This window comes from Lithobates pipiens, unplaced genomic scaffold (genome assembly GCF_037356315.1).
Source record: "Lithobates pipiens isolate NorthernLeopardFrog02 unplaced genomic scaffold, aLitPip1_a1.2 Scaffold_10, whole genome shotgun sequence".
In the NCBI taxonomy this organism is placed as follows: Eukaryota; Metazoa; Chordata; class Amphibia; order Anura; family Ranidae; genus Lithobates; species Lithobates pipiens.
This window is the reverse complement of record NW_027507686.1, coordinates 216,812,253-217,100,610: the sequence shown is the minus strand read 5'-3', so window position 1 is coordinate 217,100,610 and position 288,358 is coordinate 216,812,253. Positions and strand designations below refer to the sequence as shown.

Here is a 288,358-nt window from a genome sequence, read left to right as displayed (position 1 = left end):
CTCCATCCGTGTGTGTGTGTGTGTGTGTGTGTGTGTGTCCAGCCTACCTGTGTCCCGAGCCTTTGTCCCGAGCCTCCGTCCCGTGTCGTGCCTTGCCTTCGTCCCGTCCCGTCCTGTCCTGTCCCGTGCCGTGCCTTGCCTTGCCTCCGTCCCGTGCCCTCTTCGTCGGCGGCCATTGTAAAATTCAAAAGCCGCGCCTCCTCCTTCGCCTGTGATAGGCGGAACACTGAATTTCCCAGCAGCCTGTGTTCCGCCTATCACGGACGTCGTATCATCCTCGTCCGTAGTACGAGGATGAGAAGATGCCCGTGATAGGCGGAACACAGGCTGCTGGGAAATTCAGTGTTCCGCCTATCACAGGCGAAGGCGGAGCCGGAGGCGCGGCTTTTGAATCAGAATGGCCGCTGTCTGTCTGCTCGACACGCTGATCGAGCGGGCAGACAGCGATGACTCGAGTATAAGCCGAGGGGGGCACTTTCAGCCTCAAAAAAGAGGCTGAAAATCTCGGCTTATACTCGAGTATATACGGTAGTATTATTAGTTCCTTTCTGTGGTGTCCCAAACCATCCCGCATAAGCATAAAGGTACTTCAGGAACCATGGTAGCAGGGGGGACTAGCACTACCTGATTGGCAGAAGTACTACTTAGCTGGACAGATGGTTTTTGCAAGACACTGGTTGATGGCGGAGGATGGGGACTTGGCCATGGTCCTTGAGGCTGCTCATTTCAGCTCCTATGAGAGATTGAGACTTGCGCTCTATAGAGGCCCAAAATCGAATCTACCTTTAACGGATTCCATGAAGGCAACAATTAAAGCCTGGGAAATAGCCACAATTCAAATGTCCCCCAGCTATGTGGGAATTACTCCATCTGCCCCATTATGGATGAACCCCAACCTACCTCAATTCTATTCCCTGCCAGATCCCATAGTTTGGGCTAGTAGGGGGGTTAAAGTACTAGGAGACATTACAAGAGAGGGTGAACTCTTAACGTTTGACCAACTAAAAGCAAGACATATCTTACCCAACTCTCACTTTTTCCAGTTTTACAATTACCCCATGCGTTCCAGACACAATTTTCCACTCAGAGGGTGAAGGTACCCTCCTCTGCTCTGGAAGATGTATTGGCAGAAGAGAAATTGTCCAGACCTCTATCAACTACGTATAATTCCTTGTTAAAAAAAAAATGGCACCCGCAGTAACTAGATGTAAGGAAAAATGGGTGGCGGATGTCCCTGAAATCCAAGGAGAAGACTGGGAGGATATGTAGGACCACCCCTTTAAGCACTTGGTATCTGCTAGGGACCACCTTATACATTTTAAGTATCTGTGTAAGATCTACTATACTTCAGCTAGGTTGGCACACATATATTCCTCTGTTACAGATGAATGCTGGAGGTGCTCTGCCTCACCGGCAAATGCAGAGCACATTTTCTGGAGTTGCTCGTGGATCCAGAGCTTCTGTTCCGTGATCACATGCTGCTTGGCAGAGGTTCTCAGTATTCCAGGCCCTACAACCCCAAGAGTATGCCTCGTAGGTTTAGTTGAGGAGGTTGTCACTTCTTTGGCTCACCGCACTTTACTTAATATAGGGCTGTTCTATGTTAGGAAGGCTATATTCTATTACATTGGAAAAAGGCAAATGCTCCTACAAATCATACTGGAAAGGTCTGATGAACTCAGTTATTCACCTATATCAGGCTACCCATATTTCTAGGGGCTGCAAGAAAAAATTCTACAAAGTATGGCAACCATGGTTGGACTCCTCAACCGTTGTGAGTTAATACAACCAATTTCTGCCCTAAAAATGTACATATTCGCTCTAATAGGAATTGGCTGATGTAGTTGTTTAATGCCAATGTTGAAGAACCTGCTCTACATGAATATATGATCGCTCTACTAACTATCCCCAAGTGTTTTTAGATGGACAAGTCACACAAAGGAGCTCCAACTACAATTGACTGGTGTAATGTTTATCCTTGACTAGTGCTGATGGTTGAGTTTTTTGGGGGGGATGGGGGGGTTTGTTGATTTTACTATGTGGTTAGTTGGACTATGTTAGTTCCAATGTTAGCCCTGTGTGGCAAAGAGGAGAGAGTGTATGTTGGCCTCTCGCCCTCTATGTTTTGTGTTTGTAAAATATGTGTGAAAAAAAACTTAATAAAAAGAATTTATAAAAAACAAAAACAAAAACAAAACAGAGGTCTTAGTTGCACACATTTGCAAATGGGGAAGCCGCACTTCTTCACCAAGGCTGCTCAGTAAAGTGAGGTCCTAAGGCCTCGTTCACACATGACATATGAATCCATACCCCGTGTGAGGGAAGTGGGTACAGGCGCTCCGTGCATCCCCATGCAAGAAGTCACATTGCACACATTTGCAAATGTATGTGAAAGCTGCACTGCCTCGTCAAGGCTCCTCTGTACAGTGCAGTTTTTTTTTTTTTTTTTTGTGTATGATAATCCAGTCCCCACAGTTGATGTAGAGGAAGGCGAAAAAAACCCTGACAAAGCGTGGTGTAATTTGCTCCAACAGGGAAAAAATTCCTTCCTGACCCCCGAAGGCGATCGGATTACTCCCTGGATTATACAACTGTGGGTTATGTCACATCAAGAAGAATTGTCCAAATATGAGGAATCGTCATCATCGTGTCTGTCCACCCCTGTAAGGGGACGCAGCAGCTGGACAAACACAGTCTGGGTCCTAATTTGACAGGTGTGCAGGCGTGGATGAGTGGCCCTGAATGCACACAAAATAGGACCCGTGGCTGAGTTCCCCGACTGCCCAGTTGCTCCGTCCCATAGCATAGCATAGGCTGACTGCACACAGCTTGCAGGCTGGGTGGACATCACAATATCTTTTGATGGTTTTGTTTAAAACTACTTATTTGATGAATATCAAGTAATAATGTCTAAATATGAGCAAACTTGTTCATCGGGAACTTCTGAAGATGATGTCAATGTCTTTACAGAAGAACTGCCCTCTCCAAATCGCTCATATATCGGTATATAGGTCCAATCCGGGTATTTTGTCACATCAAGAAGAATTGTCCAAATTTGAGGAATCTACATCATCATGTCTGTCCAACCCTGTAAGGGGACGCAGCAGCTGGACAAACACAGTCTGGGTCCTAATTTGACAGGTGTGCAGGCGTGGATGAGTGGCCCTGAATGCACACAAAATAGGACCCGTGGCTGTGTTCCCCGACTGCCCGGCTGCTCCGTCCCATAGCATAACATAGGCTGACTATACACAGCTGCAGGCTGGGTGGACATCACAATGTCTTCAGATGGTTTTCAGCTTGTTTTCTTCATCATCTGGTCCTCTGAAGATGACATCAATGTCTTTGGAAGGTTGAAAGGCGTGCTCACAACCTGTCGATGTTTATGAATCCAGGCATGTATATTTTGCTTCCTGGAATTTCCAATGCCTGTAAATCGATCATTGATGGAGGAAGTCGAGATTTAATTTTCAAGTCCATGTCCAAGGGCTGCAAAAAGAAAAAACAAATATGAGATTCTGTATTCATAGATGTCTAACCTGAGTAAATATCAGAATATTGCATAAAGCCCAAATCCAGAAGAAATTAAAACCTCCCCTTGCAGTAATTGTGGGAGGGGTAAATGTTTGCCTAGGGACAGAGGAATAAGGTATAATAATTTATTTCTTGCTTTGGACAGCCTCCATCTGTGCAACCGGTCCCTCACGGTCACATGCTTGCCTCCTCACATACAATGTAGGACTGATAGGCCTGTATTGTACATGATGATGCAGAGAGGTTAGGGCTAGGTCCTCCTTTCTCTGCCCCTAGATTTTACAAGCAATAAACCCTTAGAGTGCAGGGTGGGAATGGTGTTTGCCTACTGCAAGTTTTTTTTTTTTTTTAAGTGGGCTTTCACATTGACCAACATCCTGAATACAACCTAGAACCTTCTTCCATTTTCCATGCAGTGGGAGAGCACATAGGATACAAATCTAGAAGCAAACTACATGTCTGGTCCCATGCCTTCCTCCACATCATGATGGCTGAAGACGCATGTTCTAGACATTCCAGAGATTGTATTATGCACCATTGCACTCCTCCCCTCCAGCTGTGCACCATTGAGATTTATTTACTAAATCTGAGGAATCCAAAATCTGGTGCAGCTCTGCATGGAAACCAATCAACTGCCATTTTGTTTGTCAAAGCTTTATCAATCAAGCTAAAAGTTAGAAACCGATTGGCTATCATACACAGATGCACCAGATTTTGTACTTTCCAGTTTTAGTAACTCAACCCTATTGTTTCTGATGCTTAGAAAGTTCCATTTTTATTTCCTTCTCCCATGGAAAATGAAATATTGACTGATTAGTCTCTGAGGTTTTCCTGCAGGCTGGGATATGTCTGTGCCCCCTACATTAGCTGTAAGGACACAGCAATGCTCCTTTCAGTGTGTAACAATCTTTTTTTAAAACCTCATCCTATAAATTTTTGTGTACTTACCGAGCCTACTGAGAAAGGCGGCCGTCCTTTCCCTTGTTCCAGCGTCTTCCAATCGATGGGCCTCATGAACGGATGGCGTCTTATGTCTCTTGCGACTCCAAGCCTATTGTTCGGATTTTTGCATAGCAGCTATAAAATAAAAATTAAGAGTTATTTTGAGTTAATTTTGAACTTTTTAGGGAAAAAAAAAACTTTGACTACAGTGCATCTCCTCCTGGGTGGTCCTTTCACCCATTGGATTATTTTGGCATGTGAAGACACACATATAGCCAAGTACAGGTGCTGGATGTCTGTCTGCTGAAGTGCTGATCAGCTGAGTGATGGCACATGGATGGAATTCATATTATATTCTAGCACAACAAATGAGTACACATTATGCTGTGCCACCATTAGTTCACCTCTAACTCTCTGAGCTCTTTAGATTGGCGGTGATACTTAAAGTAGAATTACAGCCACAAAAAAGGGAGGAGATTCGATTTTTTTTTTTTAAGATCTTTTTTTCTTCTCATTAACATAATTGATCAGCACAGGGTGATAAAAGCAGTTTGATTAATGGAGTTGGAAAGGGTTAGAACCTCTGTTATGTTGTGGTTGCTTTCTCTGTCCCCAGGACAGGATATGAAACAAAAAGTCCCCAACAGGGACATAGGCAACGTTAGAATGACGGCAGGTGATCTAATCCTCCCCACTATGTTCAAAACTATAGTAAATGGGTAGGAGTTCTGCTTTAATAACCTCATATAATGTGCACATCAGTGATTGACCCCATGTGGCATCTTCTGAGCCCTCAGCCCCAGGATGTAATATTACCATTAGATCTTCACCATGGGATGAAGAAGCCAAACTACTCAACAGTCCAGCTGACAACCAGACTTGGCAACACCCCTACATTATACCCATAAAGCAGCAGCAGTAGGCCTAGAAACCTTCCCTGTGCCTCTTCAGAGTTAGAAAATGTCTTGTACTTACTCCTTCTATGAAATCTTGCAGGTCTGGGTCCATGTCCGGGGGGTAATCAGGATTTAAGAAGCTCACATTGCTCGTGTATACATGCATGGTATAGTTACAGAATGGCAGAGTACGTGTAGCCATCTGGTATATCACAATCCCCATTGAAAACCAGTCGGGTTCAAACTGGTAGAACTCGCCGTTTACAACCTGCCAAAAAGAGAAGAGAAATCAGTTACATAGTTCATACACACTTACATTACTTTTATATGGGAAACAATAATATATATTCATTAAACATGTATTCTAAGGGAGGCATTTACAAAGCAGCAGTGTGTCCTTACTATGGCAATAACGCTACTTTAACTACTTTCCATTCTGCGTATAGTAATATGACGTCCTCAAGGTGCGTCTCTCATCTTGCCCGGCCGTCATATGATGTCCTCGGCTTCCCGGCCTCCTAGGGGGCACACGCCACGTTACTCGGGAGCCGATGCGTGTGGCCGGTGGCCCACGATGTCCGCCAGGCACCCATGAGAGGAGACAGGTCATGTGTTCCTTGTATATAGGAACACTGATCGGTCACCTCCCCCAGTCTGTCCCTTCCCCCCACAGTTATAATCCCTCCCTAGGTAATACATTTAACCCTTTGATCACCCCCTAGTGTTAGCCCCTTCCCTGCCAGTGACATTTATACAGTAATTAGTGCATTTTTATAGCACTGATCGCTGTATAATTGTCAGTGGTCCCAAAATAGTGTCAAAAGTGTCCAAATTGTCCGCCGCACTATCACAATCAAAATTTTATATGGGTACAGTGCTGCATGACTGCGCAATTGTCATTCAAAATGTTAAAGCACTGAAAATTGGTCTGGGCACGAAGGGTGCTAAAATGCCCTGTAAGTGGTTAATAAATATGACATTTCTGAAGCACAGCGGTGGAATTGGGACTTTGAGTGTTATTACGGGGAATGGGTGTGAACATAAAAAAAAAAAAAACTTGAAGGAGAGCCTAGTCATGTGACTCGCCCTAATCAAATCAGAGTTCTCTTTGTTATGTTTAGTATACAGAATTCCATAGGATACCACAGACTCTACACAGTGGCATGCATTTTATGAATGGGCTGTAATTCTGCAGAGTGTAACAGAGAGCAGGTAATGATATCTGCTCTGCAGTAGAAATCATTGTAACATTAACCTTGATGTAGTTTTTTACATTCGTATATGTTCACTATTTCATATGTCCATTATAGAGATTGTAGCTAGGCTCGTTTTAAGCAAGAGGAATAGCAAAGAACAACCACTGTGCCCAACAGCTAACCAGGAGGCAGAGCCGGCATACACAATAGCTGCCCCCCCATGGACATAGATTAACAAATTTAGTATGGGTGGGATAGTGAATGGATTGTGATATACTGAACAGATGAGGTCTAGTGGTTAGTAAAGAGAGTGTGACTTACTTCTGGGGCCATGTATCCAATTGTTCCAACTACCCCCGTCGCCTTCTTATCACCATACAGATCCATTACGGCCACTCCGTAGTCTGCAATGCGGACATGACCTTTGTTGTCCAGTAGGATGTTGTCTCCCTTGATGTCTCTATGAAGGATGCCACGCTTGTGGAGGAACTCCAATCCGCAGGATATTTCCGCCGCAATGAATCTATAAAAGAGAAAAAAAATTGATTCTGAATGAATTACATTTTCCAGTCATTAGATTTAAGTAGAAACATTATCCATGGGCGGGGGGACCTGGCTCTATCCCATTACCGGTCCCACCTTTGAGGTTATTTAGGTTATATTAGAGTTCCGGGGATGGCACCTGCTCACCATTTCTGGTATTACCAGATCCCAGATTCCGGAGTCTCCTGGGAGACTTCATGGGTAGGATCCAGGCTGTAAACATCGTTGTGACAGCAATAGGCATGTGACAGGACCGCCACCTCTAAAAAACAGTACCAGGGTGATGATGTACCGGTACATCACTGGTGCAGACGTGGTGACCCTGTCATGCCAGCGGTATACATATATGTGACCACTAGGTGGGTGGGTATTAATGCTGAGAGGCTGCATATATATGGTACCAGAATGTAAACAGAGCTGTCCTGAGAGCGTTATCAGTGGCAAAAGGAAAGCTCCCAATCTCTACATGCGATTGGGAGCTTTCTGATCATGTGACCACTCTGCTCCATCTCCTGGCATCAGAAACTTCTTACAGAACCGGGAGGCCCCAATGTTAAGGGGTTAAACTGTGACGTGGTACCAGGTGACTCTGGACTGTCTCCATTTCCTTCCCACATGGTGCAATCACTGCCCGCTATGGGGAAACTGGGATTGCACAATGCCATGTGGATGAACAGTCTACTTTGAACCCCAACCCTACTTTAATAATACAGTGGTATCTTGGAACACAAGAATAATTAGTTCCAGAAGAATATTTGTAATCCAAAGCACTCGTATATCAAAGTGGGTTTCCCCCCAAGGAAATAATGGAAACTCAGATAATCTGTTCCAGTGGTACTGCTAGTGTATGCAGTACCGCATGTAACCAGAGGTGGGGTGCACCGAAGGCATACAGAAACACTCGGAGAGCACTTTTACCGAGTGGCTCCAAACGGCTCTGAGTGTCACATCTGGTCAAATTTGGTACTGCACACCCCAGAGGCTTGGATCCTGCTCGTTATGTGAAACAATGCTCGCAAACTGAGTCAGGATTTTTTTTAAATAGCTTGCATTGGAAAACGCTCGTAAACCGCGTTACTTGCAATCTGAGGTATTACTGTATAGAGGAGGGAGTCTCAAACTAGCAGCCCCCTAGCTGTTGTGAAACTACAAGTCCCATCATGCCTATGCCTATGGGAGTCATGCTTGTAGCTGTCAGCCTTGCCATGCCTCATGGGACTTATAGTCTTGCAACAGCTGGAGAGCTGTCAGTGTGAGACCCCTGGTATAGAGTATGTAAGCTTGGGAGAGGTGCGGTGTCCCCTGCTGTGTATTGTTTCCCTCATATATTTATGGGGGACGGAGTGACATTACTCTAAAGTATCTATGTCAGATCTGGGTGGACTGATGTAGCTGAGCATTCTAATTGAGTCCAATGGAATTCTGAACTCCTAAAGCCTGGTTTGTAAAACGGCATATATTATAAAGATTGCTTTCTATTCTATTTTCATTGTGGTGATGAGACTTACCTTATGACGGAAATGTCAAGAGGGAAATGGTTGATGGTGAAATCGAACAGATCCCCTCCAGAGATGTATTCCATAACGAAACAGGCAGAATGGGGGGTCTGAAAAGTGGTGTAAAGCTGAGTGAGGAACGGACACCCTGCCGCCATCTGCAAGACCTTCTGCTCTGTTTCAATGGCATCACGTTGATCTGATATCTTCACCACTGACTTGATGGCCATGATCTTCTTGGTTGGACAATGAGTTGCCAGAAAGACCTGAATGAGAGACAAAAATCATTTTAGTTATAGGAAAGAACATTTCTTCATGGATGGGGAAGGATGTAACTAGCATTGAGGAGGAATCAGAAGTAGTTATTGATGAAGGCCGCGAGGCTCGATGACGGACTGTCTTCTGATATCTATGACAGGCAGAGCTTTCTTCATTTTGTGTTCCCGGCTCCTCCCCTCCATAAGGCAAAGTGCCATTATTAAGTCTACCAGTAGCTTCATCAGTTTTGGGTGGCTGCTACTCATTGGCTAGTTACCGGGGAGGGGTTTGTTTTTTTAATCTAGTTATAGGTGGGAAAGTTAGAATTTACCTGTCCAAATCCTCCTTCTCCGAGCAGACGGTGCAATATGAAGGTTGACTGGCTGTCACAGTGTGGAGGTCTTACTTGAAACTGGGGGGTCTCAAGAGGTGGGACTTCCACTGCCGCATTTTTCATAGGCTTTCTAGCTGGTGCTGCAATCTTCATGATCTTTCTAATTGCTAGTACATTTTTCATGGTCTTCCTAGTGTCACAGCTCGGGGCAGTCACAAGAGATGGCACATCCGCTGCCACGTTTTTCACGGGCTTTCTTGCTGGTTCTGCAATCTTCATGATCTTTCTAATGGCTGCAATATTTTTGGTGGTCTTGTTATGTTCACAGCTTGGGGAAGTCACAAGAGGTGGGACTTCCGCTGCAACATTTTTCATGGGCTTTCTTGCTGGTGCTGCATTCTTCATGATATTTCTAATGGCTGCAACATTTTTCATGGTGGTTTTAGTGTCACAGCTCGGGGGAGTCACTACAGATGATCTTATGTGGACTGCATCCCTATTTTTTTTCAGAAAGCCATTATATGGCTCTAGTCTTATTTTTGGAATCATATTTTCCATCATCATCATTTTGCTAATTTCACTGGTTAAAAACGCAGAGAAAATCACAAAATACGTTCGCAGAAGAAGAAATCTCAGAGAGCTCAGAAAAACAGGTCTTCACTCCAAGAGAAGTCACAATCTTCTGAGCTCCACAGGTGAGGCTGTGGCATTTATAGCCCAACTGCCCAACTGCCCAACTGCCCAACTGCCCGATGACATCACGGAGCTGGTCACATGACTCCTCCACTATGCTGTAAACCAATCAGATTGTAGATCCTCATGTCAGAGATGTGAGGCTGCTGGGTCACATGATCTCAGCCAGTACATTTGTGGGTTTCAACTGTCCCTTTCCCTTAACCCTTTCATGACCAGAGCTTTTTTGCTATTAGCGCTGTGATATTTCAATTGCATCATTATGCAACAATGTATACAAATGAGATTTACAGAGTTATTTTCCCCACAAATAGAGCTTTCTTTTCGTGGTATTCAATGTCCCCTGGATTTTTTATTTTATATAAATAAAAAAAGACTGAGAATTCAAATAAAAGAATAAAGATCAAAATTAAAAAAATAATAATAATAATAATTATTTTCACTTATAAAACATCTAATAAAATACAAAAAAAATATTTTTTTTATACATTTTTTTTTTTTCCATACATTTAGGCCAAAATGTATCCTGCTACATGTCTTTGGTAAAAAAAAAAAAAAAAGGGTATATTAATCGGTTTCTTATTTATAGTCAAAATATATATATATATATATATGTGTGTGTGTCCAAAAAAAAATTGAAAAAAGACAGAAAATTAAAAAAAAATATAACATTTATTTATTTTTAGTTATAAAAGATATCCAATAAAATAATAAAAAAAATGTCTTCATGAAGTTAGGCCAAAATGTATTCTGCTATATGTCTTTGGTAAATAATAATAAAAAAAAACGTACATTAATTGGTTTCTTAGTTATAGAGTCTGCAATCTATGGTATATATGAAAATTGATCAGTACTGCCAAAACAATTATGCAAAAATACAAAAAAATTGTATATTAATTAGTTTCTTACTCATAGCATTTACAATTTTTTTGTAAAAAAAAAAAAAAAAAAGACTGAAAATGAAAAAAAAAACAATATTTTTTTATTTTCAGTTATTAAATATATCCAATAAAACAATTAAAAAAATCTAATTTCTTCATAAATTTAGGGCAAAATGTATTCTCCTACGTGTCTTTGGTAGAAAAAAAAAGTATATTAATTGGTTTCTTATGTAAAATAGATAAATACTGTTGCGCACAACCTTGCCGAATAAACTAGGTTTAACCACTTGCTTACTGGGCACTTAAACACCCTTCCTGCCCAGACCAATTTTCAGCTTTTGGTGCTCTCACATTTTGAATGACAGTTACTCAGTCATGCAACACTGTACCCAAATGAATTTTGCGTCCTTTTTTTCCCACAAATAGAGATTTCTTTTGGTGGTATTTGATCACCTCTGGGGTTTTTATTTTTTGCGCTATAAATGAAAAAAGACCGAAAATTTTGAAAAAAAACGCATATTTCTTTCTTTCTGTGATAAAATTTTGCAAATTATAAAAAAATTTTCATAAATTTTGGCCACAATTTATACTGCTACATATCTTTGGTAAAAATAACCCAAATGAGTGGATATTATTTGGTCTTTGTGAAAGTTAGAGAGTCTACAAGCTGTGGTGCGAATCATAAAAAATTGATCACACCTGATGTACTGGTGGCCTATCTCATTTCTTGCGACCAGAACAAGTCAGGAAAGTACAAATACCCCCCAAATGACCCCTTTTTTGAAAGTAGACATTCCAAGGTATTTACTAAGATGCATGGTGAGGTTTTTGATGTTGTCATCTTTTTCCCACAATTCTTTGCAAAATGAAGATTTTTTTTTTCTCACAAAATTTTCAATGTAATAGGTTATTTCTCTCACATGGCATGTGTATACCACAAATGACACCCCAAAATACATTCTGCTACTCCTTCTGAGTATTACGATACCAAATGTATGAGACTTTTACACAGCCTGGCCACATACAGAGGCCCAATATTGAAATGGCACCATCAGGCGTTCTAGGAGCATAAATTACACATTTCATTTCTCAACCACCTATTACACTTTTGAAGGCCCTGGAGCACCAGGACAATGGAAATGCCCACAAAGTGACCCCATTTTGGAAATCTAACACCCCAATGTATAATCTATGAGGCATATTAAGTCTTTTGACTGGTTTATTTTTTTCCAGAAGTTTCGGGAAAATGTGGAAAAAAATTTAAACGCATTTTGTTTTACGCAAAGTTGTCAATTTATAAGATATTTCCAACACATAGCATGTACATAGCAAAAATGACACTCCAAAATACGTTCTGCTACTCCTCCTAAGTATGGCAATACCAAATGTGTGAGACTTTTACATAGCCTGGCCACATACAGAGGCCCAACATGCAAGGAACACCATCAGGTGTTCCAGGGACACATAGCATGCACATACCAAGAATTACACCCCAAAATACATTCTGCTGAGAAAAGAGTAAACAAAAGATTACCTGTGGTTTTAGCAGCGCAGTTGTCCACAGGATGATAGCACTGGTCCAGGCAGCAGACAGGGACTTGGTCAGCAAAAGGGAACACAATTTTCCAGGCAACAGGCAGGTATACTGTCCATAGTCAATATAGGAAGCAGGCAGGGATACTGTCCATATACAGTCCAAGGTCAGTGCAGGCAGAGATCGTCAGCATTGCCAAAATATTGGTCCTGGTAGTAGGCAGGAACATGGTCCATCCATGTGGTGTGGTCAGTTCATGCGACAGGCAGAGGCATGATGGTATAGGTCCTACAGGCAGCAGGCAGAAGTAGGGCCTTGTTCAGGACAGAATGGGGATAGGGGTAGAGGCTTCTCCCACCCAAATCTCTTTGAAGCCTCCGAGTCTCCAGACCCTAATCTAGGAATGAGAAAACAAAGGAAATTGTCTTCTTCATCCAAAAAAACTATTCTGGAGCCCCTCACATATGTGAGACCCCTGTTATGAATCCCACTAGTCCACTGAGAGGGTACAAGATCAGTCCAAGAGGCAGGCAAAAGGCATGGTCAAACAGTCCAGGGTCAGTTCCAGATCAGGCAGAGGTATGTACAGAATCAGTAGGCAGAAGCATGGTTGAATAAAAAGCCAGGGTCAGTTACAGAGAAAGCAGAGGCATAAGGGGTGTGAAGGTAAATGGCAGGAAGTGAGGGTTATGGTTACCATACTTCACTAATAATTCACTGAAGTATGGTAAAGGCGGAAACAGTCACCTATGCAGAGGCCTGGTTGGGAAGGGCATTGGGCACAATGATAAGTGGTGTCTCTTCTCAATCCTCGTTTGCTGCACACCCGACATTTTTTCGGATGTCTTCGGCCTGTTGGTGGGGGAGGGATTTTATCAGGAAAGTGGCGTTCAGAGAGTCTGCTAATTACATCGGATTGAATGTTTTGTGGTGGGCCGTTGGGGTATAGAAGGGCAGTGACGATTTCCTCCTGGTAGCCAAGGAAGGGTATGGGTCTTTCTGTGGATTTACGATAGATTACATACGTGTTGTATATGGCCAAATTAAAGAAATAAATTGCATTTTTTTTATACCACTTGTATGTTCTTCTCGTGGCAAGGTAGGGTTCGAGCATCTGGTGGTTCAAGTCGACACCCCCCATGAACATGTTGTACTCATGGATACAAGTGGGTTTTTGTATTGGGCCATCCCTCCTGGTGATCTCAACAAAAGTGTTGTTGTGGAACGAAGAAAGCATGTACACATCCCTTCTGTCGGGCGGACTATCATCTTCCTCCTCTGAGGCTGTCATTGTACCGCTGCTGAGGACAGGCTCGTAGTCCACGTCAGACTCACAATCTGAATATGAGGAGGAATCCGAAGCGGAAACCTCCCTGTTGCTCTCGTCGGCTGCAAGAATATCATATGCCTCCTCAGCTGAATATAATCTTTGTGACATTTTTATTGATCACAAATGGCACTGACAGGTGACGCTGATCTGGCAGATGACACTGACAGGTGACGCTGATGTGGCAGGTGACACTGACAGCACTGATTACAGGTGACACTGACGTGGCAGGTGGCACTGACGACACGTGGCACTGACAACACGTGGCTCTGACAACACGTGGCACTGACAAATGGCACTGGAGGCAGATGGCACTGGAGGCAGATGGGGCTGACAGATGGGGCTGACAGATGGCGCTGACAGATGGGGCTGGCAGATGTCGCTGGCAGATGTCGCTGGCAGATGTCGCTGACAGATGTCGCTGGCAGATGTCGCTGGCAGATGGCACTGGGGCTGGCACTGGCAGATGGCACTGGCACTGGCAGATGGCGCTGGCTATTTGCTCTGGCTAATTGCTCTGGCAAATGGGGCTGGCAGATGGCACTGGCGCTGGCAGGTGGCACGGGCAGGCGGCACTGGCACTGGCAGGTGGCACTGGCGGCACTGGCAGGTGGCACTGGCGGAACTGGCAGATGGCACTGGGGCTGATGGCACTGGGGCTGACAGCACTGGGGTTGACAGATGGCACTGGCGCTGACTGATGGCACTGGCGCTGGCAGGTGGCACTGGCACTGGCAGGCAGCACTGGCACTGGCGGCACTGGCACTGGCGGCACTGGCAGATGGCACTGGGGCTGACAGCACTGGGGCTGACAGATGGCACTGGCGCTGGCAGATGGCACTGGCACTGGCAGGTGGCACTGGCACTGGCGGCACTGGCAGCACTGGCAGATGGCACTGGGGCGGACGGCACTGGGGCTGACAGATGGCACTGGCGCTGACAGATGGCACTGGCAGGTGGCACTGGCACTGGCAGCACTGGCACTGGTGGCACTGGCACTGGCGGCACTGACAGATGGCACTGGGGCTGACAGATGGCACTGGGACTGGCAGGTGGCACTGGTGGCACTGGCAGATGGCACTGGGGCTGACAGCACTGGGGCTGACAGATGGCACTGGCGCTGGCAGGTGGCACTGGCAGGAGGCACTGGCACTGGCGGCACTGGCAGATGGCACTGGGGCTGACAGATGGCACTGGCGCTGACAGATGGCACTGGCGCTGGCAGATGGCACTGGCAGGTGGCACTGGCAGCACTGGCGGCACTGGCGGCACTGGCAGATGGCACTGGGGCTGACAGATGGCACTGGCACTGACAGATGGCACTGGCACTGGCAGGTGGCACTGGCACTGGCAGCACTGGCAGCACTGGCACTGGCGGCACTGGCACTGGCAGCACTGGCAGATGGCACTGGGGCTGACAGATGGCACTGGGGCTGACAGATTTTATTCATACTAAAAAACTCTCACTCACAGATCCTCTCTCTCCTCACACGCTGTCTCTGTGTGAGGTGGGAGAGACACGGCAATGGGAGATGATCTCATATGTTTACATTTGAGATCATCTCCCATTGGCAGCTGCGATCGCGCTGTGAACGGCCGCTTTGATTGGCCGATCTGTGTTTGCCTGTCTCCGGGAGACACGGCGAGCACAAAACTTCCGCGATGCGCGCCCGCGGCGGCGCGCATTGCGGAAGTAAACACAAGGACGTCCAGGGACGGCCACCTGGACAAAAGCGCCCGCTCTACGGCCGTCATTCGGCTATAGGGCGGGCGGGAGGTGGTTAACTATCAAAAGCTGCTCACATATAAAGTGTTCTCTACACTCAAAGTACAGATACGGGGGGTGTTTTATGTGGCGCTAACTCAAATATATAAATACTGCTAAATGTGAACTCTCCAAAATATATAAAAATCACAATATGACAAAATGACGATAGTAAAGTGCAAAAAATATCAATATGACAACGTAAGGGTAATTGCATCAAACAATCCATGCGACAGTGCAATAGTGTGAATCGCATAACATATAGTCATGCCAAACCAATAAAACCTAATAAAACCAAGGTTACAAATATCCAGTGCAAAGTGCAAATAAAATGTCCACTCCAAAAAATGTGCAATCAGTCCAAAAGATGATGATAATCATGCAATGTGTAAAACGAGTGCAGATTACACCGTTCCTCCACACTTCAGTGCTTCAAGTGCACCCCTTGTTTCCCCCAGCCTCTCACCTCTAATCAGGGTCCCTAAGGACCGGATCACGCTTGAGGGGTGGTTGGTAGTAATCTTCCACCTCTTTAAAAATACAACCTCCGGATCTCCAGCTTATTTCCTCCAAAATCCACAATCCGGGTTATATATAAGAGAATAAGGGGGGCCGCCAATGTGTAGAATAGTTTAATCCACTTTATTAATAAAATATCCACACTTACAATGGTACAACCGGAAGTAACAATCAACACCTAGACTCCTCCCTGAATTGGTTTCTTACTTACAGCATTTTACAATCTTTTTGTTAAAAAAATGAAAAAAGACTGAAAATGAAAAAAAAAAAACAATATTTTTTTTCAGTTATAAAATATATCCAATAAAGTAATTAAAAAAAAATCTTCATAAATTTATGCTAAAATGTATTCCGCTACATTCCTTTGGTAAATAAAAAAAAGTATATGAATTGATTTCTTAGTTATAGAGTCTACAATCTATGGTATATACTGTATATATGAAAATTGATCAGTACTGACAAAACAATTAAACAAAAATACTGAAAAAACTATATTTTTTATTTTCAGGTATAAAACATATCTAATAAAATACAACAAAAAAAAATCTTCATACATTTAGGCCAAACTGTATTCTGCTACTTGTCTTCAGTTGAAAAAAGTGTATATTAATTGGTTTCTTAGGCCGCGTACACACGCGGGGACTGTTCGCTCAACTTTGTCCGTCAAACAGTTTCAGCGGACAGTCCGCTCAAAATTAGCATGGACGGACTTGCCCACACACGACGAACGAACAGTCCGCTGAAACCGTGCGCGATGACGTGAACGGCACGTACGACGGGACTAGAAAACGACATCCTATACACTGCAATGCAACCTTCGGCGTGTAAATTCTTTCTGAGCATGCGCGAGACTTAGTTTGAAGAACAAGCCTACACACGGGCGGACTGTCCGCTCAAACCAAGTTTCAGCGGACAGTTTTTCGGAATTTCCGAAAAACTTTGTTCGTCAGACTGTCCGCTGAAACTGTCCGCTGAAAGCCCACACACAAGCGGACTGTCCGCCGAAACACTGTTCAGCGGACAAAGTTGAGCGAACAGTCCCCGCGTGTGTACGCGGCCTTAGTTGTAGCGTCTACAATACTTTTGTTAAAAAAAAAATAATAATTTAAAAAGACCAAAATTTAAATAAATAAATAAATAAAAAAGACAATATTTTTTTTTCAGTTATAAAACATATCCAATAATATCATTTTAAAAATCAAATTGCTTCATACATTTAGATCAATATCTGCTAGATATTTTTGGTAAAAAATCCCAATAAGCGTATATTGATTGATAATTTAAATAAATTAAAGTGGAGATCTCTTCCCGTTGGCTCATTGCTTTCCATAAGAAGTCTGTTCTTTTTGGTTGGCTGGGCCTATATTAAGGTAGGGGCCTGGGGCTGCAGCTCCAATAGCCCCTACGTTAATCCAGCCCTGGTCAGGATCCAGGGAAAGATGAATGCAGGACTTTACAGAGACATCCTCGATGAAAACCTGCTCTAGAGTGCACATGACCTCAGACTGGGGTGAAGTTTCATCTTGCAACAGGACAACCACCCTAAGCACACAGCCAGAAAATGTCTGTGCACCGACGCTCCTCATCCAACCTGATGGCGCTTGAGAGGTCCTGCAAAGAAGAATGGGTGAAACTGCAAAAAAAAAAGGTGTGCCAAGTAGTTACTCAGTCATGCAACACTGTACCCAAATGAATTTTTTGTCCTTTTTTTCCCTCAAATAGAGCTTTCTTTTGGTGGTATTTGATCACCTCTGGGGTTTTTATTTTTTGCGCTATAAATGAAAAAAGACCGAATTTTTTAAAAAAAAACGCATATTTCTTTGTTTCTGTGACAGAATTATGCAAATTATTAATTTTTCTTCCTAAATTTTGGCCACAATTTATACTGCTACATATCTTTGGTAAAAATAACCCAAATTCATGGATATTATTTGGTCTTTGTGAAAGTTAGAGAGTCTACAAGCTGTGGTGCGAATCGCACAAAATTGATCACATCTGATGTACTGGTGGACTATCTCGCTTCTTGTGACCCGAAATCAGGAAAGTACAAATACCCCCCAAATGACCCCTTTTTGGAAAGTAGACATTCCAAGGTATTTAGCAAGAGGCATGGTGAGCTTTTTGATGTTGTCATTTTTTTCCCACAATTCTTTGCAAAATTAAGATTTTTCATATTTTTTTTTCTCCACAAAATTGTCATTGTAATAGGTTATTTCTCTCACATGGCATGTGTATACCACAAATGACACCCCCCAAAAAATTCTGCTACCCCTCCTGAGTATTACAATACCACATGTGTGGGACTTTTTCACAGCCAGGCCACATAGAGAGGCCCAACATGCAGGTAGCACCATCATGTGTTCTAGGAACATAAATTACACATCTAACTTGTTGACTATTTATTACACTTTTGAAGCACCAGGACAATTACACGTGACACTGATGACAGATGGCACTGATACGTGGCAATGATGACACTTATACGTGGCACTGATGACACGTGGCACTGATGACAGATGGCACTAATATGTGGCACTGATGACAGATGGCACTAATATCTGGCACTGATGACACGTGGCACTGAAGACGCGTGGCACTAATACGTGGCACTGATGACAGATGGCACTAATACGTGCCACCGATGACAGATGGCACTAAAACATGGCACCGATGACGTGTGACACTGATGACAGATGGCACTGATACGTGGCATTGATGACACGTGACACTGACAACAGATGGCACGTGACACTGACAAATGGCACTGATACGTGGCACTGATGACAGATGGCACTAATACGTGGCACTGATGACAGATGGCACTATGTGGCACTGATGACACGTGGCACTGATGACAGATGGCACTTATACGTGGCACTGATGACAGATGGCACTGGGGACAAATGGCACTGACAACAGGTGGCACTGGGGGCAGGTGGCACTGGGGGCAGGTAGCACTGGTGACAGGTAGCACTGCAATAAAGATTGTGATGCCAACCAAGCGGATTTTTGGCAGAGGAGGCACTCGTGACTATGGCGGCAGGTGATACCTTTTTAGCAGACTTGCGGTCGGCGGTAGCCAGTCGGGGCGCCGCGTGGCTCAGGGCCCAGATAGCGGCCATGGCGGCTGAGGGGGAGGCGGCAGCCGGCGGGGGAGCGGTGGCTACACCTCGGGCGTGGCGATCCAGGCCGCCCGAGCGGTACAGCCCAGAGGCCGGCCCGGGGGGGCTCCATCACAGGGCGCACGGCACTCCTGGGGGGGACGGTGGAACGGCGGGGACCTCACAGACCCTTGAGGTGGCGGCCTCCTCTGGTCAGAGGGCCTCCAGGTCGACCGGGAGGAGTGGGCTAAGGAGAGGCCAGGCGGCTGCGTTGGGGGAGTCGGGGGCTTCACAGAGCTCGGTGCCCCGGCCAGGCGCCGATGCATGGGGCGGCAAAAGGAGGACGGGGGAGCTGGTGCATCTGGAGTTCGCGCTCCTCGCAGGGAGCTGGAGGTCGATAGCGGAAGGTCCGAAGGGGAACTGTCGGAGTCGGATGGAGGGGATGTCCAGGTCCGGTCGGCGGCGGTGGGTCCGAACGAGGCGGCTGCAGGGCCCAGTCCTGGGCAGCCCGGTGAGTGTGCTTCTAGTAATATTTTTTCTTCCTTGTTACAGGATTTACTTGCACGGGGTAGCCCGCAGGGTACAGCTGCTGGGGGTGGAGTTGGGGCTGTGGGGCCCGGGGGACCTCCCTGTGGCAGGGGAGGGGAAGTGCGGTCTGGCGGGTCAGGAGGCCCTGGGGGGTTTGCTGCAGGGACTCAAGGATTTAGTGCAACGGTTTGAACAGCGGGGTGCGGGAGGGCCAGCTCACGCGTGGTCCCAGGCGCATACGCCCGTGTCCGGCACAGCTGGAGGGGTGACTGGGGTGCAGGCCGCCCCCGCCAGTTCAGCGGGGGTGTCGTTGGTTGAGCCATTAGCAGCCCCGGCCGGGCCCCCAGCTGATGGGGGTACGGTTAGGCCGGCAGACAAGACGGCTGAATCGGTCCGTTTGGCGGATGCGGCGAAGAGTGAAGTGTACGTCTGCTTCGAGGGCCCGCTCCGAGCACACCTGAAGACGGAGGTGAAAGAGAAGATTTGGAAAGGTGAGTACATCGAGATTTTCCCCTTGTTGCCGCTGGAGAAGTTCAACCTGGATAGGTTGAAGCCCGAGGAGCGGAAGAAAGAGGATGAGGAGAAGTGTCGGTACAGGTTAATTCCGCATACATTTGCCAACTGGCTACAGGCATTCGGCATCCTGGCGAGCGTCGTGGGAGAACGGACTCCGGAGCACTGTTCGGCGCTGTTCGTGTATTTGGAAGCCATCAGCGAAGCGCACAGGACGTGTGGTGGTACGGCTTGGCTTCGTTATGATGAGCAGTTTAGACAACGTATGGCAGTCCGACCGTCTCTTCGCTGGGATCACAAGGATATTAGCCTGTGGATGAAGCTCATGACAGCGGCGTGGGCTCCAAACCCGTTTTTTCAGCCGGGGGTCGGAAGTTCGACAACCTCAGGGCAGCCGACCGAAAAACGTTGGGGTTTTTGCTGGCAGTTTAACGCAGGCACCTGTAAGTTTGGGGCCAACTGTCGGTTCAAGCACTTATGCTCCGGGTGCGGGGGTACTCACGCACTCTCCAAGTGTTTCAAGAAGGGCGGCGGGCGGCCCGGAGATATTGCGCATAAGAGGGACAACGCCGGTGCGAGTGGAAAGGATGTTGCCTTTCCTCAGTAGATACCCCGATCGGGCGGGAGCAAAATTGTTGGAAGACGGTTTTACTTCCGGTTTCAAGATCCCCTGTACTTTGACCTCGGTTCCGCCCCTGGCTAAGAATTTGAAGTCCGCATTACAACACTCAGCTGTTGTTGCTGAAAAACTTGGCAAGGAGGTGTCCTTGGGCCGCATGGCCGGCCCGTTCCGGGAGGCGCCTTTCCCGGACCTGGTGGTTTCGCCTCTCGGTGTGGTGCCAAAGAAGGAACCGAACAAGTTTCGGCTGATCCATCACTTGTCGTTCCCAAAAGGGGGTTCTGTGAACGACGCTATCCCCCCGGAGGAGTGTGTGGTGACATCCACTTCTTTTGATGCGGCGATCGCCTGGGTGCGGCGCTACGGCCGGGGGGCCTTGATGGCGAAGTCGGACGTTGAATCGGCCTTTCGCCTGCTTCCTGTGCACCTGGCCAGTTTTAGACTTCCTGGCTGCACATGGGAGGGGGGGTTTTATGTGGATCGATGCCTTCCTATGGGGTGTTCTATTTCTTGCGCCTTTTTTGAGCACTTCAGCTCCTTTTTGGAGTGGGCTGTCCGTGATGTGTCGGGCATCAACTCGGTAGTTCATTATTTGGACGACTTCCTATGTGTTGGCCCGGCGGGCACCACGGTGTGTGCGGTACTTTTGGGGACGCTGCAACATTTGGCGAACCGATTCGGAGTTCCTTTTGGCTCCGGGGAAGACTGAGGGGCCCAAGGCCTGCATCACATTTTTGGGGATCGTAATTGATTCCGCGAGAATGGAGTGCAGGTTACCGTTGGACAAGCTGATGTCGCTTCAGGAGGAACTGCGTGGGATGATTGGAGTGCGTAAAGTGCAACTGCGGCGGTTGCAGTTGCTGCTAGGGAAGTTGAACTTCGCCTGTCGGATCATGTCCATGGGGTGGGTTTTCTGCCGCCGGCTGGCGGCAGCTACATCGGGTATCCGGTCCCCCCAACATTTTGTAACCCTCAATCGGGATCACAGGGCGGATTTGGCGGTCTGGCAAGGGTTTTTGGAGACCTTTAATGGCCGGGCCCTGTGGATGTCCGGCCCGATCAGTAATTTTGACCTGGAATTGTTCACGGACGCTGCGGGTTCCACGGGTTTCGGAGCGTTTTTTAAGGGACAATGGTGCGCGGCACGATGGCCGTCTGAGTGGTCGGAGGCGGGGTTCTTAAAAAATCTGGTGCTGTTGGAACTGTTTCCTATTGTGGTGGCAGTTGAAATTTGGGGGGAAGCGTTTCGTAACCTGAAAGTGAGGTTCAATTGCGACAATCTGGGGGTGGTGCAGGTGGTGAATCGGCTGACGGCGGCCTCAGGGCCGGTTGTCAGGCTTCTTCGGCATTTGGTGTTACGGTGTTTACAGGTGAATGCTTTCATCTATGCTGTGCATTTGCCGGGAGTTGACAACACAATCGCTGATGCTCTGTCTCGTTTTCAGTGGGACAGGTTTCGGCGACTGGCACCGGAGGCGGAGCATCACGGGATCGACTGCCCCGCGGGGTTGTGGAGCATTGCGCTAGAACGGCGGCAAGCTGGATAGAGCAATCTGTATGTAAGGCTACGTGGGGGGCCTACTCGAGGGTGTGGCGTGAATGGTCGGATTGTTTAACAGCTATCGGCATGGCCCCGGGTGATGCGGGCATGGCTCAGGCAGTGTTCTATTTCATTAGTGGTTTTCTGGATAAGGGGGTATCGGCAGCCACCATTGATCGGAAATTGGCTGGGCTGACTTTTTTGTTTAAATGGCAGGGTCAGCGGGACTTCACGAAGGAATTCTGGCTAAGACAAGTGGTAAAAGGCTATAGGCGGGCGCACAAGAGAAGGGACGGGAGGCGACCAGTCTCTTTTGAACTTCTTCGTGCCCTGAGTCGGGCGGTGGTGGGGGTTTGTTGTTCGGTCTATGAGCGAACGCTTTTCTGGGTGGCTTTTGCCCTCGCCTTTTTCGGGGCGTTGCGGATTAGTGAACTGGTCAGCCCGTCGAAACGGGTTGCGGGGGGTTTGGCGCGGGATGATGTGGCACTGGGACAGGCTGGGGTGAGAATCCTGGTTCAGCGGTCTAAGACCGATCAGGAGGGTAGGGGGTTGCGAGTGGAGTTGGCCAGGATAGGGGAAGTGGCACTCTGCCCTGTTAGGGCTGTGGAAAGCTTCCTTGCGGTGCGGACGGCGGTCTCGGCTCCATTCCTAATACATCTGGATGGCACTTACCTGTCCAAGTTTCAGTTTGTGACTGTTTTTCGTAAGGCCGCGTACACACGGGCGGACTGTTCGCCCAACTTTGTCCGCTGAACAGTGTTTCAGCGGACAGTCCGCTCGTGTGTGGGCTTCAGCGGACAGTTTCAGCAGACAGTCTGACGAACAAAGTTTTTCGGAATTCCCGTAAGACAGTCCGCTGAAACTTGGTTTGAGCGGACAGTCCGCTCGTGTGTAGGCTTGTTCGTCAAACTAAGTTCCGCGCATGCTCAGAAAGGATTTACACGCCGAAGGTTGCATTGCAGTGTATAGGACGTCGTTTTTCTAGTCCCGTCGTACGTGCCGTTCACGTCATCGCGCACGGTTTCAGCGGACTGTTCGTTCATCGTGTGTGGTCAAGTCCGCTCATGCAAATTTTGAGCGGACTGTTTGTCGGATTGTTTGACAAACTAAGTTGGGCGAACAGTCCGCCCGTGTGTGTGGTGGCGGCGGGTTTTGAACCTACCAATTTTTCATCGCACTCCTTCAGGATTGGGGCTGCTACCGAGGCTTCGAGAGCGGAGTTGGGCATCGAGGCGGTTAGGCGAATTGGGAGGTGGGACTCGGACAGGTTTAAATTGTATGTCCGTCCGCAGATGTTAGATTAATGCATTTTTCCTCGTTTCAAGTTTTGGGGCTGGGGGTTCGGATGAGTTGATTAGTGGTTTTTCATATGTATTAATTTTTATTTCTCCTCAGGTTATGGAGTGGGCTTGGTGTGGATACTGGGCCATTCATACGTTTTTTGGGGAGCAAAGAGAGCGGATATGCAGCCGAATGGCAGGCAGCTTCGCATACCGAGGCAGGAGGCGCAAGTTCGTTGGATTGGGATCCCTGGCATGAGGTGGAACAGGGTGCTTGGAGAAGTGCATAGGTTCTCACAACTGGACAGGTCACCCGATGTGTTGCTTTTTCATGTGGGGGGCAATGACATGGGGGCCAGGTCGATGAGGGATCTTATCCGGGACATAAAATGTGATTTTTTTACGATTGAAGGCTGCTTACCCTAATATGGCTTGGAGGTGGGCCCTATCGGACAAGAAGGTGGACAGGGCCAGGGTGAAGGTCAACAAGGAGGTCAGCAGGTTCTTCATCAGGAATGGGGGCCTTGCAGTCAGACATAGGGAATTAGAAATGGAAACGTGGAGGTATTTACGGAGTGATGGCGTTCATTTGAATGACGTCGGGACGGATGTGTTAACATTAGGCTTGCAGGAGGGCATTCAGCGAGGGCTGCGAGTGTGGAGGTGCCCAAAAGGGTAAGGCTTTACCCCTTTCGGGCTGTGGCGGTTCTTTGGCAGTTTTAAAGTAATAATGGGAGCTACGGGTAGTAAACTGTTGTACCCATCCATGGATGGGGGTGGTTTATTGGTACTTCCAGGTTTTGAGGGGTTAACCTGGAAGGGTTAAAAGGGGTAGGTCACTGCGACGATTTAGGTATAGCCTCCGAGACGGGTTTCCGTCTGGAGGTCAAAAGTTCAAAAGTCGTTCACAGTGACCAGTATGTTATTATGCTAGTACCCATGACCCGTTTAAAGGCTGGGAAGGTTTACGGTTATCTTAAAGTTATTTATGTTATTTATGAAACAGATTCGTTAAATAAAATACGGCCGGATGGCCATTTAATCCATATGTAGTCCAGTCGTTTGTTTAAGTTGGGTTACGGGAAGTGGTTAAGGGTATTTGGAGGAGTAAAAGGTTTATAATACACTGGGCTTAGAGTCCTACAGATGTCAAGAGAGTCCCGGAGCTAGCAGCCGTAGGGGGTGGGCGCAGGGACGGCATGACATGTGCTGGACTGCACAGTCGCCGTTTTTAGGATAAGCAGGGCCGCTTTAAGGAGGACAGGTGGGCGGAGCCAGGGGCGGAGCCAGCGCGTAGCTCCGTGATTCCAGGACGTGCTGCGCTCAGTCACAGAGTGGAGGAGGAAGTGATCCCCACCCACCCTCCCTAGTTGCGGAGTAAGGGTCGTTTGTTGGGAGGTTTTTTAGTGCTCCAAGGGGAGCCAGGCGGTTCTTTGGCAGTTTTAAAGTAATAATGGGAGGTGGGGGCGTGGCCTAGCAGCGCATGTAGGTGGACGTGTGTTCCCGGAGCTCCGCCGGCCATCCGTGCATACATCCTCCCCAGCCCGCTCTTGTGCGGCGAAACACTCCAGAAATTGCTCCACTGGGCACCGGGAGACGGGCGGGCTCTGCCACCGGACGCCGTAGGACACCGGACATGTCTAAAGGGCACAGACAGAACAAGGCCCCGTCCGATCCCCCTGACCAAGATGGCGCCGGCGCGCAGAGGGCGGCGAAAGATTGCTACAAGGAGGCAGCACAGAAACTCCTGTATGGAGGGAAATCCTACAAGGAAGCCCTGGCTGGTCAACTCACATCGGGGGCTACCCCTCGGGGGTCCCCAGAAGCCGATGACACTCTCCCCCTGGAGGATGCTGATGGATTCCCTGCGGTGTGGAACACAGTGAGTACCCCTAATGGCGATGTCCCTGAGTCGCAAGCTCACTCCCCTGCCGCTGATGCACCAGAACCCACATTGAGAGACATATTTACTGCGGTCACCTCATGTAACCATTCTATAACTGCTCTCTCTGCTGATATTAAAGGTGTAAAGGCCGAAATTACTTTTGTCCGCCATGACATGCAAAAACTTAGGGAGAGGGCCTCAGCCCTGGAGGGCCGGCTGAGTACAGTGGAGGACGACATGTTACCCATGCAGAGAGATTTGAGATTTAATTGCCATCTCACCGAGCAACATGCTATGCGACTTGATGAAATGGAGAATCGCATGAGGCGCAATAATGTGCGTGCCCTGGAGATTCCGGAAAGGGCTGAGGGCAAGAATCCTGTAGACTTTATTGAGAACTGGTTGATCGCAACATTTGGTAGAGAGTCCTTCTCTCCCCTCTTTGCTGTGGAGCGGGCCCATAGGGTGCCATCCGCCCATTGCCTCCAGGTAACCATCCGCGACCCTTCCTGTTCAAACTTCTCAACTACAAAGACAGGGATGCTATACTTTCCAAGGCCAGGGGCTTCTCTGACAAGATGGTGATTGATAATGCCAGAATATCGCTGTTTCCTGACTTCTCAGCAGAGCTGCAGAAGAAACGGGCAACGTTTATTGAAGTAAAAAAGAAGCTTAGGGATCTTAATGTTCAATATGGCATGCTTTACCCAGCTCGTCTCCGGGTTACCGCCCTAGGCTCTACCCATTTCTTTGATAGTCCTGCTGCGGCCAGGCAGTGGCTGGACCGTGAAGATAAAGCGCGTAAAGAAGCCAGGCAACAACGTCCTTCTGTGTGATCCTGGATCCGGATGCCTCATTTTGACAGGGACTATCTTTCTACAGATTCGGCGGAGTGAAAAGAACTCAGAGTTTACTTCTACCTACTAATAGACTATGCTGCTTGTTCGGGTGAAACCCCTTTTGTTACCTGGGAATGTTTTCCCTGGGTGTTTCCGTGGCCTCCCCCCCCCCCCCACATAGAGGAAGTGGGGACGCGTTCCACCTTTGGTATGCAGGTCCAGGGCCTGGTTGGTTCTACAACTGACTTTCTTATCCCCTGCATGTTGGATTTTCTTTTTCTTTTTTGTTTTGTTTCCCTTCCCCTCCCTTCTTCTTTTTTACAGAGTCCCTCTGATTCCGTAGCATTCTCGTTGCTGCAGAGACATCACCCACGTGCTTGGTTCCAGAACTATGGCGGGAGGCTCCTTTTTTTTCCTGCACAGATACTTTGGTTCTCGGGGCGACTATGCCGGGGTGTTTTGGTTCAATACTGCCTCTCTGTTTATCTTAACACTGTTATCACTTATACTGAGTATGTACATTTTTATGTTCTGAGCAATGTCGGTCACCGTTAAGTGCCTTTCCTGGAATGTTAGGGGACTGAGCAGCCCTGTGAAGCCTCTGGCAGTCCTCCGACATTTGAAAGCCATGGGTGCAGGTATTATCTGCCTCCAGGAGACTCATTTCCCCCCGGACCATGTACCTAGTTTTAGCCCGAGGGTATACCCTACTCAATTTCATTCCACATTTTCTGCATTTGCTAGGGGAGTGAGTGTCCTGATTCGTCAGGATACCCACTTCACTTGTTCTCGGGCGGTTATTGATCCTGGGGGAAGATATATATTTTTGTTTGGTAGACTTGGTCACTGGGCATGCATTATTGCTAATATTTATGTACCACCCCCTTACTCAGCTGAAGTTCTCCGTTGTTTAGCCAGGTTTATGGCCCCACACCCCACGGTCCCCCTGTTGGCACTGGGCGACTTTAACAACTATCTAAACCATAGATGGGATAAGATTCCTGTCCCCCGTCCATGCCTTCTCGCCCTACTGGTGTTACCCCGTTTGCAGACCTGCTGTCCGAACTTGGGCTGACAGATGTGTGGCAGACCTCCCACCCCCAGGCCAGATGCTACTCGTGCTGTTCTACCGCTCATGGAAGCCTGTCGCGCATTGACCTGGGGCTGGGTAATGCGGCCTTACTCCCTTTTGTCGCTGACTCTGGTTATGGGGATAGACACATTTATGACCATTCATCTTTTTGGGTTGAACTTAAGCTATTCACTTCCGTTAGCCCTAGGATGTGGAAATTGAACCCTTTCTGGCTGGCGCTTTTCCCCTCACCTGACCCCATTAGTGATAATCTCCAGATCTTTCTGCAAGACAATCTTGGTACCGCCTCCCTGGGCACGGTTTGGGACACAGCGAAAGCCTTTTTAAGAGGTCAGTTCATTGCCGCTATTACTTCTATTAAAACAAATACTAAGGCCTGGGAAAGGGAGGTATGTAAAACCCTTAGGGATACAGAGGACCAATATGTTAACCACCCCTCGGACACTACCAAGAAGCTCTGGCTGAGTGCGCAGGCTATGGCTACTCAGCTAGCTCTGCAGTTAGCAGAGAATAAGCGATTTTTTTTTTTGCAGCAAACGCATTTTGAGGAGGGAGAGTCTACTGGTCACATGCTGGCTATGCTGGCGAGAGCCCAGGGATCCGCCCAGATGGTTTCTTCCCTGTGTGATACACAGGGGGTACTCCATACGGACACCCCCTCTATATTGCAAATCTTTCGCTTGTTTTACGCTGATCTGTATACCTCCAAGGTCCATCCCAGTGCAGATGAGATTGATGCTTTTTTGGCACGGTGTGAACTGCCTTGCTTATCTGCTTCAGATGCTCGTGAGTTGGATGCCCCGTTAAATATTGCCGAACTTGCTCTAGCACTGGAACAAACTCATAACAATAAATCTCCAGGGGCAGATGGGCTTCCTTCTGAGGTGTATAAGCGATATGCGGCCACTTTACTGCCAACACTTTTGAAAGTTTTTAATAGTGCGTTTGGAATCTGGCACGCTTCCGGATTCCATGAATGAGGCAGTTATAATTGTGTAATTAAAGCCAGGTAAAGAGCCCACGTCCCCTGACTCCTACAGGCCCATCTCCCTACTTACGACGGATGTTAAGTTGTTGGCTAGAGTCCTGGCAACCAGGTTATCCCACATTATTCAGAAGCTAGTGCATTATGACCAATCAGGCTTCATACCCACAAGATCCACGGCACACAATATTCGACGTCTCTATCTAAATATTCAAATCCCTGTACTGAATCCTGGTAACCGAGCCGTCCTCTCGCTGGACGCAGCTAAGGCCTTCGACAGCGTCCAGTGGCCTTACCTGTGGAAGGTTTTGGAGAGGATGGGTCTGGGTAAAAGGTTTATTAGTTGGGTCAGACTACTTTATTCCAAACCTGTGGCTAGGATCCGGGTTAATTCTGTAACGTCAGAGCCCTTCCCCCTATTTCGTGGTACCAGGCAAGGATGCCCTTTATCTCCCTTGCTCTTTGCCCTGGCTCTAGAGCCTCTTGCTGCTAGGATAAGGGGTGATGACTGTATTAAGGGATTTACTCGAGATACGGGAGTGGATGTGGTATTGCTCTATGCGGATGACACTTTGTTATACCTAGGGGACACTCAGGGCTCCCTGACGGCCGTTATGACCCTGATTACGGACTTTGGCACTCTTTCTGGCTTTTCTATTAACTGGAATAAATCGGTACTTTTACCCCTGGATCCCATATTGACCCCCCTCCCTGACTGTGCAGCTACGATTCAGGTAGTGTCCACTTTTAAATATTTGGGGGTACAGGTCTCCCATGAGGTAGCACATTATATCCAATTAAATCTGGTTCCCCTGCTGGCAAAATTTAGGGAAAAATGCAAAGCTTGGTGCAAACTACCGTTATCAGTGGTAGGGCGGGCTAATCTTATAAAAATGGTCTGGGCCCCCCAATTGCTATACATTTGCCACAACTCCCCGGTGTGGATACCCAAATACTGGTTTGATAAAATAGATTCCCTATTTAGAGAGTTAATCTGGCGTAAAAAAGCTGCCAGAATTGGTCTAAGAATACTACAGTATGGTAAGGAGGCAGGGGGCTTGGCCGTTCCACATGCCAGGGCCTATTTTTTGGCTTCCCAATTGCAACAGCTTGGTGGATGGGGACTGGAAGATTCGCTAGACCCTATTCGCAGGTTAATGAGCCATACGGCTCCCCACCGTGTGGCATTTTCCCACTTAGAAGCGGGCTTCCCCTATCTCCCTAGGGGGGCTCCGACTGTGGTCTTACTGAACACACTTTGGAGATATGTTAAGCGGCTGCTGAAGATCCGGGGCTTTCTTTCTCTTACTCCTATTTGGGACAATGGTTCTTATCATCAGCTGCTGAGGCTCAAGGGTTTCCGCAGCTGGCAGGTGAAAGGTCTGGAATGTTTGACCCAATTATACAGTGGCCCTACACTTAAGTCCTTTTTGGAGCTGCAGGGGGAGTTTGCAATTCCACGCACTGATTTCTTTAAATATCTTCAATTGAGACACGCTTTTCAGTCCCAGTCCAGAACTACCCCTCTTGGCCTGGTTGACCATACGATTGTGCAATCTATTATGAGGACGGCCAGTAGGAAGGGTATGATTTCTAAGGGGTACGCCATTATTACTGGAGCGCTCCAAGACTCGGCTACATTGCCGAACCGGCGTAAATGGGAGGGGGACCTAGGACCATTAGATGGAGAGACTTGGGATCTCTGTCTTGTCTATGCCCACCGGGTGTCAGTGTCAGCCTCCCAGAAACTCTCGCATCTTTATTTATTACATAGAGCTTATAAGACACCGGCTAAACTATATGATTGGGGCCTTCGGGACTCCCCCTTGTGCCCTAAATGTAAAAGAGACCACGGAGACCTTCTCCATATGTTCTGGAAGTGTCCTAAACTGGTTCGCTATTGGACTGCGATTTTGGAGACTATTCATCAGGTGTTCAGAATTGTGATTCCCGCATTTGCCTGCTGGGGGCCCTGGACGAGGAGTCCCTTACCCCAGCCATCCACACGGCAATACTCCGGTTGCTTTATGTAGCTCGTAAATTGATAGCCCAGATGTGGATCACGCCCAGGGTACCCAGCAGGCAACAGTGGATTGATCAGGTTAATAGGATGCTGATACGTGAGAAGTTGGCATACCAACATAGGAACACCCCCAAAAGTTTTATAACCTATGGCAAGACTGGCTAGACCTACCAGGCCTGGCTCCGCACCAATTGGTTCAAAATAGGTTGCTGCAGGGCTGACCTGACCTCGACCTCTGTCATGAGTTCTGAATATCCTGTCTAGAGTTTTTGTACACAACTGTTGGGGCATGATATTGAATGCGGATAGATGTGGGTGTTATGTACGATACTATCTCCATGTGTTCTGTTTCTAAGGGATCTCCGACTCTCTTTCCCTTCCCCTATTCTCTGTTTTTTCTTTTTCTCTTTTATTTTGTCTCTTATAAAAAGAAAACGAACAGTTAAGTATTGTGAATGCACGAAAGACCTCTCCTCCTTTCATCTTGTGTATTGTGCAGATATCCTGTCTGCTGACACCCTGTTTATTTTGTTTCTTCACCAACGATTCGGTCCCACTTATTCCCATTTAATGTTCCTCCTTGTTTTGGTACCTATGTGAAGAATATGTTTGTTACTCAGATTTCATATTATGTGCGTTGGTACATTGTGTGGTCATTGTCATGGATGTCTCGTACCATTATGTTTTCTAATAAAAACTTTTTCTGATAAAAAAATAAATAATGGGAGGTACGGGTAGTAAACTGTTGTACCCATCCATGGATGGGGGTGGTTTATTGGTACTTCCAGGTTACGAGGGGTTAACCTGGAAGGGTTAAAAGGGGTAGGTCACTGCGACGATTTAGGTATAGCCTCCGAGACAGGGGTTTCCGTCTGGAATTCAAGAGGTCAAAAGTTCAAAAGTCGTTCGCAGTGACCAGTATGTTATTATGCTAGTACCCATGACCCGTTTAAAGGCTGGGAAGGTTTACGGTTATCAAGTTATTTATGTTATTTATGAAACAGATTCGTTAAATAAAATATGGCCGGATGGCCATTTAATCCATATGTTGTCCAGTCGTTTGTTTAAGTTGGGTTACGGGAAGTGGTTAAGGGTATTTGGAGGAGTAAAAGGTTTATAATACACTGGGCTTAGAGTCCTACAGATGTCAAGGCAACTGCCAATCAGTGCCAGTGAAAAAATGCCTACTTGTGCCACCAGTGATGTCTATCAGTGAAATCCAGTGCCAGCCATTAGTGCCCATCAATGCCCATCAGTGTATGTGCAGCATAGTCAGTCCATCAGTCCATCTACTCCATGGGATGCTCTGAGTGTAATCGTGTTATTGAATTAGGTATAGCAGGTTTATATGTGAGGGTTTTATTCATTTTTTGAGTACAAATTTAATCAGAATCAGACAGTATTACACTATAAGAGATTTTTATGGAGAAGGAGCAAGCTTGTAGTCAGATTTAGTCATGTGACCGGTGTTCTTCTCACTGTTCTCCTTGTTGGAGGCTCGGTAAGTAAATGTAGCGGCCATGAACCTCACTGGGGTGGCCTTGACTTTTGGGCTTACCGGTTACCTCCGTTTGACTTGTTCTTCCATGTCTAGGGGTTCCCAGGGTTAGTACCCAACAACCTTGGACGCTGACACCATAAAAGTCATTTAGAAAGGTTTTTATTTGCAGGGGTAACATCCAACAAACACAGTCTCGTATGGGAACAGAGGGCAAGGGTGAAGAAACTCAGGCACCTTGAACTGCTAATCACTAGAAAGTCTCTAATACAATCCAGAGAGTAGCCACTCGCAGCTGAGTGAAATTTAATCAGAATCAGACAGTATTACACTATAAGAGACTTTTATGGAGAAGGAACAAGCAGATGGCGTTTTCTAGTTTGTTCCTCTTTGGATAATTAAGAATTGGAGTCCAACTGATGTGGACCAGAAAGTTCCATACAGATGATATAACAGGCACATTGGAGCCGCTATTGTTATGGAGTTTATTTCCCTCCCGACAAATGTGATGAATTTTAAATGGAACCTGAATTCAAAAAGTAAGGATTTGCTGTTATAGAGAAACTCTAGAAATGTTAATTGTGCCTAATGAGTACCCTGAGATATTTGCCTTTGATCTTTAGTTCCTCCAAAAAATAGCACTTCCTGGTATGTGAGTGTGCCTAGGCACTCCTGTACCTACCTCATCATAGCTGTATATCTGCAGTGTGAGATCTAAGGCATTGCTTCATATGACTTCTAGTCTTGGGTGGCTTGTAGTCAGATTTAGTCATGTGACCGGTGTTCTTCTCACTGTTCTCCTTGTTGGAGGCTCGGTAAGTAAATGTAGCGGCCATGAACCTCACTGGGGTGGCCTTGACTTTTGGGCTTACCGGTTACCTCCGTTTGACTTGTTCTTCCATGTCTAGGGGTTCCCAGGGTTAGTACCCAACAACCTTGGACGCTGACACCATAAAAGTCATTTAGAAAGGTTTTTATTTGCAGGGGTAACATCCAACAAACACAGTCTCGTATGGGAACAGAGGGCAGGGGTGAAGAAACTCAGGCACCTTGAACTGCTGATCACTAGAAAGTCTCTAATACAATCCAGAGAGTAGCCACTCGCAGCTGGGCACTTCAAAGCTGAACAAATCTCTAGCCAGAGATTATGGTAGTCAGCACTTTAATCCAGAACTTGCAAAGTCTCTAACCTTAAACACGTTGCAACCGAAAGTGAACAGGAACCTTTCCTCAGTACCTGGAACATTCTCTGTCTCCTTGGCAGTACTGGAAAACGTGGATCCTTTAGTGTCCTTGACAACCCAGCAACCAAGCACTTCTTGGGATGCCAGCTTGTTGGCCCTCCTCTGTAGAGTCCTCCCTGATCGCTTACAGGGGCTGTGGTGCACCTGCAAGTTAAGAGCGCACCCGGACGCCTTGAATCCTCCCTCAGATACTGCTACTCGGACCAACCGGTTCCGAGACTCGGGAACAGATGGATCCTTGCCCCAGACCATGCGGGTCCAATGAGGCTAGTCAAACTGACCATGTTGAGGAGCGGCATACGCTCCCGTGACCGGGACCCCTCACGGGGCTACCCTGGTCCAGCTTCAGGAACAGGCAGCTCTGGCCTAACGAACGACCCCCAAACACGTGACTTCAGCCTCTTAAGTACCCCTCCCTAGACTCTTCAACGGGGCTAGACTGACCCACTGATTGGCTCAGAGGAACGCTGATACCCAAAACGTCCAAGCAGGCCTGGTTCTGGTCCTGTCATGTGCACCTAACTATACACATGACCAGACAGAACCCTAACACAGCCCAGCCAAACTGAGGCCAAAGTTAAACCTGCCCAATCAACCCTCAGAACCCCTTTACTGTTCTGAGGAAAAAAATAAGTTTGCACATAGCGGACACTTTGTCGAAAGTGTCGCCGCTACATAAATAATGGGAGAAACAACCAGCTGTAGGGAGACCACATGCAGTGAGCAGTCACTGAAGATCTGTCCCCAGGATATTCCACTGCATCCAACCCCTTTAGTTAAATCTTGGACTCCACAGTTTATAAAAATTGGAAGGCACATAGTGTAAAACCATTTCTCTGATGTAAGTTTTCTACCTTTTAATAAATTCTGTGAGAAATGGTATTACACTACGTGGAGGCCGTCTGTTATTTATGAACTGTGGAGTCCAAGATTTACTGATGGGGTTGAACGTAGTGGAATATCCTGGTGTCAGATCTTCAGTGACTGCTCTCTGGATCATCATTCTACCGTTTCCATCCTTATGCCTGGTTGACTCTTTGATGCTGGCAATAGGGTCCACGCATTCTGGGAAGTGTATTTACCCTCATAACTGAGGGTAAAGCGAAGGTTGAAATCATTTATATTCAGTAACTCAATAAATTCAATCAGAGATGTTTATGATCCTGTCCAGATTAGGAACAGGTCATCAATAAATCTGTGCCAGCAAAGGACCTGGTTCAAGATGGGTTGGAGTAATTCATCTGCAAACACTGTTCTCTCCCATCCCCTTAAAGGGATTGTAAAGTGATTTTTTTTTTTAACTAACAAACATGTTATACTTACCTCCACTGTGCAGTTTGTTTTGCACAGAGTGGCCCCGAACCTGCTCTTCTGGGGTCCCTTGGTGGCTGTCTCGGCTTCCTCCCCCAGATGCTTCTCACATTCATGCAAGCTCCCTCGCATGGTGAGAAGCACCTGCGAGCGCGCTCCCTCGCTGTATCACACGGTCCCACCCCCTGGAGCTCCCCGTCAGTGGATGTGATTGACAGCAGCACGAGCCAATGGCTGCGCTGCTTTCCATCCATCCACTCCAGCCAATCAGTGGCCAGGCTGAACGGTGGAAAGGACATCGGGGGATGAGCGTGGGACTTTCGAGGGGTGAGGTAAGTAAAACGGGGGGGGGCTGGGGGGGCCGGGACTGTCAGATGTTTTTTCACCTTAATGCATAGAATGCATTAAGGTGAAAAAACATTTACCTTTACAACCCCTTTAAGAAGAGGTTGGCATAGGAGGGTGCACAGGACGTGCCAATAGTCATGCCCTGTGTTTGCAGATAAATTTGATCGATATAGATAAAGTATTTTTTTAGTCAAAATAAATTTCAATAATTTCAAAATGAAGTTGTTTAGAGGCCAAGTATTCAGGTCTTGCTCTATCAGGAAGGTACCAGCTATTCGGACACCCTGCCAGGGCCGGCGTAACCATTTGGCGGAACAGGCAGCCGCCTAGGGCGGCAGGATAGGAGGGGCGGTAAACCCTTGCTGACAAAGTGACTCAGCACCGCTCCCTGCTATTACACATCCGTAGAACCGAGCAGATTGGCACTCTATTGCAGTATGCGGGGTGACAAGCCACAGGATGAACCGGACAGTTATAAGGATGAACAAGCAAGCGGAGCAGGGGGCGGAGTCTATGTGGGTAGCTGCGGGAGGAGCGTCTTTTCCCCCAGGCACCATGACTTGTAGTGTGGAGACGGAGAGCAGCTATATCTCTATCTCCGGCGCTCCACAGCCTCTGGCATCCTGTCATTGTCACACAGTGAGAACGGGAAACACAGCTTACACAGGTGTCGGGCTGTGTTCTGTCTCCACTGTCCTCCTAACTCCGCCCTCACTCTGTTGCTTCTCCAATCCAATACACCGCCTCCCATTTGTTCCCGCCCACACTCCATCCACATGCATGCCATGCACCTGCTCTGTGCTGGGATAGGAGTTTTGTGAACAGCTGAGCGGAACTTTTCAAACGAAAGATTCCACAGCCTTGAGGGACACCAGACTGGATGGGGGAGACATAATTGGTCAGTGCGATTCCCATCCCCAGAACAACAACCACCCCCCCTCAGTTCTCACCACTTTGTGCTCTGCACCTTCTTCCCCCCTCCCCCTTTCTTTTTCTCTCTCTATCCCTCCCCTCCCTCTTTTTCTTACACCTCTCCTTCTCCCCCTCACCCTCCTCTCTCCCCTCTCCCTCATTATCTTCCCCCCTCCCCCACTAGGCTAGGGCCTGGCCTGTCTGTGCACCACCCTGGCCTGTCTGTGCACCACCCTGGCCTGTCTTTACACCACCCTGGCCTGTCTTTACACCACCCTGGCCTGTCTTTACACCACCCTGGCCTGTCCGTACACCACCCTGGCCTGTCCGTACACCACCCTGGCCTGTCCGTACACCACCCTGGCCTGTCCGTACACCACCCTGGCCAGTCCGTACACCACCCTGGCCAGTCCGTACACCACCCTGGCCAGTCCGTACACCACCCTGGCCAGTCCGTACACCACCCTGGCCTGTCCGTACACCACCCTGGCCTGTCCGTACACCACCCTGGCCAGTCCGTACACCACCCTGGCCAGTCCGTACACCACCCTGGCCAGCCCGTACACCACCCTGGCCAGTCTGTATACCACCCTGGCCAGTTCGTATACCACCCTGGCCAGTCCTTATACCACCCTGGCCAGTCCATATACCACCCTGGCCTGTCCATATACCACCCTGGCCAGTCCATATACCACCCTGGCTATGTACCACCCTGGCCTGTCCACATACCACCCTGGCTTTGTACCACCCTGGCTATATACCACCCTGGCCTGTCCATATACCACCCTGGCCTGTCCATATACCCCCTGGCTATATACCACCCTGGCCTGTCCATATACCACCCTGGCGATTGGTCTTCCCGGTGGAGATTAAATGTTTTTATGGGTTTTGGGGAGTGTATAGAAGGTAGGCATATGTGGGATTTTTGTATTGATAAAGTCTAATACCTTGTACACACAGTCTGAAATTCCAACCACAAAATCAGTCAGATTTTTTCCGATGGATTTTGTCCGAAACTGGTGTTGCATAAACGCGGTCGGACTAAGTTGACGGAAAGTCTGATTGTTCGGAACGTGGTGATGTTTGTTGCGTACGACATGACTACATAGAGGCTAGTAGCCAATAGCTTTGGTCTCGTAATTTGATCTGAGCATGCGTGGCACTTTGTTCGTCAAACTTTTTACAAATGATCGGAAAAAGTCCGATCAGATTTATTTGTCAGAAAATTTTAGATCCTGCTTTCAAATTTTTTCCGTCTGAATTTCTGATGGAAAAAGTCCGATAGAGCCCACACACGATCGGATTTTCCAACAATTAATCCGATTGTCGCTATCAGTCGAGTCCTCCCAGAATGCTCCAATACAAAGGCCCTGGAATTCTTCAATGTATTGCTGTATTAATAGGTCTATACCAGGTGGAATTTTGTAAAACATCTAGGCACATTTTTTGGTATTGAGGATGTGTCAATTTATAATTTGTAGTTTTTATTAAAGTTTTATCTAAAAACAGTATACAAAACAGAACAACTAACCCAGTTTTTTTTTAAATAATTGCAGTTTTTATTAACATATTATCTAAAAACAGTGTACAAAACATGCCAACTTCCCCAGCTTTTTTTATAATTTCAATTTTTATAGTATACAAAACAGGAAAGCTACTGCAGGTTTCCCAACACACTTACCAGCTAGTCTGCAAATAAAACAAAATGGCACATTCTAATAATTTACATTAAAAGCAGAGGTCTTAGGGTCCGAGGGCGCGAAGGGTAGATGAGGACAATCTCCCACTGTAACGGGTCTCCACTATCACGTACCTGAGGGTCAAAGTCACGCCAATGTATGGGATTATATGCCACTAAACCTTCTACCACTAGTTCCTCGCCTGACGCAAAAATACAGGCTTGGAAACGGCTTCCTCTATCTCTATTAGGACGTATAAATCTCCTGAAAATGAAGTTCTTGCCAGTAATTCTATATTTCCTAAGGCACTCTCCAGTATGGGTCCCCAAATCATTTTTCCACAAACTGAATAGTATTATTAGTTCCTTTCTGTGGTGTCCCAAACCACCCCACATAAGCATAAAGGTACTTCAGGAACCATGGTGGCAGGGGGGACTAGCACTAACTGATTGGCAGAAGTACTACTTAGCTGGACAGATGGTTTTTGCAAGACACTGGTTGATGGCGGAGGATGGGGACTTGGCCATGGTCCTTGAGGCTGCTCATTTGAGCTCCTATGAGAGATTGAGACTTGCGCTCTATAGAGGCCCAAAATCGAATCTACCTTTAACGGATTCCATGCAGGCAACAATTAAAGCCTGGGAAATAGCCACAATTCAAATGTCCCCCAGCTATGTGGGAATTACTCCATCTACCCCATTATGGATGAATCCCAACCTACCTCTATTCTATTCCCTGCCAGTTCCCATAGTTTGGGCTAGTAGGGGGGTTAAAGTACTAGGAGACATGAACTCTTAACGTTTGACCAACTAAAAGCAAGACATATCTTACCCAACTCTCACTTTTTCCAGTATTTACAATTACGCCATGTGTTTCAGACCCCCTCTGCTCTGGAAGATGTATTGGCAGAAGAGAAATTGCCCAGACCTCTATCAACTACGTATAATTCCTTGTTAAAAAAAAACGCCACCCGCGGTAACTAGATGTAAGGAAAAATGGGTGGCGGATGTCCCTGAAATCCAAGGAGAAGACTGGGAGGATATGTAGGACCACCCCTTTAAAATGGAAGTAAACCCTTCCAAACAACTTTGACCTACAGGTAAGCCTAGATTAAGGCTTACCTGTAGGTCCAAGTAATATCTCCTAAACCTATATGGTTTAGGAGATATTTGCCCGAAAATGGGCACCGCTGTCTACGGCGCATGCGCCGTAGACAGCGGCGCGCAGGCGCACTAAATGCGGCAAGTCCAAGAATGGATTTGCCAAATTTGTCTACTCCCGTGCGCATGCGCGGGAGTGACGTCATCGCGGCTCCGGCGAATGGCAGCGTCGGAGCTCCGAGACGCGACTCCCGTGCGCATGCGCGGGAGTGACGTCATCGCGGCTTCTCCGCTGTCATTCGTCGGAGCTGCGAGAGACGCCACAACCAAGATGGATGCGGCGGACTACAGGTGACAGCGGCGACTTCGCTGGCTCCTGTGTCAGGTAAGTGACACATAATGAGCTACTATGCGATGCATAGTAGTCCATTATGCTTTACCTTTGCAGGGAAAAAAAGAGGAAGTAAACCCATCAGGGTTTACTTCCTCTTTAAGCACTTGGTATCTGCTATGGACCACCTTATACATTTTAAGTATCTGTGTAAGATCTACTATACTTCAGCTAGGTTGGCACACATATATTCCTCTGTTACAGATGAATGCTGGAGGTGCTCTGCCTCACCGGCAAATGCAGAGCACATTTTCTGGAGTTGCTCGTGGATCCAGAGCTTCTGTTCCGTGATCACCTCCTGCTTGGCAGAGGTTCTCAGTATTCCAGGACCTACAACCCCAAGAGTATGCCTGGTAGGTTTAGTTGAGGAGGTCGTCACTTCTTTGGCTCACCGCACTTTACTTAATATAGGGCTGTTCTATGTTAGGAAGGCTATATTCTATTACATTGGAAAAAGGCAAATGCTCCTACAAAATCATACTGGAAAGGTCTGATGAACTCAGTTATTCACCTATATCAGGCTACCCATATTTCTAGGGGCTGCAAGAAAAAATTCTACAAAGTATGGCAACCATGATTGGACTCCTCAACCACTGTGAGTTAATACAACCAATTTCTGCCCTAAAAATGTACATATTCGCTCTAATAGGAATTGGCTGATGTAGTTGTTTAATGCTAATGTTGAAGAACCTGCTCTACATGAATATATGATCGCTCTACTAACTATCCCCAAGTGTTTTTTTAGATGGACAAGTCACACAAAGGAGCTCTAACTACAATTGACTGGTGTAATGTCTATCCTTGATTAGTGCTGATGGTTGAGTTTTTTGGGGGGGATGGGGGGGTTTGTTGATTTTACTATGTGGTTAGTTGGACTATGTTAGTTCCAATGTTAGCCCTGTGTGGCAAAGAGGAGAGAGTGTATGTTGGCCTCTCGCCCTCTATGTTTTGTGTTTGTAAAATACGTGTGAAAAAAAACTGAATAAAAAGAATTTATAAAAAACAAAAACAAAAAAAAAACAGAGGTCTTAGTTGCACACATTTGCAAATGGGGAAGCCGCACTTCTTCACCAAGGCTGCTCTGTAAAGTGAGGTCCTAAGGCCTCGTTCACACATGACATATGAATCCATACCCCGTGTGAGGGAAGTGGGTACAGGCGCTCCGTGCATCCCCATGCAAGAAGTCACATTGCACACATTTGCAAATGTATGTGAAAGCTGCACTGCCTCGTCAAGGCTCCTCTGTACAGTGCAGTTTTTTTTTTTTTTTTGTGTATGATAATCCAGTCCCCACAGTTGATGTAGAGGAAGGCGAAAAAAACCCTGACAAAGCGTGGTGTAATTTGCTCCAACAGGGAAAAAATTCCTTCCTGACCCCCGAAGGCGATCGGATTACTCCCTGGATTATACAACTGTGGGTTATGTCACATCAAGAAGAATTGTCCAAATATGAGGAATCTTCATCATCGTGTCTGTCCACCCCTGTAAGGGGACGCAGCAGCTGGACAAACACAGTCTGGGTCCTAATTTGACAGGTGTGCAGGCGTGGATGAGTGGCCCTGAATGCACACAAAATAGGACCCGTGGCTGTGTTCCCCGACTGCCCGGCTGCTCCGTCCCATAGCATAGCATAGGCTGACTGCACACAGCTTGCAGGCTGGGTGGACATCACAATATCTTTTGATGGTTTTGTTTAAAACTACTTATTTGATGAATATCAAGTAATAATGTCTAAATATGAGCAAACTTGTTCATCGGGAACTTCTGAAGATGATGTCAATGTCTTTACAGAAGAACTGCCCTCTCCAAATCGCTCATATATCGGTATATAGGTCCAATCCGGGTATTTTGTCACATCAAGAAGAATTGTCCAAATTTGAGGAATCTACATCATCATGTCTGTCCAACCCTGTAAGGGGACGCAGCAGCTGGACAAACACAGTCTGGGTCCTAATTTGACAGGTGTGCAGGCGTGGATGAGTGGCCCTGAATGCACACAAAATAGGACCCGTGGCTGTGTTCCCCGACTGCCCGGCTGCTCCGTCCCATAGCATAGCATAGGCTGACTGCACACAGCTTGCAGGCTGGGTGGACATCACAATATCTTTTGATGGTTTTGTTTAAAACTACTTATTTGATGAATATCAAGTAATAATGTCTAAATATGAGCAAACTTGTTCATCGGGAACTTCTGAAGATGATGTCAATGTCTTTACAGAAGAACTGCCCTCTCCAAATCGCTCATATATCGGTATATAGGTCCAATCCGGGTATTTTGTCACATCAAGAAGAATTGTCCAAATTTGAGGAATCTACATCATCATGTCTGTCCAACCCAGTAAGGGGACGCAGCAGCTGGACAAACACAGTCTGGGTCCTAATTTGACAGGTGTGCAGGCGTGGATGAGTGGCCCTGAATGCACACAAAATAGGACCCGTGGCTGTGTTCCCCGACTGCCCGGCTGCTCCGTCCCATAGCATAACATAGGCTGACTATACACAGCTGCAGGCTGGGTGGACATCACAATGTCTTCAGATGGTTTTCAGCTTGTTTTCTTCATCATCTGGTCCTCTGAAGATGACATCAATGTCTTTGGAAGGTTGAAAGGCGTGCTCACAACCTGTCGATGTTTATGAATCCAGGCATGTATATTTTGCTTCCTGGAATTTCCAATGCCTGTAAATCGATCATTGATGGAGGAAGTCGAGATTTAATTTTCAAGTCCATGTCCAAGGGCTGCAAAAAGAAAAAACAAATATGAGATTCTGTATTCATAGATGTCTAACCTGAGTAAATATCAGAATATTGCTTAAAGCCCAAATCCAGAAGAAATTAAAACCTCCCCTTGCAGTAATTGTGGGAGGGGTAAATGTTTGCCTAAGGACAGAGGAATAAGGTATAATAATTTATTTCTTGCTTTGGACAGCCTCCATCTGTGCAACCGGTCCCTCACGGTCACATGCTTGCCTCCTCACATACAATGTAGGACTGATAGGCCTGTATTGTACATGATGATGCAGAGAGGTTAGGGCTAGGTCCTCCTTTCTCTGCCCCTAGATTTTACAAGCAATAAACCCTTAGAGTGCAGGGTGGGAATGGTGTTTGCCTACTGCAAGTTTTTTTTTTTTTAAGTGGGCTTTAACATTGACCAACATCCTGAATACAACCTAGAACCTTCTTCCATTTTCCATGCAGTGGGAGAGCACATAGGATACAAATCTAGAAGCAAACTACATGTCTGGTCCCATGCCTTCCTCCACATCATGATGGCTGAAGACGCATGTTCTAGACATTCCAGAGATTGTATTATGCACCATTGCACTCCTCCCCTCCAGCTGTGCACCATTGAGATTTATTTACTAAATCTGAGGAATCCAAAATCTGGTGCAGCTCTGCATGGAAACCAATCAACTGCCATTTTGTTTGTCAAAGCTTTATCAATCAAGCTAAAAGTTAGAAACCGATTGGCTATCATACACAGATGCACCAGATTTTGTACTTTCCAGTTTTAGTAACTCAACCCTATTGTGTCTGATGCTTAGAAAGTTCCATTTTTATTTCCTTCTCCCATGGAAAATGAAATATTGACTGATTAGTCTCTGAGGTTTTCCTGCAGGCTGGGATATGTCTGTGCCCCCTACATTAGCTGTAAGGACACAGCAATGCTCCTTTCAGTGTGTAACAATCTTTTTTTAAAACCTCATCCTATAAATTTTTGTGTACTTACCGAGCCTACTGAGAAAGGCGGCCGTCCTTTCCCTTGTTCCAGCGTCTTCCAATCGATGGGCCTCATGAACGGATGGCGTCTTATGTCTCTTGCGACTCCAAGCCTATTGTTCGGATTTTTGCATAGCAGCTATAAAATAAAAATTAAGAGTTATTTTGAGTTCATTTTGCACTTTTTAGGGAAAAAAAAAACTTTGACTACAGTGCATCTCCTCCTGGGTGGTCCTTTCACCCATTGGATTATTTTGGCATGTGAAGACACACATATAGCCAAGTACAGGTGCTGGATGTCTGTCTGCTGAAGTGCTGATCAGCTGAGTGATGGCACATGGATGGAATTCATATTATATTCTAGCACAACAAATGAGTACACATTATGCTGTGCCACCATTAGTTCACCTCTAACTCTCTGAGCTCTTTAGATTGGCGGTGATACTTAAAGTAGAATTACAGCCACAAAAAAGGGAGGAGATTCGATTTTTTTTTTTTAAGATCTTTTTTTCTTCTCATTAACATAATTGATCAGCACAGGGTGATAAAAGCAGTTTGATTAATGGAGTTGGAAAGGGTTAGAACCTCTGTTATGTTGTGGTTGCTTTCTCTGTCCCCAGGACAGGATATGAAACAAAAAGTCCCCAACAGGGACATAGGCAACGTTAGAATGACGGCAGGTGATCTAATCCTCCCCACTATGTTAAAAACTATAGTAAATGGGTAGGAGTTCTGCTTTAATAACCTCATATAATGTGCACATCAGTGATTGACCCCATGTGGCATCTTCTGAGCCCTCAGCCCCAGGATGTAATATTACCATTAGATCTTCACCATGGGATGAAGAAGCCAAACTACTCAACAGTCCAGCTGACAACCAGACTTGGCAACACCCCTACATTATACCCATAAAGCAGCAGCAGTAGGCCTAGAAACCTTCCCTGTGCCTCTTCAGAGTTAGAAAATGTCTTGTACTTACTCCTTCTATGAAATCTTGCAGGTCTGGGTCCATGTCCGGGGGGTAATCAGGATTTAAGAAGCTCACATTGCTTGTGTATACATGCATGGTATAGTTACAGAATGGCAGAGTACGTGTAGCCATCTGGTATATCACAATCCCCATTGAAAACCAGTCGGGTTCAAACTGGTAGAACTCGCCGTTTACAACCTGCCAAAAAGAGAAACGAAATCAGTTACATAGTTCATACACACTTACATTCCTTTTATAGGGGAAACAATAATATATATTCATTAAGCATGTATTCTAAGGGAGGCATTTACAAAGCAGCAGTATGTCCTTACTATGGCAATAACGCTACTTTAACCACTTCCCATTCTGCGTATAGTAATATGACGTCCTCAAGGTACGTCTCTCATCTTGCCCGGCCGTCATATGATGTCCTCGGCTTCCCGGCCTCCTAGGGGGCACGCGCCGCGTTACTCGGGAGCCGATGCGTGTGGCCGGTGGCCCACGATGTCCGCCAGGCACCCATGAGAGGAAACAGGTCATGTGTTCCTTGTATATAGGAACACTGATCGGTCACCTCCCCCAGTCTGTCCCTTCCCCCCACAGTTATAATCCCTCCCTAGGTAATACATTTAACCCTTTGATCACCCCCTAGTGTTAGCCCCTTCCCTGCCAGTGACATTTATACAGTAATTAGTGCATTTTTATAGCACTGATCGCTGTATAATTGTCAGTGGTCCCAAAATAGTGTCAAAAGTGTCCAAATTGTCCGCCGCACTATCACAATCAAAATTTTATATGGGTACAGTGCTGCATGACTGCGCAATTGTCATTCAAAATGTTAAAGCACTGAAAATTGGTCTGGGCACGAAGGGTGCTAAAATGCCCTGTAAGTGGTTAATAAATATGACATTTCTAAAGCACAGCGGTGGAATTGGGACTTTGAGTGTTATTACGGGGAATGGGTGTGAACATACATAAAAAAAAACTTGAAGGAGAGCCTAGTCATGTGACTCGCCCTAATCAAATCAGAGTTCTCTTTGTTATGTTTAGTATACAGAATTCCATAGGATACCACAGACTCTACACAGTGGCATGCATTTTATGAATGGGCTGTAATTCTGCAGAGTGTAACAGAGAGCAGGTAATGATATCTGCTCTGCAGTAGAAATCATTGTAACATTAACCTTGATGTAGTTTTTTACATTCGTATATGTTCACTATTTCATATGTCCATTATAGAGATTGTAGCTAGGCTCGTTTTAAGCAAGAGGAATAGCAAAGAACAACCACTGTGCCCAACAGCTAACCAGGAGGCAGAGCCTGCATACACAATAGCTGCCCCCCCATGGACATAGATTAACAAATTTAGTATGGGTGGGATAGTGAATGGATTGTGATATACTGAACAGATGAGGTCTAGTGGTTAGTAAAGAGAGTGTGACTTACTTCTGGGGCCATGTATCCAATTGTTCCAACTACCCCCGTCGCCTTCTTATCACCATACAGATCCATTACGGCCACTCCGTAGTCTGCAATGCGGACATGACCTTTGTTGTCCAGTAGGATGTTGTCTCCCTTGATGTCTCTATGAAGGATGCCACGCTTGTGGAGGAACTCCAATCCGCAGGATATTTCCGCCGCAATGAATCTATAAAAGAGAAAAAAAATTGATTCTGAATGAATTACATTTTCCAGTCATTAGATTTAAGTAGAAACATTATCCATGGGCGGGGGGACCTGGCTCTATCCCATTACCGGTCCCACCTTTGAGGTTATTTAGGTTATATTAGAGTTCCGGGGATGGCACCTGCTCACCATTTCTGGTATTACCAGATCCCAGATTCCGGAGTCTCCTGGGAGACTTCATGGGTAGGATCCAGGCTGTAAACATCGTTGTGACAGCAATAGGCATGTGACAGGACCGCCACCTCTAAAAAACAGTACCAGGGTGATGATGTACCGGTACATCACTGGTGCAGACGTGGTGACCCTGTCATGCCAGCGGTATACATATATGTGACCACTAGGTGGGTGGGTATTAATGCTGAGAGGCTGCATATATATGGTACCAGAATGTAAACAGAGCTGTCCTGAGAGCGTTATCAGTGGCAAAAGGAAAGCTCCCAATCTCTACATGTGATTGGGAGCTTTCTGATCATGTGACCACTCTGCTCTGTCTCCTGGCATCAGAAACTTCTTACAGAACCGGGAGGCCCCAATGTTAAGGGGTTAAACTGTGACGTGGTACCAGGTGACTCTGGACTGTCTCCATCTCCTTCCCACATGGTGCAATCACTGCCCGCTATGGGGAAACTGGGATTGCACAATGCCATGTGGATGAACAGTCTACTTTGAACCCCAACCCTACTTTAATAATACAGTGGTATCTTGGAACACAAGAATAATTAGTTCCAGAAGAATGTTTGTAATCCAAAGCACTCGTATATCAAAGCGAGTTTCCCCCCAAGGAAATAATGGAAACTCAGATAATCTGTTCCAGTGGTACTGCTAGTGTATACAGTACCACATGTAACCAGAGGTGGGGGGCACCAGAGGCATACAGAAACACTCGGAGAGCACTTTTTCCAAGTGGCTCCAAACGGCTCTGAGTGTCACATCTGGTCAAATTTGGTACTGAACACCCCAGAGGCTTGGATCCTGCTCGTTATGTGAAACAATGCTCGCAAACTGAGTCAGGATTTTTTTAAAATAGCTTGCATTGGAAAACGCTTGTAAACCGCGTTACTTGCAATCTGAGGTATTACTGTATAGAGGAGGGAGTCTCAAACTAGCAGCCCCCTAGCTGTTGTGAAACTACAAGTCCCATCATGCCCATGCCTATGGGAGTCATGCTTGTAGCTGTCAGCCTTGCCATGCCTCATGGGACTTATAGTCTTGCAACAGCTGGAGAGCTGTCAGTGTGAGACCCCTGGTATAGAGTATCTAAGCTTGGGAGAGGTGCGGTGTCCCCTGCTGTGTATTGTTTCCCTCATATATTTATGGGGGACGGAGTGACATTACTCTAAAGTATCTACGTCAGATCTGGGTGGACTGATGTAGCTGAGCATTCTAATTGAGTCCAATGGAATTCTGAACTCCTAAAGCCTGGTTTGTAAAACGGCATATATTATAAAGATTGCTTTCTATTCTATTTTCATTGTGGTGATGAGACTTACCTTATGACGGAAATGTCAAGAGGGAAATGGTTGATGGTGAAATCGAACAGATCCCCTCCAGAGATGTATTCCATAACGAAACAGGCAGAATGGGGGGTCTGAAAAGTGGTGTAAAGCTGAGTGAGGAACGGACACCCTGCCGCCATCTGCAAGACCTTCTGCTCTGTTTCAATGGCATCACGTTGATCTGATATCTTCACCACTGACTTGATGGCCATGATCTTCTTGGTTGGACAATGAGTTGCCAGAAAGACCTGAATGAGAGACAAAAATCATTTTAGTTATAGGAAAGAACATTTCTTCATGGATGGGGAAGGATGTAACTAGCATTGAGGAGGAATCAGAAGTAGTTATTGATGAAGGGCGCGAGGCTCGATGACGGACTGTCTTCTGATATCTATGACAGGCAGAGCTTTCTTCATTTTGTGTTCCCGGCTCCTCCCCTCCATAAGGCAAAGTGCCATTATTAAGTCTACCAGTAGCTTCATCAGTTTTGGGTGGCTGCTACTCATTGGCTAGTTACCGGGGAGGGGTTTGTTTTTTTAATCTAGTTATAGGTGGGAAAGTTAGAATTTACCTGTCCAAATCCTCCTTCTCCGAGCAGACGGTGCAATATGAAGGTTGACTGGCTGTCACAGTGTGGAGGTCTTACTTGAAACTGGGGGGTCTCAAGAGGTGGGACTTCCACTGCCGCAGTTTTCATAGGCTTTCTAGCTGGTGCTGCAATCTTCATGATCTTTCTAATTGCTAGTACATTTTTCATGGTCTTCCTAGTGTCACAGCTCGGGGCAGTCACAAGAGATGGCACATCCGCTGCCACGTTTTTCACGGGCTTTCTTGCTGGTTCTGCAATCTTCATGATCTTTCTAATGGCTGCAATATTTTTGGTGGTCTTGCTATGTTCACAGCTTGGGGAAGTCACAAGAGGTGGGACTTCCGCTGCAACATTTTTCATAGGCTTTCTTGCTGGTGCTGCATTCTTCATGATATTTCTAATGGCTGCAACATTTTTCATGGTGTTTTTAGTGTCACAGCTCGGGGGAGTCACTACAGATGATCTTATGTGGACTGCATCCCTATTTTTTTTCAGAAAGCCATTATATGGCTCTAGTCTTATTTTTGGAATCATATTTTCCATCATCATCATTTTGCTAATTTCACTGGTTAAAAACGCAGAGAAAATCACAAAATACGTTCGCAGAAGAAGAAATCTCAGAGAGCTCAGAAAAACAGGTCTTCACTCCAAGAGAAGTCACAATCTTCTGAGCTCCACAGGTGAGGCTGTGGCATTTATAGCCCAACTGCCCAACTGCCCGATGACATCACGGAGCTGGTCACATGACTCCTCCACTATGCTGTAAACCAATCAGGTTGTAGATCCTCATGTCAGAGATGTGAGGCTGCTGGGTCACATGATCTCAGCCAGTACATTTGTGGGTTTCAACTGTCCCTTTCCCTTAACCCTTTCATGACCAGAGCTTTTTTGCTATTAGCGCTGTGCTATTTCAATTGCATCATTATGCAACAATGTATACAAATGAGATTTACAGAGTTATTTTCCCCACAAATAGAGCTTTCTTTTCGTGGTATTCAATGTCCCCTGGATTTTTTATTTTATATAAATAAAAAAAGACTGAGAATTCAAATAAAAGAATAAAGATCAAAATTAAAAAAATAATAATAATAATAATTATTTTCACTTATAAAACATCTAATAAAATACAAAAAAAAATATTTTTTTCATACATTTATTTTTTTTCATACATTTAGGCCAAAATGTATCCTGCTACATGTCTTTGGTAAAAAAAAAAAAAAGGGTATATTAATCGGTTTCTTATTTATAGTCAAAATATATATATATATATATATATATATATATGTCAAAAAAAAATTGAAAAAAGACAGAAAATTAAAAAAAAAAAATAACATTTATTTATTTTTAGTTATAAAAGATATCCAATAAAATAATAAAAAAAAATGTCTTCATGAAGTTAGGCCAAAATGTATTCTGCTATATGTCTTTGGTAAATAATAAAAAAAAAAAACGTACATTAATTGGTTTCTTAGTTATAGAGTCTGCAATCTATGGTATATATGAAAATTGATCAGTACTGCCAAAACAATTATGCAAAAATACAAAAAAATTGTATATTAATTAGTTTCTTACTTATAGCATTTACAATTTTTTTGTTAAAAAAAAAAAAAAGAAAAAAGACTGAAAATGAAAAAAAAAACAATATTTTTTTATTTTCAGTTATAAAATATATCCAATAAAACAATTAAAAAAATCTAATTTCTTCATAAATTTAGGGCAAAATGTATTCTCCTACATGTCTTTGGTAGAAAAAAAAAGTATATTAATTGGTTTCTTATGTAAAATAGATAAATACTGTTGCGCACAACCTTGCCGAATAAACTAGGTTTAACCACTTGCTTACTGGGCACTTAAACACCCTTCCTGCCCAGACCAATTTTGAGCTTTTGGTGCTCTCACACTTTGAATGACAATTACTCAGTCATGCAACACTGTACCCAAATTAATTTTGCGTCCTTTTTTTCCCACAAATAGAGCTTTCTTTTGGTGGTATTTGATGACCTCTGGGGTTTTTATTTTTTGCGCTATAAATGAAAAAAGACCGAAAATTTAGAAAAAAAACGCATATTTCTTTGTTTCTGTGATAACATTTAGCAAATTATAATTTTTTTTTTTATAAATTTTGGCCACAATTTATACTGCTACATATCTTTGGTAAAAATAACCCAAATGAGTGGATATTATTTGGTCTTTGTGAAAGTTAGAGAGTCTACAAGCTGTGGTGCGAATCATAAAAAATTGATCACACCTGATGTACTGGTGGCCTATCTCATTTCTTGCGACCAGAACAAGTCAGGAAAGTACAAATACCCCCCAAATGACCCCTTTTTTGAAAGAAGACATTCCAAGGTATTTACTAAGATGCATGGTGAGGTTTTTGATGTTGTCATCTTTTTCCCACAATTCTTTGCAAAATGAAGATTTTTTTTTTCTCACAAAATTTTCAATGTAATAGGTTATTTCTCTCACATGGCATGTGTATACCACAAATGACACCCCAAAATACATTCTGCTACTCCTTCTGAGTATTACGATACCAAATATGTGAGACTTTTACACAGCCTGGCCACATATAGAGGCCCAATATTGAAATGGCACCATCCGGCGTTCTAGGAGCATAAATTACACATTTCATTTCTCAACCACCTATTACATTTTTGAAGGCCCTGGAGCACCAGGACAATGGAAATGCCCACAAAGTGACCCCATTTTGGAAAGCTAACACCCCAATGTATAATCTATGAGGCATATTAAGTCTTTTGACTGGTTTATTTTTTTCCAGAAGTTTCGGGAAAATGTGGAAAAAAATTAAAACGCATTTTTTTTTTTACGCAAAGTTGTCCATTTATAAGATATTTCCAACACATAGCATGTACATAGCAAAAATGACACCCCAAAATACGTTCTGCTACTCCTCCTGAGTATGGCAATACCAAATGTGTGAGACTTTTACACAGCCTGGCCACATACAGAGGCCCAACATGCAAGGAACACCATCAGGTGTTCCAGGGACACATAGCATGCACATACCAAGAATTACACCCCAAAATACATTCTGCTGAGAAAAGAGTAAACAAAAGATTACCTGTGGTTTTAGCAGCGCAGTTGTCCACAGGATGATAGCACTGGTCCAGGCAGCAGACAGGGACTTGGTCAGCAAAAGTGAACACAATTTTCCAGGCAACAGGCAGGTATACTGTCCATAGTCAATATAGGAAGCAGGCAGGGATACTGTCCATATACAGTCCAAGGTCAGTGCAGGCAGAGATCGTCAGCATTGCCAAAATATTGGTCCTGGTAGTAGGCAGGAACATGGTCCATCCATGGGGTGTGGTCAGTTCATGCGACAGGCAGAGGCATGATGGTATAGGTCCTACAGGCAGCAGGCAGAAGTAGGGCCTTGTTCAGGACAGAATGGGCATAGGGGTAGAGGCTTCTCCCACCCAAATCTCTTTGAAGCCTCCGAGTCTCCAGACCCTAATCTAGAAATGAGAAAACAAAGGAAATTGTCTTCTTCATCCAAAAAAACTATTCTGGAGCCCCTCACATATGTGAGACCCCTGTTATGAATCCCACTAGTCCACTGAGAGGGTACAAGATCAGTCCAAGAGGCAGGCAAAAGGCATGGTCAAACAGTCCAGGGTCAGTTCCAGATCAGGCAGAGGTATGTACAGAATCAGTAGGCAGAAGTGTGGTCGAATAACAAGCCAGGGTCAGTTACAGAGCAAGCAGAGGCATAAGGGGTGTGAAGGTAAATGGCAGGAAGTGAGGGTTATGGTTACCATACTTCACTAATAATTCACTGAAGTATGGTAAAGGCGGAAACAGTCACCTATGCAGAGGCCTGGTTGGGAAGGGCATTGGGCACAATGATAAGTGGTGTCTCTTCTCAATCCTCGTTTGCTGCACACCCGACATTTTTTCTGATGTCTTCGGCCTGTTGGTCTGGGAGGGATTTTATCAGGAAAGTGGCGTTCAGAGAGTCTGCTAATTACATTGGATTGAATGTTTTGTGGTGGGCCGTTGGGGTATAGAAGGGCAGTGACGATTTTCTCCTGGTAGCCAAGGAAGGGTATGGGTCTTTCTGTGGATTTACGATAGATTACATACGTGTTGTATATGGCCAAATTAAAGAAATAAATTTAAATTTTTTTATACCACTTGTATGTTCTTCTCGTGGCAAGGTAGGGTTCGAGCATCTGGTGGTTCAAGTCGACACCCCCCCATGAACATGTTGTACTCATGGATACAAGTGGGTTTTTGTATTGGGCCATCCCTCCTGGTGATCTCAACAAAAGTGTTGTTGTGGAACGAAGAAAGCATGTACACATCCCTTCTGTCGGGCGGACTATCATCTTCCTCCTCTGAGGCTGTCATTGTACCGCTGCTGAGGACTAGGGATGAGCCGAACAGCCCCCCGGTTCGGTTCGCACCAGAACTTGCGAACGACCCCCGCGTTCGTTACGAACGTTCGAACCCCATTGAAGTCTATGGGACTCGAACGTTCGAAATGGAAAGTGCTAATTTTAACGGCTAATATGCAAGATAGTGTCCTAAAAAGGGTTTGGGGGCCTGCCTCCTGCCTCAGGGGACATGGGTCACTGCAAAAAAAAGTTTTAAAAACTGCCGTTTTGGCGGGAGCATTGATTTTAATGACGATTAAAGTGAAAAAAAAAGGTGAAATATTCCTTTAAATATGGTGCCTGGGGGGTGTCTGTAGTATGCCTGTGAAGTGCCACGTGTTTCCCGTGTTTAGAACAGTCCCTGCACAAAATGACATTAAACGGAAATAACACCATTTAAAACTGCTTGCGGTTTTAATGTTATATCTGGTTCCTGCAATATGGTTGAAAATCATTGAGAAAAATGGCATGGGTAGCCCTCCCTGCCCATTACCAGCCTATTTGGGTCTTGTACGCATATTAAGGGGAACCCCGTACCCATATTAAAAAAGGAAATGCGTGTGGCCCCCAGGCCCTATATACTCAGAACAGCAGTATACAGGCGGTGCAAACAAGACAGGGACTGTGTAGGTTTGTTGTGTTAAGTTGAATCTGTTTGTAATTTTCAACCGGTACATTTTTAAAGTGTAGCTCCAGTCAAACAAACTATTTTTAAGCTTTTTGGAAAACATAGGGAAGGGTTATCACCCCTGTATAATTTGTTTTGTCGTCCATCTTTTTTCATCTCACTTGCTGCTGTCTCCTTGCGTTTGCAAGTAGGAGATGTTTGTAAGTTGGATGTTTGAAAGTAGGGGCCTGCCCTATATTATAGCGGTATGTACTGGGTACAGAGCACGCAGACAGCACGCACTATCTCCTAACACTACTGACTGCAAGCTCTATTATTAACCACTTGACCACTGGGCACTTAAACACCCTTAATAACCAGACCAATTTTCAGCTTTCGGTGCCCTCACATTTTGAATGACAATTACTCAGTCATGCAACACTGGACCTATAGGAAATGTTTGTCCTTTTTTTCACACAAATAGAGCTTTCTTTTGGTGGTATTTAATCACCTCTCAGTTTTTTATTTTTTGTGCTATAAAAGAAAAAAGACCGAAAATTCTGCGAAAAAATGAATTTTTCTTCGTTTCTGTTATAAAATTTAGCAGATTAGTAATTTTTTCTTCATAAATTTTGGCCAAAATTCATACTACTACATATCTTTGGTAAAAATAAGTACAAATTGGTGGATATTATTTGGTCTTTGTGAAAGTTATAGAGTCCACAAGCTATGTTGCCAATATCTGAAAATTGATCACACCTTGACAAGGTAGCCAGATACCTTACTACGCCAATCCATACATGTACACCCCTTTTATACCTTATTCTATAAAAAATGACACAGACACCTGCTGGATGTAAATGGCCTTTCAGGCCTTTATTTAAACAATAAACCAAACTAAACTTTTTCTTTAAAACTTCTGTAACCATTTTATTTTACCATATATTTTCCTGTAACCAAAACCAGCTCATCAGATAAACAGTTGTTGATCCCTGACGACCCCATTTCTACTTGAGCCTGTAATCCCAACTTTTTATGGCATTCGTCCCCAGCCGCCAACTTGCCTCGGGGACTTACCAATTGACCACAGACCCCCAACTTATTAGCCCGTCAGTCTGGCCAGCCGCCAGACCACCCGGGAGGACTCCATACCCATGATGGGTCCTAACTTTTCCAAAACCTAATTTGGAACAGATAAATTGCATACCAGCCGTCAAGGACCCTACCGCCACAGCAGCACAAGAGTGACACCTCACCCTTGTGCCTGCCGCCACACCTGCAAAGCCCTGCCAATACCATCTTCCAAACCCAAAGCCCACAGGTCAATCCCGACTGGGTTAAGGTGGACACCATCCCCCCGTAAATACCTCCACGTCTCCACTTCCAACTCCCAATGCCTCACCACAATACCACCATTCCGGGCAACAAACCTCCCCACCTCTTTGTTCACCTTTATCCGGGCCTTATTAATCTTCTCACAAGACCGGGCCCCCCTCCAAGACATGCGGGCCACAATATCGGACCACACAATAATCATGTCCGGGAAGGCAGTACGAAGCCTGAGGAAGTCCCACCGTATGTCTTTAATGATGGTGCGCATCGGCCTGACAACCAAGTCATTACCTCCCACATGTAGGACCAGTACGTCCGGTGCCCGATCCAGGCCCGCATAGCGATGAACCTCTGGCACCACCCTGTGCCACATCAGTCCCGGGATGCCAATCCATCGAACCCGGCCTTCATCCCTGGACAGTCTGAGTTGCCTGCCGTCCGGCCGTACATCCGCCCGTCTAGCCCCCCAGAACACAAAAGAATGTCCCAAAATCCAAATGAGACATCCCGGCTCTGAAATGACATAACCAAAAATTAACCAACCCAACCCAAAACAACCAAAACATATAGTCGACCATACCAAGGAACCGTACTCCTACCCCTTTTACAAAAGGTGCGGTCGCACATAAAGCCGATACCTCAAAGACTCCCACCTCCCAATTTGCTTAATAACCTCTTCCGGCAATCCCCATCTAGCTGCCTCCGTGGCCGCCCCTATCCGGAAGGAATGAGCAGCATACTCTCCCGGAGACAAACCCCCGCTCCGCAAACACTTCCTCAACACTGCCGTAAATTGGAACCGCGAAAGGCACGAACCGTCTGCATGCATGAATAACACCCCGTCCCGGTCCGGGCGAACCTCCAAATAAACCCTTAAAGCCTCCACCGGACAAAAACTAGGGTCCGTCCCCCGAAACAATGTTACCCGCACCCCTCTACCCAACTGGTCCGTTTTGGACTTCCTGACCAAAATTACCACTGAAGAAGGGGCCCAGGAAACGTCACCCCTCCCCAAACCCCCCGGAGATGTTTTAGATGGCGACACCAATTCTCCTATCCGAAACGCCCCAAAAAATGCCACCAGGAAAGCAGCTCGGAAAAGTATTTGTTCAAAAACCAGAGAACACACTTCCCTGACGTGGCTCAACAAAATACCCAAAACTTCAAAAGAAATCGGGCGCCGCAAATCCCTTTTTGCCGCCCCTTTTCTAAAACCCCTCAACGCCTTTTTAACTAAAAAATCCTTAGTCACATCCGCCAACCCCTTACATTGAAACAAAAAGGCCAAAGCTGACATTTTTTTGCTGACTGCCGAGCCTGACATCAGTATACAAAACCAAATCAGCGTTGCTGACCGGTCCCTCCTGCACAATCGCTCTCCCATTAAACTCAACCAGGAACACCCCCCACACACCCAGATCATCCCGCAATTCTCTGGACAACCGCACAAAATGAGTGGGCACCCTCACCCCTGCTGTGGCTGCCGCCAGTCTCCTGCAAAAAATTCTCCCCATAGGCATAATCCTGCAAGCAAAATTCTATTTGCCCAGGAGCGATTGTAATTCCTTCAACCTGAGTTTTCGTTTTCCCCGCGCCGCGCCCACCTCCTGCCGCAGCGCCGCCACCTTCTCCTCAGGCAACCTACATTCCATGGCCATGGAATCAATCGTGATTCCCAAAAACACTATCTCCGACCTGGGACCCTCCGTCTTCTCCCTCGCCAAGGGAACCCCAAACCGTTCGGCCAAATGCTGCAATGTCCCCAGCAGTATCCCGCAGCCGCGGGATCCTGGCGGCCCCACACACAGGAAGTCATCCAGGTAATGTATGACCGAGTTGACTCCCGCCGTCTACCGCACAGCCCATTAAAAAAACGAACTGAACAGCTCAAAAAGTGCACACGAGATAGAACATCCCATGGGCAAGCAGCGATCAACAAAATACGACCCCTGCCAGCAACAACCCAACAAGCGCATACTCCCCGGATGCACCGGCAACAAACGAAACGCCGCCTCCACATCCGTTTTTGCCAAAAGAGCCCCCCTGCCATACTTTCTCACCCACGCAATCGCTGCATCAAATGATGTATAAGTAACCGCACAAGCTTGCGGGTCAATACCATCATTTACCGATCCGCCCCTGGGGTAAGACAGGTGGTGAATCATCCTGAATTGCCCCGGTAAATTCTTTGGAACAACCCCCAAAGGCGAGACCACCAGATCCGCCATCGGAGGGGTAAGAAATGGGCCGGCCATCCGGCCCAACGCCACCTCCTTAGCCAATTTCGCCGACACCACGTGTTCATGCAGTAAAGCCGACTTCAAATTTTTGGCCAGCGGGGGAACCTCCCTCAACGCACTCGGAATCCGAAACCCATCCCTAAAACCAGCCTCCAACAACCCCGCCGCCGCACGATCAGGATACCTACTTAGGAAAGGAAGCATCCTTTCCAGCCTCACCGGCGTCATCCCTTTTTCCAGCGAAGTCTCCAGAACGACCTTTTCCCTGCCGGAAACAACGTGCGAAGGGGTGCCCTCCACTGCATCCCGAACACTCGTGCTTGTAACGACAGGCGTTACCAAACTCGCACGTCCCGTCATTAAATTGCCAGCAGACCCCCTTCTTTTTTGGGGCCAGCGATCCCGCTGAGGCGGCGGCGCCGGCCCCCCCTGGAAAAAACTGTCCCGGGGCCCGGGCCGAAGTCATCAACTTCATCCACAGGCTGATGTCCTTGTGGTCCCACCTAATGGACGGCCGTACCGCTTTGCGTTGACGAAACTGTTCGTCATAACGTAGCCAGGCCAAGCCCCCATAAACCCTGTGCGCCTCACTAATGGCCTCCAGGTAACAGAACAATGCCGAACAATTCTCCGGCGCCTTTTCCCCAATCACGCTAGCCAAAATCGCAAACGCTTGCAGCCAATTCGCAAACGTGCGTGGAATAAGCCTATATCTCCTCTTCTCCTCCTCTTCTTTTTTGCTCTCATCTGGCTTGACCCTGTCTAAATTAAACTTCTCCAATGGCAACAACGAGAAGATTTCCACAAACTCGTCCTTCCAAATCTTCTCCCTCACCTCCTTACGCAAATGTGCACCTAACGGTCCCTCGAAGCACACATAAACTTCGCTCCGCGCCGCATCCGCCAGGCGAATCTTCTCAGCATCCTTGTCTTTGTCCACCACAGCACCACTTGGTCCCTCGCCGTCCTTCCGCGCCAGCACCTCCTTCTCCGTCTGCGTCTCCGCTGCCACCCCACCCACCGCCAACCCCAGTCCGGAGGGGACAGCCGTCCCCAGCTCTACCCGAGCCGCGGCAGGCGGCCCTACCCATGGATCAATCGGGGCGGGCACCGGCACCGAGTCGCCCTGCAGGCGGCGCAGCAGCTCTTTTAACACGACCAACAACTCGCCCCCCCCCTTCGCCCCCCCCCCACCCCAGCATCCCCCCCACCCACCCCCGCAAGAAACCTCCCCACAGACCCCAAGGACTTACCGGGCTGCTGTTGCCTGGAAGGCCCTCCAGCCGCTGACCCCACTGCCGCCGCCGGAGTGCACTCGTCCTCCTGCAGCTCCCCCTCTTCCATGCTGCTGTCCTCTGTAAGCGTGCTGACCCTCGGGGGCCTCCGCGCTGGCGTGCCAGACGGCCCAGGCCGCTCCCGACCGTTTTCCTGATGCGGTGCATGGCGGCCGCCATGTTGTTTGTTTACTATGACCTCACTTCCGGTCGCGCCGACATCACTTCCGTCGACGTCATCAGCGTGCGCCGCGCCGAGCGTGCGCGCGCTGCTTCTCCGCTGGCCCTCCCTTCCAGGCACAGAAACATGCCCGGAGGCGTGGCCACCCGACTGCCGCTCTGCATCTTCTAATGGGCCCCCCCGAAGCTAAGATGGCGCCCACACGTGGCAGGCCGACGGCCGCCTCCGGGACAAGGCCGGCGCCCGAGGACCCCACTCTCCCCCGACGAGCGCCCCCCCCGATCGGAGCATCGCCAGGGGGAACCACTGGAACCACCACCGATCGCGCGGTCCTGGAGGTGGCCTGAGGCAGGATCCAGTGAGTGACCCCCCCTCCCTCTGGGACTCAGCCGTGGACGGGGATTCCTCCCAGGCCCACCACTAGCCGACCGGGGAGTCTGCTTAGCAGGGGGGCCTGAAGGGGCCCAACTGGGGCTCCCAAGCCGGCGATGAGAACGGGGGGCAATGTCAGGGCTAAGGCGCACAGGGGGCCGAGACCTCCTTGCCCGTGTCGGGGGTACCCCATCTGCGGAAGGTCCCTGCCCTACCCCCTGAAGGGTGGCCGCAATTTGACTTTGCAACCAGTCTGCGCCATGCTGTTCTGCGGCTGACCTAAGCTGGGCCCAAAGCTGCTCTAACCCACTCATCTTTTCCAGGGAGCTGATCCTGAACGTTCCTCCTGACCTGCTGCTCCAGACTGCTGACCTTCCTAGACTCACGTGCCTTCACATCAACTCTACTCCACCCCCTCTTACACCATCCTCCAATCAGGTAAGCCTTGTAACTTTCTTAACCCCTAGTACCATTCCCCTGCGTAAGCCTTGCACCCTGTCATGTATGTCCTACGCTTACGTTGCACTACAGCTACGTACATGTCTGAAGTACTGACGGCCTATTTCCTTTTTTTTTTTCCACAAAATTGTCATATTATCCGGTTATTTCACACACACAGCATATGCATACCAAAAGACCCTGGAGAATACAATGATGGTCGTTGCAAATTTTTATCTCACACGGTATTTGCACAGCAATTTTTCAAACGCGTTTTTTGGGGGGAAAAAACAGTTTTGTGCTTAAAAAACAAACAAAAAAAACAGTAAAGTTAGCCCAATGTTTGCATAAAGTGAAAGATGAAGTTATGCTGAGTAAATAGATATCAAACATGTCACTCTTCAAAATTGCACATGCCCGTGGAATGGCGCCAAACGTCGCTACTTAAAAAATCGCCATAGGCGACGCTTAAATTTTTTTTTACTGGTTACATGTTTTGAGTTGCAGAGGAGGTCTAGGACTAGAATTATTGCTCTCGCTCTAACGTTCTCGGCGATACCTCACATGTGTGGTTTGAACACCGTTTTCATATGTGGGCGGGGCTTACGCATGCGTTCGCTTCTGCATGCGAGCACATGGGGACATGGGCGCTTTAAAAAAACATTTTTTTTTTTATTGTTCATTTTACTTTATTTATTTTAGTTTGACATTTTTTTCCCCAAAAATATATTTTTGATCACTTTTATTCCTATTACAAGGAATGTAAACATCCCTTGTAATAGGAATATGGGGTGACAGGTCCTCTTTACAGTGAAATCTGGGGGTCAATATGACCCCACATCTCACCTCTAGGCTGGGAAGCCTGAAATAAAAAATAAAAAAAAGATTCTGGCTTTGATCGTACTGGCGAGTTGGTAGAAGCACCGGAGGGCGGTGAGGGGTGGGGGGCGTCTATGGCTGCTGACACCGATCTCTTTCCCCTCCGCTGTACCGATCGGTACAGAGAGGGGAGGGAGGAACCGGCGTCATAACTTGACGCCGGTTTGTTTACAAGTGATCACTCCGTCATTTGACGGAGCGATCACGTGGTAAACGGCCGCGACGAGCGGCCGTTTATCGTGATCCGTGATGCGCCGGGTCCTGTGGACCCGGCGGTCACGGATGCTCTCGAGTGCGGGCCCCAGGGGGCGCGCGAGAGCAGAATTCTGGGAGGCCGTTAATTAACGGCCTCTCAGAGTTAACCGCCCTGAAGCCGTTAATAGGCAATGGGCAGTTGTTAAGTGGTTAAAGCTAGATCACTAGCTATATAGGTGAGGTGAATATAGCGGTGTATACTGCGGTCAGGGCACAGACAACAACCACTACACAGCAGCAAGATAGGAAATCAGCCAAAAACGATCAGTGTGTACTGTGTTGAAGGTACACAGAACACCCACTGCTTCAGATGCTAACACACTACACGAGGCCGCCTCAAAGGCGGCCTTATATAGTGTGGGGCGTGCACTACACAGCCTGAGCTATGATTGGCCACAGGCAGGATGCCTGTGGCCAATCATGGCTCTCCTCGCTGCTGGCGCTACGATTGGCCAAGCATGCGGGGTCACAGTGCATGCTTGGTCAATCATGAGCCAGCAATGCACTGCGCCACCGCAGTGCATTGCAGTCCGCGCGCGCGCCATTCGAATTTTGACGCGAACGGCCCAAACGTTCGGAATTCGCCGAACGGCCGAACAGCCAATGTTCGAGTCGAACGTACGTTCGACTCGAACACGAAGCTCATCCCTACTGAGGACAGGCTCGTAGTCCACGTCAGACTCACAATCTGAATATGAGGAGGAATCCGAAGCGGAAACCTCCCTGTTGCTCTCGTCGGCTGCAAGAATATCATATGCCTCCTCAGCTGAATATAATCTTTGTGACATTTTTATTGATCACAAATGGCACTGACAGGTGACGCTGATCTGGCAGATGACACTGACAGGTGACGCTGATGTGGCAGGTGACACTGACAGCACTGATCACAGGTGACACTGACGTGGCAGGTGGCACTGATGACACGTGGCACTGACAACACGTGGCTCTGACAACAGGTGGCACTGACAAATGGCACTGGAGGCAGATGGCACTGGAGGCAGATGGGGCTGACAGATGGGGCTGACAGATGGCGCTGACAGATGGGGCTGGCAGATGTCGCTGACAGATGGGGCTGACAGATGTCGTTGGCAGATGTCGCTGACAGATGTCGCTGGCAGATGTCACTGGCAGATGGCACTGGGGCTGGCACTGGTAGATGGCACTGGCACTGGCTATTTGCTCTGGCTAATTGCTCTGGCAAATGGGGCTGGTAGATGGCACTGCGGCTGGCAGGTGGCACTGGCAGGTGGCAATGGCACTGGCAGGTGGCACTGGCGGCACTGGAAGATGGCACTGGGGCTGATGGCACTGGGGCTGACGGCACTGGGGCTGACAGATGGCACTGGCACTGACTGATGGCACTGGCGCTGGCAGGTGGCACTGGTGCTGGCAGGTGGCACTGGCGCTGGCAGGCGGCACTGGCACTGGCGGCACTGGCAGATGGCACCTGCCAGTGCCAGTGCCATCTGCAGATGGCACTGGGGCTGACAGATGGCACTGGCGCTGACAGATGGCACTGGCACTGGCAGGTGGCACTGGCACTGGCAGATGGCACTGGGGCTGACAGATGGCACTGGGACTGGCAGGTGGCACTGGCGGCACTGGCAGATGGCACTGGGGCTGACAGCACAGGGGCTGACAGATGGCACTGGCGCTGACAGATGGCACTGGCGCTGGCAGGTGGCACTGGCAGGTGGCACTGGCACTGGCGGCACTGGCAGATGGCACTGGGGCTGACGGCACTGGGGCTGACAGATGGCACTGGCGCCATCTGTCAGCCCCAGTGCCATCTGCCAGTGCCGCCAGTGCCAGTGCCGCCAGTGCCAGTGCCGCCAGTGCCACCTGTCAGCGCCAGTGCCATCTGTCAGCCCCAGTGCCGTCAGCCCTGTGCCATCTGCCAGTGCCGCCAGTGCCAGTGCCGCCAGTGCCACCTGCCAGTGCCAGACAGATGGCACTGGCACTGGCTATTTGCTCTGGCTAATTGCTCTGGCAAATGGGGCTGGTAGATGGCACTGCGGCTGGCAGGTGGCACTGGCAGGTGGCAATGGCACTGGCAGGTGGCACTGGCAGCACTGGAAGATGGCACTGGGGCTGATGGCACTGGGGCTGACGGCACTGGGGCTGACAGATGGCACTGGCACTGACTGATGGCACTGGCGCTGGCAGGTGGCACTGGTGCTGGCAGGTGGCACTGGCGCTGGCAGGCGGCACTGGCACTGGCGGCACTGGCAGATGGCACTGGGGCTGATGGCACTGGGGCTGACAGATGGCACTGGCGCTGGCAGATGGCACTGGCACTGGCAGGTGGCACTGGCACTGGCGGCACTGGCGGCACTGGCAGACGGCACCCCACTGGCAAACGGCACCCCGACGGTAACCCACGTTTAAAACGCCAGGTGGCACTGGCGGCACTGGCACTGGCGGCACTGGCAGATGGCACTGGGGCTGACGGCACTGGGGCTGACAGATGGCACTGGCGCTGACAGGTGGCACTGGCGGCACTGGCACTGGCGGCACTGGCACTGGTGGCACTGGCAGATGGCACTGGGGCTGACAGATGGCACTGGGGCTGACAGATTTTATTCATACTAAAAAACTCTCACTCACAGATCCTCTCTCTCCTCACACGCTGTCTCTGTGTGAGGTGGGAGAGACACGGCAATGGGAGATGATCTCATATGTTTACATTTGAGATCATCTCCCATTGGCAGCTGTGATCGCGCTGTGAACGGCCGCTTTGATTGGCTGATCTGTGTTTGCCTGTCTCTGGGAGACACGGCGAGCACAAAACTTCCGCGATGCGCGCCCGCGGCGGCGCGCATTGCGGAAGTAAACACAAGGACGGCCACCCGGACAAAAGCGCCCACTCTACGGCGGTAATTCGGCTATAGGGTGGGCGGGAGGTGGTTAACTATCGAAAGCTGCTCACATATAAAGTGTTCTCTACACTCAAAGTACAGATACGGGGGGTGTTTTATGTGGCGCTAACTCAAATATATAAATACTGCTAAATGTGAACTCTCCAAAATATATAAAAATCACAATATGACAAAATGACGATAGTAAAGTGCAAAAAATATCAATATGACAACGTAATGGTAATTGCATCAAGCAATCCATGCGACAGTGCAATAGTGTGAATCGCATAACATATAGTCATGCCAAACCAATAAAACCAAGGTTACAAATATCCAGTGCAAAGTGCAAAGTGCAAATAAAATGTCCACTCCAAAAAATGTGCAATCAGTCCAAAAGATGATGATAATCATGCAATGTGTAAAACGAGTGCAGATTACACCGTTCCTCCACACTTCAGTGCTTCAAGTGCACCCCTTGTTTCCCCCAGCCTCTCACCTCTATTCAGGGTCCCTAAGGACCGGATCACGCTTGAGGGGTGGTTGGTAGTAATCTTCCACCTCTTTAAAAATACAACCTCCGGATCTCCAGCTTATTTCCTCCAAAATCCACAATCCGGGTTATATATAAGAGAATAAGGGGGGCCGCCAATGTGTAGTATAGTTTAATCCACTTTATTAATAAAATATCCACACTTACATTTTAATGCAGTGATTCACAGATGTAAATAATGGTACTTCCGGTCTCGGCCGCGACCGGAAGTAACGATCGACACCTAGACTCCTCCCTGGATTGGTTTCTTACTTATAGCATTTTACAATCTTTTTGTTAAAAAAAATGAAAAAAGACTGAAAATGAAAAAAAAAACAATATTTTTTTCAGTTATAAAATATATCCAATAAGGTAATTTAAAAAAATCTTCATAAATTTAGGCTAAAATGTATTCTGCTACATTTCTTTGGTAAATAAAAAAAAGTATATGAATTGGTTTCTTAGTTATAGAGTCTATAATCTATGGTATATACTGTATATATGAAAATTGATCAGTACTGACAAAACAATTAAACAAAAATACTGAAAAAACTATATTTTTTATTTTCAGGCATAAAACATATCTAATAAAATACTACAAAAAAAATTCTTCATACATTTAGGCCAAACTGTATTCTGCTACTTGTCTTCAGTTAAAAAAAGTGTATATTAATTGGTTTCTTAGTTGTAGCGTCTACAATACTTTTGTTAAAAAAAAAGAAATAATTTAAAAAGACCAAAATTTAAATAAATAAATAAAAAAGACAATACTTTTTTTTTCAGTTATAAAACATATCCAATAAAATCATTTTAAAAATCAAATTGCTTCATACATTTAGATCAATATCTGCTACATATTTTTGGTAAAAAATCCCAATAAGCCCTCGGACATGGACTTCACCCCTCCGCTGCTGACTGGTGAGCCCGAAGCATGCTGCAGGGGGAACTGTCAGCAGCCACCTCCAAACTGGCCACGCATCTCACGAAGGAAATTCGTGAACTTGGCAACCGTACGAATGCGTTGGAAGATAGAATGGAGGCCGCAGCAACGGTCATTGATCACCATGAGCAGGACTTACAAGACCTGCGCAGGGACCTGGACGCAGCTCTCCTAAAATTAGAGGACTATGAGAACAGGTCTAGACGTGGGAACCTTAGGCTTAGGGGATTTCCCGAAACTATTGAGGACTTAACTTCCACGGCCACGGCCCTATTCCAGGAACTGGTCCCAGGCATCCCTATTGATCGCATGGAGTTTGACCGGATCCATCGGGCCCTGGGGCCGAGGAAGGAGGGGGGCCCCCCTCGGGACATTATCATCAAGTTCACATACTACCGTACGAAGGAAACACTCCTTAGAGCAGCACGGGACAAGCCTGATCTCCGCTTCCAAGGTCACAAATACCAGCTCTTTACTGACCTGGCCCCCACCACGGTGCAAAAGAGACGTCAACTAAAGCCATACGCTTCAGCTCTGGTGGAACGCCACATTAAATACACATGGGGCTTTCCTTTTCGCCTCGCTTTCACCTACCAAGGTCGGGGCTACACTGTGCGCAACGCGGAAGAAGCTCAAGCGACTTTTGAGCCATTACACTTGCTCCCCCCTCCGGAGGACCCCAGCATCCGTGAGAGGGCTCCAGGTCCTAAACCCACTTCTCGGCGCTTGGGCTGTGTATGGGAGCCGGTCAGCAACAGGAAACGACCCCCACCCGATGCCCAGCAGCATGTGCGATCCCCCTATTCAGATCCAGGATGACAACTGCACGGATGAGCCCGTACATGATTCTTTGCTGTTTGCTTGGTTGCCTTCCCCAGGCCTTTGGAAAACTGTGTGTCTCTTCCTGGTGCGGGACTTTGTTTTCTACCGGATGATGTGCCCAAGCGCTCCTTGTTCATACCTCCACCCCCCCTCCTTGTTCTTATTTCCAAATTTTTGGTTGGTTCTACTTTGGTTTTTTGTTTAACCCAGAGGCCCTATGCGCCTTCCTTTATGACTTTGGGCTTCTGCCAGTAATCCGGCCCTACTTAGACTGCCTAATTTTGCCCAGACCACTCAGCTAACCTGAGGGTCCAATATCAGGACAAAAATTTTATGTTATTTATATTTTTAATTTTTTTTTTTTCCTTCTTCCTTTTAGGGAGGGGAGGGAAGGGGAAGGAAAAGAAAGGAAAAAGTCAGTGAAATGGGACTATAATCCTGGTGGGATAGGGGCAGTCTGGGGGGCTGGTTCCGGGAGTACTGTATGTATTGTCTACTTATTGTGTATGCAGGTTGCCCTCTGGACCCTAGGAACCATCTGGGGCTTCAATTTTGCATTTTTCTTTTTTTTTTTTTCTTCCCTTTTTTATTTTATTTATTTCGTATATTTTTACCCTTCCTCCCCCCTCGTCCCCACCCCCCTCCCCCCTCCCCTTATCCATGGCCCCCCCCCGTTTCCCTTTCAATTCCCCTACTCCCCTTACCCTGCTCCTCTATTTTCCCCCCTTTCTGCCCCTTCCTGCTCCTCCCTGCTTCCCCTCTTGCTCCCCTTCCCCCCCTCTCCACTTAACTCCCTCCCTTCCCTTTCCTCTCCCTCCCTCTTATACTTTTTTTTTTCTTTTTGACTCCCGGGGGCATGGCGGCGAACCAACACGGGGGTCACGTTTGGGGACCGTGGTTGCGTCCTCTCCTCGGGCGCTCCCTGCGGGGTGGCGCCCGGTGGGGAGAACCTATAGTCCCATGGCCAGTTCTAATCACTGCCACCCGGTAGCGGTTCTACGAGATGGGCCTGGCTCGTCTCACCTGTTTTTGGTCTAGTATTCATAGCCCTGTGCAGGGGCGGTAATAGGGTAATAAGGTAGTAATGCTCTAGCAAAATTGAAGTATTATTGTTCCTACTGTTGTTATGTTTTACTATTTGTTAGCCTTGTGGTTGGTGGTGCAGCCACCTCTATTAGTGTCCGGTAATGGGATGCTATGCCCACCCATTGTGGTGTTTATGTGTGTTACATGTCTACTCAATGTTTCCTCTTCTCTCTCTTCCTCTTCTCCTCTGTGTTCTCCTCCCTCCCGCTCCCCTACTCGGGCTCGGACTGCCTCGCCATGGGATCAGGGTAAGTACGTACCTTGCTGGCTGCGTTATCATTATATGTACCTTCCTTTACCCCCCAGATGGCTCAAAATGTGTTGAAAATATTCTCGCAGAACATACATGGGTTCAATTCCCCCAATAAGAGATCGAAGGTCTTCGGCCATTTAAAATCTCAATCTATTGATGTGGTGTGTCTGCAGGAGACCAGGTTCTCCCAATCCTCATCCCCCAAATATTTGTCCCCCCATTATCCAATGTTTTTTACGGCCTCCGCCTCTGAGAAGCAAAGAGGGGTGCTGATGGCCTTTCGGCGTAACCTCCAATTTATCTGTTCTAAAGAAATAGCAGACCCTACGGGTAGATATTTGATCCTGCAGGGCACCCTGTGGGACCAGGAGGTCACTTTGGTTGGATACTAAACTCCTAATTCATTTCAGCAGAAGTTTTTTTCCCACCTACTCCAAGTGATCACCAGGCACCAAAAAGGCCTTCTGATTATGATGGGAGACACCAACTCTGTTTTTAACTCCTCTTTGGACAGGCGTAGTCTCAGGGAAGTGCCTCCGTCCCGTGATGCCTCTCAGGAACAACTATTGCATGATCTTTTCCAATCTTATGGCATGGTGGACGTGTGGCGTGAGCAGCATCCATTGTCTCAGGATTTTACCTTTTTTTCTAACCACCACCAGAGTTTTTGTAGGCTAGACCACGTGTTTCTGCAACTTGGCTCCCTGCCATTGGTACAAAAGATCGCTATTGCCACCTCTCCATGGTCAGATCATGATCCCCTGATCTTTGGAATCACTTTAGCGGGATTCTCCTGCCCGGCCTACCTCTGGCGGATTAACGAATCCCTCCTGAGTACGAAAGCTACATCCTCCCAGATAGAAACTCATATCCAAACTTATTTTGCGGAAAATGTAGGCTCAGTCGACTCTCCAGTCGCCTTGTGGGAAGCCCACAAGGAGACGGTCAGGGGCCATTTGATCCAGATCGCTTCCCGTACAAAACGGGCCAGGGAGCAGCGGATACGGGAATTGGCCTCCTTGTTAGAGGCGGCGGATGCGACATGGAAGGCGCACCCTACGGTAACCCATATGCGGACACGTGACAAATTGGCCACTGAGCTGGACTTGCTCGCCTCTGCTCAGGCGCAAAAGGCCCTGCGTTGGTCCAAGTATAAGTTTTATAGTTGCTCGAACAAACCTGGTCCTATGTTGGCTAGGAAACTTAATTCGGTGGGACGTCCGGGCAGGCCGGTTCGACTACAGGTGACGGGAGGGGGATTTACGTCAAATCCATCTAAAGTAGTAGCAGGCTTTGCCTCCTTCCTCTCATCCCTATATAATAGACCGGCAGCCTTCGACCGAGACAAGGCTGAGAGATTCTTCCAATCGATTGACCTTCCTACATTGTCTTTGGCGGCACGAGATAATTTGAATGCTCCTATAACGGAAATGGAGGTCGCCCAAGCCCTAAAGTCCCTTAAGCCTTCCAAGGCTCCGGGTCCAGACGGCTTTACCGGTCTATATTATAGGACATTTGCACCCCTGCTCACGCCCCATCTCACATCTTATTTCAACGCTTGGCGGGACGGTGCGAGACCCTCGCCGGACTCTCTGAAAGCCCATATCTCTATGATCCCTAAGTCGCCTGAGGAAGCCACGGACCCACAGTCCTTTCGTCCCATCTCCCTGTTGAATGTTGACCTGAAGGTACTGGGCAAGGTCCTAAGTACGCGGGTCAACAGATATCTTCAGGCCCTCATTCACAGGGATCAGGTGGGCTTTGTGCCCGGTCGCCAGGCGGGGGATAATGTCCGCAAGGTGGTCCATCTCCTCCATATACTTAATCAGCGCAAAATACCAGGACTCTTGCTTTCCCTAGATATATATAAAGCGTTTGATTCGCTCTCATGGGATTACCTTTATTTTGTTCTAACCAAATGGGGATTTGGTCCACATTTCCTGCGATGGATCCAGGCCCTCTATTCCGCACCGTCGGCGTCAGTAAAATACGTGGGCTTCCTTTCTGACCCTTTCCCGATACTCCGGGGAACTAGACAGGGCTGCCCCCTGTCCCCGGCACTGTTTATCCTGACATTGGAGCCGCTAGCGGCGGCGATCAGGGCCAATAGTGATATCTCGGGAATTCCTTTACGCGGGCACTCAATACAAAGTGAACCTATTTGCGGACGAAGCCCTTTTGACCATTTCAAACCTGCTCATCTCCCTGCCCAACCTGCAGCTTGTATTAGATCAATTTTCAGCCTTCTCAGGTCTTCAAATTAACCCCTCCAAAACCACAGCGCTGAATGTTAACCTCCCTCTGGAACTGGTACAGCGACTTCAGGACCATTTTCCTTATCGTTGGGCATCTCACTCGATTGACTATTTAGGTGTCAAATTGACTCCAGCTTACTCCTCCCTATTCTTTGCCAATTATTATCCCCTATTACGCATGGTGTCCACCCTTATGCAAGCCTGGCAATTTCCCTCACTCTCCTGGGTAGGGAGGATCTCAGCGGCAAAGATGACGATACTCCCCAAAGTCCTTTATTATTTTCGCACTTTGCCTGTCCGGGTACCCGCTTTTTTCCTTCGACTCCTGCAGAATAGGATCCTCCAATTTATATGGGCGCGCAAACGCCCCAGGGTACCTAGAGCGACCCTTTATACCCATAGGCTCCGGGGAGGCCTGGGGGTCCCCAATATCTCTAAATACTACATAGGGGCCCAGATCTCCCCATTGACCATGCTTCATTCAACCACGGATGTTCCTCTGTGGGTGCTCCTAGAGGTACCTGGTTCTGACCCGTGTTCACTTCAGGCACTCCTCTGGCTCCCCAGGAATCTACGCCCTCCCTCTCTGAGCCCCATGCTGCTTCATGGTCTGCAGGTGTGGGACTCAGTTCGCTCGGCTAACAATCTGATGTCCCCCTTCCTACCCCTACTCCCCATCACCCATAACCCTCTTTTCCCTCCCGGTCTGGTGGAGCCCCAGGCATTCTCCTAGTGGTCTTCGCATGGCTACCCACAAGTCCAAAATTTTCTATCTTCACGTTCATTCCCCTCCTGGGAGAGTATCAGGGAAGTGCAGGGGGCGCCGGTCACGGAGCATTATCACTTTATCCAATTAAAGCACTGGATTGTAGCATTGCGCCGCATGTCCACCTATCCCTTCCCAAAAACTTTTTTTGAACATACATGCCATCACTCCCCAGGGTCCCCGGGCCTCATCTCGGCCATTTATGCCTCCCTGAATGATCGCCCGCCATCGGCACCCCTCTCTCAATGGGAAAAGGACCTTCAGGCCCCAGTAGACCCAGAGGATTGGAACAGAGCCTGGCACACGGTCGCCAAATGCTCGTTCAACACAAATACCCTAGAGGCCGCATATAAAGTAATGTTCCGATGGTATTGGGTACCTGCCCGCACGGACAGCAAGGTGATGTCATGCACACATGGTGGGCTTGCCCAAGGTTGGTGGGGTTCTGGTCTAGGATCTTTGGTTTACTGCAGACACTCTTTCATCTAACGATTCGAAGGGACGCTAGGCTAGCTCTCCTACATTGCCCGGTTCCTGGCCTGCGTGGCCCTCAACAGGGCCGTGGATCTCTTATGAGTTCCCCACGCTCCAAGCGGCATGCCTGGGCTTGGTCTAAATTCCCCTGGCGGGGCGTCCGAGCCCGAGCTTTCCCCCTTCCTTTCCTCCCCCTTTTTTTCTCCTTTTTTTCTCCTTACCCTTCTTTCTTCTGTTCCCTGTCTCTCTTCTCTCTCCTTAGTAATCTCTCCCATTGCTAATAAAAACTGCTACCACCCATGGACGGGGTAGTAGGAACAGGGCTTACTCGCAGAAAATGATTAAGGAACGAGTTGTTTGGCACTGAACCAGTCTAGATTCCATCTCTTGCTCATCTCCCTTCCTTATCTTGAGTTTACTAGAAATATATTGTGATGGTTAGCCCTTTGGATTTATATTCATGATTAGTGGCCCCTGTGAGGGCTCACAAGGAGTTGATTGTAATCTCTTGTTTATTACTGTTTATTCAAAAATTCTCAATAAACATATTGAAACAATTGAAAAATCCCAATAAGCGTATATTGATTGATAATTTAAAAAAATCAAATTTCTTCATAAATTTAGGCCAAAATGTATTCTGCTACATGTCTTTGGTTAAAAAAAAAAGTGTATATTAATTGGTTTCTTAGTTATTGCATCTACAATCTTTTTGGAAAAAAAAATACATGAAAAAAGACTGAAAATTAAAAAAATATATATTTAAAACAAATCCAATAAAATAATTTATTCCACGATTCCACGTATAATATCTAATGTGGAATGGGAGACTACACCTCGGGAGTCCGTCACAGCAATGACATAGGATGATACCTGCTGTGCTTTGGTAAGTACAGCAAGCCTATATCCCGTGGTCTCTCCCTCTTCAAAATGACGTTGTTGCAGGAAGAAACGCTTGATTTCAGCTAGCTGCAAAGACAGCTGGTGCAATAAAGATTGTGATGCCAACCAAGCGGATTTTTGGCAGAGGAGACAGAGGAAGCGTCCGGCTACTTCCAAAATGAAAAAAGTGTAACTAATGCGCAAAACAACAATGAAAATGGACCGGCCAATGAGTAGCTGCCAATATAAGAGGGTGTTCCCACACAAAATATAATATAAAAAAGAGAGTAATGTGTCATAATTCAACTACAATAAAATAGATATAAAGCACGAAGTTCAAAGAAATATTTGTAGCAATTTGTGACAGTACAGACTACAATAAAAAATCTATAGTGCCGTGTTCAAGATAATCTTCATAGAAATAACAGCACTGACTACAATAAATGAATCTAAAGTGCGATATTCAAGGAAAAACTTCATCCACATGTGCAAAAAATACAACATCATCAAAAATATTTGGATGGAGTGGAAAGATTGGTGGAAACATTTGGACAGAGTGGATCTCTTTTATATCTGCACATGCACTTTATTCCATCAACTGTCTATCTGAATCTTTGTGAATGGGCACTACTGTTGCACTAATTATCACTTTTTGGAGCATTTCTGCACTTTATCTTTTAAATATTTTTGATGTTGTATTTTTTGCACATGTGGATGAAGTTTTTCCTTGAATATTGCACTTTAGATTCATTTATTGTAGTCAGTGCTGTTATTTCTATGATGATTATCTATCTACTTATTGTAGACTGTGCTGTCACTGAGTTATTGCTACAAATATTTCTTTGAACTCTGCACTTTATATCTATTTTATTGTAGTTGAGTTAGCACCACATTAGCCTCTCTTTTTTTATGGTCCAGCTACATTCGCTGCCTGAAATCCCCCCCCCCCCCCCCCTCCCGCAATGAATTTCTTTACTAAAAGCAAGCATTTTACTGAATGAAATGGATGTGTTTTGTTGTGATTAGTTGTGATTGGCCCAGTCTGTACTATGTGATCACTGTGACCAATCACAGCTAGCACCACAATTGTCGGGGGAAAAGGGTCTTAGTCAGGGAGGTGACCAAGACCCCCATGGTCACTCTGACAGAGCTCCAGTGTTTCTCTTTTGGAGAGAGAGGAACCTTCCAGAAGAACAACCATCTCTGCAGCACTCCACCAATCAGGCCTGTATGGTAGAGTGGCTAGACAGAAGCCACTCCTCAGTAAAAGGCACATGACAGCCTGCCAAGAGTTTGCCAAAAGGCACCTGAAAGACTCTCAGACCATGAAAGACAAAATTCTTTGGTCTGATGATCAACGATTAAACTCTTTGACCTGAATAACAAGCGTCATGTCTGGAGGAAACCAGGCACCGCTCTTCACCTGGCCAATACTATTCCTACAGTGAAGCTTGGTGGTGGCAGCATCATGCTGTGGGGATGTTTTTCAGCGGGAGACTAGTCAGGATCAGAGCCGGATTAAGAGCATCATGTGCTTGGTACTGAGGATTTTGGTGGACCCTTTACTGGTCACCCTTCTGCTTTCCAGGAGCCTGTGCTGGCATGCGCCCAAACTCAAAAGTGCGCAGCCGTACAGGCATAACATTAGGGAAGCCTGGCATTTGATTTGCCAAGTTTCTGTAAGGGCCATGCATTGGCGTGCACTCTGAGCTGAAAGAGTGCAGCTGCACAGGCCTAACACTATGGAAGCCCCAGACTTCTGTAAGAGGCCTGCATTGTCGTGCCCCAGGCTTCTGTTAGGACTGCTCATGTAGTGCCCATTATCAATCCCACCACCCTGCCCAGGCAGTGCATGTGGAATGCAGGGCCTGTCAGTGGAGATCTCTTCCCGTTGGCCCATTGCTTTCCATAAGAAGTCTGTTGTTTTTGGTTGGCTGGGCCTATATTAAGGTAGGGGCCTGGGGCTGCAGCTCCAATAGCCCCTACGTTAATCCAGCCCTGGTCAGGATCCAGGGAAAGATGAATGCAGCACTTTACAGAGACATCCTCGATGAAAACCTGCTCTAGAGTGCACATGACCTCAGACTGGGGTGAAGTTTCATCTTGCAACAGGACAACCACCCTAAGCACACAGCCAGAAAATGTCTGTGCACCGACGCTCCTCATCCAACCTGATGGCGCTTGAGAGGTCCTGCAAAGAAGAATGGGTGAAACTGCAAAAAAAAAGGTGTGCCAAGTAGAGCTGCAACTAACGATTATTTTGTCTGTTGACTAATCTAGCAATTATTTTTTCGATTAGTTATTGACTAACGATTATTTATTTTTATTTTTTTACTTAACCACTTGCTTACTGGGCACTTAAACACCCTTCCTGCCCAGACCAATTTTCAGCTTTCGGTGCTCTCACACTTTGAATGACAATTACTCAGTCATGCAACACTGTACCCAAATGAATTTTTTGTCCTTTTTTTCCCACAAATAGAGCTTTCTTTTGGTGGTATTTGATCACCTCTGGGGTTTTTATTTTTTGCGCTATAAATGAAAAAAGACCGAAAATTTTGAAAAAAAAATGCATATTTCTTTGTTTCTGTGACAGAATTATGCAAATTATTAATTTTTCTTCCTAAATTTTGGCCACAATTTATACTGCTACATATCTTTGGTAAAAATAACCCAAATTAGTGGATATTATTTGGTCTTTGTGAAAGTTAGAGAGTCTACAAGCTGTGGTGCGAATCGCACAAAATTGATCACATCTGATGTACTGATGGACTATCTCGCTTCTTGTGACCCGAACAAGTCAGGAAAGTACAAATACCCCCCAAATGACCCCTTTTTGGAAAGTAGACATTCCAAGGTATTTAGTAAGAGGCATGGTGAGCTTTTTGATGTTGTAATTTTTTTCCCACAATTCTTTGCAAAATTAAGATTTTTCATATTTTTTTTCTCCACAAAATTGTCATTGTAATAGGTTATTTCTCTCACATGGCATGTGTATACCACAAATGACACCCCCCAAAAAATTCTGCTACTCCTCCTGAGTATTACAATACCACATGTGTGGGACTTTTTCACAGCCTGGCCACATAGAGAGGCCCAACATGCAGGTAGCGCCATCATGTGTTCTAGGAACATAAATTACACATCTAACTTGTTGACTATTTATTACACTTTTGAAGCACCAGGACAATGACACGTGACACTGATGACGGATGGCACTGATACGTGGCAATGATGACACGTGGCACTGATAACAGATGGCACTAATTTGTGGCACTGATGACAGATGGCACTAATATGTGGCACTGATGACACGTGGCACTTATACCTGGCACTGAAGACACGTGGCACTAATACGTGGCACTGATGACAGATGGCACTAATACGTGGCACTAATACGTGCCACCGATGACAGATGGCACTAATACATGGCACCGATGACGCGTGACACTGATGACAGATGGCACTGATACGTGGCATTGATGACACGTGACACTGACAACAGATGGCACGTGACACTGACAAATGGCACTGATACGTGGCACTGATGACAGATGGCACTAATACATGGCACTGATGACAGATGGCACTATGTGGCACTGATGACACGTGGCACTGATGACAGATGGCACTTATACGTGGCACTGATGACAGATGGCACTGGGGACAAATGGCACTGACAACAGGTGGCACTGGGGGCAGGTGGCACTGGGGGCAGGTAGCACTGGGGACAGGTAGCACTGGGGTGGATGGCGCTGGGGCAGGTAGCACTGGGGCGGATGGCACTGGGGCGGATGGCACTGGGGCGGATGGCACTGGGGCAGGATGGCACTGGGGCAGGATGGCACTGCTGGGGGAGGATGGATGGCACTGCTGGGGGAGGATGGTTGGCACTGCTGGGGGAGGATAGATGGCACTGCTGGGGGAGGATGGATGGCACTTTTTTTTTTTTACTTTTTACTTTTTTTTTTTTATCAAAAAGCAAAGCAGAACGGCTGCCGCTGCAGCCGTTCATCTCTCTCCTCTCACACTCTCTCTGTGTGAGGAGGGAGAGCGGCGCTGAGAGATGATCTCATATGTTTACATATGAGATCATCTCCCATTGGACACGCTGTGATTGGCCGTTTACAGCAATCTGTGTTTGCCTGTCCCCGGGGACACGGCGAACACAGAACTTCCACGATGCGTGCCCGCGGCGGCGCGCATTGCGGAAGTAAACATTAGGACGTCCAGGGACTGCCTCCCGGTCGAACGCGCCTGTTCTACAGCCGTCATTCGGCTATAGGGCGGGCGCAAGGTGGTTAATCTAGTGTTCTTTTTTTTTTGATTAGCTAATTAATCCTTTGGATAACTTTACAAAAAATGATAAGTACATAAAAAAATGGTAAGAGAAAAGAATATAACTAGTGCATACATATATAATATATATAAGTATGTAGTTATATTCTTTTATCTTACCTTTTTTAATGTACTTATTTTTTGTAAAGTTAAGATAAAATAATATAACTATATCTATAGTTATATATAGAATATAGAATATAATATATATATCTATATATATATATATATATAGATATATATATATATAGTTATATATATAGTTATATTCCTTTATCTTAGTTTTTTTTATTTTCTGTTCAGAAGTTCATGATTGTTTATAATTTATTTTTTACAATGCTTTCTTTTTTTAAGGGGGAGGGTGTGTGGGGACAGTGTCAGTGTGTTGCAATTTTTTTATCAGCCCTGTTGGGGGGAATATGGTGACATATCAGGGGTCTTAACAGACCTCTGACATCTCCTATTTGAGACAGGGAAAGAGACTGGGGACAGAGATTCCCCAGTCCCTTTCTGTGCAGCCTCTGCTGCACTGATAATGAATGGATGAATGAATGATAATGAATGGAGAGAAGACAGAGTGGTCACTGACTCTGTCCATTCTGAAAACGAAGGAGCCGGGTTTACCGCCTCCTACCTCCGCTCTCCACCCTGAGATATCGAGGGGGAGAAGAGAGGGGGACAGATGTACGGAGGGGGACACAGAAGAGAGAGGGGGACAGATGCACGGAGGGGGACACAGAAGATAGAGGGGGACAGTCGCACGGAGGGGGACACAGAAGAGAGAGGACAGAGGCACAGAGGGGGAGAACAGAGGAGGCGGCAGCACAGAGGGGGAGAAGAGCGGGGGACGGCAGCACAGAGGGGGACAGATGCATGGAGGGGGAGAAGAGAGGGGGACGGCAGCACGGAGGGGGAGAAGAGAGGGGGATGGCAGCACAGAGGGGGACAGATGCACAGAGGGGAAAACAGAGGGGGCAGCAGCACAGAGGGGGTGAATAGAGGGGGACGGCAGCACGGAGGGAGAGAAGAGAGGGGGACGGCAGCACAGAGGGGGACAGATGCACGGAAGGGGAGAAGAGAGGGGGACGGCAGCACGGAGGGGGACAGATGCACAGAAGGGGAGAAGAGAGGGGGGCGGCAGCACGGAGGGGGGCAGATGCACGGAGGGGGAGAAGAGAGGGGGACGGCAGCACGGAGGGGGAGAAGAGAGGGGGATGGCAGCACAGAGGGGGACAGATGCACAGAGGGGGAGAACAGAGGGGGCGGCAGCACAGAGGGGGAGAATAGAGGGGGACGGCAGCACGGAGGGAGAGAAGAGAGGGGTCGGCAGCACAGAGGGGGACAGATGCATGGAAGTGGAGAAGAGAGGGGGACGGCAGCACGGAGGGGGACAGATGCACAGAAGGGGAGAAGAGAGGGGGGCGGCAGCACGGAGGGGGGCAGATGCACGGAGGGGGAGAAGAGAGGGGGACGGCAGCACGGAGGGGGGGAAGAGAGGGGGATGGCAGCACAGAGGGGGACAGATGCACAGAGGGGGAGAACAGACTGGGCGGCAGCACAGAGGGGGTGAATAGAGGGGGACGGCAGCATGGAGGGAGAGAAGAGAGGGGGTCGGCAGCACAGAGGGGGACAGATGCATGGAAGGGGAGAAGAGAGGGGGACGGCAGCATGGAGGGGGACAGATGCACGGAAGGGGAGAAGAGAGGGGGGCGGCAGCACGGAGGGGGCAGATGCACGGAGGGGGAGAAGAGAGGGGGACGGCAGCCCCGGAGGGGGGCAGATGCATGGAGGGGGAGAAGAGAGGGGGACGGCAGCACGGAGGAGAGTGGGAGACAAGGTGCAGGGTGAGAGAAGCACCGCGCTGAAAGCCGCGGTGGGGGTGTGGACCTGCAACTCTCACTGTGTGACGCATCGACGCCTTGCTCCGGGTATCACATTTTGAACTTATAGTTTATCCGTAAGTAAAAATGGTGGAGTTTTATGTTATTCCCTTCCCCCTCCCCCTCTCCTTGGCAAACTATTAGATTATATTGACAATTATTTTCAGATGTGAGGAGGCGGGCAAATACTCATTGCGCATCAACGCCACTTTCCACACTTCATAAGTGTGATGTCACCTGTGGTGCTACGTGCCTGGCGCATGGCCTTTCCATCTGCGGTCAGGTGAGGGTAAATCAATCGGCAAGTCACAAATAGCCGCTCAGGTGCCGGTGCTAACCCCCCATGGACTATGTTAGCGTGACCTTGGGCACTTAGCATTACAAGATATGACTTTATATTATTTTGTCACTGGTCCCTATTTTGGGCTTCAGTCTCTTTTTTTATCACCAATTCTCCATTGGCAAGAGATGCATGTTTTCCCCTTAGTATATTATTTTACTTCCTTTCTTCACTTGGTGCTATTACCACCAATATCGCTCATATGAGTTATAGCTTCTAATATACAATCAGATATGTTACTATATACATTTACACACATCCTACTATCTTCCACAGAAATCCTTTGGAGATATTATTACATCGCTTCTGATATTGGGGTCTACACTCCTATAGATGTTCACTCATTGCTGCTTTTGTATTCAATGCGCCATCAGCTCTCAGTACCACATTTTGAACCTATTCGATCATCCACTTTTGGCTGTTCTTGGTGGCTTTTGGCCGTTCTTGGCAGCTTTTGCCAGCTCTCGCAGTCCCGCGTGAGCCAGCGAATGCCGCCGACAGTGGCCGAAGGTGGGCGAGAGCTGCTGAGAAAGGCCAAAAGCCAGCAAGAGTGGCTGAAAGCCAACGAGAATGGCCAAAAGTGGCTGAAAGCCTGCGAGATACACAAGACATCTGGTGCTGAATCTCGGCGGCACCATTTTTAAAGTCTGTAAATGACACTGGGGCAAGGCTGCAATGGCAAGGTTGCAGATGGACACTGATAAGGCTGCAGATGGACACTGACAAGGGTGCAATGATGGACAAGGCTGCAATGGACACTGATGAGGCTGCATTGGTGGGCATTTAACTGTAAGGTTTTTTCCTTAAACATCCCTCCTAAAAGTTTTTTCCTTAAAATTCCCTCCTAAACTTGGGGTGCGTGTTATACACCCAGGCGCGTGTTATATGCTGATAAATACAGTATATGAATTAATAAATGTGATCTTTATATACCTACCATGGTTCTATGGTTCTACCATGGTTCTATGGTATCTATTGTTCTATGGGTCTACCATGGTTCTATGGTATCTATGGTTCTACCATGGTTCTATGGCTCTATGGTTGTGATAGCCTGACCGGACGTCATATGACGTTCTCAGGATAACTAGCTGCGGCGATCGTTGTTGCGGTGTGTCCGTATGACACACTGGAAGTCCGATCTAGGTGAAGAGTCTCTTTACTGCATGATCAGCCGTGTCCAATCACAGCTGATCATGATGTAAACAGGAAGAGCCGTTGAGCGTCTGTCAGATGCGAGTAGAGGAGAGCCGTTCGGCTGCTCCTCTGACAGGGAAGTCTGTACTGATTGTTATCGCCCAGATGCTCGCCCAGGACCACCAGGGATGGCCATCACACCGGACCACCAGGTATGCCACTCTAGACCATCAGGGAAATTATTTTGTCTACTTGTGCCACCAGTGATGCCTATCAGTGAAATCCAGTGCCAGCCATTAGTGCCCATCAATGCCCATCAGTGCCACCTTTCAGCGCCCATCAATGCCACCTATCAGTGCCCAGCAGTGCCGTTTATAAGAGCCCTCCATAAGTACCCATCAGTGTCGCCTATCAGTGCCCACCAGTGCCACCTATGAGTGCCCATCATCAGTGCCCATCAGTGCTATCTCATTGGTGCCACCTCATCGGTGCCGCCTTATCAGTGCAGCTTATCAGGGCCCATCAGTGAAGGAGAAAATGTACTTATTTGCAAAATTTTATAACAAAACAAAAAAAATCGTTTTGTTTTATTTATTTTTTATTCGTCTAGCAAAAAATAAAAACCACAGAGGTGATCAAATACGGCCAAAAGAAAGCTCTATTTGTGGGAACAAAATGATAAACATTTCGTTTGGGTACAGTGAAACATGACCGGGCAATTGTCATTTAAAAAGTGACAGCACTGAAAGCTGAAAATTGTCCTGGTCAGAAGGTGTGAAAGTGCGCGGTATTGAAGTGGCTAATTATCTTGTGATAGGCGGGGTATGACCTTACCCTGTCATCGCCTTGTTTAAAGTCCCCAACCCCCCCTTCCCCCAGACTAAACAGCAATGTACCCTTGCAGTGTGGACAAAACCCCACTTCAAGGGATCATTTGTAAGTTTCCTGGACTGTCCAAAAGGTTTAGGAGTGTGTCTATGGGAATGTTTGACCATTCTTCTAGAAGCACATTTGTGAGGTCAGGCACTGCTGTTGGACGAGAAGGCCTGGCTCACAGTCTCTGTTCTAATTCATCCCTAAAGGTGTTCTATCAGGTTGAGGTCAGGACTCCGTGCAGGCCAGCCAAGTTTCTCCACCCCAAACGCAATCCATGTCTTTATGGGCCTTGCTTTGAACACTGGTGCACAGTCATGTTGAAACAGGAAGGGGCCATCCCAAAACTGTTCCCACAAAGTTGGAAGCATGAAAATTCCAAAATGTCTTGGTATGCTGACGCCTTAAGAGTTCCCTTCACTGGAACTAAGGGGCCAAGACCAAAACCTTAAAAACAACCCCACACCATAATACCCCCTCCACCAAATGATTTGGACCAGTGCACAAAGCAATAAAGATGTAAACATAAAGACATGGATGAGCGAGTTTGGGGTGGAGGAACTTGACTGGCCTGCACAAAGTCCGGACCTCAACCAGAGAGAACACCATTTGGATGGATTCGAGTGGAGACTGCAAGCCAGGTCTTCTCATCCACATCAGTGCTTGACCTCAGAAATGCGCTTCTGTAAGAATAGTCAAACATTCCCATAGACACACTCCTAAACCTTGTGCACAGCCTTCCCAGAAGCGGTGAAGCTGTTATAGCTGCAAAGGGTGGGCAAACGTAATATTGATAAAGACTGGAATGCAATTATAGTTCATGTGCATGTATAGGTAGATGTGCCAATATTTTTGACAACATAGTGTATGTGCAGCATAGTCAGTCCATCTACTCCATGGGATGCTCTGAGTGTAATCGTGTTATTGAATTAGGTATAGCAGGTTTATATGTGAGGGTTTTATTCGTTTTATTGAGTACAAATTTAATCAGAATCTATACTATACACTATAAGAGACTTTTATGGAGAAGGAACAAGCAGATGGCGTTTTCTAGTTTGTTCCTCTTTGGATAATTAAGAATTGGAGTCCAACTGATGTGGACCAGACAGTTCCATACAGATGATATAACAGGCACATTGGAGCCGCTATTGTTATGGAGTTTATTTCTCTCCAGACAAATGTGGTGAATTTTAAATGGAACCTGAATTCAAAAAGTGAGGATTTGCTGTTATAGAGAAATTCTATTCTAAATGTTAATTGTGCCTAATGAGTACCCTGAGATATTTGCCTTTGACCTTTAGTTCCTCCAAAAAATAGCACTTCCTGGTATGTGAGTGTACCTAGGCACTTCTGTACCTACCTCATCATAGCTGTATATCTGCAGTGTGAGATCTAAGGCACTGCTTCATATGACTGCTAGTCTTGGGTGGCTTGGAGTCAGATTTAGTCATGTGACCAGTGTTCTTCTCACTGTTCTCCTTGTTGGAGGCTCGGTAAGTAAATGTAGCGGCCATGAACCTCACTGGGGCAGCCTTGACTTTTGGGCTTACCGGTTACCTCCGTTTGACTTGTTCTTCCATGTCTAGAGGTTCCCAGGGTTAGTACCCAACAACCTTGGACGCTGACACCATAAAAGTCCTTTAGAAAGGTTTTTATTTGCAGGGGTAACATCTAACTAACACAGTCTCGTATGGGAACAGAGGGCAAGGGTGAAGAAACTCAGGCACCTTGAACTGCTGATCACTAGAAAGTCTCTAATACAACCCAGAGAGTAGCCCCTCGCAGCTGGGCACTTCAAAGCTGAACAAATCTCTAGACAGAGCTTATGGTAGTCAGCACTTTAATCCAGAACTTGCAAAGTCTCTAACCTTAAACACGTTGCAACCGAAAGTGAACAGGAACCTTTCCTCAGTACCTGGAACGTTCTCTGTCTCCTTGGCAGTACTGGAAAACGTGGATCCGTTAGTGTCCTTGACAACCCAGCAACCAGGCACTTCTTGGGATGCCAGCTTGTTGGCCCTCCTCTGAAGAGTCCTCCCTGATCGCTTACAGGGGCTGTGGTGCACCTCCAAGTTAAGAGCGCACCCGGATGCCTTGAATCCTCCCTCAGTTACTGCTCCTCGGACCAGCCGGTTCCGAGACTCGGGAACAGATGGATCCTTGCCCCAGACCATGCAGGTCCAATGGGGCTAGTCAAACTGACCATGTTGAGGAGCGGCATACGCTCCCGTGACCGGGGCCCCTCGCGGGGCTACCCCGGTCCAGCTTCAGGAACAGGCAGCTCTGGCCTAACGAACGACCCCCGAACACGTGACTTCAGCCTCTTAAGTACCCTTCCCCAGACTCCTCAACGAGGCTAGACTCACCCACTGATTGGCTTTGAAGAACGCTGATACCCAAAACGTCCAAGCAGGCCTGGTTCTGGTCCTGTCATGTGCACGTAACTATACACATGACCAGACAGAACCCTAACACAGCCCAGCCAAACTGAGGCCAAAGTTAAACCTGCCCAATCAACCCTCAGAACCCCTTTACTGTTTTGAGGAAAAATAATAAGTTTGCACATAGCGGACACTTTGTCGAAAGTGTCGCCGCTACATAAATAATGGGAGAAACAACCAGCTGTAGGGAGACCACATGCAGTGAGCAGTCACCGAAGATCTGTCACCAGGATATTCCACTGCATCCAACCCCTTTAGTTAAATCTTGGACTCCACAGTTTATAAAAATTGGAAGGCACATAGTGTAAAACCATTTCTCTGATGTAAGTTTTCTACCTTTTAATAAATTCTGTGAGAAATGGTATTACACTAATTGGAGGCCGTCTGTTATTTATGAACTGTGGAGTCCAAGATTTACTGATGGGGTTGAACGTAGTGGAATATCCTGGTGACAGATCTTCAGTGACTGCTCTCTGGATCATCATTCTACCGTTCCCATCCTTATGCCTGTTTGACTGATGCTGGCAATAGGGTCCACGCATTCTGGGAAGCGTATTTACCCTCATAACTGAGGGTAAAGCGAAGGTTGAAATCATTTATATTCAGTAACTCAATAAATTCAATCAGAGATGTTTATGATCCTGTCCAGATTAGGAACAGGTCATCAATAAATCTGTGCCAGCAAAGCACCTGGTTCAAGATGGGTTGGAGTAATTCATCTGCAAACACTGTTCTCTCCCATCCCCTTTTTTTTTTTTTTAAATAACAAACATGTTATACTTACCTCCACTGTGCAGCTCGTTTTGCACAGAGTGGCCGCAGACCTGCTCTTCTGGGGTCCCTCGGCGGCTGTCGGCTTCCTCCCGCAGGTGCTTCTCACGTTCATGCGAGATCCCTCGCATGGTGAGAGGCACCTGCAGGCGCGCTCCCGTGATACAGCCGGCGGCTATAGCCGCTCGCTGTATCACACGGTCCCGCCCCCCGGCGCTCCGCGTCAGTGGATGTGATTGACAGCAGCGGGAGCCATGGCTGCGCTGCTTTCCATCCATCCACTCCAGCCAATCAGCGGCCAGGCTGAACGGTGGAAAGGACGTCGGGGGACGAGCGCGGGACTTTCGAGGGGTGAGGTAAGTAAAACGGGGGGGCTGGGGGCGCCGGGACTTTCAGATGTTTTTTCACCTTAATGCATAGAATGCATTAAGGTGAAAAAACATTTACCTTTACAACCCCTTTAAGAAGAGGTTGGCATAGGAGGGTGCACAGGACGTGCCAATAGTCATGCCCTGTGTTTGAAGATAAATTTGATCCATATAGATAAAGTATTTTTTAGTCAAAATAAATTTCAATATTTTCAAAATGAAGTTGTTTAGAGGCCAAGTATTCAGGTCTTGCTCTATCAGGAAGGTACCAGCCATTCGGACACCCTGCCAGGGCCGGCGTAACCATTTGGCGGAACAGGCAGCCGCCTAGGGCGGCAGGATAGGAGGGGCGGTAAACCCTTGCTGACAAAGTGACTCAGCACCGCTCCCTGCTATTACACACCTGCAGAACCGAGCAGATTGGCACTCTATTGCAGTATGCGGGGTGACAAGCCACAGGATGAACCGGACAGTTATAAGGATGAACAAGCAAGCGGAGCAGGGGGCGGAGTCTATGTGGGTAGCTGCGGGAGGAGCGTCTTTTCCCCCAGGCACCATGACTTGTAGTGTGGAGACGGAGAGCAGCTATATCTCTATCTCCGGCGCTCCACAGCCTCTGGCATCCTGTCATTGTCACACAGTGAGAACGGGAAACACAGCTTACACAGGTGTCGGGCTGTGTTCTGTCTCCACTGTCCTCCTAACTCCGCCCTCACTCTGTTGCTTCTCCAATCCAATACACCGCCTCCCATTTGTTCCCGCCCACACTCCATCCACATGCATGCCATGCACCTGCTCTGTGCTGGGATAGGAGTTTTGTGAACAGCTGAGCGGAACTTGTCAAACGAAAGATTCCACAGCCTTGAGGGACACCAGACTGGATGGGGGAGACATAATTGGTGAGTGCGATTCCCATCCCCAGAACAACAACCACCCCCCCCTCAGTTCTCACCACTTTGTGCTCTGCACCTTCTTCCCCCCTCCCCCTTTCTTTTTCTCTCTCTATCCCTCCCCTCCCTCTTTTTCTTACACCTCTCCTTCTCCCCCTCACCCTCCTCTCTCCCCTCTCCCTCATTATCTTCCCCCCTCCCCCACTAGGCTAGGGCCTGGCCTGTCTGTGCACCACCCTGGCCTGTCTTTACACCACCCTGGCCTGTCCATACACCACCCTGGCCTGTCCGTATACCACCCTGGCCTGTCCGTACACCACCCTGGCCTGTCCGTACACCACCCTGGCCTGTCCGTACACCACCCTGGCCTGTCCGTACACCACCCTGGCCTGTCCGTACACCACCCTGGCCAGTCCGTACACCACCCTGGCCAGTCCATACACCACCCTGGCCAGCCCGTACACCACACTGGCCAGCCCGTACACCACCCTGGCCAGCCCGTACACCACCCTGGCCAGTCTGTATACCACCCTGGCCAGTTCGTATACCACCCTGGCCAGTCCATATACCACCCTGTCCAGTCCATATACCACCCTGGCTATGTACCACCCTGGCCTGTCCATATACCACCCTGGCTTTGTACCACCCTGCCTAGTCCATATACCACCCTGGCTATATACCACCCTGGCCTGTCCATATACCACCCTGGCCTGTCCATATACCCCCTGGCTATATACCACCCTGGCCTGTCCATATACCACCCTGGCGATTGGTCTTCCCGGTGGAGATTAAATGTTTTTATGGGTTTTGGGGAGTGTATAGAAGGTAGGCATATGTGGGATTTTTGTATTGATAAAGTCTAATACCTTGTACACACAGTCTGAAATTCCAACCACAAAATCAGTCAGATTTTTTCCGATGGATTTTGTCCGAAACTGGTGATGCATACACGCGGTCGGACTAAGTTGACGGAAAGTCCGATTGTTCGGAACGTGGTGATGTTTGTTGCGTACGACATGACTACATAGAGGCTAGTAGCCAATAGCTTTGGTCTCGTAATTTGATCTGAGCATGCGTGGCACTTTGTTCGTCGAACTTTTTACAAATGATCGGAAAAAGTCCGATCAGATTTTTTTGTCAGAAAATTTTAGATCCTGCTTTCAAATTTTTTCCGTCTGAATTTCTGATGGAAAAAGTCCGATAGAGCCCACACACGATCGGATTTTCCAACAATTAATCCGATTGTCGCTATCAGTCGAGTCCTCCCAGAATGCTCCAATACAAAGGCCCTGGAATTCTTCAATGTATTGCTGTATTAATAGGTCTATACCAGGTGGAATTTTGTAAAACATCTAGGCACATTTTTTGGTATTGGGGATGTGTCAATTTATAATTTGTAGTTTTTATTAAAGTTTTATCTAAAAACAGTATACAAAACAGAACAACTAACCCAGTTTTTTTTTAAATAATTGCAGTTTTTATTAACATATTATCTAAAAACAGTGTACAAAACATGCCAACTTCCCCATCTTTTTTTATAATTGCAATTTTTATAGTATACAAAACAGGAAAGCTACTGCAGGTTTCCCAACACACTTACCAGCTAGTCTGCAAATAAAACAAAATGGCACATTCTAATAATTTACATTAAAAGCAGAGGTCTTAGGGTCCGAGGGCGCGAAGGGTAGATGAGGACAATCTCCCACTGTAACGGGTCTCCACTATCACGTACCTGAGGGTCAAAGTCACGCCAATGTATGGGATTATATGCCACTAAACCTTCTACCACTAGTTCCTCGCCTGACGCAAAAAATACAGGCTTGGAAACGGCTTCCTCTAGTGTCCCAAACCACCCCGCATAAGCATAAAGGTACTTCAGGAACCATGGTGGCAGGGGGGACTAGCACTACCTGATTGGCAGAAGTACTACTTAGCTGGACAGATGGTTTTTGTAAGACGCTGGTTGATGGCGGAGGTTGGGGACTTGGCCATGGTCCTTGAGGCTGCTCATTTGAGCTCCTATGAGAGATTGAGACTTGCGCTCTATAGAGGCCCAAAATCGAATCTACCTTTAACGGATTCCATGCAGGCAACAATTAAAGCCTGGGAAATAGCCACAATTCAAATGTCCCCCAGCTATGTGGGAATTACTCCATCTGCCCCATTATGGATGAATCCCAACCTACCTCAATTCTATTCCCTGCCAGATCCCATAGTTTGGGCTAGTAGGGGGGTTAAAGTACTAGGAGACATTACAAGAGAGGGTGAACTCTTAACATTTGACCAACTAAAAGCAAGACATATCTTACCCAGCTCTCACTTTTTCCAGTATTTACAATTACGCCATGTGTTCCAGACACAATTTTCCACTCAGAGGGTGGAGGTACCCCCTCTGCTCTGGAAGATGTATTGGCAGAAGAGAAATTGCCCAGACCTCTATCAACTACGTATAATTCCTTGTTAAAAAAAAAACGCCACCCGCGGTAACTAGATGTAAGGAAAAATGGGTAGCGGATGTCCCTGAAATCCAAGGAGAAGACTAGGAGGATATGTGGGACCACCCCTTTAAGCACTTGGTATCTGCTATGGACCACCTTATACATTTTAAGTATCTGTGTAAGATCTACTATACTTCAGCTAGGTTGGCACACATATATTCCTCTGTTACAGATGAATGCTGGAGGTGCTCTGCCTCACCGGCAAATGCAGAGCACATTTTCTGGAGTTGCTCGTGGATCCAGAGCTTCTGTTCCGTGATCACCTCCTGCTTGGCAGAGGTTCTCAGTATTCCAGGACCTACAACCCCAAGAGTATGCCTGGTAGGTTTAGTTGAGGAGGTCGTCACTTCTTTGGCTCACCGCACTTTACTTAATATAGGGCTGTTCTATGTTAGGAAGGCTATATTCTATTACATTGGAAAAAGGCAAATGCTCCTTCAAAATCATACTGGAAAGGTCTGATGAACTCAGTTATTCACCTATATCAGGCTACCCATATTTCTAGGGGCTGCAAGAAAAAATTCTACAAAGTATGGCAACCATGGCTGGACTCCTCAACCACTGTGAGTTAATACAACCAATTTCTGCCCTAAAAATGTACATATTCTCTCTAATAGGAATTGGCTGATGTAGTTGTTTAATGCCAATGTTGAAGAACCTGCTCTACATGAATATATGATCGCTCTACTAACTATCCCCAAGTGTTTTTAGATGGACAAGTCACACAAAGGAGCTCTAACTACAATTGACTGGTGTAATGTTTATCCTTGACTAGTGCTGATGGTTGAGTTTTTTGGGGGGGATGGGGGGGTTTGTTGATTTTACTATGTGGTTAGTTGGACTATGTTAGTTCCAATGTTAGCCCTGTGTGGCAAAGAGGAGAGAGTGTATGTTGGCCTCTCGCCCTCTATGTTTTGTGTTTGTAAAATATGTGTGAAAAAAAACTGAATAAAAAGAATTTATATAAAAAAAAAAAAAAAACAGAGGTCTTAGTTGCACACATTTGCAAATGGGGAAGCCACACTTCTTCACCAAGGCTGCTCAGTAAAGTGAGGTCCTAAGGCCTCATTCGCACAAGACATATGAATCCATACCCCGTGTGAGGGCAGTGGGTACAGGCGCTCCGTGCATTCCCATGCAAGAAGTCACATTGCACACATTTGCAAATGTATGTGAAAGCTGCACTGCCTCGTCAAGGCTCCTCTGTACAATGCAGTTTTTTTTTTTTTTTGTGTATGATAATCCAGTCCCCACAGTTGATGTAGAGGAAGGCGAAAAAAACCCTGACAAAGCGTGGTGTAATTTGCTCCAACAGGGAAAAAATTCCTTCCTGACCCCCGAAGGCGATCGGATTACTCCCTGGATTATACAACTGTGGGTTATGTCACATCAAGAAGAATTGTCCAAATATGAGGAATCGTCATCATCGTGTCTGTCCACCCCTGTAAGGGGACGCAGCAGCTGGACAAACACAGTCTGGGTCCTAATTTGACAGGTGTGCAGGCGTGGATGAGTGGCCCTGAATGCACACAAAATAGGATCCGTGGCTGTGTTCCCCGACTGCCCGGCTGCTCCGTCCCATAGCATAGCATAGGCTGACTGCACACAGCTTGCAGGCTGGGTGGACATCACAATATCTTTTGATGGTTTTGTTTAAAACTACTTATTTGATGAATATCAAGTAATAATGTCTAAATATGAGCAAACTTGTTCATCGGGAACTTCTGAAGATGATGTCAATGTCTTTACAGAAGAACTGCCCTCTCCAAATCGCTCATATATCAGTATATAGGTCCAATCCGGGTATTTTGTCACATCAAGAAGAATTGTCCAAATTTGAGGAATCTACATCATCATGTCTGTCCAACCCTGTAAGGGGACACAGCAGCTGGACAAACACAGTCTGGGTCCTAATTTGACAGGTGTGCAGGCGTGGATGAGTGGCCCTGAATGCACACAAAATAGGACCCGTGGCTGTGTTCCCCGACTGCCCGGCTGCTCCGTCCCATAGCATAACATAGGCTGACTATACACAGCTGCAGGCTGGGTGGACATCACAATGTCTTCAGATGGTTTTCAGCTTGTTTTCTTCATCATCTGGTCCTCTGAAGTTGACATCAATGTCTTTGGAAGGTTGAAAGGCGTGCTCACAACCTGTCGATGTTTATGAATCCAGGCATGTATATTTTGCTTCCTGGAATTTCCGATGCCTGTAAATCGATCATTGATGGAGGAAGTCGAGATTTAATTTTCAAGTCCATGTCCAAGGGCTGCAAAAAGAAAAAACAAATATGAGATTCTGTATTCATAGATGTCTAACCTGAGTAAATATCAGAATATTGCATAAAGCCCAAATCCAGAAGAAATTAAAACCTCCCCTTGCAGTAATTGTGGGAGGGGTAAATGTTTGCCTAGGGACAGAGGAATAAGGTATAATCATTTATTTCTTGCTTTGGACAGCCTTCATCTGTGCAACCGGTCCCTCGCGGTCACATGCTTGCCTCCTCACATACAATGTAGGACTGATAGGCCTGTATTGTACATGATGATGCAGAGAGGTTAGGGCTAGGTCCTCCTTTCTCTGCCCCTAGATTTTACAAGCAATAAACCCTTAGAGTGCAGGGTGGGAATGGTGTTTGCCTACTGCAAGTTTTTTTTTTTTTAAATGGGCTTTAACATTGACCAACATCCTGAATACAACCTAGAACCTTCTTCCATTTTCCATGCAGTGGGAGAGCACATAGGATACAAATCTAGAAGCAAACTACATGTCTGGTCCCATGCCTTCCTCCACATCATGATGGCTGAAGACGCATGTTCTAGACATTCCAGAGATTGTATTATGCACCATTGCACTCCTCCCCTCCAGCTGTGCACCATTGGGATTTATTTACTAAATCTGAGGAATCCAAAATCTGGTGCAGCTCTGCATGGAAACCAATCAACTGCCATTTTGTTTGTCAAAGCTTTATCAATCAAGCTAAAAGTTAGAAACCGATTGGCTATCATACACAGACGCACCAGATTTTGTACTTTCCAGTTTTAGTAACTCAACCCTATTGTTTCTGATGCTTAGAAAGGTTCATTTTTATTTCCTTCTCCCATGGAAAATGAAATATTGACTGATTAGTCTCTGAGGTTTTCCTGCAGGCTGGGATATGTCTGTGCCCCCTACATTAGCTGTAAGGACACAGCAATGCTCCTTTCAGTGTGTAACAATCTTTTTTCAAAACCTCATCCTATAAATTTTTGTGTACTTACCGAGCCTACTGAGAAAGGCGGCCGTCCTTTCCCTTGTTCCAGCGTCTTCCAATCGATGGGCCTCATGAACGGATGGCATCTTATGTCTCTTGCGACTCCAAGCCTATTGTTCGGATTTTTGCATAGCAGCTATAAAATAAAAATTAAGAGTTATTTTGAGTTCATTTTGCACTTTTTAGGGAAAAAAAAAAAACTTTGACTACAGTGCATCTCCTCCTGGGTGGTCCTTTCACCCATTGGATTATTTTGGCATGTGAAGACACACATATAGCCAAGTACAGGTGCTGGATGTCTGTCTGCTGAAGTGCTGATCAGCTGAGTGATGGCACATGGATGGAATTCATATTATATTCTAGCACAACAAATGAGTACACATTATGCTGTGCCCCCATTAGTTCACCTCTAACTCTCTGAGCTCTTTGGATTGGCGGTGATACTAAAAGTAGAATTACAGCCACAAAAAAGGGAGGAGATTCGATTTTTTTTTTAAAGATCTTTTTTTCTTCTCATTAACATAATTGATCAGCACAGGGTGATAAAAGCAGTTTGATGAATGGAGTTGTAAAGGGTTAGAACCTCTGTTATGTTGTGGTTGCTTTCTCTGTCCCCAGGACAGGATATGAAACAAAAAGTCCCCAACAGGGACATAGGCAACGTTAGAATGACGGCAGGTGATCTAATCCTCCCCACTATGTTCAAAACTATAGTAAATGGGTAGGAGTTCTGCTTTAATAGCCTCATATAATGTGCACATCAGTGATTGACCCCATGTGGCATCTTCTGAGCCCTCAGCCCCAGGATGTAATATTACCATTATATCTTCACCATGGGATGAAGAAGCCAAACTACTCAACAGTCCAGCTGACAACCAGACTTGGCAACACCCCTACATTATACCCATAAAGCAGCAGCAGTAGGCCTAGAAACCTTCCCTGTGCCTCTTCAGAGTTAGAAAATGTCTTGTACTTACTCCTTCTATGAAATCTTGCAGGTCTGGGTCCATGTCCGGGGGGTAATCAGGATTTAAGAAGCTCACATTGCTCGTGTATACATGCATGGTATAGTTACAGAATGGCAGAGTACGTGTAGCCATCTGGTATATCACAATCCCCATTGAAAACCAGTCGGGTTCAAACTGGTAGAACTCGCCGTTTACAACCTGCCAAAAAGAGAAGAGAAATCAGTTACATAGTTCATACACACTTACATTACTTTTATAGGGGAAACAATAATATATATTCATTAAGCATGTATTCTAAGGGAGGCATTTACAAAGCAGCAGTGTGTCCTTACTATGGCAATAACGCTACTTTAACCACTTCCCATTCTGCGTATAGTAATATGACGTCCTTAAGGTACGTCTCTCATCTTGCCCGGCCGTCATATGATGTCCTCGGTTTCCCGGCCTCCTAGGGGGCACACGCCGCGTTACTCGGAAGCCGATGCGTGTGGCCGGTGGCCCACGATGTCCGCCAGGCACCCATGAGAGGAGACGGGTCATGTGTTCCTTGTATATAGGAACACTGATCGGTCACCTCCCCCAGTCTGTCCCTCCCCCCCACAGTTATAATCCCTCCCTAGGTAATACATTTAACCCTTTGATCACCCCCTAGTGTTAGCCCCTTCCCTGCCAGTGACATTTATACAGTAATTAGTGCATTTTTATAGCACTGATCGCTGTATAATTGTCATTGGTCCCAAAATAGTGTTAAAAGTGTCCAAATTGTCCGCCGCACTATCACAATCAAAATTTTATATGGGTACAGTGCTGCATGACTGCGCAATTGTCATTCAAAATGTTAAAGCACTGAAAATTGGTCTGGGCACGAAGGGTGCTAAAATGCCCTGTAAGTGGTTAATAAATATGACATTTATAAAGCACAGCGGTGGAATTGGGACTTTGAGTGTTATTACGGGGAATGGGTGTGAACATAAAAAAAAAAAAAACTTGAAGGAGAGCCTAGTCATGTGACTCGCCCTAATCAAATCAGAGTTCTCTTTGTTATGTTTAGTATACAGAATTCCATAGGATACCACAGACTCTACACAGTGGCATGCATTTTATGAATGGGCTGTAATTCTGCAGAGTGTAACAGAGAGCAGGTAATGATATCTGTTCTGCAGTAGAAATCATTGTAACATTAACCTTGATGTAGTTTTTTACATTCGTATATGTTCACTATCTCATATGTTCATTATAGAGATTGTAGCTAGGCTCGTTTTAAGCAAGAGGAATAGCAAAGAGCAACCACTGTGCCCAACAGCTAACCAGGAGGCAGAGCCGGCATACACAATAGCTGCCCCCCCATGGACATAGATTAACAAATTTAGTATGGGTGGGATAGTGAATGGATTGTGATATACTGAACAGATGAGGTCTAGTGGTTAGTAAAGAGAGTGTGACTTACTTCTGGGGCCATGTATCCAATTGTTCCAACTACCCCCGTCGCCTTCTTATCACCATACAGATCCATTACTGCAACTCCGTAGTCTGCAATGCGGACATGACCTTTGTTGTCCAGTAGGATGTTGTCTCCCTTGATGTCTCTATGAAGGATGCCACGCTTGTGGAGGAACTCCAATCCGCAGGATATTTCCGCCGCAATGAATCTATAAAAGAGAAAAAAAATTGATTCTGAATTAATTACATTTTCCAGTCATTAGATTTAAGTAGAAACATTATCCATGGGCGGGGGACCTGGCTCTATCCCATTACCGGTCCCACCTTTGAGGTTATTTAGGTTATATTAGAGTTCCGGGGATGGCACCTGCTCACCATTTCTGGTATTACCAGATCCCAGATTCCGGAGTCTCCTGGGAGACTTCATGGGTAGGATCCAGGCTGTAAACATCGTTGTGACAGCAATAGGCATGTGACAGGACCGCCACCTCTAAAAAACAGTACCAGGGTGATGATGTACCGGTACATCACTGGTCCAGACGTGGTGACCCTGTCATGCCAGCGGTATACATATATGTGGCCTCTAGGTGGGTGGGTATTAATGCTGAGAGGCCGCATATATATGGTACCAGAATGTAAACAGAGCTGTCCTGAGAGCGTTATCAGTGGCAAAAGGAAAGCTCCCAATCTCTACATGCGATTGGGAGCTTTCTGATCATGTGACCACTCTGCTCTGTCTCCTGGTATCAGAAACCTCCTACAGAACAGGGAGGCCCCAATGTTAAGGGGTTAAACTGTGACGTGGTACCAGGTGACTCTAGACTGTCTCCATCTCCTTCCCACTTGGTGCAATCACTGCCCGCTATGGGGAAACTGGGATTGCACAATGCCATGTGGATGAACAGTCTACTTTGAACCCCAACCCTACTTTAATAATACAGTGGTATCTTGGATCACAAGCATAATTAGTTCCAGAAGAATGCTTGTAATCCAAAGCACTCGTATATCAAAGCGAGTTTCCCCATAGGAAATAATGGAGACTCCGATAATCTGTTCCAGTCTTACTGCTAGTGTATGCAGTACCACATGTAACCAGAGGTGGGGGGCACCGGAGGCATACAGAAACACTCGGAGAGCACTTTTTCCGAGTGGCTCCAAACGGCTCTGAGTGTCACATCTGGTCAAATTTGGTACTGAACACTCCAGAGGCTTGGATCCTGCGCGTTATGTGAAACAATGCTCGCAAACCGAGTCAGGATTTTTAAAAAATAGCTTGCATTGGAAAACGCTCGTAAACCGCGTTACTTGCAATCTGAGGTATTACTGTATAGAGGAGGGAGTCTCAAACTAGCAGCCCCCTAGCTGTTGTGAAACTACAAGTCCCATCATGCCTATGCCTATGGGAGTCATGCTTGTAGCTGTCAGCCTTGCCATGCCTCATGGGACTTATAATCTTGCAACAGCTGGAGGGCTGTCAGTGTGAGACCCCTGGTATAGAGTATCTAAGCTTGGGAGAGGTGCGGTGTCCCCTGCTGTGTATTGTTTCCCTCATATATTTATGGGGGACGGAGTGACATTACTGTAAAGTATCTACGTCAGATCTGGGTGGACTGATGTAGCTGAGCATTCTAATTGAGTCCAATGGAATTCTGAACTCCTAAAGCCTGGTTTGTAAAACGGCATATATTATAAAGATTGCTTTCTATTCTATTTTCATTGTGGTGATGAGACTTACCTTATGACGGAAATGTCAAGAGGGAAATGGTTGATGGTGAAATCGAACAGATCCCCTCCAGAGATGTATTCCATAACGAAACAGGCAGAATGGGGGGTCTGAAAAGTGGTGTAAAGCTGAGTGAGGAACGGACACCCTGCCGCCATCTGCAAGACCTTCTGCTCTGTTTCAATGGCATCACGTTGATCTGATATCTTCACCACTGACTTGATGGCCATGATCTTCTTGGTTGGACAATGAGTTGCCAGAAAGACCTGAATGAGACACAAAAATCATTTTAGTTATAGGAAAGAACATTTCTTCATGGATGGGGAAGGATGTAACTAGCATTGAGGAGGAATCAGAAGTAGTTATTGATGAAGGGCGCGAGGCTCGATGACGGACTGTCTTCTGATATCTATGACAGGCAGAGCTTTCTTCATTTTGTGTTCCCGGCTCCTCCCCTCCATAAGGCAAAGTGCCATTATTAAGTCTACCAGTAGCTTCATCAGTTTTGGGTGGCTGCTACTCATTGGCTAGTTACCGGGGAGGGATTTGTTTTTTTACTCTAGTTATAGGTGGGAAAGTTAGAATTTACCTGTCCAAATCCTCCTTCTCCGAGCAGACGGTGCAATATGAAGGTTGACTGGCTGTCACAGTGTGGAGGTCTTACTTGAAACTGGGGGGTCTCAAGAGGTGGGACTTCCACTGCCGCATTTTTCATAGGCTTTCTAGCTGGTGCTGCAATCTTCATGATCTTTCTAATTGCTAGTACATTTTTCATGGTCTTCCTAGTGTCACAGCTCGGGGGAGTCACAAGAGATGGCACATCCGCTGCCACGTTTTTCACAGGCTTTCTTGCTGGTTCTGCAATCTTCATGATCTTTCTAATGGCTGCAATATTTTTGGTGGTCTTGTTATGTTCACAGCTTGGGGAAGTCACAAGAGGTGGGACTTCCGCTGCAACATTTTTCATGGGCTTTCTTGCTGGTGCTGCATTCTTCATGATATTTCTAATGGCTGCAACATTTTTCATGGTGTTTTTAGTGTCACAGCTCGGGGGAGTCACTACAGATGATCTTATGTGGACTGCATCCCTATTTTTTTTCAGAAAGCCATTATATGGCTCTAGTCTTATTTTTGGAATCATATTTTCCATCATCATCATTTTGCTAATTTCACTGGTTAAAAACGCAGAGAAAATCACAAAATACGTTCGCAGAAGAAGAAATCTCAGAGAGCTCAGAAAAACAGGTCTTCACTCCAAGAGAAGTCACAATCTTCTGAGCTCCACAGGTGAGGCTGTGGCATTTATAGCCCAACTGCCCAACTGCCCGATGACATCACGGAGCTGGTCACATGACTATGCTGTAAACCAATCAGATTGTAGATCCTCATGTCAGAGATGTGAGGCTGCTGGGTCACATGATCTCAGCCAGTACATTTGTGGGTTTCAACTGTCCCTTTCCCTTAACCCTTTCATGACCAGAGCTTTTTTGCTATTAGCGCTGTGATATTTCAATTGCATCATTATGCAACAATGTATACAAATGAGATTTACAGAGTTTTTCTCCCCACAAATAGAGCTTTCTTTTGGTGGTATTCAATGTCCCCTGGATTTTTTATTTTATATAAATAAAAAAAGACTGAGAATTCAAATAAAAGACTAAAGATCAAAATTAAAAAAATAATAATAATTATTATTATTTTCACTTATAAAACATCTAATAAAATACAAAAAAATATATTTTTTTCATACATTTTTTTTTTTATACATTTAGGCCAAAATGTACCCTGCTACATGTCTTTTGTAAAAAAAAAAAAAAAAAAAAAAAAAGGGGTATATTAACCGGTTTCTTATTTATAGCATTTACAATCTCAAAAAAAAAAAAAAAATTGGAAAAAGACAAAATTAAAAAAAAAAGAACATTTATTTATTTTTAGTTAATTCTTCATGAAATGTATTCTGCTATATGTCTTTGGTAAATAAAAAAAAACCTATATTAATTGGTTTCTTAGTTATAGAGTCTGCAATTGATGGTATATACTGTATATATGAAAATTGATCAGTACTGACAAAACAATTATGCAAAAATACAAAAAAAATGTATATTAATTAGTTTCTTACTTATAGCATTTACAATTTTTTTGTTAAAAAAATGAAAAAAGACTGAAAATGAAAAAAAACAATATTTTTCTTATTTTCAGTTATAAAATATATCCAATAAAATAATTAAAAAAATCTAATTTCTTCATAAATTTAGGGCAAAATGTATTCTCCTACATGTCTTTGATAGAAAAAAAGTATATTAATCGGTTTCTTACTTATAGCATTTACAATCTTTTTGTTAAAAAAATGAAAAAAGACTGCAAATGAAAAAAAAAAAAAAAACAAACATTTTTTTTTCAGTTATAAAATATATCCAATAAAGTAATTTAAAAAAATCTTCATAAATGTAGGCCAAGTGTATTCTGCTACATTTCTTTGGTAAATAAAAAAAAAAGTATATTAATTGGTTTCTTATTTATAGAGTCTACAATCTATGGTATATACTGTATATATGAAAATTGATCAGTACTGACAAAACAATTATGCAAAAATACAAAAAATTGTATATTAATTGGTTTCTTATAGCATTTACAATCTTTTTGTTAAAAAAAAAGGAAAAAAGACTGAAAATGAAAAAAAAAACATTATTTTTTTATTTTCAGTTATAAAATATATCCAATAAAGTATTTAAAAAAAAAATGTTTGTCAATTTAGGCCAAAATGTATTCTGCTACATTTCTTTGGTAAATAAAAAAAGTATATTAATTGGTTTCTTAGTTATAGAGTTTACAATCTATGGTATATACTGTATATATGAAACTTGATCAGTACTGACAAAACAATTAAACAAAAATACAAAAAATATATATTTTTTATTTTCAGGTATAAAACATATCTAATTAAAATACTACAAAAAAAATTCTTCATACATTTAGGCCAAACTGTATTCTGCTGCTTGTCTTCAGTTAAAAAAAAAAGCGTACATTAATTGGTTTCTTAGTTGTAGCGTTTACAATACTTTTGTTAAAAAAAAATAATAATTTAAAAAGACCAAAAATTAAAAAAATTCATAAATAAAAAAGACAATACTTTTTTTCGGTTCTAAAACATATCCAATAAAATAATTTTAAAAATCAAATTGCTTCATACATTTAGATCAATATCTGCTACATATTTTTGGTAAAAAATCCCAATAAGCGTATATTGATTAATAATTTAAAAAAATCAAATTTCTTCATAAATTTAGGCCAAAATGTATTCTGCTACATGTCTTTGGTTAAAAAAAGTGTATATTAATTGGTTTCTTAGTTATTGCATCTACAATCTACAAAACAAAAAAAAATACATGAAAAAAGACTCAAAATTAAAAAATATATATATTTAAAACATATCCAATAAAATAATTTATTCCACGATTCCACGTATAATATCTAATGTGGAATGGGAGACTACACCTCGGGAGTCCGTCACAGCAATGACATAGGATGATACCTGCTGTGCTTTGGTAAGTACAGCAAGCCTATATCCCGTGGTCTCTCCCTCTTCAAAATGACATTGTTGCAGGAAGAAACGCTTGATTTCAGCTAGCTGCAGAGACAGCTGGTGCAATAAAGATTGTGATGCCAACCAAGTGGATTTTTGGCGGAGGAGACAGAGGAAGCGGCCGGCTACATCCAAAATGAAAAAAGAGTAACTAATGCGCAAAACAACAATGAAAATGGACCGGCCAATGAGTAGCTGCCAATATTAGAGGGTGTTCCCACACAAAATATAATATAAAAAAGAGAGTAATGTGTCATAATTCAACTACAATAAAATAGATATAAAGCGCGGAGTTCAAAGAAATATTTGTAGCAATTTGTGACAGTACAGACTACAATAAAAAATTTATAGTGCCGTGTTCAAGATAATCTTCATAGAAATAACAGCACTGACTACAATAAATTAATCTAAAGTGCGATATTCAAGGAAAAACTTCATCCACATGTGCAAAAAATACAACATCGGGGGGCGTGGTCTCGGCATTGAAGCGTGAAGATGTGTCTTCCTTGGGCTCCCGGACCGCGGCTCCTTAGCAGCATACCCAGACAGGCTCACCGCACATTATGGCTTCTCTACAACGTTAAGGCAGTCGAGGAAGAGACACCACGAAACGGGAGGTTCAGCGGCCATATGGAGCGATTTCTAGTGCCGATCCCGCCGGTCGCCTCCACTCCAGACACAGCCAAGATGGCGCCGGCGTTGGCCACGAGGACAGAGTTCAACCTGTCAGCAAGCGACGGAGGGGGAGAGAGGTACGATCACGGCAATGATATGCCCCTATTCTCCCTGGCCAGTGATCTCTCCCCCTGCCTCCCCCGCTCGCTCTCCCTCACATCGCTTGGCAGCCCTGGAGGAGACACAGGCGGCTCCACACAGTGGCCCCTACGGGATACACACGCCTCACAGCATCAGGTCTCCATACCCGAAGCGCCGCTGCTCTTCTCTCAGTGCATGCAGGTCACAATGAGTGCTGCTCCCTCGGTAGTGCCCCCAAGAGAACCCCCACCTACACTTTTCAGTGAGCAAGCTCTGTGGGCTCTCCTACAAAAGCTCCCCACCAGGGATGACCTGGACTCTTTGGCCGCCAGAATGGAGGGAGCACTCCGCAGTGAACTAACAGGCATTAAACATGAAGTGTGAAAAAGCAATTGAACCTCAACTGCGCAAACTCCGCGCCATGTGAAAAAAAAAAATAATATAAAACAATATAATAAAGAAAAAAACATCCAAAAGAGCTGCACCTTATACAAGTGAAGTGAAAGAAAAAACACCTTACTGAATAGTGACAATAATTTTAGGGGCGCTCTGAACGTGTAAATTAATTAGAACATGTCAATACTCAACATCAGTAATATAAAATGACATTAATAATAAATCTTCCAATCGTGACCTCATCACCATCAAAAAAATAAATAAATATATATATATATAAATAACACCAAAGACTAATTTAACATTCAAAGTTTTGTTTCGGGAAGTTTCGTCTTCCTGAAGACGTTAACAACGAAACGTACGTCGGAGCGGTACCTTGGTCACGTTGCTGACGCCATTTCCGGCTTTCTGGTTGTCGGTCTGATGGCCTGGAACGCACGCCATACCCACTATTGTGGAAGGGATACGCTGACCGATTGGAGAGTGGTCTCAAGGCGAGCAGCCCCAGCGCCGGGTCAGGCACACGATTATGTAAGGAGCCATTTGGCTGTCGTTTTTTTTATATTTTTTATTAAAATCAGTATTATCCTATGGATGTTTTTGTTCTCTTTTATATACACACCGCCTGAGTCTGTGAAGGGGGACGTTCTATCCTGTGTTATTTCCACCAACATCTATATGAGCAGGCATTCACCTGTACAGGCGTTGTTTGACTTACTTTTTAATTAAAGTGGTCAAACAAATCTGGTAAGCAGTTTGGACTTGTTATCTTCACGAGTGGCGTGGTGCTGCTTTTTCGGTGGAGGGAGTCGCAAGCCCTTTGGATCTGCTGTTATACCACGGTTTATATTCTTTTTATTTGCACTTGGGTCATCTGAGTATTTTCATTAATGAATTCGCAAAGACACTTTTATTGGGACTTTCTTTGAATGTTAAATTAGTCTTTGGTGTTATTTATATATATATATTTTTTTGATGGTGATGAGGTCACAATTGGAAGATTTATTATTAATGTAATTTTATATTACTGATGTTGAGTATTGACATGTTCTAATTAATTTACACTTTCAGAGCGCCCCTAAAATTATTGTCATTAAACATGAAGTAGCAGAAATGTCCTCTCGGGTCGCCTCAGTTGAATCTGACGTTGCCGCCCTCCGCCAAGATGTCTCCTGTCTGCAGGCTACACATGCAGAGGTGTCAGATCAAGTTGCACAGCTGCATCTTTTGATAGATGACCTGGAAAACCGTTATCGCAGGTGCAACATAAGAATTCGTGGTTTGCCTGAAGCCACTCGACAGGCAGACCTTAAAGCAACAGTAATTGCCATATTTAATAACTGTTTGGAGCACCCCCCGGAAACACCCATTGAGATTGACAGAGTGCACAGGACCCTAGGTCCCAGAGATCCAGCTGCAGACAGGCCCAGAGATGTCTTATGTTGCTTACAAAACTACTCGGTTAAAGAAAGTATATTGCAACGGGCTTGGCACAAGGGACACCTAGACTTTGATGGAGCACAAATCATCCTTCTACCCGATGTCTCTCGGAGGACCCTCCAGATGAAACGACTGATGGAGAAGCTCAGTGAACATGAGATCACCTACAAGTGGGGCCACCCTTTTCACCTCATAGCACAAAAGGGAGGCCGCTCGTGTACCCTTCGAAACCCTGTGGATGTCCTGGCCTTCCTCAACTCCCTGGAATTGCCTCTGGTGTCGTTACCCAATTGTCTGGTGTTTGCTCTCCCACCAAACGATACTTACCTTGTGGCAAACCCATCGGGAAGGCCTCAACAATCCCGGTGCAATCGCCAATCTCAGAGCAGAAGACCACAGGCCCCGCAAGACAGCGAGCCCTGAGCCCCCAAGCTTGGACTTGCCTCGAGGTCCAGGGCTTACCCTGAGTTGGGGAGGCTCCTCCTGTATGTAAGTACTGCATCACTTTGTTTTGTCCCGGATGCCCCATTTGTCATGGATGCATAGACTTGATGACTCGCCACGAGGGTGAGCCATGGTTCAATTAGACTGATAGTCTCAGCCCCTTGTTAACAGTTATATATGAGAAAACTTCCAGGGGTCATTGGACCGGAAAGGACCTACCCAGTGCACTGGGCTGCCCCGCAAGCCTTGACTAACGTTATTACCTTAAGGTTTGCTCCGGGGATGACTGGGTCCAGTTGGATCTACCGCCGTGGACTATGGCTTGGGCGGGACCTGGGTGCTTACATTGGGGCTCCCTACTTATCTGCTCCCCACTTGTCATAGAGTCATCTTACTTAATGTCTTTTTATTTAGATTTATTTTTTGTTGTATTTTTTCTTTCCTAGTATTCATGTTTTACTCAGGGGCCTGGAAGAGGTCGCTTGGGAGCTGGCCAGTACACTCGCCTATCCTACAGGCCTAACTTGATTTACAGTGCCTCCCTCCTACCTGACTGCCTCCTTATAGCTTGGTTTGTTGCACGCTTACCAGCGAACCATAACACTTCGTAATGTATTCCCGACTGATGGGGAGCGCGCTGCTGCCTCTAAAACAATATGGTTGACTTCCCTCCCACACCCCCCCTCACACTCATTTAGAGGGGTTGGCTGGGACAGCACGCTCTCAGGCGGTTTCGACTCTCTGGGAGTGGGCATTTTCTCCTGCCAGTGAATTTTGAGATAAGGTTGAATTGATGTTTGTGACTGTTTAATATTGATTACCACTCCTTGTACTCATTGAATTTACATTTTAACAGTGATTTTATGTGTATGTGTATATGTATACATATGTATGTACGTGTCTATATATGTGAATACATGTATATGTAATTTTGTTTCTGTTTTGTGGTGGGTTTTTACTTTCTTTTTGTATGTTAAAAAGAGAAGTCTATCTTTGAAAAGCGGCTCCTATGTGGACCGCCTCTAACGAGGGGCTGCTGAGGGGTCTGTGATTCGGGGGCTCAACCCCTGAAGTGCCTTACCTCCTCCCCCACTAGGCCTTAACTGCCCAATTAGGCAGTAGTCCTCCGTTTCGGAGACTTCGTTTTTCCCCCCATCCTTTTCATCCTTTCCCATCCCTGCCTTCTTCTGTATCCCCTCTTGACCCCCCCCTTCCCCCCCCTTTTTTTTTCTTTTTCCCCGCCACTTAATCCTACTTCCCTTCTCTTCCCCCTTTCACGCGCTGTTTTTGGTCTCGGATACTGGTGGGGCTCGGCGGCCTGACTTTACTCTGCTAAAATGTCACTGAAATTTGTGTCCTGGAATGTAAAGGGTTTAATTGTCCCAGAAAAATGTTCCAGTTGTTTAGCTGAACTCTGGAAGCAAAGACCCCAAGTAGAGGAAAGCCCGGAGCGAAAAGAAATAAAATGAAGAAATAGCGTAGGGCTGGGCATGACTGTGTTAACAGGGTGCCAGAAGTGCGAGGGCCCGTATGATTGGAGGAGACTGGGGAGGAGGGGATAAGAGAGTAAAAAGGAGATGGCTCCTCCCCCAGGCATCAGTCAGCGTGCAGGAGAAAGCTTGGAGGAGCCTTGCTGATCGGCGGCATGGAGGGTTGGACGGCGGCGGAACGGTAGGCGGGGGCCGAGGGAGCGGGCGGCATGTGCGGGTGTCCCCGCGTGCTGGCTGACCAGGGCCGCTGGAGCCCCTCTCACAGGACTTTTCCCAGGGACGACGTCGGGCCGGAAGGGCGCTGCCCGCGGTACACATGGATGGGGGATCCTAACCCCCCCCCCCCCAACGGCACTCGGTGACGGGGGGCCTCCGGGAACGGTGGGGTGAGCGGCGGTGGCGGCACCCGGTCCCGATCTTCCAGGAGCACGTGCGGTCCGCCGCTGGCGGCGGGGGCGGAGCTTTGGTGGAGACCATGGCCGGCGGCCGTTCGCTCTCCGGAGGCCGCCGCGGGTGCACAGCCCCCCCCCCCCACACCGACCAGTGGTAGGCGGGCGATCGGGGGGCCTGGGCAGTTTTTCGCCCCCGCCTCCCCCCCCCACACTGCGGCGAGAGGAACGCGCGGGCTCCCTCAACCCCCCCCCCTGGCAGTGAGTCGGCAGGGGCGGTGGAGCTCGGCACCACAACACTTACTGGACTGATGGCTCCTGTGGCGGACATCGGGCCTGCACTGCCCGGCCGGTGGCTTGCAACGCACTGGTCAGTGGTTGCGTCTGATGGGGACAGGTAGGGGGACAGGGGTGCCCCCCCCCCCCACTCAGCCATGCCCAGGCCCGGCGCGAGGAGTTCCGGCGCGAGGAGGCGGAGGCAACGGCCGCGTGGCTGCTCGGCATCCTGGGATGCTTCCCCAGGAGGGCTGCGGATCGCTGGGGGACGGACGGTTGGAGCAACTTTCGAGGGAGATGCATGGTCGGTGTCAGAAGAGGAGGAAGAGCCCCGGAGACGATCGGCGGGACCTTCGGCTGGTGGGACTCGCACCAGGCTACTAGGTGATGCCTTTCACGCTTTTCTAATTTTGGCAGTATGTGTGTTGGCAGAGGGGATCGGTATGGCGGCATAAGGGGCAGGACACGCGGTCGTGTTTGCGTGGGGGTTTTCCCCGGGTGCTTTTGGCCATCATTCACGCACGAGCCAGGGTGGATACGGGAGCATGGGGGTTTCCGGATAGGGGGCTGGGGGGCCCATCAGTAGCCTGGTTATATAGGGGGGTGCACGGGGCTGGAGGCGGCTAGTGCTCAGGTGGCTGGGTTTTTTTTATCTGCCTCTAACCTACGAGGCAGGGTGGGTGCTGGTGAGGGCCCCTCGACACGTGCCTTACTTGGGGTTCTAGGGTCACCTGTGGAAGGTGGGGGCTGGGTGCGCTTGGAGGCGTTGGACGTGGGGCGTAGACGGCTGGGGTACGGCGAACAGGGAACACGATGTGGGAATGCGGCGGTACAGTGGGAGCTTGCAGGATTCCCTGCTTCGGTGCTGGCTTTGGCGATTAGGTGGGAGTTTTGCCCCGGGGCGGGGGACCACATGGGAAGGACTGGAGGGCCGGCCCCATCGGGGGTATGGAGGTCTCGCCATGCCTGGGGGACAGTAGCGAGTGGGGCCCAGAGGAGGTTATTTGCCCCTTTCTGCCTCGGTAGAGGCGGGGGGTTTGTGCCCTTCTGAATTGGGTGCCCCCTCCTGGCTGGGGTGGGTCTGTGATTGATAAAACAAAAAACAAAACCCAAAAAAAAAAAAAAACGGTGAGCATCTAGACGGGGTGAGGGGACCCAGGGACAATGGGTAGGGCGGGACCCAACTGAGGCGGGGTGGCCCGATCCTATTGGTACAAATGGGGTCCTTTCCTATCTGGGAAATGCCACGGTGGGTTAGGTGCATCCGAGTTGGGGAGGCCCTTCCTAACTGGGGAAAGTAGTGGGTGTGGCTGATTTTAGTAGTGGGGGTTTCCTTTCCACCGGTCATGAAACGGTGGATTGGGGGCCAGTCTGAGGTATGGGGGCCCCTTCCTGATTGGTATAGGATGGGGGGGTTGGGGCTCATTGCTGGCGTGGATTCGGTCTTTCCTTATTACGTTGGGGACTAAGGGGGGGCCCAGCGGGGTATGGGTGCCCCTGCTGAGTTTAGGAAGGGGGTGGGTTGGACACATCGGAGGTACGTGTGTCCCTTCTGCACTGGGTTGGGCCTATTTGAGGACGGGGGTCCTTTCCTTCCGGTGGACGATTGTGGGTCGAGGCCCTTTTGGGGGTATGGGTGTACCTTAGTAGCGGTGGATGTCGGGGGGGCTGGGCCCCTCGGGGGTATGGTTGTCCCTTCCAGACGGGATGGCGGTTGGTTGGAGCCCATCGGAGGGATGGATCCCTTCCTGCCGGGCACAACTGTTGGCGGGGGCCCATCGGTGGGCGGGTGTCACTTCCTCACTGGGGAAATGTTGGTGGGGCCCATTGGAGGTATGGGTGTCCCTTCAAAAAAAAAAAAGAAGAAGAATGAAAGAAAAGAAATTTCTTGGTTGGGGCCCATCGGAGTCATCGGTGGCCTTTCCTAATGGTGGAGAAATGTGGTTGGGGCCCATCGTAATTATGGGTGGCCCCTCCTTACGTTGGAATTTTGTGGGTGGGGACCCATCGAAGGTATGGGTGTCCCTTGCTCGGTGTTGGATAGGTTGGTTGGGTCCATCAGAGGATGGGGGTCTTTTACTGACATTATGGTGGTGACCTTGGGGTATCAAGTGTCCGGTGAGTACGTGACTGGTTCATTTTACTATCGCATTGGTAGCATGGAGGTGGACGGTAAGTATTTGGTAAGTATGTAAGTGGTGCATTTTACGGTCGCAAGGGTGACAGCAGGGCATCGGTGAGTATTTGGTAAGTGGTTGTTGTTGCAAGCACGACTATGGGGCGCTGCATAGATATTAGGGCATTAGGCGAGGTGGTTTCAGTGGTTAGGTATGGTCTGTTATTGGGTAGGGGTGCTGCCGGACAGGCAAGTATGGGTGTGCTACTGTAAGGATAGGCGTTTAAGTTTTCTCCTTGGGCCTGTGGAAGGGGGTTCCATCCGCATTCGGAAGTACGCCGGTGGGATACATAATGCTTGTCAACGGTATGGTTTCCAGTGGTGCTGGCTCTGGAGGATGGGGTGAGTATGTTGGGGTTTTGTCGGGTGCTTCAATGGAGACGTCACATGGGTGGTATGGGTTACCAGATGTTTGCAGTCTAATTTCGGCTGGGGGTCGGGCTGTTCTGTCCTTTAGGATTGGGAGATTTGTGGGCCTCAGTTAGGGGTGGCTGTCCACCTCTCGGGGGTGGGAGTGTCATGGCTTAAGCTTTGTTTCGCTGGCGTCATGCAGGAGCTCGGTAATGGGGTTATGGCGATTTTACAGCCAAGTGGTTTTTCTTTGTCCCGCCTGCCGGGGTTGGAATCCCTGGAGGTTGGGTCAGGCGGGCCATAACGGCGATAGGCTAGGACCTTTGTTTCATCCTTGCGGGGTTTTGGGCAGGCATGTCTGCCGTTGTTGCTTCGTGCAGCGCAGGCACGGTGGGGCCCAAGGGGGAGGTCGCTGGTCCTGCGCTGGGGGTTGCGGATCATGAGGCGGTGGTTTCGTGTGTTTTTTCTACAAATTCGCAGGACTGCTGGTACCTCATTGCCAGATCAGCGCTGAATGGGTCTGTCCTCTCGTTGCGCCTGTACACGGACCACACTGTGTAGTTTTTTTTTTTAGATTTTCCGGAATCCATTTATGTATTATTTGTTTATAAATATTTAGCTCATTGGGTTTGGGGGGTTTTATCAGGTAAGAAGTTTCCTTGTTCACGAGGGAAGGTTTCTCACTGACGTTTTCGTTCGGGCACGTGGGGTCGGCGCTTGGGTTAGCCTTCCTGAGAGGTTCAGGAGGGGGCAAAGCCCATTTGGGGCGCAAATGTGAACGGTGAGCCCGCAGGCGTGGGGGGGTCCCTGTTGCCCCGTCGGGATGGTTGCGCTAGGTCCAGATTTCAAGGCAGTTTTGTCTATCGAATTACGGGTGTCAGGTGGCAATAAAAAAAAAAAAAAAAAAAAAAAAAAATCACATTGATTAACAAACAGGTATGTTTTTGTGGTGGTGGGTTGTCAATATGTGGGTAGCTTGGTGTGTTTAAAAGGGGGGCCGCTGGGTACTGTGTCGCGGGGTGGCGGCAGCCATGGGCGCTTGCAGTCTAGTTGGAACAGGACAAGGGTTATGAAGGTGGTTTCGGGCACGTCCGCAGGGCTGTCTTGGGGGCCACTGGCGGTGGGCCCAACATCGCCAGCCCATCTATTTGGCGGTGGCCTGGTCGGTGGAGGGTATGAGCATAGCGCCATAGGTGTTTTTCATGGGTAGGTCAGGAGATGCTGGGTTTGGACTGGCGAGGTTGGTCGGTGGGCAACTAGAGGTTCGGTCAAGGTGACGGAGTAACTATTATGCTGGGGTTTCCATCTGGGAGCTCAGGGTTACAGCAGCATGTAGAGGTGGTTGGGGTTGGAGGGGCGCCCAAGGGTAAGGTTTTTCCCTTGTGCGCTGTGGCGGGTGTTGGTCTTTGCAGGTGAATGAAGAAACCTCGGAAAATGGAGAGTCCGGGACCCATGGTGGTATGGTTCCCGATGGTGGGATTACAGCTAACGGTGGTTTAACTGGAATTTGGTTAACGGGTGCACTGCGGTCAGTTGGTCGTCTCCGAGCCAGTATGTCGGCGAGAGGCCTATTATCTGATTTAAAAGGTACCGCAGTGCATTACTATTATTAAACAGATGGTATGAGAAGTGCATGCAAAGACCAATGCAAATATCAGATGTTGATGGTTATGTTCATTTACATTTATGGTTTAATAAAGGGGCTGCTACGGCCAAAGTTTACTCCAACCTGGTGTGGTCTCTATTAATGGGAAGAATGGTAAAGGGGCTGTAGCAAACAATGGTCAGGCAGTATGGAAGCACAGTACATCTGTTATACAACAGTCAAGGAAAGCCCGGAGCGAAAAGAAATAAAATGAAGAAATAGCGTAGGGCTGGGCATGACTGTGTTAACAGGGTGCCAGAAGTGCGAGGGCCCGTATGATTGGAGGAGACTGGGGAGGAGGGGATAAGAGAGTAAAAAGGAGATGGCTCCTCCCCCAGGCATCAGTCAGCGTGCAGGAGAAAGCTTCCCACCCACCCTCCCTGTTTTGCTTTCTTGGATGAATTTGTCTTCTTTTTTCTTACAGATTGGTTTGTCTCTGGTTGTCGTGGCAGCTGGCGGGTGTTGGTCTTTGCAGGTGAATGAAGAAACCTCGGAAAATGGAGAGTCCGGGACCCATGGTGGTATGGTTCCCGATGGTGGGATTACAGCTAACGGTGGTTTAACTGGAATTTGGTTAACGGGTGCACTGCGGTCAGTTGGTCGTCTCCGAGCCAGTATGTCGGCGAGAGGCCTATTATCTGATTTAAAAGGTACCGCAGTGCATTACTATTATTAAACAGATGGTATGAGAAGTGCATGCAAAGACCAATGCAAATATCAGATGTTGATGGTTATGTTCATTTACATTTATGGTTTAATAAAGGGGCTGCTACGGCCAAAGTTTACTCCAACCTGGTGTGGTCTCTATTAATGGGAAGAATGGTAAAGGGGCTGTAGCAAACAATGGTCAGGCAGTATGGAAGCACAGTACATCTGTTATACAACAGTCATGTTTTTTCAAAAGACCCATTTCCGTGCAGATAATATCCCAAAACTGAACAATAAACACTTCCCAACAGCATATCACAGTGTGTCTTCCTCAACTAAATCGAATGGCACGTGTATTCTTCTGGCCAAAACTGTACCTTGGCAGCTCATAGACCTCCATACGAACCAAGAGGGTAGATTCCTTTTTGTTAAGGGTACTCTACATTCACAGATGTTCACCCTAGCAAACCTGTACCTGCCGAATGTGGATCAGCTTTCTGCTCTGGAATCTTGCTTATCCACCCTGGCTTCCTTTGCTGACGGAACCCTGGTAGTGGGGGGGACCTCAATCTAACCATTGACCCCCGTAGGGACTCTTCGTCGGCCTCCTCGGCTTTATCCCAAAGATCTCGAATCCGAATCAAGGAATTGTTGCATTCCCACCGGTTAGTCGACATTTGACATATCCTACACCCACAGGAAAGGAAATACACCTTCTTCTCTGCGGTTCATGGATCATACTCTAGGATCGATCTTTTTTTAGTCTCCCATGCCACGATTCCACTTATCACTAGTGCCTAAATTGGGCATATTGCATTGTCGGACCATGCTCCAGTCTCTATGGCAATAGCCTTACAACACCCGACACCTAGATCGACAACATGGCGACTAAACGAATCCCTCATTCAAGACACTGAGGTTAAGGCAGATATAATGCGGTAATTAGCACTTTTCTTTGAGCACAATAAAGACTCTGTCCCTAATCCTCTCTCTATATGGTCTGCACATAAGTACTACATCAGGAGAATACTCATCAAACATGGTCATAGACTCAAAGTGGCCAAAGCAAAAACGCTGTCCGAGTTACTCGCAAAACTCCACGACTGCGAAAAACGCCATAAAACACATCCAGACAAGACCCTGGAAGCTGAAGTCACTAGCCTTCGAGAACAAATCAGGGAACATTCCTTATTCCAATCTAGGATCAGGCTATTGAGGACGCGCAGAACTTTTTATGAATACGGAGACAAGTGTAGTAGGACACTAGCGAACGCCATCCGAACCCAACGCAACCTATCCTACATCCCTGCTTTATCCACCTCCACAGGACGCAGAATTCATGACTCTATGGAAATGGTGGAGTCCTTCCGCGCTTTCTATGAGGCTCTCTATAACCTCCACCCTTGCCTCTCCGGGGATCGGCCCAAAGACAGAACGGAGACAATAGAGGCTTACCTTGAGGCAGCTAACCTACCCTCTCTTAATGCTGAGGAGTTGGACCTTCTCTCGCAGCCTATAAGGACAGCTGAACTTGTGCACGCTCTAGCAGGGTCTCCAAGGGGAAAGGTGCCCGGCCCTGACGGGTTTACGATTGCCTACTATAAAACATTCCAAGCTCAGGTAGCAACCCACTTTGTCACAGCCTTCAACGCAATATTAGACAATCATGATATGCCACAGGACCTTCTACAAGCGAGCATCACCGTGATCCCTAAGCCCGAGAAACACCCACTGCTTTCTGCGAGCTACAGACCTATCTCTCTGCTTAATTGTGATCTTAAGCTATTCACAAAAATTTTGGCCGATAGATTAGGGTCTGTCCTCCAATGTATAATCCCCCTGGACCAGGTTGGTTTTATACGTAATAGGGAAGCACGAGATGAAACGATCAGGACGATAGATGTTATAGCAAGAGCCAAACGTCTTAACACCCCATTAATTCTGTTGTCCACAGACGCTGAAAAGGCATTCGATAGGGTTAACTGGACCTTCCTACTAGCCACCCTCTGACGGTTTGGGATGCCGACCTCCATTCTGTCCCGGATCTCCGCTATTTACTCTACCCCTACCGCATCGGTCAGGGTGAATGGAGTCACTTCTAGCCCCTTTGCTATAAGCAATGGAACGAGACAAGGGTGCCCACTTTCCCCGCTCCTTTTTATACTTTCTTTGGAACCCCTATTGCAACATATTAGGCTTAACCCCGACATTAGAGGACTTGAAACTAGCACATACCACCATAAAATCGCTGCCTATGCGGATGACCTACTGTTTTACATCTCAGATCCGCATATCTCCCTTCCGATCCTTCTATCCGAAATGCGCCAATATGGTGACCTATCGGATTTTAAAATCAACCTCCAAAAGTCTGAAGCACTTAACATCTCCCTTTCTCCTGGCCACCAGGCTCGCCTTAGTGGTAACTTTCCCTTCCGCTGGACTCATCAGGAAATCCAATATTTAGGTACTAAAATTCCCTCTGATCCACATCTCATCTACCAACTTAACTTTCAGCCCCTCCTGAACAGTTTTTCTTCAGATTTAGACAGATGGAAGAACTTTTCATGGTTTCATGGTTCAGGAGATGCAACGTTCTCAAGATGAACGTTACGCCAAGATTGCTCTACCTCTTACAAGCACTGCCGGTTAACATACCACAGAGCTTCTTTCATAAGTTACGTACAATCTTCATTAAGTACGTTTGGCAGGGGAAGCCATCACGGCTTAGGAGATCACTGTTACAGTGGCCAAAACTCAGAGGAGGGGTTGGCCTTCCCGACCCCACTCTGTATCACACTGCAGTCCACATGAACAGAGTGGTGGACTGGAGCAAACACTCACCCCACAAATTGTGGGTTCGCCTAGAACAGGACTCATTGCCGATCCCCCCCTGCCTTGGAGTGGGTCTCGTTTTTCCCTTATTCTCTTTGCCACATCCATTAATCAAACCCGCCATGCAGGAGCTCCACACATACTTCAGAATAGCAGAGACGGACAGTTTTCCTTCCCCGTTAACGCCCATAATAGGTCACCCGGACTTCACACCAGGACTATCGGACAGGTACTTTCGGCTCCAACCAGACCAGAGTCTGGTCAAGGCCTCCTCATTCGTCGGCCCCTCGGAATGGATTGACCCCACAGGACTGTATCCTAGCCTTAATTCCTCAATCCTAGGTAAGTGGAAGATCTCTCAACTCACACACTTCCTCCAATCCCTCCCTTATAGTGGCTGCTTTCGCAGACAGCCAACGCCCTTTGAAGATCTGTGCCTGGGAGACGAGCCTATACGGAAATCTCTTTCTCACTCTTATAATATCTTACTCGCGTACACATCACAACACGACCCCCCATACTTGAGGAAGTGGGAGAGAGATCTTAACACCACATTCACTGAAGATCAAAAGAACTGAATCCTCCTTTTTGCACATAAGTCATCCTTGTGTAGCAAATACCAGGAGATCACCTACAAGATCTTAACGCGATGGTACAGGACCCCATCTGTACTAGCATCAATATTCCCGGGCCATAGCCCTCTATGTTGGAGGTGTGGGGCAGGGAAAATCACCCAGTAAGAAATATCGAAGAAGTGAGGTACTCAAGACGCACCCCAGAAAGAAGAGAGGAGGGAAGAGAGTACAAAAGAAAAAGAGAGTGAAAGGAGGAGGTATTTTTAATCTTAGTGGTAAACAACTCACACATGAAGAAATCGGGACATTAGACAAGGGCCTTAAATATGCTCCCGTAAAAAATCTAGACAAGTTCCAGGCATATATAGGGATTCAGAAGTACATGAGGAAACTCAACATTAAGAAATATATTGCTAGTAATCCCTGTAGAACCAAGACATCATACACCAATGATAATACTTTACACAGCACCTTGAGGAATAAATCCACTTTTAATCCACGAACAAAAGATAATAAGCACATTGATGTTTTTAAGAGGATTGTGACAGATGAATTGAAGTCACTAAAAATCAAAAAGAAAGAAGATCCCAAGTACATTAAGAGTGGAATTTGTAAACTGACAAAAAGAAAAGACCTGGTAATCCGCCCAGCGGATAAAGGGGGAGGAATTGTGATCCTCTCCAAGGAACAATACAACTCAAGTATGGAATGTCTACTACAAGATGAGAATACATACACACGTTCGTTAAGCAACCCTATGTTTAAATGCAGAAAGGCATTAGAACAAGTAGTCCACTTGGGTCTCAAAAGAGAGATTTTAACCAAGAAAGAGGCGAAATATCTCATACCGGAATCGTGTCGTACTCCCATTATCTATTCAGTCCCAAAAATACACAAAGATCAGAGTAATCCCCCACCAAGACCGATAGTAAATGGGATAGATTCATTAACATCACGCATGGGACAATATATTGATTTTTACCTACAACCTGCAGTCCAGAACACACAAGCATATTTAATAGATACTAAACAAATGCTACAATTGTTAGATAATCTTCCTGTTAATGAAGAGCCGTGGCTACTGGCCACGGCAGATGTATCTTCTTTATATACAGTCATTTTACACCATCAGGCATGCGAAGCAGCCAAATGGGGTTTGAGGAAATACACAACCTTACCTTGTAGTCAGAGGAAATACATTATCAAATGCCTGTATTTTGTCCTGAAAAACAGCTACTTTTGGTACAACCGAAACTATTTTTTTCAAAAAACTGGAGTAGCTATGGGAGCTAAATAGGCCCGCCAAGCGTGGCGGGCCTATTTATGGCACAATGGGAGGAAGAAGAGGTATTTAAAAACATCCCAGAAGGTATACAATTATACCAGAGGTACATTGATGACATAATAATAATATGGAAGGGTAAGAAAGAACAACTCATTAACTTCCTAGAAGGCCTAAATGTTAACAATAGAAACATCCAGTTAACATGGGAGATCAGTGACAAGTGCATTAAATTTCTGGATTTAGAAATTATGCAGAATGATAACATAATCTCTTCCCAAACACAATTTAAAGAGGTGGATAGGAACAGCTACCTTCCAATAGGAAGTTGCCATCACAACAATTGGCTGTTCAATATACCAAAAGGGCAAATAATGCGAATAAGGCGAAACTGCACTGACAATCAAGTATTCAAAGTACAAGCAGAGACCCTAAGACACAAATTCCTGGAAAAAGGCTATGATAATGAATTTATTAATAAAAAAATCATGGAAGTCACAGATATTGATCGAAAAACACTATTAGAAGACAAACCAAAACATACACCTAAAGACGATCTAGTACCGATCATCCTCGACTACAATTCCCAATTCAAGGATGTAGAAAAAATAATTAGACGGAATTGGAACATCTTATTAGCAGATAGACAACTACAGCAAATACTTCCTCTAAAACCCAAATTTATATATAGACGGGCTTCAACAATTCGGGATAAGGTAGTAAAAAATATCCCAGACCCCCCTAAAAACAACTTTTCATTCTTCTCTGGAAAAGGTTTTTTTTCCTTGCAGACGATGCTATGCTTGTTTAAAAACTGGATGCCAGAATAAGAAAAGGAAGGATTTTACATCCACAACTACTGGGAATACGTATGAGATAAAGGACTTTATAAGTTGCAATACTGAGGGAGCGGCCTACGTGTTGGAATGTGACTGCGGCCTCCAATACGTAGGCCGTACAAAAATACCCCTGAGAGTACGCCTGAAAGAACACGTGCAGAATATTACAAAAGGTTTTGACAAGCACAGTGTATCGAGACACTTTGCCTCTGTCCACAATAAAGACCCATCCCAGTTGAAATTTTGGGGCATAGAACCTTACATTAAACATTGGTGTGGGGGTCATAAAGTTAGAACATTGAGCCAATTGGAATCGAAGTGGATTTTTATCTTAGACACTTTTGCACCTCAAGGTTTAAACATAGATTTTGACCTGAACTGTTTCATTAGTGATTTTTAATTTTTGTACACAATATTTAAACATATCCACTATTTACTAGACTCCTCCCACTATATTTGCAAATTGGTTTTAACCTTGCTTTTTAATAGCTTTTATATCTCCACCTTCCTCTCTTTTTATTTTTATTTTTATTAAAAAAAAATATATATATATTTTTAACAAGTAGGGGCTGATTCAGGTAATTTTTATCATATATGTACGTGCGCATTGACGTAGACATATATACATTCTCCCCACTTTTTCCATAGATTTTATATACACACTTCTTGTATGTTTTATTTATTCTTATATCTGTAGATTTTTAACCCTTTATTTTAATCATCTTTTTTTCCTATAGTTCCTCTCTTCAATATATATTAAAAAAAAATAATATTTATATTAGTGATCTATGGTAACTTAACTGATTAAATAGTCATGGGATTACCTAATATTGGATTTAGTTATATATCTAAATAGATTCATGGTGCTTGAGTAGATTCCTGGTGTCACTGCTCCTCCAACCTGTGCGCAGTAAATTTATGCTATTAAAACCTCCAAATCAATGTCTGCCGGTCCACTTCCGGCGACATAACTTATAAAAAATGGCCGCCACGAGACTTCCGGTCTCCGGACTTCAAGAAAATGGCCGCCGTAATGACTAATTTTCAGCATAAAAAGGCAACCCTTTTCTCTCTACTCATTCCCTGAAGAAGTCACGTGACGGTGACGAATACGCGTAAGGAAGGAAGTGAGAGAGACACTAGGAAGGATGCTGGAACGCACCGCTTGTTGCTCTATACACCGCTGTTTATGCTTACTGCTCAATGTGAGTACCCTGACATTTTAACTTAATAAACTGGTTTCTTTTAAATACTACACTATGGATAACCATCTCTGTATTTTGTGAGGTATACCCACCCTAAGGTCATAGAACTGGAGCGATTTACACATCATTATTTCAATAAGGCTGTAACCTCACAGCCATGAGGTAAGGGCACATCCTTTCACTCATTGGATGAAAGAAAGAAAAAGCCACTGCACTTATATGTTTGCACGTGTCACTGGAGTTTGAAGCAAAGAACTTTTTATTTTTTTCCAGAATATTGCACGTTTATATTACTTTTTGAACATTTCATATTGACTATTAGCACTTTATCTTTTTTATTTTTATTTTTCACCTGCAATGGTCACGTTCTTTATTGCTGCTAGCATCATTTGCACAATGTAATGCACTGCATGGAATACCAACTCATGTTTTTTATATTTTTTATATGTTTTACTGGACCTACTGAGAATTGTTCTTTTTCACATATTTCACCTGGCATGCTATATGGTATTGTGCTTATTTTCATTTAAGTGATTGCATATAGATTTCTGGTATTTGGTCATAGACCTTGGATTGTCACTTTATTTAAAAAAATCACTTGGCATGCCATATTGCAGTTTTGCACAGTTTTTTTGAATATTATTTCATTATTCGTGTGTTTAGGTATTCACTTATGATTGATACTATTATTTTGTTATTTAGTTTATTACGCACTTTATCAGTCTAAAGGCACTGTTTACATCTAGTCACTATCCATATCTCCATTTTCTTTCTAGTATCCTTTCATCTGTAGCCCCCTTGCCTCCTTGCCTATTTTCCCTCCATTCCCCATTTTTTCTTCCCTCCTCCCCCCACCCCCCCCCCTTTCCCCCCCTTTCCCCCCCCCCCCCCCTTTTTCTTCCATTCCCCCTCCATCCTCTTTTATATTGCGCAACACTAAAATCTATAATTTATATCTCTTACGGAGTAGGTTAAGCTCTTCTCTAGTGTTTGCAGCAGTTTTCCATTTCCTTGTTTGGTTGGTTGGCGCAGAGGTATTTTATACATCAATTTTTTGCACACTGGCATATTACTTCACATTTTCTGGGAATGCCCAGAACTGACCCTTTTCTGGAGGCAGGTACTGCAGATCATTTACAAGATCACGAATATCTCCTTTCAGGGTAACCCAGCAGCAGTACTCTTAAACCTAACCCCAATGTCATGTAAGCGATACCGCAAATCCTTACTGAAACATCTCCTGAACGCAGCAAGGGCATGCATTCCCAGTGTATGGAAGCAACATTCTCCACCTGTGGTATCATAATGGTTTGCTAGGGTGTGCGATATTCAGAGGATGGAGCAACTCACAGCTGTCCTAGGGCAAAGGGAGGAGGAACACAACACCTGTTGGACACACGGGGATCTGTTCCGATTCTCGAATGAATACAAGTCCTATATTTGATTAACCTGCCTTGGAGGAAATTGAAGACTCGGACCGCCGGCTCCACCAGAATCCGTTACCCCCCCCTCCCCTTACTTACCCTCTATCACCTTTACTCTACTATTATTCCTTTTTCTCCTTACCGACGCCTTAGGTGTCGTTCACTCTGCTTTCCCCCTAAAAGGAAAAATTCTCTTGGTTTGCGGCAAACCTTTGGTTCCGCTACCAGGAACCCAGGACAGATAGCTATATACCGTAAAAGATACATTGTCCAAGTATAGTCCTCCAAACTACAACGGTTAGATACTTGCCTATAAGGAACAATTTTGCTTTAGATTTCAGGTTGTCTTTCCCTTTCCTTAACACTTTCAATTATTAGCCTACATAGACTCAATAAAACTTTACCTTTTTTGGGGTTTGAGGTCCCTGCTGCTGAGCAGGCCCAGCTACAAGATACAATTGTTATGGAGATACAGTGGGGATCGATAGTTTGGGCACCCCAGGTAAAAATGTGTATTAATGTGCATAACGAAGCCAAGGAAAGATGGAAAAATCTCCAAATGGCATCAAATTACAGATTAGACATTCTTATAATATGTCAAAAAAGTTAGATTTTATTTCCATCATTTACACTTTCAAAATTACAGAAAACAAAAAAATGGCGTCTGCAAAACTTTGGGCACCCTGCAGAGTTAATATCTTGTACTGCCCCCTTTGGCAAGTATCACAGCTTGTAAACGCTTTTTGTAGCCAGCCAAGAGACTTTCAATTATTGTTTGAGGTATCTTTGCCCATTCTTCCTTACAAAAGTATTCCAGTTCTTTGAGATTCCTGGGCTGTCTGTCACGCACTGCTCTTTTAAGGTCTATCCATAGATTTTCAATAATGTTGAGGTCAGGAGATTGTGAAGGCCATGGCAAAACCTTCAGTTTATGCCTCTTGATGTAATCCCCTGTGGATTTTGAGGTGTGTTTAGGATCATTATCCATTCTCAGAATCCATCCTCTCTTTAACTTCAGCTTTTTCACAGATGGCATCAAGTTACCATCCAAAATTTGCTGAAATTTGATTGAATCCATTTTTCCTCCTACTCGTGAAATTCCCTGTGCCACTGGCTGCAATACAACCCCAAAGCATGATTGATCCATCCCCATGCTTAACAGTTGGACAGAGGTTCTTTTCATTAAATTCTGTGCCCTTTCTTCTCCAAAGGTACCTTTGCTCATTCCGGCCAAAAAGTTCTATTTTAACCTCATCGGTCCACAGAACTTGTTTCTAAAATGCCTCAGGCTTGTCTATATGTTCATTTTCAAAGTTCAAACGCTGATTTTTTGTGGTGAGGACGTAGAAGAGGTTTTCTTCTGATGACTCTTCCATGAAGACCATATTTGTACAAGTATCTCTTTATAGTGGAATAGTGTACCACAACTCCAGTGTTTGCCAGGTCTTTCTGGAGGGATCGTGCAGTCAAACGTGGGTTTTTAATTGCTTTTCTTACAATCCTGCGAGCTGTTCTGTCTGATATTTTTCTTGGTCTTCCAGATCTTGCTTTAACTTCCACTGTTCCTGATGACTGCCATTTCTTAATTACATACTGAACAGAGGATAATGACATTTGAAAACGCTTTGCTATCTTCTTATAGCCTTCTCCAGCTTTGTGAGCCTCAACTATTTTCAGTTTCAGTTTTCTAAACAACTGCTTAGAAGAATCCATGGTGCTGATTGTTGGGGCAAGGTCAGATGAGTCTGGCCATTTAAAACCTTGAGATTGACATCACCTGGTCTTCCCAGATGATGATTGAGAACAATCAATGACACTGGCAGCTCTCAGCTTTGCAAAGGGGGCAGTGCATGCTATAAATTCTGCAGGGTGCCCAAACTTTTGCAGACGCCATTTTTTTGTTTTCTGTAATTTTGAAAGTGTAGATGATGGAAATAAAATTGAACTTTTTTTTTGACATATAAGAATGTCTAATCTGTAATTTGATGCCATTTGGAGATTTTTCCATCTTTCCTTGGCTTCGTTATGCACATTAATACACATTTTTACCTGGGGTGCCCAAACTTTCGATCCCCACTGTATTATACTATAGACTCCTGATTTATTATCATTAAGCAATTGCACAGTGAATGTTTTTTCTACATTATATTATATACTGACTTCTTTGGCGAGCTGTTTCTTTTGTTAATTACCAAATTTCGTAGGTTACAATGTCAAATTGTATTAACCGCATTCCTTAACCACTTCCCACCCGGCCAATGTATATATACGGCCGGGTGGGAGCCGCCTGCTCCTGATAGGACGTTCAGGAACGTCATTCAGGAGCAGCGGGATCGCGCGCGCGCGCGCCCGCGCAGCGGCGCGATCCCGATGTGCTCGTGTCACCCGGACACGGCACATCTCAGATCGGCAGGAGGGCTCTGTGATTGGCCCTCCTGATCACATGACGGCCGTGTCCAATCACGGCCGTCATGTGATGTAAACAAACAGCCGGTTGCTAGGCAATCGGCTCTCCTCTCCTCACACGGAAGTCACCGCTGAGAAGAGGAGAGCAGAACGCTGCAGCCGGCTGATGATCAGTGAGTATGGGCTGCTTTTCACAGCTTTTTACTCACTGATCATCAGTGTAGTGTAAACACACAACACACCACACAGTGAAAACACAGTCCCCACATATGTCCCCAAAACACACATGTCCCCAAAACATACATGTCCCCAAATAATAAAAACACATGTCCCTAATAATAAAAACATGTCCCCCACATATGTCCCACTAAAATCACATGTCCCAATGATTATCTGCACACATATGTACGTGATCACCTGCACACATATGTACATGATCATTTGCGTACATATGTCCGTGATCACACAAACCAATTATTATACACTTAACGGAATTTTTTTTACCAAAAACATGTAGCAGAATACATTTTGGCTTAAATTTATGACAAAATTTGATTTTATTGGATTTCTTTTCAAATAGAAAAAAGAAAATATTGTTTTTTTCCCAAATTTCTGCTTTTTTTGCGCTTATATCGCAAAAAAAAAAAAACGGAGTCGTGAATAAATAACACCAAAATAAAGCTCTATTTGTGCGAACAAAATGATAACAATTTCATTTGGGTACAGTGTAGCATGACCGCGCAATTGTCACTGAAAGCGCTAGAGCGCTGAAAGCTGAAAATTGGGCTGGGAAGGAAGGGGGTGAAAGTGCCCTGTATTGAAGTGGTTAAATAAAGATTTAAAAAAAAAAAAAAAATACAACATCATCAAAAATATTTGGATGGAGTGGAAACATTGGTGGAAACATTTGGACGGAGTGGATCTCTTTCATATCTGCACATGCACTTTATTTCATCAACTGTCTATCTGAATTTTTGTGAATGGGCACTACTGTAGCACTAATTATCACTTTTTGGAGCATTTCTGCACTTTATCTTTTAAAGATTTTTGCACTTTGAAATATTTTTGATGATGTTGTATTTTTTTTGCACATGTGGATGAAGTTTTTCCTTGAATATTGCACTTTAGATTCATTTATTGTAGTCAGTGCTGTTATTTCTATGAAGATTATCTATCTACTTATTGTAGACTGTGCTGTCACTGAGTTATTGCTACAAATATTTCTTTGAACGCTGCACTTTATATCTATTTTATTTTAGTTGAGTTAGCACAACATTACTCTCTTTTTTATGGTCCAGCTACATCCGCTGCCTGTAAACGCCCCTCCAGCAATGAATTTCTTTACTAAAAGCAAGCATTTTACTGAATGAAATGGATGTGTTTTGTTGTGATTAGTTGTGATTGGCCCAGTCTGTACTATGTGATCACTGTGACCAATCACAGCTAGCATCACAATTGTCGGGGGAAAAGGGTCTTAGTCAGGGAGGTGACCAAGACCCCCCTGGTCACTCTGACAGAGCTCCAGCGTTTCTCTTTTGGAGAGAGAAGAACCTTCCAGAAGAACAACCATCTCTGCAGCCCTCCACCAATCAGGCCTGTATGGTAGAGTGGCTAGACAGAAGCCACTCCTCAGTAAAAGGCACATGACAGCCTGCCAAGAGTTTGCCAAAAGGCACCTGAAAGACTCTCAGACCATGAAAGACAAAATTCTCTGGTCTGATGAACAAAAGATTGAACTCTTTGACCTGAATGACAAGCGTCATGTCTGGAGGAAACCAGGCACCACTCTTCACCTGGCCAATACTATTCCTACAGTGAAGCATGGTGGTGGCAGCATCATGCTGTGGGGATGTTTTTCAGCGGGAGACTAGTCAGGATCCAGGGAAAGATGAATGCAGCACTTTACAGAGACATCCTTGATGAAAACATGACCTCAGACTGGGGTGAAGTTTCATCTTGCAACAGGAGAACCACCCTAAGCACACAGCCAGAAAATGTCTGTGCACCGACGCTCCTCATCCAACCTGATGGTGCTTGAGAGGTCCTGCAAAGAAGAAGAGAACCTGTCCAAATATAGGTGTGCCAAGCTTGTAGCATAATATTCACAAAGATTTGAGGCTGTAATTGGTGCTTCAACAAATTATGGAGCAAAGGCTGTGAATACTTATGTACATGGGATTTTTTTATTTTTTATTTTTAATAAATTTGCAAACATTTTTTCTTTCACGTTGTCATTATGGGGTATTGTTTGTAGAATTTTGAGGTAAATAGTGAATTTAATCCATCTTGGAATAAAACTGTAACATAACAAAATGTGGAAAAAGTGAAGTGCTGTGAATACTTCTCGGATGCACTGTACAATGTTTCTTTATACAATGAGATATAATGCCAGATAAACTCAATAACTGATTTGGGGTTTCCATACACTTATGTCCCATTCACACAGATCAGTTTTGTTGTTTAAAAAGCTGTATAAAAAATGTATAAAAAAAGTGTCCCTTTTAAAGGAACACCAGAACACGATGCGGGAAACCCGCCTGAACATAAGATCTGCAGCTGGTGTCCTTGTTAACTTAACCCCTTGCCTACCAGGTGTCGCACTTTGAATGACGATTGCACGGTCATACTAGACTGTACCCAAACAAATTTTTTATCATTTTCTTCACACAAATAGCGCTTTCTTTTGGAGGTATTTAATCACTGCTGGGTTTTTATTTTTTACAAAAAAAAAGACCAAAATTTTGGGAAAAAAACGTTTTTTTTTTACTTTTTTTCTGTCAGTAAATTTTGTAGCTAAGTAATTTTTTGCTTTCACTGATGTGCGCTGATGAGGCGACACCGTGGGCACAGATAGGCTGAACTGGTGGGCATTGATGAGGTGGCCCTTATGGGCAATGATGAGGCGGCACTTATGGCCACTGAGGTGGCACTGATAAGGAGGCACTAATGTGCCGCACTTATGGGCACTGATATGTGGCACTGATGAACACTGATAGGCAGCACTGATGGGCATTGCTAGGTGGCACTGTTAGGCACTAATAGGCGGCACTGGTGGACACTGATAGGCAACACTGATGGGCACGGATAGGCAGCACAGATAGGCGGCATGGATAGGCAGCACAGATTGGCACTGATGGGCATTGATGGACAGCAGAGATGGGCATTGATGGGCAGCACTGATAGGTGGCACTGATTGCCAGCACTGACTGGCATGGCTAATGGGCACTGATTTGTGGCAATTATGGGCAATGGTGGGCCCTGATTGCTGCCACTGGTGGGCACTGTATTCTGGCATTGGTGGGCACTGTATCGTTACACTATTTTTCATTATTGTAATCAGGGCACTGATGAACAGTGCCCTGATTACATCCCTAGATGTCCCCCTGTGAGGAGATGCAGCTGATCGGCTCTCCTCGCCTCACACTCTGTCAGTGTGAGGCGAGGAGAGCCGATTACTGGCATCTCCATGTTTACATGTGATGGGCTGGCCTTTTTCCCTCCTAGCAACGTCCCTGGTTGCGACAAACTATTTATTACTGACAGATATGCTTACAATGATCAGTCTTTATTTATTTATGTTACCTTTATCCCAAAAGGAGATACAAACTGTTTGCTGTAACTGCTTACAAAGTATTAGCTAGAATTTGGCTTCAGTTTGTTAGTGTATCTAAATCTACTAGTACACCTAACACTCCCCTGCACCCCAGATTGACAATGCTGTTTTCCAAACTTGCCGTCTGTGCTTCTTCATCCAGAGTGGAGGCACTTTAAAACAGGAGGTGTGTTACTGGCCAGATCACCAGTTAAAAGAAAAAGCCTAAAAAGTAAATGAATGCAGCCACCACATCTAGGGAATGGTAAGCTGCCATATATTACATTTATTAACTGATGCATTTATATAGCAGGTGTAGCCAAAGCGGCCCTGGCTCCAACTTTATTGCTAGACAATTATCGCCATTCCTCGAGTGCCCCTGCGGTATACAGTGTGTATGCAATGCAGATACTGTCCATTCTTCCCGGATCGGAAGTCAGCTTTGGATAAACTCCACGGTGAGGAGTTTACGGCTGACAGACTTAGCCCGTGGTTAATGAGTTATGTATGGGGATTAATCTGGCATACGAAGAAAGTCGAGAAGCACCTGACAAAGGCACGCCTGGTACGAACTGCCATCTTTCAGTAGCTGCACACAGCTCCCTAAGGATTGAGTTATGACCTCTATATTTAGGCTTGTGCTCACAGATCCAACTGCAGCCTGGAATATTTCCAGCCTGCCAAGAACAGAACACACAACCCCTCACCCTTCCAGCTCAGGGGCATGTGATCGCAGGAGAACGGTGACTACATCTGATCTGCAATCCAGGATTCTGTACAATAAACTCACCATAGCAGCAATGACACATTACCCAGCTTACTCTTCATAGTGCACAAGTTAGTGCTATGTGCCTACAGAGGGTAGGAGAGGTGAGGGCTTCATAGTGCAGATTTTATTCTACATTATAAGGCCTCATGAACACAGAGAGTATGCCCAGCTGTCCTGAATACTTTCTATGGGGGCACTCGTCGGGAGGGAGGGGCCAGGAGAGCTGAAGAGCGACCCGAGAATACTAGGATCTGGGCTGCTCTGTGCAAAAACACTGCACAGGGAAGGTAAGTATAACATGTTTGTTATTTTTAACAAAAACTGAGACGTTAGTATCACTTTAAGGCCTCATGCACACTGGACATTATAAAAACACCAGTAGTGTTAGCTGTAGAATGAGGCGAGAAAAACTTGAGTTTTGTAGAATTTTTTTTAATTTATTTTATTTTTTTTGCGTTTTGTTGTGATCAAGAAAGATCAAGAAAGGTGGCAGTAAACAGTTCACAATGTCAGCCACGGCTGTTTTCAGAGAAGTTTGAGACTATATATGATCATTTTAGGACAGCAAGCTGCAGTATCAGGAGGAATGTAATTTTTATCTTTATTTTTTTTTTAGTTCTTTTCGGCAGTAGCACGTGCCATGAGAAGGTCATCTAGAGCCCAAGGCGAACATGCCAAACTGCCCCACCCCCCTCAAGATATATGTAGCAAGGTCCCAGGCCTCCCTTGATCTAATGAGAACCTCCAGGGCCAGGGATAGCTGACATCCTTCTGTATGTAGTGGGTTGTGAGGCATGGTGGGTGTAGAGTGGTTAAAGTTATTGAGCAGCAGACACTTCTTGAATGCAATAGAAAGTTTATTTCTCTTAAACTTTTTGGAGGAGAGAGGGTTAGGGCCAGGACACCCTTAGGTAGTTGCAATATTAATTGTCAGACTCCGAGACTTCAAAAGGACAGCAGGGAAAGGTATCCAGCAAGACATCACATCTGCATGTGTAGGAATGATGTCTCCTATGGTAACAGTCTTTAACAGTTCCAAACACAAAGCTCAACAGTTCCTTCACTTTCACTGCAATCATCCCTTGTAGTTCTTCAGCACACTGAGCTCCCGGTCTCTCACTAGACCCACTGATTCATTGTCACAGAATAGATTGAGCGCCTCCAATCTTCACGGTGGTATCTTCCTCAAACGTCACCCCCGCTTCTCTGCTGGGTCCCTAGCTCGGCACTCTAGCTACCTCTCAAGCTTCACCCCACCGGCCTGCTCATGGCTTGGGTGCCTGGCATGATACTCGCTGAAGTTTGCAGATTCACCGTCCCCGGTTGGTGAGAATGCTGCTCCGGTACTTGCTTCAGTTACTTGCTCTGGTCCCTGGTAATTAGGCAGATAGTCCCTTAGTGGCGACAGCTTCCCCTCTACCTCTGACCACAACAGGTTCTCCAGCTGGCAAAACCATCACTTTTGGTTGGACTGCAAGCTGCAATCCCAACCCTGCACTGCTCTCCTGCTTCTGGACAGGCCCTCAGACAGCCTAGCAGCCAGATGTGCCCGGGACAGGCCCCATCTCCGGCCTAACAGCCCAGGCAATACAACACACGTCCACCCAGACAGCCGTCCAGGTGGCACAGACCATAGATCACCTGACTCCACGCGAATATATAGGCTCTCCCAGCAAGGGATCCAAGAAACCCCCTGCCCATTGGCTAAAATACTCCATACACCCATAACATGGCCTTGCGTTGCCCTTCTCGAATCTAGTACCGCCAAGTACCCGGCCACCTAGTGGTAGAAAAGAAAAGTGCAACAAGGCCAAACTTAGGGAGAAATCAATAGATCTCTACCAATCAACCAGGATAACTACTCCTGGCAAGTAGATTTGTGAGGCGCAATGCTGCCCAAACTCCAGGGTGCTACATATATGAACATTATGTGTCAGCAAAAATCCCCCCAAAAAACCTGAACACTAATCTGCACGCTTACCCTTAAGCATAAACCCCCCCTCCTCTTAGTACTTATCCACCCCTCTGCTGAAATTCCCCCTCCCAGCACAAATCTTTGCCCCCCATTCCCCCAAATCCCCCCAACACAAATGCCCCTCCCCAAAAAAGTAACCCCCTCCTAGCACAAATCCTCTACCCCTCAAATTTCCCTGAATTTCCCCTCCTAGCACAGACCTTCCCCCTAAATCAAAAATTTCCCCTCCTAGCACATACCTTCCCCCTCAACCAAAATTTCCCCTCCTAGCACAATTCTCTCCCCCCTTCACCATATCACCTCTTCTAGCACAAGCCCCCAAATCCCCCACTTCTAGCCCTTTCCAACATAAATCCCCTCCCCCTCAATCTCCTTGCAGAGCCCCTCCAACCTCACAGGAAACAACGGTGCCCAGGGCAGCTTCCCCTCCTGCCTACCCCCTGTACCGGCCCTGACAGTACGTGCACTGAATGTGGCATGTCACAATGAAGCAGCTGTATAGAAAAGCATAGATTCAGTAGTAAATCAAGCAACATTCTAGGTCAGCCTTTCACAACCTTTTTATCCTAGAGGAATTTTCAGGTCTTGGGGAGCCCCTGCAAAAATGAATGCATCTGGCATCAGTGGGAAGAATGTCCACTTACATTGGTGGTCAGTAGAAAGAATTAAATCCTTAAGGCTGGTACACACAGGCTGAATTTCAGTCGATTTCGTCTGGTCCAACAGAAACCGGCCGACATTTGACCAGTGTGTATAGATCAGCACTCTCAGCCAGTGGCTGTGAGCAATGATCAGTGTATTCTGGTAGGGACAGTCCCCCTGTCAGAACACAATAGCTCAGCAGGGGAGATCACTGTACTAACATTGCTTAGATAGTATGGAGACCTCTCAGTTTTCTTTTGTTCAGCTCATTGACTTGAATGAAAAAAAAACTTCCTGTGTATACCTAGCTTTACAGTGGTGGTCAGAACACCACAGAAAACGAAATGTTCATTGGTGTCATACTACCGGTTCTACCATGTGGTGTTGGACCTGGAATCATGGAGGCACCATAAGATGGGAGGTCAATGATACGCAGCTCAAAGAACCCCTAACCCCCTTTCTGGAGGAACCCTAGAGTTACACAGAACCCGGGTTGAGAATCCCTGTTCTAGGTTATGGCTTTTACAGTGGCAAGAAAAAGTATGTGAATCCCTCTGGAATTAACAAGTTTTCTGCAGTAATTTGCCATAAAATATAATCTGATTCTCATCTAAGTCACAACAACAGGGAAACACAATGTGCTTAAGCTGATAACACACAAATCATTTATTGAACACATCCATTAAACATTCGCAGTGTTGGAGGAAAAAGTAAGTGAATCCTTGGAGTTAATAGCTGGTCGAACCTCATTTGGCAGCAATGACTTCAAGCAAACACTTTTGGTAGTTATGGATCAGACCTGTAGAACATTTAGGAGGAATTTTTGACCATTCCTCTTTCCAAAACTGCTTCAGCTCAGACATACAGTGCCTTGAATTAGTATTCATACCCCTTGAAATGTCCACATTTTGTCATGTTACAACCAAAAATGTAAATGTATTTTATTGGGATTTTATGTGATAGCCCAACACAAAGTGGCACATAATTGTGAAGTAGAAGGAAAATGATAAATGTTTTTAAATTTTTTTTTACAAATAAATATGTGAAAAGTGTGTTGTGCATTTGTATTCAGCCCCCCTGAGTCAATACTTTGTAGAACCACCTTTCACTGCAATTACAGCTGCAAGTCTTTTTGGGGATGTCTCTACCAGCTTTGCACATCTAGAGAGTGACATTTTTGCCCATTGCTCTTTGCAAAATAGCTCAAGCTCTGTCAGATTGGATGGAGAGCGTCTGTGAACAGCAATTTTCAAGTCTTGCCACAGATTCTCAATTGGATTTAGATCTGGACTTTGACTGGGCCATGCGAATTTGGCTCCATCCATCTTCCCATCAACTCTGACCAGCTTCCCTGTCCATGCTTAAAAAAAGCATCCCCACAACATGATGCTGCCACCACCATGTTTCTTGGTGGGGGTGGTGTATTCAGGGTGATGTGCAGTGTTAGTTTGCTGCCACACATAGTGTTTTGCTTTTAGGCCGAAAAGTAAAATCTTTGTCTCATCTGATCATTGTACCTTCCTCCACGTGTTTGTTGTGTCCCCCACATGGCTTCTCGCAAGCTGTAAACTGGACTTCTTATGGCTTTCTTTCACCAATGGCTTTCTTCTTGACACTCTTCTATAAAAGCCAGATTTGTGGAGTGCACGATTAATAGTTGTCCCGTGGACAGATTCTCCCACCTGACCTGTGGATCTCTGCAGCTCCTCCACAGTTACCATGGGCCTCTTGGCTGCTCCTCTGGTTAATGCTCTCCTTGCCCGGCCTGGACAGCCATATCTTGGTAGGCTTGCAGTTATGCCATACTCTTTCCATTTTCAGATGATCGATTGAACAGTGCTCTGTGAGATGTTCAAAGCTTGGGATATTTTTGTTATAACCTAACCCTGCTTTAAAATTCTCCACAACTGTATCCCTGACTTGTCTGGTGTGTTTATTGGCCTTCATGATGCTGTTTGTTCACTAAGGTTCTCTAATAAACCTCCGAGGGCTTCACAGAACAGCTTTATTTATACTGAGATTTAACTACAAACAGATGGGCTATATTTACTAATTAGGTGACTTCTGAAGGCAATTGGTTCCACTAGATTTTTGTTAGGGGTATCAGAGTAAAGGGGGCTGAATACAATGCCCCCCACACTTTTCACATATTTATTTGTAAAGAATGTTGAAAATCATTTATCATTTTCCTTCCACTTCACAATTATGTGCCACTTTGTGTTAGTTTATCACATAAAATCCCAATAAAGTATACATTTACATTTTTGGTTGTAACATGACAAAATTTAGAAAATGTCAAGGGGTATGAATAATTTTTCAAGGCACTGTATTTGGAGGATGTCTATTTTGAACGGCTCTCTTGAGGTCATTCCACAGCATCTCAATGGGGTTAAGGTCTGGGCTGTGACTGGGCCACTCCAGAAGGTGGATTTTCTTTTTCTAAAGCCAGTTTGTGGTGGATTTACTTTGATCCTGAAGGTCATTGCCTTTATGCATCACCAACTTCTACTAAGCTTCGGGTAATGCATAGCCACCCTGACGTTATCCTGTAGGATATTTTGGTAAACCTGAGAATTAATTTTCCCCTCGATGATGGCAAGTGGTCCAGGCCCTGAAGTAGCAAAGCAAATCCAAATCATGATGTTGGTAAGCTGTGTCCTTTTTGCATTATACATAATGCTTAGTATTCTACCCGAACCATTTGTTGGTGCTCTTAGAGGCTGAGCCAGCTGCTGGTCAGGCTTCAGATTGGATCCTGATATAATTGTTGGGATCCTTACAGAACCTGGATTGCTGTGTGACATCAGCTGACAGCAGGCTTTAGCCCACAAGAGAAATACCAAAAAAGTGTTGGTCATACTTCTCTTTTAAGCGATTATGGCTCCTGATTTGGCATACTAAATGTCACAGTATCGTAGGTTGGTTGAAGTTTTATAATGCACTGTGCTAACTGGAAATTGAGCCTGAGTAGCCCTGGTCTGGGGCAATGCTCAGTACAGATAGAGCTGCCCCAGTGGATGCTGCTGCCACCTCCGCACTTCCTCTTCCTCTCGCATGCCACCAGAGATCCAAAGGAGAAGCTCAGTGAAAAGAGGGGAAAGCAAGAGAAAAAATTAGCACATGTTTTGCAGGGCTCTGTTGCAAATGGAGAAGAGCCCTCCCAACCACCCTTAGACAGCAGAAGACATTGTGATTGGCTGCTGCACAGCATGGAACATGACAAAGACTACAGAAAATTGCCTGTAATTGTGGGGGACGTGGTCCTCAGAGACATTTCTCTATTAAGTTATAGGACTGGATGGGACTACAAGTACCGGCTAGCTCAGTCGGTAGAGCATGAGACTCTTAATCTCAGGGTCCTGGGTTTGGTCATCTCCCTTTCCCTCCTAACCAGTCAAGTATCCCTTGGCTGGAGTGTTCGGCACGAGCAGTGTGTATTGGGGGGTGGGTTAGGTTGGGAGTACTGGGTTGGTTCAATGGGTAGGGGTGCAATAATTTGAACGATGTGCTTCGCTTCTTTTTCTCTGTCTTCCACTTCTTTTTTTGAGTCTCAATAGAGATGGTGGTTTTAGAGTGCTATGTACATCTTTTTTGCTGTTATGTAAGCGGTTGAAAATTTAATAAAAATAAAGAAGTAAAAAAAAAAAAGTACCGGGAGGAAAGGGAGTTGAATATGAGGAAAAAGCAAGAGAATCACAGGCTTGCGGTAGCTACATGGGGGACAGTGAGATTCGACCATTTGAGTGGGCTGCTGTGTCAGATAGTGTGGTTCAAGCTTTAAACAGTCAATGACTGGTTAAAGCTTGTAGGAGGAGTTTTCATTCTCCTCTAACTGCCCTATGAGGCTTCATGACCCCTGACCCTCTGTCTGGACAGTGGTGATTGGCCCTGTGCTGATCATATGCACCCTCCCAAGAAAAAGAAAACTCTAGCAATTCACACCAAACTGAGCATGTGCAGAGTGCCCCCTCCCCCCCCCCCTCCAAAGGCTCTGTACTGTCAGGAGTGGACTGGGGACAGTGGAAGGGGAGGATCAGAGAAGACAGTATCGAACAGCCTTTTTATACAATGCAGAGGATTAACTCCTTAGGTTCCACAGTGAGTTTACTGTTGTGTGTTTAGTAACACTTTAAGCAAAGTTGCCACAACTAGGATCTGAAATCAGATCTTGTGAAGGATCATTGTCTTCCCAACAAATGACACACGTATTTTAGATATACACTGGCCATAAAGTTCAAAGTTAAACTTTCGTGGCACTGAAGTAGAGAATTCCAGCTTATGTCGAGTCCTGCATTATTATTTGTTCACACAAGGTACTTTCCATGTGATATTATTGTGTTTTGTATTCCACATCCTCTTTTTCTGTCCAGCACACGGCTCTGTATGACGTGGCTCTATATTAAACTTGTGCAAAAAAAGATTTAAAGTAAACCTGTCGCAAACCTGGACAAACTTAAATTCTGTAATGATGCAAAATGCAAAAGCAGAAGTTACAATCAGTAAAGACCACAATTGAATAATGGATCCAGAAATCTGTATGCAACTTTCTTTGTAAGAGTCGCACTTGGTCCTGTCCACTAACACCTCCCACTCCTCCTGACTGGTCAGTGAGACACCCATCATATGAATGGATCAATAGGGAGGCTAAAAGGATGGGCAGGGGTGGTGCAAGCCTTGACTTTCACAGCAAAAGGTGACACTTCCATATAAACATAGCTCCCAACTGTCCCTGATATTAAGGGACTGTTCCTGATTTGGAACATAGTCCCTCTGTCTCTCTTTCCTCATTTGTCCCTCATTTTGGTCTGATCTAAATATTTGTATATAAAATTCACTACTTCTCTATCAAAAAGTTTTTCCCACTGCTAAACCTTTCATCCAATTTATAATTGCTGCATTTGGAATTCCAAAAGCCAATATAAAGGAATACTAGTGGTAAAAAAGCACTTGTGGGTTTAACCAATCATTTTTTTTTTTTGCACAATTCTTCTTTAAGGGGGCGTGTCCTATTCCTACATCCTGTTGCTAATAGGTGTCCCTCATTCCCATTTCAGAAAATTGGGAGGTAAGTGTTTAAATCATAACTCTAAAGACTTTCCGTCAACAAAACCATGGATTTTTGTTTAAAGGATGCTGACTCAAACTTTCTTGCATACACACGGTCACACAAATGTTGGCCAACAATTAGGAACGTGGGAACACAGTGACGTACAAGACGTATGACGAGCCGAGAAAAGAAGTTCAATAGCCAGTGCGGCTCCTTCTGCTTGATTCCGAGCATGCATTAACTTTTGTGCGACGAGCTTGTGTACTCATGGTCGGAAATTACGACAACAATCTGCTATCAAACATTTGTTGACGGAAAGTCAGACAGCAAATGTTTGATGGAGCATACACACGGTCGGACTTTCTGACAACAAGCTCACAGCCAACATTACACGGTCTGAAAATCCGACCATGTGTATGTGGCATAATACTATTTATTGTTTGCATTTACAGATTTTACTAAAGGTGATCTCTGCACATCAGCCATTTCAACTCACCCTAAAATCCAGGGAGTCACCTTGAAGTTCTGCCCCCCCAAAATGATAAGTCAGCAGCTACAAATGCTGTAGCTGCTGACTTTTACTATTAGGGCACTTACCTGTCCCGGCATCCAGCGGTGTCCTCACCTGGGCTGATTCTTGCATCGGCTCTTGGGTGCTGTGGCCGCCATCTCGGCCAAGGCAAACCTTGCGGCTTCACAGCTGGTTTCCTACTGTGCATGCGCAAATTGCACTGCGCTTTGTGAATGGGCCAGCTGCAGGGGGGGGGAAGGAGGAGGGGGGCGATCTTCCGGCTCCCTTTGTTGCGGCAAACTTAAAAGCATTCAAAACACTGAGATCAGTGTTTTTGAATTCTTTCGATTTTTAAAAACTGACACTGATGATTTCTGAGTAAACCGTCATGTCATCGCTTCCGGTTTACTGTTATGAACAGCCGATCAAAGCCAATCCCAAGTGGTCAGTCTGGTCACCCCATGGGACTGGAGAGCCCGGGAGTGCCATGTAAGATGGGGGGGGGGACTTGTTAAAGCATTTTGAGTGGCTAGTAAGCCACTCCAATTGCTATTACAACGGCTACAAAAATGATACCAGGGTGATGCCTGCAGCTGACATCATCCTGGTACAACCACCAAAAATGGAAGAGGTTAAATTATAACCAAAAGCAAAACTTTTTTTTGTTTTAGATAGGGTGGAGAGGGATTCTACCTGTCAGTTTATATTGCTGTCTGTGCCCTCAATAGGAGGATTCACCCTCTCTAAAATCTGTTCTGTTTACCAATGTAGCAAGGTGTCTAGGTGGACGTGTGTTGTATTGCCCAGGCTTCTAGGCCAGAGATTGGGTCTATCCCCGGCTCATCTGGCTGCTAGGCTATCTGAGGGCCTATCTAGAAGTAAGAGAGCAGCATAGGGTTGGGATTGCGGCTTGCAGTCCAACGAAAAGTGACGGTTCTGCTGGCCAGAGAGTATTAAATAGAAAGGTTATGGCGCTAAACCCGATTAGTGGTGTGTTGAATTGACCTATCGCCACAAACTAGTGTTGTTGAGAAAGCGCTGTGTGCAATTAAAGTGCAAATGCTTCCTAAAAAATATAATCAATATTAAATCAACATATGTATCCCATCATAATTAAATCCAAAACCAATATTGAGTCATCATATACGTGTCAACATACTATGAGTGAAACCAAAAATAAAATAAACATTCACTTAGGTCATTGCAGGTATACAAAATGATAAAAATTATTTCAGACAGCCTAAGAAATACCACTGGTATCCTTCAGTGTTCTTATTCAGAATAAAGTACTGTGCAAATAAGTGCAAAGAAAGTGCGAAAAAGGCTAGGGATCAGAAACCAAGTTCAGCCAATAGTCGCATAAAGACGCATGTATGTCCAATATGTGTCCAATGCTAATATTTGGCTGATAATGCTGCCACCGCAGACTAATGCTGTAATTGATACATGAAATCAATAGGGAACGTTTCATCCACTAATGCAAACAGTGCTGGGACTTCAATTAGAAACCTTCATCCCCGATGTGCCACTCAGTGCTGTAATATGTAAATGCTCTCACCAGAATTAACGCCCCTTATGGGGCTAGATGGACCTTCACAGCCACTGTGTCGCTCTCTGGCTGCTGCTGGTGCACTGGGTGAGGTTTCACTGTTCCGTCCGTATAGTCTCCAACGTTAATTATACATGAGGAAAGACATATCCATAGTGTAATACGTTCATAACCAAATCGTTCGTTTATTTGTATTAAAAACTACTCACATTTAATATTAAAAGCATATGCATGTAAAAAAAAAAAAAAACTCTGCCGTTCGTCTCTGTCCGTTCAGATGGGTGCACGCAACGTGGCCTCGCCCTACGTGTTTCGTCACTCTGGCGTCCATAAGGGGCGTTAATTCTGGTGAGAGCATTTACATATTACAGCACTGAGTGGCGCACCAGGGATGAAGGTTTCTAATTGAAGACCCGCACTGTTTGCATTAGTGGATGAAACGTTCCCTATTGATTTCACGTATCAATTACAGCATTAGTCTGCGGTGGCAGCATTATCAGCCAAATATTAGCATTGGACACATATTGGACATACATGCGTCTTTATGTGACTATTGGCTGAACTTGGTTTCTGATCCCTAGCCTTTTTGCACTTTCTTTGCACTTATTTGCACAGTACTTTATTCTGAATAAGAACACTGAAGGATACCAGTGGTATTTCTTAGGCTGTCTGAAAGAATTTTTATCATTTTGTATACCTGCAATGATCTAAGTGAATGTTTATTATATTTTTGGTTTCACTCATAGTATGTTGACACGTATATGATGACTCAATATTGGTTTTGGATTTAATTATGATGGGATACATACGGTATGTTGATTTAATATTGATTATATTTTTTAGGAAGCATTTGCACTTTAATTGCACACAGCGCTTTCTCAACAACACTAATTTGTGGCGATAGGTCAATTCAACACACCACTAATCGGGTTTAGCGCCATAACCTTTCTATTTAATACTCTTAAAATTTCCCTCCCCTCCCTATTAAGGAAGTGAGGGCTTCAGGCATAGGCAGCTCTAACCCTGTAAACTTTCTTTCACTTTTTTTCACATTTTTTTTCACATTTTTTTCACATTTCTTTCCACCACAATTTTTTACCACATTGGAGTTTTTGTTTTTATACAATTAGGGTGTTTTTTCCATAGCGCGACGTTACTTATTTATTTATATACTGCTGGCCAGAGAACCTGTCATGGTCGGAGGTAGATTGGAAGCTGTTGCCAGTAAGGGACTATCGAGCAAATTACCAGGGACCACAGTGGGTAACTGAAGCAAGTACCGGAGTGGTATTCTCACCAACTGGGGATGGTGAAGAATCGGGAAACTTCAGTGGGTCTAAAGCCATGGACCCAGCCAGGGGAGGTGACACTTGCAGAACAGTCTTGTGTGTCAAGCCAAAGACCGAGCAGGCCAGCGGGGGTGAAGCTTGAGGGATATCTAGAGTGCCAAGCTAGGGATCCAGCAGAGGTGGGGTGACGCTTGAGGAAGATACCACCGTGAAGTTTGGAGGAGCTCAAGGGATTTAGTGGGAATGAATCAGCGGGTCTAGTGAGAGACCGGGAGCTCAGTGGGTTGAAGAACTACAAGGAGAGATTGCAGTGGAACAGAATGTAACTGTTAAGCTTTGCATTAGGAACTGTTAAAGACTGTTGCCATAGGAGATAACATTCCTGCACATGAAGATGTGGCATCTTACTGGATACCTTTCCCTGCATGGCTGTCCTCCTATCGAAGTCTCGGAGTCTGCCAATTTAACTTGCAACTACCTAAGGATGTCCTGGCCCTAACCCTCTTCCCCCAAAAGTTTGTTAAGAGAAATAAACTCTATTTTGCATTCAAGAAGTGTCTGGAACCCAATAACTTTAATCATCTTGAACCACAATTCCTCACAACCCACTACATACAGAAGAATGTCAGCTATCTCTGGCCCTGGAGGTTCTCATTACACCGAAGGAGGCCTGGGGCCTTGCTACATGCAGATGTGCCAAAGCGCTCTGTCTGGCCTTCAGCACCTGAAAGAGCCCTGTGGCATATTTGCGCATGTGCCAAGTTTGCATATGCACAGATAAAAGATAGGTCACGTCTGCGTCTGGGCGTCTGCATTGGGAGGTGAGATTGTAGAAAGGAAATGCGTTAGTTGGAGAGTCCTCAGGAAGTCCAGGCAAAACGGGCACACCCATTTATACAGGAACGTGTGCGTTGGGAATAGTGCATTGGAAGACGTTGCAGAAGGTCCCGTTCCCATCTAGAAATATAAGGTAAATTGAAATCTGTTGGGGGATAATTGAGTAATCGATATGTCAAAGAGATAACGTGAGATAAGGGCATCTGAGAGACACAAAATTGCTCAAATTGCTTAAGGTTTCACGTAAATGATGGAGCTGGTGGTAGAGAGGCAAGAAAGTGCAACAATTGTAATTTGCACCAAAAATTCAGCTTAGGTAGAGCAGGGTGTGAGGCCAGGGTCGCCAGTTTTACTTGGATAAAATCACCTTTAATGCATTAATGCTTTTATACCACCATAGCTAGCATTTAAAAAAAGGAGATCAGCAGTGGCATTTCTTTGTATTTCTGTATTTGTACCAACCTCTAGCTGGTTGTCTATGTCATTTCAGGAGACGCTAGGAGCTTATTGCCATTTTTCTCCATTTCAGACCACAGGACTTGCCAGTTGGAGCGGGCCGATTCCTTCCAGGAAGGTGGCCGGAAAATTGTCACAGTGGTTTGTTCAGATCGGAGGGTGACACTTGAAAACAGATCAGTGAATCACACGACAATGACCCGAGCTCACCGTTGCCATGATAAAAAATAATGACATGTGGGCGGTGGGGAAATTGCCTAATGTGCTCAGAATTTCCAGATGTCTCAAGAAGGATTGTGAAAGAGAAGCTTAGCCAGTCTCTCTATAAACAACGTGACCTCAACCCCCATTGTGTGCACAATACTTTCCTGTGTGCTAGTGTTCAGAATAAAACATCGTTCTTTATATTTTGGCATATGCTTTGTTTTTTTATCTGCCGAATATTTAGCTCCAAGTCCTTTATTTTACCTAATTTTGTCTTTGACCAAAGATGGGCCCATGGGCTTGCTTATCTTCCCCATTCTGATGATGTTAATTATTTATTTTATTTGGTTTCATAATTACATTTATTTGGGTCATTTTAGTTTGAAGGAGTCCCTTTTTGGTTAAATTTGGCTGTTCTGCTATTAATTTTCTAGTGTAAAATGTTAGGGGGCCATCAGGCAAAAGTTTTTACGGATAACTAAACTCAAGAACAAAAAAAAAATGTACCTAATTTTGTCTTTGACCAAAGATGGACCCATTGGCTTGCTTATCTCCCCCACTCCGATTCTGTTAATTATTTATTTTATTTGGTTTCATAATTACATTTATTTTGGTCATTTTAGTTTGAAGGAGTCCCTTTTTAGCTACTCTCCTTTTATTGTTCTAGTGTAAAAGGTTAGAGGGCCATCAGGCAAAAGTTTTTAAAGGATAACTTAACCCAAGAACAAAAAAATATATATTTATTTTGACTTACCAGTCCTTTAGATTGGCTGGCTGCATTTGTTTTACAGTTTTCAAGCTAAGGATATTTTTGGCAAGTACAGAAAATACATGTTGATGAAAATACGGAGATGAACTATCCTTGTCAATTCACATGGGCTGGACTGGAAGCAAAAACTATTTTATCTTTCTTGTGTAAACTACTAATCCCATGACCCCCCATGTAATAGATATGACCAAAGGCAGACATGTGTGTCCAGTCTAGGTGGCAACCATGGCTGCCTCCATATTTATAGTGAAAAAGTGAGTGTAACCACCAAGGGACAGTAATCTTGTGTTATTCACAAGATCACAGGTTAAAAAAGGGGGAAACTGATAAGAAAAGAAATCTAACTAAGCAACCACATCTAGACTGGTAAGCTGCAATACATTAAATTAAATTAAATTAAAGTAAAAAAGTTGCACTAACTTGTGATTGTTTTTTCTCTCTCTGCAGAAAAACTGTCACCCAGTGAATCAGAGACATCTTTAAATATTCTCACCTCAAAGGATCGCTTGGAACGGCGACAGCGGTGACAGAAGACCGGGCCACCGCCTGTAAAAGAGCTAGAAGAAGGCGCGGTGACCAGGCAAGAAGAACCGAAGAGGGGGACAAGACCCCCGAAGAGGGCAGCGGCGAAGAAGAAAGCCGGGCTCCTCTGCTAGTGAAAGAGCTAGCAAAAGAGCAGAAGATAGCGGAGGAGTCCGGCGAGAAGACCCCAAAGACAGAAGAAGATCCCCGGAGCTGTGCAATAAACTATTTTAACCCTTGTGTGTTGTGTTTTTTTTTAAACTTTTTTTCACAGGGGAATGGGTAGGGGTACATTGTACCCCATACTCATTCACATAGGGTGGGGGGCCGAGATCCGGGGGCCCCCTTATTAAAGGGGGCTACCGGATTCCGATAAGCCCCCCGCCCGCAGACCCCGACAACCAACGCCCAGGGTTTGTCGGGAAGAGGCCCTTGTCATCATCAACATGGGGACAAGGTGCTTTGGGGTGGGGGGGCAGTGCGGCCCCCCCCTTCCCCAAGGCACCCCACATGTTGAGGGCACGCAGCCTGGTACGGCTCGGGGGGGGCACTCGCTCGTCCCCACCCCTTTTCCTGGCCGGCCGGGTAGCGTGCTCGGATAAGGGTCTGATATGGACCTGGGGGGACCCCCACACCAATTTTTTTCGGCGTAGGGGTTCCCCTTTAAGTTCATACCAGGTGACGGGGCCAGCGACGCCTCCTTCACTGGCCCCGGCTACCTGGAGACACGCTCAAAATGAGCGGACTTTTCTCCATTCATTTCAAAAGTGCGGCGGACTGGCGCACTCACGGCCGGATTGTCCTCCGAAATGCAAGTCCGGCAGACAGATTGGAGTGCAAAAATACTTTCTTAGTCCGCCGGACTTTTGGGTAAAAAAAGTCAGCCGGAGCCCACACATGGCGGGATTGAAGTCCGCCGGACTTTTCCACTGGACTGTTTGATCGTGTGTACGAGGCATTAGGGCCAGTGCATGCCATGTTTTTGCAGGAGTAGCAATGAATGTTAAACAGCACCGGTGCCCATCAGCGCCATCAGATTGTGCAACACAACTTTAATGGATGTGTGCTGCGGGGCACTGTCAAAAATGGGTGTGTGCACTATTTTTTGGAAGCATAGCAAACTGCATATCAGTGTATTTCCATGTGTACTGCTGAAACTAATGTATATGTGGTGGCATTCAAGGTTTCCTATTTAGGGCATAGTGACAGGGTCTCTTTAAAGCTCACCCCTTGACCCACTATGGCCTTTCGACTCCAAATAAAAATGTTTCATCTGGTCATTTTGGAAGGAAGGATTGGTCAAGTGTTTAATGTTTTATAGATAATCGGAGTCTCTACACTCTGCAGATCCCTCAGTCAAAGAAAATCTCAAATTTTGGGTTGTTCCCAGAAAAGTAATAGAGGGAAAATCTTCCAGTGAGGACATTAGTTCTGGTAACTTCTGGTCAGTTCTTGGGGGTCCCCAAGGAATTGCCTTAATTTGCAAGGATTTCCTCTCACTTCCTGTTTGGCTATGGGACAGGAAGTGAAGGGAAATCTCTGCAATGAGACATGGATGAAAAATAAAATCTGACAGGGGTTATAACCCTCCCTTACTTTTAATACTTTCATGCTCGGTTATTTCAGCTTTCAGCGGGATTCCTCCAGCTAAAATGTTAAAAAAACAAAACACGAATGATCGTTTGTTAAGGAGCGGGACCGCCGCATCCTTAACAACCAATGACTCATTTAGCTGCTAGCGGGGTTCCCCTGTTGACAGCTAAAGTGTAACAAAGTCCCAGAAATTGGAGCTGTCAAAAAAAAAGAGCAGCCGAGGAATGTTTATCAACAACATTGCTCAGCTGCTGAAACATAAAGATGTTTCAGGGATGAACTTCAATCTGTAGATAAAAGCAACCTGTCAAGTAAAGAAAATGTTAAAAAAAAAAAGAAAATTATTGAATGTTCCTCTGTTTATCCCCTTATTAACCCTTAATTTACTCTACTCAGCCTTAAAGGGGTTGTAAAGAAGTTTTTTTTTTCTTAATGCATTCTATAAAAAAGTCTTCTGTTTGCAGCAACCCCCCTCAGCCCCCTCTAATACTTACCTGAGCCCCATCTCTGTCCAGCGATGTCCACGAGTGTATCTGCCATCTGGTACTCTCCCTCCTGATTGGCTGAGACACAACAGTGGTGCCATTGGCTCCCACTGCTGTCAATCAAAGTCAGTCAGCCAATCAGGAGAGAGGGAGGCGGGCTGAACTGTAGCTCCATCTGTCCGAATGGACACAAGGAGCTGCAGCTTGGTTGGGTGCCCCATAGCAAGCTGCTTGCTGTGGGGGCACTGATCAGGAGGGAAGGGCAGGAACACAGAAGAAGCGCCCAAGAAGAAAAGGATTGAGGCTACTCTGTGCAAATCCGCTGCACAGAGCAGGTAAGTATAACATGTTTGTTAGTTTTATAGAAAAAAAAAACTGTAAGAGACTTTACAATCACCTGGTCATAGGTGTAGTTATCACTTCTGACAGGTATTGGAACGCAGTCTGGTTGGACGCATTGGGTACCAATCTCTCTCTGAGCCAATCAGTGGGTGCTTTGTCTAGCTGTGTATTCCGGGAGAGGGTACTTAAGGTACTGAGGTCACGTGGTTCTGGGTTCCGGTCCAGAAGTATGTTCTGACTCCATGGTCCTGGTCCTCCTGACCAGCCACCAGAGGCCCTCATGGCCTGGGGTGCGGATCCATCCATTTCCAAGTCTCAGGGCTGGCTAGCCCGAGGCACAGTAACTGGAAGGAGGGTTCCAATGTGGTCGGGTGCAGTCTCGGGTTTTGAGAGGCCCAGCAACTGAAAACGCAAACCAAGGGAGGACTCTTCAGAAGAGGGCCATTCACAAGGCTGGCTGCTCAGTAAGAGCCTGGAAGCTAAGCTGAAAGGACACCAAGTGAATCCACATTATTATGGTATCACCGGACCGGCTGCAAGACACTGGTACCGTAGGAGAGTTACTAATTTCATCCTTCAGTTACAACTAAGTTCTGTGAGAGACTTTCTGTTCTATTCTAAAGTTATACAACCAAGTCTGTGGCAGAGACTTTGCTAAGTTTGAATCACCTGTCGGCTGCTAAATTCACTAAAGGGGATTTAGCCGATAGTTGAAATATCCAGTTGCGAATGGCTATTCCCTGGATCACCTAGAGAGACATTTCAAGTGTCAGCTGTTCCAAGAGTACCTGAGCTTTACTACCCATATCCTCTAATTCCAACTGAGAGACTGTGTTCTGTTCATCAGTTTTTTGCAAATAAAAAATCCCTAAAGGGATTCAAGTGTCGGTCTCTACAGTTATTGGGCCATCAACCTCAGGAAACCCCTAGACGAGCACGAGGTGGAGAAGGTAACGGTAAGCCCAGCAAAACCAGCAGCTCCTTCGGGGTTCAGTGCTACATAAAAAATATGGTATTGGTGCATCCCTAACAATAACCTATAGCAAGATCAGAAGCCATCAGTGATAAAACTACATGTAGTGGCCATAACCCTTTGCAGGGCGGCCTTGACTTTTTGGGCTTACCGGTTACCTCCGATTGGCTTGTTCTTCCACGTCTAGGGGTTCCCAGAGTTGATACCCAACAACTTTGGACGCTGACACCAATAAAGTCCTTTTGAAAGGTTTTATTTTGCAGGGGTAACATCCAACAACACAGTCTCGTATGGGAACAGAGCGCAAGGGTGCAGAACTTAGGCACCTCGAACTGCAGACATAACAAAGTCTCTAGTACCACCCAGAGAGTAGCCACTCGCAGCTGGGCACTTTAAGGCTGAACAAATCTCTAGCCAGAGATAATGGCAGTCAGCACTTTGATTCAGAACTTGTAAAATCTTTGACCTTGAACAAGTTGTAACTGGAAGTGAACAGGAACATTTTCCTCAGTACCTGGAACGTTCTCTGTCTCCTTGATAGTACTGGAAAAAGCGTGGATTCGTCAATGTCCTTCCCAACTCAGTAACCCGGCATTTCTCAGGAGGCCAGCTTGTTGGCCCTCCTCCGAAGAGTCCTCCCCGGTCACCTTCACAAGCTGTGGTACCTTGAATTCTCCCTCAGTTACTGCGCCTCGGACCAGCTGAGGTTCCGAGACTCGGGAACAGACGGATTCCTACCCCAGACCAGGCGGGTCTATTGGGGGTAACCATCAGAAGCATGTTGCGGGGCTACCCCGGTCCAGGAAAACAGGAACAGGCTGCTAGGGCCTCGCGAACGAACCACCTGTAACACGTGACCTCAACATCTTAAGTACCCCTCCCCAGACTCCTCAGCGGGGCCTGGCACACCCACTGGTTGGCTCAGAGGAAGCTGATGCCCAAAACGTCCAACCAGGCCTGGTTCTGGTCCTGTCATGTGCACCTCACTGTACACATGACCAGACAGAACTCTTAGCCCTTGTACACATGGTTGGACATTCCGACAACCAAATCGTATTTTGTCCGATGGATTTTGTCTGAAACTGTTGCATACACACAGTCGGACAAAGTTGTCAGAAACTCCAATCGTACTTAACGTGATGACGTTATTTCGTTAGGACGGGACTACGTTCAGGCTGGTAGCCAATAGCTTTGGTCTAGGAATTTGATCTGAGCATGCGTGGCACTTTGTACACACGGTCGGACATTCCGATGGACAATGTCCGATAGGACCGTGTTGTCGGATAATCCGACAGTGTGTGGGCTCCATCGGACTGTTTCTGTCGGAGTATCCGACGGACCAAGTCTTCCAGCTGGGCTATAAAATTTTCCGACAACATGATCCGATCTGACTTTGTCCGATCATGTGTAGAGAATTCCGATCGGACAAAGTGCCACGCATGCTCAGATCAAATTCTTAGACCAAAGCTATTGGCTACCAGCCTGAACGTAGTCCCGTCCTAACTAAATAACTTCATCACGTTAAGTACGATCGGATTTTCTGACAACATTGTCCGACTGTGTGTATGCAACAGTTTCGGACAAAATCCGTGAATGTCCGACCGTGTGTACAAGGGCTAACACAGCCCAGCCAAACTGATGTCAAAGTTAACCTACATAATTATCCTCAGAACACCATTACCGTTCTGAGGCAAAAACTGAATTTACAATCGAATGACACTTTGTCCAAAATGTCATCCGCTACATACAGTACACATCAGATGGGTTGCCATGGGTTCTTGGTATTGTCTAATGGAGTAAGCCTGATTTTATACAACTCTTGTAGTTTGCAATACCTAAAAATCAAATGCCAAATTTTATATCAAATGTTTATTACATTTTTATATATAAATATTTTATGCATGTCAAAAGTAAATTTAAGCTGAGTCAGGCATTTTTTTATCTTAGCTTACAAATGTCAGCTTCAAGAGTCTGGTGTTCAGCAAGCATTTAGAAAGATTTAGCAGGCATTTGCAAAGCTTTGAATTTTGGCATAGCTCAGCCTAGGCTCTTAGAGCTCACTAAAGGCCTGTTAAATTCCTGCTGAAGCCACTACAACTGAAGCCATAGCCAAAACTCTGATTAACATATGTTTGAGAAAGCTGCTTGGTGCTTTTTAGATTAATAAAAGAAGCGTTGTAAATGTTTGTAAGACATTCTGCCAATTAAGGCCAGTATTTACAGGCACCCATTAAATTATACTAGCAGTGCCTTAAAGTGGTATTAAAGCATTTGTTACCTGAACACTTCATATTCCTGATTTGTGCCTGCTGTACCATCAGTGGCGGCTGGTGGGTTCTTGTTTTGGGGGGGCGGCAAACAAACAACACCCCCCTCCAGGAGGCGCGGCTCCGCTATGAGAGCGTCCCCCCCGGGGGCGGTTCGGCACTTACCTTCTAGTGTAGCGGGTCTATGGTGTCCTCTCCTGTAGTGCGGGCATTGGCGGCTCCGGTGTATGCTCCTCCAGCTTCCTCCGCCATCTGTCTCCTCTTCTGCCAAAGCGCTAGGCATCCAATGGGATCGCTTGACGCTTTGGCCAATCGGGAAACAGGTTTCACAACCTGCCTCCTGATTGGCAGGGAGGAACTTTAGTGTGAAAATAGCAAAAATGAATTTGCGATTGTCACACAACTGGGTGGGCTCGGAGCGCAAAGTTCTGCTCTCTGAGGCCACCCTTTTTTGAATCCTATTAGAGTCTCTGGCTCTAATCAGGTCCTCCCTGCATTTGAATCCATAGTCCAGTGCCCTGATATGTAGATCAGGGGGCCGGACGCATGAATAGGGAAGGCGGCGCCCATGCACCCTCTATGGATGGGCCGCCACTGTGTACCATGTACTTGTATGTGAAGGTATTCTGTTCTCTTTGTATTGCTGCCTTTCTGTGAAATCCCTGGTGCTTCTGTCAGTCCCTCTGCTTTCCTATTAAAAACTGACCACACTTAACAGGAGAGCACACTGTGGTCAGTTCTCTAGCTATGCTGGGAACTCAGAAATGATCAGACTTGTCCTGACACCACCCCCACCCCCCCCCACCCCCCACCCTTATTCACTGGGAAGCTCAGTGTGCTTCTGCTTCTCCTCCCCCCACCTCTTTTGCAGCTGAAAACAGAGGAAATGTGATCATGTATAAAAAAAGGGATATTTATAATGTTTTTTGTTTTTTATATATATATCTATACAAAAATGTTTTGCCTTTCATTTCTATTTTGAACTGAATGTGCTGTTTTACAAGGTGATCGATTACAATCACTTTAAGCCCTTGTTCCCACCAGCATGACTTGTCATGCGATTTGACAGGTCCAAATTGCATGACAAATCGCACCCTATTGTCAGCAATGGAACTGTTGTGACTGTGTGATGCCAACTTTGCGGTGCTGCGCCAATTTGAGAATAAAGGTTCTTGCACTATTTTTTGAAATTTTAAATGTGACTTGCTTAGACATCTGACATCTGAGCATGAAGTCACACCTTAAGTCACACTTGCCTGTGGCTTTGAAATTGTGTGATTTCAAGTGATATTAATGTCATATTTGGTGTAAACAGGAGCTAAAGGTTCAGCTTTAAAAAAAACTAAACCAAACAACTTATACTTATCTACTCCATGCAGTAGTTTTGCACAGAGAAACCCTTTTTCTCTTCTACCATACTCTTCTGGGCATTGGCCAAGTATGGTATACATAGCTACCAACTATCCCTGATTTTGAGGGACTGCCCCTGATTTGGAGCAATGTCCCTCTGTCCCTCATTCCTCCTCATTTGTCCCTCATTTTGGTCTGATCTATATAGATGTTTTTAAAATGCACTTTTTTTCAATCAAAAAGTGTTTCCCAGCCCTAAACCTTTCATATGATTTCTAAATTGCTGCATTTGTAAATTCGAGAAGCCAATATAAAGAAATAGTAGTAAAAAGCACTTGTGGGTTTAACCAATCTTGTTTTTTTTTGTTGGTACAATTCTCCTTTAAGGGGGCGTGGCAAGGGGCGTGTCCTATGCCTGCATGCTTTTGCTGATAGGTGTCCCTCATTCCCATCTCAAAAAGTTGGGAGGTATGTATACACATTGACTACGTATAATATACTTATGCCTGGAATTATTTTTTAACAACAATCATAGCACCCCATGTAACTGCTATGGGGCCTGGGAGGTGGAAGGGGGACCCTTTAAGGGGGCTGTTGAGGACTGTATCATTAGGGTTCGTAGAAGTTGCAGATGACACTGACCCTGTTCCTACTGTGACATTTGCAGTAAGAAGAACTGACTACAGATGTACTTGAGAAGACTTCATTCATTGTCCCCAGTCACAGTTGTGCAGCCTGTAGGAAGGAGAATTTGTTTAGCTGTCTTAGTAGAGTAGATGTATTGCTCTTAGAGCTTCTGGTCATACTGACCAGCACTGAAATTAACCCTGTATGTCCAACATAATCTTTTTTAGGCTGTAAAAATTCCAGAATGTTTTTGCAGCTGAACTGACAACAGAGCTGTTTGTAGTTCTGAAAAAAAAATGTGTGCAGGAGGATTAACAATTGTCATAACATAAAGCCGGGTCTCCAACAGTGGTGGCTGGTGCTACATCAGTCGGGTGGGAGGGCGGCAGATGAACCTTGCCACGGTAGTGCTCTGCACCCTGAACCCACTCTTTTTTAAAGCCTATTAGAGCCTCTAGCCTCTCTCACCTGCTTCAAAAAAATACATGCCCTATTGAAATATATGGTCCGGCGCCCTCTATGTAGATCAGGAGGCCAGACGCATGGATGGGGGGGGGCGGCGCCTGTGTTCCCCTAATGGAGGGGCCGCCACTGGTCTTCAAGCTATGGCTTGCCGGCCAAATCCAGCTTACCGCAAGATTTTATCTCGGCCTCTGATGTAAAAAGGCACTCTTATTTAAGAGGGAACTCCGATGGGGATTCTGATGTAAGGGGGGAACCCGAATGTAGGGGGGACTTTTATGGGGACTTTTTTCTGTAGTTCTGAATCATATGCTAATTAAAACTCCAAAGAAAACATATTTGTTCATTTAAATTTGATTTGTTGTGCGCATGCGCGGGCGGCCGGAGCGGATGCAAAGCTAGGCTGCTCCGCACTCTCCCGGCACATTTAGCTATCATACGCTGCCCACCGGCCCCGCTTGTCCCCATATATCTACGGGACAGCGGGCACAGCACTCGCGGATCGCTCCCCATGCCTACTAGGTCGTCGGGGAAGGCGCACGGAGGCAATTTTCAACAGCCTCGTGGATCCGGCCGCAAATCCAAGATGGCGGCCGGCAAATACACAGGGCCCGGACCGGAGCAACCACCACAACTGCAGCGGGACAGGAGACGTTTCCCTGACTGCAAAACTTTTGATGAAGGCTCCCTCACAGCTTCTCCACCTTCAGGTGAGCGGATGGATCACCCCTGCCCTGCATCCAGCCCTGCTAGATCCCTCTCTCAGGCCTCTGCTCCATCCCCGAGCCCTGCTTCTCAAGATTCCTCTGCCCTGGAAAAAGACTTATCAGACATATTTCTTAGCCAGGCCAGCAGCCATGATATGGGTCCTGAGAGTCCCGAGGGATCTTCTGATCCTTTGCCTGCACCATTGCCATATTCCCCTGATACTATTCTGCTTGCTCGTTTTGCAGACATGCTGAGGAAGGAGCTAGAGAAAGCTACATCTAAATTAACCTCTGATCTGAGGCAGGATTTCCAGAATTTGGGCTGTCGGTTGGATAGTATTGAATCTAAAGTTGATGAGACTGTCCATAGAGTGTCGCAGAATTCTGACATGATTACCGACCTCCATGATCGTTTAGAGGAAGCCTATAATAGAATTGACGACTTGGAAAACCGCGCCAGACGTTATAATTTCCGTATTCGCGGTTTACCGGAATCGGTTAAAGATATCACCTCCTTTACGTCTTCTTTGATGCATTTAGCGGTCCCAGAGATTGATGATATTCATCTGGAAATTGATCGCATTCATAGAGCCTTGGTTCCCCTGAAGCCTGATGGACCACCCCGTGATGTGATTGTGAAGCCTCATTTCTTTGGGATTAAAGAAGCCATCATGCGGTATGCCCGGGATCGCCCTGATCTAGAGGTTGAAGGTCATCGTATTCAAATTTTCGCGGATATATCGCAAGCTACCATCCAAAAGAGGAGGGCATTTAAACCGCTGTTGTCCCCTTTGATTCAGCGCAATATTCGCTATCGCTGGAATTATCCTTTCCGCTTGCAATTTACTTTTGACAATCGATCCTATGCCTTTTCTACATTCGCTGATGGAGAAAGAATCTTACTGAAATTGGGATTCATTTCCCAGGCTCCAGTTTCTTCTGGTCCGCCCACAGCTGCTGATCCCCCCCCCCCGCTTTTGCCGCTTTGGTCTTCCCCGACTTCGAAGAAATCCGCACCATCGCGTCAAGTTACCTGAAGGACTCTATTTTTTCTTTTTATTATATTTTTTTCTGATTTTTTGATCCTACTGGTACACCGGACTCTGGGGGGAAAGGGATAACATATAGAGTTGTAGATTTTTGTTTTTTGTTGTTTTTTCCCTTCTTCCTGGGGTCTGGGGATGTTTTTTCGTACGGTAGCTTCTCTGTGGTCCTTATATAGGACATTAGCTACCGTTTGCATAATTTTTTGGTCACCTGATCAGATTATTGTATACTTTTTTTTTTCTTATGCTATTTAGAGTTTTCAGGTATGGATCTATGGGCATAACATTTGTTGTTTCTTATTGTGCCGGGAGGTGGCTATGTGCTCTCCCTGTCGATAGGACTCTCCCCATTGATTTTCTTTGGTGGAGACTCCCACACTTCCAGACTTGGATTCTGGTCTACGTTACTATATTTTGTTTGCTTTTTTGTTGCTTAATGTTTTTTATTTCCCTTGATACTGGGTGTTGTTGCACCTGTGTATCGTTTTTTTTTTCTCTTCTTCTCTCTCTCTTTGCTTTCCTTCCAGGCTTCATTACTAATTCTTTTTTTTTTCTCCTTGAGGGTCGGCCAGCGGCATTCTGGTTCATCAAAGAGGTCCATGTGTTGCCTTCGTTGGGTGAGTCTGTCTATCATGCACATTTATGCTTTTTACCATGTCCCGGTTAACTGACTCGACTGGAACCATCCGACTGCTATCTCATAATGTTCAAGGATTGGGCTCCCCATCTAAACGAATCCAGATATTTAACTATTATAAATCTCTGCATGTAGATATTGTAGCTCTTCAGGAAACTCATTTTCCCTCTTCTTTTACCCCCCGCTATATCCATAGAGATTTCCCTGTGTGTTACTTTGCCAATGCCACAGAGAAAAAACGAGGAGTGGCACTCTGTTTGTCACGGCGACTTTCATTTACAGAGACTAAAGTACTGCGGGATCCAGAGGGGAGGTTTCTATTGGTTAAAGGTCATTTGGGGAACAACTTGGTGACTATTCTGGTTTATTATGCCCCCAACACGAATCAGGTAGCATTTTTTAAAGCCTTGCTCCGGTCCTTAGAGTCGGAATTTGAGGGTGATGTGATCCTAGCCGGAGATTCTAATTTAGCATTAGATCATAGTTTGGATAAATCACATTTATCTTGTCTTCGATCCCCTCCCAAATGTAGCCGCAGTTTTGCTCAGTTATTACATCGCTATGATTTAGTTGATGCTTGGAGGGAGACCAACCCTACCGCCCGCGACTATTCTCATTTTTCAAGGGCCCACAACCGCTATTCACGTATTGACCATGTGCTTCTTGCCTCGGGACTGCTGCCTAAACTGACTACAGCTAAAATTGTATCTACACCTTGGTCAGATCATGACCCAGTAGTGGTACTGTTTTCGAATCTAATGTTTAAATTGGCGAAGCCCCACTGGAGGCTGAATGAGTCTATCCTTGGTAATGAATCTCACTGTACGGAGATTATAACCCACCTGAAGGCATATTTTGCGGTTAACAAAGCAGAGGATACCAACCCTGCTATTAATTGGGCGGCTCATAAGGCCTCCATTCGGGGCTCTCTAATTCAATTGATGTCCAGACTTCATAAGGCTAATACTGCCTTGATCCTGACCAAAACTAAGGAATATGAAACCCTAGCTGCCCAACATAAACGACTCCCTCATCCAGACTTATTGATTAAACTTGAACAGGCCCGTACTGAACTTAATATCTGCCTTACTACGAAAGCCGAAAAATGTCTTCGCTGGACCAACCACAGGTTCTTTACATGGCGTGATCGTCCAGGTTCATTGCTGGCGCACAAACTTACCCCTAAACACACGCATGTGGCTCTCCCTAAAATTAGACTTTCAGGGGGTAATCTTTCTCAAAATCCCCAGAATGTCCTTAACGAATTTCAGAATTTTTATACTACACTTTATGCCCCAACCCACGACAACGCGTCTGTTTCTATCAACAATTTCTTAAGCACCTTATCGCTACCGTCTCTTACGGACTCTCATAGAGAAATTATGGACCAACCTATCACTTGTGAAGAGTTACACCATACCATTAAATTACTATCTCTGCATAAATCGCCTGGTCCTGATGGACTCCCTAATAGCTATTATAAAAAATTTGCTGAACACTTGGTCCCTCATATGGCTCTCTATTTTAATTCCTTACGGGACGGTGGCGAAGTACCTTTAGATGAAAATAGAGCTTACATTAGTGTTATACCTAAACCAAACAAAGATACTACTGATATCCTTAATTACCGCCCTATATCATTGATTAATTGTGATCTCAAAATCCTTACGAAATTATTAGCACTACGATTGGGTGCCTTTTTACCACAATATATACATAAAGACCAATCAGGTTTTATACATCAACGCCAAACTTTAGACCAAATTCGCCGATCCATAGCTTTGATTTCTGCGGTTCGCTCCCAATGGGACGCTCCTGGATCTCGGGAATTGCTATTGCTCTCATTGGACCTTCACAAGGCCTTTGATAGCCTTAATTGGGACTATTTATTTACTACTCTTGGGGCATTTGGTTTTGGTCCTGTTTTTATTTCCTTATTACAAAAACTTTATAGCAAACCGTCGGCCCAGGTTGCTATCCGGGGTTATAGATCATCTTCTTTTTTCATTGGCCGTGGCACGAGGCAGGGCTGCCCGCTTTCCCCATTACTTTTTGCGTTGGCAATAGAGCCTTTAGCGGTAGCGATTCGTTCTCATCCCCGAATTTATGGAATATGTTGTGGGCAGCAGGAACATAAATGTTCTTTGTTTGCCGACGATGTTCTTATGTATGTTACCAACCCTACAATTACTCTACCTAACTTGTTATCCCTATTTCGTCGATTTTCCCAACTTTCAGGTCTTACTTTAAACACCCAAAAAACGATGGCCCTTAATGTTTCTCTGTCCCCCTTAATAGAACAACAGTTGCGACGCGATTTTCATTTCCAATGGACCTCAACTTCTATTCCCTATTTAGGTATTCAATTGACATCCTCGATTGGCACCTTATACAAAGCCAATTATCCCCCACTTTTTCGCCGTTTACGTGAGGATCTTCGATGTTGGGGGGATTATTCTTTATCTTGGTTTGGTAGGATCAATTCCATCAAAATGACCTTTCTCCCCAGACTACTTTATTATTTTAGGACCCTACCCATCGCAGTCCCGAGGAGGGAATTACAACAGTTACAAGGAGATGTTCTCCGTTTTGTTTGGGGTAATGGGAAACCCCGCATGAATAAATCAACGCTATATACCTCAAAATTACGCGGTGGGCTTGGCCTCCCTAATCTACAAGCTTATTATCAGGCGGCTCAGATAACACAACTTTCATATACCACGGCCAGGGGGCCTCAGCCCCTTTGGGTATCTATTGAAGCCCTTTCGTGCCATCCTCTTGCTATTGGCTCCCTGATGTGGCTACCAAGTCGCCTTCGCCCTCCTATCTTATGCCCTACCCTGTCCCACTCCCTTGAGGTTTGGGACAGAGTACGCCATCGTAAACCATTGGTGTCTTCACATACTCCCTTGGCTCCGGTGTTTTGTAACCCAGAGTTTCCACCTGGCTTGACCCCACAGGTATTCCAGTGGTGGCTCAATAAGGGCCTCCTACGGATAGGTGACTATTTACCTGGGGGCCGACCTCACTCCTTGCAGTACTTTGTAGAGACGTTACAGATGCCCCCTAGTGAGCTGTTTCGGTATAATCAGATTGTATCATTTATACGTTCTAAATTTTGTAGGATAGAGAGACCGTTTACTTTTACGAATTTTGAATTATCCTGCCAATCACAGGACCAAATACGGGGGCGTATATCTACCATTTATGCTACCATTACGGACCCAATTACTAAACTTCCCTATATGATCCATTGGGAACGGGACTTGAATCTTACTTTTGATCTGTCTGATTGGCAGGATATAGCCTATGCTTTATCTAAAATATCTGTTAATACTGCATTGATTGAGGCAAATTATAAAACTCTACTGCGATGGTATCTAGTACCAACCAGGATAGCTAAGATGCATCCGTCTACTTCCCCCATGTGTTTCAGACGGTGTGGTCAGCTGGGTTCAATGTACCACATTTGGTGGCAGTGCCCGATTGTAGCCAGATTTTGGATTCGTATATTTAACCTTATATACACGGTTACTGGGGTTAATATTCGTAGAGCCCCGGAGGTAGCGCTTTTTCAGAAGCTCCCTGATGGGGTTCCTAGGAAATCTTTTAAGCTGATCACATATATAATCCTAGCTGCTAGGATAACTATAGCTAGATATTGGAAGCAGTCGATGGTTCCTCTTGATTCTGTAAAACTTAAGCTTAACTGGATTATGGTTAATGATAGACTCACCTGGACCCTTCGTAATAACTCCAAGAAATTTAATGTAATTTGGGATCCATGGATCAACTATATTTCCCCACTGTGATTTGCCGCTGGTTGACCCTCTCTCTCTCTCTCTCTCTTTTCTTCTTTCTTTTTCTTTTCTTTTCTTCTCTCTTTCTTTCTTCTCTATATCTATTGTCTAATAAGATATTTTTATATACTTTGAAAAACAACAAGAGGTCGGGCACCACTCTGTGCGGTCGTTCCTAGTGGAAGAGGGGTGTAGGAGCGTTCTCCCCCCCTCCCTATTGTCTTTCTTTCTTTGTCTCTTCTTCCCACTGCTTTGCTCCGTTTTTATTCTGTTATTATTCTTGACAATATAGATATCAAAGATTTTATGTGCAAGATCCAATTGGGTCTTACAGAGGGTGGGACGGGTCTGTAGTTTTGATTGGTGGAACACCATACTTTTTTTGGGCTACTCTGTAATGTATAGTCTACCATTATACTGATTCCGTTTAACCTATTTGACTTATGGTTTTACGCTTTCATGTTTTACTGTTGATTGACCCGATTGCTGTATGGGACGAGGGTCATATTGTCCAGATTTTACTTGTTCACTGACCGTATTATTTGTGATGTTTTCTTACTGCCTCACCTTGAATTATAAATAAAAACATATTGAAAGTAAATTTGATTTGTTAATTTATAAAGCTGAGGTTTTTCCTCCTGTTAATATTTATAAAATATACTACAGTGAGTTGAAAAAGTATTCATACCCCTTGAAATTTTCCACATTTTGTCATGTTACAACCAAAAATGTAAATAATTGTGAAGTGGAAGGAAAATTATAAATGGTTTTCAAAATGTTTTACAAATAAATCTGAAAAGTGTGGGGGGCATTTGTATTCAGCCCCCCGGAGTCAATAGTTTTTAGAACCACTTTTTGCTGCAATTACAGCTGCAAGTCTTTTTTGGTATGTCTCGACCAGCTTTGCACATCTAGAGAGTGACACTTTTGCCCATTCTTCTTTGCAAAATAGCTCAAGCTCTGTCAGATTGGATGGAGAGCGTCTGTGAACAGCAATTTTCAAGTCAAGTCTTGCCACAGATTCTCAATTGAACTTAGGTCTGGCTTTTAACTGGTCCATTCTTAAGCCTTGTACACACAGTCGGAGAATCCGTCGGAATGTGTCCTATCGGACCGTGTCGTCGGATAATCCGACTGTGTGTGGTATGCATCGGACTGATTCCGTCCGAATCTCCGTCGGACCCAATTTTCCAACATGTTGGAAATATTTTCCGACCAACTAGTTTGATCGGACATACTCCGATCATGTGTAGAGAATTTTGATCGGACCAAGTGCCACGCATACTCAGATCAAATTCCTACATCAAAGCTATTGGCTACTAGTCCCATCGTAACGAAATTACGTCATCACGTTCTGAATGATCGGATTTTTCGACAACTTAGTCCGACCGTGTGTATGCAACAGTTTCGGACAAGATCCAACGGGCAAAATCCAACGGACAAAATCCGACGAATTTGGTTGGCAGAATGTCCGACCATGTGTACAGGGGCTAACACATGAATATGATTTCATCTAAACCATCCCATTGTAGCTCTGGAGGTATGTTTAGGGTTGTTGTCCTGCTGGAAGGTAAACCTCTGCCCCAGTCTCAAGTCTTTTGTTTTCTTCTAAGATTTCCTGTATTTGGCTCCATCCATCTTCCCATCAACTCTCACTAGCTTCCCTGTCCCTGCTGAAGAAAAGCATGCCCACAACATGATGCTGCCACCACCATGTTTCACGTTGGGGATGGTGTGTTCAGGGTGATGTGCAGTGTTAGTTTTCCGCCCCACATTGCATTTTGCTTTCAGGCCAAAGTTTGGTCTCATCTGATTAGAGCACCTTCTTCCACATTTGTTGTGTCCCCCATATGCCTTCTCGCAAACTGCAAACAGGACTTCTTATGGCTTTCTTTCAACGATGACTTTCTTCTTACCACTCTTCCATAAAGGTCAGATTTGTGGAGAGCACAGCTAATAGTTGTCCTGTGGACAGATTCACCCACCTGAGCTGTGGATCTCTGGAGCTCCTCCACAGTTACCATGGGCCATACTCTTTCCATTTTCGGATGATGGATTGAACAGTGCGCCGTGAGATGTTCCTAGCTTGGGATATTTTTTTTATAACCTAACCCTGCTTTAAACTTCTCCACAACATTATCCCTGACCTGTCTGGTGTGTTCCTTGGCTTTCATGATGCTGTTTGTTCATTAAAGTTCTCTAACAAACCTCTGAGGGCTTCACAAAACAGCTGTATTTATACTGAGATTACAAACAGGTGGGTTATATTTACTAATTTGGTGACTTCTGAAGGCAATTGGTTCCACTATATTTTAGTTAGAGGTATCAGAGTGAAGAGGGTTGAATACAAATGCCCCTCACACTTTTCACATATTTATTAGTAAAAAATGTTGAAAACCATTTATCGTTTCCCTTCCACTTCACAATTATGTGCCACTTTGTGTTGGTTTATCACATAAAATCCCAATAAAATACATTTATGTTTTTGGTTGCAACATGAGAAAATGTGGAAAATGTCAAGGGGGCGGGGCATGAATACTTTTTCAAGGCACTGTATGCGGCCCCCATACGGAAACGTTTGGCGACCCCGATATAAAATATTGTGAGGGTTCCTGAGATCTGAGATGCTGAAAAAGACTGGTGAGTTGGCCATACACAAAGTGAATTTCTTTCCACGGACAGGAGAATCCCTCCCCCAGAACCATTGTATTTTCCCGGCAGGGGGACGGGAAAGCCGCCGTCACCAGGAGAAGACAGTGATTATTGCTAGCGGTTATACAAGCCATTAGCGATAATCATATGTAGCACCCTGGAGTTTGGGCAGGGTTTCTACTCACAAATGTACTTGCCAGGAGTAATTATCCTGGTTAATTGTTAGAGATCCAGTGATTTCTCCCTAAGTTTGGCCTTGTAGCACTTTTACCACTAGGTGGCCGGGTAATTAGAGGTACTAGATATGAGAAGGGCAACCCAAGGTCAGGTTATGGGTATGTGGGGTGTCTCAGCCAATTGACCGGGGTTTTCTTGAATCCTTTGGCCTACTGGGAGAGCCTATATATTTGGGTGGAGTTAGGTGATCGATGTTCTGTGCCACCTGGGAGGCTGTCTGGGTGGACATGTGTCCTATTGTCTATTGGCTGCTAGGCCAGAGATTGGGCCTATCCTGGGCACATCTGGCCACAAGGCTGTCTGAGGGCCTATTCAGAAGCAATGCAGGGTTGCAGGGTTGGGATTGCGGCTTGCAGTCCAACCAAATGTGACGGAATCTGTCATGGTCGGAGGTAGAAGGGAACCTGTCGCCACTAAGGGACCAACCATCTTATTACCTGGGACCAGAGTGAGTAACTGAACCAAGTACCGGAGCAGTATTCTCATCAACCGGGGATGGTGAAGAATCAGGAAACTTCAGTGGGAATCAAGCCAGGGACCCAGCCAGTGGAGGTGACGCTTGCCTTGTATGTCAAGCCAGGGACCAAGCAGTCCGGCGTGGGTGAAGCTTGAGAGGTATCTAGAGTGCCAAGTTATGGACCCCGGTCCAGGAGAGAAGCAGGGGTGACGTTTGAGGAAGATACCACTGTGAAGATTGAACGAGCTCAAGGGATTCAGTGAGAGTCAATTAAGAATTAAGTGAGAGACAGTGGGCTGAAGAAATACAAGGAGTGATTGTAGTGAAAGAACTGTTACGCATTGGGTTAGGAACTGTTAAAGACTATTGCCATAAGAGACAGCATTCCTGCACATGCAGATGTGGCTTCTTGCTGGATGCTTTTCCCTGCATGGCTGTCCTATTGAAGTCTCAGAGTCTGCCAATTAATCTTGCAACTACCTAAGGATGTTCTGGCCCTAATCCTCTCTCCCCCCCAAAAAAAAGGTTTGTTAAGAGAAATAAACTTTATTTTGCATCCATGAAGTGTCTGGCACCAAATAACTTTAATTACTCTGCACCCACCATGCCTCAAAACCCACTACATACAGAAGGATGTCAGCTGTCCCTGGCCCTGGAGGTTCTCATTAGATCAAAAGAGGCCTGGGACCTTGCTACACATTCGTAAAATCCGGCAGGCTGGTTGTACCCAAGTTGATTGATCGATCAACTTTGTACATTTAGCCTGTTCATACATGGTTCCTGCTGAACTGGCCAAAATTTGAACCAGCTATGGCTGGCCTAAGGGTTTGTTCACACCTGTAGCCAGGGAGTGATAAAAATAGTTTGTTGAGCATTTTCAATGTCTTGTCAATGCACGTAACAACAGATCCTGCAAGATTTTTCACAACATAGTGCACCACATCACACAAAGCATTAGCAGTTGTGTCACTCAGGCATGGACTAGGACAAAAAATAGGCCCAGGTATTTTAGATTGAGCGGCCCATTTTTATTTTTATTTTAAACCAAAACCTTACTGTGAGAAGTGGACCAAGACCCCTGAGGGCTTATTGGAGGGCAGCAGACCAGCACAGCACCAGAAAAGAAGAATAAAGACAGTATCTGGCTAAGCCCATAGTGTATCCTAAGCACATTGCGTATCCTACGCGGTGTGCGTGGCCTGATACATCATTATTCCTCCTCCAATGGGTTGGCTAGATTACCAGCCTCCTGTCCATCCCTGAACATGGTGTGAACCAGCTCTGTGTCCTGGAACCCAGTGCTAAAAACTTGGCTCCACCAGCTTGCCTGGTAGGGGGGCACTAGCGTGGGCACCTGGGGCAATTGCCCCACATATATCTGGGGTCACCCCCTCTGTGGCAGCCAGCATCCCTTTGATTTGGGGGGTGTCATGTCTTCAGCTTCATGCTGGAAATTGTAGTCCTTCACTGTAAGGGGGTCACAGCCCCAAAATTGAAGGACTATAAGTCCCATCATGAACCCCTGTAATATAAGGATGTGATCTCCTCTTTCGCTGCATCTCTTCCTGACTCCCTTATGACAGCCCAACAGGTTCCATCCCCGGCCTCACCTCAGAGATTCAATTCTACTTTCCTTCCCTTTCTGAGCAGGGGGACACTGTCGCAGAGGCTTTAGGAGGTGGGTGGAGTTGAGCACTAGGAGGCAGAGCTGGCGATACCGCTAGATGAACCAGGCAGCCGCCTAGAGTGCACTGCTGCCTAGGGCTCAGCCATGGCTACTGGCTTCCCTATTCTCCGCCAGATGACATCTCCCAAGCAGGGGTGGATTGACCATAATAAACAATTGTGCAGAGTGCACGGTGGCACCGCCCCAGACAGGAGGCAGCTCGGAGTCAGTGCAGCTAATTAGTTGGCTCAAGGAACGGAGGGGGGATCAGGAGACCAGTGGGCGGTTATGATCCTTCTTCCTTCCCCTCCTGGCTGGTTCCCCCAGCTCCTCTGCCCCTCCCTTCCTGCCTGGCTACGATTCTGTAGCTCATCCCCAAGTATTTCTGGCTCCTCCCTCGGCTCACCCCGGCACCTCGGCTCCATCCCACCCCGAGTATGGAGCTCGCACCTGGGTATTCCTGGCTCCTCCTCCGGTTCACTACAGCGACTCAGCCTCGCCCCTCCCTCCCCAGCATGGTTCTTGTGTATGGAGCTTTCTCTCGGGTATTGCAGGCTCCAGTAGGAGGAGGAGGAAGTTACATCCTCCTCTGCTCTGATTGCTGAGGCCTCTTTCTTCATTGCATGATGTCACTGGTTGCTAGACACCAGGCAGCCCTAGTAGCCAGACAATGGGCAGTGACCGGGACTAGCACTGTGAGTGAAGCTTTTTTTGGAGCATCAGAGTGGCCAGGGGGGCAATTGCCACCATGCCCACCAGCCCCCCCAGCCCAGTCCACCCCCTGCCATGCCACCCTCTGCCTATGGCAAGTCTGGGCCTGATGAGCTGCACATATTTTTCAACACATCACAGCAATATGGTGGTATGAACTGCCATGATAGGTAACAGCTTTTTGTCTTGCCTATGCATTGCGCCTGTATTAGACAGGGTTGCCCGGCACAGCACAATGCATCTCGTGTGAATCATCTTCTAGAGCCTCATTCCCACCTGAGTGCTTCGTAGCTTAAAGCTTCAAAACACTCAGCGAGCCAGATCCCATGGTCCTTGTTCACATTTTTGAGCGTTCAGTCTTCTGTACTTCAACACCTGAATCTCAAAACAATACATGAGTTATTTTGAAGCAGAATTTGATATTTTTGGTTCCATGGACTTCAGTAAGAACGTGAAAAAGAAAACTAGCAATCCTGCCCCTTAGAAGCTCCTGTATGACACTTTACAATTAATAATGTGAGAAAAATAAAGAGCACAAATAAAAATTCCTGAGAGTTGGCTATATACAAGCCCCACAGGTGAGAATAGACTGACTTCAAGGATACAATTCTCTAATTCTCTGTAACAAAGACACTACAGGCTCTGCAATCATCAGATCAGTATGTTTTCTGTACACAATGCATTCTCAGGTGTATAGAATCCTTGATCTCCTACACAGGGACAAGTCAAACTTGGTGCTGTCCTGGAGCTCTTCTTCCCCCTGTCCCAGCTCCTCTTCCATGTCCTCCATGGCTGGCTATGCTCTGGCCAGTCACACAAAGATGGAGGGGAGGTGATACTCAACTGGTGGTGCATACCTCAGATCACTGCCAGGAATGGAGGAAGCTAAATAGGAACATGAAAGAAGGGGGCTGACCGTTTGCCTGGCAGTGCGGGGCATGAGTGCATCAACACTTGATTCACTGCCCTGGAGAAATTGAAGAACACACACTGCCCACCTATAAAGATTGCATTTTAGTAGACACTGACAGTTGACTACACCACAGGCACCGCTCCATGTCCATCCGTGCCGTGTGTGTGATGGTGTGCGGAGTGGGGAACAGGACATTGTGGGCTGTCTGATTGTCCATCTTTCTGGCATGCAAATTTGGTACGCCCTGATGGCCAGTCATGGCCTGGTGTCACTTGAATGTCAGCTCTGAGTCTGCTGGGGCTGCTGACATCACATCCAAGATAATGGCTTCCGGTAGCAGTGTCAGGACTTTTGGATGTTCCATAGAGCAGAGCAGGTTCTGTCTGTATCCGCTCTACAGAAACTGAGCAGGCTGAATTTCATCCACCCGTTCTGCTCCAATCAGCAGGGAATCTGTGAGCTGAACCCCTGCTGACCAGAACAGAATATGCCTCATGTGTGAAAGGAGCCTTATGCCGCGTACACACAACCGGACTTTTCGACGGACTAGGTCCGACGGGCTTTCGGCAGGGTTCCGACAGACTTTCCGAACGAACGGACTTGGCCACACACAAGCACACCAAAGTCCGACAGATTCGAATGTGATGATGTACGACCGGACTAGAATAAGGAAGTTCATAGCCAGTAGTCAATAGCTGCCCTAGCTTCGGTTTTCGTCCGTCGGACTAGCATACAGATGAATGGATTTTTTGACCGGACTCGAGTCCGTCGGAAAGATTTGAAACAGGTTTAAAATCTAAAGTCCATCTGACTTTAGACAGCAAAGGTCCGATGAAGCCCACACATTTGTGTGTCAAATTGTCCGGCGGATTTGTTTCCGTCTGACCTAGTCCGTCAAAGTCCGGTCGTGTGTATGTGGCATTAGAAACGTATTCTGCATCTTAACCATAGTAAGATGTAGAGAAACAAGCTAATAAACAAAGTAACAGATCTTTAATGGTATAAATTGTTGTCCATATTACACATAAACAACCAAAATATATATTAAAAAACACTTTTTATCTATTCGTTAAAATATTTTTTTTGCTTTCAGATTTTATGTTGGATAACTTCTAATTGTCTTTTCATAGAGACTCATCCTTTCAAATGGGCCAGACTTATAAAGATAAAACATTTGGTTTGAACAGTTGTGCTTTTTATGTCTGTGTTAATTTCCTCTGGTGTCTTCGAAGTGGTGAAACAGTTATTTTTATGCAAAGATGTGTTGCAACAATTTACTGAAAACCAATAGAGCTGAGCTCAGTACAATTTACTTTTCAGAATATAGACCAGACACGCATTCATGTATGCATAGGCTCTGTACTGCGCATTATCTTGGGTCAACATGCAATACAACAACACGCTTGTGTATGCTTGTTGCAGCGTGTTGCCATTGATTTTTAATGGTCCACAAACATACATGCAAAAAAGAAGGCTGGTATTTTTTTTTTTGTCCAATCAATGTGCCTTGATATCCCAAAAATTGTAGTTGTGAATATACACCTCATAGGAACAAGTAACTTGAAACTACACCACTATTTCACAAATAGAAAGTTGATATTCCTATGCTATTCAGGGAAGATTGGGATGGTTACACTTCACTCTACACCAATGATCAAAGCGAAAAATACATTTAAACAAGTTACATTTTTGCAGCAAGTCTAATATACTTCCCAAAGGTTGGACATAATCAATCTCAAGTTTCCAGACACTTGTCTGGGACCACTTGTTAAAGTGGTTGTAAACCCTTACAAACCACTTTGACCTACAGGTAAGCCTAGATTAAGGCTTACCTGTAGGTCCAAGAAATATCTCCTAAACCTATATGGTTTAGGAGATATTTGCCTGAAGACAGGCACCGCTGTCTACGGCGCATGCCACTGAGCGTGGCATCGTCAATGGCGAAGATGCCGCGCGTGTCGGCTCCTGTGCGCATGCACAGGAGTGACATCATCGCGGCTTCGCCGAATGACAGCTGCGGAGCTGCGAGACCCCACTGAGAAGATGGATGCGCCGGACTACAGGAGACAGCGGTGACTTCGCTGGCTCCTGTGTCAGGTAAGTGACACATAATGGACTACTATGCGATGCATAGTAGTGCATTATGCTTTGCCTTTGCAGGGAATGAAAGAGGAAGTAAACCCATCAGGTTTTTAATAGATAATAGAAATTATTTTTTTAATGCACACAGTGTGGGGCTGTCGAATGGTTTGCACTTTCTGGACCAAAATCAATAGAGTTACTGGCCTTCACTGGGCCTTGACCCCCTACTCCTACATCTTGCCATACAATCCAACCCTGGGATATCTAAATTTTGATACCTGTTTATCTTCTATGTCATATTTTATGCTAGAAAGGAAATTTTGCCTAAATAGAAATTGTAAACTCCCACTCCTCCCTTAAACCTAGTACAGACGGGCTGAATGTCGGGTGGCATTGGCTGGTTCAATAGAAACTGGCCATGTGTACTGCAGCCAGTCCAACAGAAGCAGACTTCTGCCGATGGGGCCTGCCCAAAAAAGGTCTGCCAATCGGCTCCCGATCTGGCTGAGAGTGCTGACCAGAGTGTTCTGGTGGGGGGGCCGTCCCTCTGTCAGAACACAATAGCACAGCAGGGGAGATCACCGTACTAGCATTGCATAATTAGTACAGCTGCTCCACTGGAGCTGGCTTTTTTTTCTCATTCAGCCCAGCTGGGTTGAACGAAAAAAAAAAAAAACTACTAGTATGTACTAGGCTTTACCCACTACTGCAGAAATTAACAGTGTCCTCCCACTGTGCCAACTGACCTTCATGAGTAAAGGATGCCTGGCTAAATTTAAAAAAAACAATATGGTCTATTTGGAGCACTCACTCACACCCTACTGATTCGTTTGCTCTTTCCTTGGCGCCCATCTTAAAGTTTTGGCTATCACCAACACATATATTCTTATTATCCTCTGTTTTACTTGCATTGTCCACTGTTCGCACAGAACTCAACAACACACGAAGATGTAACAAATAACTTTTATTCATTAATATTTTATTGTACAACTGATAGAATATATTTCTTATGTACACTGTATTGGAAAGCCCCTTTTGACCTCCCAAACCAAGTACGTATATGCTATACTTTTTGTAATTTTTTTTTCTCCAGTTTTTGAACTTTTGGTAGCTTGAAAATCAATAAAAAAAAAAGAACTGTTGACCATTTCTTCCCATTTCTACCATTTACCCTGATACCCCCATCAATCTCTCCCAAACCCACATTCAGTTCCTTTCTACACTTTTCTATCTTGACTCTTCTTCACTGCATCATCAACCATAATCTCCCCTACACAAGGCCCTCACTTAAAGGCCACTCACTCAATAACTCATCACTATGACACTAAACAGATCTAAGCCCAACTCTATATTTCATTACAATACTATTCCCCTACATAAGTGCCATATTTCTATGGGCTAACGAAGGCCCCTGTCTGTCAAACTCAACTACCGACAGCTTATGTTCTAATGCTGCTTGTCCAATTAAGTTGTACTGATTGTAAAGAGATACTGTACATGGTTGGTTTTATGTCTTCATTTCATGGCAACATATCATTCAACTCTTCCTAAGTGTTACAAATTATTATAGTGTAATGACATTAACCCTCAATAAAAATGTATTGAAATGAAAAAAGTAACTTAAAAAATGCATGACAAAATGTACATAAGTGTGAAGGAGAGCACAGCCCCTAATTTTTTATTTGGGCATTTGGTAACTAAATCCCTGGCTCTTTTTCTCTCTGCAGACTACAGGTTAATTCAAATGAAACACTGCTGAGCTCTGTGGTCCCTTACATCTCTACTGTGTCTTGCAGAGACATAGGAGTCAGTGGTGCTGGAAGAAACCACAGCACTCAATGAGGAGAACCAGGCATCCAACACACCAGAGAGTGTGTTGGATGAAGAGTATTCTCCTCCTGACAATGTAGCTCTTGAAGAGAGTGTGGGCTGCATGCAGGTAGGTATAATGGGGTTGATTTACTAAAACTAGAGAGTGCAAAATATGGTGCAGCTGTGCATGGTAGCCAATCAGCTTCTACCTTCAGCTTGTTCAGTTAAGCTTTGACAAAAAACCTGGAAGCTGATTGGTTTCTATGCAGAGCTCCGCCAGATTTTACATTCTCCAGTTTTAGTAATCAACCCAAATGTGTCTTCTTTACACGTACACTTTTTGCTTTTATGACAGGGTAATGTCAAGGCAGTCCTTTATTTGGAAAATATTTCATTTTCATCCTGAAATTCCATGTGAAATTGTTCATAGTTGAAAGTCTGCCTTTCCAACCACTTTCTATGCAATATAATGCCTGCTTCAAAGTGATGGGCCGAACTTAAGTATAATTCATAGAGTCAGTGCATTTGTATTATTTAGCTGCTTTGAGAAGTTTTGAGAAGTATTATTCTGTGGCTTTGCTGGCTCTAATTCCATTCTATGACAGAAGTGTACCAGTCACAAACGAAAGCTCATTTCAGCTTTTATTATTGATATGAATTGGTATCAGTTTAATCAGACAATGGACATGATTTTGTTCTCCAGGTCCCTTCACTCTTCCAGTTCCTATGGCAGCTTTGTCAACTAGGGTCCCCCCAGAGGTTGCTAGGGGTTCCTTGAGAAATGAGCAATTTCTGCCCCTTAGATGAGTTCCAAATGACACCGCTGATCTTTTTTTAGCTATCTGTAAGGGGGAATTATTCCCAAAGACCACAAGTGTAAGGAGCATTCATCTCGCTGACCATCACACTAATGTATCATGAGTTGTAGATATGGTCATTTTTAGCAGGGGTTCCCTGAGACCGGATAGTTATTTCAAGAGTTCATCTGTGTTGAAAAGGTTGAGAAAGGCTTCTCCAGAGGTTGCTAGGGATTCCTTGAGAATTTAGCAACTTTTGCCCCTCATAAGAGTAGGCACTGAAAACAATGATCTTTTTTTTAAATCTGTTTGTAGGAGGGGCATTTTTCCCAATGACTGCAAATGCAAAGACCATCACACTAATGTGCTGTGATATAATAATTATTAGCAGGAGTTCCCTGAGCCTGGAAAGTTTCTTCAAGGGTTCCAACGTGTTAAAAAGTGGAGAAAGGTTGTCCTCTGAATAACTTTCCCTTGGTTAAATCTCTAAATCTGGAAGTATATAATTATGGCAGCCCAACATGTCCAGCTCATCAAACCTGAATCAAAATCCATTCAGTCCCTGCTGGACCAGCCAAAATTCAATCAGTGTATGGTCAGCCTAATTCTAGGTCAGGGGTTTCTGAATTGCGGCTCATGGGCTGAATGTTTCCCCATGCTTGCCTTTATCTGGCCCTTGATGCACTATCTCTTCCACTGATACAGGTACTATTCCTCCTACTGACACCAACAATGGAGGTGCTATTCCTCCCACTGATGCCAAAAATGGGGAACTAATTCTTCCACTGACTCCAATTATCCTCCACTGGAGTATATATGCTGGCCAGGCTCAGCTGGCCCGTGTGAAAGAGTCCTTACAGGTATAGAAAGAACCTTGCAAGTGGAGACAACATGAGAACTTAAGGACCATAAAAAAATGGGTCCTTGGAATGTTGTTCACCTGATTACACTTTAGCACTTTGGCTAGAGTAAAAATGTGGCCCAAAGGTTTTGGGGGAGTAGAGAAAGGTTAGAACCTCAACCAGGTTTTAATGCTATCTGTTTCCCCAGTTCAATTCACTAAGAAAATCTCAGGAAACATGAAGAGGGGAACCCACATTTTACAAGTGATGCTGCTACAGTTTCACGGGCACTCTACAGTCACCAAGCAGGGGGTTCATAGAACCTTAAAGACTCAGCTACTTCTCGGCACCTTTTGAGAATGGAAAGTTGTGGAACACCCAACAGAAGATGAGTACTAAGTATGGCATTAAGGGAGACATGGTAAATAGTCTTTTAAGCAGCAGTGTTGTATCCAAACTTATCAAATTACATTATGACAAACATGCCTAGGACACATTTATGTCAGGGCTGGCTCAGCCCTTCCTTCTCTGGGCTGGCTGCTCAGCTGTTGGCTAATTGCCAGCTCTCATCTCTCTCCACAGTTACTCAGCTGTCACCATCTCCTGCATTCCTGTTTAAAGACTAGGTTTTCTGACATCCCTTCTGGCTCATTTTCCTGCTTGCTGTTCCACTTGGATCCCTGACTTCTGGCCAGAGTCCAGTAACCCGATCTGGTTACTGGACTCTGGCTATGCTTTGACTACGCTTAGTCTATTTACCTTCTTATTTGTTATTAATAAACAAGTGTGATTTAATTGTACTTCTGTCTTGGTCTGATTCATGGTTTCTGACAATTTAGCATAGTTCTGGAAGATGGCACTTGCAAGGACAACCTACCATAGTACATTGATTGATGATTAGAAGAGAAGAGATGTAAAGCACACTACTGCGGTCTACAGGGGCAACACCTATCTTGAATTAGACGCAAAACAAGGACTTTCTTGTTGGTAGATGCTTTATTAAGTCATGTTTACTAAAAATTCAACCCGCTTTGGGGCATTTAAATCTTCTTCATCAGGGCTTTAAATAATATGCAGACTTTAAAAAGATCCAACGATTAGTAGAGTACCAGACTCTGACCAAACCTCTAGAAGAGGCTGTCATTTATGCAATAGAAGAACTAAAAAACAAAAAATTATGCTTTGCAAGCTATGCCTATGAAAATTGTAGCCCAGTCCTGTAAGATGGTAGCATCAAAGGTGAAATATAGCAAGGAAGAGCTGCCATATTACACAGATGGCCAGTATTACAGAGAAGAGCTATATTACTAGCTTGTTTTTTGTGTAAGCTAAAGAGTTGCTTTAGGCTGGGTTCACAGTACTGTATGGAGCGGCTCATAGCAAGGGTTCGGTGCATCCCTGTTCACTGTTTCAGGTCCGATTTCGTTCTGAATTTTTGGCTTAATTTAGACCTGAAATGGAAAGAAGATGCACAGGACTCTGCTCCTGAGATGTGTGAACTGGCTCCATACAGAGCTTGTCACAATCTCCTGACATGCAAACTGGATGCAGTAAAAACCCCACATCCAATTCGCAATAGTGTGAACCCAGCCTTAAAAGAAACCTACTGTATCGTAAGAGAAATATGTGGGCTGCCAATGATGAGCTCTTTTTACATTGTTGATGCTAATTGCCTGGGTGTCATGATGATACATTTTCTGAAAGTATTAAGAAAATCAATAGACCTGACTTCAATTCCCACATGCTTTTTTGGGGTCACTGACTCTAAGGCCGCGTACACACGCGGGGACTGTTCGCCCAACTTTGTCCGCTGAACAGTGTTTTGGCGGACAGTCCGCTCGTGTGTGGGCTTCAGTGGACAGTTTCAGCGGACAGTCTGACGAACAACGTTTTTCGGAAATTCCGTAAAACTGTCCGCTGAAACTTGGTTTGAGCGGACAGTCCGCCCGTGTGTAGGCTTGTTCGTCAAACTAAGTTCCGCGCATGCTCAGAAAGGATTTACATGGCGAAGGTTGCATTGCAGTGTATAGGATGTCGTATTTCTAGTCCCGTCGTACGTGCCGTTCACGTCATTGCGCAAGTTTCAGCGGACTGTTCGTTCGTCGTGTGTGGCCAAGTCCGTCCATGCTAATTTTGAGCGGACTGTCTGCTGAAACTGTTTGACGAACAAAGTTGGGCGAACAGTCCCCGCGTGTGTACGCGGCCTAAAGGTAATGAAACCAGGCAACTCGAAGTTTTCAAAAAGAGGTTGGTAGTAACGGTTACAGTCATAGTACATATTTTGGCACATCACACCAAGGTTACCTCCTGGGACATTACTGCTGAGTCACATAATCGCATGTTCTACTTGTATTACTGAACCTTTTTTTCATCATAATATATGTTTTCTGGATTGAATAAAAAGCTGTATGGTCTTCTTTAAAACTGAACTCCAGGGAGAGATTAAGGCACACATAAATGCAGCTCTTCATTCCTTAATATATTAAATGTATTTTTAATGTATGCAATACAAGTACAATACCTGAATTTGACCTGGTATCAGCCTCTTACAGTCCCTGTACAGCAGAGCTCAGATTAGGAGAGGAAGGGAAAGAATACGGAGTTGTGCTGGATTGCTTAGGTGCCAACAAGCAACATGCTGATAGGAGGAGAGAGCAAAGTGACAAAGAGATGAGCTCATCAGTCTGATGCTTCTCCTTTTACTGTCCAGTCACAGGCTGGGGATGGGACAAGATCTAAAAGTGTTATTTAACTGCAGCAGCGAAAAATTAGGTTTCCTGCCCTACCCAATGGGATTGTGATGTGTGGCAGAACTTAAAAAATAAAATGGTCAAAATCACAAATTGTTTAGCAAGCAAAAAGAGCATATACAGAATATATATATATATTTCATTGGTGTACCTAGCTGCTTGCCTCGGGTCTTTAGCTTTCAGAAGAATTCTATTTAAATATATAGACAGTGGGAATGGTATGGTAGAACTAATTGGGAAATGTAAGAAACCTTTTTATGTTTTAGGATGAATAATGAACAGAGATCTGTAAACCAGTTCATATTAATTTGTAATATACAATAAAGATTAAAGGTAAGCACAGCTAAACACTTTCTAATATGGAGTGCAAATCAGACTATACATGCACACAAATGCTACCTCCTGCACCCCCAATACACACATATACACACCTTTACCTTGACAACCTCCTACCTATTCTTTGTATGATTGAATTCAGATCTAAACTGCCAGCCTGCCCACATCCTAATGTCTGATTGACAGCAATTTGTGTCCAATCAAAAGACTGGTAGACAGTAGACGTAGCTTAGAAGGTGATAACTAATCAGCAACAAAAGTAGGTGATTTTGGAGGAGAGGCGGTACAGCAAAGGCATTACAGGAGCAGCAGTTGCAGGTCCAAAGACCTGGGGCACTCAACAGGAGATGTGGAAAACATATCTCTGGTGTCAAGGCATAATGACACCACTAATAGGAAGTGAGGGTAGTTCTGTCCATAGGGGACACAAACAACAATAAGAACCTGACAACAACCCTTTGACACTTTGTCTAGAATGCTTGTTATAAATATATACCTTAGAAGCTGGTAGTTTTGCCACCTTTGAAAAGTGTAAGATCAAAATAGATCAAGGCGAAAGTCTCACTCAGAACCCTTGTGGTATAGATGTGCACACAGGGTGTGCAAGGTGTGCCTAGGCACACCCTAATAACCCATAGTTGCCAACTGTCTTTAATGACATGCACATTATCAGGACAAATCTCCTCCCTTAACAGTTTCAGGCACTCCTGGCTCTCAGGAGGACTGCAGGAACATCCGCAAGATGGGCCCTGCATCCTACTTGCTTTATTCTAGTACTGTAATTAAGTTTTAGTGGGGATGCCCTGGGCTTGGAGATCGCGCCTGGCCTGCCTTTTTCTGGTGTTGTGTCACATGTGCCCTGAGCAGAAGAAGCAGAAGAGGGAGTGTGTCCTAAAATTATATATATATATATATATATATATATATATATATATATATATATATATATATATATATATATACACACACACGCACATATTTTAGCTTTTTCTGGTGCCTTGTGGGCAACTTGAGCTGGTAGAAAGTCATCTCATAAAACCTGGATTGTGGAGGACCTCTTGCCTTTAGCACAGTAAAAAAAAAAATCCTGGATGGAATTAAAGCCCAACTGATCTGTAGGCATAAATGAGCTAAATACACTTCTGGTGCATCAAACCAAAGGTGTGCAAGTCTCACAGTTAGTTTTTTTGTTGCTTTTTTTAAAAACAGCTACAGCGTGAGTAGAAAGCCTGTGCTCTGCCAGAATTCTACTGAAGGACCCTTGCTCTCTGTGTGAAAGTTGTAGTCTCTCTGCAAAGGTCATGCTGATTGTAGAACCATAGGTCTGACTCAGCAGGGGTGTGTTGGGCCCCTGGGGAGAGACCACTGCATCCACACAGAGACTAAGGATCCTTCTTTGCAGCACACTGGCAAGACACGGGATTTTCTACTTAGCCCTTGTACATGCGGTCAGACATTCCGATGGACAATGTCCGATGGGACCGTGTTGTCGGATAATCCGACAGTGTGTGGGCTCCATCGGACTGTTTCCGTCGGAGTATCCGACGAACCAAGTTTTCCAGCTGGGCTATAAATTTTTCCGACAACATGATCCGATCGGACTTTGTCCGATTGTGTGTAGAGAATTCCGATCGGACAAAGTGCCACGCATGCTCAGATCAAATTCCTAGACCGAAGCTATTGGCTACTAGCCTGAACATAGTCCCGTCCTAACGAAATAACGCCATCACGTTAAGTACGATCGGATTTTCTGACAACTTTGTCCGACTGTGTGTATGCAACAGTTTCGGACAAAATCCAAGGGATTTGGTTGTCGGAATGTCCGACTGTGTGTACAAGGGCTTAGGATGTGGCTGCTTTCTATAGAAAATGAACTGCATCACTTTGAACACCTGGACAGTGTTTAGCTTATTCAAACGCAAAGTTCCATGGGGCTTTAACAGTTTGCTAAATAATTTTACATTTTCACTTCTTATGTGGAAATGCTCAGGCTGGTTATTAGCAAAGTCTCTGGTTTTCTCAGGTCAATGTTAAACACAGTCTATTTCCATATTAATGCTGAACTTTTGTATAACACTAGTGGATCCCTTGTCCATTCTTAATTTCAGCTAGTGGTACTGGGTTTGTATGCCACTAAACCACAGATCTTCCAAAAATATAGAATAATTACTATAATATTAATATTATTTACAGAGTATTTATCTTCCTCTATGAATGTTTTGGAGTCTTTTGTACCAAAATTGTAATAAAAGGCACTCCTGTGATGTACAAGTAGAATGTATGTATGGACTGGCTCAGTGATGAAAGTGCTTTCTTGAATTGTACATTTTATGGAGAACCTCTCCACTGAACTGATAGGTCAGCTTCTTCTTGACTTTTCGTACTTCTCCAGTCTTGCCATAGTTGCGCAGGGCTCTAGCCATTTTCTGATAGGTCATCTTTTTACGGTTGCCTTTCTGAATACCCCAGCGGTGGGCTAGGGCCTCTTTGTGCTTGGAGGAGAACTGGAATGTCCCTTTGTCTTTATCTACCCACCAGATGCTGTCTTTCATGTCTCCGCTCTGAAGTAGCTCTAAAAGGAACTGGTATAATCTGATCTTTTTCTTACTGCCTGCAATCAAACAAGCAAAGGATTAGAGATGTTTACATTTCTTAAATCAACTGTAAGCTATAAAATGTATTTCACTTTTTGGGCAATATGCTTGGAATCACTCTTAAAATACATAACATTTTGCAAAAATATACACTATATGGCCAAAAGTGGACAGCTCTACAAATGACTGAATTCAGGTTTGAAGTTTGTCCTTAATACTACAGCATACGAAGACATTTCAGACAACTGTGCACTTCCAACCTTGTGGCAATAGTTTGGTGAAGGACCTTTTCTGTTTCAGCATCGCTGTACCTCTGTGTACAAAGCACAAACCAAATGAAATTCCTACCTATTCTGCAGACTCGTGGGGGATTTGCTAAATCTGAAGGGTGCAAGATCTGGTGCAGTTCTGCATAGAAACCAAATTACTTCCAGGCTTTATTGTCAAAGTATAATTGAACAAATGCTTATTGGGGTTGGTGGACTCTCTGGCCTTTGCCAGGGCTATGTGGACACTTTTGGGCATATTATCTTTTTACGCAAGAAAAGCAATAGTGCTTAAGAGGAAATTGGATAGGACCCCTACTCTATCTTTTTGAAAACATCTTGTAAGCTCAGTAGCCCCTCTCAATAATGCAACATACCGAGGCTATCCCAAAAAATTGGAGAAAGTGTGGAATATCTGGGTGAATCTGATGCCGCGTACACACGAGCGGATTGTATGGCGTACTTAGTCCATCGAAACACATTTCAGCGGACAATCCGCTCGTGTGTGGGCTTCAGCTGACTTTTTCAGCGTGCAGTCCGGAGTACTAAGAATTTCATTTTTTTCGAAATTCTGTCCGTCGTACTTTGGTTTCAGCGGACAATACGGTCGTCAGTATGCTAGTTCGATGGACTAAGAATGGCGCATGCCCAGAAAGGATGTACACGGCTGAAGGGTGCTTTGCTGTGTCTTGGACTTCCTATTTCTAGTCCCGTCGTACGTGCTGTACACGTCATCGGGCAAGCTTTCGACGGACTGTTTGTGTATCCGTGTGTGGTCAAGTTCGTTCAGTGGAAAGTACGACGGATTGTCCGTCGGATTGTATGATGGACTAAGTACGCCATACAATCCGCTCGTGTGTACGCGGCATGGGTCTACTACTGACACGCAAATTGATGGGAGTCCAGACCCCCATTTTCTAGTAACAGTAACTAACTAGTTCATACTGATGGGCCTGGCCCCTCTCCAGTGAGGGGTCCCTTCCTTTTTTTTAATTTGCATGCATAATTTTACAATGTTGGGGACTAAATAAGATCTATGATTTGTTGACACATTTACCTGATGGGGATGAATGTTTGAGACTTACTTATCCTGTTATTTCCTATACCACTGGTTTAGACCTGAGCAATAGATAGATAACAAGGTATCAGGTTGATAGCAGGTAATTACAGTTTAACTTGTTAGAAGTATCTCACTAAGGTGGTTGTTGTTTTAACAGCCAGGGAAAGCCCCAATTTGTACTTGTACTTGAAACATAATAAAGAGAAATAATAAAATAAAAGTATAATTGAACAAGCTGAAGTTAGACGTTGATTGGCCACCATGCACAGCTGTGCCAGATTTTGAGTGCTCCAGTTTTAGTAAATCTCCCCCATATGTGATAACCAAAGGTATTCACTGGTCACAACCAAGACACAAAACTGTCATAAACATCCTCTTTCAAACTCAAACCATAAAAAATTCATGAAAAAAAAGTATATGAAAATATTTTTTTACCATTTTTTGTCATCCAATGCCTTCACTTGAGCAATACAAACCACAAATATTTTATTGAAAATGTATGCAAAATTAAAATTAGAAATCTTTGGCCAAACACATAGTCACACATAAAATGACTAGCAAAGTGTCCTCTCCTCTCCCAGTTCCTCTAAGAATAGAGGCTGATTCATAAATGTATAAAACTTAACAGTACCAATAATTGACTTACATAAATCATAAAGCCCCGTACACACTATCAGCTTTTCTGCTGAGTTTTTCCTTCAGATTTACCAAAACCATATAATATGAGGTCAACCCTTAGGAGTTGCAATGTGTATGCAATCAGGCCGGCCCTTCTACTACATGGTTTTGGTAAATCTGAAGGAAAAACTCAGCAGAAAAACTGATAGTGTGTATGGGGCTTTAGAGTGAGCCTTTAAACCTGGACCTGGGATAATTGTGGTCCTCACACTGAGTTTAATATTCTCTATAGCACCTAGTCATGGGCAGGGGGGTGAGAATCTTCAAGTCAACCTTGGTAATGATGAGTGAAGAATGCTTGGAAATAACAGATGGCTCAATATTTGGAACTATGTATCCATTTATAAATCATATTTTGCATCTCCCATCTTTTGGGGTTCCCATATCAACATATTACTGGTAATGCCTGGCATAGTAACACAATGATATGAGGTGTATGCAGGGCTTTTTTTCAGCTGGAATGTGGTGGAATGCATTTCTGGTAACTCCCGCACTGAATGTATGTAAGAGCAATGGGTGCTGGGGTGTGCTGGAGGGTATATTGATGGAAGGGGGTCTGTTGTTGCTGGGGAGGTCTTCTGTTGATTGTTGCTTATGGGGGATCTATTGTGGATGGGGGTGGGACTTATGTTACTGGGGGGGGTCAATCGATGCGGGGAGGGATCTACTGTTGAGGGAGGGGTCTTTGTTGCTGACTGCTTGAGGGTCAATTGATGCTGGCTACTGGGGAATCTATTGTTGCTGGAGGGGATCTATTTTTGCAGTGGGGTCTATTGTTGCTGGTGGAGGATCCATTGTTGCTGGGCTGGGTCTTATGTTGCAGGGGTCGATCAGTGCTGGGAGAGATCTACTGTTGAGGTTAGGGTCTAATGTTCCTGGCTGTTGGAGGGTCTATTAATGCCGGCTTTTGGGAGCCCATTGTTGATAAGGTGGATTTATTGTCGCTGGGGTGTCCATTGTTGCTAGATTTATTTTACTGCCTTTCTTGTTATCATTAACAAATTCCATACAAAATACTTAGCACCACAAAATGATACTTGGTTCTGTATTCTTTAACCACTTCAGCCCCGGAAAGGATTTCCCTTAATGACCAGACCATTTTTAACTGACAATTGCGTAGTCGTGCAACGTTGCACCCAAACTATAATTTACATCCTTTTTTCCCCATAAATAGAGCTTTCTTTTGGTGGTATTTGATCAGCTCTGTGGTTTTTATTTTTTGCGCTATAATCAAAAAAAGAGCGACAGCTTTGAAAAAAAAACAATATTTTTTTATTTTTTGATATAATAAATATCCCCCCCACCAAAAAAAACAAACAAAAAAAAAACGTTCTCAGTTTAGGCCGATATATTTTCTTCTTCATATTTTTGGTAAAAAAAAAAAAATCGCAATAAGTGTATATTGATTGGTTTTCCGCAAAAGTTATAGCGTCTACAAAATAGGGGATAGATTTATGGCATTTTTATTGTAATTTTTTTTTTCTACTAGTAATGGCGATGAGCTGTGATTTTTATAGGGACTGCGATATTGCGGCAGACAGATTGGACACTTTTAACACGTTTTTGGGACCATTAACATTTATACAGTGATCAGTGCTAAAAATAGCCACTGTAAATATCACTGGCAGGGAAGGGGTTAACACTAGGGGTGGCAATCAAGGAGTTAAATGTGTGTCCTAGGGAGTGATTCTAACTGTAGGGGGGTGGGACTGTCTGAAGGAGGAGACATATCGCTGTTCATACTTAGTATGAACAACAGATCTGTCTCCTCAGCCCTGACAGAATGGAGATCTGTCTGTTTACATTGACAGATCTCTGTTCTGTGTCTCTCAGGAGCGATCGCAGGTGCCCCTGGTGCCCCGGCGGACACCAGGCATGCGCAACGGCTCTGTCGTCATACCGCGGGCGTGCGCGCCCCCCCCTCCTAGTGGTCTTAAAGCGACTGACGTTTACCTACAGCAATTTGCCCAGGCGAGCCAAACTGCCACAGTATAACTGCGGTGGCTGGTTATTTAGTGGTTAAAGGGGTAAGGGTTGGAGAAACCGGTTTCATTCAAACCTCCCCCATATCAGTGTAATAGAGACCCATGAGAGCACTGTAGACAAAGGAAGAGCCCTTCATACAGGAACCTATTTTGGTGCACCAATACTTGAATCCAACCAGGCATTCAAAAATATACACGCCACACAAAGTCCCATAATCAGGCTGTGTCTGTATATATCATCTGAATAGTAGCAGAGTGGTGTGCTAGAAAACATACATGCTTAACAATCCTAGTCCATAGTAATGACCAGAGAGGAGGCAGGGCAAAAATAGGAAATGCCTGACCAGTTTTAGCGGGTCAGAGAATGGCTGCATCAGAGGCACATGCTCTGTGTACAACAAAGCCAGATCAATAAAGACCTGTTTTGATGAGTCTATTATGGAGGATCTGAAGTGTTCGTCACAAAGCCCTGACCCCACCCCCATTGAACATCTTAGGGATAAATTATAATGGCGATTGCGATCCAGACCAATATATCCAACATCAGTACCTAGCCTTACAAAAGGTAATTTGGCTCAACTGGCACAAGTTCTAACAGATGCACTCCACAATCAGCAGTACTTCATATTCCCATCTCACACGTTCCTGGATGTGCTCTTGGATTTGGGTGCTGCAGCAACAACCAACCTGGATACTGGTTCAAGTCACAGTGAAGATATTTACCAGCAAACAATGGAACGACACAAATAGTGTCCAAACGGGTGATTTATTGCATGATCACAACACAAGGATAGTGCAACATTTCGGAGCCGCGCAGGACCCCTTCATCGGGTATGTGATGTCTGACGAAGGGGTCCTGCGCAGCTCCGAAGCATTGCACTATTCTTGTGTTGTGATCATGCAATAAATCACCCGTTTTGGACGCTATTTGTGTTGTTCCATGGTGTGCTGGCAAGTATCTTCACTGAGACCAAAAGCAGGACATTTAAAAAAAAGCATATGTTCAGCATTATCATTTGGCACACAGGTACGCCGACAGACCGAGAGGAATGAAGAAATTAGGAATGAAGGGTAGGACATGTAGTTCTGTTGTAAATCCTAAAGCACTAGACTAGGAACTGGTTCTGTTTAAAAAAAAAATTTAAATGGATAATCATCTGTTTACATTAGTATCCCCATAGACTTGCATTGCTGTCCATTTTTTATCCGTCGACGGATGGATGAAAAATAAACAGACAGAACGCCTACGAGAAAGATCCCTAAAGGCAATGTATCAGCTGAAGATAAGCTTCTTATTTATTCATTTGCAGCTTGGCCATTAATAGCACTATACGAGATAGTGAAGAGAACAACAAGCCATCCTGTCATAGCACTATGGAACCATCGTAGTTATTTTTATGGCTCTAAACTAAAGGATATCTAAACCCAAGACCAATATTTTAATATATTGCAGCATACCAGCCTTCAGATATAGGAAGGAGAATAATTGCACTAATTACAGTCCATATGTCCGATTGCAGGGATTGACAGTTCCAATATTTGTACAGTATGTGATTGAAAAACTTCAAAAGGATGACAACACTTTGATGCAATCACAGATAAATGTCGCACCACCTCATAGAAAACACACTTACCAGATAGAAAGCAAATTAGGGCAGCTGGCTTTAACCCAGCCCAGGCCTTCGCTTTTCACGATCAAGATTCAACATACAAGTTGATGTAACCCTCAATTGGATACCATAGATCAGTGGCTCCATGGAGAATGATTTGACAATCAGCCCAGAAAAAAAGAAATAACACAGACCATAGCGTGACATTGCACACGGAACACCCCAGTCATGTTAATGCAGACAAGTGAACCGCCACCACACAGAGAACGCGCTTACCAGACAACCCACAGGGATAAGCATATGGCTCAGCAGGAAACCCCAGGATAATATAAACTGATAGATTCTCAGGTGATTTACCATATGGTCCAAAACTCCGTGGGTAATGCATCAATAATCAGCCCAAAAAAGAGATATAAAGTAGACCATAGCGTAATATTGTCTCAGGTACAGCCGCCATGTCCTGGCTATCAGGCGCTGCTCTCCTCCTCCTCGCTCCCTCAGGGTGGCAGCTCACTGTCCCCACAACGTGTCAGCACAGTGCCACACTTCACTGGCCCGGGCTGCTCTCAGTCCTTCACTCAGCCTTCAGATTTGGTGGCTTCATGATTTCTCATTCTCAGCAAGTACAGAAAATACCTGTTGATCTTGCCAGAAATTCATTGGCATTCTGTAAAAAGAACTGAAAAAAACAACCTTATCTTCCTTTCAAGCTATCATATATACATATATACTACTAATTCCACTCCCTCCAAGTAATGAAAATGAATAGAGGATGACCATTTTGTAGTCCAAAGCAGGAAAGCAGCCTGGGTGAGGACCATGACTCCCTTCTTAATTACAGTGGACTAAGTGAGCAAAACCAATCAAGGACAGGAAGTGTGGAATTTTCAGGATCACAGGTGAAAATTTAAAAAAAGCCTAACAATGAATGCAGCCATAACTCCTAGTGTAAGAACCAATAATCTGCAATACATAAAGTTTTTGTTTTGGAGTTTAAATTAACTATGAATTAAGATTGTTTGACTGGTTATCATGTGTGGTTTTACCCAATTTCCCCATACAGTTTCTAAAGCATATGTAAAGCATATGTAAAGCTAAACATTTTTATTTGTGTTGAATAGAATGGGGAAAGTGATTTTTTTATTTGCCGTCTGTGTCCTGCTGGGGATTTCCCTTCATTTCATGTCCAGTAGGGAGTAAAAAGAGATATGTTTAAAGTCAGGGGATATCCCATCTTGGATAGATGTCACCAGATTAGATTTTTCAATTACAGATTGTTACTCACCTACTAATTCTGTGTTAGATCAAAAATATTGGATTTCCTGTCATGCTCTGTACCAGAGACAACGATCACCAAGATCAATTGAGAAGGTAAATCTACCCAGTGGGAACACATGTAGTGGTACTCCCGCAGGAGCGCAGGAATATTTTCCAGGTCTTCCCCAGTAGTTTTGCCCCAGAGCCCGGCACACAAGCTCAGTCACGCACATCTTCAATGACCAGTTTAGGGGTGCTGTTTTTGATGATTTTTTTTATTTTTGGAGAACTTGGATAGGGTTGAGGGAATTGAGTGGGATACTCCAAAAACAATAACTATGTAAAACATGAGGACAGGGGATTCCTTTGCTGAAAAAACCTGTAGTAAACACGGTGCTTGCAACAAACCGTGGACGTGAGGTAGTAGTAGCAGTTAAACATTTACTATTTTCTTTGGAGCCACAAGAGTAGAGTCGATTTATAGAGGACTGGGTGAACTAAGCTCTTCAGGACATCCTCCTTACACATTCTTACAGCTAACTCTCTCAAAACCAGAGGGGTGGCAGCAGCCCAAAAGTCTCTAAGATCTCTTAGCCCCTGTACACACGGTCGGAGATTTCCACAATCAAATCCGTCGCATTTTGCCCTTCGGATTTTGTCCGTCGGATCTTGTCCGAAACTGTTGCATACACACGGTCGGGCCAAGTTGGCGAAAAATCCGATCTTTCAGAACCTGATGACGTAATTTACGTTACGATGGGACTACGTTCAGGCTAGTAGCCAATAGCTTTGATGTAGGAATTTGATCTGAGCATGCGTGGCACTTGGTCCGATCAAAATTCTCTACACATGATCGGAATATGTCCGACCGGCCCAGTTGGTCGGGAAATATTTCCAACATGTTGGAAAATTGGGTCCGATGGAGATTCGGACGGAATCAATCCGATGCATACCACACACAGTCGGATTATCTGACGACACGGTCCGATAAGACGCATTCCGACTAATTCTCCGACCGTGTGTACGCGGCATTAGAACCATCTGTACTCATACAAAGCCCAAGGACAGCTGGTAGCCTCCTCCCAAAGTCCAAGCGATTCCTATTTCCAGTGATACCAAACCAGTTCTTCAGCTTCCTGTGGTCTAAACTTCCAGGCCCTCAGGTCGCCCACCTGAGGCCTCTCCACAGCAAACACATGGCAGAAATTTCCTGGAGGGCAGAAAGCCCTCCAGGCTGGACTGATCCTCTCCAGGAATGTGCTCAGAGAATATATACAGTTACCCAGCATGCCATCAGGACCTAGCTCACTGTGATTGGCCAGGGCTGTATAAATGCATGCTGCAATCTGCTTAACCTCACATTTATGATCCAGAAAGTTCTCACAGCTTTTCTGGACAGAGAGGGGGTAAACAGACTAGCCACAGCAGAAAACGCTGAGCAGACCTAACTAGTCAATGGCAGCTGCAGTATAGTGAGCAACTAAATTTAGCACAGCAATTGCAGCCAAACTGAATACAGTGCGGCAAGCTAAATTTGCCTATCAAAAACATAGCTCCACCAAACACATTGAGCCAACACTAAATCTATCTATATAATCCTAGCAGCACCTGTCTAGGAGGGCGCTACACGCAGATGGAAAAAAATCGATATCTTTAGCCTAGAAAATGAATAACATTAATTAAATGATTATATTTATTAAGGTTCTATCCCAAAAGATGTATAAAAAAAATAAAAAATAAAACTTTTTGACTTAACATACACTAAATAAATTCTTATACCAACAATAAACCCTTATACCAACATCATAACTGCCTACAAAAATTCTGTAAAATCTGGGATATGTTCAGACATCACATATAAAAATCTTATCATTTTTTCTTTATCTGAAATAAAACACTTTACTCATTTCCATTAGCGACAGTTACTGATATTTCATTATTACAGGGCATACCTGGCTCTCCTAGAAGTGTCCCATAACCTGAGTCTCGCGGATCTAGCTCTCCATCTGACACTTCCAGAGGGGGGCTTCGTCTTTCATGGTCATCATCCTCTGAACTGGGTGCTGCTGGCGATTGGAACTGCAGACATACACGAGGTACATAGGACACCTGCAAAAGACCATAATCAATTTAGAGGCATATTTACAATAAGTTTATTTATGGCCATCGGTATAATAAAGACCAGGTCTCTAGATATGGGTCAAAAGTGCCTCCATGAACTGACAGCAAGCAATGGCCCTGATTTACTAAAGGAGTAAAAAATGTTCACTTTCAAAATGAATTTTCACTTAAAGTGAGCACATTTCCTAATAAATGAGGTGAAAAAGGTTAACATTCACATTGGAAAGACTACCCAATCATGTGCAAGGAAAAAAAAATGTGACTTTTGAATGATTCAGACCTAAAGCTCTACAACTAGCAAATCTCCTGCTACCTACTGATTGGGGGGTTGTAGTACTGACTGAGTAGGAGTAGGAGTGTTTCCCACCTCTACAGAGTGACTGCTGCTTCCACACAGAGAGCAAGGGTCCTTCTCTACAGCATGCTGGTGGCAGGCTCTTCTGCTCAGGCTATGGCAGTTTTCTAAAGAAAATTAGAACACAGTATTTTTTTTTTTTTTTTTTTTTTTTTGCTCAGTCCATGGGCTCCATCCACCTTGACTGTGTGGATGGAGGAATCCCCTGCTGTGACATTGTATTCTGACAGCTTTGTCTGTTGCTGTTAAACCACGCAGCGGCAGCTGCAATTCGATAGAGGTTTTTCAAACTTGTCACTTCAACAAAAGTTAATTAAACAGTCCCTCTGGACCAGCCAAAATGTGATCAGTGCATGGCCTGCTTTAGGCTCGAGGCTCCACTTACACGTGTGCGACTTGCCATGCGACTTTGGACATCAAAGTCGCAGGACAAGTCACAGCCCATTCTTTTCAATGGCCCCCATTAAAATCAGTGCGACTTAAAGTCGCAACAACTTTGAAAAGGTGCCTGAAAAAGGCACCCTAGGTGCTGGGACAAGGCCATCCAGCACCTAGGGCAGTGATGTCGAACCTTGGCACCTCAGATGCTTTGGAATTAAATTTCCCATGATGCTCAACTCCTCTGCAGAGTGCATGAGCATCATGGGAAATGTAGTTCAAAAACATCTGGGGTGCCAAGGTTCGCCATCACTGGCCTAGGGCAAAGATGCCAAACTGCGCCCCCCCCCTTTCCCTTAGGGTTAGGGTCAAGGTGCCCTCATCCCTGCAATAAACCCTTGCGCCCAGGGCAGCCGTTCCTCCTGCCCACCCCTTGTCCCGGGCCCTGCCTGCACTGCTTTGGTGTGATGTGACTTTGGTGCAGAGAATGTAAAGTCGGATCAAAGTCTCATCAAAATTCACGGCAAAGTCACGCTTCAAAGTTGCACTCGAAATTGTGTGACTTTGGAGATGTGCTAATGTGAATGGAGCTTTACACACTTTTGTATTGAATGTAGCTGATTTCAACTAAAAGTTCATTAGGGCTTTAACTCATTTTATGTAGGAAAATTCATTCAATTCGTTTTTTTTTTAATCACTTCAGCCCCAGAAGATTTACCGCCCTTCGTGACCAGGCCATTTTTTGCAATACGACACTGCGTTACTTTATCTGACAATTGACAAATAGAAATGATGTCCCCTTTTCCCACAAATAGAGCTTTCTTTTGATGTTATTTGATCACCTCTGCGTTTTTTATTATTTGCGCTATAAACAATAAGAAAGACCGACAATTAAAAAAAAAAAAAAATATATATATATATATATATATATATATATATATATATATATATATATATATATATATTTATATATATATATATATATTTTTTTTTTTTTTTTTTTTACTTTCTGGTATAAAACACTTCCAATAAAAAACATTTAAAAATCAAATTTTTCATCAATTTAGGCCAATATGTATTCTACTACATTTTTGGTAAAAAAATTCCAATAAGTGTATATTGATTAGGTTGCTCAAAAGTTATACCGTCTACAAACTATGGGATAAATTTATGGAATTTTACTAGTAATGGCGGCGATCAGCGACTTGTAGCGGGAGTGTGACATTGCAGCTGACAAATCGGACACTAATGCTGCGTACACACGATCGAATTGTCCGGCGGACTTGGTCCGGCAAACAATCTGCCGGACTTTATAACGAACGGACTTGGCCACACACGGACACTCGGTCAGTCCGGCGATTTCTAATGCGATGACGTACAGCATGTACGACGGGACTAGAAAAAGGAAGTTCAATAGCCAGTAGCTTCCTTCTCGTACTTGCTTCAGAGCATGCGTCATTCTTAGTCCGCCGGACTAGCACGTTGACGAACGGATTGTCCACTGAAAGCCAAGTCCGGCGGACAAATTTTGAGTTAAAACTACTTTCTAAGTCTGCCAGACTTTTACGATGAAAAAGTCCGCTGGAGCCCACACACGATCGAATTGTCCGGCGTACAATTTGATCCTGTGTACGCGGCATAAGTGACACTTTTGATACTTTTTGGGAACCAGTGACACTAATACAGTGATCAGTGCTAAATAATATGCACTGTAACTGTACTAATGACACTGGCAAGGAATCAGGGGCAATCAAAGGGTTCTAACTGTGAAGGGCGGGGGGTGCTTGTACCATTCGAAGACAGAGATCCGTATTCCTGCTTAACAGAAACACAAGATCTCTATCTTCTACTGCCACAGAATGGCAATCTGCCTTGTTTACACAGGCAGACCACCATTCTGTCTGCCTGGGGAACGATCTGCCGGACCCGCTGATTGGCTCCCGCTGTCTCCAATCACAAATTTGTAGCAGTGTTCAATTGTATAAGTCTGTTAACTTGCTGCACATATTCACTGCCAAGTTGCACACTTGCAGAGCACATGAAGCACAAGCTCTGGTTGACACTTTTCCAATTTGTAGTAAATTTGCATGGCAAATCTCTAGCAAGAGCAAAGTTGCAGCGGTGAGTCTACAGCAAGAGCTCTGCTAGTCACAGTGACCCCTGTGGAGGGGTGACTATTGCACAGCATAGCTGAACAAGAACTTGCAGCAGACTTGCAGAATGTTGGTAAAGAAAGTTGATCTTGCAATGCAGACTTGCAGCAATTGTGCAAAAAATGTGTGAAGCCTGACAAGTCTAGTAATAGCTTAGCAAGTCGTTTTCAAACTTGCACAATTGCTTGCTATCTGGGTTGGGCTTTAAAATGTGACTGTCCTTTGCACGCCATGATTGCAGATTTCTCTGCTTAATGAGCCCTATGAAGCAGTTACCTGGTGTGTCAGTTGGAGGTGTGGATGTTGTGCAGCCAGTCCAGGCTCCAAGACGTGCATTTGTTCCATTTCCATGTGTCTGTACAATTGCTGCAGTTGTGGCTGTTGTACGCTCTGTAGCTCTGTGAGCTGTGAGTCGGGGAATCCATCGAGCTCGCCATGCAGGTGAGAAGATATTGGGTATTCCCAATAATGCTCTAAAAAGGAAACTAATGAAGGGTTAGTACTTGTTCAGTATCTAAAAAAAATGTCCTCTAGAAAAGAGTTAAACATCAAGAGATGTGACAGAATGGATAATATCACCACAGATTGCTTAATTTTATTATCACCTTCAAGCCAAACTGGTTATCTTTAGCCACAGATTTGAAAAAAGATTTTATCATCTGAAATAGAGGCATGAAATTTCCGTGAGAAATTCAGAAACCCCCCTTGTGCTACTCTGCCCTTTATCAACTCAGCTGTCTTAAATGTCAAAAGAACTCCATCGTGTCTATTGATATTTAAATTTTAAAGTGGATCCAAACCCAAGAACACAACTGTAATAGACTGTACGGGTTCTAAGAAATGATGGTTGCAATGGTTTTCTTTTCTAATTTTTTGTCCTTTATTTTCACCTGGCAATCCTGCTTGTAACACACTTCATGTCCTAAGGTGACAACATTTACTCACTGTAGTATATGGAAAAACAGTGTTATCACTGTAGAACTGTGGTCTCCAAACTGCAGCCCATGGGCCAGATGCGGCACTTTACTTGCCTTTATCTGGCCCTTGGGACGGACACTTTTCCTCCCACTGATATGAGGCACTATTATTCTAAAGCCTCATACACACGATCAGACTTTGTACAAACTTTCCCGTGGATTTTTGTACAAAGGGCGTCGGCTGTGAACTTGTATTGCATACACGCGGCAGGACTTTTTCAGCCAACTTTCACCAAATCACGTGGTTTTTCTGCTCTTTACTGCCACCTTTGGTTAACTTCTGTATTGTTGTCTGATCTTTTGCATTGGTTCTGAGCATGCGTGTTTGTACTTTGTACAAAAGTCCTACGGTTTTCTGTACACACGATCGCACTTTGCTCCATCAGACTTTTGTTGCCGGAAAGTTTGTCCTCTCACACAGCCAACAAAAGTCCAATGAAAACCAAAAAAGTTTGTCCAATGAAGCGTACACACGGTCGGATGTTGCCTTAAAACAGCTAATTTGCATGTTTGTTGTCAAAAAGTCTGATCGTGTGTATGGGCCTTTACTGACACCAATGATGAGGCATTATTCCCTTCACTGACACCAAGGATGAGGCACTATTCCCTTCACTGACACCAACGATGAGGCACTATTCCTCCCACCGGCACCAACAATGGGGCATCTTCCACTGACATCATCAATGGAGCACTTTTCCTCCCACCAAGATAAACAATTGGGTACTATTCCTTCCACTGAAATTAACAATGGGATAATATTCCTTCCACTAATACCAATGATATGCCACAAATTCCTCCTCCTAATGACCATAGACACTAGGTAATTGTTTTCCTCCCATTGACGCTGGGGCATTTTCTCCTTCCACTGACGACAGTCCAGCCCCATAAAGTCTGAAGGACAATAAACTGGCCCTTGGTTTAGAAAGTTTGGAGAACAAGAAGTGTGTTAGGATTAGCTTCGCCAACTGTCAAACGCGTGGTGTTGTCTACATGATGGTATGCGAATGTGGGGCCTTCTATATAGGCAAAACCAAGCAGAAATTTTGGTGTAGAACCTTGAAACATGTCTACTGGATGGAAATTGGAAATAGGTATCTCCCGCAAGGCAGACATGTAGTCCTACAGCACAACTATAGGATGACGAAAGTTTCCTTCACCGTTCTTGATCAGATCCATGTCCCAGATTGAGACAGTGATTGGAACAAACATTACTTCAACACAAATAAAGATGGATATTTGGACTCCAGGCTACCGTTTTTCTGGGCCTAAATGAGTCCATCTCCTATGCACCTTTCCTTAAAGGTTTTTCATCAGGAAAAACTAGCTAGGTTTTTGGGGAAGATACTGTAAATGTAGAATTCAAAATAAATTGAATTACTAATGTCCAGCCCAGGAAAATTTGTCCTTGGACTGCACAGACACATTTATATGAAATACACTTCACGTTTCTCCCTCAATGTGTCCCTGCAGTTGAGCCTTTGGCAACTGGGGGAAGCCCGCACTGTGCCGGTGGCATCCCATGATCGCCATCGGATGTGTTCATTACGTCACGCTCATGCGCGGCTCCCTGCCGCGCATGTGTGTGATGCACTGAAGTTACACACCTTGCAGCAAGGGCAGCGGTGGACGACGAGGCCTTTTGGCCTTCTGGAGTGCCAAGGGGGCCACATCGATGCCGCCATTAGGCAGCAGGAACCACAATGGGGGTTTGGTAGGAGCGGGGACCTAAACCTGCTACCCTCCAATCAATACTGATCGGTAGGGTATTTAATAGCCATTTCCTCACAGTAGATTTTCAGGTGATCCCTAGAGGATTAACAGCGCTCACACCACAAGAGGAAGGCACACTGGTAAGTGCTACTTTTGATACACTGCCTGAATGGACATCATACTAATTATTACTCATACCTCGCATTAATCTTTTCATATAGATTGGCTTCCCAATATTCCACCTTGAACCATTTATTTGAGTGCCTATACCCGTGCCAGGTTTGGCATCTTACACTACACCCTTAAGACCAAAGGTAAAATTATAATTATTACACTTGCAAAGTTTTGGCTCACTCACTGCAGCACCATCATTGGCACATATCCTTTTCTCACATCATTCACATTTGGTTTCACTTTTTTCCTTGTTTATGTCATATCATTTTTTGCACATAACTGCGCCCCACTTTAATGGATAGAGAAAGGAAAACTCTGGACAGCTGCACTCCGGATCGAATCTGGAATGGTTTGTGCCTTTATTTTTCAATTCGGGGCCTTTTTCACTGGTTTCAATTAGAGACTCAACATAGGGATCACATGTGTGGAGATTCTAGACTAATGGGCTGCCAGCCATCACAAATTTTCACTACTGATCACAAGATCATGGGAGGTCACCTATGGAGTATATATTTGTTCCTCACTTAGAGTAATAACTAGCTATGAGTAAGCGCTGATTTCAGCGGGAAACGCGTCAGTACTTTTTTGTTCCATACTCTCTTTTTTGCTGTGGTTCGTGTGATGTGGTGAACTTGAAAAATGAAGGCACAAACCATTCCAGATTCGATCCGGAGTGGGGCTGTCCAGAGTTTTCCTTTCTCTATCCATTGGTTTGTGCAATTAGCCTGCACCTGGGACTCCCTTTGTCTGGAAATTAAGCAGTTTTTCAGGTGGATCGGCCTGGAGCGGTGGCTTTCTCTTCTGCGCTCTACTTTAAGCATTCCAGCAAATGCACACATCCCCCTTTTTCCCCTTTTTTTCTTTTTTATACACTTAACTCTCACATACTATCAATTTAATTATGCCAGTATAATATAACATCTGACTTCAGAGGTTTATTATTTGGAACACTCAATTAAAACATCAAACACACTATAATAGAAAGTCACTAAATCACAAGCACCCCTATGAAGTTGATCTCTGCCTATCCTACTTTAATCGCCTTAATTAAAATTGCAGTTGCCCCCCCTCTTACTCCCTCCCCCCCGGGGTTATAACACCTGACTCCTTGCAAGCCCTGCAGATTGGGGACTCACCTGGAGGGACACTTAGGAGTCATGAATGTGGGGGTCAAAATGCATTGGAGTTTCTCGTGCATCCTATTGTGTATCGTAATCTGTAACACATTGTCCCTATAATGTATAGTGTTACCATCAATTTTGGTTACCCCGTTGTATATAAATTAACCAGAGCTCATATTTTTAAACTCCTTTGTACATTCAATTTTTAGTTTTTTAGTAAATAAAATAATCATTTTTTAACAATAGAAGCTAATCCTTAACCTCAACATAACTCTTAAGTTTTACCCTTAATGTCGTCTCAAAGAAGAACTGAACATTGAAAGCAGTGCCCAAAAAAAGGCAGGCAGAGTGCAAAGGACTCGTCACCAGTATTGCCTGTGGTCTCTCTATAGCCAATCTTTTCCCAATACTGACTTCTTCTGCACTGTATCTCTGTGTGGAGGTGGCCAACTTGGAAGGGGCAGGGCTTTTCTTCCATGTGTCAGATCCTCCAGCAAGGAGAACAGTGTGCAGCAGAGTAGTGACATTACCAAATCTCACTTGAAATTTCTTAAGACCAGAAGAAGCAGTGACGTAGATTTCACACTGCAGATATGTGGCTATGAGGCTGTAGGCACACTCTCATACCAGGAAGCACCCTGCTGTATTTCAGGAGGAATTCAATGCCAAAGGTACATTTTTCAGCGTACTGTTTGGGCGCAGTTATCACTTCTAGATGTTCTCAATAGAATAGTAAAGTTTAGGTCCAACTTTAAAGATTAGGGTTCTTTTTAAGTAAAGTATACTTATCCTTTATCTTTAGGATCCTTGACTAAAAATCTACCACTTTATCCTTAAAGGAGAAGTACGGCCAAAGCTTGTTTGTGGATCACAGGAGTGCAGTTCATTCTGCACCCCTGTGACTCGTTTTAAGCACACAGCGGTCTGAAATCTGCTGCCAGCTAACATCACAGAGACGGTCCAGGCCTGGGTAGGATCATGACCATATAGTCGGGATCCGCCCATGTGCCTGGACCGGCACCCAGCTCAACCTTTCAACAAACCACTGAGAGCCTGTGCCAGTGAGCGCTGGGGGTGGGGCAGAGCACAAAGCCGGTGACCGACAGTCACCAGCTCTCTGCTCACAGAGCTCTGAGAACTGAGTGATCTGTGAGGCTTGATCGGTCAGTTCTCAATGTTAGAGCCGGCAGGGGACAGATGCAACATCCAGCTAGGCAAGTATGATTAACAAAAAAAAAGAGAATCCCATACTTCTCTTTTAACATATTTACATATTTTGTATAACGCCACGTTTGGGCCCTCTTCAAGTTCTTTGTTTTCTGGGAATCCCAGCAACAAAAATCTTCTTAGAGTCGGTCATGACCGCAAAAAGGTTTCCATAGCCTAGGCAAATCTGTTCCCTGCCAGAATGCTGTAGTGAAGAATGCTTGCTCTCTGTGGAAGTAGAGGTCTCTCTGCAAAGGTCTGAAACACCTTTGGCTGAGTCAGAGCTAGAAATCTTCAGTCAGCCAGTGTGCCTAGGGATATGTGCATTTTGTTTAAAAGTACATTTACCCTTTAAATAATAAACCTTAATCCTTAATCTTATTCTTCTTATGGTGCTGAACCCAAAAAGTTAACCCTTAAATTAAATTCCCTATTGTTAACCCTTAACTTTAGTAGATTTGTTGGCCCTAACCTAACACCTCAGTCAAAATGTATGCTACTGTATTGTGGAGGTCATACTGTGTTTTCACAGCAATAAATAATATCACATAGATACTTGTGGCAAAAATTCCACCTTGGAGAAAATTCACACAAAAAAGGTTTTGTTATCGCTTTACAATTTGCCAAATTATCAGCACAAAAACGCCTGAACTGAATTAAAATAATCTACATATAGCACATTTTAAATTAGGCATGATAGGATGATATGAGGGTTCATGTCACATTTAATATAAACAATAAAGTGTGAAAGTATCTAATAGTTACCGTGGCTCTCATTGTCACTGAGATAGGGGTAGTATTCATGGTGGGCACGCAAACTCTCTGGATCATAGGTGACCAGCTCTTCTGGGTGAGCCTGCAAGAAAGAAGACACATAACTGAATACAGATTTTCATTCCAAAAAAAAAACTGTTTATATTGTAATACGTTTTAGTTTTTTTTATTGGTTGCATTTAAAAGAATATAACCAATCAAGTCATCCAATGCAAGTGTGATCCACAGTAAATTTGCATTAAGAAGTTCTGCGCACAAACCGCTGCCACTACTGTATAGGTGCAGTTGTAACAGATGCTATGTTGGAGTTTGGCCACAGTGCCATCTTTTGGTAAAATATGGCACTGCAGCTGAACCATTCAGATACATGGGTGCTCTAAGAACAAAATAAGCAAAGGTAGGACTAGGGTTCCCTTGCTACTTATGCCCCGTACACATGATCGAAATTTTGGTCGGAAAAAGCCCTGATGATTTTCCCGAAGGAATTTTGACGGAATTTCACTCAAGTTGTCTTGCATACACACAGTCACACCAAATTCTGACCGTCAAGAACGCGGTGACATACAACAGGTACGACAGGACTAGAAAAAGGAAGTTCGATAGCCAGTAGCCAATAGCTTCATCTCGTAGTTGAATCTGAGCATGCATGAGTTAATGCACGTCGGAATTGCATACACACGATCAGAATTTCCAATAGAAACTTTTTCCATCTGAAAAATTAAGAACACGCTTTCAATCTTTTGTTGGCAGAAATTCGGCCAGCAAAAGTCTGATGGAGAATACACACGGTCACATTTTCCCTGGGAAAAGAGGGTAAGAGTTAATACTTTCTTAGGTTTTGACAGGTTTTTCTCTGGGACTGGATCCTGTTTTATAAAAATAGAGACAGTGGTCCAGAAGGGAGCCCCCCTAGGCCCGAGAGAGAGAAGAGATCAGTGCCCATATGGGAAAGAGATGGAGAACAGCTCCCTGGAGGAGCGAGAGAATGTCACTTCTCCAGGGTGCTGTTCTCCATCTCTTTCGCCAACGTGTAAACGTCATCAGAACTTGGGGTTCGCCCCAAAGATACCAGCTGCTGGAGTATGCCTCTGATGGACTCTACCTTTGCAAGTATGCCAGGGCAGCACATAGCCTGAGTTAGAGTTAGAGATGTAGGAAGGAATAATGTTCTGCATGTTGGACATGTAATGTCTCTTGCCCTGCACGTTCTCAAGTAAAGTTTTGAAACCTTGATCCCGCATGGTCTGAAGTTACTGAAAGGGGTGTAAAGCAAGTAACCAGCGCCATTCCATAATTCAGCTCACTAAGGTATTTTGGGGTATGAAGCTGTCGCTGAACCATTCATATACACGGGTGCTCTAAGAACAAAATAAGCAAAGGTAGGACTAGGGTTCCCTCGCTACTTACATGCATGTAAGTGGTTTGGAAAAAGCTAGATGCTGCCCCGGGACAGGAGGGTAAGAGTTAATACTTTCTTATGTTTTGACAGGTTTTTCTCTGGGTCTGGATCCTGTTTTATAAAAAGAGAGACAGTGGTCCAGAAGGGAGGCCCCCTAGGCCCGAGAGAGAGAAGAGATCAGTGCCCATAAGGGAAAGAGATGGAGAACAGCACCCTGGAGGAGCGAGAGAATGGCACTCATCTCTTTCGCCAACGTGTAAAAGTCATCAGAACTTGGGGTGTGCCCTGAAGACTCCAGCCACTGGAGTATGCTTCTGACGGACTCTACCTTTGCAAGTATGCCAGGGCAGCACATAGCCTGAGTTAGGATTAGAATTAGAGTTAGGATGGAATAATGTTTTGCATGTTGGACATGTTGTAATGTCTTTTGCACTCTCAAGTCTGTTCATGTGCTTACAAGAAGCAGAGAGAGAGAGAGATGATCTCATCCCTGTTCTGCTTCTCCTTTCACTGCCTAGTCTCTCAATTTGCTGCCTTAAAATCCCACGGGGAACATTTTTCACATTTTCTTTCGTATAGATTTCCGGGATGTGCAGCTTCTTTTGAAACCCAGTAAAAATGTTCAAATTTTGTCTTTCACTGACTAGTCATAAGCTGGGGGTGGGGCAAGGTTGACCTGGGCTCAGAGGCAGCAAAAAAAAAGTACTGTAGGGGAAATCTCTGTATTGAAGGTGGATATTACAACAAAAGCTGGTTTTGTGATTTTAGCTTTTAAGGGGATATTCGTTTTTGCCTTGTTATGTTTCTCTGGGGTTCTGCTTTAAAGTTTACATTATAATTTATTAACACTAATCACAACACTTTGTTACATAAGCAATATGTCAGCAATAGACATTGTTAGTGTCAATACGCTCAGTCCTCATATCTGCACGATTCTCAATGAGGAAGGGCATTTCCTGTGGTCAAATGAATATTCAGTTGCCTGTCAAAGTCTTTGCCCAACATTTCGCACGTACTTTCTTCAAGCTTTGTTTACACACAATCTGTCATTTCTAGTGTCACTTGAATGACGGAAGTATAACAGACACCTACAGGATCTATTTATGCAGTGACTCCACACCTCTGTAACCTAATCATCGGATGTTGGTGTAGCTTGGCACAAACACTGCAAGAGCTAACAAGAATTAGTTATCACTTTATCACTCCAATGCAAAATGTTCTTAGTTACCATTAAATTATATGTAAACCTCACAATGAGCATCTCTTATTTGCTCCTTTTGTGTCTGTAAAATAATACTTTTTAAAGCATTTTGTTATCTTTTCAATAAATGCAAATAAAAAAACGTTGATCCTGCCAGAAATCCAATGAGCTTGGCATTTCTTGTTTATGTGGTCTGCGTCCAGGACTGATCATCTGAGGGTAATCGATACATGAACGATTCAATGTGAAGCGCATTATTTGCGACCGGTGTTCTGCCAGATAGTGTCCTGCCATCATATAGCGTCCGCCCTGTATGCATGCGCAGTACGGAGCAGACGAAGCTTCGGAAAATCTCCGAAGCTGAACGGCGCCTGCGCCGTGAGTGGAGGTGGTAGCCCCACCATCCAAGCGGACATAGGGTTGTGAATATTAGAGGGCCCTCGTGGGCGAGCTTCGCTCGCCACGCTTCGGGCTCGGCCTCGCTGCTCTTGGCTCTTTTATATTCCTACTCTATGTCCACTTGAATGGTGGGGATAGAACCTGGACTCACGGCGCAGGCGCCGTTCATCCTCGGAAATTTTCGGAATCTGTGTTGCTGTGTACTGCGCATGAGCAGCACACAGCGGACACTATTGGATGGGGGACCTTATATGATAGTACACCAGCAATGACAAGCCAACATCAACTATAAATAAAAGTCACGAAGATGAAAATAGCAATTATTATGGCAACTAACACTTTCACAAGTGCGAATGGGGCTAAAAGCTGAATGATATTCCATATTTATCACTACAAATCACAGGATGAATACCACGATCATGCTCACCGTCTTCCCAAATCTGCCTGCTTAGCTCCAAACCTGGAGTACATGGTGCCTGGACTCTATCTGAATTTGGTAACCCCTGATTCATGATAAACAGGCCGCCATTCACTCTATGAGTAGCCCTGTAGGCCTCCTTCTGCCCAGCATCCATTGCTTGAAAAGTCAAAGGAGCCAGGCAGAAACTTGTCAGCCAAACAAAGCCTGAATCCAATCAGATGGAGCCACTGTATGTCTATTTTGACAGGGGGCAGGCTGGCTGTCAGAACACAATAGTCACAGCAGAGGAGCCAACCATCTGCACTATGTAGCATTGATGAAGGAATCTGATTTTTTTTTTATCTTGGTAAACTGATAACGGTTTTACTGATTTTATTTGCTGGGAAGATCTCTGTGTGTCTCGCAGCCAGTTGGGCCCCATGCCCCCTGGGCGTTTGCCCAGCTCTTCTAAACACCTTTCTCCTTGCAGGAGAAAAGCAGCATTAAAAGTACGCCTAAAGCTTAATATTTCAAAAGCATGTAGGCGCATTTAGGTATATTTAGACATGACTAAGGCACTTTAGATCTAATCGTCACCCTTGTAATAACTGCTAACCAACCCAAATGCCTTTTACCCAAATTGAACTGTAAGTAATACCATGACACAATTGTTGGAGTAAAATTGGCCATAGTGTCCATTTATTAAACCAATAACAAAACATAACAAACATTCCTTATTAATAATAATAATAATAACAAAAATAATACTACAATGACAAGAAAAATAAGGTTGGCAATCTTTGGAGGCACCAAGTATCAATAATCCACTTTGTATATGCGTAACTACTTACTTACACGGACCCAGCCACACCACACTGGCTCAGGGACGACCTCCACATACAGCAGATACCTCGCAAACCAGTTAACCCACCATTAACTGTCATTCCACCAGGCACTCCATACCTTAGTTGGGTCTGGTAAGCACAGCTGGTTTTAAAAATGCCTCCAAAGACTTGCTAACCTGTTAGATACCCGCATAGGCGCCCGCTTGCGTCACATATCACATACATTTTACGAAATACGGAAACAAGTGTGGGCGACTTTTAGCTAGAGCCCTGAAAAGACAACAGACCTCTGGGCATGTGCATAAACTTAAATCCGGGACTGGGCCCCCTGTAGTACACTCCTCTAAAATTGCAGCTATCTTTAGAGACTACTATGCCCAGCTGTACCATCTCCCTGCCACTCTACCTGGCCTGACGGCAGATCAAAAAGACAGAGGCCCAGGCCCCCCAACTTCCAGCCCAAACCAGCAAGACCCTTGAAGCCCTTATTACCCAGGAGGAACTAGAAACTGTGGGGAAGGACCTACTGAAAGGGAAGAGCCCAGGTCCTGATGGCTATACGAATGCCTATTACCGTGCTTTCCTCCCCTTGCTATTTAAACATATATGCACTTATTTTAACGTGCTGGCCTCTGGCATGGCTATGCTTGTTGTCCCATATATCAGTACTGCCCAAGGAGGGGAAGGCTCACACGGTACCTAGTAGCTATAGGCCCATATCTTTATTGAACACAGATATTAAACTTCTAGTGAAAATCTTAGCAAATTGCCTCCAACCTATTCTCCCCTCCCTTAGGCCGCGTACACACGGGCGGACTGTATGGCCTACTTAGTCCGTCATACAATCCGACGGACAGTCCGTCATACTTTCGAATGAACGGACTTGACCACACACAGATAGCCAAACAGTCCGATGAAAGCTTGCGCGATGACGTGTACGGCACGTACGACGGGACTAGAAATAGGAAGTCCAATACACAGCAATGCAACCTTCCGCCGTGTAAATCCTTTCTGAGCATGCGCCATTCTTAGTCCGTCGAACTAGCCTACTGACGAGTGGATTGTCTGCTGAAACCAAAGTATGACGGACAGAATTACGGAAATTCCGAAATACTTAGTACGCCAGACTGCACGCTGAAAAAGTCCGCTGAAGCCCACACACGAGCGGACTGTCCGCTGAAATGTGTTTCGACGGACTAAGTAGGCCATACAGTCCGCCCGTGTGTACGCGGCCTTATCCATCCTGACCAGATGGGGTTCATAGCCGGGAGGGAGGTGCGGGATAATTCTAACCGAGCTATCCAGCTGACCCATTGGGTTTCGAGCGCGGACTGACCATTCACCCTGTGTTTTGCTCTCCACTGATGCCGAAAAGGTGTTTGACAGGGTGGACTGGATATATCTTCATTCGGTGCTGACTAGATTGGGACTCGGACCCAAGATGCTTTCTTGGGTATCCCCTTTGTATAGGCGCCCGGAAGCCCAAGTCAAGGTGAATGGAGTACTCTCAAAAACATTCCCCATTGAAAATGGGACCAGACAGGGGTGCCCGCTGTCCCCTCTTATAATCCCCCTCACCCTAGAACCCCTGCTAAACAGGATTCAATACAGTCCCAATATTAAAGGTCTTAGTGTCGGATCAAAAGAACATAAACTCTCTGCATATGCAGACGACATCCTATTCTATGTGGTAGACCCACTGATTTCCCTCCCTAACATTATGACAGAATTGGAAAAGTTTGGTTTTGTCTCAAATTTCAAAATTAATTATTCTAAGTCATAAATTCTGTCACAAAATATTTCCCCAAGCCTGCGTACATAGTTGCAGTCCTCTTTTCCCTTTACTTGGTGTAGCACACACATGAAATATTTAGGGTCTACCTAACCCCCCTCTATTCTCAAATGTATAACAGTAACTATGCTCAGTTGCTTTCTATTATTAAAGCTGATCTGCTTCGATGGGATAGGGAGGCCTTTTCCTGGATGGGCCGAGTCAGTGTGTTAAAGATGAACGTTCTACCCCGCATTTTGTTTTTTCTCCAAATGGTGTTGATCTCACTACCCAGGTCTTTCTTTTCGAGCATTAATGGCGCTTTCCTTAAATATATCTGGCAGGGACGGAGCCCCCGTTTGGCTCTCCATACCTTACAGAGACCCAAGCAGATGGGAGGCCTGGGAGTCCCAGATGTACGCAAGTACTATGAAGCTATTGCCCTCCAACGGATATTGGACTGGCACCATGGGATATTTACTAGGGAGTGGGTACCATTAGAAAAATTTTTGGCGGGCCGCAATTTATCACACGCCCCCTGGCTCCCCGAGGCATGTAGAGGCTTGTCGGCCTATGTCTCCCCTCTGACCACCCATGCTTTCAAAATTTGGGATGCCCTAAACAAATCAGGACAGCTTGTCCCCCCATTCTCCCCACTGGCACCCCTACGAGGTTTCCCCTGGTTCTCCCCAGGAGGAGTTTAGAGCCCTCTATGGAGGATTTCCGATGGATGCTGGAGACATGGGCAGTTTCAGCATTTTGCGCGTCGATTACCACACGCCATACGCTCACCCACTTCCTCTACGCAGTTTGAGAAGCTGTGCATGTCCTCCAATGCGATCCCACACTCCATATCTGTTCTTTACGAACTCTTTCAGACACAGGGGCCCCCTGGGAGACCCACCTACATTTGGGAATGGGAGAGGGACTTGCAACATGAATTCACTAATGTTCAACTTAGCCAACGGTATCGTCTCACACAAAAACATGCAGGAAAATAGTACTGACTAGATGGTACGGGTTACCCACCAGGCTTAAACAAATATACCCACTGTCTTCAGATGAATGTTGGCGGGAAGGTGGCCATAGGGGTTCATTCCTACATATATGGTGGGAGTGTCCTAAGATACGCCCCTTCTGGCAAGATATTAGGACCCAGATCAAGGTTATTCTAGATGTGGACCTACCTGATTCTCCACTTGGCTTCCTTCTGCATGTCCCCACCATCCCTCTCGGCCTTTCCCGAAAATCATCTCCTGAATGCAGCTAGGAGACTGATTCCAGTTTACTGGAAAAATAACCAAATACCTAGTCGTTTAGACTGGACCTGGGTGGTGAATAAGATCAAGGCTGCAGGGGAATGGATGGCGAGGTGCAGGGATAGGTATGACAGGTGGTATAGTACATGCGCTGCATGTATTCAATATACCACAGCAGACACCACAGACCCACGTCCAATGAACCGGTCTCCAGCAGGGGGAGAGTAGCTAATATAATGAGTATTGATCCGAAATAACAGTTAAACTATGTACTGCAGATATGCCTATGAGCACGCCCTTTATTGGGGTTTTTTTCTTTTTTCTTGTTTTATTTTGTTTGTTTGCATGCGACCTGATGATATCCTTCTGTAATTACCCTGTATACACAACAGAGTGATTGGGGGCACCCTAACAATGTTTGGACTCATATGTTTTTTTCCGACCAAGCAACAGACACCTCCGTCTCTTAGATCCTCTTTGTTGGATGGCCAATCGGGCCTAGTATATTACATGGATACGAGGCTGGACATTTTTCTATGTGTTTGCTAAACCTGTTTGCTATGTCATAAAGAAAACTTTCTATAAATAAAGATTATATAAAAAAAAATGCCTCCAAAGACCCCAACCTCCAGATCATTAAGAACACATAACGATGAACTGATCCAATACAGGACCGGCGGAGCGGGAACGTTCCATCCCACGTGTCTTTACCGGAACTGACCCACACATCTAGGATGACCCCCCTGCAGCCACTCCTCCCTGTTAAACACAACAATTAGGTAAGTGGCCAAACTGCATACCAGTTAACCCTGTCACTCCCTGCTTACCATGTGCTCAGTCATGCTAGACCTACACTTATTTTATTTTTTTTGCATCAGGCTGTACTCATTCAGATGTGTCAAGCATTTTGGCCATTCATTCATTCAATTGGTCAGAATATTAAAAGAGAAGTATGGGAATGCTTTTGTTTTTTTTCAGAATCATACTTATCTAGGTGGATGCAGCATCGGATCCCCGTCAGCTCTAAGACTGAGAACCGAGCGATCAAACACAGCTGAGCAGTGAGCTAGTGACTGTCAGTTACAGGCTCTCTGCTCTGCCACCCACCCCGCGCTCCCTGGGCTGTGGAGGGGGCAGGAGCAGCCAGGTCCAGGCACGTGGGGGGGATTGTGTGCCTATGTGTGCATGGACACCTAGGCTAACACAGAGGGGCATTTAGAGGCAGAAAAAAAACATAAAATACCTGTAAAACAGGTGTATTTTGCTGCAGTGTGCATGAGGTTTTAAAGATTTGTGACGTTTAGGCGGCCCAGTTCAAACCTGTGCATTTTATGTGTGATGCATTCAAATATGTCCTGCATGCTGCATCTTTGGTGCACTTTCATTAAAATGCGAGTTCTATAGAGTTCTATAACAGCACACCTAAAATGTAATGCACCAAAAAAGCATTGCATAGATGTGAATCAGTCCTTGGAGTATTGATTACATCTCACGAAATATCAAGTGACTAATATCATATTCCTCCTACTATATTACTGACAAAGAACTGCAGCCAACTATTGCAACATAATATTACTGTGGGCCATGAAGTGTTGCTATGCTAATGTGTCCAAAACAGTTATGTTAGCTGTTTTTCATCTTTTTGTGCTTGTCATCAAAAACTGTGATTGCTACTCATTGTGACTGACAGTGACTGTGACTATGTGCAGAGGCACTCAAAGCAGACCCATTATTGCTGAAACCAACATTTTACAGATGCATCATATAGTCTAGGGTCAAGCAACCATAAAATATGCAAAATATTCATAGCAAGCTATACCTGCAAAGGGAAAAAGAATACCTTTTCACCTTTCTTGCTGAACACGCTGCTGAAGTCGTCTTCAGTGCTGAGAAACTTGAAATTTGCACAGAAACTGATCTTCCTGTCAAGAACTGGATCACCTGCTGGTGGTACTGTGTTCCTACATCTGAATAGTGTAGTTTCAGTGTCCAACAGTAGGTGTCTCCCATTAGACACTTCTTGATGCTGTCTACTGGGAAGGTATTAAGCCCCTCCTCAGCATTTTGTCCCTTGTGCTAAACATCCTGATCATGTGACCATTACAACATTCCAAACAACCACTGATGCTGTATGTGGTGCCCATGGAGCTGTACCTCTATGTTCAACAGGGAGTGGTGCTTATGAGTATTAAAAATGTGCCTGTGATTTCAAGTTGACTGGTATTTCAAGAATAGGACATTCAGATAAATATATAGTAAATGATAGGCATAGGGTTGCCTCTTGGCAGTGTTTTGCCAGCACGACTAATACAAATCCAGCTTTATGCTAATATTAGTATATCCAAAGTTAGACTTTTTTTTATAGCTTTTGAAGATCCATCTTTTATTTTTTGCTGTGGGTAGTTGGGGAGATTTCCTTTCACTTCTTGTCCAGGGGACACAAAAGGAAGCCCTTCAGGCTAATTCACACCACACAGCATGCATTATTTTCTACATATAATGCATGTGCAGTGAATTGTGATGTGCTGTAAACCACATTACAGTATTGCTTCTTTTTTTTTTTTTTGCAGCATGTCTACATTTTCCTTAGCACACAGCAACACAATGTTTTGGTGTGAATTGGGTACATAGACAGCAATCGGATTTGTGTTGAGCCTGCATTGATGACAAGGTGTGAAAGAGCCCTAAAACAAAGAAAATATGCCTGTTATGAGCATTGTTAGAAAAACCAATGCCCCAAGTTGGATGATTTCCCTTCTACTCCTGTTTTTTTGACAACTTTAATGTTTTTTCCCATCACTGCGTATTCTGGTGACAATGATGTCCAGGACAAAAAGGTGGAATTTCCCCAGAGAGGACAAAAACAGTAATAAAAATCTGACCAGGGTTTCGGTACCTCCCTACTTTATCTAGAACTAAAATAAAGTTTTGGTGTTAGACATACTTTAATAGGAAAGAAATCATATGGTTGGTATTTTTTCCCCAGAAAACATGGAAACCTTAGGGCTAGTTCACCCCCCCCCCCCCCGCGGTGCATTTTAGGTGCTATTTACATGCAATTTAAGTGCAATACCATTACCAAAAATTACATTGGCAGTAAAAGAGTTAAGAGGGGCCAACAACAGTGACGCCTATGCAGGCTCTAAACCTCTAAGTGCTTGTACACCCGGTCGGGGATTCCGTCAGAATGTTTTCTATCGGACCGTTTTGTCGGATATTCCGACTGTGTGTGGTCTGCATCGGACTGTTTCCGTTGGAATATCCGACGGACCAATTTTTCCAACTTGCCGGTAAAATTGTCCGACAAAATGCTCCTATTGGACATACTCCGATCATGTGTAGCCTACTCCAATGGACAAAGTGCCAGGCATGCTCAGATCAAATTCCTAGACCAAAGCTTTTGGCTACTAGCCTGAACATAGTCCCGTCGTAACAAAATAACGTCATCACAAACAACAAACAACATTTGCATCAGTAAATTTAGCAGACTTATAGTAGGGTGTTGCATGAGGGCCTTTTCATGGGCCAAAAACAGCAAAAAGGTAGCCAAAACCACTAATTAAACAGGTAGGTCCAGGTGGGAAAAGATGGGGTTGGGGAGAGGGGTGGCAGGAGGAGAGTTAGCCAGGCTATACATGGTTCCAATCTCGACTGGTTCAGCAGGAACCGTCCAAGATTCAAGATCCATGTATGGGCAGGCTCAATGCACTATAACCGGTATAACAGTGAAAACTGATATGGAGAAGAGGAGGATGAAGAATGAAAAGATCATGGAAGGTTATCAAACGATGAAAATCTGGATAGGGAAGCAGAGACAATACAGAGGAAAGAGTAGGGACACACCAAAACAAAGTAGGGACACACCATGATATGTCCCCAATGGGTTAAAAGGTAAGTAAATTATAGATGACTAAAAGAGTTCAAAGATGGTAAGAAATAATGAAACCATTGTTCCAATATTTTGACAAATAATAAGAAACAGTTTGACAATATTAATAGCAGATAAATGCTGAATTTAAAGAAGCTATGGTATCATTTTTCTGAAAGTCAATTTTTTATTTGACTTTTTTTTACTTGCATGTTGTTCACTGTTTTGGGTATGGAATGTCAGGTGTTTGGATTTTTTCAACAATACTAAGATTTAAAGGATAATCACAGAGCCTCTCCACCCTAAATGCCTCTGGTAGAAATGACTGATGTTGTGGTACTGATGACATTGTATCTTTGTATTCTTTGCCCACCTGTAAGCATGACCCATGCTCTACCCTCATGAAAGTGGTTAACCATGGTTGCCACCTGCTGATCCCACAAACCTCCAAGGAACCACCAATGTGCCTTCTTTGCCTCAAGGTCTCATTAGATCTCTACTGGTTAAGCACTGAATTACTTCTTAGCCAGTCACCCTATATATCATATGGGGTGCAAAACCCTACACAGAGGATGACCACCCAGTCTGCTGCATTACCACTTAGTCACATCACAATGTGAAGACCAGGCACCACCTCATGAGTCCCTGGCACTTTAAAACAAGAATGTGTTAACACGTACTGTGACATAGTGAAGCAGAGCATGATCCCCTCCCTTCAGAGACTGGGCCGCATGGCAGTATTTCAACATGATAATGACCCCAAACACACCTCCAAGACAACCACTGCCTTGCTAAAGAAGCTCAGGGTAAAGGTGTTGGACTAGCTAAGCATGTCTCCACACCTGAACCCTATTGAGCATCTGTGGGGCATCCTCAAACGGAAGGTGGAGGAGCGCAAGGTCTCTAACATCCACCAGCTCTGTGAGGTCATTATGGAGGAGTGGAAGAGGACTCCAGTGGCAACCTGTGAAGCTCTGGTGAACTCCATGCCCAAGAGAGTTAAGGCAGTGCTGTAAAATAATGGTGGCCTTGCAAAATATTGACACTTTGGGCCCAGTTTGGACATTTTCACTTAGGGGTGTACTCACTTTTGTTGCCAGTGTTATACAAGCTGTACACTCACTAATTTACATTGTAGCAAAGTTCAATTTCTTCTGTGTTGTCACATGAAAAGATACAGTATAAAGTATTTACAAAAATGTGAGGGTTGTACTCATTTTTGTGAGATACTGTATGACCTTGGCACCTTATGTAGTCTGTTTTCCCCCAAGCAGGAGGCCTGGTGGGAGTGATGTAGGTGGCTGTCCAACCCTCTCAGACCTGCTGCCTGAGGAGGGAGACCATGTGCCTGGATAGAGACCTAGTTTCAAGACTCAGTATGTTGGAAAGGGGATTGAAGCTTCATGGAGGAACTTAAGCTGGACTGGGGTACCTGGGAAGCTGGGTAAAGCTTGGTCCTTGGTTGAAGTGTGGTGGCCCAAAGAAGTCAGTAGCTAAACCAAAAAAGAGTCTTTCGGTCAGGAGCTGATTTCACAGAAAGCTAGTTTGGCTTGAAGGTTCTCCATATATGAAGGCTGTAAGTACTTTTTGACCGTCACCTGGAGTATGCCTAGTCCATGGGTGTCCATGAATGGTGCCCATCTATCCACTTTGCTACACTATTGCTGAGGACTGGACCCTGAGGTGAAATGCTAGAACACATTAACTTTGAGGTATCTCACATGCTTTGGGGGTTAAAGGGTTGCTACATAGCCCTTGAAATGTATTACATGTGTTTGGTGCTTTCCTCTTTGAACACCAGGTTTTTATTGCTGTAAGTGTCCCCGCTGGGTAAATTCACCTTCTTTATTTTTCCTAATAACCACTGTCATCAAAATAAAGTGATGAGAAATCCAAATTTCTGAGTTTTCAGTAGAATAGGAATAGAGGGGAACTCTTCCAATACAGTTGCTCCAGAGACAACTTCTATCAGGGAATTACCCTTACATTAGAGAGAATTTATCTTTCTTCCTCATGCGTCTCCAGCACAACCCTACCCTACACTATGTAAAATGTAAGAAAATCTTGGCTATGCATACTGTACATTGTTGACATACATATATCTAAATGGGAACAAGTTATTATGGTTTAAATTTTCCAGCAAGAAATTTTTTTTTTTTGCGGGTCAGACTTGAACAGAGAGATTTCAAGGGACAGAAAGTCCAGGCTCTCTCATTGGGATGTTTAGCAGGTACTGTATGTATCTATTGTCCCCTGACAGATAAAGTTGGCTGAACTGTAAATAAATTGGACAGAATAATTATGTGGTCAGACCCCCACAGCAGCCACACGCTACCACTACCAAGGCTGTAGCTACACCTTTGTTATCAACCAAATACATGATTGTCAGATGTTTTAAAAGCTCATGTGGTTTGGTGTGAAAGGAAAAGGTTTACTTTCATGTGGGTACACACTGTACATCCTGAAATTACACGTCTGGCTTTGTTTCCAAACCGCTGCTAAATAAGACTCATAAACAGGTGCTGGAGGTCACTTTTTGAGGTATTGTGTGTTCTGTCTCAGTGGGGCTAAAATGAGATGATGATAGGGAGTTAAAAGTTGGCCATGAGGTCGTATGGAAATTCGTAAAAATGATTCATTAGAGCATTTAATTGTCTTTCTATCGTAAACCCTGAACATTTTTGTTTGATTGCCATGCCAATGTTTTTATGTTTAATTTCAGGATGCACATTACAATAAATCAGATGTATTTGAGAAAGAATTTCCATCCTTCTCCTTTGATGTTTCTTATCAGCATGGTCCAAAAAGATGTCAGATTTTACCCCATTACTAGATCAACAATTGAACAAATGTTTCAAAAACAACTTCTTTGAACAAAATTCTACCGGCATATGGCCCATTTTAGATCTTTGCTGAAGTACTAGGAAAAAGTACTATCCAATAAACATTGTTAAATATATATATTTTTTATTCTCAACAAGTTGTATAAATATGAAGGTTGTCGAGAAGTGTTATTACTTGCATGAAGCAGCATAGTTCAGTGTGTAGTTTATAAAAAAGCCTTTGTTATACAGCAAAGGAAGGTTACAATTAAAGTGATTGTAAAGTCTTGTTTTTATTTTTTTTGTTTAAAATAACAAACATATTATACTTACCTTCTTTGTGCAGTGGATTTTCACAGAGCAGCCTGGATCCTCCACTTCTTGGGTCCTTCTTCGCTGCTCCTGGCCCCACCCTCCTGTCGTGTGCCCCCACAGCAAGCAGCTTGCTATGGGGGCAGCCGAGCTGCAGCTCTGTGTGTCCATTCAGACACAGAGCTGCCATTCGGCCCAGCCCCCTCTCTCTCTTGATTGGCTAAATGACTATGATTGACAGACGCGGGAGCCAATGGCACCACTGCGGTGTCTCAGCCAATCAGGAGAAGAGTCCAGGATGGCCGAGGGACTCATGGACATCGCTGGATAGAGATGGGTCTCAGGTAAGTATTAGGGGATGCTGAGGCGGCTGCTGCACACAGAAGGCTTTTTATCTTAATGCATAGGGGGGTGTTCGGCTCATCCCTAATGTACAGTAGCTCACAAAATTTAGTACACCCCTCACATTTTTGTAAATATTTTATCCTATCTTTTCATGTGACAACACTGAAGAAATTACACTTTGCTACAATGTAAAGTAGTTAGTTTACAGCTTGTATAACAGTGTGAATTAGTTTTCTCCTCAAATTAACTCAACACACAGCCATTAACCACTTGACCACTAGGCACTTAAACCCCCTTAATAACCAGACCAATTTTCAGCTTTCGGTGCTCTCACATTTTGAATGACAATTACTTAGTCATGCAACACTGTACCTATTTGAAATTTTTGTACTTTTTTTTCACACAAATAGAGCTTTCTTTTGGTGGTATTTAATCACAGCTGGGTTTTTTTGGTTTTTTTTGCGCTATAAAAGAAAATAGACCAAAAGTTCTGTAAAAAAAATGCATTTTTCTTCGTTTCTGTTATAAAATTTTGCAAATTAGTCATTTTTCTTCATATATTTTGGACAAAATTTATACCACTACATATCTTTGGTAAAAAATAACCCAAATCAGTGTATATTATTAGGACTTTGTGAAAGTTATAGAGTCCACAAGCTATGGTGCCAATCTCTGAAAATTGATCACACCTGAAGTACTAACGGCCTATTTCATTTCTTGAGACCAAAACAAGCCAGGAAAGTACAAATACCCCCTAAATGATGCCTTTTTGGAAAGTAGACATTCAAAGGTATTTAGTAAGATGCATGGTGAGTTTTTTGAAGTTGTAATTTTTTTTCACAATTCTTTGCGAAATCAAGATTTTCTTTTCTTTTTTTTTCCACAAAATTGTTATATTAGCAGGTTATTTCTCACACACAGCATAGGCATAGCACAAATTACACCCCAAAACACATTCTACTACTCCTTCTAAGTATGGTGATACCACATATGTGAGACTTTTACACAGCGTGGCCACAGAGGTCCAACATGCAGGGAGCGCCATCAGGCATTCTTGGAGCATAAATTACACATATAATTTCTTGACTACCTCTTACAATTTTGAAGGCCCTGGAGTACCAGGACAATAGAAACGCCCCAAAAATTACCCCATTTTGGAAAGAAAACAACCCAGTGTGTAATCTATGAGGTATATCAAATCTTTTGAACATGTCATTTTTTTTCTACAAGTTTTTGGAATATGTGTAAAGAAAATGAAAACACATTCTATTTTTACACAAGGTTGCCCATTTACACAATATTTCTAACACATAACATGTACATGGCAAAAATTACACCCCAAAATAGATTCTCCTACTCCTCCTGAGTATGGCAATACCACATGTGTGAGACTTTTCCACAGCCTGGCCATATACAGAGGACCAACATGCAGGGAGCACCGCCAGGTGTTCTAGGGACATAAGTTCCAAATCTAATTTGACTATCTATTACACTTTTGTGAGGCACTGTAGTGGCATGGATGCGGCATAGATGAGCATGAATGAGAATGGATGAGTCGTGGATGGCGATGGCTGAGCATGAATGAGTATGGCCAGGTACGGCTGAGTATTGCTGGGTATGACTGAGTACGATTGAGTATGGCTGGGTATTGCTGAGTATGGCTGGGTATGGCTGAGTACAGCTGGGTATATCTGAGTATGGATCGGTATTGCTAATTATGGATGGGGGTGGATGGGATGGCTGAGCATGGGTGGATGGATGAGTATTGTTGAGGATGGATGTATGGGTATGCAGAGTATGGATGTATGGGTATGCAGAGTATGGATGGGTATGCAGAGTATGTATGGGTATTCAGAGTATGCAGAGTATGGATGGGCTATCAGAGTATGGATGAGTATGCAGAGTATGCAGACTATGGAAGGGTATTCAGAGTATGCAGAGTATGGATGGGTATGCAGAGTATGGATGGGTATTCAGAGTATGCAGAGTATGGATGGGTATTCAGAGTATGGATGGGTATTCAGCATATGCAGAGTATGGATGGGTATTCAGATTATGCAGAGTATGGATAGGTATTCAGAGTATGCAGAGTATGGATGGGTATTCAGAGTATGCAGAGTATGGAGGGGTATTCAGAGTATGCAGAGTATGGATGGGTATTCAGCGTATGCAGAGTATGGATGGGTATTCAGAGTATGCCGAGTATGGATGGGTATTCAGAGTATGCAGAGTATGGATGGGTATGCAGAGTATGGCTGGGTATGCAGAGTATGGATGGGTGAGCATGGATGGATCTGTCACTAAGCAGTGCTGTGGGCACTACACGAGCAGCCCACAGCGTTGCTGCCACCGATCTCTCCCCTCTCCCCTCACACTAGGCAGAGAGGGGAGGGAGGAACCGGGAATCACACCGGTTTGTTTACATGTGATCGCTCCGTCATTTGATGGAGCGATCATGTGGTAAGCGGCCGAGATCTGCGGCAGCTCACTGTGATCCGCGATGCGCTGGGTCCTCTGGACCCAGCGGTCATGGAAGTTCTCAGGTGCATGCCCCAGGGGCGTGCGAGAGTGGAATTCTGGGAGGACGCCCTCCCAGAGTTAACAAACCGCCTTGTAGCCATCATTCGGCTATGGGCCGGTTATTAAGTGGTTAATGTCTAAACTTCTGGCAACAAAAGTGAATACACCCCTAAGTGAAAATGTCCAAATTGGGCCCAAAGTGTCAATATTTTGTGTGGCCACCACTATTTTTCAGCACTGTCTTAGCCCTCTTGGACATGGAGTTCACCAGAGCTTCACAGGTTGCCACTGGAGTCCTCTTCCACTCCTCCATGATGGCATCACAGAGCTGATGGATGTTAGAGACCTTGTGCTTCCCCACCTTCCATTTGAAGATGCCCCACAGATGCTCAATAGGGTTTAGATCTGGATACATGCTTGGCCAGTCCATCACCTTTACCCTGAGCTTCTTTAGCAAGACAGTGGTTGTCTAGGAGGTGTGTTTGGGGTCATTATTATTTTGGAATACTGCCCTGTGCTCTGAAGGGAGGGAATCACGCTCCGCTTCAGTATATCACAGAACATGTTGGCATTCATGGTTCCCTCAATGATCTGTAGCTCCCCAGTGCTGGCAGCAGTCATGCAGCCCCAGACCATGACACTCCCACCACCATGCTTGACTGTAGGCAAGACACACTTGTCTTTGTACTCCTCACCTGGTTGCCATCACACAGTTTATCTTGTTCTCATCAGACCACAGGACATGGTTCCAGTAATCCATGCCCTTAGTCTGCTTATCTTCAGCAAACTGTTTTCGGAATTTCTTGTGCATCATCTTTAGAAGAGGCTTCCTTCTGGGACGACAGCCATGCAGACCAATTTGATGCAGTGTGCGGCATATGGTCTGAGCACTGACAGGCTGACCCCCCACCCCTTCAACCTCTGCAGCAATGCTGGCAGCACTCATATGTCTATTTCCCAAAGATAACCTCTGGATATGATGCTGAGCACGTGACCTCAACTTCTTTGGTTGACCATGGCGAGGCCTGTTCTGAGTGGAACCTGTCCTGTTAAACCGCTGTATGGTCTTGGCCACCGTGCTGCAGCTCAGTTTCAGGGTCTTGGCAATCTTCTTATAGCCTAGGCCATCTTTATGTAGAGCAACAAATTATTATTTTTTAGATCCTCAGAGAGTTCTTTGCCATGAGGTGCCATGTTGAACTTCCAGTGACCAGTATGAGGGAGTGAGAGCGATAACAGCAAATTTAACACACCTGCTCCCCATTCACACCTGAGACCTTGTAACACTAATGAGTCACATGACACCGGGTAGGGAAAATGGATAATTGGGCCCAATTTGGACATTTTCACTTAGGGGTGTACTCACTTTTGTTGCCAGCCGTTTAGACATTAATGGCTTTATGTTGAGTTATTTTGAGGGGACAGCAAATTTAAACACTTTTATACATGCTGTACACTCACTACTTTACAGTGTATCAAAGTGTTGTTTCTTCAGTGTTGTCACATGAAAAGATATAATAAGATACTTACAAAAATGTGAGGGATGTATTCGCATTTGTGAGATGCTGTATATATTAAGTTGTAAAAGGCCCACAGCTTCACAAGGCTGTCTGTCATCAGTCACACAAATAGTGTGATGGACATCTGTGAAGAACTCTTACAAGAAAGGTGTGAAATTCGCACCCACAGGATTTGCCAATATTAAAACGCTCTCGCCCATCCCCCTCCACAGCCTTGTCAGTGATGTCCAGAAAGAACAGAACGACCATGACTGCCTATAATCCACATTATTCTGCATTGTAAAACGCCAGCCTGGAGCTGCGCTGCTGTACGGTACAATGTGAATGCTGCACATGAATGAAGTGTATGTTTGTATACTTCAAATAAAGTTCAAGAAGAAAAAAAAATGGAGCTGTGTGATGCGCTGAATCGCGCACCAATCCACCCCCTAATGGACAACTTCTGGAGAAGAAACTTTACCTTTCTGACAGCTATCCATTCTATATGAGCACGAAAAAAGAAAATTAATGGGGCAAAAATCAACTGCATATCCAAAATTACTTACAAGGGGGGAGAGGGGGCACAAAAAATGAATGGTGCTTAAAATAAATCAATAAAGATTAGTCCAAGTCATTCCAATAAAATAAGATAAGTTCATAGGGAAGCACCGTAGGCAGCAACCTTTAGAGTAGAAGCAGAAACTCTAGAATCACAAAAAGAAGAAAGAACAGGTGCGCCACACTAAGTGCAGTATTAAAAAACACAATTTAATCATTAAAAATCAAAGCCAAATGGCTACTCACAAAAATGGTATAAATAAAGGCATTTAATGTTTCCGGAGTAACACGGTTCTTCTGCGGTCCACGCTGTATGTCCTGTTGGTATACAATCAGGCTGGGTTTAGTTGGTTTAGTTATCAGGTATTTTTGTACTGTCTGTGTCCCCACTAGCAAGGTTTACACCCTCTATTTGTCTGGTGATCATTGCCACCAGGTCAGAAAGTTATGGGAAATCCAAAGTCTTCCAACCGTCACCAGAACAGAAGCTGAAGGAATGCCTGTTCTGGCAAAAACTCTGCAGCACGTTTTTTCCCTGACAGTGATGGGATGAGCACAGCTGATTCCACTTATCACTCCTGGTACACAAGTCCAGTCCAGAACACTTGGAGACCTGTTGGCCTCAGAAATCCGGTCACCCTGGGGCTCACCCCCTGCGATCAAGTCTTCATAAGGCTCAGTTCCAGCACTCAGGCTCTCATGATATTCCTTTGCTGTACATACACATGGCAATGGTCCCAGCACTGGAAATGACCTTTCAGTGACTCAGTGTCCTCCTGCTCTATGGATATGCAGAGCACAGCAATAGTATCTCAGTCTCCGTACAGTCTTATGCCGCGTACACACGGCCAGAAAAAGACAGATGAGAGCTTTTTCATCAGAAAATGCGACCGTGTGTATGCTCCATCGGAATTTAGCTCTCTGAATTTCCGCCAGCCAAAAATTGATAGCATGTTCTCAATTTTCCCGACGGAAAAACTTTCTATCGGAAATTGCGATCGTGTGTATGCAATTCCGACATGCCAAAAATCACACATGCTCAGATTCAACTACGAGACAGAAGCTATTGGCTACTGGCTATTGAACTTCCTTTTTCTAGTCCCGTTGTACGTCACCGCGTTATAAACGATCGGAATTTGGTGTGACCGTGTGTAGGCAAGACAGCTTGAGCCGAATTCCGTCGGAATTCCATCGGAAAAACCATCAGAGCTTTTTCCGACGAGAATTCCAATCGTGTGTACGCGGCATTAGTCTCCCTAGTGACATGCACAGTTACCAGAGCAACAGGTCTGCCCTCCTTGGTTTCCCGCACTGCACTTCCCAGACCTGTGGTCGATTGCCCGGGAAGAAACTCACTCTCTTCTCCTTTGTATCCAGGGCTTCATGCACAGCTCCCAACCGTCCCTGATTTCAAGGAACTGTCCTTGATTTGGAAAGAAGTCCCCCTGTCCCTCTTTCCTCCTCATTAGTCCCTCATTTTGGTCTGATCTATATAGTTGTATATAAAATGCACTTTTTATCTTTTTATCACTTTTTATTAAAAAAACGTTTCTAAATGCTAAACTTTCATGCAATTTTTAAATTGCTGCATTTGTAAATGTTAAAAGCCAATACAAAGGAATAGCAGCGGTAGAAAAAAAGCACCCATGGATTTAACAAATAATTTTTGTAGAATTCTCCTTCAAGGAGGCGTGACAGGGGGCGTGTCTTATGCCTACATATGTTTGCTAATAGGTGTCCCTCGTCTCAAAAAGTTGGGAGGTATGGATTCATAGGTAATGTAGTTTGCAGCCCATTCACTGATCCAGTAAACCACATGTCCCGTGATCTCAGGCTTAAAATGGTTGTAAAGGCAGAAGGTTTTTTTTTTTGTCCTAATGCAAAAGTCTTCTGTGTGTAGCAGCCCCTCTAATACCTACCCGAGCCCCATCTCAATTCAGCAATGTTGCACAAGAGACTTGGCTGCCCGGGACTCTCCCCCCTCATTGGCTGAGACAGCACCAAAGCACCATTGGCTGCTGTCAATCAAAGTAAGTGAGCCAATGAGGACACAGAAAAGACCGAGGAGGGGGGCACAGCTCTGTGTCTGAATGGACACAGGGAGCTGTGGCTCGGCTCGGGTGCCCCCATAGCAAGGTGCTTGCTGTGGGGGCACTCAGCAGGAGGGAGGGGCCAGGAGAGCCGAAGAGGGGGATCGGGGCTGTTCTGTGCAAAAAAAACTGCACCGAGCAGGCAAGTATAACATGTTTATTTTTAACAAAAAAAAAGATTTTAGTATCACTTCATTAATGGCATCATACAGAAGAGAGGAAATGAGGGACTGTTTCATCAGTCCTCCTCCCCCTGTTTTCAGATAACTCCAGAGAGTTGGGAGGAACGGGTGTAGGAACGAGCAGGCAGAGAATCACACACAGCCTGCAGCTGCACCTCTCCCCGATCACAGCATAGCCGCTCTTGTCATGGCACAGCGGGGTGAGGGTGGTGTTAAGGAGCAGAGCAGGCACAGTATAATCATTGTAGGGAAAGGGATGGTCGGTACTCAGGATAACATCCAAAATAGTATTTCTTTATTAGGTAGATATGTACAAAGCTCTGAAACAGCCTACTGTACGTGTTTGGACGTTAATCCATGAATAATGGCCATGACTAAGGACTAATGTTCAAAACGCGTAGGCTGTTTTACAGCTTTGTACATGTTAACTTAATAAAGAAATACCATTTTGGAAGTCATCCTGAGTGCTGACCATCCCTTTCCCTACTCTGGTACATTAGATGTGCCAGCAGCCTCAAGGTCTGAACCTGGGCAGAGCTTTTATGTGGGAAGGTTGTGGCGCCTATACACCTGTTTTCCACAGTATAATCATACTTCATTGTGTTTACACCTAAACAAGCTAAAGCAGAATTCCAGCCAATAATTACAGGATAAAAATGAATATCTCCTTCCACATTGTATCAAACTACTTTATTGTCATTCGATGAATTAAAGCTAAAATATGATTTGCCAAACTCACATTTCTTTCGGTACATTCAATTACGGCATGTTTTTTGCTCACAATTTGGTAGGGAGCCCCTTGACCTTGAGCCCAGCGACCTAGAGCTACTGACCCGCAGTGAATCACTGCAAAAAAATGTTTTCTGCTTACATAAAGATTTATTCCATGAAACAACCCTCCTGTTGGGGCCTTGCAGGAGAGCTTGGGAGGCCATGGCTCCGGGACTGGACAGAGACGATTGAGACGATACATGGGGGGACTGCATTCCAGTATTTAGTATCTAGCAGAGGTAGATTGATCAACTAAAAGTTCCTACACAGAATCTACCTCACCCAACTAGATTGGCAAGGATGTTTGGAACCCAGCACTCCCTGTGCTGGAGATGTGCTGCACCCTTAGCTAATTTTATGCATATTTTCTGGGAATGCCCATCAATTAAAGCTTATTGGCAAGCCATTGCCTCCTGTATAAGGTCGGTCACTTCAATCTCTATCCCTGTGTCCATTGAGGTGTGTCTCCTACACTTAGTGGAGCCTCTGGCCACTACCAGGGCCATTCGGACCCTTCTTACCCTGTTACTGTTTTATGCTAAAAAGCGCATTATCCTTTCATGGAAGAGCTCTGTGTCACCAACTTTGGAGTCTTGGAAAACATTGGTCAACAAGGCAGTACCATTTTACATGGCTACATACTTGAGCAGAGGGGCTCTGAACAAATTTGAGAAGGTTTGGGTGGGGGGGCGGGGGATGGCTTCTATGAACACAGCCTCAGATTACCGTATATACTCGAGTATAAGCCGAGATTTTCAGCCTCTTTTTTGAGGCTGAAAGTGCCCCCCTCGGCTTATACTCGAGTCACCGCCGTCTGTCTACCCGATCAGCGTGTCGAGCAGACAGACGGCGGCCATTCAACTATTCAAAAGCCGCGCCTCCCTGTCTGTGATAGGCGGAACACTCAATTTCCCAGCAGTCAGTGGTCCGCCTATCACAGACATCCGCTCATCCTCATACTACGGACGAGGATGAGAGGATGTCCGTGATAGGCGGAACACAGACTGCTTAGGAAGTTGAGTGTTCCGCCTATCATAGACGGAGGCGCGGCTTTTGAACAGTGGAATGGCCGCCGTCTGTCAGACGAGAAGAGGTGCGGCGATCCTGGCATGGCCGCCGTATGTGCAGAAGCACACAGGCTCGGGACGCAGGCTCGGGACGCAGGCTCGGGACACAGGTAGGCTGGACACACAAGGCTGCACACACAGGGCTGGACACACAGGGATGGACGGACACACAGGGATGGACGGACACACAGGGATGGAGGGACACACAGGGCTGGACACACAGGGATGGACGGACACACAGGGATTGACAGGCATGTCTCACCCTCGGCTTATACACGAGTCAATAAGTTTTCCCATTTTTTTTGTGGTAAATTAGGGGCCTCGGCTTATATTCGGATCGACCTATACTCGAGTATATACGGTAATCAAACTAGAACATAGCCCAGGATCCTTGGTAGGCATAGTAACTCGGAGAGGGGATTTTCTTGAAGGGCTAGAAATTAGTGAGTGGTCGAAGAACTGGCGCACTGCATATTTGGGGATGGGCAACTCTCCTTTATTTAATCATGCCACTAGGGGGCGTGGGGAGGAGAACGCCACCACTCCACGGAGGTTATTTGCTAGATCATATGGGAAGTCGCGGAACTGTATGCTTGTGTTATGGTAGACTGCCTCCGGCTGGAGGTAGGAATGTTTGTGTACCTATCTGGGCAAAGTTAGGGGGGGATATATCACAAGTTTATGTGATACCTTTTATGTTGTACTTATTTCTGTACCGGTAAGTTTGTGGCTTGTTATAACATGTATTGTATAAAACATAATTCAAAAAAAAATTTTTTTTTTAAATATATTTTTTATATCTCCTAAGGCTAGGTTCACACCACTTTTGTGCATTTTTAGTGAGTTTTGCAGTTAAAGGATTACAGCAAGTGTGAGTTCATGAGGATACAGCTGCGATTCCAATGTGTTTGCAATGTAATTTAGATGCAGCTGCAATTTTATTCTCTCTCTCTCATAAAACACGCATTGGATCCTTTTAAAATTACATAAAATGTCTGAACACCCTCCATAGTAAAATATGTTATTTCACTTGCCATATGAATCAATGCCTTCTGGAACGCATCCAAAATTGCATCAGTGTGAACTAGGGCTAAAAGATTTTTAAAAAAATCCTTTTACTGCAATATCCACCTTCAATCCAGAGATTCTCCCCCCAATATTTTTTTTTTTTCTGCACCTTGATGTTCTTCAACTAATTTCCTTCTGAATCCAGGTTTTTCTGTATCCACCCCCAGGCTGTGATTGGACAGTGAGAGAGAAACAGCACAGTGATGAGCTCATCTCTCTGTGTCTTCCTATGAAAATGCTCCTTGTCAGCATGTGAACCTACTTGTACCTTTTACTGCTACCTTCTCCCACAGCCCAGCCCAGCTGTACCAACAGCTTTGAGAGTCGCATACAACACCTTCTAAATATAGATTATTTTGCAAGGAAACATTATCAGTCAAATGTTAAAACAAGCTGACACAGCAATCACTTGATGGAATATTATATTGCTACAGGGAACTCACGTGATATCTCTATGCACAGTGCAAGGCAAACAGAACCAGTATATATAAAGCAAAGAGCATATGTGACCACTGTCCTAGCCGGATAATAATACTATAATATAACGAATGCTACCGATGAAATCTACAAAAGAGACCTAATTACAGTCATTTCTGGGACGAATAATAGGATAACTAGATTTTATGAAAGCACTAATTAACATTTTGCATGTTTCAGTTTACTGACCAGAATCATAATCATTTTTAAAATGGCGTGTAACATAATCCATTATCATTTTACAAAATTATTACAGTTTACATAAATTGGATTTGTTGTTTATGCAGTTACAATGAAAGAAGAGCACATCCTTGGGTTTAAGAATTCAAATTGGTTCCAGAATATTTTATATATATATATATATATATATATATATATATATATATATATATATATATATAAATAAAATTAACAATTTTTATTGAAAAAAGCAACATTGGACATTATGCAGGGCCAACAACAGGTCAGTATATAGAAAACAACAGGTCATAAGAACTCAACTCTTTTGGTGTATTTACCTGCTGTTATGATTGATAAAAATTATTATTTGAAAACAAAAAAAAACAAAAAACTCAACTGGTGCAACAACCAGATAACTTCCGATAATGTTCCGGATCTGTTTTTAGGGCTCCTGGACCACTGAAAAAGTCTATTACAGGTCCAAAAGCAATGGCCACCGGATGCTTGGTTGTTTTAGCTTAAAGTGATCTTTTAAGTAAGTTTTAGTTTGCATGAATACATTCTTACAAAAAAAAAAAAAAAAATAGATAAAAAAAAGCATGGCCTTTCATCAATAAAAAGTCTAGTGCCTAGGCTAAGATTATGTTGTCACTCTTTTGCAAGTAGGAGGAAACATTTATTCTCTTTAGTCTCCTCTTCCCAATTGATCATACTATGTAGTAAGTAAGCACCAGAATTCTATTGATTATACCATCCCTAAGGGTTAGTATAATCTTCCCCTGATGAAGTCACGCGGGCATGACGCTACGCGTCGGGATTGAGCGATAGGCAAAACCAGAAGTGACGCAGGAGTACGAGCTCGCCGCTCGTGGATTGTTTGTGACCCAATTTGAAAATTGAGTGTATCAGCCAAATTTTTTACTTTAGTAAATCTTTTACCAAACGTTACTACACTATCTGGGATCTTCCTTCCACTTTTATTACTAGCACCGAGGAAACCATTTAGGAAGCTTTACCCAACATAAGGCATTACCAGCCAGACCGACTGGAGAGGGAAAACCCCGAAGGCCATGTGAAGCATTTGACTTAGTTCTATGCTGTTACCTTACGGCAGTAAGGTGATAAGCTGGTGCATACTGAGGTGTCACCGTATTGGATTGGCCAGGCATCAGCCATTTATTCACTGGTTATGGTGAAGGGTATCATCACTTATCCATCATCTTTTGATTGTTCTATCATTGTTTGGTTGCCATCTGTGCCTAAGGTGGCACATGGGACATTTTGAGTTCATTGCACTGTATTCACTTTTCTGTTTTCTTGCATATCACATTTTTCACAAATTCACTGTGTATCTCATTTATATTGTGATTTTATCAATTTATTTATTGTGGGAATATTTACACATTTGCATACATTGATTGTCATTTGCACTTTAAATTGAAGATTTTCTATTTGTCATCTATTAATTATCACCAGTCATCCTACAGCGCGGCACAATCACTTTTACCAATTTTTATTTATCTGCCACGGATTAGCTGCAGTTGGTTGCTTATATACTTAGCTAGTCTCAGCAGACAGTGCGAGAGTACCACTTACCCATCCCTAAGGCTAGGTTCACATTGTAGCAGGTCCGGAAAGGTGTGTCAATTGCAAAAACGCATTTTACAGGCACACAGGGGCTGTCATTAAAGTGTAGCGCAGTTAAGTGCTACAGTCGCAGGCCTAGCATAGGGGGTGCAACATTTTGGACTTTTGCTTACAAAAGTGTTGCTGGAAATAGAGTTAGTATCACCGAAAGTAAAGAACTTAACTACCATATGGGTTTTCCTATGTGTGACCACACCTCCGCCTCCTTTTTAATTTAAAGGTATTTACTTTTCCTCCTCCTTAGCATGTTGTAGTTGAGCTAAGCTGCCATATTGCAAGTCATTTCAACAAAAATGTTTCCATAAGATTATATATGTACTTAAAGCAGAACTACATTGGATCTGTGCACCACAAACCAACAATGCTGTTTAACCGCTTGCCGACCGTGTCCTGCACATATACCTCCGCAGAATGGCACGGCTGGGCAAAGTAATGTACCCATACTTTACTTTGAATTTCCTGCCGTGTGTGCGCGTGCACCTGCCACGAGCTCCGTGACCGTGCCCATGGGACCCGTGGACTAGATGTCCATGGGGATACCCGTGATCGTGTCACGGAGCTGAAGGACAGGTAGATACCGATGTAAACACAGCATCTCCCCGTTCTGCCTAGTGACAGGACACTGATTGTCTGCTCCCTGTAAGCGGGAGCAGCGATCAGTGTCGTGTCACTGCTAGCCCATCCCCCAGACAGTTAGTATCACTCCCCAGGACACACTAAACCCCCCCAGTGGTTAACCCCTTTACTGACAGTGACATTTTTACAGCAATCAATGCAATTTTATAGCATTGATCGCTGTATTAATGCCAATGGTCCCAAAAATGTGTCAAAATTGTCTGATGTGTCCGCCATAATGTCGCAGTCACGATAAAAATCGCCGCCATTACTAGTAAGAAAAAAAAATTATTAATAAAAATGCCATAAATCTATCCCCTATTTTGTAGATGCTATAACTTTGCGTAAACCAATCAATAAACGCTTATTACGATTTTTTTACCAAAAATATGTCGAAATACGTATCGGCCTAAACTGAGGAAAAAAATAGTTTTTTATATATTTTTTAGGGGATATATATTATAGCCAATAGTATAAAATAATAGGGTTTTTCAAAATTGTTGCTCTTTTTTTGTTTATAACGCAAAAAATAAAAACCGCAGAGGTGATCAAATACCACCAAAAGAAAGCTCTATTTTTGGGGAAAAAACAACGTCAATTTTGTTTGGGAGCCACGCTGCACGACTGCGCAATTGTCAGTTAAAGCGACGCAGTGCCAAATCGCAAAAAGTGCTCTGGTCTTTGGCCAGCAAAATGGTCCGGGGCTTAAGTGGTTCATTTGTTTTTATATTCGAAGCAAACTCCCCAATCCATGCATGTGTCCATGCTTTATTTTGTTGAGAAATCCCTTTGCAACCCCCCCCCCCCCCCCCCCATCCTCCCTGGCATTTCTGCTCGTGGCCATCTTGAGAAGGAGAAGATAATTCATGTAACTTTTCTGCAATTCATCTGCCCTTAGTTCAGGCATGCAGGCAGATGGGTTTGCTTAGCTGAGAAAGCCCATCCTCCCCTCATGAAGAATCCTGAGATGTATGACATCATTTTACTAGGCCAGAAACCAGAATGTAACTGACGAAATGTAAAAAAAAAGTGTGAAACAAGTAAACATAAAATACCTCAATATCTATCTACTATTGCTAGCAGAATACAAATTAAAAATAGTTCACGTTAATTGAGAGAGTGAAGTTCTGCTTTGGCATATTTTATGCATGCCATTTACCTGTAAAATGTCATTAGTGTGTCTATACCCAGGACGATCCCTGATTTAGAGCAATGTCCCTCATTCCTCCTCATTTGTCCCTCATTTTGGTCTGATCTACATAGTTGTGTATAAAATGCACATTTCAAAAAGTGTTTCACAGTGCTAAACCTTTCATCCAATTTCTAAATTTGCTGCATTTGTAAATGTTAAAAGCCAATACAAAGGAATAGCAGTGGTAGAAAAAAAGCACCCATGGATTTAACTAATAATTTTTGTAGAATTCTACTTCAAGGGGGTGTGGCAGGGGTGTGTGTCCTATGCCTACATACGTTTGCTAATAGGTGTCCCTCATTCCCATCTCAAAAAGTTGGGAGGTATGGAATTATGCTACCTGTCTGATACGCCGGTGTAGTGTCATATTTTGCCCCCCATCGTAGAATGCTGCGGAAGTGACGTTGCGGCCACAAATTTAGCACTGCGCATGCGCAATGCATTCCAAATGCTTGCACCATGCATTCCAGAGGATTTCCGACACTGTAGCCAAAAATGTTTACACGCCTTTACAAGCTGTTACAGGCATTTGGCCTTTCAAATGCCTCTGAATATCCGTCCTGAACGCATTTTTTTGCGACTCAACTCAACTGCCTAGAAACCACTATAAACGACCCTGTGTACATGTACTGATAAGATAACATAGAGGAGAGTTCAGGGGCAGCTGAAAGAAATGCCCAACTGCTCCTAAACGTCCGTTTACCAGCAGCAGTGTACATGAGGCATTACACTGTTATGTTATTTATTCAGTGATAATTTGGTTAATTTGTTGCTAGTTGCACTGCACTGTATAGATGGTTCACTTATTTTTACCACCCCCAACTGCAATTCTCCTTTCACACTGGGGCGGGAGTGGCTTCGGTGGTAAAACTGCGCTATTTTTAGCACCGCTTTACCGTTGTTTTATCTGTGGTATTCACCCGCTAGCAGCGCTTTGCTGGCGGTATAGCCGCGCTGCCCCGTTGATTTCAATGGGCAGGAGTGGTGAAGGCGCAGTGTATACACCGCTCTTTCACCGCTCCATAGATACTGCTAGCAGGACTTTTTTTACCATCCTGGCAATGCACCGCTCCAGTATAAAAGCCCTCGGGGCTCTCACACTGGAGACACAGCAGCAGCTGTTTCAGGGCGCTTTACAGACGCTATTTTTAGCGCTGTAGTGCCTGCAAAGCACCCCAGTGCGAAAGGGGCCTAAATGAGCCCTTTGTTTTATTTTTTCATGCCTAGAAATGTTTTTTTGATAGTAACAGTATAAATGTCCACACTTGTATCTAGCTGTATCTGGCATTCATGCAATATGTGACAAAGTCAACAAACAACGCTTGCTTTGTGCACTTGTCCAAATCATTTGGTGGAGGGGGGATTATGGTGTGGGGTTGTCTTTTAGGGGTTGAGCTTGGCCTCTTAAGGCATCAGAATACCAAGACATTTTGGACAATTTCATGCTCCCAACTTTGTGGGAACAGTTTGGTTATGGACCCTTCCTGTTCCAACATGACTGAGCACCAGTGCACAAACAAGGTCCATAAAGATACGGATGAGAGAGTTTGGGGTGGAGGAACTTGACTGGCCGGGACAGTCCTGACCTCAACCCGATAGAACACCTTTGGGATAAATTAAAGCGCAGGCTCTTAGCCAGGCCAACATCAGTGCCTGACCTCACAAATGTGCTTCTAGAAGAATGGTCAAATATTCCCATAGACACACTCCTAAACCTTGTGGACAGCCTTCCCAGAAGAGTTGCAGCTGTTATAGCTGCAAAGGGTGGGCCAACTCAACATTGAACCCTACAGACTAAGACTGGGATGTCATTAAATTTAATGTGCATGTAAAGGCATGTGTCCCAAAACATTTGGTAATATAGTGTATCTTCAACCAGATGTCAAATCCACAAGCACTAATCCTAGTCTTAGTTGAGCCAAAGGAAAAGAGTCCCCTTTAGTTCTAATACAGGCCACAGTAACTTTCCTGGTGAAGTAATGCACATTTGGTGGAGAGGTGCCATAACAAAAAGTTACAACATTGCAGAGCTGTTGATATCCAGTGCAAATGACTGAGTTCAGGTATCTCCAGTTAGGAGGACTGTGAATACCACAGCATACAAAGATAATTAAGACAATTGTGCATCTCCAACCTTGTGCTAACAAGGTTGCAGAAGCCCCTTTCTGTTCCAGCATGACTGTGTCTTTATGAACAAAGCCAGCTCCATAAAGACATGGTCAGGTCAGTTTGGAGTGGAGGGACTTGATTGACCTCAACCTTACTGAACACCTTTGGGATGAATTGGAAAAACTATTGCAAGCCAAATCCAAAATCAGTACCTGATCTCACAAATTGCTCTTTTGGTTGACCAGGCACAAATTCCTACAGACACACATAAAAATGATGCCAGAAGCCTTGCTACAAGAGAAGAAGTTATTATAGTCTCAAAAAAGGGGCAACTCCATAGTAATGGTAATAGAGTTCGAATGGAATGTCCAACAATCATATATCATTGTGAATGTCGGGTATCTACAAACATGTGGCCATAGATAGGTAGAATGTTTTAAAAAAAAGCATTTTATGAAATGTGGAGCTACATGCATTGCTAGTTGCCAAAATTAAAAATAAACTTGAAAAATTAAAAAAAAAAAAAAAAAAAGAAAAAGAAAACGTGTCTATGTAATCATATTTTGAATCACATCAGCAGTGCTGGAGTTTGCATATAAATTAGAGACAATTCAGCAAAAACATAGCACTTTGCATGACCCACGAGAAGAGTAAACTTGCCGTGTTTGCACAGCTATCCTCATTTATAACACAAAGGTTATGGCTGCACTTGCAGATGATAGATCTTTCTGTATGTCATTTCTGTATGTTTTAAACCCAAATTAACCTTCAGTTTAAATCAGCTAACTACATTCTACGAGTGTCAAGCCTCAGCTTGAGTAAGAAAGCCTGTCCCCTGCCAGCATGCTACAGAGACGGATCCTTGTTCCCTGTGTGGGAACAGTCATCTCTCTGCAGAAGTCTGCTCTAAGTCAGAGGTCTCCAAAATGCAGCCCGGGAGCCGGATGTGGCCTTTGCTTGCTATTATCCAGCCCTTTGGGGTCTTATTGCCCCCCTGTCAGCAATAGTGGGGCATAGTTCTTGCCAATGACACCAAATAGTCCTGGGGTACTAGTCCTCTCACTGACACCAATGTTGGGGCACGATTCCTCCTCCTGATGCAAATGATGGGGCACGATTACTCCCCCTAAAAATAATGACAGGGCATTGTTTAGTCCCACTGACTTCAGGGAAATTTTTTCTCCCATTGGCCACAGTTTGGCCCCTCTAAAGTCTGAAGGACAGTAAACTGGCCCTTTGATTAGAAAGTTTGAAAATCCCTGCTCTAAGCTGAGTCAGAGCCAGAGTACTCTAATCAGGGAGCCTGAACTTTGCTGATCGCAAACCTACTGGTGTAACTCAGTGGAGGTATGAAAGGGCCAATTTACAGTGCCTTCAAAAAGTATTTATACCCCTTGAAATGTTCCACATTTTGTCATGTTATAACCAAAAACAAAAATGTATTGGGATTTTATGTGATAGACCAACACAAAGTAGCACATAATTGTGAAGTGAAAGAAAAATGAAAAATGGTTTTCAGATTTTTTAAAAATAAATATGTGAAAAGTGTGGTGTGCATTTGTTTTCAGCCCCCCTGAGTCAATACTTTGTAGAACCACCTTTCACTGCAATTACAGCTGCAAGTCTTCTTGAGGATGTCTCTACCAGGTTTGAACAACTAGAAGGTTTTTTTTTTTGCCCATTCTTCTTTGCAAAATAGCCTCAAGTTCTGTCAGATTGGATTGAGAGTGTCTGTTAACAGCAATTTTCAAGTCTTGCCACAGATTCTCAATTGGATTTAGGTCTGGACTGGACCATTCAAACACATGAATATGCTTTGATCTAAACCATTCCATTGTAGCTCTAGCTGTATGTTTAGGGTCGTTGTCCTGCTTGAAGGTGTACCTCCACCTCAGTCTCGAGTCTTTTCCAGACTCTAACAGTTTTTTTTCTAAAATTGGCCTCTATTTAGCTTCATCTATCTTCCCATCAACTCAGCCCAGCTTCCCTGCCACCACCATGTTTCACGGTGGGGATGGTGTGTTCATGGTGTTGTGCAGTGTTAGTTTTCCATCACACATAGTATTTTGCTTTTAGGCCAAAAAGTTCAATTTTGATCTAATCTGACCAGAGCACCTTTTTCCACATGTTTGCTGTGTCCCCCACATGGCTTCTCACAAACTGCAAAAAGGACTTCTTATGGCTTTCTTTCACCAATGGCTTTCTTCTTGCCACTCTTCCATAAAGGCCAGATTTGTGGAGTGCACAACTAATAGTTGTCCTCTGGACAGATTCTCCCACCTGAGCTGTGGATCTCTGCAGCTCCTCCAGAGTTCCCTTGGGCCTCTTGGCTGCTTCTCTGATTAATGTTCTCCTTGCCCGGCCTGTCAGTTTAGGTTTGCAGTTGTGCCATACTCTTTCCATTTTCGGATGATGGATTAAATAGAGCTCCGTGAGATGTTCAAAGCTTAGGATATTTTCTTATATAACCTAACCCTGTTTTAAACTTCTCCACAACTTTATCCCTGATCTGTCTGGTGTATTACTTGGCCTTCATAATGCTGTCTATTTACTAATTGGGTGACTTCTGAAGGCAATTGGTTCCACTAGATTTTAGTTAGGGGTATCAGAGTAAAGGGGGCTGAATACAAATGCACGCCACACTTTTCAGATATGTATTTGTAAAAAGTTTGGAAAACCATTTATTATTTTCCTTCCACTTCACAATTATGTGCCACTTTGTGTTGGTCTACCACATAAAATTCCAATAAAATACATTTAAGTTTTCGGTTTTGAATATGACAAAATGTGGAAAATTTCAAGGGATATGAATACTTTTTCAAGGCACTGTATATCTATGCATTGTGGCCTGGGGAGTTGGAAGTTTAAATGAAGTATACTTACCTAAATAGCTACCTGGTAATTTCATAGTGTGACCTGCCTGGTGCTGCACAAAAAAACCCTCAAACCCTTCTCATTTCTTGTCTCTGGTGCATACCTGCTTCCTACCCGCCGGTCGTCAAATGACGGCTGGGTGAACGGCTCTCGTTCTGGGTAGGGGCAGCTTCTTGAGGTCGGCCTCACCTAGCCTCATTATTACCCCCTAGGCACTTTTTGTGTCTTCATATCTCTAGAAGTTAATCCTAAATCTCCATTTTAATAGCAAAGCTGTATGACACTAGATTATGAATCGTGTTTTGGAGATTTATTTCCCCTGAGTTACTACTGCAAAGGTTTTTTGGAATTTATGTTAAATCATTCGATGTCACTCATCACATGTTAAATGTGCATTGTACTTATAAATGATCTGGAGGACTTCTCTTGGTAAATAAGGAATTTTCCAAAAAATAAAAAATATGACCAATGAAACGAAAACATGGAATGATTGTTTACAGTCTCGGGGGGGGGGTAAGTTTATGGTTGGAATCTTTATGCCAGTCACAGTGTCTTATGACCGGTTGCAGGATGGATGACGTGTGAGTCACAGCCGTGGCCCGCTCATAGGCTTTACAGCAAAATTATATATCAGAATCATCACTGTATAATCATTATGAAAATGAAGATAAACAGTTTTCAGAAGCTTTTTAATGTAAACACATTATATATTTTTCATTGTAATAAAAAAAAAATCATATTTTTATGGGAAAACCTAATCTGAATCAGTAAACACTGCAAACAAATAAAAAAACATGCCATTAATGAAAGTCTGGGGTCTCTTTCTCTCTCTGTCTGCAACCAACAATCTCAATAGCAACTGGCCATTTTGTTAGAATTATTATTTTTTTGTTTTAAGAATGTTTGTTCGATTTTGTAATCATTAATGGGTTCAAATGGAAGTTTGTTTTTGACTGCAGTGACGAGAAAATTTGAAGCAGCACTATGGAAATTTTTGACCAATCTGACCAATCTAAGGAATTTCTAACAGTGAATGTGGTTCTCTTTAGCAAAAGACTATTAATTCCAGAATCAAATGTTAAAAGAGAAGTACAGCCAAAGCTTGTTTGGCTGTATGTCTCCTGTGGATCACAGGAGTGCAGTTTGTTCTGCACTCCTGTGCAGGGCCGTCTTTAAGGCAGGACAAAAGGGGCAGCTTCCCTGGGCCCTGTCATTGTTGTAGGGCCCAAAGCAGCTGCCTCATACTTGCCAACTATCCCAGTTTAAATTCCCTTGTACCTTGAAGTTTTAGTCCTGTGCTGTGTCCCGATATCTCAGTGTGAAATGCTGTTTCTAATGCTGCCCAGCTCTGCCCTATTGTTGTGTACAGATGGCTCACCCACAGAGCCTGTGTTTACATGTAAATAACCATAATTCATATGTAAATAATGGCGGCATTACTAAGTAAATAGCTGCGGGCCGGCGACAGTGATATGTAAATAAAGGCGGCGTTCATATGTATATCATGCTCCCCTGCAGTGAGGAGATGAGGTACTGTAACCTCTAACAACCAATCAGTGAGCAGTAGTACTGTACAGTAATCTCTAGCAACGAATTAACAAGCAGAAATCATTTTGCTCAGTGAGCCGTAATGTGTGCTGTAACCTCTAGCAACCAGTCAGTAAGCAGTAATGATATGTTGTAACCACTGGCAAACAATTGCTGCCTGATCTGTTAGAGTAAACTGATTTTAAGTGTAGCTGCTATTTATTGTATGTCTCAGAGCAGGTGGAGAGCAAAATTGCATGGGGGGGCCAGACAATTTTTGCCCAGGGTCCAATCAATATTAAAGACGGCCCTGCTCCTGTGACCCATTTTTATCAGACAGCAGGTTGAACCCCTCACAGAGCCAGTCCAGGCACCCAGTTCAGCCTCTTAGCAAGCTGCTGAGAGCCTGAGCCGGCCGCTCTAAATCACTCCACAACACAACACTCCAGTGAGCACAGGGGGCAGAGCAGAGAGCTGGAGACTAATAGTCACCAGCTCTCTGCTCAGGGGGCTGTGAGAACTGAGCGATTGGCGGTGTTAGATCGCTCGGTTCTCATTGTTAGAGCCAGCGGGGGACAGCGGGGGACAGATGCAGTATTGGATCGATGCTGCATCCACCTAGGTAAGTATAAATGTGCAAAAAAAAAAAAGTCCATACTTCTCCTTCAAAAACAAACAAAATTTGGGGACACTTGTCAAGTCATCAAATGTACTGAGTATTTATATTTATATTTTTGTATGAATGTATGTATAAGGGGTCTTCAAAAAGTTTCCACACTTTTTTATATTTAATAGAGGTAAAAAGAGTGCAGGAACTTCGAAAGTATATGGCTTGCTTTAGCTTGTCCCTCAGTTCGATGGTTTCTATTTGGATTCAAAACAGCAAGACATGCACCAATGCAGTGGGATGTGATGGTACTAATACAACACACAGTAGTAGAGAACAAAGTGCATATTAAAGGATACCCAACATAATGAAACCTCCGTCTGATACATACAACTATTCATTAGGACATGTGGGAAACAAGGGAAAAAGCAATGGGATTGGTAACAGGAAGAGAGAGGGGGAAAGAAAGAGGAAGAAAATAAGGGGAATCCAGGGCTGGGCAAGGTAGGACCTCTCAGACATCTGTTCTCATGAGAACAGTCAGGAGAATTGGAGGTGTAAAAGTCTGTAATCAGAATTAATTCAAGGGGACCAGATCTTTTCAAAAAGTGCCGTTTTATCATTTATATTAGCCATAATTTTAACACTGGTCATCATCTAAGTGACTCGAGCCTTGACTTGGGATGAATCCAAGGTGGAAGCTTTCCATGCTAACTTGTGTTTCCTTATTTGAGTATCAAGCGATATTTGGGTAAATACTTTTTAACTCAACAGTGTTTGTAATCTCTTCCTTACTGAGCAGTCTCTGTAACTTAGCAGTCTCTGTAACTTAGCAGTCTCTGTAAAATGAAAGCTACTTTTCTTGATGGAAGGAGTAAAATGCAAGTTTAAAATATGGGTATGGGCATAAGGGCTGTAGGTTGGGTTGGGTTGTGGGTCTGGACCAGACGGGTGTGTGTCTATGAAAACTGGCCTGTGTAGGTACAGTACATATCCCGGTGCCTCATAATAATTCTAAAATGTAAGTCCAAAATGTTTTTTTAAATAATAGTTTGAGTGGGTCGGCTAAACCAGCCCCTGCCTTCTTGTATATATTGGATACTCCAATAGTGAGTTTTTTTCACCATATTTCTTGACTATCCCTGTGCACCTGAAGTTTTAAAAGTTCCTGCCTACCTTTGTATGTTCCAGCTCATCGTGTTACATTCTCCATATTATAAAATAAATAAAAAGTCCAACAGGGAGAATGGGAATCCTTCATAATGCCCACAGCAAGTGTGCCGAGCCAGGAACTCAGCACAGAAGGTTCACCAATAATGTCCCCAAGAGAAACCATCAGATGGTTTAACTTTTCAGGATCTGCCAATACTAAAGTACCAGATTTGGTTAGGCTCACCTTTTAAAATGTGTTGGTTAAAGACAATGCATATCGGGGGCCTGATTTAGGAATTCCTTTACACCATGCCATTTCCTAAAGTATCAGCAATGGAACAAAATTGGCCATGTACTTTTTGTTTTAGTTTTAAATAGAGTAGGAAATAAAACTATTGGGTTATTTTTGCTGACTGTACACACTTTGGGAAATTTCCCTTCATTTCCTGACTCAGAGATGCCAAGTAAGAGCAAATGACCCAAAGTAAGGGGAATTCCAATCTTAGACAGCTGTTGGCTGGGAATATGTGTCCCTACTGAAAGATTTCCCCTTACCTCTTATTATGGGGGCAGCTCTATGTAGGATTTTTCTTCTATCTCCCTGCTTGTATCCCCATTGGGAAGATTCACCCCTCATAACCAGGGCTTTTTTTCAGCGGAAACGCGGGGGAGCGCAGTTCCGGCACCTTCACCACTGACAGCAAGTGGTGCTGGGGTGTGCTGCAGGGTCTATTGATACTCACCGCTAGGGGATCTATTCTAGCTGGAGGGTATCTATTTTTGCATGGGGGTCTTTTGTTTCTGAGGAAGTCTATTGTTGCTGGTGGAAGACCTACTGTTGCTGGGGGTGGGTATTTTATTGCTGGGGGTCAGTTGTTGGGAGAGATCTACTGTTGAGGGAGGGGCCTATTGTTGCTGACTGTTGGAGAATCTATTGATGTTGGCTGTGGGGAGATCTGCTGTTTCTGCTGGGAGTCTATTGTTGCTGGGGGGCATTTTTTGTGGTGGGGTGGTCTATTGTTGCTGGCAGGGGCTCTATTGTTACTGGCTGCAGGGGTTCTATTTCCCTGCTTTTCTTGTTATAACTACCAAATTCCTTATGTATTACTTAGCACCACAAGTTGATACTTGGTTCTGTATTGTCTTAAAGGGCATTACTGGGAGGTGGGTAGGGGATGGAACCAAGGAACGGTGCTCGGAGGTGGGTAGGGGTGGAGAAAAGGGGTGGCTTAGAAAGGGGGAGTTCCTGCACCTATTCTCTGAGAAAAAAAGCCCTGCTCATAACAAATAGAGGGGATACAGGCAGCAACAAAAACTTGACAGGGAGTCTAATCCTTCCACAATTTGTCCAAAACCTTCAACAAAAATGTTTTTCCTAGAGATACACTTTAATAATTTGGTAATGTAATAGGTATCCCAGTTAAGCAGATGCTACCCTTTTTGACATATACAGGCTAATTTGGAGCATGCAGGTAGATAAAGAAAAGAACAGTTTCAGCTAATGGATTCAAGTTCAGCCTTTAGTATACAGTGAATGACCTGGTTACTGCATGCCATATAATTGACATTGTACTAATGGAATCTTAGTCTACCACTCTCATAGTAAACCGTATACACACAATACAATGCAGAAATGAGCGAACAGCTGTCATGTAATTGGCAAAGCTGATAAAGGAAAAACAGAACTATCAACTCATTGTTGTCTCGGTTATGCTACTCATGTAGAACAAACACAAATTGTAATGTATGACCATGTAACATATTTATTGCCTGGCCTGCTGTACTGTGAAAACGTTCCTTTCATGGTCAGAGAATGGATTCCTTATTTTACTGCTTAACCATAATTCCATTAAACATTGGTAAACACTGTTTAAAGGGGTTTTCCATGTTTAATGAAAAACTACGGCTTAAAGAGTATCTCCAGACCAATTTTTTTTTTTTTTTTTAGTTTTGAATTGAGTGGAAAAGGAATACAATCTACAAAGTTTTTAATGCAATTTGCAACGGTGTTGGGGAGATTCCCCCCACTTCCTGTCCTGAAGAAAACATTGTCACTAGCACTAGGAAGTGAATGGAAATCTCACCCAGAAATGTATTTAATAAATTAGGGGAAGACGTGTACCTTCAATATCTTTTTATTGTTGTTCATGTCCCATTGGTGTTTTTATTTTTACTTTCTGTCCCGTTGACAGCATTGTCATAAGGACAGGAAGTAAGGGAAAATCTCCTCTCTACTCCAGCAAGGCTTTCATTTTTCTACCTTTTTAAAACTAAGCAAAGCAAACTCATGCTTTGGTCATGCAGGACAAGGTATTAGGTTGACTTTTAAGTGGTTCTAAAGCCTAAACATGTTCTACTCTAAAGCATTCCATGCATTAGGGTAAACCATGTTTGGGTAGCAGTATTGCCTCCTCACCCTGCCTGTTATTTACCTAAACCTTCATTTGATCCAGTGCTGTGCCCTTCTGTAGTGCCGCTTTCCTCTCCCCCTGCTCTTACAGGCTTTGCAGAGGCAGCGAGAGCCATTGGCTCCCACTGCTGTCAGTCAAATTCTGTGAAAAGGGAACCAGGGGGGGGGGGTCAAGCTGCGCTGTCTGTATCTATGAACGCAGACAGGACTGAGCCTGCAGGTGTGCCACAATAGTAAGCGGCTTTCTATGGTGGCACACCAATAAAAGGAGGAGCCAGGAGTGCCAGCGGGGTACTTGAGAAGTGGAGACTCTGGGCTGCTTTGTGCAGCTCCATTGCACAGAGCAGGTACATATAACATGTTTCTTTTTTTAACCACTTCAGCCCCAGAAGGATTTGATCCCTTAATGACAAGGCCATTTCTTGCGATACAGCACTGCGTCACTTTAACTGACAATTGTGCGGTCCTGTGATGTTGTACCCAAACAAAAGTGACGTCCTTTTTTCGCACAAATAGAGCTGTCTTTTGGTGGTATTTGATCACCTCTGCGTTTTCTTTGGGTTTTTTTGCGCTATAAACAAAGAGCGACAGTTTTGAAAAAAAACATTTTGTTTTACTTTTTGCTATAATACATATCCCAAAATATATATAAAAACACATTTATACGGAGATTTGCCCATATATATATATATATATATATATAATATATATATATAATATATATAAAAACACACATATATATATATATATATATATATATATATATATATATATGTATATATATATATATATATATATATATATATATATATATATATATATATATATATACATATATATATATAATATATATAAAAACACATTTGTACGGAGATTTGCCCAGGAGAGCCGACCTGCGGCAGTATATCTTGTGTGAGCAGATCGGCAAGTGATTATTTAAAAAACGTTTCACTTAACAATCACTTTAAAGTAGAAGTAAAGTCTATTTTTGCACTTATATCTACAGGTAAGCCTATAATAAATCTTACCTGTAGGTACCATGAATATCTCCTAATCTCCTAAACCTGCACTGTTTAGGAGATATTCACACTGCATGCTGCCGGTAATGTCACTGGCGCTCTGAAGGGACGGCATCCCTGTGCCGTTCCTTCAGAGCCCTGTGCCGTGGTCCATGACTCCCATGGCGCGAGGCCAATCAAACAATGGCTGCCTGCGAACCCGGAAGGAAGACCTGGTAAAGATGGAAGCCCTTGCATACTAGCACATTATGCCTTTACCTTGCAGGGTTTAAAAAACAAAATTGTGTAGTTTACTACCGCTTTAAGGCCTTTCACCCCAGCAGCACATAATCACCTTCCATATTACCCCCGCCGTTTTGTTCAACCACCGAAAACGAGAAAAAAGAAGTCACTCTAGGCATAGCTTACAGGGATGAAGGCTCTTTCCCAGCCCCCATGTAAGGCCTCATGTACACTGCTGCTGGTAAACGGATGTTTAGGAGCAGTTGGGCATTTTTTTCAGCTGCCCCTAAATGCTCCTATGTTATCTTATCAGTACATGTACACAGGGGTCATTTATAGTAGTTTCTAGGCAGTTGTGTTTAGAAGCATTTTTTTGGAACACAAAAAAATGGGTTCAGATGGATGTTCAGAGGCATTTGAAATGGCAAATGCCTGTAACAGCTTGTGAACGCTGCTAAATGCAGTAACTGCGTTTCATTTAGACTTTTTTATTTAAAAAACAAAACAAAAACTATTCTAGGCGCAAACGCGGCCTAATGTGGCATTAAACACAGCTAAACAGCTGTTTTTAGATGCCAGTTTCTAGCTATCAAGTTAAATAGTTCAGGAGAGGTTAAACAAAATCCCATGGGCATGAAGGCTGTCACCAAATGCCAGGATGAGAAGGGGAATGAGTTACATGTTCATCCATATCTAGAAATACTGGGTATTTTCTTTACTCCCCGCACCTGAATGGAGCAGCTGTAGGGTGATCACACGTCCCGCATTGCCCCGTGACAGTCCCGCATTTTCCATGTCTGTCCCGGGCACCTTCATTCAGGCACAAAACAGTGTCCCGGAATGAAACTGACACTGCCACTCACCGCCAGGGCTGATCTGATGCCCCCGAAAAAGGCCGCCACATCGCCGTTTTATTCACTGACAGTACTTGTCTTGCCTGGGAATGTCTAGAGAGGCACAATCTCCACCCCCTGCTTGTGATGAGAGAAATCCTGAATCCCGCCTCTTGCGTGTAATCACTGTAGAGCCAAGCGTTGGAACAAGGTAAAATGGGTCTCGGCCAGCCAGGACAAGTACTGTCAGTGAGTAAAGTGCCGATGCAGTGGCCTTTATTGAGGGGCGTGATCAGTGCTTCTGGGTAAAGCGCGCACCTGCCGCCCCAGCTGTGCTGTGATTCGTTACAGCACAAGCTGAATTTTAGGAAGGGGGAGGGTGTCCCTAAATGGCAGTTTGGAAATGTGGTCACCCTAAGCAGCGGGGACACGATGAAAAGGACACGATGAAAAGGTGAGTGTGTTGTCCTGTGGAATCGCGCATTGAAGCAAACCTGTGCTTTGTCCATACAGAGCAAAATAGAAAGGTTGCAGCAGTTGCCAAAAGCTGATAGGACCTTTCCCTCGCTTTTAAATCTCCCAGAGCACCATGAGAGTTCTGTACTAATTTCAACTTTGTGAAGACCAAACCCAGCAATGGGATGCAACAAGCACCTCCCTGTCCCCACTTATCAGTGCTTTGGCCTGGCAAATTGCAGAGCAGGCATCAAACACTTATGAGAAAGTGGGAGAGGAAACATGTTCCCTATACTTGGAAGTGCAAGGCATTTCTTGTGGTTGCATTGGTGGATTTGAGGTTGGGTGTCGTGCCAAGGAAGTAGGTTTAGACACCTTATGGTACATGTAATTGAGCTTTTTATGGTTCAACTGCTGCTACACCCATGGGGGGTCCAAGACCCTGAAACAGATATTTGCAGATATAATGGCACTGTAAGGAACACTAACAAATAGCATGGGATAATTCTGATGCCACAAATGCCAACTTTAAGGGCTTCATGTGTGCCAAGGAAACATTAACCACATCATTATACCACCACCTTCAGCCTGAACCATTGACATTATAAAGGGATGGCTACTATATTACTGCTGTGTAAGACAAATTCTAACAGTGCACGGCACTAAGGCTAGGCTCTATACCCACTGCTCCTCTGAAGAGCTGTCTGCGTTTGGATTGATTTTCAGAGGCAATTGACAGGTAGAGAGGAGATGATGTGACACCTCCCCACTGCCGGTTTAAACCCCATGTTTGCTGCAGGGAATTTGTAGCACTTCCTTTTTCACCTGAATGGGTCATGTAATCGTGTTCATCGGGTTTGCTGCTCACCATACCCAACATGTTGGATGGCGCAGGCATGAAGCATTACAACCAAGACATGTAATTACCCCTATCCCCTGCTATTTCAGATTAAAGGGAATGTGTGGGTAGGTGCATCATGGAGCGCGGTCAGAAAACACACAGAGTGCAGGTGCAAAAACAGGAATTTATTGTAACAGAAGTCCAGCAATACACAACAGGCCTGGCAGGAAGGCAACCCAATCATGAACAATCACAAGATGTAACAGGAAGTCTCAGGGAAGCCGATAGCATCTGTTTCGAGGAACGGAATGCTGCCTGGCTGGTCCATACCCAAACGGGGAGGTTTCCAGGAAGGATGGCGTGTCCCGGTGCTTTCCCTACTCCTCTGGAAACCTTTCACTGACGGTAAGCATTGTCCTGTCCCTTTACTGCCAAATGCAAAATGCACGCTAAACTTGGGAGTCAGGGACTTAAATAAACTCTGCCTGACCCAATATGGCCATCAAAGTCACATGGGGTGCCAGCAACCAATCAGACGCTGCCTCCCTGTGACCGAGGAAACCATAGAGGAACTAGATTCCTCTCCACTTCCTCCTCCAACTTCAATGCCGCTGCAGATGAGCGCCACCTGTTCTGGAGAAAATAGACTGCAGCTCCCTAAATGCGATTGGGGACGCGGCTTAACTGCACCTCTAAACTTAGGCAAAAGGAATCAACACTGGCTAGACCAGGAAATGTTTTACCAAAAGTCAATCATCCAGGTTTAGTGAGCCTGGGCCTACTGTAGACTTGTATTACTCTTCCTCATTTTTGGTGTGCATTACATGCATTTTTGAGCATTTTTGTTAAATGCGATTTGTTCATGGATTTTGCATAATGAGGAAGAAACTTCTGCTGAAAGCTAAACCCTGGGAAAACGAAATGTCCTCCCACACTGCAAGGGCTAATTCCTTGTTTAGTCTACAGTACAGGAAAAGCAGTTTTACTTACCTGAACTTCCGCTCCCCTGGCAAATGGTGCTCCCCTCTGCTCCAGCAGTGGATTGTCCTTCTGCGTCCTCATGTCCAATGTAGGACTCTTCATCAGTCTTGGTAATGTCAGAGGACCTTTGACTGCCAGAGTTCAGGGGAGTATAGGCTGCAAGGGCTGATTTAGTAGTGCAGAAGAGCCTGCGGGAGCAGAGGATCAGGTAAGTAAAACGGCTTGTCCCCTTGGCATAAATGAGTGGTTAACCCTTGCAGTGCAGGAGCAGGTTTTCCTTGCACCTGATTGGGTACACTTTACAAAGTGAAGCTTCATCACATTTTACATTTACTAAGGAAAATGAGGGCAAATGCACTTGCAGAGTGCACAATCTATTTTCCATTAGTAAATCAACCCCATTGCATCCTATTTTCCTTCACCCACAGCTCAGATCAAACCTCTCTTCAGGTATCTTAATTCATTTTCACTACTAGTCCAGTTGTATCCATGGCTTCAGGCCAGTCCTGTTTCTTTCACTGCCATAACCTTCAATTATAGCTTTTTACATACAGTTGTTTTTTTTTTTTACATCCCATGCATATTCTTTGATTGCTTTCCGTTTATGCGACCGCCTTATGGCTGTTGTATCTTATACAATTTATTTATGATTTTACCTGAACATGATCTATATATATATATATTTTTTTTACATATAATAATATATGCACTATGACCTTTTTTTAATATAATCTTTTCTTTTTATTTATATTCTACAAATAACCTGGTTGCTTTTGTGTAAATTATGTATATAAAGTTAAATGTTATCCTTCAGTCTTTAGGAGGGCCAGACTGTGGCCAATGGAAGGTCCAGATGTCTATGGGGAAAAAACAATGCCAATGGTGTCAGTGGGAGGAATTGTGCCCCATCATTGGTGTTATTGGTCGCCATTGTTGGTGTCATTGGGAAAAATTGTGCCCCATCATTGGTGTCATTGGGAGGAATTATGTCCTATTGTTTGCGTCATTTGGGAGAAATTGTGCCCCATCATTGGTGCCATTGGGGGGAATTATGTCCCATTGTTTGCGTCATTGGGAGAAATTGTGCCCCATCATTGGTGCCATTGGGAGGAATTGTGCTTCAATGTTGGTATCAGTGGGAGGAATTGTGCCCCAACTGTGGCCAATGGGAGGTCCTGATGTTTATGGGGAAAAAACAATGCCAATGGTGTCAATGGGAGGTATTGTGCCCCATCATTGGTGTTATTGGACGCCATTGTTGGTGTCATTGGGAGAAATTTTGCCTCATCATTGGTATCATTGGGAGAAATTGTGTCCCATTGTTGATGCCATTGGGAGAAATTGTGCCCCATCATTAGTGTCATTGGGGGAATTGTGCTTCATTGTTGGTGTCATTGGGAGGAATTGTGCTTCATTAAAAAAGAAAAAACGGCGCTATTGGTAAACCCGACCCCTAAGCAGCAGCTCAAACCGTTATACAACGCCTCACAAAATATCCATATACAAAAAGCCGTGCTAATACATGAAAATAAATTATTTTAAATATTGACAATTGACAATTGTCAATATTAAAATAATTTATTTTCACGTATTAATTGTGCTTCATTGTTGGTACCAGTGGGAGGAATTGTGCCCCATTATTGGTGTTATTGGACGCCATTGTTGGTGTCATTAGGATACATTTTGCCTCATCATTGGTATCATTGGGAGAAATTGTGTCCCATTGTTGGTGTAATTGGGAGAAATTGTGCCCCATCATTGGTGTCATTGGGAAGAATTGTGCTTCATTATTGGTGTCATTGGGAGGAATTGTGCTTCATTGTTGGTGTCATTGGGAGGAATTGTGCTTCATTGTTGGTAGCAGTGGGAGGAATTGTGCCCCATCACTGGTGTTATTGAATGCCATTGTAGGTGTCATTAGGATAAATTTTGCCTCATCATTGGTATCATTGGGAGAAATTGTGTCCCATTGTTGGTGTCATTGGAAGGAATTGTGCCCCATCAGTAGTGTCATTGGGAAGAATTGTGCTTCATTGTTGGTGTCATTGGGAGGAATCGTGCCCATTCATTCTTGTCAGTGGGGAGAATTATGCCATACTGGTATCAGTGGATGAAATAGTGCCTCAAGGGCCAGATAAAAGTAAGCCCCATCTGGCCCCCAGGCTGCAGTTTGGAGACCACTGCTCTATATCAATATAGATTTGGACAATTACTGAAGGGTCATGAACTTTTCTACCAACACTCACCCCAAAAAATGCTACATTTCCTATTTTGTAAAAATACACTAAATGGCACAAAATAGGTAAGAACCCCATACATCACAATGAATGGAATTTTTTTTTTAAATGCCTTTTCATGCAGTAAAATATATGCTTTCTATTGCAGGAAAAACAATCCTGTGCAAAGGACAAATATATTATGAAGCATGCAGGATTTTGATATTCTCTGGGAGTAAAAACTATGCTGCTGGTGTGAACAGGGTGATGTGGCTGTGTGTAACTGAGCCGTTTTGAGAGCTATTGAATTTCTGTTAATGCAAAGACATCCTCTGTATTTCCTGCAGTACCAGAATCTGGTATTCCCCGGCTCCATCTCAGCATTACAAATCTGTGACAAAACTATCGGTGTCCGACCACAGTTCAGACTTGGTAATGACTAAGAGCTTGTTCGCACATAGTGCGGTGAGTGGAGTTTTTTTCCGCACTGGCTAAACACCACCACTAGGGCACATAGAGACACGCCAGTATCTGTGGGGCAGTACTCTGCCCACTGTTGAACGCTCACATGGTATGTAAAACTTTTAGGGTACCCTGCCTGCTGGCCGCTAACATGCAAACATTTGGAACCTATTCACGTCAGCGAGAGCTTCTAATATTGTGTATAACACATGCCCACTGATCTGCTCTAACATTTTAAATCTTTATTAACTACTTCAGCCCCAGAAGAATTTACCCCCTTCCTGACCAGAGCACTTTCTGCGATACGGTACTGCGTCTCTTTAACTGACAATTGCGCGCTCGTACGACGTTGCACCCAAACAAAATTGACGTTCTTTTTTTCCCACAAAAAGAGCTTTCTTTTGGTGGTATTTGATCACCCCTGCGGTTTTTATTTTTTGTGCTATAAACAAAAAAAGAGTGACAATTTTGAAAAAAAAAAGCAATATTTTTTACTTTTTGCTATAATAAATATCCCCAAAAAATATATAAAAATAAAACACACTTTTTCCTCAGTTTAGGCCGATATGTATTCGTCTACATATTCTTGGTAAAAACAAAAAATCGCAATAAGCGTATATTGATTGGCTTGCGCAAAAGTTATAGCATCTACAAAATAGGGGATAGATTTATGGCATTTTTATTATTCATTTTTTTTAATTAGTAATGGCGGCGATCTGAAATTTTTATTGTGACTGCAACATTATGGCAGACACATCAGACACTTTTGACACTATTTTGGGACCATTGTTATTTATACATCGATCAGTGCTATAAAAAATACACTGATTACTGTATAAATGCCACTGGCAGGGAAGGGGTTAAACACTAGGGGGCGATCAAGGGGTTAAGCGTGTCCTAGGGAGTGATTCTAACTGTTGGGGGATGGGCTACCTAGGATTTGACAGCGATCACTGCTCCCGATGACAGAGAGCAGTAGATCACGTCACAAGTCATGTCACACGTCATGTCACAAGGCAGAGTCGGGAAATGCCTTGTTTACATAGGCATCTCCACGTTCTGCCGGTCCGTGACACGATCATGGGACACCGGAGAACATCGAGTCTGCGGGTCCCGCGAGCATGGTCATGCGCCCACAATGCTACGTTTTAAAGGGGACATACCTGTAAGCCCACTCGCGCAGCCGGGCCATTGTGCTGACATATATCATCATGCAATGGTCGGCAAATGGTTACAATTACCCAATGGGCTTGATTTACTAAAACTAGAGAGAGTAACATCTGGTGCAGCAGTGCATGGTAGTCAATCCGCTTCTAACTTCAGCTTATTCAATAAAAGCCGACCTTCAGCCTCCCAAACATGATCCTGCCTCTCCACCCTGCCTCCCACCCTCTGCAGAAATAGGGTTTTTTAATAGAACCCACCCCCCCCCCATGAACATCACTTGCCTCATTCGAATGACGTGCACACTGACCACTGTGCCTCCCAGGATGTGTATGCCCCATATCCCAGGAGGCCTAGCCTTTTATTGAGGAAAGGAGGAGGGCGCGGGCCTGTCAGCGTGTCATCGGGAGGCGTATCGGCTGAACCCGGAACAGCCGGCAGCCTAGCAATGACGTCACAGGGAAACATGGCAGCGTGGGAAGGAGCATTGCCAGAAGAGAAGAAGCTCTCAGCTGGACAGTGCTGGATTTGCTTGGTGGGTGAGAATCAAAGGTTAGCAGAACTTACCACCAGGTAGGTAAGGCTTAAAAAAAAAAAATCGGGGGTGATGGGTACAGATCCGTTTTAAGCTTTGACCAAAAAAAAAAAACCTGGAAGCTGATTGGTTTCTATGCAGCGCTACCCCAGATTTTGCACTCTCCTGCTTTAGTAAATCAACCCCAATATGTCATCCCGCTCAACCGCGTTGTGTTGCGGTGTAGTGAGTCACATCATTCTGCATAAACATGCAACCTGACACACTTTTTCTCAGCGAACATTAACACACTGGGGGTTATTTACGAAAGGCAAATCCACTTTGCACTGCAAGTGCACTTGAAAGTGCAGTCGCTCTAAGTCTAAGGGGTAGATCTGAAATAAGGGGAAGCTCTGCTGATTTTATCATCCAATCATGTGCAAGCTAAAATGTTGTTTTTTATTTTCCCTTGCATGCCCCCCTCGGATCTACAGCAACTTTACTTCCAAGTACACATGCAGTGCAAAGTGGAGTTTCCTTTAGTAAATAACCCCCATTTCCTTGGTTTGTACTGAAGTATGGCATAAGACATAAGACAAATAACATTGTCTATGCATTGGGACTACATTGGGTAACCCTGCCATTCATTTGGTGATGGGGGGGGGGGGGGGGGTCATAACCTAATATCAAATGCCCAGTAACAGCACCAATAAATGCACGGCCTTAAAGCGGAACTAAACGTTTTCAGTCAACATTGATTATTTTTAATCCACATGCTGTTAGCATTAGTAAATAGATAAGAAGGCAGATTATATTTACTTAATTACATTTTTTTTTTTTTTTACAATTCTTCAGTTGCTTCCCGGTTTCTGGCCTAAGCCAAAATGGCTTAGGATATAAAGGAGGAGGTGGGGATTTCTCGACTAACCACCCCCCCCCCCCCCCCATGCCTGAATGCCAAAGCTAAGGGCAGATGGATTTCAGAAGGTAAATGCTACATGAATCATCTGCCCTTACCCAAGATGCCCACAACTAAAAATGCTAAGGGGTGTTTTTCCAAGGAAATTCTCATCAAAATAAAGTAGGGAGACATGGATGGATGGGTGAGTTTACTTTGAATAATAAAATTTATGAAATAGCGTTTTTCAATTTGTGGCATTTAGAAACAGTTTAGTTCTGCTTTAAGTTTTTGCATCTTTATATGTTTTACGTTTTTGTTTTTTTTCAGTCTGTCTACTTAGTCACTTTACCAGGACAACTCTTTATGTCAAAAATATAACCTCAAACTTGGGCAGAAAGAGCAGTTATTTAGCTGATCTCTCTCTCTCTCTCTCTCTATATATATATATATATATATATATATATATATATATATATATATACACCTCTGTCCTATGTGTGTCTAGTTTTACATTAGTGATCACCAATACCAGCTAAATTTGAGATTAGTATAACAGCAAAGGTGTCAAAAACACATATCTAGAAGCACTATGTAAAGCCAAGGTTTAGGAGACACAGGATGGGTGTATACTGTATATACAATAGAGATAGAGATGTGTGAAATGTGTTGTAATCTCTCAGGGCATACAGTAACCTCAATGCGGGCTTTTATTATAACATCTGTCGGTAAAGTTACATATTAAACGGCATTCAAATGTCATCATTTTCTGAAGCAAGCTTGAATTTGATTGGTTCCTGTGAGCCAATTCAGGCAATTGAATAACCCATTGTAAATGACTCCAAAGCACGACTTCATCTTATTGTACCTTTGCAACATTTTTTTTTTTCATATCAGGACAACAAAATAGTCAACTTACAGAATGTACTACCCTTTTAGTTGTGTGGGCTCTTAACCTCCCTGGCGGTACGATTATTTCAGATTTTTGATGCTTAAAGTGGTACAATTATTTTGCATGGAAAATTGGCGTTTTATATTGTAGGCCTGTAATTCTTAGGAATAACTCAATTAAATCTGTCCAAACAAGAGTCTAGTAGACATCCCGGGTATGATATAGTTTGAAAAACTAAATCATAAATTATAATATAAAAAAAAACTATAAATAATTATAAAAAATAATAATATAACAATAATAAAAATGATTCAATAATGTAATCAAATCAAAAACACTGAAATTTGCTGAGTTGCAGAATTGTCACTGTCATTACTTTCAGTGTTTGATGACGGATTTCCCCACAAATCGCTATCGCTCAATTCTGCAAGTGATTCTAATTTATTATCGCTGTTTTCTAGCAGGTCTAAAACCACTTTTGACATAAAGGGACAGTTTTGGTTGCTATGGACAATCTCCAGTTTCCAGGCAGAAAGAACAGTATTTATAATATAAAACTGTATGCAGGGCACTGGACAGACCACTAGGGACAAAAGGGATGTGAAATAAATTGATACAGTAATGTAATCTGTAAGATTACAGTGTACTGTATATGTATTGTGTTTTTTACTTTTTGAAATTGGCGCCATTCTCCGTCCCCGTGCGTCGCAACGCTCGCAGGGAACGGAGCTCGGCTCCGTGATAGATCGAGTGGAGGACGGCTCACACACACAGCGGAGAGACATTGCAGGATCCTGGGGACAAGGTTAGTAACTTTGCCTGGATCCTGCAATGCAATCCCAAGTGTGGCTCGTGGGTTACCTCTTTTGCTACTAAAAATCCACCTCGAGCCACACACAGGAATACCGCCAGGGGAGTTAAAGTCTATTCTCTATTGGGGTTATTTACTAAAAATGGAGAGTGCAAAAGCTGGTGCAGCTCTGCATAGAAACCAATCTGCTTCCAGCTTGTTTGTCAAAGCTTTATTGAACAAGCTGAAGTTAGGAGCTGAGGAGTTGATCTACTAAAGGCAAATAGTCCGTGCACTTTGCAAAGTGCAGTAGCTTCAGAGCTTATTAAATGAGCAGAAGCTCTGCTGACCTCCATCATCCAATCATGTACAAGCAAAAATGCTGTTTTTTTTTTCTTACTTTCCTTGCACAGGATTGGGTATTCTTTGCAAAGTGAAGCTTCACCTCATTCACTAAGGTCTGGAGCAACTGCACGTTGCAAAGTGCACAATCTATTTGCCTTTAGTAAATCAACCCCTAATTGTCTACAAAGCACAGCTGCACCAGATTTTGCACTCTCCAGCTTTATTAAATCAGCCCCATTGGGGTTGATTTACTAAAACTGAAGAGTTCCCAATCTGGAGCAGCTCTGTATAGAAACCAGTCAGCTTCCAGGTTTTCTTGTCAAAGCTTAACTGAACAAGCTAAAGTTAGAAGCTGCACCAGATTTTGCACTCTCCAGTTTTAGGCCCCTTTCACACTGGGGCGGTGCAGTCGTCGGCGGTAAAGCGCTGCTAGTTTTAGCGGCGCTTTACCGTCGTTTTAGTGGCGGTCTGCGGCCACTAGCAGGGTGGTATTAACCCCCGCTATCGGCCGAAAAAGGGTTAAAACAGCCCGGTATAGCCGCGCTGTCCCATTGATTTTAATGGGTAGGAGCGGTTTAGGAGCGGTGAATACACTGCTCCTTTCACCGCTCCAAAGATGCGGCTAGGAGGACTTTTTTCACCGTCCTACTAGCGCACCAATCCCGAGGGGCTTTCAATCTGGAGTGAAAGGGGCCGGTTTTTTCAGGCGCTACACAGGCGCTATTTTTAGCGCTGTAGCTCCTGAAAACCGCCCCAGTGTGAAAGGGGCCTCTAAGTGAATCAACCCCATTGTGTCTAAACAAACATTGTAAATTGTAATCTAACCGTAGACGCATCTAAATGGAAAAAGTTTAAATCTACACATTTCTATAGGAAATATTTTAGGTATGGGGTAGGTATAAACAAAATAGTTGTATTCTGATTAAAATAACTCATTTTAATATTATTTAATTGTTGCAACTCGATCTAACAACTTAAAGTGGCATTATGTGCAGTCATACAAATTGTTACTGTCATTACACTATATATACAAGTATTCAATTTCAATATGCTTGGTATTGTTAGATACAAAATAGATAGGAAAAATATAGATAGATAAATATATAGACAGAGTAGATAGGAAAATATAGATAGATAAATAGATAGACAGAGTAGATTAGAAAAAGATAGATAGATAGATAGATAGATAGATAGATCATCTGAGTTGCCAATCCGGCTAATAAATGACACCTTCAGACTACTCAGTGAATTTGCTCTTCCTGTAGACTGGACTCATTAAATCAGCACAGTAAGTTCCTTTTTTTTAATGCCATGCTCATACAAACAATTATTATAAGTCGGGTTTCTTTGCTATACTATACAAGGAACAATGTAAAGTGCAGTAAAGTGAATTGTGACTGGGCTCTATGGGTTCCTGCCCATACCACCATATTTGCTATCTCTTAAAACAACTCGCACACAGAAGATTCCTTCTGAGTAATTTGTTACTGTGGAGCTATTGTAAACACATTGGGGTTGATTTACTAAAGGCAAATAGACTGTGCATTTTGCAAGTGCAGTTGCACCCTGCAAGGGAATTTGTTCCAGAGTGTAGTAAATGAGGTTAAACTCTACTGACTTCCATCATCCAATCATGTGCAAGTAAAAAATGCTGTTTTTTATTTTTTTTTCCTTGCATGTGATTGGGTATTCGTTTGAAAGTGAAGCTTTTTTTTTCATTTACTAAACTCTGGAGCAAATGCCCTTAGCAACAGCAATTGCAAAGTACATAGTCCATATTAGTAAATAAACCACATTGCATCCTAAAAGGATAACTTTTTTTTTTTCCTCATCTGATCACTATTTTTTTCCTAGCTTTACAAATATATTCAAATGTTGAAAGATTTCCAGCATCCTGGAAGACGTCCAGAATTTCTATTTCTCTAAATATAACATATAACTTATTATTTGTTATGGACACAGTATAGGGGTTATTTATTAAAACTGGAGGGTGCAAAATCTGGTGCAGCTCTGAATAGAAAGCAATCAGTTTCCAGGTTTTATTGGCAAAGCTTAATTGAACGAGCTGAAGATAGAAGCTGCTTGGCTACCAGGCACAGCTGTACCAGATTCTGAGTGCACCAGTTTTAGTAAATCTCCCCACTATGTCATTGAAAACAATTTTTATATCATTTCAACATTTATGTAGTGCCCTGGTGCCCAACCTGCAGCCCCTGGAGCCACAAGCACATTTACATGTACTATGTGGCCTTTGGGGCTCCTGCAGGCACAAGACTGTGTTTTGGTGCTTAGTCAAGCCAGCGAAGGAACATTTTTATTAGACTGGCTTCTACGTAGGCTTTTCTGTGTTGTCTACCCTTTTTCTCTTTTTTCTCTTTGCCCTCAGAGCTTTTATGCTGTATCTTGATGAGAGAAATATAAAATGCGGCACAAGTAACTTTTAAGGGGGCTGTAATAGCAGTGATCTTTCACAGTCTGATGTTATGTGTCTCCAGTCTATGATTGTCTCTTGAAGCATGTATCTACCCTTCAAAAATTCTTATAGTATGTGTGAAGTCTCTGATCATCTCTTTCAGCATGTCCACAGTCTCTGACCAACTCTTGTTTCATATTCACAGTGTCTGTCCCTCTCTTTTAGCATGCCCATAGTCTTGGACCATCTCGTATTTTACGTCCACTGTCTCTAACCATCTCTTGTAGCATACCAATAGACTTGGACCATCTTCTGTTATATATCCAGTCTCTGACCTTTCCTTATAGCATGCTCATAGCCTCTGACCATCTCCTGTTGTATGTCTGCAGTCTCTAACCATCTCCTGTAGCATGCTCATAGCCTCTGACCATCTCCTGTAGCATGCTCATAGCCTCTGACCATCTCCTGTAGCATGCTCATAGCCTCTGACCATCTCCTGTAACATGCTCATAGCCTCTGATCATCTCCTGTAGCATGCTCATAGCCTCTGACCATCTCCTGTAACATGCTCATAGCCTCTGATCATCTCCTGTAGCATGCTCATAGCCTCTGATCATCTCCTGTAGCATGCTCATAGCCTCTGACCATCTCCTGTTGTGTGTCTGTAGACAGCTTTCTTTAGCGTTACATTCACTGAACTTTATGTATGGTCCTTTGGGGATCTTAGGGGCTGCACTTAGGGCCCCTTATAAAAAGTGAGTTAATTACCACTGGTATAATGTATAATTAACATGCATCTTTTTTTTACTAAGGGGTTAATTTTGCAAACACTCAATCAAAGAAAACAAGAAGCACTGCAGTCAATTTCCTTGTTGAATTTGAAGTATATAAATTCTAAAATAGTGGCAACAATTACCTTAGCAACCCAATAAAGTACAAAAAAACAGGGATTTTCAAACGTTAATGCTCAATGCTTAAATTCAGCCTCCTGGTCTCTCCTATACCATCTACCAAGCAGGCAGGCTGGTATGCATCTTAAACACATATTTTCACATGCTCCCCCAAAAGATATGACATACACAAAATTATAAAACAGTATTGGTTTACACTTTGACCAAAATAGGTCCAAAATTTCAATTTGTTTACTTTATACCAAATTTCTTTTGCTATAAAATAGCACAGTATGCGTATACAAAGACGCACATACCAGCTGTGAATATGTAAAAAAAGCTGTGACTAGAAGGCTTCAGTAAAGAATGGCCGCACCCTGTTCTAAATGATTTGGGTTATTGGGTAAAGATGTGCAAAAATGTATCAGAATGTGCAAAATACAGCAAATCAGAAAGCTGAATTTTGTTTGGTCTCCAAAGATTTGCATTTTTCGTTGCATTTTCTTTGTGCATCACCATTGTGCTTCTTGAGCCTGTTTGCACCCCAATCCAATTTTTTTATTATTCTAGAAGAATTAGTAAAGGTTAGAGGCACATCCTGACCCCCCCCCCCAAAAAAAAGTTAACTTACCATAGAGATAAGAGTGAACCCTTCCATTCTTTCAACCTGCAGCATCCAAAAATCCAGGAGCCCACACCTTGGCTCCCAGCACCCCGAGAACTCAAGGATAGGCAGACAGAGGAGAGGGGAGTCGCCTGCTAACTTCCCCTATGGGTGTATGTGATCGGACAGGGTGCACACAAGCTGTCACTGGCCCTGATAATGAAGTTTTCCTTTTTTCTGTACAAGTTCCCTTTTCCTACAGCACAGCACTGTTGGTCACAAATATACGTGATGTCATTGCATCAATCTTCTAGACACGTCACAGGAAACATGTCCTTTTGGCCTGTGGTCAATAGAGTCCTCCTACTGTATATGGCTAAGCTATACCAGGCTGAACTAATATGGATTAAAACCATTATAAGCAGCCTTTACAATAAACATGCTGGCAGGCAATACCCTTTGAAAAGCCCAACTCTAGCCAAAATGTTTATATGATTAAACAATTAGCACCTGCATCAGGTTTTTATTGCAGTCTGTGTTTCTGCTGAGGAGATTCGCCCTCACTTCCTGTGAGGAAAGAAAATGATGGAAAATCTCTCTGTGAAGCAAAAACATGTACACATTTTAGTAGAGTGGTGAACAGTTACAATTTCTGACAATATTTTTATTTCTGCTCATAATTTTCATTAGCGGCATGTTTCCAGTGATGAAAACTAAATAAAATTGACTCTAATTTTTGCCAAGGAACGAAAACAGAACAAAAATCTGAGAGAGGGAGATTTAGCCACATGAACTTCCGCTTTCCTCGGAGCTCCCCTTCTAATTTCGGGAGCGTTTCCCCTCCCAGCAAGCAAGGCAGCAACCATGTTCTCAGTGGCGTCGCGTGCTTAGAACAGCATTACAAGCCTCCTCAGACTAAAATCCAGAGCACTGGGCAGCATTTACAGGCTTCCTGACTCCTGACCCCCCAGAGACTAGAGCACTGTGTGTAGCATTACAGGCCTCCTCAGACGACCGTCCAGAGCACTGTGTGCATTACAGTCTTCCTCAGACGATCATCCAGAGCACTGTGTGCATTACAGTCTTCCTCAGACAACCATCCAGAGCATTGTGTGCATTACAGGCCTCCTTAGATCATCAAGAGAACTCACTGTGCATTACAAGCCTCCTCAGACCATCCCAAGAACTCACTGTGAATTACAGGCCTCCTCAGAACATCCCAAGAACTCACTGTGCATTACAGGCCTCCTCAGACCATCCAGAGAACTCACACTGCATTATAGGCCTCAGCAGACAGCCCAGAGCACTCTTCACTGTGCATAACAGGCCTCCTCAGACCATCCCGAGAACTCACTGTGCATTACAGGCCTCCTCAGACCATTATGGGAATTCACTGTGCATTACAGGCCTCCTCAGACCATTCCAAGAACTCACTGTGCATTACAGGCCTCCTCAGACCATTCCAAGAACTCACTGTGCATTACAGGCCTCCTCAGACCATGACGAGAAATCACTATGCATTACAGGCCTCCTCAGACCATCCCAAGAACTCACTGTGCATTACAGGCCTCCTCAGACCATCCCAAGAACTCACTGTGCATTACAGGCCTCCTCAGACCATTATGGGAACTCACTGTGCATTACAGGCCTCCTCAGACCATTATGGGAACTCACTGTGCATTACAGGCCTCCTCAGACCATGACGAGAAATCACTATGCATTACAGGCCTCCTCAGACCATCCCAAGAACTCACTGTGCATTACAGGCCTCCTCAGACCATTATGGGAACTCACTGTGCATTACAGGCCTCCTCAGACCATGACGAGAAATCACTATGCATTACAGGCCTCCTCAGACCATCCCAAGAACTCACTGTGCATTACAGGCCTCCACAGACCATTATGGGAAATCACTATGCATTACAGGCCTCCTCAGACCATTCCAAGAACTCACTGTGCATTACAGGCCTCCTCAGACCATTCCAAGAACTCACTGTGCATTACAGGCCTCCTCAGACCATGACGAGAAATCCCTGTGCATTACAGGCCTCCTCAGACCATTATGGGAACTCACTGTGCATTACAGGCCTCCTCAGACCATTCCAAGAACTCACTGTGCATTACAGGCCTCCACAGACCATTCCAAGAACTCACTGTGCATTACAGGCCTCCTCAGACCATGACGAGAAATCACTATGCATTACAGGCCTCCTCAGACCATCCCAAGAACTCACTGTGCATTACAGGCCTCCTCAGACCATTATGGGAACTCACACTGCATTATAGGCCTCAGCAGACAGCCCAGAGCACTCTTCACTGTGCATAACAGGCCTCCTCAGACCATCCCGAGAACTCACTGTGCATTACAGGCCTCCTCAGACCATTCCAAGAACTCACTGTGCATTACAGGCCTCCTCAGACCATTCCAAGAACTCACTGTGCATTACAGGCCTCCTCAGACCATTATGGGAACTCACTGTGCATTACAGGCCTCCTCAGACCATTATGGGAACTCACTGTGCATTACAGGCCTCCTCAGACCATGACGAGAAATCACTATGCATTACAGGCCTCCTCAGACCATCCCAAGAACTCACTGTGCATTACAGGCCTCCTCAGACCATTATGGGAACTCACTGTGCATTACAGGCCTCCTCAGACCATGACGAGAAATCACTATGCATTACAGGCCTCCTCAGACCATCCCAAGAACTCACTGTGCATTACAGGCCTCCTCAGACCATTATGGGAACTCACTGTGCATTACAGGCCTCCTCAGACCATTATGGGAACTCACTGTGCATAACAGGCCTCCTCAGACCATCCCAAGAACTCAATGTGCATTACAGGCCTCCTGAGACCATCCAGAGAACTCCCTGTGCATTATAGGCCTCAGCAGACAACCCAGAGCACTCTTCACTGTGCATTACAGGCCTCCTCAGACCATCCCGAAAACTCACTGTGCATTATAGGCCTCCTCCGTCTATTCTGAGAACTCACTATGCATTACAGGCCTCCTCAGATCATCCCAAGAACTCACTGTGCATTATAGGCCTCCTCAGACCATGACGAAAACTCACTGTGCTTTACAGGCCTCCTCAGACCATCCAGAGAACTCACTGTGCATTATAGGCCTCAGCCAACGGCCCAGAGCACTCCTCACTGTGCATTACAGGCCTCCTTATTAGATTTATTTTTACTCAAGACAGTTGCGTAACTAGAACCTTCATGTCCCAGTGCGAGAAACCATAAAGGCACACCCTAACCCCCGGCCAGGGCCATTCCCTCCAAACCTGGTGGTAGAATGCCAGGGCCCGGTTGCAAGTGACACTTTGTGTGAATTATTTGGGAGCCCCGTTGGGAGGCTTTGATGAGAAATCAGGGGTCTAAACAGACCTCTGAAGTTTCACCTTTGAGACAGAGAAAGGAGATTATGGACACAGCCTTCAATCTCCACCTCTGCAGCCTCAGATGCGCAGAATGAATAGACAGAAATAGTTCTGTACAGAGCTTCCTGTTCATTCACAAACTGAAGCAAAGTAAATACAGTTTAGGATGTTTCAGTTATGAATGGACAGATCGGTACGAATCACTGACTGTGTATTCAGAAAAGGCTTCATCATGACAGATACCCTGCAGCCAGTGGCGTTGCTATGGGGGTGTGGGGGGTGCGGCCCGCACAGGGGTGACACCCACCAGAGGGTGACACCCGGCTCAGACTGACACGAGCGTCGCATTGAGAGGGGCGCCGCAGCTCCCTCCTTCCCTTCTGGGATATCCTCTCCTCTGCTGCATGCGATCTGTGAGGAGAGTGGGGGAGGAGGGAGTGAGGCAGAGATAGACTGGGTGCCCGGAATCCGACTGCCCTCCCACACACCTCCACACGGCGCGGCCGCAATCAGATCTCTGTCCCCGGCAGCTGCACTCACTGCCGCTTCCTCGTCGGCTCTGACGTGTACACAAGCAGGGAGGAAAAGCCGAGGATGTGGAGGGACACCATCCACATTACAGCGCCTGCCCTGAGGTAGGCAACAGAGTATTTCAGAGGAGGGGGGCATAGTGGTTGGGGCATTAGCAGGTAACAATTATGCTGCCAGGAGTGATTTTAGGGTTTAGGGTTAGAGAATAGGTGCTAGGGGGTGCACTTTGTTTTGGGTTAGAGAGGACTTGTACTAGAAGTAGGAGGGGCAGATTTGAAGTTTGACCCCCTTCTCCAGTGCAATTCCTCTCCCCTCCCAAAGTACCCCCTAGCACACATCCTTTCACCCCCCAAATCAAAGATCCCATCCTGGCTCCATCCACCCCCCAATCCCCTCCTGGCTCCATCCACCCCCCGATCCCATCCAGCTCCACCCACCCCCCAATCCCATACCCGCTCATCTATCCCCCTGATCCTGATCCCATCCCAGCTCCATCCATTCCCCGATCCCATCCCAGCTCCATCCGCCCCCCCGATCCCATTCCCGCTCATCCATCTCCCTGATCCTGATCCCATCCAATTTTGGCTCCATCCATCCCCCCTGAACCCATCCCGGCTCCGTCCAACCCCCGATCCTATCCCGGCTCCATCCACCCCCCAATCCCATTTCAGCTTCATCCATCCCCCTGATCCCATACCTGCTCCATCCACCCCCCCCCCCGATCCTACACCCACTCCATTAATCCCCCCGATCCTATCCCTGCTCCATCCACCCCCCTGATCCAATCCTGGCTCCATCCATTCCCCCCGATCCCATCCCCCCTCCAACCATTCCCCCCAAAATCCCCCCCCCCCCCTCCATTCATTTCCAGCTCCACTCAGCCCCCGGTCTCAAACCCACTCCAGCCACCCCCCCCCCCCCATCCTGATCCAATCCCGGATCCAGCCATCTCCTCGATCCCATCCAGGCTCCATACATCCCCCCTGATCCCATACCTGCTCCATCCATCCCCTCTGATCCTATCCCTGCTCAATCCACCCCCCTGATCCCATAACCACTCCATCCACCCCCCTGATCCCTTCCCCGCTCCATCCATCACCCCTGATCCAATCCCGGCTCCATCCATCCCCCCAATCCCATCCCAGCTCCATCTATTGAGGTAGGTTAAGGGGGGGAGAACTGCACTGACCCACTAGCCTGCTTAGTGATGGGGGGCCGGGGGTGACATTATGTATTACCGCACCAGGTGACACCAACCCTAGTGACGCCACTGCCTGCAGCTGATGGGAGAGGGGAACCCTGAGTTGTTGTGAGGACGAAGAGGGAAGCTGTATAGGAGGAGCATCAGGGGTGGCTGCATATAAAGGAACTGATCTCTCCATTTCCCCCCTGCTTCTCCTGCTCTCCCTCCCTCCCCATTCAGTGGCTGCAGGAGGAAAATTGAGAGGTAAGTTCCTCTATTTCAGCGTTTCAACATTTTTCCAGCCGCAGTGCAACATATTGCCTTTTTACTGCCAGTCAAATGCCTCTGTAAATCTGAGCCTGGATCGCTTTTCAGAGAAACAGTATATTCTTGTTGGTATTATGAACAAGCCATAAATAAATCAGTTCGGATCTTACAGAAATAGGGGTCAGGGTTAAAAAAAATGTGCATACATACACACACATGTAAACACACATGTACGTACATACTGTTGTGTAAATTTGATTGTATAACATTTATGTGAACATTTTATTCTATGATGTGTGTTTTATAGATTGTCATCTGTCTCCCTGTGTCTGGTTTAAACGAGGAGCACTCTAGCAGAGCGCACTTGGGTTAAATCGAGACCAGTGGTAAAAACGGTCAGTGACAATGAAAACCTTCTCATGGGATTTGAGACGTGCTCTCTGTGTCTGTGGATATTTGTTGGTTTGTAGGTACCAATCGCAATATGCTAGGCTTCTTGCCTTCAAATGACTATGTGCATTAGAGAACCGAAGTCCACATATATACACACATATAAACCTGCATACACACACCCACAGACACACACACATCCAGACACACACATCCAGACACACACACACACACATATGCACACACACACACACACATATGCAGACAAGCACACACACCCAGACAATGCTGCAATGTAGGGGGAGGCAGAGAGCACATGATGTGCAAGACACCTCTCCCTTGCTTTAACATTCTCCCGCAGTGCTGATTTACAGTTTGTTTGAAGATCGGGGAGCTCGGTCACATATGCAGCCGCCTTCACTTTTCCAACTATTCAGGCATACAAGGGGGGACCCCACAAGCCCCCTGCAGCATGAGGCCGGGTCAAAATTGTGACCTTTGCTACCCCTGTAGGCCCGCCCCTGACTCCAGGAGTATATTATTAATTTGGAAATTCTAGAGAAATGCTTAAAAAAGGCATTTACAATTTTACTAAACCCATCTGATTTAGCCGACTAAAAGGTACTTCAGATTTTAGTTGACTAAAATATGACTAAACCTAAAACAATTCAGATGACTAAAATATGACTAAAACTAAAATGGCATTTTAGTCAAAAGACTATGACTAAAACTAAATTGAAATTTGACATCAAAATTAACACTGCTTGTCATCGAGTAAAGAAAAATCTCCTTATAGGCAAGCCTGACTCACTGTTCACTGCCCTCCATTCTTTGTAAATAAAAAAAAAATCTGGGGGAAATAGATTTTTTTTTTCTAGTAATGGGTTTAACTGTTTTTACTAAGGCTCACTATAAATGAAGGATTTGTGTCAGCCCTTGTACACACGGTCGGAGATTCCGACAACCAAATCCATCGGATTTTGTCCATCTGATTTTGTCCGTCGGATCTTGTCCTGTTGCATACACACGGTCAGACAAAGTTGTCAAAAAATCCGATCTTTCAGAACGTGATGATGTAATTTCGTTACGATGGGACTACGTTCAGGCTAGTAGCCAATAGCTTTGATGTAGGAATTTGATCTGAGCATGCGTGGCACTTTGTCCGATCGGAATTCTCTACACATTTCCAGCAAGTTGGAAAATTTGGTCCGACGGATATTCCGATGGAAACAGTCCGATGCATACCACACACAGTCGGATTATCCGACAACACGGTCCGATAGGACACATTCCGACGGATTCTCCGACCGTGTGTACAAGGGCTAAGAGTTATAAACCACCACATTGCTTGCATCTTGGTATCAGCATCAGAAGTGGAGTGTTTTGATAATTTTCTCTGTTCCAGTGCAGAGGAAATGCTTAGACCCCCTTGCATGGACATTCTTATACAAGAAGAACTCCCGTAGTGGCCATGAGCACCTTTGGGGACTGGAGGTGCTCAGTATCCCAGAAAAGGTTTAGAAGAAGCAAGAAGTGCTGGAAATAGGGAGCATGCCCTCTTTTTAATCAATCTGTTGACCATTGGATTTAGAGGTTGTTTATATATGGAAATATAGGAGGACGGTTAAATATGAAGACAACTGCCTTAAGGCTAAAACTACAGCTTACAGTGGTCCAAGACTACTAGCTTACCTAACTTTAGAGTTAGTCTCTATGGAAAGAGAGGGGGCAGAATGGGAAGCACTGGTAGGTCTGTATTCATAGTTCTTGCTCCTTTAGGCCTACTATGTTGTGCCTCCTTTTTCTTACCCCGGTTCACTGGCTAGCCTTAGTATTATCCTTACAAGATCACCATAACTACCCACTCGTGCTGTCTCTCCCTGGTTGTCACACCAGTGTGACGTTGGATGGGACCCTGGCCGCTGGGCTCACCCTGCAGTTCTCCTTCAGTGACCTTTTCTCAGCAGTCCCACACTGCACTCCATCTTTGGTTCATATCCCATTAGGACCTACATGGGTAAATACATAGCAAGCTCCTGATTTATACTTAAACTCATCTACCAAGCAATACTAATATTTCTTTACTCTAGTTTTCATGAATTTCTCCTGATTTCAGGAATCTAATTTCCTCTTTCTTATTCTTACTATATGTACACCTTATCTTTTGATTATGTTCACCTTGTTGATATGCTCCACAATATATTTTTATACTGTGGTGTCTACACGCTATGACATTTCTTTTTACTTATACCAATATGGTAACAAACCACTTACTTTATTGTATTAATACAGAAAACCTATCCACAGTTACATCAAGATTTTTCCATACACACTTTTTTGGGGGACTGCGTATGTGCTCCTGGTTCATGCTTGGGTCTTTTCCTCAGCTCCCGTGCTGGACATATTTATCTGGCTGACCTCCGGCAGGTGGTATCGCAGGACCTAGTATCAGCTCTTATGTGAGTACTTTCAGTTATGGCCGTTTATCTGTTCATCATCATCCTTAACCCCTCTACTCCTCCAGTCTGTGGTTATATCAAACTATAATGGTGATTTTTTTTCTATCCCTTTTTAGTATATGGATGCACTTGCTCCTGATGAGTGGATAGAAGTCCATGAAAAGTCGTTGAGCTTATTTTGATGCATCCATCTCATATTTATGATTCTAGATGGTTCTTATTGCTCTACCACCCTGATATAATGTTATGCCTACTCCATTTGGGGGACTGTGATGTCCAATATTTAGTTTCTGTGTCATGTTGGTGACTATCCTCAATATGTATGTTGATACTTTGTGTTTTATATACCAATGTGCTATTATGCGTTTATATGGGTTGATCCATGCCCTATCTTTGGTCTAATAAAGAATATAATTTTTTACATATGTATTTGGTTGGGTCTGGCTCTACCCCACACACCTCATCTAAAGTCCCACCACCCCCCCTCTTTTTTGCAAAAGAAACCATGGATGGAGGCGTAATATTCCCTGTTGCGTCTCATTTAAAGTCCCAAATATTCCCTTTTTTCTTTGATCATAACCATATGAGGCATGCCTAGGCTGGGGGTGGACAGGCTAAAAGAGAGAGTTTGCCCTTGTTGTGGCAGTAGATCTACAACAATGGTTTCCAATTTCTATCCTCATGTACCCCCAATAGGTCATGTTTTTAGGATTTTCTTCAACTTGCAGTGGTGCTTTAAATCATTTTCTGTTTCAATCTTTTTATTCAGTTTTTAAATAACGATAAAAACATTATAATATAACAAAAGTGAGTGCAGAATGGCACTGTAATCATAGTCAGTAAACAAGAAGATGGCGACAATAACATGTTTAAAGGTTTAGGGGGTTCAGTCCGGAACCCATGGAAAGTCCATCAGTAGATATAACGACCTGCGCCAATGTAATCAGCTATGAAGAGTCCCGTTTAGCAATACAAGTTCGGATATATTCTAAGAAGAGACCAAACAACCTATGGGCCTTACTTCAGTCCAACATTGTAGGCCCGGCGGAGGGGTCAAGCAAGACTACACTTTAAATACATTTCAATGGCATGGTATTTATGACAGCCATTTTATGAGAAGTTCACAAAACATAAGCTGTCTGGGGTACTTAAAGCAGAACTAAAATTGTGAACAGGTATGTCCTGTAATGCAGAAGAGACATGTAATGTCTCTTCTGCAATAAAGTAAACTCACTTACTGGTTCGCAATCCTCTGTGAAATGTACATGCATGTGCGGCTCTGTTTACATTTCTGGCACAGTTCCAGTTTGCCAGGTGAATGGTTTCCACTCATGCACTGGAGTGGCGTCATCCCACAATGGCCAATTAAGATGGACGATGTGCAGCACCTGGAAGAAACTGGGAAAAAGATGCTGGCACCAGTGAAGGACCTCTTGGACTATTGGAACATAGAGGAGTATTCTTGCCTTTATTTCTGCTTTATGCACTGAGATTGGGAATCATAGAACTACAATGAACAACAAGAAGATTGCGACAAACTGTTTTCCTACTCTACTTAGCGTTCAGCTCTAGGGTCACCATATCAGTGTGGGTTAACAGTAGGTACATAAACTGCAGAGAAAGCAGCAATGAGGACCTGGCCAGGCTGCACCAGTAGAAAGGTGGTGCTGTGCATATACAAGAGAATGTGTTATTGGTAGTCAGCAGTATGGTGTGTGGGGGGGTTTGTGCTGCCCTTGGTATGCCTTACTGCCCTAGGCTTTAGCCTTTTTTAGATAAAACCCAACAGCTGCCTTGTAGGTTGATACAATATTTATTGGGGTTCTTAGAAGGTATATGGATACAAAGGTGTTTATGGCAGGTATTTATAGCAACAGCTCTCCTAATACCCAGCTCAATTTTGAATTGTAATGATAGGCATTAAAAAATATTAAATTACAAATGCTCTTTGTTAGAGCAAGGGTGGCAGACAGGGTGACAACACACATTCTCCAGCAGTAAATTCACTGCAGTGTTGTCACCCTGTGCAGCTACTGTAGCTGCTAAGCTGCTTGCCTATGTGAATTGAGGAGTTGTCATTGTTGATAACCCTGCCACCCACTATGTGACTGAGAAAGGACAGGCCAACCTTTACCCATAGGTATGGTGACTGACAGTTGTCTTTGAAGTTGTCATTTTTAGTTATAATTTTTTGGAAAATGAAGAAAAAAAATTTCACAACTTTTTTTTAACATACGGTCACCATTGCAGTACAGTGTCATCCTATAACTGGTGTGGCAGGGATCAGGGACACTGACAGGTGACAATACAAGAAAAGAAAAACATGTATTCAATTTTTTTTCTTTTTTATTAGATTTTTTCTCTCTTTTTTTTTTTTAACACACTGTGACCAGAGCAATGTAATGTTAATATAATATAGCATTTTACTGAATGAAATTGACTCATTCAGTTTGTTTTTCTGTGATTAGCTGTGATTGGCCACAGCTAATCACATGATACAGATGGGCTATTATCGGCCCTGTCAGTACCATATGGACACTGTGACCAATCACAGCTAGCAACACAATTATACACAATGGATGACATGAAAGGAAGCCATCCATTGTTTACAATTGTCATGTGATCTGCTGTGATTGGTCACAACGATCACATGGTACTGGCAGCAAGCCTGTACACTGATCGGTTAGCGACATCTAGCTGCTGAAAAAAAGTACTGTGGGGAAAATTTCTGGACTTAAGCTAAATATGCCTTTAAGCACTAAGGTGCCCAGTCCAAAGCCTGGTCAGGACATTATCTGCATGGAGTTTGCATATAGTCCCTGTGCTTGTGTGGGTTTCCTCCAGGTACTCTGGTTTCCTCCCACATTCCAAAGACTTGCTGGTAGGTTAAATGGATTGAAAGTGCTGTGTACAGTGCCTTGAAAAAGTATTCATACCATTTGAAATTTTCTACATTTGGTCATGTTACCATCAAAAATTTAAATGTATTTTATTGTGATTTTATGTGACAGGCCAACACAAATTGGCACATAATTGTGAAGTGGAAGGAAAATGATAAATGGTTTTCAAATTTTTTTTACAAATAAATATCTGAAAAGTGTAGCCTGGATTTGTATTCGCCCGCCTAAGTCAATACTTTGTAGAACCACCTTTCCTGTAATTACAGCTGCAAGGCTTTTTGGAGATGTCTCTACCAGCTTTGCACATCTAGGGAGTGACATTGTTGCCCATTCTTCTTTAAAAAATAGCTCAAGCTCTGTCAGATTGGATGGAGAGGGTATGTGAACAGTTATTTTCAAGTCTTGTCATAGATTCTCAATTGAATGTAGGTCTGGACTTTGACCGTGTCTATTTAACACATGACTGTGTTTTTATCTAAACCATTCCATTGAAGCTCTGGCTGTATATTTAAGGTTGTTGTTCCGCTGGAAGATGAACCTTTGCTCCAGTCTGGAGTCTTTTGCAGACTCTTATGCCACGTACACACGATCTGAATTTTGGTCGGAAAACGGTCTGATGGTTTTCCAGACGGAAATCCGACAGGATTTCGCTCAAGATGTCTTGCATACACACAGTCACACCAAATTCCGCCCGTCAAGAATGCAGTGACGTACAACATGTACGACGGGACTAGAAAAAGGAAGTTCAATACCCAGTAGTCAATAGCTTCCATCTCGTAGTTGAATCTGAGCATGCGTGAGTTTTTGAAAGAATTGCATACGCACGATCAGTATTTCCGATAGAAAGTTTTTCCGTCTGAAAAATTGAGAACATGCTCTCAAATATTTGCTGGTGAGAATTCAGCCAGCTAAATTCAGAGGAATTGCACAAGGTCGCATTTTCTGATGAAAGGCTCTCATCTGTCTTTTTCTGGCCGAAATTCATGTGTATGCGGCATAACAGGTTTTCTTCTTGTATTTGGCTCCATCCATCTTCCAATCAACTCTGATAAGCTTCCCTGTCCCCGCTGAAGAAAAGCATCCCAACATGATGCTGCCGCCACCATGTTTTTCAGTGGTGTGTTCAGGGTGATGTGCAGTGTTAATTTTCTGCCACAAAGTTACATTTTGGTCCCATGTGACCAGAGCACCTTCTTCCACATGTTTGCAATGTCCTCCACATGGTTTCTCCCAAACTTCAAACTGGACTTCTTATGGCTTTCTTTCAACAATGGCTTCTTCTTGCTACTCTTCCATAAAGGGCAGATTTGTGGAGTGCACAATAAATAGTTGTCCTGTGGACAGATTCTCCCACCTGAGCTGTGGATATCTGCAGCTCCTCCAGAGTTACCATGGGCCACTTGGCTGCTTCTCTGATTATTGCTCTCCTTGCTTGGCCTGTCAGTTTAGGTGGATGGCCATGTCTTGGTAGGTTTGCATTTGCAGTTGTGCCCTGGCTTTAACTTCCTCAAATTCAACACAAAGCTGTAGGAGAGAGAGTACTTTACTCTCCTCATACTAGATGTCCTTCCTCCTTTAATGTGTGTTCTGATTCACCCCTATTGGATACTTTTACTGGTTGTTCTTTTTATAAGAACAACTCTACTCCTTCTTTATGGGAAAGTGCATCAATGTCTTTTACAGATGATCACGTGAGTAGACAGTTGAGGAGACTTAAGGCAGTAAAACCAGCAGGCCCTGATGGAGTTAGCCCCAGGGTGCTTAGGGCATGTGCAAACCAGCTTTTAACTTTACTTGAGCTTGAGTCTTTAACTTGAGCTTGAGTCTACGAAAGGCCCCTGTGTTGTAGAAGATGTCTGCTCTTGTCCCTGTGCAAAAGATACCATGGCCTTGTGGCTCCAAGGACCAGTGGCTCTGACCTTCCACATCATGAAGACCTTGGTTTTATATCAATTACGACCCATGGTTAGTAAATGTTTAGACCCTTTGCCGTTTGCATACCAGGGAAGACTTGGGGTTGAGGATGCTATCATTTTCATGGTAAATTGTCTGTATGCACACCTGAATAAGTCAGAAAGCACTGTGAGGGTCATGCTTTTTTACTTCTCCAGTGCTTTTTATACTATCAGGCTGGATCGTTTGGGCGGGAAGCTGGCAGCAATACAGGTTGATGTTTCCCTTGTGTCATGGGTTGTAGACTACCTGACAGGAATACCACAGCATGTGCGTTTGCAAGACTGTGTGTCAGATAGCGTGATCAGCAATATTGGGTTTCCACAGGGGACAGCTCTCTCCCTTTCTTTTTACTGTCTACACCCCTGATTTCAGCTACCAGACAGAGTCTTGCCATCTTCAGATATTTTCTGATGACTCTGTGGTAGTGGGATGTATCAGGGATGGGAAAGAGACTGAGTATAGGACTGTGGTGGAGAACTTTGTCACATGGTGTGAGATTAATCATCTGTATCTAAATGTGACCATGAAAAAGGAGCTGGTTGTGGATTTCAGACAGAGGAAGCCACCAGTGAACCCAATCTCTATCTGAGGAGTGGAAGTGGAGGTAGTAGAAAGTTACAAGTATCTGGGGGTGCATATAGATAATGGTGCTCTATAGGAAGGACCAGAGCCGCTTCTACTTTTTTGTGGAGACTGTGGTCCTGTAATATCTGCTGGACAATGCTGCAGATGTTTAAGCCCTTGTACACACAGTCGGACATTCCGATGGACAATGTCCGATAGGACCATGTTGTCAGATAATCCGACTGTGTGTGGGCTCCATCGGACTGTTTTGAACCAAGTTTTCCAGCTGGGCTATAAAATTTTCCGACAACATGATCTGACTTTGTCCGATCATGTGTAGAGAATTTCGATCGGACAAAGTCCCACGCATGCTCAGATCAAATTCCTAGACCAAAGCTATTGGCTACTAGCCTGAACGTAGTCCCGTCCTAACGAAATAACGTCATCGCGTTAAGTACGATCGGATTTTCTGACAACTTTGTCCGACTGTGTGTATGCAACAGTTTCGGACAAAATCCGTCGGACAAAATCCGACGGATTTGGTTGTCGGAATGTCCGACCGTGTGTACAAGGGCTTATGAGTGGCCAGCGCTCTCCTATATGCAGTGGCATTCTGGGGAAGCAGGCTCAGGGTGTCCGACAACAACAGACTCAACAAACTGATTCGCAAGGCAGGTGATGTTGTTGGATTGGAATTGGAGTCTTTTACAATAGTGTTGGAGAGGAGAATGTTGTTCAAGTTGCATTCTATCTTGGACAACTCTTCCCGTCCACTCCACAATACGCTGGTTGGTCTGCGGAGTGCCATCAGTGACAGACTGTTACACCAACAATGCACCACAGAGCGACACAGGAAATCATTTTTTCCTGTGGCGATCAAGATATATAGGGCTGGAGATTTAATTCTGGTTGTTTATGATCAGGATTGTGTGTGTTCTTTATAGGATGTTGGTATTGTGTTAGTTATTATTTGGGGTGGTGTTAGAATAAGCGGTGTATTATTTGCATTTGGTAGTTTGCCTGTTATTTTAATCTGTGTTAATTATTCTATGTTGTATTTTAATTGTATGGATGTTTTATTTGTAGTGTAGTTTTAATTTTGTTACTTGGTGTTAATGGCTGTTATTGGTAATTTTGTTGTGTTTTTGCATCTTGTTCAGTCTATTATTGTGATCTTGTGTTTTCTTTGTCGTAACAATTTCCCAATTTTCCCTTTGGGATTAATAAAGTATTCTGTATACGCTTTCCATTTTCAGATGGTGGATTGAACAGTGCTTCATGACATGTTTAAAGCTTGGGATTTTTTTTTTATAACCTAACCCTGCTTTAAACTTCTCCATAACCGTATCCCTGACCTGCCTGGTGTGTTCCTTGACCTTCAGGTTCTCTAACAAACCTCTGAGGGCTTCACAGAATGGCTGTATTAATACTGAGATTACATTACACACATAGGTAGACTAATTATGTGACTACGCAATTGGTTTCACTAGATTTTAGTTAGGGGTATCAGAGTAAAGGGGGGCTAAATGCAAATGCACGCCACACTTTTCAGATATTTTGTTTGTAAAAAAAATTGGCAAACATTTATCATTTTCCTTCCACTGTGTTGGTCTATCACATAAAATCCCAATAAAATACATTTATGTTTTTGGTTGCAACATGACAAAATGTGGAACATTTTAAAGGGGTATGAATATTTTTTCAAGGCACTGTATGCATGTAAGATAGGGACCATAGACTGTAAGCTCTATGAGAATAGGGACCGATGTGAGTATGTAAAGTGCTATATAAATTATCGGCACTATATAAATACCTGTAATTATTAATAAAAATAATAAATATTGCAGTAAAAGCTGGTTTTGTTATTTTAGCTTTAAGGGGCTACTTGGAATTATCTTGTTGTTTTGGGCTGGAGATGTACTATTACGTTACACACCCCCAACTCCCATGTAGAATAAGCTAGCGGTTGCAGATCAAAAAAATGAAACAGAGTATAGCTGTGGTTGGTGTCGGGTTTGGCGCATCAGTACTGTTTACCCCCAGTTCATACCTATGGCTGTGCAATAAACATGGATTTCTGGTGTGAACAAGCTCTACCACCCCAGTGATGCCTATTGCAAGACCCAGGGCAGAGGGCCTGGGAGGAAATTGGCATAATGGACATAGCTCAGAAACTCCCGTATCAAAAGACACTACAATACCCCACAGGAAAAACACGAAGCAGACACAAAGATGATGACATATGATGTCACAGATAAAACTGATTTTCATTGGCCAAACAAAAAATGCCTGAAGCTGGAAAACTGCTTCAAAAACATGCATTCATTTACGCAAAAACATACAAAAGCATAAAAAAAAAACGTCAAAATTGCCTTAAAACACTTATGCTTGAGTATAAATGGGAGCTAAGGAGCTAAGTCCAGCTTCACAGTATAGCTAACATTATATACAGTATCTGTGGTTACATGGTCTTTAAATTGTGAAGCACATGCACTAGCAGCTTGTGTAAAACCGTATAAAATAAATATAAAAGTCAAAATAAAAAAGTTTTCTACAACAGCCAATGAGATCGCGGCTGTTATTTGTCGAATGCAGCTGAAACAAATGAAAGAAAGAAATTGCATGTGATAGATAACATTTCCATGATTCCTTCCACACAATTCTGCAACCCTTAAAAATTGAGGCTTTGAGGGATATTACTTGTCATGTAATTTGGCACACCCCTGTATACAGGACATTACTATATGTAACTAAAACTGTTCGCTGTAACTATCACCATCTAGTTCAGGAAGGAAAAGCTTTTTTTGGCCAGTTCTGCAGCAACAACTGTTCTGTAAATACCATTTGCTACATCACACCAGGGTCCGTGTAGACATATATTATCTAAATATCTAGAGCAGAATTTCAAAACCTCCGTCTCTGGTCTCTTGTACTGCAGTATAACATGAACACTTTACCCATTTGACCTTCTCTGTGTGTTTTCTACATCTATGTTCTTGATTTCAAATTAACATAAACACTAACATTTAAAAAAGAAGCATGGGAATCTTTTTTTTTAATCATACTTACCTAGGTGGAGGCATCATCGGACCAATGCTGCCTTTGTATCCTGCCGTCTCTAAGGCTGAAAACTGAGCGATCAAACATCGCTGATCACTCGGTTTTCAGAGCTCCCTGCTCTGCCCCCTCGCACGCTCACTGGCTGCTGGGCTGTGGATGGAGCGGGAGTGGCCGGATCAGGCTCTTAGCAGCTGGCTGAGAGCCTGAGCCGGGTGCCGGTCCAGGCATGTGGGCGGATCCCAACCATATGGTCACAAACTCTCCCAAGCCTGGGATGGCTCTGTGACATCAGCTTTAGCCCGCTGTCTGCTAAAAACAGGTCACAGGAGTGCAGAATAATCTTTGGAAAAGTAATGGTGAATGGGGACGCTAGTTCTGATGACCTGGGGAGTCCCAATAAACTCCCTTAATATGCAGGGATTTCCTCTCACTTTCTGCTTGGCTATGGGACAGGAAGTGAAGGGAAATCTTTGCAATGGGAAACAGATCGTAAAAAAAAATCTGACATAACCTTCCTTTGTTCTATCCAAATTGAGAAAAAATGTTGCCTATAGTTCTACTTGAATAAATGTATTCTACATAATATAATTGTCTAAATCTGCCTTAAAATCAGCTTTCTGCAATTGTACTAGAGCATTCAAGATGGGCGAGGAAGGGTGCACCATAAGAACAGCCAGGCTAAAGCAGCCATTCTCAACAAGGGCTCCTCTAAAGGTGGCTAGAGGTTCCTTGGGCTGTGGCTGATTGACCTTCCATATGATGGTTCCTGCATAGTTAATTCTAAACACCGCAGTAATAGGGGCATTCTTCCCGATGATTACCAATGTAAGAGGCAGTTTTCCTACTGACCTGAGACCTCAAAACTATTTCAAGGATTCTTTTAGGTCAATGGTTCACAACCTTTTTTTAACTGGGTATCCTTGGACAGCCTAGTTGCATAAATTATACTGTACCTTTAATGGAGGTGGGACAGAGGATTAAGTAGGGAATGGGGGCAATAGTAGTGCATGCACTGAATGGTGAGTATAGCAAATTTTCTCTAACATTGGATGGAGCTTAAAGTGATAGGAAGAAATGCCACTGCATCAGTGTCAATGGGATGAATATGGGTGCTGAAGTGGGAGCTCTTTGGGGTTTACAATATTGCATTGGTGTATCTAGTTTTGTCTTTTGGCTTGTTTGGGGTACAACCTGTGATGCTAGATTCCCTGGATCTGGGACTCCTGCGGAGTTTTGGGGCCACTATGGTTTTGGAGGGCTAGGCTTCCCTCCATGATGAGTGTCCGGGCCATGGAGGATTCAATTGGAGTAAGGGTACAGCCTGGTGGCACACCTGTATTTTGTAATTGAGGGAGGGCCACAGCAACACTTTCAGTGCTGTGTAGAAAGGGTAGGGTAGGGGATGGGATCAAAATTGCAGAGTAGAGTGTGCCTCATATTATGGGGGCACTTTAATTTGATGCCATCCTTTATGACCCTGAGGAGAGTTGGGTTGGGTTGATTCTGACGCTAACTCAGGACTCAGGTCTCTACACTCACACAACGGGTACTGATTAAGGTGCTGGCCACACCCTTTTTGCCACCTCTTATCTTATTTACTGGGTTTTGTTCAAAAACATACTTATACGCATATGTCATTCTTGCCTAGGCAAGAAACTAGGAAGTGTTGAGAGAAGTTCCTGAAAAACACTATTAACAAAACTGTGGGAAAGGAAGGTGTTAGGAGATAGGTGACAGAAAGTGGGTGTGAAGGGTTAAGGTCCACCTTAACTGTGGTGTAGAAGGCTCCCTGAATTACAGGACTAAGTAGTCAGAATTATTAATAATATATATATATATATATATATATATATATATATATATATATATATATATATATATATATATATACTATTACATACTATATCACCCTTTAGTGCTAGAAATGTAGATAGTTTTTTTGGTGTTAAATGTAGGAAGATTTGTGCAGGCCAGGCCTGTCTAAGTCTTTCCTGGGTTGGGCAGAGATATAGGGAGAGCTGGATGACTCACAGGCAACGTCCCTGAGACCTCCCCCCTTATTTCTAGAATGTGCTGGAACCTTGTAGAAAGATGGGGGGGTGGAAGTAAGGTGGAGCTGCCTGGAGTATTCTGAGGGCACTGACCAATCCCCAACTTGGGTTGGCAGGGGGTAGGCCCCCTCAAATACTCTGGGTCAGCCCAGCTGGGGAGGAGAGTTCAAGTGGAATCTGAAGATGGAGTGTTAGGCTGTCGTGGCCTTTGAAGGAGGTCCTCAGTCTGGGGGGGGGGGTGACCTTTGGCCTGGGCTCGGGTGCAGACGCATCCTTCCCAAAACCATAGAGATGTCCTGGCCAGGAGGCACTGGAAGCAAGGAGGACAGCAGAAGAACACTGCCGGGCAAGTCTCCTGGAGCAACAGGAACTGCCAAGAGAGCTGGTAAAGGTCATACAGTCAGTACTGGGAGGCAATTCTAAGAGGACTGGGATGGAGCAGTCTGGGGTGGGTGCAGAGGCAGTCAGGAGAATTGTGGTGGCACGGCCAGTGGAAAGGGGCAGCTGCAGCCAGGAGGGCTGTCAGTGCCTGAAGAGGTGGTACTGGGAGCAGTAGCCACATTTAGGACAGCTAGCACTAAGGACTACCATATTTTGCTACACCATAGGAGCCCATGGTCCCTACCTGCAAAGGACATTTTGGTCTGACAGAGCCAGTATCAGATCCCCACATCAGTGCTAGCTGGTCCTGGGAGTGATAGTCTGCAAGCAAGTGTAGGTGCTGGAGGTCAAGGGGAAGAGGTTGTATTTATACTGGAATTAAATTCCTACCAAGTTTCTTCAATCAAATGTGCATTCCATATGTACCCCATCCCCATCTAAGTTCTATTCCCCTAATAAAACAAAAACAAAAACAAAGTGCAAGGACAAAGTGCGAACCACATTCACCAGCAGCCCCTACGGGGGTAGCGCTACATACAGTATATATATATATATATATATATATATATATATATATATATATATATATATACAGTTTGGAGTTCACAAAAAACAAACATTCACACTAACCTTGATGCTGCAGCATGTCCCCTGTAGCTCTAGGCCTGAGAAATGAATGATCACATGACCACTGATTGCTCAGTTCTAGACTCGCTCTAAGAAAAGACAGCCACCGCTCTTAGTTCTACCCCCCCCCACTGTTCACTGAAGCGTCGGGCTGAGGAGGGGGAGATTGAGCCACCTGCTTATCAGGAATCTGGGTGGATCCTGACAATATGGTTGGGATCCTTTCAGAAACTGGACCGGGTCCATGACACCAGCCAACAGTAGACTTTAGGCCAATGATAGCTGAATCTGGGTCAAAGGAGAGCGCAGGTAAGTGCAGTCCTGTGACCCACAAAAGAAGTATGAACAAACATTTTGCCCATACTTCTCTTTTAACTATTATTGGGAATGATTGTGTTCTTCAAACAGGTGCAATTATTGAGCTATCAAATCAATTGGAATATAATTAAGATGAAGTCAAACTGTATCATGTGAGGTTTTGGAATGTAAAGAGGTGACTTCACATGCCTATATGACTGGTGGCTCTGCATATGGAGATCTCTCAAATTAAAATGAAAGAGTTAGGCCGCGTACACACGGGCGGATTTTCTGCCCAACTAAGTTCGTCAGACAATCCGACAGACAGTCCGTTCAACTTTTGAATGAACGGACTTGACCACACACGATGAACAGACAGTCCGCTGAAAACTTGCGCGATGACGTGTACAGCACGTACGACGGGACTAGAAAAACGACGTCCAATACACTGCAATGCAACCTTCGGCCGTGTAAATCCTTTCTGAGCATGCGCCATAATTAGTCCGTCCAACTTGCCTACACACGAGCGGACTGTCCGCTGAAACCAAGTTTGGACGGACACAATTACGGAAATTCCGAAAGACAAAGTCCGTCAGACTGTCCGCTGAAAAAGTCCGCTGAAGCCCACACACGAGCGGATTGTCCCCTGAAACACGGTTCAGCGGACTAAGTTGGACAGACAATCCGCCCGTGTGTACGCGGCCTTAGTCTAACATTGTTTTTAATGACAAGCTTGAAGTCATTTTCAAACTTGCAGCACAATTGCTTGCTATCTGAGATCTTATGAGAAGTTTCACCAAAATTAGTTAGCTCTATGGAATGGACTGACTTTCCATAACATTAAGTGATTGACAGCCTGAGATCCAGCGCTTCTCATATATACCCCAATAAAAACCTGACAAGGGTTCTAATGCTTCTCTAATCCAAAGCTAAAAAAGGCTTTAGAGAAGTAGTAATAAGAAGTTAAATCCCCCAGGGGTTGCTTTCACTCAGAAGTCTGTCACCTTGCTCCAGCATGGTTGGATAGTCCACCTGCACCCTTCTCACACTTCTATTCGACCATGCTGAAGTAAGGCAACAGACTTCTGCATGATAGACAAAGAGAAAGAAGGAAGTGTTTCAAATACACAAAGCCTGCACAGCCCTTGCCTCCTTTGTACATCTGCAGCCATTCTTGTCCTTTAGCAATGTCCATCCAATGTACTGTGAAAAGGCTGAGCCCACAATCTCCTGCAGCCACCAGATAGTTCAGAGATTACTATAGTAGTAGCTGGCGGGTTGTGTTTTTTGTACGACGGTGGCTGCCACAGAGCATTATCATTCAAAAAAGCACAAGACGACAGCAACTTAAGCCAGTTAATACACTAGTCTCTCTCTAACATCTGTAGAAACTTGCAGTCACCATCTTTCACAACAAAAGCCAGCAGCTGTTACATTTGTCTGAGAGAGACTAGTGTATTAGCTGTTAGCTTGTGTTTTTGTAGACATTAGTGCTGCCATCATCATTCACAACACAAGCCGCTAGCTACTACTGTAGTCATCTCAGAACTAGCTGGTAGCTGCAGGAGATTGTAGGCTCAGTCTTTTTTCAGTACAAAGGGAGAAGATGAGGCACAGGGCTAAACTGCCAGGAAGACTGACTCCAATAGGAACACCCATCATTTGGTCTTCTGCCAAGGGTGGAGCTACAGACATTACTCACAGAAATACATTTTTTTAAACCACAGCACGGATTTTAATGTGGATAAGTGCTATGTGCATTGGATCCCCTGGTTGATTTAACAAGCCTTCAAATTTCTGGTAAGAGTTCCTATTTAAGGATTAATTCAAGGTATGATAATTGTTACATTAGCCTTGACCAATATAAATACTGCATGTATGTGCCATACCTGAATAATCTCTATGGAAGCTGGAAATTGCTGTAGTAAGCAACATTACTACAGTGATCTTCACTAGCTTCTGGGTCTCATGCCAAGCGGCAACCCTGCCACATCGTGAAGACAGAAAGTTGCTGTAACTGCACAGGCACCATTCAGGGAACACTTTGCATTTTGTCAATGAATGCAAAGCATTCTCTGATTGGATGAGGTGTAGAAGCAGGGCAGTGATGCCACAACCTCCATCTTGGGCATTTATTGAGTATATATGGAAAGTGTTCTCATAATGGCTCCCGAACCAAGCAGGTGAACTCTTGTGTTCAATAAGCAGAAGTGCAGCCACTCAGCCCGGGACCTAAAAGCTAGTCAAAATCACTAGAGTGGCAGTGCCAACTACAATGATTTCCAACTTCCATGGGATCCCACAGGTATGGTACATACATACTTACATTGATCCAAGCCAGACCATTGTACCTATGACATACCTTAAATTCAGCTTTAAATTTACTGATTATTTTGTTTTGACAAGCATCATGCTGCTACCCATATCTTTGCAGTCATATGATCTATACTACAAGTGCATTACACAAGTCTGTAACTTGGACACAATCTTTGTGTGGTCCTGCTGCCTTGTGCCATCTTGGTGTAACATCTACATAATACATGATATTGTTGTGTCATGTCTAAATGTCGTGGGTTTTTTCTATTTAGAGGTATAGGATAATTCTGGGTGTATGGAACAGTTCCTTATTCTCATTGCATTGTTCTGGCCACCAGCCCACAACTTCTCATTTCCCTGCTATCACCTGTAATTGATTCAGAACGAGAAACACAGGTAGCACCTCAGCCTTTCACACAACTTCCCCACTGATACAGAACAAGAGTAATTATAGGAAGAACTACCTGCTATGTGGAACCAGATGTCTCTCCTTCTTTTAACCCTTCACTGTTGGAGAAACATGTTTTTCACTATAGATCAGCCTGCCTTAACATTTTCCCGTAAAAGAACCCTGAAAATATTTTTTCGGTTTCAGGGAACACCTGCTACAAATGTAATTTACATGATACATTAGCATGATCAGTAAGCTGTACATATAAGAATGAATAAAAGAAGGAGGAATATTGTGTATTTAGGGTATTTTACATCCCCTTCCTAATTTTTGGTAATAATTAAAATGAAAAAAAAAGAATAATAATAATTTCTGGAAAGGAAAACAATTAAATGGTAATTATCCTTGTATTGGCGCTTAATGGAAAAGGTCCCTTTATACTGGTGGTGAGAGGAGAAGAGCTTTTTATGTTGATGATCAGTAGAGGAAGGCCCCTTTAAATTGGTGGTCAGTGGAGAAGTGCCCCTTTATATTGGTAATTATTGGAGAAGTGCCCATTTACCTTAGTGTTGAGAGGTGAAGGACCCCCCTTGGGTTTGTGGCCTGTAGAGAAGAACCCCTTTACATTGGTGGCAAGTAGAGATGTGCCCCTTTATACTGTTGATCAGTGGAAAAGGGCCCTCTTACATTGATGGTGGGAGGTTAAGGAGCCTCCTTACATAGTGGTCAGCAGACAAGTGCCCCCTTTTTTTGGTGGTCATTTGAGAAGTGCCCATACATTCACGGTCAGTGGGAAAAATGCAGTGACTACACAGCTAAAACATCATTGATGTCAACGGCTACTTATTTAGGATGAAAGGCTTTACCAAACTTATTGTCCTGCTTCTGATGGGTAACATTGGTGTTGGAACTATGCCATCAGGTGTGATATTACCTTTGCCACCTTTTACTGCTCAAAGAAGCTCTGGTACCCCCTGGAGGAACCCTAGGGTTTCATACAGGATAAATTCCTGAATGCAGTGGGCCTGTGTGCAAGATCATAAGATGGGCCTCCTTCCACAAGAAAAGAAAGTGTTTATGGTTCTGAGCTCAGTTTCCAAGAGGCATGCTGTTTGCAATATCTCATTGTTTTTGTGCGGGTTTCCTTTAGGGTCCTCTGATCTGATTCCTTCTCCCAATCCAAAAACAGAGCATCAATTCAACTAGCTTCTACCCAAATAGGCCCTAAAAGTTTATATTTGTGATTGTGGACAGGACAATCAGAGCCCCCAGGTTATATGCCAGTCACGTTGTGCTAGTAAGTTTTATCCCCCACCCCATCTGGTACTGGAATACTCATTAATCTTTTTTTGGCGAAAGAATAAATTCTTCACTACAGTGCATCTGACAGCATGGCAGAAGTTGGGAGCAAGGAGATGGAGCAGGTCTGAATGTAGTAAATACTGTGACTGGGAATCATCATTAGTTGGACACCAACCATCTGACAACGAGCAAGAATTCAGGCTTGGTACACACCTATGCAGGTTGCAGTTTGCATATTCCAGGTGCATCTTGCGTTTTTCAATACATGTTTGAATTAAGTGGACTGTAGTGTATTTCTGTAAAACTGAAAACGCACAAAAAAAAATGCATAGGCGTTAACCAGGCCTAAAGGGCAAAGAGAAGACTGCAGACCAGAGACTGTGCTGTGCTGGAAACTTGGGGGGGGGCAGTCAGTAAATGTACAGTGGGCCTCATCCCTTTTGGGGCCCATATGCAGGGCATACACTGAACACATGCCACTGGATCCATAGCAGGCTAGTTGAGAAATGCTGCAAAAATGGAGTATAAGACTCATCTTTGATATGAGGTTCCACCTTGCCTTGTTGCCTCTACTGGCTCCTTCCTTAGGCTGATCATCCATGCATTTGGTAGATTATCCCTCATTGCTTGGTTCATCGTTCAGGTACAAATTCCTCTGGCCCTTTTATTTCCACAAACAACCCTTTTTCGGTCTTGTACGTAGATAACTCCAATATGTAAATTACTTCTGACATATTTTCAAGCACTAGTATATTGAAAAATTATACATTTGGCTCATAGCAATTAAAGAACTCCATGAATAAGAGTATTAATTTCAGCCAAATAATAAGCCTGATACAGCCTGATCATTTCAATGGAAAAAGTGGGGTGCCTAAACAGCATTTCCAGGCAGTGCTAATGCAGCCCATAATTATCATTGTAGGCATCTACAAGTGCATGAAAATATATCTCAATCCTTAAAGTGTTACTAAACTCATAACAGTAAAATCAGTCTGTCTATGCAGTAAAGCATGCTTTCTATACCCACTGTGGAACCTATAGGTTTAATCCTGTGGCTTGTGTAAAAAAGCTGTTTAAAACTGTCTCCTCTGATTCTCTCCTCCTTTTACTGTCCCCAATCTATCTCCTGACAGTACAGAGCCTTGAGGGCACTCTGCACATGCTCAGTTTGGTGTGTATTTCTTGGTGACTATGGTCCCAACTGCCTTGAGCTCATTGACAAGATTCTCCCGTGTAGTTCTGGGCTGATTCCTCACCGTAGTCATGATCATTGAAACTCCACGAGGTGAGATCTTGCATGGAGCCCCAGACCGAGGGTGATTGACAGTTATTTAGTGTTTCTTCCAATTCGCAAATAATCGTACCAACTGTTGTCACCCTCTCACCAAGCTGCTTGGCGATGGTCTTGTACACCATTTTAGCCTTGAGTAGGTCTACAATCTTGTCCCTGACATCCTTGGACTGCTCTTAAGTCTTGGCCATGGTGGAGATATTGTAATCCGATTTATTGCTTCTGTGAACAGGTGTCTTTTATACAGGTAACAAGATGAGATTAGGAGCACTCCCTTTAAGAGAGTTTTCCTAATCTCAGCTTGTTATCTGTATAGAAGACACCTGTGAGCCAGAAATCTTGCTGATTGAGGGGATCAAATAATTATTTCACTCATTAAAATGCAAATCAATTCATAACCTATTTGAAATGCATTTTTCTGGATATTTTTGTTGTTGTTCTGTCTCTCACTATTAAAATAAACCTACATTAGAATTATAGACTGATCATTTCTTTGTCTGTTGGCAAACGTACAAAATCAGCAGGGGATCAAATACTTTTTTCCCTGACTGTATGACCAGCTTTACAGCTCCTACTAATCATCATCAATGTTGCAGTGAAGTTGAATGTCCCCAACTTTTATTAAGAACTGATATGCATATAAAGGCCTTTTTACTCTCCTTTCCTTTCATAGCTGCTAGTGTGATATAGAAGAATGAAAGGGTAAATATGACGCTACTATTATGATAAAGAAAGGCCTAATGTGGGAAGGGACATAATTCAGGTCCTCCATCCCTGCACTCTACTTACTTATATATACAGGATTCAGTACACCTGATGTATATGGGGTTTAAGTAAACCAAAGTGCAGTGTGGCAATTGGTTGGCACCCACAGCTGTCAGAAACCCAAATTCAATCAGCCAATGTTCAGTCGACAGTTTTCCACCTGACATCTTGTGCCGCGTACATATGACCGGACTTTCCAGCAGACTAGGTCCGACGGTCTTCACGACGGACTTTCGGCGGAGTTCCGATGAACCTTCCTGAATGAACGGACTTGCCCACACACCAACGGACTAAGTCCATTTGAAAGTCTGTTCGCTTTCAACGTGATGACGTAAGACGGGACTAAAAATGGAAGTTCAGTAGCCAGGAGACAATAGCTTCCCTTGCGTCGTATTTGGTCCGTCGGACCAGCATACAGACGAACGATTTTCCCTATAGGAATCGAGTCCTTCAGACAGATTTGAAACATGTTCTATTTCTAGGTCTGTCTGATTTTTTTTTTTTGAAAAATCAGATTATCCCACACACGATCGGATTGTCTGAGGGACTGATTCCAAGTCTGCTGGAAAGTCCGGTCCTGTGTACGCGGCATTTAGGTTTTCAAAGTGAATGAGGTTGGGCAGGAAGGTGCTAACGGGCCACCAATTAATTCTATATATGGGCAGCTTTATTGAGTCACACTTCAAGGGAAAAAATGTAAAATACAAAGGATTCCCTTAACCAGATCAAAAGGTAAATGCAACAATTTTTTTTACACTTTCATGAACTGAAAGAATAAGCTCAGTTCAGAATACAAATTCTGCATTTCAGTACTGACATTAAATTATATAATTTGGAACATTAGAGACATTTTTGTACTAAGATTGACACATTGCTGTGTTAACCCATGCAGGGTGCTTTAGGCTGCCTATAAGGCTGGATTCACACCTATGCATTTTTAGTGCATTTTGCATTTTGCAGAATTGCACTACAAAACGTGTTCCATAGGAAACCATTATAAAAGGACTGTAGTACAAATCTGCAAAAATGCAAAAAGCACTAAAAATGCATAGGTGTGAATCCAGCCTTGAACTGGATCTCTTGTCAAAGAATGACAGAATGATTGATCGCTCATATTCAATTATTATATATATATATAGATTTATTATATTATATATTATATTATATATATAGATTTATTATACAAATCTAAAGGATAAGCTAACAATTAGTAATTAGAAAAATTAAGAGTTTTTTATTTTCCCAGAATTTCAGCAGAAATTGCGGGAATTCAGCAACATTTCTCTTTTGGCAAAATGCATTGTAGTCAATGGAGAAGCCTTAATTAAGGACATTTTAGAGTTTTGTAAGGGTGCGAGGGGCTTTAAAAAGCTCCTAAACCCATTCTTATTCCAGAAAGACCCATTTTTAGAAAAAAAAGGACAAAAGAATAAAATAAAAAAATAACAAAAAAATTTGCATAACAATACACAAATAATACACCAAATAATGACCACACACACACGAAAGGAAAAAGCATAAATAAAAAGAACATTCAATGAATTGGACTAAGCTACTCTAAATACACTAAAAATACTCTCTAAATAAAGATAAAAAGTCAGTTTTGTTATTTTTTCAAGCAAATTTCACCTAAGCAGCTCAGTGAGTGAAAATGGAATCTCCGCCGATGGTGGAAGAGAAATTATTTTAGCTGAAATCATTCGCTCATTCCTATTAATATAATAAAAAAAACTGCCAATTATACACATCTATAATGGGCCACTTGCAAAAAGAGAAACTGATGAAAAGCTCTGTACTTACTTTATAGGAGACAACATTCCAAGAGCAGCTCATCCTGGCACATTGGTGGTCACTGGTCAGGCTCTGTAGACTAGCAGCTGTTCTACTATCTGTGCGTGCTCCAGGTAAAGCTGAAGGCCCAGACCAGCTATCTAGCTCCCTGTCTGTTACTCTCCGATGAAGTCTTCTTTTAAGGGGAAGTTTACTGACTTCTTTTATACTGCTGCAGAACACAACTTCTCCATGCTGTAAGTTCTTCTAATCTGTCCTAACAGATGTGTTATATACTGTATAGGTGACACCTTTATAATTGTGTGATGGGCACAAGAGCATTCAATAGGGTACAGAGAAATGTGCAGAAACCCATTGATGACCAATCAGCCATCACCTTTATTTGCCATGATTTTGTTAATGTACAGCAGTGTATCATTGTTGATATGGGTTACGGCGTCCTAGCTCTGTACAAAACAATAAATCTATCATATGTGGGATACAGCTAACAGCAGAAACTGCTTTAAGGTGGAGGGCCACCCTGAAAAAAAAAATACATTAAAAATTTGAAAAAAATCTGAAAAAAAAATGATTTTTTTTTTCCATAGTTTCATAGTTAGTAAGGTTGAATAAAGACACCAGTCCATCCTGAGTGAGTGTCTACAATTGTCCCTATCCCTGTACATTGCACACTCACATTGGTCCCTACCCTCAAGGAGCCCACAATCCAAGGTCCCCATTCATATACTAAGGCCAATTTTGGACAGAAGCCAATTAACCTACCTGCATGTCTTTGGATTGTGGGAGGAAACCGGAGTACCCAGAGGAAACCCACGCAGGCAGAACATGCAAACTCCAGGCAGGTAGTGTCATGGTTAGGTTTTGAACCAGTGACCCTTCTTACTGCTAGGTGAGAGTTCTAACCATTACACCACTGTGCTGCCCCACAGTGGTGGAAATGCCTGTTGCTAGGCACATCATCCTAATCTGCCTCTTCCTCCTCTGCGGAGATCTTCTGTCTTCTCTCCTCCGTGCGGCGTCTTCTGGGTAATGGGTCGCGCTGTGTTCTGGGAACTGTGTGTCCCAGAACACAGCGCGCCCCATTCATATGACGGCCTCCCTTCATTTGACTGCCGGCGGTCAGGAAGTAGTTAATGGGATAATAATGAAGCTGCTTTGCTAGTGATACTGATGGAGTTCTGCCAAACGTATTTTAAATGGCTTTTATTTTCTAGTCATATCAAGAATAATATTATTATGCTTTTTTTCTTTTTTTTTGGTCAAGTTACCACAACACCATTGTCCCATAGTTTTTAAGATCAAAGATACAACTATGTTGGTGTCCCTTGTTCATTTTACATTGTATTTTTTTAAATATAACTGCCTACTCCCAAACTGTCATTTGAAGTAAAGCACATAGCCAAGTATTATTCTACACAATATTTTTTATTGTGCATTAAAAAAATAAAATAATTTACATGCTATCTGCCAATAGAACTTAACCAAAAAGTACATTCTATGCATCCAAAAATATAGAAAATATACCAAATCAAATCATTATTCAACCAAAAAATAAAATAAAAGCTTCATGCATGTGTCCTGCTTCTTAATATAGGGGGTCAACAATTCCAAGAGTTAGTGAAAGCAGGGGTCCGTCATTCGGAGATAATTCCAAAAATCATCCGGATTATTCTCCTGGAGCTCCAGCAGCGAAGGCATATGACATAATTGGTCACGATTAATAAAGCAATCAATTTTTGGTCCAAGAAATCCTCCTCCTCCTGTTCCTGGATGGACTTGGGTCAAAGCAATAATTTGAAGGCCAATATTAAAATAACATGTTATCGCCTCCGATTTCGCAATATGTCTGGTTGACAAACGGCTGTTCAGAAACTAACTGAAAAGAGTGAAATGAAAAGCACAAATCAACACTCACCAAACTTCTACTAACGTTAAATTAGCAGAATGAGCCCAAAGGGTGGCGAATGACAATTGAACTTCCTCTTTATCAGCTCGTAGTAAGTCTAGTACGTCACTACGTTCGTGTTTGTTGGCCGACAATTGTGTGCCGTTTGTATGCAAGACAAGTTCCTGGCCAACACCCTTCGGACAAAAGTCTGATGTTTTGTCTGCAGAAAATTCAATTCTTTGTACGAGGTTTTAAGAACCAAAAAACAGAAAAAAAGTCCCTGGCTCTTTCCATAAAATGCACAGATGTGAACATAGGAAACCATATTAAATGGACTGTAGTGTTTATGCAAAACTGAAAGCGCACAAAAAAATGCATAAGTGTGAACCAGGTCTAAGCCCTTGTACACACAGTCAGACATTCCGACGGAAAATGTACTATCGGACCGCGTTGTCGGATAATCCGACTGTGTGTGTGGGCTCCATTGGACTGTTTCCGTCTGAATATCCAACGGACAAAGTTTTAGAGCTGGGCTATAAAACTTTCCGACAACATGATCCGATTGGACTTTGTCTGATTGTGTGTAGAGAATTCCGATCTGACAAAGTGCCACGCATGCTCAGATTAAATTCCTAGACCAAAGCTATTGGCTACTAGCCTGAACGTAGTCCCATCGTAACGAAATAACATCATCACGTTACCTACGATCGGATTTTCCGACAACTTTGTCCGACTGTGTGTATGCAACACAAGTTTCGAACAAAATCCGTCGGACAAAATCCGACGGATTTTGTTGTCGGAATGTCCAACCGTGTGTACAAGGGCTTACAGTATACTGTATTTTATAGCCTGTATGTGTTCCACACGCTCATGTGTGATTGAATTGAAGTGTATTGAATATGCTGAGCATACATGACAGTGTTGGCTTTTTTGCTGTATTGGTTGCTGAAAAAAACATCCTAAAATGCAATGATCGTTTGGGCCACTTGCATGCAGGTGTATAAATGTATGCTTGACATATGGTGGATTTTTTCTGCCAGAACTTGGCAGAAAAAATGCCTTTAAGTATGCATGTTTATACATGTATAGTATTGAGCATAAAATGCATTCCTAGTTGATCTCTGATATTATAGACATACATTAATTCACTCAAAAAACAAGATTTTACAGTATACTTTACACATCACAAATGTAAAGGGTAAGAATGACCTCAGCAGTTACTTCCCTATCACTGTAGCCATTAAAATATTCTCTTGTGCTAACTTTACATACAAACATTTTAAAGACCAGTGTAGAAACATTTCTAGTTTTTCTCAATACTGTGATGGAAAAGGCTTTATGGTCTTTACTCTGATGAGAACAATCCTGTGAATGACAAGCTGTAATGATTTCCAAAGGCTGGTCCTGGGTATTTGGCTGGATTCACACCTATGCATTTTTAATGCTTTTTGCATTTTGCAGATTTGCACTACAGAATTTGTTCCATAGGAAACCATGTTAAATGTTCTGTAGTGCAAATCTCCAAAATGCAAAAAGCACTAAAACTGCATAGGTGTGAATCCAGCCTTCAGCATTGGGTATCAGCATGTATGTTGGTGGTGGAAGAAGCTATTTAATTTGTCAAGAGAAATGTACTGCCTAGAAACTACATTGACTAGAATGTTAATTATTAGGGGAGGAATGTCAAATTCCTAAAGCGGAGTTCCACCCAAAAATGGAACTTCCACTTTAAGTGAAGGTGACCCCTGACATGCCACATTTGGCATATCATTTTTGGGGGAGGGGGGCAGATAACTTCTTTTTAGCGGCATCCAGTTCCAACTTCCTCCTGGGGCTCCATGGCACCGGAAGTAAGTTCACCTCTCCCCCTTCCCTCCCTGCAATCTTCTGGGACATGTCACAGGTCCCAGAAGATTGCCCGGCCATTCACAGTGCACAGCGCGGCTCACGCATGTACAATGCTGGTGCCGTGGAGAGGAGGGGGAGAGGAGTGGGGCTTCCTGTACCCCGCCTGCTGGACCGTGGGATAGGTGAGTGTCTGATTATTAAAAGTCAGCAGCTACAAGACTTTTCATTTTTTTTTTTCGGCGGAACTCCGCTTTGACTAAGAGGCAAACACAACTGACTAGATCTTTCATTAAAGGTCCGTGGCTTAAAGAAAGTGTCTTACACTTAGGCAGAAGTTCCCAAAATGTGGCCCATGGAATGGATGGGGACCTTTGTATGTCTTTACCTAGACCTTGGCATACTACTTCCCCCACTAACAACAATCTTAGGGCACGATTCTTACCACTCGCACCATTGATTGGACACGATTCTTCCCACTGACACCAATGATGGTTCACTATTCCTTCAACTGACACCGATGATGGGGCACTATTCCTTCAACTGACACCGATGATGGGGCACTATTCCTTCAACTGACACCGATGATGGGGCACTATTCCTTCAACTGACACCAATGATGGTTCACTATTTCTTCAACTGACACCAATGATGGGGCACTATTCCTTCAACTGACACCAATGATGGGGCACTATTTCTTCAACTGACACCAATGATGGGGCACTATTCCTTCAACTGACACCAATGATGGGGCACTATTCCTTCAACTGACACCAATGATGGGGCACTATTCCTTCAACTGACACCAATGATGGAGTCCTATTTCTTCCACTGACACCAACAATTAAGTCCTATTTGTAGCCCTGACAATATCATTGATACCAAAGTTTGGGCTCTCTTCCTTCTATTGACACCTAATGCCGTGTACACACGAGCGGACTGTATGGTGTACTTAGTCCGTCTAAACACATTTCAGCGGACAATCCGCTCGTGTGTGGGCTTCAGCGCACTTTTTCAGCGTGCAGACCGGCGTACTAAGTATTTCGGTTTTTTCGAAATTCTGTCCGTCGTACTTTGGTTTCAGCGGACAGTACGGTCGTCAGTATGCTAGTTCGACAGACTAAGAATGGCGCATGCCCAGAAAGGATTTACACGGCGGAAGGGTGCTTTGCTGTGTCTTGGACTTCCTATTTCTAGTCCCGTCGTACGTGCTGTACACGTCATCGTGCAAGCTTTCGACGGACTGTTTGTGCATCCGTGTGTGGTCAAGTCCGTTCAGTACAAAGTACGACGGACTGTCCGTTGGATTGTATGATGGACTAAGAATGCCATACAGTCCGCTCGTGTGTACGCGGCATTAGATAGAAAAGGTTTCCTTCTTTTACTGCTCAAATACCAGGCCATTTTGTAATCCTAAAATCACCAATCCTGAAACATTTTTTACTCCCACAGATGCTGGGGCATTTTCTACCTCCACTGGCCACAGTCTAGCTCCCCCTAAAATCTAAAGGACAGTGAAGTAGCCCTTTGTTTAGAATGTTTACAGCCCTGCAGATGGGCATTCTTGCCAAACAGCCACTTCAATTCAAACACATAGCTGCTCTAACATGTGTTTAAGTATAAAATGCAGCCTTTGACAAGAAAAAGCCTGCACAATGCAAAGCAGAGCAAATGCAGCCTCTGAACTCTTATGTACACTACTCTATTGCAGTACATGAGAATAAGTTGGCTTGAGTTTGACGTGCATTTAAAATCCATGACATATGCAGCACAATAGTGCCAGTATACATGAATGCAAGGTGTGCCGTGGTGCTGCAGTGATTAGTGGTAGTGGTGAAAGGTGGGTGTAGTCTTGGATAACCTGGATGCTTGTGTATCTCTACCACCAAAGGAGTCGCTGTTTTGTGATTTATCTGCACATCTGAAGATGACACGCGTCGCTCACCCAGCATTTACTGAAATACTTTGAGGTATTTCAAAGAATAGATTAGGTCAAGTATAACCAAAAAAAAGAAACAATTAGCAAATGTACTTATAAAAACAATCAATAGGACAATAACTTCACTGAGAAATATGGTTAAACACCTGCAGTATTCTGACTAACAGTAGTTAATAGAACTGAATTGAATTCACATAGCATCAGTATATAAAGACAGTCCCAAGTTGCTATAACAGTCCCTGTTTTTATAAACACTGGTTATAACCATGAAAGAAAGCATTGGCTGAATGAATGAATGAAATACTTGTATAGCGCACAATGCGAACTGAATCGCCTCTAGGCGCTGGCAAAGTTGGGGCAATGTTGGGGCAATATGAGAAAGTATAACAGTTTCCAACAAACAACAAATTAAAGGAGAAGTACAGCTAAAGCTCGTTTGGCTGTACTTCTCTTCTGTATCACAGGACTGCAGATCGTTCTGCACTCCTGTGACCCATTAAAGCCTGCTGTCGGCTGATGTTACAGAGCATATGGTTAGGATCCGACCCAACGTGCCCGATCCAGCACCCGGCCCAGCTTCCCAGCAAGCAGCCAAAGCCAGCCGCTCCCTCCACAGCCCAGTGAGCCTGGGGTGGGGTGGGGGGGTTGCAGAGAACCGGTAACTGACAGTCACTGGCTCTCTGCGCAGGGAGCTCTGAGAACTGAGCAATCTGCAGTGTTTGATCAATCAATTCTATGCCTTAGAGCAGGCAGGGGACAGATCCAACATCGGACTAATGCTGCATACACCTAGGAAAGTATGATTTAAAAAAGAAAAAAAAAATTCCCATACTTCTCCTTTAACCACTTAAAGTGTTTGTAACCCTAAAAAAAAAAAAAGAAAAAAAAAGGATCCTGTTACTTTAAAGCTTGCCATACAACGCAGTATTTGTGCTGTGTAATTTGGCCCCCTGTATCACCTAAAATACCTGGCTGACCCTGCCTAGCTATATCCTCCCCCCTGTAAACTGACTGGTTTATCTTGGCTGGTGTGCCCTGACACCGTGGTCAGTTCAAGTGTCTCTGTCATCCGCAGACCTGGTCTGTCCTCTCTCCCCAGTCCTCTCGCCCCCCTCCCTGCCTGTCAGCTCTTAGCAGTGCCTGCCCCCCCCCCCCCCCTCCCACTGCTGAACAAACTGTAAAAAAAACAAAATCCCCTCTGTTAGAAAGCTTCCAACATTGCAGTGTCTGTTCTTTTCAGTGTCTCTCAAAAAATATGCCAATTACTACCTGATTTCACAGCGCGGATCGGTGCTCACGTGTCTACTTGCTGCTCCCCTCCTCCTTGGCTGACGTCTCGTCTCTCTCCTCCTCTCCCCCCCTCCCCGACTGACATCTCGGCTCTCTTCTCCTCTCCTCCCAACTGACGTCAACACAAGATTCTCGGCCCCTCCCACTCTAGCTGTCAGATCGGGAGAGGAAGCAGTGAGGAGTCACGTGAGCCCGAGCGGTGCTGTGAATTCATGTAGAAATGGGCATCATTTTTTACAAAGGACATACACTGCAGCATAGGATGCTTTCTAACAGAGGGGATTGTGTGTAGATTGCTGTCAGGAACCATGAAACAGACAGAGACAGAAGTACAATAAAATCACACTTGTTTATTAATAAAAATAAAAAGGTAAACAGGAAAAAGCGTAGTCAAGCAAGCCAGAGTCCAGTAGCCAGATCGGGTAGTCAGCCAGTCCAAAGTTCATAAACCAGATCGGGTAATCAGCCAGTTCAGACGTCAGGGATCCAAGGAGAGCAACTGCAAGCAGGATGGAAGCCCGGAGGAATGTCAGCAAGCCTTCTTGAAACAGCAGGAGATGGTTCCTAGTGATGTGACCAAACGTGAAGGCAATGGAGAAATGAGCTGGAAGACTTTAAATAGGCAGGCCAGACGAGCATCATCGGGAACAGTAAGTAACTGTGGAGAGAGAAGAGAGCTGGCAATTAGCTGACAGCTGAGCGGCCAGCCCAGAAGAGGAAGGGCTAAGCCAGCCCTGACAAATACAAAGTGGCTTAACAACCACTTTAAGGTCTGCCCTATAGCAGTTTTACTGCTACAGGGTGGCACCTCTGTGCCGGATCTCATACATATAAGTGATCTGACTATTCTGGATAGGGGTGGTGCATTCGCACCGTCGCAGGCTTGCTCCCGCTGTGATCACACACCGCATTGCAAAGTAGTCTACTTAAAGATGGCTGCTGCACTTCTGCATTATTGAATTTTCAGTTTAACCCTGTCCACACTGCAGGAAGAAGTTCTGCATCAGCTACAGTCCAGTTTACAATTGGAACACAGCTTGTCACAAATAGTATCTGCTAAAAAAAAAAAAAAAGGAGGACTGTAAAGGGTGAATTCTAATTGTGATGGATATTAAACTTACATAAATAAAATGGCATGCCATTATCACAAATAATCCTTATTTTCCATTTTAATTGACACTACAACACAAAAAGATGCCTAAACATTTTGTGCAGTGTTTACTTCGTTTTTTTTGTTTGTTTTCACCATCTCGCACCCATATAATATATATGAAACTACAACCTGTATCCTAGACTATACCATACTAGGAACACATTCCAGCCTTGTGGTTTTCCGTGTAGACAAAGAAGTAGGATCAGATCACTCCAAGTCTTATCTCAATCAGACAGCTTCCTCCCCTAACCACAGAGACCCTCAGACACAAAGATGTAACTGCTGTGTAACCCACCTTATTGTACTCCTTTATAACCCTAACATATATTGTAGGGCTCCCATATGCCAGTTTGGGTAGAAGCCAGTTCACCCGTCAGAATGTTTTTGAGTTCTGAAAAGAAATCCATGTAAACGTAAAGTGGACCTGAGTTCTTAAAAGTGAATATTTGCTATGTTATAATGAACATTTAAGATGGCCATACACATATAGATTTTTTTCTGTTCAGCCTCTAGACCAGTGGTCTCCAAACGGCAGCTGTCCTCTTCTTGCTTTTATCCGGTTCTTGGTGCACTATAACTCACACTGATACAAAGGCATTATTCCTTCTACTGACACCAATGATGGATCACTATTTCTCCCACTGACACCAAAGATTCAGCACTATACTTCAAATAGACACTGATGATGGAGTACTATTCCTTCCACCACCACCAATGATGGGACACTATTACTCCCTTTGACACCAACCTTTGGGCGCTATTTCTTCTACTGGAGCCAACAATGGGCACTATTCATCCTGCTGTCACCAATGAAGGGATAATATTCTTCCCACTTACACTAATGAAGGGGCACAATTCCTTCCACTGAGACTAACAAAGGCCACTATTCCTCCCGCTGACACCAATGATGGTACTATACCTCCCACTTACACTAATGAAGGGGCTTTATTGCGTCTATTCACACCAATGATGGGGCATTATTCCTTTCACTGAGACCAACAACGGGCACTAATATCCATACTAACACAAACACAAAGTTAAAACAGAACTAAACCCTCCTATTCTTAAAAGTGAAGAAAGCTGCCAAATTAGCCTCCATGGGCATCCGCAGGTAGGGGCAAGGGGGGTCAAGTGCCCCCCCCCCCCCTGGAATCAGGGATGAGATCTTAAATTCAACACAGTTCCATTGCTGTTGGGGTGCAGGCAGCCCACATCTGTGTGCAAGCCGCCAGTGGGGTGACACCATCAAGGTTCTGCCAAGCCCCCCTATCATTGTAGTGTGACTCCGGGCTCTTTTCTGTGCTCAGTCCAGCAGAGAACTCGGCGGCGGTGCTATCAGGTTTCCCCTGGTCACCCCCCCCCCCCCCTTTCTCCTGTCAGGGAGAAGAGACGACGGCCAGGTTCCTCGCCCAGCTTCCTGCCCGCTCCGTTCCTTTCCTATTGGCCATAACTGAGGGCCAATCAAAAGAAGACTAGGAGAGAATCATGGGACATGTAGTCCCAAAGATTGGCGGCACCATTTTCCACAGGGAGGAGGATACAGCTCGATCAAGAGAGAGATTAAGATACTGTAGCCTGGGAAAAAAGCTGAGGGAGTGCTACAGAAAAAAGAACAAGGAGTGTGCTGGGCAGAAGCCAGAAAGAGAGAGAGAGATCTGCGCTGCCCAGCGCCACCAGAGAGAGAACTACACTGCCCCATGCCACCAGAGAGAGCCATGCTGTCCAGCACCACCAGAGAGAGCCATGCTGCCCAGCACCACCAGAGAGAGAACTACACTGCCCCATGCCACCAGAGAGAGCCATGCTGTCCAGCACCACCAGAGAGAGCCATGCTGCCCAGCACCACCAGAGAGAGAAAGACTGAGTCACTGCCAGGGTACAGACATGCTGCACTACTGACCAGAGTCGTCCCCCAGGGTGAGTGAGCGATCGTCCAGCCGGAGGGATCACTGGTGTTGTTTCGCTGGGTCTGGTAAGAGGGCCTGTTGGCCAGTATCCATTACTTATCCTAGGGTCTGCAGTCTCTGACCATGATAATGTGATAATGACATTGTCGAAAAGGGGCGGCGCATGGGTGACCCTAAAATTATGCCCCCCCTTGAAAAATGTTCTGCGGACGCCCATGTTAGCCTCTGCTTGATCTGTAGTTGCAATTTTGCTACACGTTTGATCAGATAGACACCAGCCAATTGATGGCTTGAAGCTCAAGTCAGAGCATGCCTTGAAAGCAGCTGTTTTGAAAAACAGTTAAATCAATGGGTTTAGTTCCGCTTCAAGTTTTCATTACTGTATGTGCACTTGGACGACATTTTTAATTTGTTTCATGGTATAAAAAAATAAATAAAAATGAAACACATTCCTTTGCTCCTGTGATTAGATTGCTGATTTTTCCTGGAGTATGCATAGAGCTTGAAGGCACATTAGAGACATCCCTCGCAATAGGAGTTTTATCTACAGTGCCTTGAAAAAGTATTCATATGTTACAACCAAAAACTTAAATGTATTTTATTGAAATTTTATGTGATAGACCAACACAAAGTGGCACATAATTGTGAAGTGGAAGGAGCCAATACTTTGTAGAACCACCTTTCACTGCAATTACAGCTGAAAACCCTTTTTTGGGATGTCTCTACCAGCTTTGCACATCTAGAGAGTGAATTTTTTACCCATTCTGCTTTGCAAAATAGCTCAAACTCCGTCAGATTGGATGGAGAGCGTCTGTGAACAGCAATTTTCAAGTCTTTCCACCAATTCTGAATTGGATTTAGGTCTGAACTTTCTAACACCGAACACGAGGTGACGTTTAGCGTGTCGCTCATCCCTACGTGTTTTGCAACAAAATTGCATCATCCAGGGGCGACACGCTAAACCTCACCTCGTGTTCGGTGTCCAGGCAGGACGGGTTTGTCCGTGTGCGTCCGGCTGGCGAGACGGACTTAAGGCTTTGAAACTTCAACTGTATTGTAAGTGTTATTTTATATTTCTTAAGTTTTTATAATAAAGGGTTTTACACTATTGGAGCTCTATCTCTCTTTCATGGTGCACATCTTGAGCCTTCCAAACATATGAGAGGCATCCTATGAAAACTTATCCAGTTACTCACAGATGAAAATGGTGGTGCAAGGCGAGTAATAAGGATTCCTTCGAAGTGGGGGATGATTACATACCTATATGCTCATCCTGATCCTCTGTAGTGGGGGGTCATGAAGTTCCGGTAAGAAGTGATTTTAGACATATGGTGGTGGACTGAACACTTTTCGTTTATGGAGGATCCCATTTGTACCTAATCCATTATAGCTGGACTTTTTCTTTGTTTATTAATTTGTTTGCTCATAGAGACTTTTTGTGCTTATGGGGTGTTTTTCAGATTTGACTACCTGATATATATTACATCACTGGACACTAAGTTTGTGGTCCGCCCACCTAAGGGTAGGGCAGGGAATAGTAATCACACTAATTGTCTTTATATTTTGGTATACACAGCTCCCCCACCAGTTGGGGGTAGAATAGTATTGTATTTTCATTGTTATTCTTTTTTGTTTATTTATAGTGCACTCAGCGCGGCTTATTATTTTTTCTATTTTGTTTATTTCTGTAATTATGTGATACAGCTAAGCCGCAGCTGAACTCAGTCCTTTGAAATTAATTTGTTATATATTGTCTATTCACCTTAGCGCAGTTTGATTTTCTTCTTTTTTCTAATACTTTTTTAAGGCACTGTACGTATAGCGAGATGCTTTCATGTCGCTTGCCCACACAAAGGGATGCCGGGGCTGTAGTTTGTCACATTACAACATTGATTAGATGATGTGATTTTAGTAAGGACACACTCTTCTACTTAGCTATTACTTCCACAAAGTGCTGACAATGCATGTACAGTATGTATCAGTATCTGCAGGCGGTCCTGTCAATATGGAATCGTTTGAATGGCACTTGCATGCTCCTAATGTCAACTTTTAATCTGCAGAATGTGTTATATGCTATGTATTTGTATTCAGTTGCATATGTTTAGTCTCATAATCCAAAATAATCCTGGCATTAGATTGCTCACATAGTTTACATGGAAACATTCAATGGCATAGCTGATTTAGTTATGTACCGCAGCTCACTAAAAGGTCAACATCTGAGAATTAAAAAGACAAGCTGGTCCATAATATTAAGGAAATCAAAAGGAGGATTTCCATATTATAGTTTTTTACAGACATAATCATTTTGGAGCAATGTAAGTAATAGTGGTAAAAAAGCCTATAGCTACTGTAATGCCACGTACACACGATCAGAATATTGGTCGGAAAAAGCTCTGATGGTTTTCCCGACTGAATTCCGACGGGATTTCGCTCAAGCTGTCTTGCATACACACGGTCACACCAAATTCCGACCGGCAAGAGCGCGGTGACATACAACACGTACGACGGGACTAGAAAAAGGAAGTTCAATACCCAGTAGCCAATAGCTTCCATTTCTTAGTTGAATCTGAGCATGCGTGGGTTTTTGCGCGTCGGAATTGCATACACACGATCGGAATTTCTGATTTTTCTGTCGGGAAAATTGAGAACCTGCTCTCAAATTTTTGCTGGTGGGAATTCGGCCAGCTAAATTCCGATAGAGCATACACACGGTCGCATTTTCCAATGAAAAGCTCTCCTCTGTCTTTTGCTGGCTGAAATTCTGATCGCGTGTACGTGGCATTAGAAGAACTTCCTGGAAATGCGAAGGAGACATAGCTCCATCCTACTGCTCACCTTCTGGTCTATCGAAGAGTGGCAAGGAGACTTTTAGCCACCTATAGCAGCAAAAAGCCACAAATGTGCAGCACTGATATGCACTGTTGACTTGTGTCCTTTACCAAGTAATGGCACCCAGTGGCAGAACTATATAGGTAGGCTTAGGTGGATCACTCCATACATACACTGTCTGTAGGGAAATAAGTCGTTGATAGTTCTTTCCCCCACCATAACAATGGACACAAGTCAACAGCACAGGTTCACTCTGCACACTTGATTTCAGTTACATCCTATCATTGTGCGTGTGAGCTAGTGAGATTGTGAAATAGTACTGAGGCCGATAATGTTTTAAGTCACTCAGAAAACTCTTCCAGATTGTTTGAATGCCATTGGACTGCATTACCCAGTGGTTTCTTATATGTCTTCAAAACAATGGCAGCCAGATGTGTGCCTTGAGTAGCAAAGTCCACCTACCTGCTATTGCTATTATAACATAATGGTTGCAGATTTTCATGCATTAGAAGGAAATGAAGGGCATAGAATAGACATCTCCAGGGAGCTATCTTAAGATGTAAGAAGCCAGTTTTAGTGAATTAATGACTGACAACAGTAGGTCTATGTCATGGAGGACACAGGTCAAAGCCATTGATTTTTTTTGGAGGGGGATGTGTTTTTGATAAGTATTTTGTTTAAAACCTTTAAACCAATGATAATGGCTGAGAGCAATCAGTGTTGTTCTTTGCCATATGCTTTTAGTTTCCAGGCCCACCCCCTCGATCTCTTTTATTGCGGGGTTGGGGTGGTTCGGCCCCGCTTTGCGCCGATGCCCAGCCCCAAGCGCCAGCACTTTTGACGTCACATTGACGCCGTGTGCTGGCGTTGTTGTTTACGTCCCTGGCGTGCATGTGATGGAGGTAGCGGTGGCCTATATTAGGCGTTTGCCGCCTGTTTATGGTTGCTTCTGGCCCCTCCCTCCTAGCACGATCTGGCGTGACGTTGGTGGGACCTTGCTGGAGGGTGGGTCAGTACACGCAATCTCTAGTTTTCCACGGACTTCACTTCTATGCACCCTGGTCCACAAATCTTTTTATTTTTCACGGTTTGGTGTTCGTCACACTTATGGTTATTTACTGTTGATCCCTGACTATTTTGGTGGAGTGTTCCTCTTCTTTCTTAGTCCCTGCACTGTTTTAGCATGTCTCCATTGGTGGCTGGGTTCCATTATCTTTTCTTTTTCTTTTCATCGCCTCACTTTTCTTCCTTCTTTCCTTTGTACTTTGGGAGTGCTTTCTATACTTCCATCTTACTCACCATCACTTATCAATATTATTATTACTCTCATTCCAGCTACCCTCTCGGGTTTCTAATCTACACTAGTCTCTTTAGGGCCATTTCCTCAATCACTATCTTCATACGTGGTTCCTGGTCTGCTCCGCCTCGTTGCCGCTTGGTCACCTCCTCAGCTCTCGGGATGATGTTCAGCCTCCCATGGGTGCCTCCCACCCATTGAACAGCATCTTATATGCCTTAATACAATCATACTATCTACCTATGGGTAAGAGTGTTAGGACTAAGGTTTTTGCTCCTCCTCTCCCTGTTGTAATTAATAACCATTAATTACTCATTTATATTATTATATTTTAGGCTCTTCCAATAAACTGCTCCTGATGAGTGGACCATCTTCCATGAAATGTGTCAAGCCTATATACTTGCTGCCATGCCACAGCATTATTGTATTCACCATGGGTGCTTAATACTTGAGTCATTAAGCCTACTATGCTTTTATCTTATTTATTTACATGTTGGGTGTAGTGTTGATGTTATTATCATTGATCAGGTGATACATTGTCTACTATGCTACTATTTATTAATAATGTGATTTAATAATACTATGTTTTATTGTGTATCATATGTATGGACTACAATGTTTGTATCATCAAATGCACTATGCTCCCATGGGGTATTAATAAATATCCATCTTTTTTACTTTATGTTATTGATTCATTATGCCCTAGTGTTGTGTTTCATGTAAAGTCCCAATTGCCCCTCTTGCCCCCATTTCCCATTCTGATTTCAGACTACTACAACAGAAATTTGGGGGTCTTCCTTTGATATAAATAAAGGCACAGTGGGGTTCCTCATAACTTAGAGTGCCCTTCATTAACACCCTCCTACAGTAGCAGATGTTCTGGAAATGTTGGCCGTACGCAGAGCACACAGCCAAATCTCCTGTTTTCCATAATAATAACATTTCCGTCTTAATGATATAATATTTTAGCTTACATTTCAACCCATTCATCCCAATGAACAAACATGACCATCCTACTTATGTTCTCAGTTCCATCAGCCTGACTGCCTTCACACCAGCCAGCATGGCCTTTTATTATCACAAAAGCTTTCACAAACAGGAAGTGCAGATTCTAGCCAATCACTTCTTACATGGGAAGTGACATCACAGAAAATGACATAAATTAAAGGGGAGGGCACTCATAAGAGGAAGAGCACACGCCCCCTTTTAGCCAGCATGCAGCCCAGCCAATACTGTTTCAAAGTAAACAGTATCTAGTAAGCTCATTCTACTGGTTCTTACAGGCTTGAGACAATCTGCGAGGACATTGCTACTGGTGTTGTCAATATACGGTGCAAATATATTAACAAGGCAGATACCAATGTCCTCTTATTAAAGCAGACATGTATCCAAAAGGGATAACGTAGCCACACAGAGATAAAATAATATGTTTATCTCGTTATGTGGACTTTGCTTCTCTAATGTGCATAGTCATTTGAAGGCAAGAAGCCCAGCGCATTGCGCTTGGTACCTACAAACCAACAAACATCCACAGACACAGAGAACATGTCTCAAATCCCATGAGAAGGTTTTCATACTGACCGTTTTTTTTACCACTGGTCTCGATTTAACCCAAGTCCGCTCTGCTAGAGTGCTCCTCGATTAAACCAGACACAGGGAGACAGATGACAATCTATAAAACACACATCCTAGAATAAAATGTTCACATAAATGTTATACAATCAAATTTCCACAACACAGAGTAGATGGATATTGCAAGTTCCAGATGTATAAGTTCTTTCTTATGGTGCAATTCACATCAGTGGAGTTTGCAAAAAAATATAAACTGCATATATATATTGTATATATGTATTTTTAAAGCTCTGCATGTGATGAGTAAGGGTAAAATTCCATATTTTAAATCCTTGCAGTGGTTTTCTGCTCTGACCAAACACCACTTCCCTTTTTTGGAGGTCTAATTGCATAACTGTATCGAGATGAGTCAGAGAGCTGGTCTCCCCCTCTCCCCTCCCCATAGTACCCCTTCCCAACATCTACAACTATTCAGAGAATTCTTTTTTTGGGCTGCTGAGTTAGGCTGTCGGTAGTTTTCTCAGGATTTTTATTGGATTTATACCTAAAATCTTTAGTAGTATGTATAGATTTATTTACTGTAGATTAAATTGGTTTAAAAAAAATACAATTTTGCTGAAGTGGAAACTCAATTTTGCTTATTGGGTTGCTTAGGACAAAATTTGCATTAAAAATACCTTTAATTACTTTAGCGGGTATGTGTTTAGGGGTATGTAAGGTAGTTTACTTTTTATTTTTCTTTAGATTTTTATATTTTCCTGTTCTGTGTGTATTTGAATATGACTTCTTTACATGTTTTATATTATTTGATTTTTTTCACTTTTTTTTTCTGTAAAAATATTGAATAATAATGCTAATGGGGGGCCATTTTGTGGGACAAGAACAGGTCCAGGATAGTTAAAAAGAACTTCCGTTGCATATTGACTATTACACACAAACAACACCTTAAAGCAGTCCATCCTTTAAAATTGAAGGTCTGTTTATTGAGGGTCCTATCCCCTCAAAGTCAAATCGCCTACAAAGGCATTTTAAAAATAAGGCTATTGCAAAAGAAAAAAAAAGGTGGTGGGGTGACATCACAATGCTTTACTGCTGCCTCCTTGGAAAGCTGGGGCTTATAACCCTAAGGAGTGTGCTTCAGCTCACTGCAATGATACAATCTAGGGATTTCAAGCACCAGACTTTCTCATGATGACGCCATCTGCACCTTCTAAAATCTTCCTATTTTCACAATAGCTCTATTTTTAATACTTTTTAGTAAAGAGATTTGACATTTGGAGGCTTTCAATAGAGTGAATCTTTCATCTTCATAGAAAGCCCTCTTTAAATTTGCCTTTGACATTACACCAAAATAGCTAAATTGCTGTGAAATATCCCAATTTTTAGAAATATTTCAGGGAAATTAAAACTCAAAAAGTAGTTGTAAAAATAGAACGCTACGTAAGCTCCCCTAAAATATTTTCCTGAGCCCAATCTCTTCTCTCCCCTGTTCTCACAGAAGGCTCAGCAGCAAACCATTGGCTCCTGCTGCTGTCCATCAAATCTTGTGAGGAGGGAGCAGGGGGCAGGGCTGAGATGCATTGTGTGTGTCAACAGATGCACACAGTGTGGCTGGGGATCAAGGCCACATGAGTGCCCTCATAGCACGTGGCTTGCTATGGGGGCAATCATTGCACAGAGCAAGTAATATGACATGTTTATTATTTTAGCGAGAAAAAAAACAAAACATTTTACAATAATTTTAATTTTGATTGTAGACCCCACTGGACCCCAAACCAAGTTAAGGCCGTTCCACGCCAAAGTCTTCCAGTAATAAATTGACTGCTGTAGGCCAAAGCAACACAGTTATGTGGCCTGTGGTGCTGTAGTACCATGTCTATGCTGGCACTGATATTAAAGTATGTATAAATCCTAACAATGAACTTACCTTCTTTGCTGCCTGGTAGATAGAATTACACTTGGAAATTTTGAGAGGAAAAGAAGAAGAGGACAACCAGCTGTATGACAACTGCATACAGTCACAAATATATGAGCATGCCTTTGCAAAAAAACTAAAAAAAAGCCAGGTTATTTTGGAGAAACTCTATCCCAATTGCCAGTAGTCAACATCAACATGATGATAATACAGATTATAAAGACTAATACAGATAATAAAAGGGTCATTATTTACAAGCAGTTTGTATACCAATAGAAGAACAACCTAGATGATGTTTTGTACAAAAATAAGCACGGAATTTCCTCCCAAAAAAAGAAAATTAAATATGCTTATAAATACTTTTTTTGCTGCTTTTTTCCATGTCACATGACCTTCTTTCTTTACCATGTAGTGCCCAGGCAATGGGTAGGACCAAGCTACAGTGCATCACTGGGGCAGGCAAAGCATAGTAAAACCAAAATAGAATGCCATGATAAATATCAATGACAGCAAGGCCCCCTTGTGAAGTCAAAGTCAATGAAAGCTCTTATTTTCCCCAGCAAGCATTACTACCGATTGTTTAGGAAGCTGAGAATCCGATTAGTATTGTAAATTGTAGACATTACTTTTATTTTTTAATATTGTCTCTACTATAGGCACAAGCAGAGGCAATGCTGTAGACGGCAGATAAACCGGCAAATCGCTGCCACTGCTAGCAAGGATGAAGTCTCTGGCAGAATCAACAGGTATTTTCAGGAAATTTCAATATAAAAAAATATATATTTGTATGATAGCAACAACATGTCTTGGGAGGGGAGGTCAAAGGCGGATGGGGATGATCTATATTGTAAGCTGTAACGTGTTGCTGATTTTTAAGACTATAGCTCAGTAATTAAAGACATATCAACCTGTGAAAATGGTATAGGGTAATAAGAAAATAGCTTTGGGAAAAACTGGGTGCGACTAAATTGTTTAAAGCCTGTGTGGGTTTCCTCTGGTACTATGGTTTCCTCCCACACTCCAAAAACATGCTGGTGGGTTAATTGGCTCCTGTCTAAATTGGCCCTAGTATGTGTATGTATGAATGTGAGTTAGGGATCTTAGATTGTAAGCTCCTTGAGGGCAGGGACTGATGTGAATGTATATTATATATGTAAAGCGCTGCGTAAATTGATGGTGCTATATGAGAACCTGTAATTAATAATAAATACATAATAAAGTGGTTGTAAACCTTTCCATATACCCAGTGAAGTAACCGGCTTCAGGTGGAAGGAATGCAGAAGGAAGGAATGACCGGAGTCCAAAAAAATGAAAATCTTGGTGGGAGATAGATTATTGAAGGCCTGAGAACATATAGGTTGAGCCAATGCTTTTCAAGGAATTGCCTCCTTCAGGGCTGTTGGTACATGCTAACAGATGAACGGACTCTGCAGTAGGAACATAATTCTTTGTGATGGCAAATGCCGGCTTGTAAAAAGCAGAACAAGAGAAGTGCTACTGTGCAGAGTCCATACATACAGAATAGGAACAGATACTGAGAATTATACCCCACATTATACAGGACAGGGGAAGTGGTACTGTGCAGTGTCTATACATACAGAATAAGAACAGATACTGAGAATTACACTCAACATACAGGACAAGAGAAGTGCTACTGTGCAGAGTTCAGACATACAGAATAGGAACAGATACTGAGGATTACACCTCACATACAGGGCAGGAGAAGTGGTACTGTGCAGAGTCTATACATAAAGCATAAGAAAAGATACTGAGAATTATACCCTGCATACAGGAAAAGACAAGTGGTACTGTGCAAAGTCCATACATACAGAGGAAGAACATATACTGAGAATTACATTCAGCACACAGAACAAGAGAAGTGCTACTGTGCAGAGTCCATACATACAGAATAAAAACAGATACTGGGAATTACACCCAGCAAACAGGTCAAGAAAAGTGCTACTGTGCAAAGTCCATTCATACAGAATAGGAACAGATACTAAGAATTACACCCAGCATACAGGACAGGAGAGGTAGTACTGTACAGAGCCTATACATACAGAATAAGAACAGATACTGAGAATTACATCCAGCATAAAGAACAAGAGAAGTGTTACTGTGCAGAGTCCATACATACAGAATGAGAACACATACTGAGAATTACACCCAGCATAAAAGACAAGAGAAGTGCTACTGTGCAGAGTCCATATATACTGAAGAAGAACAGACACCAAGAATTACACCCAGCATACAGAAGAAATAAAACAGTACTATGCTATGTTTACATACAAAGATCTAAATCAGATTTCTATCCAGTGTGTTTTGTATAAAAAAGGAATAATACTATGAAAAGTCCATGTCTAAATGTTGTCAGACTTTTAGCCCTTGTACACACGGTCGGACATTCCGACAACAAAATCCGTCGGATTTTGTCCAACGGATTTTGTCCGAAACTTGTGTTGCATACACACGGTCGGACAAAGTTGTCGGAAAATCCGATCGTACGTAACGTGATGACGTTATTTCGTTACGACGGGACTACGTTCAGGCTAGTAGCCAATAGCTTTGGTCTAGGAATTTGATCTGAGCATGCGTGGCACTTTGTCCGATCGGAATTCTCTACACACAGTCGGACAAAGTCCGATCGGATCATGTTGTCAGAAAGTTTTATAGCCCAGCTCTAAAACTATTATAGATATTCCGACGGAAACAGTCCGATGGAGCCCACACACAGTCGGATTATCCCACAACACGGTCCGATAGGACATTTTCTGTCGGAAAGGTCTGACCGTGTGTA

The 288,358-nt window shown here is 44.4% G+C and overlaps 1 protein-coding gene across 6 annotated transcripts; it reads right to left on the bottom strand.

Moving 5' to 3' along the window:
* Positions 1-159,302: 159,302 nt before the first annotated feature.
* On the bottom strand, positions 159,303-268,099 carry SPI1 (Spi-1 proto-oncogene). 6 transcript variants are annotated; one of them, XM_077460985.1, is made up of 7 exons: positions 267,936-268,094; positions 228,837-229,015; positions 185,301-185,391; positions 179,624-179,832; positions 176,293-176,449; positions 164,009-167,501; positions 159,303-163,568 (listed from the first exon to the last, which is right to left on the bottom strand). In XM_077460985.1, the coding sequence occupies exons 2-6, from the start codon at positions 228,927-228,929 to the stop codon at positions 167,185-167,187; spliced, it is 867 nt and encodes a 288-aa protein (XP_077317111.1). In that variant the 5' UTR covers positions 228,930-229,015; positions 267,936-268,094; the 3' UTR covers positions 159,303-163,568; positions 164,009-167,184. The 6 variants fall into 6 exon arrangements, with proteins under 6 accessions (XP_077317111.1, XP_077317110.1, XP_077317113.1 ...); XM_077460984.1 differs by lacking the exon at positions 267,936-268,094 and adding an exon at positions 240,043-240,262; XM_077460987.1 differs by lacking the exon at positions 267,936-268,094 and adding an exon at positions 240,043-240,261 and having other exon boundaries at positions 179,624-179,820.
* Between the last annotated feature and the right edge of the window lie 20,259 nt (positions 268,100-288,358).

What these genes read in the sequence shown, in the direction of transcription:
- SPI1 (XM_077460985.1), bottom strand. Translation starts at nt 228,929, where the DNA reads ATGAAGAGTCCTACATTGGACATGAGGACGCAGAAGGACAATCCACTG. An exon ending in CAGTGACAATGAGAGCCACG is followed by an intron (nt 179,833 to 185,300) that starts GTAACTATTAGA and finishes ACCCTTCATTAG; the next exon opens with TTTCCTTTTTAGAGCATTAT. An exon ending in ACCTCCAACTGACACACCAG is followed by an intron (nt 176,450 to 179,623) that starts GTAACTGCTTCA and finishes GGTCTTTTGCAG; the next exon opens with GTGTCCTATGTACCTCGTGT.